At 40.1% G+C, this 255,378-nt stretch overlaps 3 protein-coding genes across 6 annotated transcripts; 1 reads left to right on the top strand and 2 right to left on the bottom strand.

Moving 5' to 3' along the window:
* Nucleotides 1-21,440: 21,440 nt before the first annotated feature.
* On the top strand, nucleotides 21,441-116,755 carry DYNC1H1 (dynein cytoplasmic 1 heavy chain 1). 2 transcript variants are annotated; one of them, XM_043986143.1, is made up of 78 exons: nucleotides 21,441-21,904; nucleotides 33,211-33,298; nucleotides 38,546-38,719; nucleotides 38,879-39,134; nucleotides 41,242-41,428; nucleotides 42,013-42,284; nucleotides 42,376-42,603; nucleotides 44,020-45,096; nucleotides 45,840-46,019; nucleotides 48,532-48,681; nucleotides 50,080-50,226; nucleotides 53,144-53,284; nucleotides 54,391-54,567; nucleotides 54,692-54,802; nucleotides 54,885-55,004; nucleotides 55,658-55,897; nucleotides 58,298-58,453; nucleotides 58,541-58,654; nucleotides 58,934-59,044; nucleotides 59,126-59,335; nucleotides 59,811-59,957; nucleotides 60,211-60,377; nucleotides 60,494-60,667; nucleotides 64,890-65,055; nucleotides 65,139-65,327; nucleotides 65,426-65,623; nucleotides 67,293-67,575; nucleotides 67,800-67,900; nucleotides 68,591-68,750; nucleotides 69,338-69,581; nucleotides 69,733-69,916; nucleotides 72,170-72,382; nucleotides 72,949-73,187; nucleotides 73,487-73,643; nucleotides 75,308-75,535; nucleotides 75,976-76,206; nucleotides 76,365-76,505; nucleotides 76,981-77,214; nucleotides 77,320-77,526; nucleotides 78,751-78,872; nucleotides 79,541-79,706; nucleotides 80,103-80,266; nucleotides 81,487-81,616; nucleotides 82,669-82,802; nucleotides 83,082-83,196; nucleotides 83,337-83,498; nucleotides 83,579-83,793; nucleotides 83,907-84,111; nucleotides 85,392-85,565; nucleotides 85,694-85,813; nucleotides 85,932-86,052; nucleotides 88,455-88,650; nucleotides 88,814-88,931; nucleotides 89,030-89,245; nucleotides 89,581-89,793; nucleotides 89,943-90,070; nucleotides 91,910-92,063; nucleotides 92,762-92,908; nucleotides 93,005-93,155; nucleotides 95,004-95,257; nucleotides 97,108-97,242; nucleotides 97,375-97,469; nucleotides 97,840-98,014; nucleotides 98,220-98,295; nucleotides 101,495-101,655; nucleotides 102,906-103,017; nucleotides 103,109-103,169; nucleotides 103,271-103,394; nucleotides 103,553-103,666; nucleotides 105,720-105,890; nucleotides 106,110-106,327; nucleotides 106,535-106,638; nucleotides 109,705-109,916; nucleotides 110,801-110,954; nucleotides 114,844-114,986; nucleotides 115,306-115,474; nucleotides 115,761-115,888; nucleotides 116,389-116,755. In XM_043986143.1, exons 1-78 carry the CDS (start codon nucleotides 21,649-21,651, stop codon nucleotides 116,515-116,517), a joined length of 13,944 nt encoding a protein of 4,647 aa, XP_043842078.1. In that variant the 5' UTR covers nucleotides 21,441-21,648; the 3' UTR covers nucleotides 116,518-116,755. The 2 variants fall into 2 exon arrangements, with proteins under 2 accessions (XP_043842078.1, XP_043842076.1); XM_043986141.1 differs by lacking the exon at nucleotides 88,455-88,650 and adding an exon at nucleotides 87,935-88,130 and having other exon boundaries at nucleotides 21,442-21,904.
* Nucleotides 116,756-127,728: 10,973 nt separating this feature from the next.
* Nucleotides 127,729-132,841, bottom strand: LOC122738754. Its single transcript, XM_043980680.1, has 3 exons — nucleotides 132,731-132,841; nucleotides 131,503-131,553; nucleotides 127,729-128,292 (listed from the first exon to the last, which is right to left on the bottom strand). Exons 1-3 carry the CDS (start codon nucleotides 132,839-132,841, stop codon nucleotides 127,729-127,731), a joined length of 726 nt encoding a protein of 241 aa, XP_043836615.1.
* A 63,729-nt stretch (nucleotides 132,842-196,570) lies between these two features.
* HSP90AA1 (heat shock protein 90 alpha family class A member 1) lies at nucleotides 196,571-203,912 on the bottom strand. 3 transcript variants are annotated; one of them, XM_043983214.1, is made up of 11 exons: nucleotides 203,894-203,912; nucleotides 201,737-201,898; nucleotides 201,270-201,636; nucleotides 200,509-200,642; nucleotides 199,793-200,107; nucleotides 199,364-199,529; nucleotides 198,810-199,000; nucleotides 198,583-198,730; nucleotides 197,892-198,160; nucleotides 197,379-197,712; nucleotides 196,571-197,247 (listed from the first exon to the last, which is right to left on the bottom strand). In XM_043983214.1, the coding sequence occupies exons 2-11, from the start codon at nucleotides 201,896-201,898 to the stop codon at nucleotides 197,138-197,140; spliced, it is 2,196 nt and encodes a 731-aa protein (XP_043839149.1). In that variant the 5' UTR covers nucleotides 203,894-203,912; the 3' UTR covers nucleotides 196,571-197,137. The 3 variants fall into 3 exon arrangements, with proteins under 3 accessions (XP_043839149.1, XP_043839151.1, XP_043839148.1); XM_043983216.1 differs by lacking the exon at nucleotides 203,894-203,912 and adding an exon at nucleotides 203,704-203,722; XM_043983213.1 differs by lacking the exon at nucleotides 203,894-203,912 and adding an exon at nucleotides 203,054-203,211.
* Between the last annotated feature and the right edge of the window lie 51,466 nt (nucleotides 203,913-255,378).

Raw genomic sequence — 255,378 nt, 5'->3', positions numbered from 1 at the left:
TCAGACACTTAACACTTACTAGCTGTGTGACCCTGGGCAAGTCACTTAGTCCCAATTGCCTCACTAAAAAAACAAAACAAAACAAAAACACATTAGAGAGAAAAAAATCATATTCATCAGGGAAAGAGAATCCATTGATTTGCAATCATCCTAACCTAAGGATTGCAGGCAGCAGCTAGGTGGACCAGTGGATAGAGTGCCAGGCCTGGAGTCAGGAAGATGAATCTTCCTGAGTTCAAATCCAGCCTCAGACACTTACTAGTTGTGTGACCCTGGGCAAATCACTTAACCCTGTTTGCCTCGGTTTCCTCATCTATAAAATGAACTGGAGAAGGAAATGGCAAACTGCTCCAATATCTTTGCCAAGAAAATGCAAAATGGGGTCTCAGTCAACTAACTGGAGGATTAACTAATTAAATTACAAAAACTGTTGCTTACTGTAGCTGATCAAAAGCTGGTCTTGGGGTCTGGAAGACCCCAAGGTTCAAAAGGTCCCTTTTGTGATTTTGGCCGAGGCACTTGTCTTCCCAAGCCCCCAAGCAACTCTCCAAGACTCTTACTTGTAAAACAAAGTAAGAGTTTCCTCACCAGAAATTCTTAATAAAATGCCAATAAAATCACCCTATAAAGTTCTATTCCATTGTTTCATCCCGGTGTGGAAGGTCTTGAAAGCTATATTAGTGAACCACAAATTCAGATCAGTCCTAGTGACCGTTCCTCCAAACTAAAAAGTCTTGGAGCATTGGCCCATCCCTTGTCTGATGACCTTCCCAGAGACTTATCAAGAGAAGGATAACACCTCCCCCAGCACTGCCTGGTGATGAATTCTTTTGACCCACTTCATAGGTGTAGAAGAGTTAAGATCTATGACAAAGGAGAGAGTACCACACCTGTGTAACTTTGTTTTTTTGTTGGTGGTTTTTGGTTTTTGTTGGTAGTTTGTTTTTGTTTTTGTTTTTTTGGGGGGGGGAGGCAGGGCAATGAGGGTTAAGTGACTTGCCCATTGTCACGCAGCTAGTAAGTGTCATGTGTCTGAGGTCTAATTTGAACTCAGGTTCTCCTGAATTCAGGGCCAGTGCCTTATCCACTGCGCCACCTAGCTGCCCTACCTGTGTAACTTTAAATAATTATTACCACTGATTTAAATGTACATAACACTTTTTTACAGTTTTCAAAGCACTTCCTTCTCAACAACACACAGAGGTAGATAGAACAAGTCTTATTATTTCTATTTCATCAACGAGGGATCTGTGGTTTAAAGAGGTGTCCAAGGTCACAAAGAACTAAGTGGCAGGGTCCAGCAAGGCTGTCTCCTGACTCAGTCCAGAGCTGCCTCTCTGCCAAGAGTCAGATATTAGATAGATCCTTTTCTGAGAGCTGCTGTTGCTGGGGAGAGGAAGGTGGGAGCATGAGGGCAGAAACTATATATAGTAAACAACTTGGACTGCTGCACTTTATGAGCCGTTTCCCTAGACTTCGGAGCTGTTTCCATCAATCAGCTGGCATTCAATTATTTAGCGCCAACTATTCGCCAGTCATTATGCTAGGCAGGCGTCGGGAGATTTTGAGATATTGCATCCATCCCTTACCCTCTTATGTATGTGTGCGTGTGTGTGCGCCTCCCTGTGTTTCTTTTTTTTGCATAGTACATGTGTAACAGGTTCACGATTCCTTGGCTGGGATTGCCTGAAACACGACCTTCACCTATTTGTAACACTCCAAGGCAACTGCAAGGACTAGAGGACGCACCCGGGCGCTCCTAAAAGGCTCGGGCAAGCAATGCCTTTCCCTGGTACTTCGGGGGCAATTAAGAATTTTTTCCCACTGCGGGTGGAAGCTCTGATGGCGTCACCGCTGCAGCAAAGTCTGGGTGTAAACCCGCGCTGCAAAGTGGACCAGAGGCGGCAAACGGCGTCTTCGCTTTCCTTACGGGCGGGGCCCTAGACACCACGTGGGAAACTAATGGGGCTAAACCCCGCGCAGTCAGGCCGGGAGTTGGGGGGTGGGGGTTGGGGTGGGGATGGGGGGGCTAACGTAGGGAAAGAGTACGAGGCGAGCAGGAGGGGGGGGGGTCTGGGGAAAGGGTTGGAGGGAGGTGACCCAAAGCGCGGTTGCTAGGCAGCTAAATCAGAGCCTTCTGAGGCCCAGCAGGGCCTGCCGGGAGTTGTAGTTCGAAAAGACGAGAAAGGGGGGAGTTCTGGCGTGGCGGGATTGGTTGATTCCCACCTCATTGGAACAGGGCTGGGGGTGAAAATGAGCCTGAGCTTTCTCTGGAAGCTCGCTGCAAATGATGGAAGGAGAAATAAGGTAGAGCAGCTCCCCTTCTCGTTTAGGGTGGGGCAGACACCCCCATAGTGGTCCTGGGCCATTTGACAGGTTGCCAGGCCAGGTTATTATGGGCAGGGAGTGATGGGCAAGCAAAGGAAAGACTTAGCACATTGTCTGGTATACTATAAGCACTTAATAAATGCCTGACAAAATGGGTACATGATTTAGACATAAAGGGTGATACCATAGGTAAATTAGGAAAGGAAAGAATAATTTGCCTCTCAGATCTATGGAGAAGATAGTAATTTATGACCAAACAAGAGATAGAGAATATTATGAAATGCAAAATGGATGACTGATTACATTAAATTTAAAAGGTTTTGTACAAACAGAAGCAATGCAGCCAAGATTAGAAGGGAAGCAGAAATCTGGGAAACAATTTTCACAACCAGCGTTTCTGATAAAGGCCTTATTTCTAAAATATATAGGGAACTAAATCAAATTTATAAGAATGCAGGTCATTCCTCAATTGAGAAATGGTCAAAGGATATGAACAGGCAGTTTTCAGATGAATAAATCAAAGCAATCTATTGTCATATAAAAAATGCTCTAAATCACTATTGATTAGAGAAACGCAAATTAAAACAACTCTGAGGTACTACCTATCAGATTAGCCAATGTGACAAAAAAGGAAAATAATAAATGTTAGAGAAGCTGTGGAAAAATTGGAACACTAATGCATTGTTGCTGGAGCTGTGAACTGATCCAACCATTCTGGAGAGCAATTTGGAAGTATGCGCAAAGGGCTATGGGACTGTACAAATTATGTAGGAGGCAAAAAGGGGTTAATAGAAAAACCTAAGATCCAAGCTCTACTTCAGATATTAGCTCTAAAAAGGGAGTCAGACCTCAGTTAATGGATAACTAATGCTAGGTTCTCATGCCCACATAAATCAGTACCTATAACGGGAACAGAGGGACCTAAGCCAAGGAGACCTGACTACAATAAAGGAATTGACAACCTATAGAAATTCAGACAAGAAATAAAAGAAAAATGATTATGTTTTGAAACTAGTCATGGGAAACAGAAAGAGACATGCGCAGAAAAGGCCAAATTTGTCTCCACATTCACTTTATGACTTGTAAACCCCCAAAACACACCTCCACTGAAAAAGGTACCCTCCTTGGGGGTTGGCTTAGGACCCAGGAACTCCAAATTAGGATAGGCCCTCCCCTGTACCTCCCCAAGGTGGAGATTATTATAATGAGACTGATAATCAATTTATCCATACTATAAATTTCTGTCTTTCCTTTCACTATTCGAGAGATACCTTTCCAAAATTCTGGTTCTCTCCCCGTGATCACTCACAGTATTGCAATAAAACTTGGGAAACTTGAGTCACTGAGTCTTGTAATTCTTTTGGGACGACTCACTATTAATTTGACCCCAAATTCCATCCCACATCACATACCCTTTGACCCAGTAATACCACTACTAGGTCTGTGTCCCAAAGAGATCATAGAAAAGGGAAAAGGACCCACTTGTACAAAAATATTTATAGCAGCTCTCTTTGTAGTGGCAAGGAATTGGAAATTGAGGGGCTGTCCATCAACTGGGGATGCCTAAACTAGTTGTGGTATATGACTGTAATGGAATACTATTGTGCTGTAAGAAACGATGAGCAGGCAGATTACAGAAAAACCTGGAAAGACTTAAGTGGACTGATGCTGAGTGAAGTGAGAACCAGAACACTGTACACAGTAACAGCAACATTGTGTGATGATCAACTATGATAGACTTGGCTCTTCTCAGCAGTGCAATGATCCAAGACAATCCCAATGGACTCAAGATGGAAAATGTTCTCCACATCCAGAAAAAAGAACTGTGGATTCTGAATGCAGATTGAACCATACTGTTTCTACTTTTTGGTTGTTTTTTTTTCTTTTTTTGAGGGTTTTCCCTTGTGTTCTGCTTCTTCTTTCACAACATGACTAATGCAGAAATATGTTTAATGTGATTGTACATATATAACCTATATCAGATTGCTTTCTGTCTTGGGGAGGGGGGAGGGAAGGAAGAGAGAGAGAAAAAATTGGAACTAAAAATCTTATGAAAACAAATGTTGAAAACTATCTTTCCATGTAACTAGAAAATAATAAAATACTTTTATGATTAAAAAATAGAATAAATGCCTGACAAGTTATTGTTGCTGCGGTTAATAATGATAATTATCTTGATGATGATGATGATGATAAATTGCCTTCCAAAGGAGAGGCAGGAGAGAAGGGCCTTAGGGGCACTCTGAAAAGTCACAGAAAGACCAGAAGATCCAAGAGCTGGGAGAGGGCCGTTAGCTGTCAAATTGTCCAAATTCCCTCGTTTTTCAGATGAAGAACCTGAGCCCAGGGAAATTAAATAACTTGCCCCTATGTCACACAGGTAATAAGTGGTAGACCCAGGATTCGAACTCAAGGAGTTGTCCCCTAACTGCTGTCCCCCTACTCAGATGCAAAACCAGTTCTCAGTGCCCCTGGCCAGAGTTCTGAAAGTTGGGGGTTGCTGACTGCCACCCCATCACCGCCCTCCTGAAAGGCCACTGGCGAGCCAGAGTACCTTAGGGAATCTATTCAGAAGCTATGCAAGTTGCTGGATGCTGACCTCAGAATTTATTTTTTATTTTTAATATTCTTTTAAAAAAACATTCATTTTTGAGTTCCATATTCTTTCCCTTCCTCTGGCCCTTTCCCTATCCATTAAGAAGGCAAGCAATATGATACCCACTATACATAAGAAAACCATGTAAAACATATTTCTTTATTAGCCATGGTGGGGTGAAGTGAAATAAAGCAAAAAAAATATGCTTGAATCTGTGCACAATTCATCAGTTCTGCTGAAGCGGATAGCATTTTTCATCAGGAGTCATTTGGAATTGTCTTGGATCATTGTAATTTTTTTTTTTTGCAGGGCAGTGAGAGTTAAGTGACTTGTCCAGGGTCACACAGCTAGTAAGTGTCAAGTGTCTGAGGCCGTTGGATCATTGTATTAATCAGAGTAGCTAAGTCTTTCACCATTAATTATTGTTACAATATTGCTCTTACTGTGTACAACGTTCTGATTTTGCTCATTTAACTTTGCATCAATTCATATAAGTTTTCCCAGGTTTTTCTGAAACCATGGAAGGGGTGCGATTTTAATTCAACATTTCTGAAACAACTAATATATATAAGTTTTTATATTTGTTGAATATAATGTAAGTTTTTATATTTGTTTAAACATGTGCAAAGAACTGGGTATTCAAAAACAAAGCAAAATATAGTATAAGGAACTTTACATTCTCTTGTGTGATCAGAATGATGTATGAAGATTAACCTGGTAATTGTTTAGGATTCTTTGGAGCAGGGAGAGACTGAATTCAGGGAAACAATGTAAGAGGCTATTGGTTGACTTTGTAATACATAGTAGAAAAAATATTCCTTTCTACCACTAGAGGGTGAAAAACACTTGCTTTATTCTCTGTGGAGAGTTTTTCTCAAAATGGAAACCAGTTTCAAGAACATCGAACAATATGATTTGGTTGAAGTTTTGTATTGAATCTAACATAAAATGGAAAAAGAAAGCATTTCCCAAACTACTTTGGTCATAGAGAAATAGCACATTTGAAATACAACAATGGAAACCATAAATGAAGCAGTTTAGGGGACAACTACAACCCACTGAAGGCATCACTCAAGACAAGGACAAAGATGCCCGTGAAAGTTAGTTACAAGGGGCAGCTAGGTGGCACAGTGGATAAAGCACTGGCCTTGGATTCAGGAGGACCTGAATTCAAATCCAGCCTCAGACACTTGACACTTACTAGCTGTGTGACCCTGGGCAAGTCACTTAACCCTCATTGCCCTGCAAAAAAAAAAAAAAAAGGAAAAATAAAGAAAGTTAATTACAAGAGCAAAAGGCACCAAAAAAAGTTGGTATATCCCAATGGACTTCTAGAAGCAGCCCAGGGTATTTTTAATAACCTGACTCAGCTTATAGGAAGAGAAAATGAAGAGTCAAGTATTTGTGATGCCCAGACAGACACCCAGCAGCAGATACTGACATGAATGCGAAATGCACTGACTGGTTGCTGGGGGACTGAGGAGGCCAACAGTTTCAAAGGATTGAAAAAAACCTGTTTTGGGTAGTGCAAGAAGAAGAAGAAAAATAAATTATATAACCAACTCTCTACCCAATAAGGAGATTCTGTGCATTTGGATCACAGGGAAACAAAAGAAGGCTTAACAATAAAAGCTTTTTTGTGTGTGTGTGTGGGGGGGGCAATGGGGGTTAATCGACTTGCCCAGGGTCACACAGCTAGTAAGTGTTAAGTGTCTGAGGCCGGATTTGTACTCAGGTACTCCTGAATCCAGGGCCAACGCTTTAGCCACTGCACCATCTAGCTGCCCCCTAGAAGCATTTTTTTATGTTTTGTTTTGTTTTGTAGTTAGGCAATTGGGGTTAAGTGACTTGCCCAGGGTCACACAGCCAGTAAGTGTTAAGTGTCTGAGGCCGGATCCGAACTCAGGTACTCCTGACTCCAGGGCCAGTGCTCTATCCACTGCGCCATCTAGCTGCCCCTAGAAGCATTTTTTTTGGGGGGGGGGTTTGTTTTTGTTTTTGTTTTTTTAGTGAGGCAATTGGGGTTAAGTGACTTGCCTAGGGTCACACAGCTAGTAAGTATTAAGTGTCTGAGGCCGGATTTGAACTCAGGTACTCCTGACTCCAGGGCCGGTGCTCTATCCACTGCGCCATCTAGCTGCCCCTTAGAAGCATTTTTTAAAAAACTTATAGGGGGCGGCTAGGTGGTGCAGTGGATGAAGCACCGCCTTTGATTCAGGAGTTCCTGAGTTCAAATCTGGCCTCAGACACTTGACACTTACTAGCTGTGTGACCCTGGGCAAGTCACTTAACCCCCATTGCCTGCAAAAAAAAAAAAGAAAGAAAGAAAAGAAAAGTAAGGGGTAGATGGGTTGAAAGGGGGAGAGAAGGGACCTGTGTAGGGGCACGGTGGCAAATTGTGGAGAGGCAGGAGCATAGCCAGAAAGTGAACAAAGTCTGGCCAACCTGGGCCTATCACCACAGTGGAGGCCCCTGGAAGGAAGGAGCTCAAGGGATAAGGAAGTCAGCATGGCTGAGGGACATTCCAGAGTGAGAAAACTCCAGATGCTGAAGGAAGTTCCGGGGTGATAAGGCAGCTGAGAGAGTATCAAAGTCCAGAGAGTCGGGAGCAGATAAGCAGAGAACCATAGCAGATAAAGGATGGTAAACATCTCCTAGGGGAAAGCCAAACTGTGGAAAGCAGCAAAGCAGAGCAAAATACAATCAGCAGGGGGCAGCTAGGTGGCACAGTGGGTAGAGCATCATTCCTGGAGTCAGGAGGACCTGCACTCAAATCCAGCCTCAGACACTTGACACTTACTAGCTGTGTGATCCTAGGCAAGTCACTTAACCCCAATTGCCTCACCAAAAAAAATTTTTTTTAAAAAATACAATCAACAGAAAAAGAGAAAAGGGGGGGGAAAATTGTACAAAAAATATTTATAGCAACTCTTTGTGGAGGCTAAGAATTGAGAATCAAGGGAATGTCCATCAATTGAGGAATGATGGAAGAATCTGTGCTATATGATTGTGGTGGAATGGTCTTATGCTATAGGAAATGACAAACAGGATGATCCCAGAAAAACCTGGAAAGACTAATGAACATCGACGTATAGTGAAGTGAGCAGACCTGGGAGGACATTGTGCATAGTGACAGCAGTATTGTTCAATGAGCAATTGTGAATGACTTAACTACTCTCAGCAATGCAGTGATCCAAGACAATCCCAAGGAACTAATGAGGAAGCTTACCATCCACCCCCATAGAAAGAACTGATAAAAAGAACACTTGTGGATTGTACATATATAACCTGGTTGATGTCTTGTGGAGGGGGGAGGAAAGGGAGGGTGGGAGAAAAATTTGAAACTCTAAATCTTATAAAAATGAATGTTGAAAACTATCCTTACATGTAACTGGAAAAAATGTTTGTTGCGAAAATAAAAATAAAAATAAAATAGAGGAGGTTGCACTAAAAAAAAAATACAATCAGCAGATAGCAGAGGACCACCACCTGTTGGAAGTAGAAGAAAGCTTAGTAGACAAGCAGTCTGGTACAAACAAATGACAACTTCCCCTGACTAATTCCTTATCAAAGGCAGGAGTGTAAGTTACAGAGATTTTATATGTCATTCTAGGGAAGATTACTTAGAGAGTAACATTATTTTCTATACCTAGATGTGAGTCCTATCTGTTTCTATTAACTTAAAAAAAAAAAACAACTGTTAATGAGCCTTGTGAATCTGTGTGTTCATTAGGGAAACTGGTGACTTTCTTGGAGAGTACAAAGTTCCCTGATCATCTGGATGGGGGCAGTAGAAGTTTCCAAAGTGTACTTGGGCCTTTTTTTTTTTTCAAGAAGCCTCTGATATACAAGGGTTATACTAACACAAGATAAGATTAATGAATTAAGTATGCAGTTTAAAAATCCATAAATTAATAGATTGAAGGGGCAGCTAGGTGGCACAGTGGATAGAGTACAGGCCCTGGAGTCAGGAGGACCTGAGTTCAAATCTGGCCTTGGACACTTAACACTTACTAGCTGTGTGACCTTGGGCAAGTCACAACCCCAATTGCTTCGCCCCCCCAAAAAATTAATAGATTGAAAAAACTACAAATGAAGAAATGCTAAGAATTTTAGAAACCAACCAGTGGAAGTAAAAGAATGATTGAATTAATAAGTTTGTCTTTAAAAAATTTAAATGGATAAATCATTAGCTGATTTAGGTTTTTATTTTTTAACAAAGAAAATGAAAGAGAATGGAAAAATCTAAACAACCAAATTACAAACGAGAAGGGAAAATAACAATAAATTTAGAGGAAATAAAGTTATTATTGTGTCCCTTGCAGGAAGGCAGCAAGGGGCCTGGATGGGCATCTTCTATCTGCCCCAAAAGACTCCTTCTTGCCCCAAAGTAATGATTTCCATCTATACCTGCACAAGGCAACTTCTACCTCCTGCTGCCAGCCAGTGGCGGGAGGTGGGGGGTAGGGGGGTGGAATAGGGTTTGGATAGTGACCCATTTCCCACTTTCCACCACCCAAATCCTTATTCCTTCAGCCTTCCCATCAAAGTTTCAGTCACATACCACCCAACCCTTTCCTTCATCCTAAAATCTTTTCCTCTCCTATTCCTTTCATCTACTAGTTATTACTGAAACCTGGATCCCCACAGTTGACACAGCCTCCCTGGCCATTCTTTCTAGTGCTGGCTTCACCTTTACTCATTCTCCTTAGCTCAATGGGCAAGAAGTCCTTTCTTCTCACTGCCATTTCCAGGTTCTCTTTCTATATAGATCTCCACAACTCAGAAACCTCTATTCTGTTATGGCTCATACTATCTACTATCCAATCAAAATCCTGGTAGCTATTGTCTACAGACGGCCCCCCCCCTGCCCCCCCCCCGCCCCCCCCCCACCCCCAGGTCATTCCCCTTCCTTTCTCAATGAATTTGGTATATAACTCACAATTTTTCTCTCCTCCTGGATTCCTTTCTTCATACATACTCTAGCTCAAATAGCCTAACTTCTCAGTTCTTCAACCTACTCATTTCCCTCTCCATTCTTTTTTTTTTTTCTTTTGGTGAGGCAGTTGGTGTTAAGTGACTTGCCTAAGGTCACACAGCTAGTAAATGTTAAGTGTCTGAGGGTGGATTTGAACTCAGGTCCTCCTGACTCCAGGGCCAGTGCTCTATCCACTGCGCCACCTAGCTGCCCCTAACCTACTCATTTCCCATAAACTATTCCTCTACCCTGCCTCAGCCATACAAAAGATGGTCATACCCTTGATCTTGCCATCACCCACAAATATAAGACCTCCGTGTTCAAGAATTCTGAAATCCCCTTATCTGGTCATAACCATGTCATAAGTCATGACCATGAACTTTCACCTCCCCCTTTGCCTTCCCTTATAAAACCCTACTCTTCATTTGTATCATGGCCTGAGATTTATGGACCCATCAATTCTCAGCTAGGTTATCTCCCCTACACTAGCTCCTCTTTCCTCTTTTCCACATCTTGTCCCCTTGGTGAGCCAATTCAACTCTATACTGTCCTCCTCTTTTGAATCCCTAGCCCCCTAATCATAGCAATGATTACACCCTGCCAAACCTCAGCCTTGGATTATTCCATTTGCCATTTGCCATCTTTGTGCCTATACACATGCTGCTGAATGAAGGTGGAGAAAATCACACAAATGTTCTTACTGAGTCCACTACAAAATTATGTTACACAGCATCAACTGGGTATTCACTGCTCCCTTATCAACTCACTATCCCACTTTCCACAGTGGTGCTTCTAAACCGTTTTTTCCTTTCTCAAACCTCCCATGGTTACCCCTTCCCCTGCCCTCTCAGCTGAGATCCTATGTAACTGCAGGCTATTTGACATGAGTGCCCTCTTCTCCCCTCTTCTTCATCTCCTATCACTCATATACCTTCTGCCACTATCTCCTCCTTCACCCCTGTCTAAACCTAATGAAGTGTCCTTACTCCTTACCAAGGCTTACCCCTTTACCTGTTCAAGTGATCCCATTTCATTCCATCTCCTCCAATAAATTGCTCCCAGGGGCAGCTAGGTGGCACAGTGGATAGAGCACTGGCCCTGGATTCAGGAGGACCTGAGTTCAAACCCAGCCTCAGACACTTGACACTTACTAGCTGTGTGACCCTGGGCAAGTCACTTAACCCCAATTGCCTCACCAAAAAAAAAAAAAGATTGCTCCCTTTTGTCACCCCCACTCTATCATTTATTTTCAATTTCTCTGTCTTTTGTCTCATTCCCTACAGCCCACAAACATTCCCATGTCTCTCTCATCCTCAAAAAAAATGCTCATTTGATCTTTTCATCCCTGCTAAGCATTATCCTATATCTCTTCTGCCCTTTGTAGCTAAACACTTCGGAAAAAGCCCTCTATGATAAATGCCTCCACTTTCCTCTCATTCTCTTCTTTATCCCCTTTATAATCCAGCTTCTGACCTTATCATTCCATCAAAAATCTTCTCTCCAAAGTTACCAGTGATCTTTTTTTTTTTTTTTGGCGGGGCAATGGGGGTTAAGTGACTTGCCCAGGGTCACACAGCTAGTAAGTGTCAAGTGTCTGAGGCCAGATTTGAACTCAGGTACTCCTGAATCCAGGGCCGGTGCTTATCCACTGCGCCACCTAGCCGCCCCCTACCAGTGATCTTTTAGTTGCCAAATCGAATTGCCTTTTCTCAGTCCTCATTCTGCTCAGCCTCTCTGTAGCCCTCTCCTCCTTGACATTCTCTTCTCTCCAGGTTTTCAGGACACCCCTCTCATCTGGTTTCCAACCTATTGGACTACTCTTTCTTAGTCTCCTTTATTGGATCCTCCTCCGGATCATGTTGTGTAATTGTAGGTGTGCCTCAGGGCTCTGTGCTCTGTCCTCTTCTCCCTCTTCACCTGGTGATTTTGGTGATCCACTGCCACAGATTTAATTACCATCTCAAATCTACCTATCCTGTTGTTTGGCTTTCATTTCCAAGAAGACCAATGACATCAAGATGAGTGATGTCTTGACTTGTGTGTGACTTGGATTTTAGTGAGGCAAAGTTGCACAGAGTCGGCAGATTCACTCTCTCTTCCACAGTTATCTAAGTCCAGTAGCAAGACAAAAGTCAGAAGGACTGGGAACAGTCAGGGATGCAGTGGATGACCCTGGTGTCTTTTTATTTTTTTAAATTTTCTGGGGCAATGAGGGTTAAGTGACTTGCCCGGGGTCACACAGCTAGTAAGTGTCAAGTGTCTGAAGCTAGATTTGAACTCAGGTCCTCCTGAATCCAGGACCTATGCTTTATCCACTGCGCCACCTAGCTGCCTACCCTGGTGCCTTTGATATCTTGCCAAGCTCTAAGGTACTCCATAGCATCTGTTTCAATCGCTTTTATGGCTGGTGGAACAAACCAGGCTCATCACATGCTTAGGGTATTCATTACCCTGGATCACAGACAGGAAATTCTTCTATTGTATTCTCTAGGAGAAAGAAAGCTCCTTGAGGGTAAGGCCTATTTTTCATTTTGTCTTCCTATTGCTAGTGCCCAGAAATGTATTTTGCACATAAGCAGATGTTTAGTTAATAGGCTGTTGGATTGGATTAGATTGAATTGGATTTAGAGTTTGAAAGGATTTTAGTGGTTGTTTAGTCCAATCCCCTCATTTTTTAGATGAAAAAGCTCAGGCCCAGAGAAGTCAAATGATTTGCATCCTCCTCTTCCTCTTTCTCCTTCTCCTTCTCCCCATAGCTAACATATTTATGGTGCTTACCGTGTGTCAGGCACTGTGCTAAACACTTTACAAATATTATCTCATTTGATTCTCACAACAACCCCGGAAGTAGCTACTATTATTACCCCCATTTTACAGTTGAGGAAATTGAAGCAAACAGAGGTTAATTAAGTGATCTGCCCAGGGTCACACAACTAATAGTGTCTGAAGCCAGATTAAAATTCCTATCTGTTTGCTGACCTCCAATCTCATATTGCCTCACACTGGATAGTCAGTAGACATCTTAAACATGTCCAGAAATGAATTACCCTTTCCCCTAAACCTTCCTTCACTCTCCCTTCCTTATTACTGTGGAGAGAAATACCACCCTCTCAGTCTCTCAGGCTCACAACATAGGCATTATCCTGGACATCTCACTATCTCTAAGCCTCATATGCCATCTGTTGCCAAGGTCTGACAATTTCACTTTTGCAGCATCTCTTGAATATGCCCCCTTCTCTCCTTTGATGATGTCACTACTACTATCACCCTGATGAGGTCCCTCATCTACCCATGCTTGGGCTATTGTAAGAGCCTGCTGGTAGGTTTGCCTGCTTCAGGTTTTTCACTCCAATCCATCCTCCATTCGACCACCCATGTGATTTTTCTAAAGAACAGATCTGACCATGTCAGCCTCCTTATTCAAACTCTGGTGTCTTCCTATTCCCTCCAGAATGAAAAATAAAATCCTCTCTTTGTGATTTAAAGCCCTTCATAACCTACCCCTTCCCCTACCTTTCTAGTCTCTTTACACCCACTTTAATCTCCAACACTGACTCTTAGACTTCTGGCTATTCCAAGAACAAAACATTCCATCTCTTGGCTCAGGGCATTTTCTCCTTCTTTCCCTCATATCAGGAATGAATATTCTCCCTCCTCATCTCTGTTTTCTGTTTCCCCTGGCTTCTTTTAAATTCCAGCTAAAAAATCTTCTACAGGAAGCCTTCCTATTCTCTCTTAATTCTAGTGCCTTCCTTATGTTAATTATTTCTTATTTTTTCTGTATTTCCTGTATATTCCTTTTCCTTGTTTGTATACATTTACTTTCTTGTTGCTTCTTTCATTAGATTGTGAACTCCTTGAGGGCAGGGACTATGTTTTGCCTCTTTTTGTATCCTCAGCATTTAGCACAATTCCTGGCACATAGTCAGTGCTTAATAAATGTTTATTGACAGACTGAGGACTGAGGTAAATGTGAAATATCTGTTCAGCAGTCCCACAAAGTTGCCTTTACCGTTTTAAGAAAACATAATGAGGGGCAGCTAGGTGGCGCAGTGGATAGAGCACCGGCCCTGGATTCAGGAGGACCTGAGTTCAAATCTGACCTCAGACACTTAACATTTACTAGCTGTGTGACCCTGGGCAAGTCACTTAACCCCAATTGCCCAGCAAAAACAACAACAGCAACAACAACAACAACAACAACAACAAGAAAGTATAATGAGGTGCAGCTAGGTGGCACAGTGGATAAAGCACCAGCCCTGGATTCAGGAGGACCTGATTTTAAATCTGGCCTCAGACACTTGACACTTAATAGCTGTGTGACCCTGGGCAAGTCACTTAACCCTTGTTGCCCCACAAAAAAAGAAAAAAGTGAGTATAATGGGTTATTGTTTTGTGTTTTTCTGTATTTGTTAATGTGTGCCTTTGAATCATTTGTATTTTATGTACTTTCTGAGATGAAAGAAGCAAATAGCTAACCTATACCTGATACCTATATTTACAGTGAATAGCTTTTCTAGGATGGACCATGTTAATCCATTTTGGAAAGACCTTAAACATCTCCACATCTATCCCTTTCTCTCTACTAACTACCTTAAGTGTAGTCCCTTATCAGAACTCACCTAAATTATTGCACTGACCCCCTAATTGGTCTCCCTGCCCCAAGTCTCTCACCACACCACATCATTCTGCACTCAAGGTGATTTTCCTTAGGGTACAGACCATATTAGCCCTCTGCTTGATAAATTCTAATGGCTTCCTATTGCCTCTAGGATAAAATGACTGGGGCAGCTAGGTGGAGCAGTAGATAAAGCACTGGCCCAAAGTCAGGAGAACCTGAGTTCAAATCTCACCTCAAATACTCACTAGCTAGTGACCCTGGGCAAGTCACTTAACCCCAACTGCCTTAAACATTCAGAGCCATCTCCAGTCATCCTGATCTATATCTTGTCATTGGACCCAGATGGCTCTGGAAGGAGAATGTGAGACTAGTGACTTTGCACAGCCCTCCCTCACTTAAATCCAATTTAGTGCAAGTCATGACATCACCTCCCGATGTCATGGTCCTCTTTGAGAAGGAAGGACAAACAACAAGGATAAAATGCAAACTCTTTTATTTATCTATTAAAGTCCTTTACAAATAAGCCCCAACCTATCTTTGCAACCTCACTGTATATTACTTTCCTTCTTATACTTTGATTCAGCCAAACTAACTTCTCTGTTCCTCACACAGGGCCCTCCATCTTTTGTCATCATACTTTTGCACTGGCACAGAATATAAACCATTCTCACCGAAGCTTCATCGATCCCTCTCTTCCTTCAAGATGGAGTTCCAATAATACCTTCTACATGAACCCTTTCCTGATTCTCCTTAACTGCTGCTACCTGCCCTTTCTCTCCAGTTGTTCTGTTGTTGTTGAGTTGTTTCAGTTGTGTCTGACTCTTTGTAACCCCATTTGGGGTTTTCTTGGAGAAGATACTGGAGTGATTTGCCATTTCCTTTTTCAGTTCAAATTAAAGTCAGGAAACTGAGGCAGATAGGGTTAAGTGACTTGCCCAGGGTCACACATAGCTAAGCACTGTCTGAAGTTAGATTTGAAGATGTCTTCCTAATTCCAAGCCAAGTGCTCTATCCATTGTACTACCTAGCTGCCTTCTTTAGTGGTTACAAGATAGTTGTTTGATATTTACTTATTTTTATTCTCTTTCTACTAATTCTGCCTATATTTAGTTATGCACTTGTTATCTTCCTGTAGGAGGAATAATATCTTAACCCTTCTTCCCCATTCAGGTTAGGCTAGTTTTTCCTTAAAAGGTATTGAGATATTCCTCAAAACTTGGTTAGAAAAAGAAGGGAATAAGCATTTATACAGTGCCTACTATATGCCAGGCACACAAGAGGCAACTATATGGCTCAGTGGATAGAGCACTGGACTCCTATCAAGAAGATCTGTGCTCAAATCTGACATCAGATACTAGCTGTGTGAACCTGGGCAAGTCACTTAACCTCTATTTCCACCAGAGAAGGAAATGGCAAACCACTCCAGTATCTTTGCCAAGAAAACCCCATGGATGGTATGGTCCATGGGGTTGCTAAGAGTGGGACAGGACTGAACACCCTAACAACAATGTTCCAGGCATTGTGCAAAATGTTTTACAAAGATTAACTTGGGGCAGCTAGGTGGCGCAGTGGATAAAGCACTGGCCCTGGATTCAGGAGGACCTGAGTTCAAATATGACCTCAGACACTTGACACTTACTAGATGTGTGACCCTGGGCAAGTCATTTAACCCTCATTGTCCTGCAAAAACCAAAACCAAAAACCCCAAAGATTATTTCATTTGATTGGTTGGTCAGAATGTTGATGTTACTTCCTCATCTCCTGAATACGAAGCACTCAAGAGAAGCCCAGGAGATAAACTGGGTAGGGAGGGTTTGGTAGGGGGACAGGATCCACACTAGAGCTTCTGATCAGTTAAACCAACTCCAGGGGTTCTCAATGCCTATCCTTGTTGAATATTCTCCCCTTATGGTGAAGTAAATAACTTTTAAATAATTGCTGTTTTTTTTTTGTTCCATTATTAAACCTAAATTACAAGGGGTGGGGGGGACTCACCCGAGTCTGGCCCAGCTCAGACTACTACTGCCCCCAAGAAGGCTCCAATCTGGTTCACAGAGATCCAAGTTCAGTTCTGGGGTGATCCTGATCCCAAAGTGTGGGGTGTCAGGCTTCCTTCCTCTCCCATTCTCTGGTTCCCTATTACCCCAACTCCTTGTCTTTAAGACAAAACTTAGGCATGCTCATCAATCAACAAGGCACTGCTAGGCACTATAATAAATATAACATAATATATAAATATAATGAAACAATACTTACTCACTAATGGAGTAGTAGAAATTATGGTAAAGTAGAAAGATTTCTGGAATTGAGTCAATAAAGACTAGGGTTTGAACCTCACTTGTAGTGTAGATTACTCTGGTTTCCCTGAGCCTCAGTTTAGTCTACACTACAAGTGAGGTTCAAACCCTAGTCTTTATTGACTCAATTCCAGAAATCTTTCTACTTTACCATAATTTCTACAATGGAAAACTAATAATGTTTTTGTTTATGCTTTTTAAAATAAGGTATTTTGAAGCTAGGCACGTATTTCTCCTTGTTGCTGATTCATCAAGGTCAATGTTCAGAATCTCTACAAAAGCAGCTCCATATCAGCTATTTTTTTTCCACGTGGAATTCCTGCCAGACTGCAGGGCTGAAGCTTTTTCTCAGACATTGGAGAGGCTGCTGGGGAAAACGGTTCTTGCTGACTCATAACCGGCCTGCAGACTTCTTTGTGTCAAGATATTCCCTCACTGGGCTTTGGTACTGAAAATGCTTAGTCACCTACAGAGGCAGCAATGCGGCATTCCCTGAGCCTGAAATCAGAGATTTCTCTCTTCCCCACTTCATCAGGCCCTCACTGCTTTATTCCAATCCTTTCCTTCACCTCTGATTAATTCTCTGTGAAACTCCCTTCAATTACTGATCCAAATCTCTCTCGTCAAGCCCCTCACCTCCCTATGTTGCCAACACACATTTTACTAAGGAAATTGAGGGCCTCAATCATTACCTCCTTCATCTCCCCCACAACATACCTAAATATACCCACATACAACATATTGTTGCCCATGCAAAAAAGCACGATGCTCCAGTTTTTTGTTTGCTTTGCTCCATTTTCAGAGGATAAAATAGCACTTTCCAAGGGTAAACTCTCTTTTATTGCCATCCCTACCTCCTAGGGACTCTCTCATCCTTTGGTTTCCATGGTGCCCCTGTCCTGGTTTTCTGACTACCTTTCTGATCACTCCTCTTCTGGTGTCCTTTGCTGGATCATGATGTATCTCCTGAGAGATCCCTAAACTTTCTGTCCTGAGTCTTCTCTTTTCATGTATATGTGTTTGTGTGTATGTATATACTTATATGTGTGTGTGTGTGTGTATATATATATGTATATATATATATATAATATATATGTGTGTGTGTGTGTGTGTGTGTGTGTGTGTAATCTCATCCCTTCCCATGAGTTCAGTTATCTCAATGACTTTCAAATCCATAATCTCTTATAATCTAGCCATAATCTCTTTCCTGAACTCCAAATCTGCACAGTTAGGACTGTATCTATTAGATATTCCTTCCTGGATGTCCCAGTGGCCCCTTGAACTCAACATATCTAAAAGAGAATGCCTCATCTTTCTCATTTCCCTTCTTGTCCCCTACTTCCTTCTGTCCCAATTTACCTATTTCTGTTGAAGACACATCCATCCTCTTAACTACCCAGGTTCATAACCTCTCCCCACACAGTTCCTCCCCTACCCCCTATCACTTGCCAAATCCTACTGATTCAGCTTCTGAAATTTCTCCAGTAGACTCTGGAGAATTGGCATAACTTCACACAGTATCTCATTCTGCCTGAAAGTTTTCCCCATTCAATACTTACAAAGAAGAGGAGGTGAGGTGGAAAACTTTCACCTCCCTGCTTGGGGGCACAAGAGACCAAGATGAGATTGGGAGTGGGAATGAATGATTTGGCAGCCTGACTGGGCCAGAAGAAGAGATTCAGTGGGAAGAAATGAGGAGCTGCCAGAACTTCAGTAAATGGACTGAGGAGAGACTGGGGTTAGTTTTTTTTGTTTGTTTGTTTGTTTTTTGCAGGGCAATGAGGGTTAAGTGACTTGCCCAGGGTCACACAGCTAGTAAGTGCAAGTGTCTGAAGTCGGATTTGAACTCAAGTACTCCTGAATCCAGGGCTGGTGCTTTACCACTGCGCCATCTAGCTGCCCCTGGGGTTAGTTTTCAGCAGTTCATAACAGCAACTTGGGCAAGAATTTTCCAAGGAACCTTGGGGGTAGGGGGTGGAGTGGTGAGGAAGCACCAAGGGGCTCAGGCTAAGAAGTAGTAGCTGCAATAGACGGTACATGTGGAGGGAGGCCTAATAGTGCCTCATCAGGGAAAAAAAAGGTGTAACTCAAATGATGGTAAGGGCTCAGGTGCAGAAAAAGCAGAGGGAGGAACAGTTGTAGAGGGACAAGGAGCTGAGGAAGTAAGCAGATGAACTTTCAACCAGCATTAGACACTTATTATGAGACCCACTGGGATTCTCCCAAAGTCTATCATTTGCTCACATCCATCCCCTTCTCTTCCCTCATACTGGCAAAACCAGAGGTGAGGCCTTGACATGGACTACTGCAATACTGTCCATGACTTTTGATCATGTTTTGGGGATGTTAAAAAGAGGTTAATGTACAGGAATGGTTGGTTCCTTCCTATCTTAAGATGCTGTAATTTTCAGATTCTGTAAAAGGGGAATAATATTTGAATTATCTACTTCACAGGCTTGTTCTTCCAGCAAGTTAGCCCAGGGCCTGGCACATAGCAGATATGTAGTAAATATATATTGATTAAGAAGAGAGGTAACTATTATTATTTTTTGTTTGTTTTTGTTGGGGCAATGAGGGTTAAGTGACTTGCCCAGGGTCACACAGCTAGTAAGTGTCAAGTGTCTGAGGCCGGATTTGAACTCAGGTCCTCCTGAATCCAGGGCTGGTGCTTTATCCACTGCGCCATCTAGCTGCCCTATTATCTTAATCTATTAGGGCCCTTTTATATTTTTACTGGAGGACAACATTGCTGGGGTTACGAATGAATGGTGGGGGGCAGCTAGGTGGCCGCATTTTAGAGCTGCAAGGAACCTTAGAGATGTCATTTAGTCCAATCCCCTCATTTGAAAGATGAGGAAATTGTGGCTCAGGGATTTTGCCAAAGTCTAAAAGAAATTGCTCAATATACATTAAGTACCTACTATGTGCCATATACTGTGCTAAGTGCTAGGGATACAAAAAGAGGCAAAAGACAATCCCTGCCTTCAAGAAGCTCACAGTCTAATGATGGAGACAATATATAAACAAATATATGCAAGGCAAACCATATGCCGGAGAGATAGGAAATAATCAACACAATTCCAGAAGGCACTAGAATTAAGAGTGGTTGGGGAAGGTATCTTGTAGGCGTTGGAATTTTAACTGCAATTTAAAGGAAGCCAGAGAGATCAGTAGTCTGAGCAGAGGAGGGAGAGCTTTCCAGGCATGGTGGACAGCTAGAGAAAATGCCCCGAGCCCAGAGATGGAGGGTCTGTTGTGTTGGGGAGTAATGTTTAAGAAGACTGGAAAGGTAGGAGGGGGCTAGGTTATGGAGGATTTTGAATGTCAAACACAACATTTTGTATTATGTTCCTGGAGGTAATGGGAAGCTGCTGGAGTTTATTGAGGAGGAGGTTGACATGATTGGACCTGTGTTTTAACAAAATCATTTTAGGGGCAGCTAGGTGGCACAATGGATAAAGCACTGGCCTTGGATTCAGGAGGACCTGAGTTCAAATCCAGCCTCAGACACTTGACACTTAACTAGCTGTGTGACCCGGGCAAGTCACTTAACCCTCATTGCCCTGCAAAAACAAAACAAAAAAACCCCAAATCACTTTAGTGGTTAAATGGAGGATAAACTGGAATGGGGAGAGCCTTAAGAAAGGCCGACCCACTAGCAGGCTATTTCAGTAGTCCAGGCATGACAGCAATGTTAGAGGAGAGAAGGGGACAAATATAAGAAATGCTGCAAAGGTGCAATCAACAGGCCTTGGCAACAGCCTGGATATGAGCGGGGAAAGAGAGAGTGAGGATCTAGGATGACTCATAGGTTTCAAGATTGAGGTACTGGGTGGATGTTGAAAAAGAAAGAAAAAAATGTCACCATGTGTTGTGTAGATAGAGTTGGGGGGTTCATACAGCTAGTAAATGTCTGAAGTAGGGTTTCCTTGACTCAAGTCATCTAGCACTTTACCACCTGGGCAGGTTGATAACTTCATCTCCTTCCAAAGTTTAATTTTCAAGTCTATGCAGATAACTACCAAATTGACATATTGATTAAAATTAATTTTGCAAGCATTTATTGAGGACCTACTATGTTCAAGATACTGTGTTGGATTCTGGGTATACAGAAAGAAAAGCTCCTGCCCTCCAACCATCATCCCCCTCCTAAGCTTTATCACCAATTGCTTAAAGAGCATCAATATCAATATATCTAAATTGGAACTATTGAGTCCCGATATGGGTTTCTACCTCTGTCTTTAACTACCTATGTGACTTTAAGCCAGCCCCTTCTGGGCTCAGTCCTCACTAGTAAAATAGGAATTATAATATCACCTAACTCCTAGGGTTGTCATGAGGATCAAATAATTCAAGTCAAGTCAAAAAACATTAAGTACATGTTCAAGGCACTGAGCATATATGCAAAGCTGTTTGTAAACTTTAAGGGGCTATCAGCACCAGCAGCAACACCACCATCATTTTCTTTTAATCTAATCCCTCTCTATTCTTCTTGCCTCTTTTTTTTTCCTAGCCAGTTGGGGGGGGGGGGAGGAATCTGGACTACAAGTCCCAGGAACCAGTGCGGCGGGGCCGCCGGTGCGCGGGTCTCGTGATGGGCGCTACTTAGGGCGGAGTCTTGCCTCCGCGCCCCATCTGTCTGTTTCGCTGTCGGCCGGTGGGGTTGTCCACTTGGTCTGAGTCGCTCGGCCAGACCCGTTCCTCCATCCCCGTTCTCGCCAGTTCCTTCGGTACCGACACCCCCACGCTCATCTCTCTCAGCCACAGACGCACCCTTCTCGCCCCCTCGCACGCACCCTCCTCTCCCCGCGGGAGCGGCAGCGGCCCCATGTCGGAGCCCGGGGGCGGCGGCGGCGAGGATGGCTCGGCCGGCCTGGAGGTGTCGGCGGTGCAGAACGTGGCGGACGTGGCCGTGCTGCAGAAACACCTGCGCAAGCTAGTGCCGCTGCTGCTGGAAGATGGCGGCGAGGCCCCGGCCGCGCTGGAGGCGGCCCTGGAGGAGAAGAGCGCCCTCGAGCAGATGCGCAAGTTCCTCTCCGATCCGCAGGTCCACACCGTCCTGGTGGAGAGGTCCACGCTCAAAGGTGCCGCGCCCTACCCTACCCCACCCCGGGGAGCTCCCCGATCCTCGGCCCCACCCCGCCGGCGCCGCCGGGGGTCCGGGAGCTGGGGATGGGTGGGGGAGATTTTTCCGCCTTCCCTTTCTACCCCAAAGCCCCCAACCCACCGACCCCACCCACCCGCGGGAGGGCGGGGCGCTGGGGGCAGCTCCCAGGGGAGTCGGGGGGAGGGAGGGCGGAGCCCGCATTCCGGGAGGGGGCCACCCTGACCATGCCATCCGCATCCCTATCCTCATCTCTCGAGAGGGAGGAAAGCGTTCATCAATTTCTGTAACCCGGATTCCCCCCGTCTGTCAATGAGGGGAAACAAGACGGGGCGGTCGCCCAGTGTCTTTCCAGCCTAGACATTCCACGGGTCCAGGATTCCAAGGCCCTAAGCTGTGGGATCCGGGCTGGCTCGGTGACCTCAGAGGCCATCCAAAGCAAAGCCAGTCATTTGATGGAGGGAGGAGACTGGGGTCATTGTCTTTCCTCTAAGCTCTCAAAATGGCCGTGTTGGGTGGAGCCTCTTCTTGTTAGGTTGGAGTTTGGGTCTCTGCCAGCTTTAGTTTCCCTTTTCCAGTGAGAGTAGGATTAGGAAGGAATCCAAGGACCTGAAGAATTACATTCAGTCAAAAGTCTTCAGAGACAAAGAAGAATCCCTTACACATCTATGATGACAGTTCAGTTCAAAAATAGTTCAGTTCAACCCCTTTATTTTACAGATGGGCAGACTGAGGCTTAAAGAAAGGAACTGCCTTGTCCAGCCAAGGTCACACAGCTAATGATACACACACTTAGTGATCCAGAAAGTATTAGAATCAACCCATGTTCTCCCTGGCAGCATGGATCTTTCCAGCACTAGTACTAAATTCAGAAGAGGCCTGGGTTCCAGAACACCTCTGCTAACTAGTTATGTGACCTTAGCAAATCACATAAATCTTGGACCCTCAATTTCTGCATCTGCAAAATATGAGCCACTTCCCACACAGAATTGTTAGGATTAAATGAAATATTTGTAAAGTACTTGACAAACCTTGACATAGATGGAAATGTCACCTATTATTTTGACTGAACCAGCTGACCTCATCTCCACCAGTAGTAACTGTTCAAACTTTTATCTCTAAAAGACAAGGCCAGGTTTTCTCAGAGTGTAAAGCTTGTGTGATTTCAAGAATTTCATTTTGTTGCTTTAAGACAGAACCCAGGTTGCGGGTCATACTCCTTTTTCAACAAAACAGAACACATTGGATATTTTAGTTTTTTAATAATGCATTATTTTTCTTTCCCTGAATGTGGGTGTAGAAATCAATAGGGCTAGTGGGTTTGTTTGTTTTTGGTCTGGTTTATTACATTCCCTTTCTTTGCATAGTTTTCATAACTTATGTGATAATAGTGAATTATTTTTTTTGAAAGCACAAGTGCAGACCGAAAGAAAAATTTTTACCTACTTCCAAACCAGCCCTTATATAAAAAGAATTGTGTCCTGTGATTTGTTGATAGATTGTTCTTGATCAACCCACTTTTCCAGACATTCATCTTTTAATTCTAACTGTTGTAACATCACAATTATAGTTCCTCTTTATTTGAATTGTGTCCATTTTTTATGGTATAGAAATACCGATCAGAGAGCATTTTTTTCCTAAAAAATTTTTCCTCAGTATCCCTTCTGGTACAGATCTAAAGTGGTTTCTCCATTCACTTCATTTTTTTCCCCTTTCAGGAAAAAGGAGCATCCTAAACTTTTGTATCAACTCCATAATGACTTGCAATTTTGAAGATAGGTTCAAGTGCCTCAAATATTTGAAAATGAAATCTCACTTTTTAAAAAATATCTTTAAATGGCTAAATTTTTCTTAATTATTAACTCCTACTGTAGACATAATTTTGTTTTTTCACTTAATGACATCTAAACAAAGATTGAATTTAAGTTGACATTTAGACACAAAAATCCATTAGTCTTTATTGTAAACCCATTAGCTCAAATTTTTTCCACTGGACTACTCAGTGCCTCATCATAGTGTAACTAACCCAGACAGGCAACTTAGAATAGAAGACCTCTCTTTAAATCCTACTTCTGATACTTAGTAGCTCTGGACCATGGACATGTTTCTTAACCTCTCTGAGTCTGTTCATCCGTAAGAGGAAGATAATAGTTCCTCAGGTATCTGTACTTCATAGGAGTCTGGGACTAATATGAGATCCTGTAGTATATGTAAAGCGCTTTGTTCTTACGACTATAAATTGCAGAACAGTTGCCAATTCTCAGGTGTTAAGAGGGAATTTCTTCACTGGGAGTTTGCTACAAAGATGAAATCACAGATCCTACATATTGGCAACGATTGTTCAAGGACTAGTAAGTAAGTTGGGAGAAGCTTATCAGATGGTAGGCTATTAGGTGATTTTTTTTTTTTAAAGGGGAGACTTTTGGGTGACTTTAGCAACTCTTGAACATGCCCTCTCAAGTATATAAGGGTTGTAGAGGGGAGAGAGTGCCTATTTACAGTGATGAAATAATAAATCTTTTGAAGCAGTGAAGTAAGCTTAGTCACTTGTAGTAGATGATAGTGTGATATTTTGCTATTACCTAAGGGATTTATTAGGTTATGTTTCTTTTAAGAATTTGTTTTAAAGTTTTTAAATTAGGTTTAAGGTTTTCACAATTATAATGACCTAGCTCATTGCAATAAAAATCTGAAAATTTAGGTTTCAGTTAGTATGGAAACAGATCCTATTTCTTCAAGCCACCTAAAGCCTGCCAACATTGAAGTAGTCATTAAACTGTGTAAAATTGCTTTTATTTTGTTGAAATGTGTCATTATTAAGTGACAAAAGATCAATGAAATTTATTTTTATATCTTTTTAGAAGTTACAAAATTAAACCTGTTTTGTGATGAAACACTGCTTTGATACTTTGAATCTGAGATTTCACAGACTCTTAAGGGCTGGTAGGAAGCTCAAGAGGCCATTGAGAACAAGCCATATCCAAGAAGAATCTCTCCTGTAGTAAGGCTACTGCCTTTGCTTGAGAACCTTCAGTGAGGGGACCCTTTTACTTCCTGAGATGGCCTGTTCTGTGTTTGGAGACTGCTCCAGTGGTTAAGAAGTTTTTTGTGTCATCAAGACTAAGCTTTTCCATTCATTGTATCTTATTCTAGTCACTAAGACCAAGCAGAACAAGTTAGATCCTTCCACATGAAAACCTTTAAAATATTTGAAAACTGTTAGCATGTCTGCAGCTCTTCTCCAGGCTTAATGTCCCCACTTTTTCAACCAATCAATCCTCAGATTATCTTTAATCCTTTCTCAGTCCTGATTGCTCACTTCTGAATGAATTCTAGCTTATCCATATATATTTTTTTTTTTAGTGAGGCAATTGGGGTTAAGTGACTTGCCCAGGTAGTAAGTGTTAAGTGTCTGAGGCCAGATTTGAACTCAGGTACTCCTGACTCCAGGGCCGGTGCTCTAACCACTGTGCCACCAAGCTGCCCCAAACCCTGTCCTTTTAACTTTCTTTTTTTTTGTTTGTTTTGTTTTGTTTTTTGCAATGAGGGTTAAGTGACTTTCCCAGGGTCACATAGCTAGTAAGTGTGTCTGACGCTGGATTTGAACTGGGGTCCTACTGAATCCAGGGCTGGTGCTTTATCCACTGCGCCACCTAGTTGCCCCTGTCTATATTTCTTAAAATTACCCCCAGAATTCAACAGTGCTTCTGGTGCAGTCTACCTTGGCAGAGTACAGTGGAACTATTACTTAGCTTTCTGTGAAGCCTTTGAAATTTTCTGTCATCACCATGTCACATCATTAGCTTAGTTTGTAGTCTACCAAAACTCAAAGATAATTTTCATAAAAGTTGTTGCCTAGTTATGACTCTTCCATCCTATATTTGTGAACGTGATTTTTGGTTTTTTGTGTTGTTGTGTTTTTTTTTTGTGGGGCAATGGGGGTTAAGTGACTTGCCCAGGGTCACACAGCTAGTAAGTGTCAAGTGTCCAAGGCTGGATTTGAACTCAGGTACTCCTGAATCCAGGGCAGGTGCTTTATCTACTGCGCCATCTAGATGCCCCCTGTAAAGGTCATTTTAAAAAATTCAGATATAGAACTTTGTTCCTTTAAAATTTCCTTGTGTTCAGTTGTCAGTCGTTCTCTTCTTGAAACCTGTCAGCCAACTTGTTAGTTATCTTTTCCTAGCTTTGTGCTATTTGCACATGTAATAAGTTATACCTTTTATACCTTCTTTTATACCTTTTATAGTTTCCGGAAAAGAAAAATTTTGAACAACATATGGCCAAGGGTAGTTCTTGGGAGCACTTAACTAGAAAACTCCTTCCAAGTTGACATGGACCCATTGATGACTACTCTTGGTTCTGGTCATTCAACCAGTTCTAAATTTCCCTAAATCTATTATGTGTCATCATTTTGTTCATAAAGGTAGCATGAGGGGCGGCTAGGTGGCTCAGTGGATAGAGCACCAGCCCTGGATTCAGGAGGACCTGAGTTCAAATCCGGCCTCATACACTTAACACTTACTAGCTGTGTGACCCTGGGCAAGTCACTTAACCCCAATTGCCTCACTTAAAAAAAAAAAAGATAGCATGAGAAGCTTTATCAAATGCTTCCTAATATTTAAGTATATTAGATACATAGCATTTCCTAGCCCTACCTTACCTGTCTAGTTATCCTGTTCAAAAAGAAAAGGTTAATCTGTTCTTTTACTTAAAATTTTTTTTCTTACTTCCTAAGGTTCCTTGGACATGGTAGGTCTTGTGGGAGGAGGCCCAAAACCCGAGAGTGTTGATGCTAGGGCAGAACAGGCGGGAAGGCAGGAGAGAATACAAGAAGGGTTGAGTCAACAAGGATATCTTGGGGCAGATGTGATTTCAGAAGAGAAACCCCCAGTGAAATCAATGACTCCAGCATCAGTACTATGTTCCAGTTAACAGGATGATGGGTTGCAGTTTAGATAATCAGGATTCTTAGTCCTGTGTTTTACCATTAGTTAAATATCTGATTTTAGGAAATTCGGAGTCATTCTAACCTTCTTAGAGACAGCTTGGCATGAGATTAAAGCAAGAGTGACAGGCAGACCTGAGTCCGAATCCTGACTCTAATACCCACAAGTCATTTCTCTCACCATCAGTTTCCTTATCACTTTGAAGTCATCAGCACTTCAGATCTGTGTCAGGACAGCAACATGTCTTAGATTTCATGTCTGCCTTGGTCATGGAAGTCTAACATGTTGAACAATGTAGGCTTAAAGCTGAGGAAGTTGGGTTTAAAGAGTTTCCAACAACTTTTCATCTGCCATCTGTTGTTCAGGATCTCATGCCTATTGTTGACCCACGGCCAACTACTCACCTGTACGTTCTTGGAGACCCAGATTTGAATTTAAAAGAAAAGCAAGAGGAGTAGGAAGGGAAAGAATATAAGGAAAAACAAAATGAGAAAACTTTGAAAGCTCTCAAATAGATTTAAGACGTTGTGTGATGGAGGAAAGTGACTGGATTGAACTAGGAGAGTTCCAGATGGGAAGGAGATTTGGTTTGTGGGTAGGAGAAGGTTAGAGATGTGGGAGAAAATAGGAAATAAGTAGGAAATTGGGTGCATAAGAAAGTGGGGAAGCTGCTTCATATCGTATAGTGGAAGTAGCACTGGATTTGAAGTTAGAAGACTTGGGTTCAAATTCCAAAAGCATTAGGCTTGGGATCTCGTGTAAGATATTTTGTTTTGGGGGCAGCTGGTGGCGCAGTGGATAAAGCACCGGCCTTGGATTCAGGAGGACCTGAGTTCAAATCCCGCCTCAGACACTTGACATATACTAGCTGTGTGACCCTGGGCAAGTCACTTAACCCCCATTGCCCCGCCCCCCCCAAAGGAGGATGGAAAATGAGCAAAGAAAATAAGAACCCTACAATTAAAAAAAAAAGATATTTTGTTTTGTTGGGCCAGTGTGAGTGAAAGTAGTGCTGTCTCTGATGCTTATTACCTACCTGTGTGACCATGGAGAAGTCACTTAACCTCTCCAAGCCTCAGTTTCCTGATCCCCAAAGTTAAGGGGTTAAATTAGATGATCTAAAAACCCTTTTAACTCTAGGTCCTGTGATACAATTGGAGTGGCTGGTAAGCAAGGTAAACATATGGAAATTAGCTAAGTCCCATTTGTAATATACCTTTAAGGTTATTTATCTCTTTTTTAATACCTGTCCTTGCTGGGAAGTAATATAATCCTTTAGGTTACCCACCTTCTTTCTCTTTGTTTCAATTACCACTTAATGTAGTTGGGGCAAGAATTCACCCTTTTCACAAGATAATGTTAGAAATCATTAGACATTTGGAGTACTTTAAAACAGTCTGATAATATAGCCTTAGTAATAACCAATATTTTGCAAAATGTTTCTGGAAACTAAATCTCAAAATCTGATAAAAGGAAATTTAAATTGTGAATCATTGTAATACATGATACCAGCTTGGCTTTACTGCCTTTGAAGCAGATCAATAACAGAACCTTGGACTTGGGAGTTAGAAGGACTTGGGTCTGAATCCTACCTCTGACATGACTAGCTGTGTGATTCTGGGCAAATGACTTAACCTCTTTAGACCTCAGTTTCCTTGTCTGTAAAATTAGGGGGTTGGATTTGACCTCCCAGGTCCCATTAAACACTGAATAATAACGATAGCTATCACAATGCTTTTTAAGATTTGCAAAGTGCTTTACATATGCAGGGAGTCCCAAAAGTCTTAGTGTAGTTTTTTGATTCTAACGCAGTTTTAAACTGCACTCAGACTTTTGGGACACTCTGTATTATCTTATTTGATCCTCTCAAACCTGTGAGGTAGGTGCGCTTATTACAGATGAGGAAACCGAGGCTGAGCCAAGTCAAGTGACTTTCTCAAGGTCACATAGCTAGTTAGTATCTAAGGGCAGGTTTTGAACTCTGGTCTCCTTGATTCCAAGTTCAGAACTCTAGTGCCTAAACCACTCTGTCATCCTATTCTTGGCTTGCCAGGAACTGGAGAAGTAGTTGTTACTACTTGAATACCAACTAGTATTCTAAATGTATAACTAGTCCAGGTAGTATTGGGATGTTCTGCCTAATAGGCAGTGGTTTCAAGCATCAGATTCAGAGTGTTTAATGACTGATTAAAATTTGCATGTTGTATTTATGTATATAGAGAAAACTGGTTACTTAGGAAACCTAATTAATAAAATACTTTAGGAGTGTGCTAGTATTTAAGTTAATAGCATTGTTGTTCTTAGAGCAGTATCCATTGTCTCTTCCCCGTCCCCACCCTTTAAAACTGATTTCTGACCATAACTCACATTAGTGTTAGGGTTCTAAGTTTTATATGCATCGAGTTATTTGATCCTCACAGCTGCCTCTTCAGGTAAATAAATAATGTAAGTCTATCTACCATCATGTGAGGAAACAGATTCAAAAAGGTTAAGACATTTGTCCAGGGTCACCTGGTTGGGCTAAGTGCACCGAAACCTAATGGTCTAACCCTCTCAGTGAGCATGCCTACTGCAGTATATGTCTCCTAGTCTTCCTTGAGTGTGTTTAATTTGTAAATGTGCTCATCTTCAAAATGGGTGAAAAGCCCAGTTGAGGCTCAGAGTTGGAGAAAATTTTAAGAGAAAATCCACTACTGTTAGAAATGCTTAAAATCCCTAATTTCACAATTAATAAACATTAAAGCATTACTTCTACCAGATATGTGTATGATAATTTGTTTTTAATATGGCAAGCTGGTAAAGGCTTTCATAAGTGAATAGGTTTAAGAAATAGTATAACCTAAATCAATAAGGAAATCAGTACGTGTTGTCTTTGGAGATTATGTCACTGGGCGTATCTATGCTGCATTGCAGTAGTCTTAATGCAGAAGTGCAAGTGTTCCTGACACTCCCATGACTTGCCACTTCAGAGAGCCTCACATTCCTTTTCCTCTTCTTTAAACGTAATGTAGCCAAAAAAGCAGGAATCACAGAAGTCTTAGAGGCTAAGTTTGGGCCGCCTGTTTTCTCCAGGTTTTTATTTATATCGGTAGTCAAAAGAGTTTGTTTGTTTTGACTGCAGGGTAGGGAAATGCAAAGATAATAGTACTTGAATAATGCCAAACAGAATTTTCTTTTGTAGGTAAATTGTTTCAAAAATGTAACAGATTTGGAGACTGTGGTTATCTTGGGTAGTGGATCTTTTAACATATATAACAGAATCCTATTTAAAATCGAAATATCAGTTTTCTGATTGGTGTTTTCAGTGTGTTCAGAAACACTTGCACTTAGAGACACATCTATGGGCTTGCTCTCTTCCTAAGAAAGTACTTGTTTTATGCTATCTGTTCAAGAAACTTTTTTTTTAAATAGTGGCATAGAATTATTTTTTTAAAAAAGTTTTCGTATTCTTGAATAAATTGAGTCTAGTAATATTTAGAGAAAACATTTTGTTGCATTTTTTTCTGAAGATGCTTTTGATACTGAAAATGGTGATATATGTTCAGTTCTTTTATGTCATGTAGGCTTTGGTTTTTGGGTGTGTGTTAAAGTAGGGAAAGACACAGAAGCTGAAAGAAATCCTTTCTTCTTTCCTTTGTTTGAGACCATATATATGCTTCATTGATTAACCATGTTGAATCAGCCTCTTCCCACGTCATTTGTTTTGAAATGATGCTATTTGACCTATGTTATTTCCAAGAGTGCTGTGGGGTCCTGTATCTATAGCTATATGTTTTATTGGGCCTGTGGTTTCATCAGGTAGAGAGAGAACTCCTGGTAAGGAACGTCCTCTAGCAAAGGAAGTCCGTATATGTTCTATAGGTTGGACAGTTGACTAGAACACTGAGATGAAGTGACAGGCATACATAGACTCACCCTGTCATTGTGGGGCAGGTCTTACTGACTCCCAAAGCCAGCTCCCCAATCCTTAGAACACACTGCTTCTCTGTTAGGAAATATCTTGGTGTCTGCATGAACTATCTCTTTTCATCAATACTTCTCAGACTGGACTATGGGATGTGTGATATGACTAGGGGTTTAGTAAAAGCACCCCATCACACACTTATTTATGACTTTCATTTAACAAGTTTTGTATGTTCCAGATTTTCTCCCTCCTATGCACTCTTCCCCTGCCTTGAGAAGGCAAGAAATATGATATATGTATCAAGTTATGCAAAACATTTCCATATTAGACATGTTGAAAAAATAAGACAAGAAGCAAGAAACCAAAAGAAAGTGAAAAAAGTATACTTCAGTCTGCATTGAGTAATGAAAGCATTAAGAAGTCCCCTGGCGGGGGCAGGGCCCACTAGGTGGCGAAGTGGATAAAGCACTGACCCTGGATTCAGGAGTACTTGAGTTCAAATTCGGCCTTAGATAATTGACACTTATTAGCTCTGTGACCCCAGGCAAGTCACTTAACGCTCCTTGCCCTGCAAAAAAAAAAAAGAAGTTACCTAGGAGCAGCTAGGTGGCGCAGTGGATAAACCCCAGTTGCCTTACCAAAAAAAAAAAAAAAGTTACTTAGAAGAGATTGGGGGGGGCAGCTAGATGGTGCAGTAGATAAAGCACTGGCCCTGGATTCAGGAGGACCTGAGTTCAAATCCAGCCTCAGACACTTGACACTTACTAGCTATGTGACCCTGGGCAAGTCACTTAACCCTCATTGCCCCACCAAAAAAAACACACCAGAAAAGATTGGCTCTTCTCCCAACACAATACTATACCTTTGATCCCAGAGGCACTATAACTATGCCTGTCTGCAGCAGTGACCTCTGCCTTTTGGATTAAGTTCACTAAAATTATTTGCTGCTTTGTGTGATCACTCTTGCTAATGTACCCTTCCCCACCCCTCAAGGTAGCCTTGTACCTTTACCAGGGAGCCCTGCAAAAACAGGTTGTATTTTTCAGAGGTAACCTCTGGCCAAATCAATTAAGAAAGCCACACATGTTTAATGACTGATCAGTAATTTTAAAAATACATACACATAACAGTAATTTACACAAAACAGATGCACTTCTTCAAATCCAGTGTTGTGTTGTTGTTTAGTCATGTCTGACTCTTACAGTTTGCTTGGCAAAGATACTAGAGTGGTTTGCCATTTTCTTCTTCAGCTCCTTTTACAGATGAACACACTGAGGCCAATGGGGTTAAGTGACTTGCCCAGGATCACATAGCTAATAAGTGGGTGAGGCCAGATTTGAACTCAGGAAGATGTCTTCCTGACTTTAGACCCAGCACTCTAGCCACTGTGCCACCCAGCTGCCCTCAAATCAAATGAGATCATATTTGTAAAGCCCTTAGCACAGTGCCTGGCACATAGTAGGTGCTTAATAAATGATTTTTTTTTTCCTTCCTTCATATTCTTTGTGGACTTCCAAAGGTCCTTCAGTGGAAGTGTTTTTATGTTAACAAATATATTTTTTGGGGGGTGGGGCAATAAGGGTTAAGTGACTTGCCCAGGGTCACACAGCTAGTATGTGTCAAGTGTCTGAGGCCAAATTTGAACTCAGGTGCTCTTGAATCCAGGGCCAGGGCTTTATCCACTGTGCCACCTAGCTGCCTCTTATGTTAACAAATATTAAAAAGATTTAAAGTTCTAGTATGCACCTTGCATTAATAAAGTACTTTTCAGATGACATACTTGTGAATTTTGCATATAACTTTAGTTTTCTCATGTGTTAAATGAGGAGGTAGAGCTAGATTTTTAAGGTGTCTTACAGTCTAGGAAAACTATGATTATATAGGTTTAGTAGCCTGTAATTGATGGTTAAACTAAAGATTCATTTGTATGAAGTCACCTGTTAGAAATCTGTAGATGATTTTTGTTAATACATATTGTCAAAAGAAGAGTTTATTTGTAGCTTTAGTTAGCTATCATATTTAGTCTCCATAACAGAATTTAAGACTTAATAGTTTTGTGACCCAGGGCAAGTCACTTAATCCTCTTTGCTCAGTTTCCCATTTGTAAAATGAGCTGGAGAAGGAAATGGCAAACCTCTCCAGTATTTTTGTCAAGAAAACCCCAAGTGGGGTCATGAAGAGTCAGACATAACTAAAATGACTGAATAACAACAACAGAATTTAAGATTTCTTAGGGTAAGCATTCTTTATTAAGGTCATAAAACTTAGGTGATTTATATGAGGATTTTTGACTAGTGCCTTTTTTTCCCCCAACTATGCCAGGAAACTTAAACTATAAGCCCAAAATTAATTGTATCTGTAAATACTAACAAAAACTGGAAAAAAATCTGATTAATATTTTTTAAAAAAACTTGTTTTTGTTTTGTTTTGTAGAGGATGTTGGTGATGAAGGTGAAGAAGAAAAAGAATTTATTTCCTATAATATCAACATTGACATTCATTATGGACTTAAATCCAATAGGTGAGTACTAAAAGTTAAAATGGAATTAAAAGACCTTTACTATGTTTAAAGCATTGTACTAAGCCCTGGGAATGCAAATAGAAGAGTGAGATTGTCTGTTTTAAAGTCATTTTTGTCAGTAAGCATTTGTTAAACAACCACTGTGTGCTAGGCATGGAGATAACACTCTAATGGGAAGACAAGATGTAAACAACCATATGCAGAGGGTGATCTGGAGATCATCCCAGAAGGAAGTTAGTAGCACTAAGGGGAATCTGGAGGAGCTTCTCATAGAAGGTGGAATTTCAGCTGGGACTTCAAGGAATGTAGGAAATGGAGATGATGAGGGAGAGCCTTCCATGAATGGGGAACAGACAGTGAAAATGCCTGGAGTCTGGAGATGGGGTCTATTGTTTAAGCAACAGGAAAGAAGCCAGTGTTACCATATCTCAGAGTGTGTGTTTGTGTGTGGGGTGGACTGGGAATAATGAGATGCAAAAAGCTTGGAAATGCAGGAGATTGCAATGAAAATGCCAGAAAGAGGATTTTGTATTTGAACTTGGAGGTGATGAGGAGTCATTGGAGTTTATTGAATAAAAGGTGGCATAGTCCAGATCTGTGCTTTGGGAAAAATTCAGCAGCTATGGGGAGGGTGGACTGGAGTGGTGAGAGATGGGAGGCAAGGAGAGCCACCAGCACACTATTGTCTAGCCTTGAGTTGATAAGGGCCTGCACTAGCAATGTCAGAGGAGAATAAAAGGTATATCCAAGGCACGTAGCAAAGGTTAGATGGACAGGACTTGGCAACAGATTAGACAGTGGAGGAAGTGGGGTGTTGCAGAGAGTGGAGGAGTTGAGGAAGGTACTTGGGTGGCAAGCCTGGGTGACTAGGAGGATGGTGGTACTCTCAGCAGCCTCAGGGAAGTTGCGAAGGGGGAGCATTTTTGTGGGGGGTGAGGGGGAGACATAATGAGTTCAGGTTTGGACATGTTGAATTTTAGGTGTCTCTTGGACCTTCAGTTCAAATGTCCAAAAGGCAGTTTGTAGGTGAGACTGGAGGTCAGGAAACAGGTTAGACTGAATAAATCTCAGAATCACCTGCATAGTGATCACTGATGTGATCACTACGTGAAATAGTATAGTGGGAGAAGAGGGCCAACAACAAAGCCCTGGGAAGATCTATCTACCATCAGCAGATGTGACTGGGCTGATAATCCAGCAAAGGAGACTGAGAAGATACAGGTAGGATGAAAACCAGCAGTGACATAGAAACCTAGAGAGGAGAGAATCAAGGAAAAGAGGATAATTGACAATGTCAAAGGCTGCAGGGAGGGCAAGAAGGAGAAGGATTGAAAAAAGGCCACCAGATTTGGCAGTTAAGAGATTATTGGTAACTGGAGAGAGCAGTTTCAGGTGAATGATAGAAAGCCACTCTATAGAGTTAGAGAAATGGGGATGGAGGTATTGATTGTACATGGCTTTCTCTAGGAGTTTAAGCCACAGAAGGGAAGTGTGACAGGGGATGGTAGCCTTTGGGGTTGGATGGACCAAATAAGGGTTTTTTGAGGATTAGGTGTCATGGTTATGTGTGTAGGCAGTGGGCAAGCAGCCAGTTAACAGGGAGAGACTAAAGATAAGTGAAAGAATGGGGATGTTAGGGCATTCTCCGTGTGTTGGAGAAAAAGATGGAATGGGTTTGCTTGTGTAGGCAGAGGGGTTTTCCTTGGCTAGGAGAAGAGCCACTTCATTCTGTGAGATGAGTGAAAGAGAAGATAGTGGTAGTGGGTATTTCAGTGATGTGAGATGAAGAGGAGGGGAGAAGAGGGAGCCTTGTGAATGGATGCAATTTTTTCAGTGAAATATGAGACAGGGGTCTCATCTGAGAGTGAGCCATGGGAAGTTTGAAGAGGGATGAAAAAGTTTAGAAGAGCCATGGAGAGTGAATTGATTATGGGGAATGTGTAAAAGGATTATCTTGCCACTAGGAAGGCCAGTTGAGATTATGTGACATAAATTCGTAGTAGACCCAGGCACCATGTTCTTTCTAATGGGGGAGACAATGCATATAGGCTGGAAAAGCCTGGCAATCTGGAGGCTATAGTGGCAAGGAAGATGGTACAGCTTGGTGGTCTGGATGGTAAATAATACAGTTTGGCCAGAGTGTAGAGGAGAGATAGGGCTGATATCTTCAGTGTCATTTCAGTTGATAAAACCACATCAAGTTCTAATATTGGACAACTTAATAGTACCAAAGACTGGGGTGAATAATTTTTCCAGTTCTTTAATAGTCATGGCTGCTGAGAAAGTGGAAGCAGCAGTGTTGGCAGAAGCACTTGTTGGAGCCATGCCTCCTCTGGGGTTGTTCCTCTGGATGACTGTGGGTGGGGTTGAGCTTGTAAGTGTGGCCAGTGGCCTTGGGAGGGTGCTGTTATTCATGGGACTCTTGGATGTGGGGTCTTGGGTGAAGGGTCTCAGATGGTAATATTGGAGATGGTCTCTATTCCTTCACTCATGTTACCTCTTCCTTGGGGTACCTAGAAAAGCCAGTGATAACAATTATTATAGTAGCATTTTCTTATTTTAACAATAAACAGTTTTATTTAAAATTGTGAGTTCCAAATTCTATCCCTCTTTCCTGCCTTCCCCCCTCTCTGAGGTTGTAAGCAATCAGATATAGTTTATACATGTGCAATTAGTCATTTTCTATAAGAAAACTAGAATAAAAGAAAAAACGAAAGAAATAAGTGAAAAATCATGTTTCAGCCTGTGTTCAGTCAATATCAGTTCTTTCTTTGGAGTTGGATAGTATGTTTCATCATTAGTCCTTTGGGATTGTCTTGGATCATTGTATCAAGAGTAGTTAAGTCATTCACAGTTCTCCATCAAACAATATTGCTGTCTCTGTGTACAACATTCTCCTGATTCTGCTCACTTCACTATACATCACTTCATATAAGTCTTTCCATACCTTTCCAAAGTCATCCTGCTTGTCATTTCTTATGACACAATAATATTCTATTACAATCATGTAACACAGCTTGTTTAGCCATTCCCCAGTTGATGGGCATCCCTTTGATTTCCAATTCTTAGTCACAACAAAAAGAGCAGCTATAAATATTTTTATACAAATAGGTCTTTTTCTCTTTTGGGGGATGTCTTTGGAATATAAACCTAGCAGTGGTATTGCTGGATCAAAGGGTGTGCGCAGTTCTATAGCCCTTTGGGTGTAGTTAGTTCCAAAGTATATAGCAGCATTTATTAAGTATCTACTATGTGCTAGGCACCATACTAAGCACCTTGCAAACATTATCTCATTTCATTCTCATAACAACACTGAGAAGTAGGTGCTATTATTATCCCCATTTTAAAGATGAGGAAACTGAGGCAAACAGGTTAAATGACACAGCTAGTAAGTAAGTATCTGAGACTAGATTTGAACTCAAGAGTCTCTCTGACTCCAAGCCCAGTACTCTATCCTTTGTGCCACCTAGCTGCCTCTCAAAAATCACAGGAGTGATAGTTTAAGACTCAGAAAAGATCTTGGGTTCTCTCCATATGTGGCATAGTTAACATTGTTCTGTTTCATGGCCACATGATAGACCAGTAATCCTGGTAAGAGAGTGTACAAAATGCTTGCTGTTAGTCAAGGAGGATAGATAGGGAGGAGTATAATTAAGAAAATCCATCATGTTTTAGTAAAAGAAACTCAAAGTACATCTTCTTCTGGGATAACTCGGTATTGATTTTTTAGATGTTATGTTTAATTTATTTTTACTGTTCTTTTAAAATTATAAAATAATAAACATGTAAGAAAACATGAAATTTTTATAAAGAACAGAAAAAAAGATTGTATTGCTTTATCTGTGTGTTTTTTTTTTAATGAGGCAATGAGGGTTAAGTGACTTGCCCAGGGTCACACAGCTAGTAAGTGTCAAGTGTCTGAGGCTGGATTTGAACTCAGGTCCTCCTGAATCCAAGGTCAGTGCTTTATCCACTGCGCCATCTAGCTACCCCCAACATATAATTTTTAAAACCACAGATAGGGCAGCTAGGTGGCGCAGTGGATAAAGCACTGGCCTTGGATTCAGGAGGACCTGAGTTCAAATCCAGCCTCAGACACTTGACACTTACTAGCTGTGTGACCCTGGGCAAGTCACTTAACCCTCATTGCCTCATTAAAAAAAAATTATATGTTAAATTTAACACAGTTCTATCAGCAATGCTGTTTTTTTTGGTTTTCTTTCTGAACTTCTCTATTCTATGAATTTTTAAGTGTTTTGTTAACATCCTTTTCTTTGTTTCTTTTTCTTTTGGTGAGGCAGTTGGGGTTAAGTGACTTGCCCAGGGTCGAGGGCAGCTAGGTGGCGCAGTGGATAGAGCACCAGCCCTGGATTCAGGAGTACCTGAGTTCAAATCCGGCCTCAGACACTTGACACTTACTAGCTCTGTGACCCTGGGCAAGTCACTTAACCTCATTGCCCTGCCCCCCCCCCCCCCAAAAAAAAAGTAAAAAATTTTTTGGCATCAATCACCAATCCTTTATCCCCATACCCCCCCTTCCCACCTTGGCAACAAAAAACTTCCATTGTAACAAATAAAAATGGTCAAAGAAAACAAATCCACATTCTACAGTGTTGGCTCTGTCCAAAAATATGTTTCATTCTGTATCGCTATTCTGTTATATTTCTGCCAGGATGGGGGAAACATGATTCCTCTTCATTCTTCTGGAGTCGTATTTGGTCAGCCCACTGTTCTTAAGTCTTTCAAAGTTGTTTTTCTTTATGATACTGTTGTCACTGGATACATTATTCTCCTGGGTCTTCCCTCTTAACTTTGCATCTATTAATATTTTTATGTTTATTGGTCCTCTCTGCCATTCTTTGATCTCTTAGGGATTTATGCTAACTTGTGTCACTGGGTCAAAGGGTGTACACTTTAGTAACTTTTGAGGCAGAAATTCTACTTGCTTTCTGAAGCAGTTGAACCACTTTTGAGCCCCATGAGCAGTGAATTATTTTGCCTGTCCTACATCCCCTCCAACAACTGTCAGTTTTCTGTTTTGTTAGCTTTGCTAATCTAATGGGGGGTAGGGGAACCTAAGAGTTTTAATTTGCCTTTTTCTTTATAAGCAGTGATTTAGAACATTTTTTCTTCTGGTTTTTAGTAGCTTGTATTTCTTATTTTGAGAATTGCCTGTTCATATGTTTTGAGTATTTAAGTGAATTGATACATGATAAGATAAGTGTTTTTCTTCGATTTTCTTTTCAGCCTTGCATTCATCAAACGTACTCCTGTAATTGATGCCGACAAACCAGTATCATCCCAACTTCGAGTTCTGACACTGAGTGAAGATTCTCCATATGAGACATTACATTCTTTCATTAGCAATGCAGTGGCTCCATTCTTTAAGTCCTACATCAGAGAGTCTGGCAAGGCAGATAGGTAAAAAAAAAAATCTTGGTTTAGTTTGAAATACTAAACAGATTACTCAGATTGTTACATCTGAAGTAGTACGGCCTATTGGAGAGAAGCCGAAAATTATATAAGCTATTGGCAGACTTCAGGCATGTTTTGATTTTAAGATGTTTACTATCTTTTCAGGGATGGTGATAAAATGGCTCCTTCAGTTGAGAAAAAGATTGCAGAACTTGAAATGGGCCTTCTTCATTTGCAGCAGAATATTGAAATTCCAGAAATTAGCTTACCAATTCACCCAATTATTACAAATGTTGCGAAACAATGTTACGAACGTGGAGAAAAGCCTAAGGTTACAGACTTTGGGGATAAGGTTGAAGACCCAACTTTTCTAAATCAGCTTCAGTCTGGAGTCAACCGTTGGATACGAGAAATTCAGAAAGTAAGAAGGCGGGAATGAATACTTAAATTGTTTACAAAATGTGTTTTGGGATCTTCATGGGAGAAGCCCACATTTTTCTCTTACCACTTTCTCCAAAAGAAAATATAAATGCTGTCACTAAGGATTACTTTAGCCCTTGGGTGAATTTGATGGTTTATATTTGAAATATGAAGGTCAACAATGATTTGTTTAGTATGTTTGGGGGTACAGTTCGAAATTGTTTAAAAAGTGATAATGTGGGGCAGCTAGGTGGCACAGTGGATAGAGCACCGGCCCTGGATTCAGGAGGACCTGAGTTTAAATCCAGCCTCAGACACTTAACACTTACTAGTTGTGTGACCCTGGGCAAGTCACTTAACCCTCATTGCCCTGCAAAAAACAAAAACAAAAAGTGATAACATGTAGGAATATGTGAAGTTTGAGAGTTGCAAGGGACCTCAGCAGCCCTCTAATTGAATACATATCCAAAAGAATCCTTACTTCATCAGGTCAGTCAGATGCTCACCTACCCTCTCTTGTATCGTTTGACAAGAATGGAGGCCATTGGAAGGCTTCTAGTGAAGAGGCGCCTGCTGTCTCCTGAGGCAGCTCATTCCCCTTTTGAATAGCCTTACATACAGTTGACAGAAAGCTTTATCTTGCTCATCAAATTCATTTTTGCCTTTTTTCCACTTCTACCCTTTGCTCCTGGTTTTCCCCTTTGGAACCAGTAAACAAATCTAATTTTTTTCTGCATGACACACTTTTAAATACTTGATGACAGTTATTAAACCCCGTTTGAGGCTTCTCATCTCTAGGGCAACCATCCCAAGATCCTTCAGCCAGTCTTATGGTATGGACATGAGACTCTTTACAATACTACTACTACTACTACTACTACTACTAACACATATTACATCGGTCCAGGCACTGTACTAAGTGCTTTGCCATTATTATCAGACAACAACTCTAAGAGGAAGGTGCTACTGTTATCCCCATTTTATAGATGAAAAAATTGAGGCAAATGGAGTGACTTGCCCAAGAGTCACACAGCTAGTAAATGCTGAGGCCAAATATGAACTGGGGTCTTTAGCCAGGCCTGGGGCTCTGTCTACTGTACTACCTACCTTGCTCTCCTCTAGGTACTTTCCAGCATATTAATATCCTTCCTAAACTGACACCCAGACCCAAGCACATTATTCTAGATATAGTCTAATCAGGGTATAGTGCAGCAGAACTATAGGCGCATACAGAGTTAGAGGTACAAAGGACCTTATTCTGGGAAGCCCTCCCTCTCCCTGTGGCCCAAGGACACAGTTAGCTTTTCTAGCTTTTGTATCATACTGTTCACTAAGATTGCACTTGTGATCCACTAAAACCCTCCACTGTGTAGTTGTTGTTTTTTAAAGACAAACTATTAAAGACTTTTTTATCTTGTACTTACAGAGTTGATTTTTTTAAACCCTCTTAGAAGACTTCATACTTTTCCCTATTAAATTTCACCTTGTCAGAGTCATCTCAGTGTTCAGGCATGTCAGTTTCTTGACTTTGTCACCCACTGTGTTAACTGTCCTTCCTAGCTTTGCCTTCTTTGGAAATTTGAATAGTATCCATCCATGTCTTTTTTTTTAATAATAAACATTTTTATTTATAGTTTGGGGTTCCAATTTTTATCCTTCTTTCCCTCCCTCCCTTCTCCCCTCCCTGAGGTGACAAACAATCAGATATCCATCCATGTCTTTAACCAAGGAGTCAATAAAAATGTTAAATAACACAGGGCCAAGCCACAGATTCCTTTCATTTCAGTTTTCCTCATTTTGATTTCCAAGGAAAACAACTGTTACTCCCAGTATAGGTAACCAATTTAAATTATAAGATTGGGTTTTTAATGAATAGATTTAGGTTTTGATTGCAATGGCATTTTTAAAAACCTTTGCTTATATTTTTACGCTTATTTGTACATATCTTCCCTCATAGAATGTAACCTCCTAGAGGACTTGAACTATTTGATTTTTGTCTTTGTATCCCCAGCATCTAAAATAGTGCCTATTTGGCACGATACTGTATTACATGCTTGGTAAATGTTTGAGTTTTAAAAAATTGATTAACGTAATATTTGTCTTTAAAGGTGACCAAACTAGACCGAGATCCGGCATCAGGAACTGCCTTACAGGAAATCAGTTTTTGGCTAAACTTGGAACGTGCTTTGTACCGTATTCAGGAAAAGCGTGAAAGCCCAGAGGTTCTTTTAACTCTGGATATCTTGAAGCATGGCAAACGTTTTCATGCAACAGTCAGCTTTGACACAGATACAGGTAAAAATAAAAGTGCTAAAATCTAACCTGAGGGTAATTGACTTAGATTAATTTTTAAAAAATGTTTCATACTAATGATTTCTGGCAAAACTAATGATGTGTTGTGCTTCCTTGTACACTTTTCCTTTCTTCTGTGTCTCTTTGGCCTTATAGTCTGGTCTTACCATAGCTGCCAGCCAAACATTTGACAGCCTAGGAGTGATAGAGGAAAGATGATAAGAATAATCTCCATTTAGAAAACTCAAGGAAAAAAAATGGTTTCCCTATGATTTACTCCGCTTCCTTTCCTTTCACTACTTCTACTTTCTTTTCCCCAGCATCTAAAAACTGCTGGTCTTCCATGCCTGCAAAACTGTCAAGATAGGTTTGACTCAGTAGTGAGCTGTGGCAACTGGACACCTTCTGAAATTCCAAGACTGATACCAAATGAGAAAAGGCTGACCAAGCAGTCAAGTAAAAGACTTGGCCTTGGGTCATGTAGCTGGTAAATTCAGAATCAGGACTGGAACTCTGATCTTCTGACTTCTGATATATTGGTCCACAACAGTTAGAAGACAATGATTCACTTTTCTCTTATATTCTAGGTCTGAAACAGGCTTTGGAAACTGTAAATGACTATAACCCTCTGATGAAAGATTTCCCTCTGAATGATTTGCTCTCGGCTACTGAGCTTGACAAAATAAGGCAGGCCCTAGTTGCAATTTTTACCCACTTAAGAAAAATCAGAAATACAAAATACCCTATTCAGAGGGCCTTGCGTCTGGTGGAGGCCATTTCAAGAGACCTGAGTTCTCAGCTACTCAAAGTGCTGGGGACAAGAAAACTTATGCATGTGGCATATGAAGAATTTGAAAAGGTAAGTCTTAAGGGATTGATAAACAGTACTTCAGAGAGACAGAAAAGAAGCTCATTTTGAAAATATTCCCACCCTTGTTATACCCTGCTAGGTCATGGTTGCTTGCTTCGAAGTTTTCCAGACGTGGGACGATGAGTATGAGAAACTGCAGGTGCTCCTAAGAGACATTGTCAAGAGAAAGAGAGAAGAAAACCTGAAGATGGTCTGGAGGATCAACCCTGCACACAGAAAACTTCAGGCCCGCCTTGACCAAATGAGGAAGTTCAGGCGCCAGCATGAGCAGCTGAGAGCCGTCATCGTCCGAGTGCTGAGGCCACAGGTAAGTTTCTAATCCTCTGAATTGTTGGATGCATTGATTTGTACTTTTTCTTCCTATTATACTCATGACTTGCCTATACTAAATGTGGTTGCTAGAATACACTTAAACATTGTTAAAGTTTTTTTTTTATTGATAGCTTCTCTTTATAATAACATCAGCTCCAGACATACTCCTCCTTCCTCTCCTCCCCAAAGAGCCTTCCATTATAGCAAAGAATAAAAAAGAGGAGAAGAAAAGGCAATTCAGATTCAGCAAAACCATCCAGTATATCAAACAAGTCTGACAACTTAGGCATTGTTCCATATCCGTCATCCTCCACCTCTGTAAAGAGGGGCAGGAGGGATGTTTTCTCATCTCTTTTGCAAGGTGTCTTCTTTCTTGCTTCCTTTGTTCTTTTTCTCTCCCTCCACCAAATCACATATCTTCCACTCAAACCAACCTCATTGTTCATTACTTCATGGCACAGTTAGATCTGCTTGCCTCTCACCTGCACATCCTTGCCTTTATGCCTTCTGCATCTGTTATTTTTTCCTAAAATTCCTGATTCTTTCCCACTAATCCAAAATCTATCTTAAAACTCACCTTCTGGAAGCATTCCCTGATTCATTTCACTCTCTATTTGTAAGCAGTCAAATACTTAATGTTCTGTTGTGCTAAGTGCTTATAATCCGTATGCTTTGTAAATTTTGCTTTACAATGCTAAATGATAGGTCACATTTGTCAGGTGTTTAGCTGGATTATAATCTCCCGTAGAGCAGGGACCACTGTGCTCTTTTAGCAGTTACTATAGGGATTGGTACATAGCAGGTCAACAAGAAATTGTTGACTGACTAATTAAGAAAAGCAGTTTTTTTCTTGACTTGTTAAAATCTAATTTAATGTTTTACTCAATTATTTTTACCTATTAAGTTTATGCAGAAATTTATATCCTTTGCAATTAACCTGATGTTTTATAGTCAATTTAAGCTTTCTTTAAACTGTGGCTGGGGTGCTAGTTTTGGTAATTTTTAGTCTGTGTACTGTATACTTGTTAGGTTAAGAAATTACATTAGAATTCTAGCTTAAAGATATTGTAGCTACTCGAACACTTTATCCCCCCAAAATAAGTAGAACCATTTGGAATTGCTATTGAGCACAAGCCACATCTTCAGTGTGTAGCTCCTGACTGAATTTCAAAATCCACATTTACCTAAAGGATGATGAAAAGCTTAATATTGAAAGCATAGGTTTGTACAGGTAGCTGCATTATAAGTAGAGGAATTTTGTATGGATAATAATCTTTTTTCATATTATTCGGTTGTGCTGGGGTAATTAAATGCTTGAATTGGGATGATTAGGTGGTATCTTTCTATGAAACATAACCTAGTACCTATGCCCAGTGGAATTCAGACTTTTTTGATGGTTTTTGCTCTTCAGGTCACTGCTGTTGCTCAACAGAGTCAAGGAGATGTGCCTGAACCTCCGGATATGAAAGTGGCCGAAGTTCTTTTTGATGCTGCTGATGCTAATGCTATTGAAGAAGTAAACCTTGCTTATGAGAATGTCAAGGAAGTAGATGGGTTAGATGTTTCTAAGGAAGGTACGGAAGCTTGGGAGGCTGCAATGAAGAGATATGATGAGAGAATTGACAGAGTAGAAACCCGAATCACTGCTCGCCTCAGGGATCAACTTGGGACAGCAAAGAATGCGAATGAAATGTTCAGAATCTTCTCCAGGTTTAACGCCCTGTTTGTCAGGCCTCACATTCGTGGTGCCATTCGTGAATATCAAACACAGCTAATCCAACGTGTGAAAGATGACATTGAATCTCTTCATGACAAATTCAAGGTTCAGTACCCTCAGAGTCAAGCCTGCAAAATGAGTCATGTTCGCGATCTGCCTCCAGTATCTGGGTCCATTATCTGGGCTAAACAGATTGATAGACAGCTCACTGCCTACATGAAGCGGGTTGAAGATGTCCTGGGCAAAGGCTGGGAGAACCACGTTGAAGGCCAGAAGCTGAAGCAGGATGGAGACAGTTTCCGTATGAAGCTCAACACTCAAGAAATATTTGATGATTGGGCAAGGAAGGTGCAACAGCGTAACCTTGGTGTTTCTGGTCGTATTTTCACCATTGAAAGCACTCGGGTTAGAGGCCGGAGTGGAAATGTTCTTAAATTAAAAGTTAACTTCCTTCCTGAGATCATTACTCTGTCAAAAGAAGTTCGGAATCTCAAGTGGCTTGGTTTCCGGGTTCCACTGGCAATTGTGAACAAGGCTCATCAGGCAAACCAGCTTTATCCATTTGCCATCTCTCTGATTGAAAGTGTCCGTACGTACGAGCGGACATGTGAAAAAGTGGAAGAACGCAATACCATCTCACTTTTGGTGGCCGGCCTAAAGAAAGAAGTGCAAGCGCTGATTGGAGAAGGCATTGCCCTGGTGTGGGAATCCTACAAACTTGACCCCTATGTTCAGCGGCTGGCAGAGACCGTGTTCAACTTTCAAGAAAAGGTTTGTTTTACCTTAAAATAATTTGACAGGTGTTTTAAATATTGGTACCAATTGCCATTTCGTGAAATCCATAGGATTTCATACATGTTTGTCAAGGACAGAGGCAGGATAGCCAGCCAGCCTCAGAGCCAGGAAGAACTGGGTTCTGGTCCAGCCTTTGACATATATTGGCTGGATGACCCTAGGCGAGTCATTTAAGTTCTCCATGCTCTGGGCAATTCTCTAAGACTACAAGTTTCAGAGAAAGTGCTGGTCTAGTTGGTGAGGGAAATTTCCTTACAAGGGAGTCCTCAATACTAATGAGCCCACAGTGCATCTCCATCCCTCATCCTTTGTTAAGTATTCTAGGGATGTGTTAGATAGTTTAATAGACAAAACAGCCACAATGTTTTATAGCTTTGATACTTAATTCCTACTGAAGATAAACAAATTTTGAGTGTTTTAGGGCTGGTTTAATGCCGAAAGTTGAGCAGTGGAAGAAAAATTCCTTGACTCAGACTTTTTATGAATAACTATCTTGTGATAAAGAGTTAGAAAAGAAATGTCTCTCCACATGTCTAGCACTGAAATTGAATGTGTATCATCAGAAATTGAAATTAACCTCCTTTGAGTATTTGGTTTTTCTCTACTAATATAAACCTTCCAATAAAATTACTCAGGTAACCAGGGGAAAAAGTGAATAAATTAAGATTGTTGCAACAAACTAGAGTGATGGCTTAAATATTATATTTATTGACCTACAGGTGGATGATCTGCTTATTATTGAGGAAAAAATTGACCTTGAAGTTCGTTCCTTAGAAACTTGTATGTATGATCACAAGACTTTCTCTGAGATCTTGAATAGAGTCCAGAAAGCCGTGGATGACTTGAATCTTCATTCCTATTCCAATTTACCCATTTGGGTCAACAAACTTGATATGGAGGTAAGGAGTGGTTAGGAGTTCTTGTAAATTGTTCTTTCTACTGAGAAAGGTAGCAATAATTCCCTTTTCTAAGGCTAAATTCTAAGGCTTAAAATTGAATGTAGACCATCTTTTTCCAGTAGAGTCTTATATATATTGGTGCTTATGGGAGAATTATAAAGAGAAAGTAGGGTCAGGTCTGTGCTCTCCAAGTGCACTTATTATCTAGTAGAGATAAAACAGGGGCAGCTAGATGGCGCAGTGGATAGAGCACCGGCCCTGGATTCAGGAGGACCTGAGTTCAAATCCGGCCTCAGACACTTAACACTTGCTAGCTGTGTGTCCCTGGGCAAGTCACTTAACCCCAATTGCCTCACACCAAAAAAAAAAAAAAAAAGAAAAGAGATAAAACAGATACTTATACAGATTAAAATTCATTTGTACAAAAGAGAGAGTGTGAGGTGTCCTCATTTTCAGCTTCTTACTCTCAGTCTCCAGAACCGATCTGTGGCCAAGTTTTGTTGTTTCTGCCCTTGTAATATCTCTTGCACATGCCCTTTCACTACTACCACCCTGGCACAGGCCTTCATCACTGCCATACCTCGATGACTTCAGTAATCTTTCAGTGATCTTTCTCTGTCTCAACTCCAGTTCATCTACTCAGCTATTAAAGTGATTTTCCTAAAGGGCAAATCTAACCATGTCACCCTCCTATTCAGTTAAACTCCAGTGGCTCCCTATTACCTCTAGGACCAAATGGAAAACCCTCTAGCTTTAATTAAAAAAAAAAAAGCTCTTCATAACCCAGCTCCTTCCTACCTTTCCAGTCTTTTTACAACTAATTCCCTTCCGTGTAGTCTGTTATCCAGTGATGCAGGCCTTTCTGCTATTCCTTATAGGAGACCTCTCATCTCCCAACTGCAGTCATTTTCATTGGCTGCCCTCCATGCTCTCCTCCTGCCTCAGCTAAAATCCTACCTTATTCCAGAAGCCTCTCCACCCCGCAATGCTTGTCTCTGAGATTATTTCCATTTTATCTTGTTTAGACATAGTTGCTTACATGTCGTCTCTCCATGTTAGAATATGAGCTCCATAAGGGCAGAGATTGTTTTTGCCTCTCTTTGTATCCTTAGCACAATGCCTGGCACACAGTAAGTGCTTAATAAATGATTGCTGATTGTTGATTGAAGATCTCAGATAAAAAAAGAGATCTGCTTGCTGTAGGCATTTGAGGTTGGCTTTGAAGAAGGATTAGGCTATTGATAGGTCCAGAGGGATTTGAAATGATACTGGAGCCAGGGAGGTTGTTTGAAAAGCCAAGAATTTACTACCAAGTGTCACGAGGTGCTGTTAAGCCAGGTCTCAGTGAAACTGGCCATTAGACTAGGGCCATGTCATTAGAACTTTTTTCTCTCAACATATTTTTCCCTTTTTGTTCCATCAGGGCTATACAGAAAACTCGGCTGCTTTTGAGTAGCACATTTACAAGGCCTGGGAGATCTTGGCTTTCACATTTACATTTTAAAATTTAAAAACCTCATTTCATCTGGTGCTTACTGGCCCCCAGCCTCTTATCCCAGGACATTGGTCTCCTAAGGACAGATTCTAGTTAAGACACCTGAGGCAAGAAGCTCAATTAGGGGGCTGTTACAACAGTTTAGATAAAAGATGAGAGCCTGAACTAAGGTGGTGGCAACATGAGTTGGGGAGGTAAAAATGACAAAACTTGGTAACTGATCGACCGCGTGGGGTGAAGAGTCGAGAGTTGCAGATCTGGAGATTGGAAGAATAGTTTTCCTCCTGACAAAAGTGGAAAACTAAAAAGAGGCCCGAGGGGATGGTGTTTCTGTTTCAGACTGTTGTGGTCAAGAGGCCTGTCGGACGCCGAGTTTGAAAAGGTCAGTAGGTAGTTGGCAATGCAGGACTGAAGCTCAGGAGAGAGACAAGGGTCGGATATATAGATCTCGGAGTCCCCATTAACTGACTGATCTGCCTAGAAGGTAATCAGTCCCTGGGGCCTGATGGGATTACTAAGAGCCAGCAAGTTTAGAAGAGAAAAGACACAGGACAGAACCTTAGGATACGCCCACAGGTAAGGGGAAGGATGTAGGTGATGAATTGGTGGTGGCACAGGTAGGAGGTGAACCAGGAGATAGCTGTGCCATGAAAACTCGGAGAAGACAGAACAGACAAGAGGATAAGGGAGGTCAGCATGTCATATGTTGTGCAGAGAGTTCAAGAAGGATGAAGATTGAAAAAAAGGCCTTTGCATGTAAAAATGAAGAGAACTTAAGGTACCTTTATAGGCACTGGCTGTGTTTGGATGGTGAGACCAAAAGTCAGATAAGAAGTTGAAGAGTGAGGAAAAGGAGAGGAAGCAGAGGCAAACAGTAAAATCAAGATGGGCTTCCCCTGTCTACCTTTTCACAGCTAAAATGCCTGGATTTTTTTTTTCCTTTAGAAGGGAGGGAAGGTGGGAAGGAAGAGTGGGATAAAAATGTGTTCTTGGCTAATAGCATTTCCTTTTCTTTAGATTGAAAGAATATTAGGGGTTCGTTTACAAGCTGGCCTGAGGGCTTGGACCCAGGTTCTTCTTGGACAGGCTGATGATAAAGCCGAAGTTGACATGGATACAGATGCTCCTCAAGTCAGTCACAAACCAGGTGGTGAGCCAAAGATTAAAGTAAGTATCCCAGGGTCATAGGGGCCTTCTGAGCCCCTAATTAATAAGTCTCATTCGATCTCTTCTTCATGCATGATTGCTGACTTAGCAAATAAGCAACTATTTTTCAAGAAATTAATATAAAGGCCTACAGGTAGATGACTTGCTGCCCAGCATTTTTCAGAGAAATTTTGTCACCAGTTTAGCATTTTTAAAGCCAAAATGATAAATTAAGGATAGGAGAGATACCATAGTGCTGTTCTGTCCTTTCTTGTCTTACACACTTTCTGCTTCTGGGTTAACATGGATAATTAATGGAGACCACTGCAAAGTATATTGCAAACCTTAGCTTAGTAGGCTTTATCTGGGGAAATAATTCTACTTTGCTAAGTCAGAAATGTTCAGAAAGGACTCTGGTCAATGAATCCACTTCCTTTTTTCCTTACCTGCTAGATTTTTGTTTCCAGCAGTGTGGGTAGAGGAATGAAAGCTAGATTTGGTCGGGATTGCCAGGTTCAAATCTAGGCTTCAGTGCTGAATAGTTGTGTTGTGAGCATACAAAAAATTATTTAGCCTTTCTGAGCTTTGGTCTTCTCATCCTTATGCTGGGGCTACTAACTTGTATAATCCATCTGGAGTTGTTGTCAAGAAAGTACTTTCCATACATGATAAGTGTGGTATAAATATAAGCAGAAGTTGTTCATAATGCTTTAAACCTACTTTTTTGAGCATCATGGACATAGTTCAATTTTATCCTTGTTAGGCTGATTAAAAACTTATAGATCATACTATTAGAGATCATAAACAAAGGACCTTGAAGGTCATATTTACTCTTATGTAGTTAGAGACTGAATTGGAATTAAATCTTAGTTGTTGAAATAACTTCAGCCAGTTTCAAAATTACAGATTTCAAAAGTTGATTTATTATACTTTCACTAGTGCTCTTTGTATGCTTCATCCTTAGTGCTGACTAGCATTATATGCATGCCCAACCTAATATAATTAGTTCAATAAAATCCTGTGATTCTGTGCTCTTTTTATCTGTCAGTATTTACTGAGAGTTATTTATATACACTCAGAATACATATACTGAGTATCTTTTATGCACCCAGCATTGTATAAGGCAGTGTGTGTATGTATGTAGCTGTGTGTGTGTGTGTGTGTGTGTGTCTGTGTCTGTGTCTGTGTCTGTGTCTGTGTCTGACTTTAGGTTATTTTTAATCCCTGCTGGTTAAGGGGAAAAGAACGAACAACCCAGCAGCATGAAACGCTTAGAAAAAAGTAAAAGATTATATCTAATAAAGAACAAGTTTTGTTGTTCTAACTTAAAGTGTTATAAAAATTCAGAGAAGGGAGTGATTTATGTATGGGTATATAACTTCTTCCAGTTACTTAATTGGCAACTTATTTTTTCTTCAGAATGTTGTTCATGAATTAAGAATAACCAATCAGGTGATTTACTTAAATCCACCAATTGAAGAATGCAGATATAAGCTCTATCAAGAAATGTTTTCCTGGAAGACAATAATACTCTCACTTCCCAGAATTCAGAGTCAGAGGTATCAGGTAAGCATGAAAATAATAGTGGCACCTGAATATTTCATCCCATAACTGACCTTATATGAATTAATCAGTGTTGAAAGGATTCCTGTGTTCTACCCCTCACAAAAAGGCCCAGTTAGTCAATTCATTCTGTAGAATTGCCCAAATTGTTCAGAACCAGAGCTCTATCCAGTCTTATTCAGTTTTATCCCAGAAAATTTTTTAAATTAAATTGTTGTTGTCCTGAAATTGACAAACACCGATAAGCATGAATATTTCCATATACAAAGAACAAAAAAGGAATTGCATATGAAACTGTGAGTCTTTATTGCAAATAACTTGGGTTGTTTTTTTAAGTACATAAGAAATTCAGCACATTAGTTCCAAAGCTGTTCTTGCTTCTCTGTTTCTCCCTCTGACCTTCCTTCTGAACTCTTCTGTGCCTTAAAAAAATTGCTCCATCGATGCTCTTGTCTTTCTTTTTCCCCATTGTTTTGGCATTCCTTTCCCTAGCCTTCTTATCCCTAGCAGGTATTAAAAAAAAAAAATCAAAACACAACTCCTCTTTGTAACAACTAAGCATAGTCAAGCAAAACATCGATATGTTGGCCATGCCTTGAAAACAGGTCTCCTTCTGTACCTCTGGTTAATTCTTTCTCTGTTGAGAGATGGGAAGCATGACTTGTCATTTTTCTGGTTTCTTAGTTGGTCATTACATTGGTCAGTTCTTAAGTTTCTAGAAGTAATGTTATAGTCACTGTATAAACGTTCTCCTGCTTTAACTCGCTCATAAAAGTTCTGGGTTTCTCTGAATCTGGGCTTTTAATTTTTTATTCTAAAATTAAGACCCCAAAAAAGAACATTTCCATATACCAAGTAAAATAGAAAAAGGCTACATGTGAAATGGCAGATCTGTTACGTACAGAGCACTTCTTTAAAAGCCTGTGATAAATTCGGCATGTTGCTTTCAAACCTTTCCTGCTTGTCTGTTTGCTTCTGAACTTCGTTTTATGTTTTCTCTTCTCTTCTGTCTCTTTTTCAGTGCTTCAGTGACCCTCTTTTCTTTCATTTCTTTTTTTTGGTAAGAGTATCGGGCAGCTAGGTGGCGCAGTGGATAAAAGCACCGGCCCTGAATTCAGGAGGACCTGAGTTCAAATCTGACCTCAGGCACTTGACACTAGCTGTGTGACTCTGGGCAAGTCACTTAACCCTCATTGCCCTGCAAAAAAAAAAAAAAAAGAGTATCTAGCTTTTCTCTCCCCCAAGCAAATTCAAACAAAACAAATCCACACTTTTGCCAAAACCTTACTTCTCATTTTGTTCAAAAACTTCCTATTCTATGCCTCAAATCTAGTACTCGTTTGTCAGAAGTTGGGTAGCATGTTTCAAAATTGTTTTTATTTACAAGATTTTTACTGTATTATTAATTGTTATCCTGGTTCTGCTCACTTCATGTTATATCAGTTTATATAAGTTTTCCCAGGTTTCTCTGAAATCTTCCCTTTCAGAATGTCTTATACCACAATAATATTCCATTCCTTTCTTACATTAACGTTTATTTAGCCATTTCTCAGTTGATGGGCACCCTCTTAGTTTCTACTTCCTTGCTATAACAAAAAGGGCTGCTATGACTATTTTCCTTTCTTTATTTTGGTATCTGGACCATACACCCAATAGTTGTATCACTGTTTCAGAGTATGTACAGTTTAGGGCATTGCTTTCCTAAATGGCTGCACCAGTTCACAGTTCCACCAACAGAGTGTTAGTATGCCTGTCTCCCTGCAGCCCTTCCAAACAATTATCATTTTCCTTTTTTGTCATCTTTGCCAAGGTAGAACTTCACAATTTTAATTTGTGTTTCTCTTAGTTTTCTGGGCATGTTTTTGTATAGTTGTTGATAGTATGTGTTTTGTCATTTGAGATGCCTGTTCATGTCTTTTGAACTTTTACCAACTGAGGAATAATAGTTCTTGTTCTTATATATTTGAGTCAGTTCCCTATATAACTTGGATATACTTTTATCAGAGATATATCTGCAAATTTTTTTTTTCTCAGTTAACTTTTCTTTCCAGTTTTAACTGTTGACTTTGTGGAGAAGCTTTTCAATTTTTGTAATAAAAAATGTCAAATCAACATTTATTAAATTCTTACTGTGTGCCAAGCAGTTTATACCCCATGATCCTCTCTCATTCTTCTTTGGTGAAGAACTGTTTCATCTATAGTTGGCAAAAGGGTTCTCATTCCCTTCACTCTAGTTTATTTGTGATGTGACCTCATATATCTATTATCATATATTCATTTAAAGCTTACTATGGTTAATCATGTGAGTTGGTCTAAACCAAAATGTTGCCAGGCAGTTTTTGTTGCCATACCTTTGTAGTTGGAATTATCCCAGCAAATCTTTGAAGATGAGAGGGAAGACTAGAGAAGGAAAGTTAATCCTGCTGGTGTATCTTGACATTGTCAAATGCTACCACCAAACAAGCTTTTAGAGTTGACAGTTCAGCCCTCTATAGTCTCTTTGGAGCTCTGCTACTAATTAGACTCCATATTTTAGTAAACTTCAAAGATTATCTCATCCAGGCCCTTGCAAGGGATTGTCCCCAAAATAAGACTGACAAATTAAGTTTTAAAGATCTTTTAAAAAAAAATATCTAAATTTAGGAGCTCTTTTTAAGACCTACATTTTTTTAATCATATTCTCTTTCTAGTTTAATACATAATAGAGAGCTGAAAAAGGGACTGGTAACTGACCTTGTAATAACTCTGTATACCTTCAAACTTGGCATTTTGAGGATCCAGTCTTTACACTTGTGGAATTTGCAATTTAGCTATGCAGTCCTACCAGTTTCTTTTTTATTAACTAACCATTGCCCTAATTTATCAATCACTTTGAATGAAGTATTAGCAAGACACATTTCAACTCTGTGGTTTCTGTTAGGTGGGTGTACATTATGAATTGTCTGAAGAAGAAAAGTTCTACAGGAATGCTTTAACACGGATGCCTGATGGCCCTGTTGCCCTTGAAGAGGCTTATTCTGCAGTCGTAGGCATTGTGACTGAAGTTGAGCAGTATGTCAAGGTAAAAGCCTTCATTTAAAATTCTGGGTTCACTTGAGTTGAACCTTTATAGCAAAGCTTCTTAAACTGTAGATTGTGGCCCCATATAGATGTGGGGGTTGTGGAAAATTTGGCAACAGTAAAAGGCTATGTATACCTATTTTATATACTTATATACCCAGGGTCTCATAAAAATTTCTTGGGTGAATAGGGATTATGAGTGGAAAAAGTTTGAGAAGCCCTGCTTTATAACATAAATGAATGAATGAATGAATGAGGTACATGGTGGGAATTGGTTCAAAATTGGTTTAAAAAATTCACCCCCACCTGCTCTACGTTTTTTAGTATAATGTCTCATAAATATGAAGGTGAACATTTTTAATGTGTAAGGAAATATGGTTTATTTGAAAATACTTATATTTAAATTCAAAATCTTAGTAATGGGACCATTTTCTTAGGTTAGATATAAATGATTTAAACTTTGCTCCCCCAAATATGAACATTCTAAGACTCTGAAGATTGAAGTTTCCATGTTTTATGTTAAAGATTAATAGATTCATACGGAATATGAAAAGATTGGGTTGATACAAATTTGTTTTAAACCATGCAGTTGAATGCATTATAAGTATCTATTGCATTCCAGAAATCATCTGTATTGCAAGAAGTAATTTTCATGCTTAAAAAGCAAAGTTTCTGATTTCCTCCATTTTGTTTACACATCAACAGTATTGAAGGAGAATGGGGAACGTTCAGTGATATCAAGCATTGGAAGCACTCTCTATGGAAAGAGAGAATAGGGTTTGGATACTTTTCTCCAAATAGGGACAGGGTCTGAACCTGTACTGGTATAAGGGCACCTCCCTGGTGAGGAAACTCTCTGTACCATTGCAGGTCAACACTGTCTTTGCAATTTAGAGTCTTAGAGCATCACCTATAGCACTGAGAGATTAAGTGACTGGGCTCATTCAACCAGTGTCTGTGGGGGGACTTGAACTAGGGTCTTTGTGGTTCTAAGGCTAGCCCTCTGGCCGCTATGCTATGCTGCTTCTTTTCAGGTTCTAAACATTTTGGTTGTTGGTCTTTTTTGGTTTTTTAACAGTATTACTTAGTCATTTTCTATATTTCCAGGTTTGGCTTCAGTATCAGTGTTTATGGGATATGCAGGCTGAGAACATCTACAATAGACTTGGAGAAGATCTAAATAAATGGCAAGCTCTTTTGGTTCAAATCAGGAAAGCCAGAGGAACTTTTGACAATGCAGAAACCAAGAAAGAGTTTGGACCAGTAGTTATAGATTATGGCAAAGTAAGTTGTATTATTGAAAAGCAAGGGACGGTTCACAGAAGATCAAACTTATTTTTGGATAAAATGTAATTGAAGCATAAACTTCTAAGATATAACTAAATGTTATGATCTTATTATCTTTCAGGTACAATCTAAGGTGAATTTGAAGTATGATTCTTGGCATAAAGAGGTGCTCAGTAAGTTTGGACAGATGCTGGGGACAAACATGTCAGAATTCCATTCACAGATTTCAAAGGTAAGGTGTAATATTTGTAGTATTGACTAGTCTACAAATGTAACTTTTTTTTAATACTAAAGTACTGTTCTCTTCTTAACAGTCTCGACAAGAATTAGAACAGCATTCTGTAGATACAGCTAGCACATCTGATGCTGTGACATTTATAACATATGTACAGTCTTTAAAACGGAAGATCAAGCAGTTTGAGAAACAAGTTGAGGTAAGATGGTTCATGGCTGTATGTGAATAGTTTAAGTTTTTGTAGGGCAGACCAACATTTACCTTTATTGAAGTTTATTTCTGTAACTTAGCTATACTTTGAAGATGTGAGTTCTATTTATGCCTTCTCATAGATTTGGCCATTTTTACTCTAGTTATTGACATTAAAATAACCAATACAGATATTTTATTTTGTTTTGTTTTTTGCGGGGCAGGGAGGGTAAAGTGATTTGCATAGGGTCACACAGCTAGTAAGTGTCACGTGTTTGAGGCTGGATTTGAACTCAAGTCCTTCTGAATCCAGGGCTGGTGCTTCATCCACTGTGCCACCTAGCTGCCCCCAGTACAGATATTCTTAAGGCTTAAAACAAGAGGTGAGCCAAGAGACAGTTTTCAAATACCCTCTGACTCAGGGTCATGGAAATCTGTGGTCATTTGGTGGGGACCACTAACAGTAATTGGATGAACTATGGGAGTTTGGGTTTTGTCTCCTTAGTTTTAGAATGTCAGCTTGTAGGAGGTAGGATTAATATAGCCTTTATCTTGGTTTAAGCTGGGCAGTCCAAATGCATAATAAGCATCTTTTGTTTTCCAGAAATCATCTGTATTCTGAGAAGTCATTTTCATGGTGATTTTTGTTTCTTAAATTAATAGCTTTACCGTAATGGCCAGCGCTTACTTGAAAAGCAGAGGTTCCAGTTTCCTCCATCTTGGTTGTACATTGATAATATCGAAGGAGAATGGGGAGCATTCAATGATATCATGCGGCGCAAAGACTCTGCCATTCAGCAACAAGTGGCGAACCTCCAGATGAAGATTGTCCAGGAGGACAGGGCAGTGGAGAGCCGAACGACAGATTTATTGACGGACTGGGAGAAAACCAAACCTGTTACTGTGAGTTGTGTGTGTGTGTGTGTGTGTGTGTGTGTGTGTGTGTGTGTGTTGCTTCTGGAGCAGAGACCTGGATTTATCAAACTATTTTATTGGCTCATTTATCTCCAGCCAGTCACTGTGGGGAAAGACTTGTGGTGCACAGCACTAGCTAAAATGCCAAATTTCCCCAGAAATCTATAACTTTATATTCTATGAGGTATACGTTCTTTCCTTTTCCAAACTCCGTGAACCTCTAAGTCCCTCCTCCTCTCTCAGTCCCACTCAGTTGTCAGAGATAGCTCCCTTTTGTTATGATGAATCCTCATAAATTGTTGGCATAGCCCTGCACATGTCTAGTCCACATGCCCTCACTTTTTCTTCCTCTTAGCCCGTGTTACTTCTTCATGTTAACTGCTAGACTACTAGAACAGAAAGGATTTGAGGATTTTAACTTCTGGGGGGGGGGGGCGGTTTTTTGGTTTTTTTTTAAGTGAGGCGGTTGGGGTTAAGTGACTTGCTCAGGGTCACACAGCTAGTACGTGTTAAGTGTCTGAGGTTGGATTTGAACTCAGGTACTCCTGAATCCAGGGCCGGTGCTCTATCCACTGTGCCACCTAGCTGCCCCCTTAACTTCTGTTTTTTAAAGTAAACCTACTGAAATTGGTAGTTCAGCTGTTTTCTAAATTTCTGATGGGCATGGGGTAAAATTCTATATTATAATTTCTTAGACAGTATGGAAAGCTTCAGTATCTGAAAGCTGTTTTGTGTACTGAATCCAACTCTGCCCCTAGGAAAAACCTAGGAAGGTGATAGGTAGATCATCTGGTTCAGCCCCATTAGGGAATTTAAAAAATCAGCTCCTGGATATGCCCTTTACCTCAAATGAAAAGTATGAGAAGAAGCATAAGAAAAGAGATCATAGGCTTTAGTCTGACCTTGCTTTTTTTGGGTGTGCAAGATTTTCCTCTGTAGCATCACTAACTTGCATCCTAACATAGCATTAGCAGGCTATGTTACAGTAAAGGAAAATGCCAGAGAAATGTTTTGTATTTTCTCTTGTTGTTGATCCTTCTTGCTTGCTTTAGGATCTTTTTATTACTTTAGTAGTATGTACTGAATTTGATTCTTTGGTCCAGGGGACAAACGGGATTAAGGGGAATAGAGAAAGTGAGTCACCTTTCACTAAAGCTTAGAAAAATGATAGCACTTTCATGGAGCATTAGACCTGGAAGGAACCTTAGAGATTGTCTGGTGAAAGACGCTTCCCAGCCTGGATAATGTGAAGTTATAGTGGGTGGGAAGACTGGGTGGAGTAAGAACTATAGTTTCCTTATGATGGGGTGGGGTGGTAGTGGAGGGAGTTGGCAGAAGGTGTAATCATGGATATCTGTAATTCTCTGCAGTGCTGGACATGAGTTTGAAAATATTTTCCCTTGGTGTTTGGAGATTTTTAAGATTTACATTTTAAATTGAAATTTTTTTCCCTTGCGGGGCATTGAGGGTTAAGTGACTTGCCCAGGGTCACACAGCTAGTAAGTGTCAAGTGTCTGAGACTGGATTTGAACTCAGGTCCTCCTGAATTCAGGGCCAGTGCTTTATCTACTATTCCACCTGGCTGTGCCCCTAAATTGAAAATTTTGACTTTCATTGTTCATTGGGACAAATGGGAATGTTTTTCTTCATTTTACACAGTCATTCCAAAAAGATGGAAGAGAAGTCTATGCAGTAGATATAGTCATTACAAACTAAAAATGTTATTTCGGGCAAGAAAAATTATTCTTCATCTGTTCCCTCTAATACTTCACTTAATAATCCAGGGAGTTGTCATAAGACCCCAAAATTTTAAAAAGTAAAAGGACATTAAAAGTGGCCCATCATTCCTCTATAATCTTTTACTTAAATTTTTGTAATTTGATTTACTCCACCTTATCCAGAAAACATGCCATCTGAACACTCAGGGTCAGTCTCCCAGCTCTTTCCTGATTCTGTGCCTTTGCTCATACTATTTTCTCGTCTCCCAAGGCAGGTCAGTTTAAATGTCACCTACTCCAGGGAAACTTCCCTGATTTTTTTCCCCTCCACATTCTCTGGACTTCACATAGTACTTGGTTGAACCCATGTAGGAATTTGACTTCTTGCTACTTGTGTGTGTGCCATATCCTTCCTATTTGAATGATAAGATTCATGATGTCAGATATTGGGTTTTAAGTAAATTTTATATCTCACACAAGTAGGCACTAACATAGGTATTTGTCTAAAGTAAACTCAAGTCTATCTGGACTTTTTCTCACATACAGGAGCAGGTTTTAAAATGATTGGTTGTATTTGCAGCTACTTTTACTTCTAAGCAACAGATGTTAACTTTTTCCACCCTGAGCCTCAGCATTGTACTCATTTTCACTTTGGCGTGGCCTGTTTTAGGGCAACCTTCGTCCAGAGGAGGCTCTTCAGGCACTTACTATCTATGAAGGAAAATTTGGGAGGCTGAAGGATGATCGTGAGAAATGTGCCAAGGCTAAGGAAGCATTGGAGCTCACAGATACAGGCCTTCTCAGTGGCAGTGAAGAGCGTGTACAGGTATAAACCATATACTGTTTATTGGTATAAACTGAAGAGAGATTTTTATTTTCTGTCTATTAAATAGAATTGCTCCATTCTTAATAGGTGGCTTTGGAAGAGTTACAAGATCTCAAAGGTGTTTGGTCTGAACTTTCTAAAGTTTGGGAGCAAATCGATCAAATGAAGGAGCAACCGTGGGTTTCAGTACAACCGCGAAAGGTATATTTCTTTTAAGTGTATATTCCTGTGTAATTCTGTGCAGCAGAGTCAACCCAGGACTAGCTACAGACTTTGTAAAGAACGATGTTGAATGTTAAATAGAATTTACATTCTGTAGACCAGATTTGGTCATTTAGATGTTTATTAAATCTAATTTAAAACTTAGAATTTAGTAATAAACACCGTGTAAAAGTTCTAGAAAGAATCACTTTACCATTACTGCGTAAAGGGGCCTGTTGGTTGGCTAACTAAATAACAACTTGACTTTTTTTCTTTCAGCTTCGACAAAATTTAGATGCTCTCTTGAACCAGCTGAAAAATTTCCCTGCACGTTTACGGCAGTATGCTTCCTATGAATTTGTCCAGAGGCTTCTGAAGGGCTACATGAAGGTAGGTAACACTTTCATTTTTTCTGTTACAGGAAATTGTGTTAGAAGCTTATATTCATAGGTAAATTTATTGTCACCATAGATCAACATGCTGGTGATTGAACTGAAATCGGAGGCACTTAAAGATCGGCATTGGAAGCAACTAATGAAGAGACTTCATGTTAATTGGGTTGTTTCTGAGTTAACCCTTGGCCAGATCTGGGATGTTGACCTGCAGAAAAATGAAGCAGTTGTCAAAGATGTCCTACTTGTAGCACAAGGAGAAATGGCTTTGGAAGAATTTTTGAAACAGGTAAATATTAAAACTGGAGGGCTTCTGTTCAGTGCGATGATAATGTGGTGCTCTGCACTTGGAGCCAGAAGTCCTGGCTTGAGATTTGGCCTCCCACACAGTGGATATGTGACCCTGGCCTACTTGCAATCTTTTGGAGCCTGTTTCTTCATCTGTCAGAGGGGGAACATTTGTACTAGCAATCTGTTGCTAGAATTAAATGAGGTAATGTATATGCAATACTTTGTTAAGCACAAGATGCTATCAAATGTGACATTAAGCCTCTGGCAACTGAGTGATGTGATGGATTATAAGTGGGGTTAGAAAATATTCGGTACTCACTTAAAGTACGGCATGGCGGGGATAGTGGGGCAGGTAGCGTGATTTCAACATTTTCTAACAAATGATACCAAACAATTATATCTTCGTAAATCTTCCAAAGTCTTAATATTCATGATGCTGAATGCTCCAATGTCCGTTTCTCTTCTAATTTCAGATTAGAGAGGTGTGGAATACCTATGAATTAGATTTGGTTAACTATCAGAACAAGTGTCGCCTGATTCGTGGATGGGATGACCTCTTCAATAAGGTCAAAGAACACATCAACAGCGTCTCTGCCATGAAGTTATCCCCATATTACAAGGTATCTTATCATTGTGCCCAGAGTATATCATTCCATTGACCACATTTTCATGTACCCATTGATCTTCATTTGTTTTGAACTAATGAAGTGGTTAGAGGCCTATTAAATTTGAGTCCAGAATAGAGTGAGTGGAATTTTAGCACTTTAAAATTAGTTCTAAATTGCCATATAACTATCAGAGAGAGTGCTAGATGTGAATGTAGATGGAATTTTAAAGATTAGCATTAAATTCCTGCTACTGTTTTACAACCAGGTTTTTGAAGAGGATGCTTTGAGCTGGGAAGACAAGCTGAATCGGATAATGGCTCTCTTTGATGTGTGGATTGATGTTCAGAGGCGATGGGTCTACCTTGAGGGCATCTTTACAGGCAGTGCTGATATTAAGCACCTTTTGCCAGTGGAAACCCAAAGATTCCAAAGGTGTGTTTTGAAATGATGAACCTCCAAAATGAGAGTAAATAGAAATAGCTATCCTTGACTACACTTTAAGCTTTATTATTTAAAAAATCTAATTCACATTTTCATTGCATTTTTAGCATCAGTACAGAGTTTTTGGCGCTAATGAAAAAGGTATCAAAATCCCCCCTTGTTATGGATGTTCTGAATATCCAGGGTGTGCAAAGGTCTTTGGAGAGGCTAGCAGACTTGCTTGGAAAGATCCAGAAAGCATTAGGAGAATACCTGGAAAGAGAAAGATCATCCTTCCCAAGGTATTTCATTTTTGATAAGGATTGAAATATAGTTTAATTTCAGCTATGTATCATCTTTTATTGATAGTCATCTGTTGAGTTTGTGTACCATTTTCTGTACTGCATATTTGTTCAGCTTAATTGAATGCTACTAACTGCTGTTTGAATCTCGATTGCAACCAGTTATATTAACTAATATCTTAAGATTTTCATGCCAACTTGATTAAACTCTTGAGCAGCTAGCTTAGTAGAAGATAATAGGAAACACTAGTGAAATGCAGTCAGGAAACCTGGGCCTGACTTTTGGATCAGTTTTGACCATCTCTCTGAGCCTGTTTTTCCATGTACAGAATGGGGTTAATGCTGCCATCATTGTCTGCTCAAAGTTTGTGGGCAAAGAGAAACACTCTGTAAATCTGAGTAGGTTGTTGATGGGGAAGGAGCAGAGTCGTGGATTCTTTGTATAGGAAACTCCCTCTGCTGATGCAGTTTGACATCTTCTCTATGACTCAGGGTCTTAGTTGCCTAAAGCAAGAGTGTCAAACTTGCCACTAGCAAAAGGCCAGAATCAGGTTTGGGAAATATTTAACAAAGCAAATAAAAATACAGTAAAACATAAATGATCAGTATGCAGCCAGCAAGGATCCATTTCTATTTGAGTTTGACTCCACCGGCCTTCTGGAGCACTGAGAAGTTAAGGTGACTTGAACCCAAGTATCCTTGGCTCTGAGACCAACTCTCCATACCTTATGCACTTGAATTCATGTTGCAGTAATTAATAATAAATACAAAAAGGAAGGGTAGGCCACAACTCATTCTTCTAGGTTATGGGGAGGCTTTTGCCTCTAATAAGACACAGTCTTTGACCCTGGGCTAAATCAGAAGTTCCCTGTGTATTCTTATCAAGGGATCAGGGCATATGGCTAGCTCCATTAGACATACCCCTTTCCAACAAAGGCCCACACCTTATCAAGTTGCTTTTTTTTTTTAGTGAGGCAATTGGGGTTAAGTGACTTGCCCAGGGTCACACAGCTAGTAAGTGTTAAGTGTCTGAGGTCGGATCTGAACTCAGGTACTCCTGAATCCAGGGCCAGTGCTCTATCCACTGCGCCACCTAGCTGCCCCTTCAAGTTGCTTTACTTTGACTGGGGGACTCCGATCAGGTGTTCTGGTTATCTCTCCTGTTCTGTTCTTTGCCCAATTAATTTGTCGTCCCAGCAAATCAAACTAGAGTGCTTTTTGTCTTGTTGGTCCATATCCCTAATTCTTGATGGTTCTCTGGGGATCTGGGAAGGCTGAAGCACTATCCTCTTGATTTCCTTGCACTAAAGAACCTCAGTAAGGTCCATATGCCATAGTTTTTATTAGTCTCCTTCGTGCCCCATACTGAGTCCCAACAAAGTCTATGCAAAACAGTTCTTAGACACTCCCTAAATTGACAGTCTTTTGTGAGGGTGTAGCTCTGCTATTCTCGTGGGCCTAGAGATTACATTAACCCCTGAATCAATTGAACAAATATTTTACAAAGTTCTCATAGGTTACCCTCACTTGCCTTGGTGCTTCTAAGGGCCTGTTCTAACCTTCCCCAAAACAGGAAAGAATAAAATTTAAAATAAAACACATCTAGCAACACCAAAAAATAGATAAAAGGCAAAGGGAAAAATAAAGTCTTTCCCCTCAGTGGAAAAGTCTAGGCCAGATAAGCTCCCAAGGCACATGGGGTTCTCCCAGCCGGGATCTGGAATGTGGGTTCCATTGAAAATTACCCTCAAGTGAGAAGCTAAACTGTTTTTTTTCTTTGGGGTGTGTGAGGCAATTGGGGTTAAGTGACTTGCCCAGGGTCACACAGCTAGTCAAGTGTCTGAGGCTGGATTTGAACTCAGGTCCTCCTGAATTCAGGGACAGTGCTCTATCCACTGCACCACCTAGCTGCCCATAAACTCTTCTATAAGAAAATTTCTTCACTAGGTCCTTACAACACATAGGACAACCTATATATCTTTTCAGTGAGGCCTTGTAATACATAGGGCAACCATATGGAGATCTGGTTTCACTCTAGACTACCTCCAAAAAACAAACAAACAAGTCACAAACTGAAATGGGCCCCAAAGAAATGTAGGGCTCCTGAGCAGGAATTAAGCATTTGGGGTAGTCTATTGGAAATCAAACCTTGACATCCTGAATAAATCCTCAAGATATCACCCCTGACAGAGGCTTTCAACTCCCAAAGGACCAATACAGACCAATTTGATCCTGGGGAAGTGACCCCCAAGGGATTGTTTTTCCTCTGATTCTGTACCTATTTCAAAATAAACTTAAAGGGAATATTTCAACAAAGCTTAGTATGGTTCAAGTCAAGGACTACTAAGAGTACAAGTAGAGACCCCTTCCACAAAGAAGCTTACTGTGTACAGTATGGGCATTGGGTAAAGCGATAGCTTTGTATTTCATGCCAAGATTATTAGCTTTGATAAAGTAATAAAGGAGAGTTATATGGCTTTAATGTTATGGAAGAAAGTTATACATTTATTTTTTCTTTAAAGGTATTAGCATAAGAGGGATAACTGAGTAACATCTATAAATTTTCTGGAATGGAAAAATGTTTTAACTTCAATTAAAATTAAGAAATTAGATTTGGATTTTTCATTTTAATGTCTGCAGAAGACCAGCCAAGAAGAAATCTACTTAAAATAGGACAGGTTGAACATAAACAACGTTTTTGAAGAACGTTAATATTATGTTGATATCATAATATGGCCAGAAATACTTGAAATATGTTTCAGTCTTCTGAAGATACTTAAGAGAAGGACTAGTCTGTGTCTCCCCTGGGTAGTTTATATTTAGTTACCTGTGTGAGGAGGAGCTGGATCAGACAATCTATAAACCCCTTTCTGCTTTGAATGTCAGTTGTTGTATACCCAGGATGGGGACTTATTTAATTTGCATTTTAAACCATCTTATTGTTATCTTTTGGTTTTGTATCTGTCATTTCTGTATATATGTCTACATTCTCTTTTCCTTCCCTTTCCCCCTCCCCCCTTCCTAGAATTGAATTCAATTAACTCAACAGTTAAACTAAAGCAACTGAAAGAGTGACTGTACCTGATAAGCATTCTGTTATTGTGGACTGACTGATTTTAATGGGACCCTTGATCCATAGGAGAATGCAGTCAAGGGGAAAGCATAAGTAAAAAGCTACAAACAACTTAGAGCTAACTTTAATTTTTAAAGCTGATTTTTAAAAATTTAAACGTTGTTTAATTTTCTTGCTTTTAAAATAAAGGGGAAGTGTGGGTGGGGCAGGGGATGGGGATGAGGTGGCCAGAGGAGAGGCCAACATTTCTAGTTGCCAGTCCTTGGAGATCCTACCAAAGTGGTTCTAGCTTTTCTTGAGAGATGACAAGTGCTCTGTAGCCTTGTATTTCTTTTTCTTTTCTTTTCTTTCTTTCTTTGTTTTTTTTGTTTGTTTGTTTTGTTTTTTTGGTGAAGCAATTGGGGTTAAGTGACTTGCCCAGGGTCACACAGCTAGTAAGTGTCAAGTGTAAGTGTCTGAGGTCGAATTTGAACTCAGGTCCTCCTGAATCCAGGGCTGGTTCTCTATCTACTGCGCCACCTAGCTGCCCCCTCTGGTAATATGTAAAAGAGTTCCTGAAGTTTAAATGCATGGCCTGACATTCTGGAATCTAAATTCCTCAAGGAACCCTTCCACATGTATGTATTTATTCCTCTTAATGCCAGGAGTGGGGTTAGTCCATAGCTTCATTTTTACTTAATGTAATTTTTGTTTTTACATCACCTTCACTCATTTCTGAATGTCATCTTGCACTGAAGAAGAAAAAGGGGGAAAGAAGAGAGATACAGCTGCTTCATTTTAGAAAACTTGCTCCCAGTCAAAAGAAATTTGGCCTGGGCTGAATCTAGTTCTGGCTTGAGATTCACTACTCATGGTCTAGTCTGTCAGGATAACATGCTTAGGATTTGTTTGTTGGGTTTTTGTTTGTTTGTTTGTTTTTTGTGGGGCAATGAGGGTTAAGTGACTTGCCCAGGGTCACACAGCTAATAAGTGTCAAGGGTCTGAGGCTGGATTTGAACTCAGGTCCTCCTGAATCCAAGGCCAGTGCTTTATCCACAGCGCCACCTAGCTGCCCCAACATGTTTAAGATTTAACCATAAATTGGGTCTCTGTGTATTTTTACTGTAATGTTACTTGAGCAGCTTAAAATAAGTGCTTTGTCTTTACTAGGTTCTACTTTGTCGGTGATGAAGATTTGCTTGAGATAATTGGAAACAGCAAGAATGTGGCAAAATTACAGAAACACTTCAAGAAAATGTTTGCTGGAGTTTCCAGTATAATTTTAAATGAAGATAACTCCATTGTCTTGGGAATTTCATCACGTGAAGGAGAAGAGGTAGCTAGAAGTTCAGTTTTGTGGCAGGGGAAGTAACATTTCAAATATTTACAGATCTCAATTTTAAAATTTAATTATTTCAGGTCATGTTTAAAACTCCTGTGTCAATCACAGAACATCCCAAAATCAATGAATGGCTCACACTGGTGGAAAAAGAAATGAGAGTCACCCTAGCTAAACTTCTTGCTGAATCTGTTACAGAAGTAGAAATCTTTGGCAAGGCAACTTCAATTGATCCTAATACCTATATCACTTGGATTGACAAGTACCAGGTAACTTGAATTGCAAATTTGTCTAAATATGTTATCTCTGAGGAGAGCTGTAATTACTGGTTTCGAAAACTTAACCTTTACAATTCCTTACTTTTCAGGCCCAGCTTGTTGTTTTGTCAGCCCAGATAGCATGGTCTGAAAATGTAGAATCTGCGCTGACCACCATTGGAGCTGGTGGTGATTCAGTGACTCCTCTGCAGTCTGTGCTGAGCAATGTGGAGGTCACACTGAATGTTCTGGCTGACTCAGTGCTGATGGAACAGCCCCCGTTACGCCGAAGGAAACTGGAACATTTGGTGAGTGTTGTGCCCTGATGATACATTTGAAGTTATGACTATAAAGAAAAGCATTCATAATTATCAGTTTAAAAGGTAGGGGCACTAGAAGACAAGTTCATTAGGCCATCCACAGTAAAAATTGAGATCTGAGCCAGGTGAAAGATAGATAACAGAGGTTAGAGGAGGATATGGGTACTGGGAAGTGCCCTAGGTGAATTCCTACTCATCCTTAAATATTGCCTCCATGAAGCCGTATCTGATTTCCCTGGTTGGTAGTAACTCTCCTTCAGACCTCTCATAACACTTTATTTAGCAAGTCTAATCCACATGTCATGCCATGGTTATGATATTATCTCTCTTCTTCAGTCACTAAGCTCTTTGAAGGGAGGGACCTTGTCTTATTTAAACTTGCTATTTTTCCTAAGCTCCAGCACAGTGCTTTGCACATTGTAGGAGTTTAAGAAATGTTTAATGAATGAAGGAATTTTTGACTAGTCATCCTTAATGCTTCTTCCCAAGAAAGTGGCTGTAGTGGTGTTTAGAGGGACTGAGGGTTGTAGGGAAGGATTGCCTTAGTCAGAAGAAATCAAAGGGCTGTGCATATCTAGAGACTTACTTGTTGGGGCTTAACCTGTCTCAGATATGGGAAATTGTGGGATATTCACCAAAACTAAAAGTTAACATGTGAGTTGTAGCCCCCTTAAAGAAATTACTGTTTTGCATCTTTAATAGAAAATTCTTAATAATAATAATAGTTGGGGCAGCTAGGTGGCACAGTGTATAGAGTGCTGGCCCTGGAGTCAAGAGGACCTAAGTTCAAATCTCACCTCAGGTACTTACTAGCTGTGTGACCCTGGGCAAGTCACTTAACCCCAATTGCCTTTTTTTTCCCCCACAATTGCCTTTTGTTTTTTTAAGTGAGGCAATTGGGGTTAAGTGACTTGCCCCAGGGTCACACAGCTAGTAAGTGTTAAGTGTCTGAGGCCAGATTTGAACTCAGGTACTCCTGACTCCAGGGCCGGTGCTCTATCCACTGTGCCACCTAGCTGCCCCACCAATTGCCTTTAAAAAATAATAACAATAGCTAGCATTTATAGTTTCCATTTCAAGGTTTGCAGAGTGCTTTACAAATATTATCTCATTCTATCCTCACAACAACCCTGGCAATAGTTACTATTATTATTACCATTTTACAGATGAAGAAACTGAGGCAAATAGGGATTAAGTGACTTGCTCAGATAATTAAATGTCTGGGGTCAAATTTGAACTCGTCTTCCTGACTTGAGGCCCAAAGCTCTATCCACTGTGCCACCTGTTGTAAAATTTAGTAATAGGTAGGCTTAAATGTTGAAACAATCTATAAAAGTCTTTGAAATAGTACTTAGCGGTGCAGCTAGGTGGCGCAGTGGATAAAGCACCGGCCCTGGATTGAGGAGTACCTGAGTTCAAATCCAGCCTCAGACACTTGACACTTACTAGCTGTGTGACCCTGGGCAAGTCACTTAACTCCCATTGCCCCGCAAAAAAAACCCAAAACCAACCAACCAAACAAACAAACAAACAAAAACAATAGTACTTAAATTTAAGTCTAACAATTTTTTTTTTGCAGGGGCCGCAAATGTAAAGAACAAATTGCATTGCTTTAGTTACTGATAAATTGTTTTCTTAATATATTGTCTGTCTTTAGATTACAGAGTTAGTTCATCAGAGAGATGTTACAAGGTCCCTGCTTAAAAGCAAGATTGACAACTCTAAATCCTTTGAATGGCTTAGCCAGATGAGATTCTACTTTGATCCTAAGCAAACTGATGTGTTGCAACAGCTGTCTATTCAAATGGCTAATGCCAAGTTTAACTATGGTTTTGAGTACCTCGGTGTTCAAGATAAATTGGTACAAACTCCACTCACCGACCGCTGCTATTTGACAATGACACAAGCCTTGGAGGCGAGACTGGGAGGATCTCCATTTGGTGAGTTATAATTATATATCAGTGTTATAATAATAAGTTCATGCTTATGTAGTATTTTAAAGTTCACAAAGCACTTTCCTCATAGCTCTATGCTGCTTACTCCTGGAGTCCACATACAACATCCTTCTCCAGTGCAGGAGTATTTTAGCATTGCATGAAAATTGGTGAAGGATGTCATGATACATCTGTGTTGGGCACTAACCATGGCTCTCTTCAAATGTTAGGTCCTGCTGGCACTGGTAAAACAGAATCCGTCAAAGCTCTGGGACACCAGCTTGGACGATTTGTTCTTGTTTTTAACTGTGATGAAACATTTGATTTTCAGGTAAAAGAGATTTGCGGGGGGGGGGGGGGTGCCAGGGGGGGGATGTGGGGGGGTGATATAACTGAGGTTAGATGCCTGTAAAGTATCAGTTGGGAGATTTCATGTTACCAGATTATGCTGAGACCAGATTTCCTGAGGCCCATAGAATGTCTCTGCTGCATGTTGCACCTTGGTAGTTAGGCATAATTTTAGAAATTCGAGGTAGTTTAATGGGTGTGACATACATACTTGGAGTTGGCCCCTGGCTCTGAGATTTTCTTTCCTCAGAGGCCTTTCCACTTAATAAATACCCCATTGCTGCCTTGCCAACATAACTCTAGAGCAGAGGCTCCTGAAGTTAGAGAGGGTGACTCCTTTTGTTTGTATCCTCAGCACCCAGGACTTTGCACAGAGCAGGTGCTAAATAAATGCTGTGGGTATTGGACAGTTGTAAAGCTTGTAAATTTCATATACTCCCATTTAAGAAAGACTAATCAAGTATAACTTTAAGGATATCAAGGGTTTGGAATAATTTTTTTAAATTAATTCAGTTTTAGAAGACATTTTCAAAACTACGTGAAGAAAAAATTGAATGGTAGTTGGTGAGATTTTATTGGGTAGTAGTGGGTGCAAGGAAGGGGAATCTGGGAAAATGCCCATCTAAAAACTGAGCTTTTTTTTGCTAATCCAGTGATTCTTTCCCTTTTATAGGCAATGGGGCGTATCTTTGTGGGACTTTGCCAAGTGGGTGCTTGGGGCTGCTTTGATGAGTTCAACAGACTAGAGGAGCGCATGCTCTCCGCTGTGTCCCAGCAGGTTCAGTGCATTCAGGAGGCCCTGAGAGAACATTCTAATCCAAACTACGATAAGAGTAAGAATTTGGTCAAATTCCTCTTTTCCTTAAATAAATAATATAAATGTAAAACAAACACATATGGTATAAATACTCACATGTCTATATGCAAGGAGAGGTTTCTTTGTGATAATTTAACCATCATTTATATCTCAGTGATGCAGTCAGAATCTATGGAAGAGACTAAGAATAGTTGCCTCCCGAAGCTAAAGAACCCCAGACCATGCTGCTCTCCGGGTTCCTGTATCTGTTTTTTGGCCTCTTCCCACTCTGTGTGTTAAGTGAGGTTAGAGGAAAGGAGGGAAAGATCATTTTGGCCTGGGGAGGTCAGGGAAGGATTCCTGGAAAAGGTGACAGACACTGGAACAGGAAGTTCGGGTAGGAATGAGCAGGTGAAGGTGCTGTCACAGCATAAGGAATGAGAAGTGAAGGCACAGATACAGAAGAATACTGGGAGAGAAGGGGCCCCATCAGAATTAGCCCATTCCTCTTACTGTTTGAAATCTAACATTTCTTTGGGGGTTTCTTGCTTTGGAAACTTCTGAAGAAGGATCTTTTTTTCTAAGAATCTACTGAAAAATTGAAGTCCTAATGTTAAATTTTAGCTTCTGCACCTATTACTTGTGAACTGTTGAACAAACAAGTCAAAGTGAGCCCTGATATGGCTATCTTCATCACCATGAATCCTGGCTACGCGGGCAGATCAAATCTTCCAGACAACTTGAAGAAGTTATTCCGAAGCTTAGCAATGACAAAGCCAGATCGCCAATTGATTGCCCAGGTCATGTTGTATTCCCAGGGCTTCCGCACTGCTGAAGTACTTGCCAACAAGATTGTGCCATTCTTTAAGTGAGTAACAGTCATCCACAATCACATTTATTGGACAAAAGTTTTTTTAAAAAACATATTAAACTTAATTTTTTTTATTTGTAATTATTATGGCTGGCATTTTTTTTAACTCAGTTTGGTTAAAAATGTTTTTCTTCCTTCCACTTTTTAGACTATGTGATGAACAGCTTTCCTCTCAAAGTCATTATGATTTTGGTCTTCGAGCTTTGAAGAGTGTGTTGGTAAGTGCAGGTAATGTGAAGAGGGAGAGAATTCAGAAGATAAAAAGAGAAAAGGAAGAACGTGGTGAAGCAGTTGATGAAGGGGAAATTGCTGAAAATCTACCAGAGCAAGAGGTATGTACAAATATTTATTCACCTCATATACGGATACTGACAATATCATTTAAGAATTTGTCTTTTTCTGTACTATCTCTTTTCATGATCTCATGCACTCTCGCAGTACTTTTCTGTAGCCTCAGCCTCTTTTATAAAGTTCCAGACTCTTCTCTAATTGTGTGTTATTCATCTCTTTCTGAATGCTTTGTAGCCCCAACATCTCCAAAAAGGCAATTCTTCTGTTTTCATCCCTAAAATAAAAACTCTTTGTTCATCCTGACCTCAGTCTTTCTGTTAATGATACCACCATCTTTGCCATCACCAATTCAGAACATCGAGCTCAAAAACTCAACTGTTATGTTGGACTCTTTACTTTGTCGCTGCTAATCAGTGTAGTTCTTAACTATGTCCCATCAGTCCATCTCCTTTTCTCCATTCTTAATGCCATCATCCTAGTTCATACCTTCATAATCATAACAGTAATAACAACCAATAAAGTGTTATATAACACTTTAAAGTTTACAGAGTACTTTGTAGCCATTGTCTCATTTGATCCCCAAAACTACCTTGTTAGTTAGATGTTATTTTCCTCATTTTAATTTTATCTCGTCACATCCTGCTTTTATTCTTGTAGTAGTTTCTTTTTTTTTTTTAATTTTTTTTTTAAGTGAGGCAATTGGGGTTAAGTGACTTGCCCAGGGTCACACAGCTAGTGAGTGTGTGTTAAGTGTCTAAGGCCGGATTTGAACTCAGGTACTCCTGACTCCAGAGCCGGTGCGCTATCGACTGCGCCACCTAGCTGCCCCTCTTGTAGTAGTTTCTTGCTAAATGTTTCTGCTTATCTCTTTCCCTCAGTTCATCCTAACTGGTTTTTCTTCCAAGTTACTCTTCCCCAATCATAGCTTTGATTGTCTTCACACTACTAAAACACCAGAATTGGCTCCTTATTACCTGCAGGTGAAAGTCCAGCCTCTTTTACCTGGCATTCAACACCCTCAATGATTTGGTCCCAGCCCAAGAAGGGGATCTCAGCTTTCTTTCATACCTTTATTTTCAAACTAGACTGGGGTACATATAGATATCCTTTATCCTAATCCTAATCCAGATCTTTCTATTTTCTACCCATAAATTAAAGTATTGCTCAAATGCTTTCTCCTCCATCAAACCTTTAGGCACCACCCCCAGTTTAAACTTGATAAATGTTTGTTGAATTGACAAAATGTAAGTGACCCATATATTACAATATAGTCTTCCATTTGTCTGTATTTTTGCAGTAGGCTTGTATATAGGTTTTCCTGCCTTCATCTCTTCTGCCTTATCCATCCTCTCTTCCACATTTATGAAAGATTGATTTTTCTAAAGTATAGTGTCAATCCTGTATTCAATTGGTTAAAAAACCCAGCAGCAGCTAAGTGGCGCGGTGTATAGAGCACTGGCCCTGGAGTCAGGAGGACCTGAGTTCAAATTCGGCCTCAGACACTTAACAATTACTAGCTGTGTGACCCTGGGCAAGTCACTTAACCCCAATTGCCTCACAAAAAACCCAAAAAAGACCAAAACAAAAAACCCCAACAAGCTAGCCTATCATGGTTCCCCATTCAGATGACTGAATAAAGTACAAACTTCTTAGACTAGAATTTAAAATTATAGTCATTTTGGGGCAGCTAGGTGGCGCAGTGGATAGAGCACTGGCCCTGGAGTCAGGAGGACCTGAGTTCAAATCCGGCCTCAGACACTTAACACTTACTAGCTGTGTGACCCTGGGCAAGTCACTTAACCCCAATTGCCTCACTTAAAAAAAAAATTATAGTCATTTTGTTTGTTCACTGTTCTCTGAACAAGGTATATGCACTCCTTTCATTTTCATTTGCTTCTTTTTTTGGTTAGTGCTAGTCCTTTTGCCTAAAGGATTTTCCATCTTTAATGTGACTAGTCTCCTGCCTTCCAAGTGTATTCTCCCATCTGAATTCTTTAGTCACTCCACTTTATACTTCATTGTATACTTGTCTAGATTCCCCTGCTACATTGATTTTATTTAGAGTGTGTGTTATTTTTTGTTTCTCTGGTAAATGCTTCAGAGTATTTACTTGCTAAGTAAATTGAATTGATGAAATTGAACTAAGTGTCTTCACCTAACTCTTAGACAAACTAGAGAAGCTGTGGGAGTAAAGGTAATCTGAATTTTTAGCTGGTAAATATGAAGGATTGTAATAGATGAGGATTGTGGGGTTTTTTTCCTTCTGAAACTTGTCATCTGTTATTTTTACTTAGATTCTAATTCAGAGTGTCTGTGAAACAATGGTACCAAAGCTTGTAGCAGAAGATATTCCTTTGCTCTTCAGTCTTCTCTCTGATGTATTTCCTGGGGTCCAGTACCATCGTGGTGAGATGACAGCACTACGAGAAGAGCTCAAGAAAGTGTGTCAGGAAATGTATCTGACATATGGTGATGGAGAAGAAGTTGGTGGAATGTGGGTTGAAAAGGTATCTCAAACATTATGTTTATATAGTGTGTATACACATGCTCGCTCTCTCTCTCTCTCTCTGTCTCTCTCTGTCTCTCTCTCTCTCTCTCTCTCTCTCTCTCTCTTCATTTTATCCCATGCTGGGCACTTTGCTCTAGATTTAGAAAAACTTGATTGTTTGCATCATCACCATATAAATGTGTAAGAAATGCTATGTAGAGTTAATCTTGTGGTCCATCTAGTTCACTATTCTGCCTTGGGATGCTGGCACTGAATGATATTTTGTGGGAAAGATTAATAGTTGTTTTGTTACGAGAAAAGTCATGTGCTATAAACATCCCTAATTTCCCTTAACTCATGTGGAAGTCTTCCTTGGATTATGTTAAACCTTTCTGAAATATATTTCTGCTCCAGGCATTGTCCTATGGCATTATCTCTGAAATATATTTCTATAAATTTGTTTGTAAAGTTCACAGGGCCAACTTCTTAGCACACAGCGGCCATACAAAAGGGATGAATCTCCCGTATAGATTTATTTTGAATATACAAAATATCAAAGGGTGTGGCTTTATTTTTATTTTGTAGGTTCTTCAGCTCTATCAGATTACCCAAATAAATCATGGTTTAATGATGGTGGGGCCTTCAGGAAGTGGAAAGAGTATGGCTTGGAGAGTTCTCCTAAAAGCTCTGGAAAGATTAGAAGGAGTGGAAGGGGTAGCACACATCATTGATCCTAAAGCAATCAGCAAAGATCATCTTTATGGTACCCTGGATCCAAACACTCGAGAATGGACAGATGGATTATTCACACATGTTCTCAGAAAGTAAGTTAAGGTTTTGACCTGTGTTTCCATAGATAGATTCCGTCTTCAAAGTTAATTAGCAACAGCAGATGCTCACAGTTCATGTAATCACCTTGTTAGGTAAAACACCCTCATTTTACTGCTGAGGAAATAGGCTTAGAAAAGTGAAAAAGCTTGCTGTTAAATGGTATAGACAGGAAGCTGTCCCAGCTTTTATGACTATAATTTCACTAATAACTCACTCCTGGGGGAGAGTAGAAAAAAACTTTTTGTAATTGTTTCTTAATCAGATTTTTATTTACATTTTTCTTTTAATTTAGAATCATCGATAATGTAAGAGGTGAACTGCAGAAACGCCAGTGGATCATCTTTGATGGAGATGTTGATCCCGAGTGGGTTGAGAACTTAAACTCTGTACTAGATGACAATAAACTACTAACTTTGCCAAATGGAGAGCGCCTCAGTCTTCCACCCAACGTAAATTATGCTCCTTTACATTTTCTTTTTTCTTTTTTTTTTTTTGGTGGGGCAGTGAGGGTTAAGTGACTTGCCCAGGGTCACGCAGCTATTAAGTGTCAAGTGTCTGAGGTCGGATTTGAACTCAGGTCCTCCTGACTCTAGGGCCTGTAACGATTGGAATGACGCCACCTGCTGGATACTTACTGTAGAAGAGTTCTGCCCATGAAGCGAAGGTCTTTGAGGGCAAGACCAGGAGTCTTTTCTTTGGCGGGGAGGAAGTGACGCAGACTAGTGGGAGGAGGAAGGAAGAGACTGGCGCTCGGTCTGGCTCTCTTTCCTCTGGACTCTGGCGGAGAAGGGAGCTAGAAATGCGCTCTCCCTTTAATAGATAGGAATCTAGGCCTTTCTCTCTCTCTTTACCAAATTCTTATTCTCCTTAATAAATGCTTAAAAGTCTAACTCTTGCTAAAGCTTATAATTTATTGGCGACCACTCATTAAATATTTTAGACAGACTAGCTAGAATTTTAGCCCTTAACAGGCCAGTGTTTTATCCACTGTGCCACCTAATTGCCCCCCTCCTTTACATTTTAATTTTTAAACATTCTTCTTTTACTATCTAGTTGAAATTCAGCCTGGCACTATTAGAGAAAGTTTTAAAGATACAATTCTATTTCAGTAACCATTTATATGAATAGGACTCTAAACTGGCAAAAAAAATATGATTAGTCACAATTTTTTGCTGCTAAATCATTTCTTCTTTTGAATAGTGAATGGCATTTTGAAGAGAAGGAAGTAATAAGACATGACTGAAAATGTATCAGTGTTATGCTTTTTATAATCTGATATGCTAATAACCCAGTTATAAAAATAGATATTATCATAGGCCTGTAAAAGTAATGACCTGATGGTGGGCACAACTATGTAGAACTGGGCAGTGCCAAGAGGTGGGAGGAATACCGTATAGCTCTTAAATATCTAGTGCTAGATTTTGTAATGCTAAAAACATTACTGCAGAATCAGTCTAAGAAACACAAGACCCTATTATTCCTCTTGACCATTTGTTAATCTTACCATCAGTTAGCCAAGTGCTTTGTTTTTATCCAAGTAGATGATAGCTCTGGTAATTATGACCTAGTTAACTGGATCCTGTGGTAACTATTTTGTGACCATGCTCTGTCAAGAGAGGCAGCCAGCCATAGTGGATAGAAAGCTGGCAAGCCCTGTATTCAAAATCCTGCCTCTGACATGTACAGGCTGTATGACTTGGGGCAAGTCATTTCATCTTTTGCCAGTCACCTCTCTAAGAATAAATTTCAGAGAAAGATCTTGCCCTGCATTGCATGGATTCCTCACCTCAAGGACCCGCTACTAGTGAAATCAGAGTCCAGCCATTATCTTTATATAGAGTTCACTATCAAGAATTTTCTTGGCTACAAGTACAAACATTAAAACCTTCCTGCCCCATTTGTATGCAATATAACACTATTTACATTGCATTTGCATACATAATTCCTCACCTATCTTCTAGAAAGGAAATGTAGATGAATGTTCTAGTTGTGGGAACAAGCTTGTGTTGAACCCTTTGTTTCTATGACACTATAATTTTTCTGGATATAAGTAGATGAAAGAATTTGATTTTTAATTACACAGCATCACATCTACTGCTTATGTTCTTTCTAGGTTAGAATTATGTTTGAAGTACAAGATTTGAAATATGCAACACTGGCCACAGTATCAAGATGTGGAATGGTCTGGTTTAGTGAAGATGTTCTGAGTACCGACATGATATTCAATAACTTTTTGGCCAGACTGCGAAGCATCCCATTGGATGAAGGTGAAGATGAGGCCCAACGTAGACGGAAAGGAAAAGAAGATGAAGGTGAAGAAGCTGCTTCACCAATGTTGCAGGTAGGATTTAGAACATCTTGCAGTACCTCTAGCAGATGCTTCCAAAATGAATCATGTAACAGCAGACATTTGAGAATATTGCTAGAGTTTGAAGAACTGCCTCCAGAATGAAAGTTTTTAACTTTAATTGTATCTTGGACCCCTTTTGGCAGTCAGCAAAGCCTATGGGCTTCTCAGAATAATGTTTTATAACATAGAAAATGCATAAGACTACAAAAGAAACCAATTATATTGAAATACATTTATTAAAAAACAAGGTCACGGGCCCCAGATTAAGAACCCCTGTTTTAGGAGGTGGCTGAGAACTCAAGTGTTAACTATGTAAAAATTTTTACAACAATTTTTTTTATTGTGGCCATGAGGCCCACTCATCTTGTGGTTGGTGATTAATTTTTTTCCCTAGGCTATTGATAACCAATAATTTGTTATTTATTTTATAGATCCAAAGAGATGCAGCAACAATCATGCAGCCATACTTCACATCTAATGGTTTGGTCACTAAGGCACTTGAGCATGCTTTTAAGTTGGAACATATCATGGACCTCACTCGGTTACGATGTCTTGGCTCTCTTTTCTCCATGTTGCATCAGGCCTGCCGAAATGTTGCCCAGTACAATGCAAACCATCCTGACTTTCCCATGCAGATAGATCAACTAGAACGCTATATTCAGGTAATTTAAACTATTGAAATTGAAGTAACCCCCAAACTTGGAGGCCAGTCTGCTGTTTTAAGATAGAATGTAAAGGATGAACCTTTACTGTGGCTGGGTGGTTTCATCTCTTACTTTGTAATTTGTAGAAAATTAAATTATAATTCCTCTTCCAACAGCGATACTTGGTTTATGCCATCTTGTGGTCTTTATCTGGAGATAGTCGTCTGAAAATGAGAGCTGAGCTGGGTGAATACATCAGAAGAATTACTACCGTGCCATTGCCCACTGCACCTAATATACCCATAATTGATTATGAAGTAAGTACCTGTTGGTTCTGGTCTTTTCAAATTTATTTCAAAAACCCCCATTTTTGTTTAATGTTTGTTGGCTAATAGGTATGATTCATCCCAAAATATACTTGTGGTGACTTTAAACTTTATTTTGTTATGAATGGTGAGAACTTTGGTTTTCACTTGTTGATGTTTAGGGATAGGGAGAAATGCAAGTACTCTAGGAGTGAATCCATGGCCGCAGTGTGGTGTAGTGGAAAGATTTGGGTGTCAGAGGAATTGGGTTCATGCTCTAATTATTCTGCCACTTATTAGCTGTGCAGATATAGGTAGGTGTCTTCCCTTAGTTTCTTCATCTCTAAATTATGGGGGTTGCATCACATTATCTGCAGTGTTCCTTCTCGTTCTAGATACTGTGATTCTTACTGAAAGTTTTAGCATACATGAATATAAACCATGTGATTCAAGGAACTATCCTAACCTTGTATTCCTTGTCTTACAGGTTTCTATTACTGGTGAATGGGCACCATGGCAGTCCAAAGTTCCTCAGATTGAAGTAGAGACACACAAGGTTGCTGCTCCTGATGTTGTCGTGCCAACCTTAGACACAGTCCGTCATGAAGCACTCTTGTATACCTGGCTAGCAGAGCATAAACCTTTAGTCCTGTGTGGGCCACCAGGTTCTGGAAAGACTATGACTCTCTTCAGTGCTCTCAGGGCTTTGCCCGATATGGAGGTAAAAGAAAAAGCAACATGCCAACCAAGATGCCACAGACTTAAAATCTAGGACTTGCATTCAAACACTTTCTCCCCCCATCCCTTTTTCTTTTACATTCCCTAGGTTGTTGGTCTTAACTTCTCAAGTGCTACTACTCCAGAGCTCCTTCTAAAAACCTTTGATCACTACTGTGAGTACAGGCGGACACCAAATGGAGTGGTGTTGGCCCCAGTTCAGCTTGGAAAGTGGTTGGTTTTGTTTTGTGATGAAATCAACTTGCCGGATATGGATAAATATGGAACACAGAGGGTCATATCATTTATCAGACAGGTTTGTATACTTCAGAATAATTAATCATAGACTAATTGTATTATCTCTGACAAAGTTTCCCATGTTATCCTTGTGAACAAGGGGTATTGGCTTGATGGTCATAGAACTAGGTTGCTGTGGAACCAGTTTAATGACAGACACAAAGTATAGTCATGGATTAAGGTCAGCTTGGAGAGCAGTCTCGAGCAGAGTGCCCTAAGGTCTGGCCTTGGGTATTTCCGTCCAAAGTTTAAATGAAAATGAAGCTGGCACTCTTCTCAGATTTGCAGTTGACTTGAAGAAGCATAAAGGGATGGTTAACCCATTTTAGAAAAAGTCTGACAGGTTAGCATGGTGGGCCAAATAAAGTGAAATTTAATAAGGATAAATCTAAAATGATAATGCTTGAGTTCAGAAAATCAACTTCATTGATATGTTGGGGTAGATATGACTAGATACGGATAACAGTTCTGTGAGAGAGATATGGGGATTTCGTTGGACCACAAGCTTCATATGAGTCAACAGACTGGTGTGACAGCAACCCCCCCCCCCCCCCCCCCCCCCCGCCTCCAACAACAACAACAACAAAGTAGATTGCGTTAAGAAGACCATAGTATCCAGAATGAGGGTGGTAATATGCCTTTCTGCGCCATACCCGAAGTTCATCTGTTGGGAGCTATAGTTTAGGAAGGACATAAGCTGCGTTGTGTTTACAGTAAGGCAACCACAATTGTAAAGGGCTTTGAGATAATGTTAGATGAGGAGCTATTGAAGGAACTGGGAATGTTTACCCTGGGGAAGAGAAAACTTACGGAGAACATCATAGCTCTCAAGTAAAAGGAGGTATTAGATTTGTTCTTTGTACCAGAAGACAGAACTAGCAGTAATATGTGAAAGTGGTAAAGAGGCAGATTTTGGCTTTGTTGGAAGGAAAAATAACTTTAAAATTAGAGCCTTCCAGAAGTGGAGTGAACATCACCTTGGGGGTAATGATTTCTTCAAGAAGAGTCTGAACAACCTGGTTTTGGGGGTGTTAATGAGAGATTCCTTTTCAGGTATGAATTGGCTCTGCCAGCATCCTTCAAGTCTCCATTTCCTCCAATTCTCTATTAGGGAATTGGGAGGGGTGGGGTGGAGATTATTTTACCTTATATGAGAGTATTTCTCTGCTCTTCTTTAATTATGTCTTTCCAATTCTTGGATTCTATGATTGTGATCTTTTATATTCCCATTTTTGTCCTCCAGATGGTAGAACATGGAGGGTTCTACCGAACATCTGATCAAACATGGGTGAAACTCGAGAGAATTCAGTTTGTTGGAGCTTGTAATCCACCTACTGATCCTGGAAGAAAACCTCTCTCACACAGGTAATAATAGCATGGCACATTTTATAATTTTAGCACAAATGCAACATTGCTTGTAATTTGATTTACACAAATAAAATCCAAGTATAAAAGGTAGCAAAAAAAAGAGGTGGCATTGAGTAGTACAAATCTAGTAGGTGGTACCCACACTTTAGTTAGGAAATCTCAGTTCTTAAGTCTAGCTATGGCAAGTGACATTGAACAAGTGATTGCCCCTTTGGGGGCTTTGATTTCCCTACATATAAAACAGAGGCAGTGTACCTTTTCAGTTCTTAGGTTTTATGACTCATTCTGATTCTTCATCAACATTCTCCCTGGCTTTCTTGTCCTTTTCGTTTTTCTAGAAAAATAATTTTTTTCTTAAATTAACACACCTTGCCTTCCTAGCAGTATATTGGTTTGATACCATATGATCTTGCTCTTTGAGTACTTACAGAGGCAAACCAACAATTTCATGGAATTTGAAATCTAGGATTGATTGTAATAGAGACCAGTAATGCTTTTTTACTTTTAGTTCCAGATCCATCAAATGAAACTTTCAAGTAAAGATTAAGTAGCAATGATTTGGACCAGTGGGAAAGGGAATAGTAATTGCTTGTTGGATTTGGTTGAATAATTAACTTGATTTTTAGATGGAATTTCCTATTTAAGATGTTTTGTGCTTTCACCAGATTTTTGCGCCATGTGCCTGTAGTCTATGTGGATTATCCAGGACCTGCATCACTAACTCAGATATATGGCACATTCAACCGGGCAATGCTGAGACTCATTCCATCTCTTCGAACATATGCAGAACCTCTTACAGCTGCAATGGTTGAGTTCTATACAATGTCTCAGGTACTTTTCATCTAAATTTGCCACCAAATTTTTCTCTAATAATAATTGGACACTGTGTGACCCTGGGCAAATCACTTAACCCCAGTTGCCTCAACAACAACAAAATAATAATAATAACAATAATAATTTTTTTAAAAGAATCTGTTAGATGCTTTTTTTTAAGAACAGATTTTTTTCCTGAAACCTTTTTTTGCATACCTTGATGTATGTATGTGTGTGTATATACATATGCATAAAATAATTGTATGTTATTTGTATGTGACACACTTTTAACTTTTAATTCAACAAATGCTGGAAATATGTGATAAATAACGATAAAGGAACTTATGTTCTCTACCCTTGTTATCTTGTAGTAAAATGTTCTTATATAACTTTTAAACTTTTGTAACTTTTCAGGAGAGATTCACTCAGGACACGCAGCCTCATTATATTTATTCACCCCGTGAAATGACCCGATGGGTAAGGGGCATCTTTGAAGCCTTAAGACCCTTGGAGACTTTGCCTGTGGAAGGGCTTATTCGAATTTGGGCACATGAAGCTCTCCGTCTTTTCCAAGACAGGTGAGGAAAATAAAGTATTTGAAAATGGAATTTATTTGGAATTTTTGTCCTCTGCAGTGACAAGCAGTTAACCACACTATATTCATCTTTCAGTATTGATAACTCACAATCTATAAGCTCATTACCTTTCACCCCCCCTAGACCCATGAGGAGGAGCTCATGTTGAATTAGATGAGAAGGGAGACTTGCTTATGTGAGCTGTCTTGATATAAGCTCCCAGTGTTTAGCAGCGTGCCTGGCACATAGTATGCATTTAATAAATACTTGCTGACTCCTGTGGTAAGCTCAGTCATCATTCCGCCTGTCCATTGCTGAATTCAGTTAAAGTTGGTTCAGCAGTGCATGGCACCCAGGAGACCTTTATGTAAAAACGGTTGTCTAACCTCAAATGGTACAAAACAGGACACAAGTGCATCCATCAGCCTCTACAGAAGTGCTCCATTTCCTCATGTGAGAGTGGTTACTCTTCATTGTTGAAGCCTGACGAATGGGTCCTACTAACCTGGTAAGACTTGAAGGACAAGCTGTTTTGAATTGCCTGTTGTCTGAAGACCAGCCTAACAACTTGTGGCTAGGCTCGTTACCCCAGAAGAATTATTATTATTTCATAAATGCCTGTAGATCGATCCTCTCATTCAGTGTTTGCTGCCCCTTCCAGCTGTGTGTCCCCATCTTCATGCACTCCCACTTTTACTCACACTTACTATCCTGAATTTCATCCAGCCAGTGAATGTCTGAGGCCAATTTGAACTCAGGAAACCGAGTCTTCTTGATTCCTAGCCCAGGTTCTATGCACTGCACCCTCTTGTGGGCACTTTCTTCTCATAGCACAGTCGTACTTTGTTCAGCCATTCCCCAATCGATGGGCACTCTTTAAGGTTCCAGTTTTTACCTCCTCAAAAAGAATTGCTAGAAATACTTTTGTACACCTAGGACCATTTCCTCTTTCTTTGATCTCTTTAGGGTATAGGCTTAGTAGTGTTACTGCTGGGTCAAAGAGTATGCACAGTTTAGTGACTTCTTGAACATAGTTCCAAATTGCTCTCCAAAATGACTGGACCAAGTCACAGCTCCATCAGCAGTAGATCAATGTGTCTATTTTCCCATCCCCCCCCCCCCAATTTATCCCAAGAACATATAAAACACTGTTACATAGAACAACATTTATATTGAGAGCTTTTAACTTCTAAGTCTCTGTTTATTTTTTTCCTTAAAAACAGACTTGTGGAAGATGAGGAGAGACGTTGGACTGATGAGAATATTGATATGGTAGCTCTAAAGCACTTCCCTAACATTGACAAAGAAAAAGCCATGAGCAGACCCATCCTATATAGCAACTGGCTGTCAAAGGTAACTTGAACCTAAATAGTTTCATTAATAACATTACCTTTTCTGTTGTCCTTTTATGACCTCTAAATTTTACAAAGTTCTTAAATGGAGCTGCTTTTGCAGTAGGTATTTATAGTTAGAATAATCACAGGATGAGAATGAGAACTTGTAAAGTAGAAAGCAAGCCTCTGAAAGGAGGGGCTGTTTAGTTTTGTCTTTGTATCCACAGTGCCTTGCACAGAGTAGATGCCGAATTAACGTAAGTAGAATGAGATGGAATTGGTTCTTTTTTTTCCTCACTTATCTAAGACGGTCTCTCCAATAACAAAGGATCCAAGCATAATAATACAATAATAAAGTAATGCTTCCCTTTTCTGCAATGTTAAGAATCGCTGACATTACTTCCAGAATCACACAGGGTTTTTGGTCTTATCTAGACATAGGCAGCACTCCTCGCCTCCCCTTCCCCCCTCCCCCAGTCTGACTTGTATAAAAACTGTGGCTTGTAATCAGTGCTGTACATATTTTCTTACTAAGGGATTTTGTTTTGTGCATCTCACCTACATTTGTACGAGCACATCAATGGAATAGCCTGGATTTTGTCAGTTTAATACACCTGGGGTAGAGTTGTTGTCTAAATTGGTAGGACTTCCCTAAATCATATTGATCTTCATTTTACCTGTTAAGATACTTTACTAATGATAATGTTTTATATTTGTTTATCATATAATGATTTCGTAAATTCTTTTTTACAAATGTTATCTCACTTAGTTTTCACCACAGTCCTATGAAATAGGCCATAAATTATAAAATAATGTGATTTTAGTTGCCTATCAGTCATTTTTAAGCATTTTGAAGTTTTTAAGGATAAAAAAGTTACTCTTGACCATAAGTATATTTGTATTCTCTTAGCTTTGGGTATATATGGAACCCTTAAAACTTAAATATTGAATTCCTTAAATCTCAATCAAGTTCTACTTCTGAAATCTTGGCTTACCACTCTTCTTGATATGATTCTCCTTACTTGAATTAAACATACATACATGTGTGGTGTTGTGTTTTTGTTTTGGTAGGATTACATCCCAGTGGATCAAGAAGAGTTAAGAGATTATGTCAAAGCTAGGTTGAAAGTGTTCTATGAAGAAGAACTTGATGTGCCTCTTGTGCTATTTAATGAAGTTTTAGATCATGTCCTCAGAATTGACCGGTAAGTGCGATGCATAATGCTGTCATTCCTGGTGTAAGAATGGATGCTGTAATTAAAAAGCAAAACAAAGCAAATCCTTCTTTCCAGCTCGTAAATTGATTTAAGCCAATACAAAAGGAAAAAAAAAATGAATATAAGTTCTAAAATGTGCAAGACGTAAGACTTTATATTTCATAATGTTGCTAGATCTCAAAACCTTTTGTTTTGATTAATTTTCAAAGTGACAAAAAATCTTATGAACATTGCATTGGGTTGTCTTATTTTTTTAATGTTTTTCAGAATCTTCCGTCAGCCTCAAGGTCATTTGCTGCTTATTGGAGTTAGTGGAGCAGGAAAGACAACTCTTTCCAGATTTGTTGCCTGGATGAATGGTTTAAGTGTCTATCAGATTAAGGTAGGTACAGCCTGATGTCCTTTTATACCATCAAAAGCATTTACATTTCATATTATTTCAGTTACTAACATACATCATTCCTCTAGGAGAATAAGATCTAATATCATAAGTTAATTTTATCCTGTGAATTAATTTTATAGGTCCATAGAAAGTACACTGGTGAAGATTTTGATGAAGATCTTAGGACTGTGTTGAGACGTTCTGGCTGTAAAAATGAGAAGATAGCATTCATCATGGATGAGTCCAATGTACTGGATTCTGGGTTCCTAGAGCGAATGAACACCCTCCTTGCCAATGGAGAGGTAATTGAATAACACATTTGAATCAACCTATTTGGTAATTAATGAATTTTTGAAAATGTGATTTCATTTTTCCCTCTTAGGTTCCTGGTCTCTTTGAAGGAGATGAGTATGCCACCCTTATGACCCAATGTAAAGAGGGTGCACAGAAAGAAGGCTTGATGCTGGATTCACATGAAGAATTGTATAAGTGGTTCACCAGCCAAGTTATTCGCAATCTCCATGTTGTATTTACTATGAATCCTTCTTCTGAGGGACTAAAGGACAGAGCAGCTACTTCACCTGCTCTTTTCAATAGGTAACCTGATACACTGTCACTTTTTTTTTTCCCAGACACAGTCCCTTAGGTTCCTGATTTACCACAGAGGAAATACTGTTGTATGGAAAGACATAAGACTCTGTCTTTTTTAGGTGTGTGCTCAACTGGTTTGGGGACTGGTCCACTGAAGCCCTGTATCAAGTTGGCAAAGAATTCACTAGTAAAATGGACCTTGAGAAGCCAAATTACATCGTACCAGATTACATGCCAGTTGTTTATGATAAGTTACCACAGCCACCATCCCACCGGGAAGCCATTGTGAATAGTTGTGTGTTTGTTCATCAGACTCTTCATCAGGTAGATTCTATCACAAAACTAATTTGCAAAAATCAGATTTAACCTACTTACACAAAAGTAACTTTTTTCAATAAGACTTTTAAAACATTTAAACCTAATTGATGTCACCATGTTACAATGCAAGAATATATTGTAGAACATATTCTTTGTGATCAAAATTATCATATAATTAAATCATAATGAAATGCTTTTCAACAGTAAAAAAGCAATGCTTTAATTGCAGGGAATTGCAGTCACACTGTTTGATCACGTAGAATATTAGGGAATTAAGGATCAAAATGCTATTTAATTTTAATTCATGGAGTTGCTTCATTCCTTGCTTTTGGAAAAGTCGAGGGACATTGGCTAGTTAGTGTACATAGAATTTTAGCGATCAAGTTATCTCCTTCCCACCCTATTCCTTTGCATCACAGGTAAAAGTCATACAAAAAAATTAAGGTCTTCTCCATTAAGTAATATATGCATATGATACCTATAAATATTTCCAGCTGAGAAATCAGCTTAAAAGTTGGACTCCATCAACCTTATCTAAAAATTATCTTAATTTCCTTTTGGAAATAAGACTTAAATTGGAATTTGAATATTAAAAATACAGAACGCATCCTCACAAATACGAGCCCATCTAATTTAAATCATTCTTTAAATCAGGACTGTTAAACAAGCTAGTTACTCACTAGCAGATTTCTGGCTGATAAAATCGATTTTATCATAGGGGAGAGTTATGATAAATGAATAAATGTGTATTAAGTGCTTATTCTGTGCAAAGCCCTGTGCTGTGTGGGGGATCCAAATAGGAGAGTGAGAGTCCTTGTTCTCGGGAAGCTCTGGTGCTAATAGGAAACAACACACATAGAAGGTTTCAGTTCATGACACATTTTACATTTTTAGTTTTTTTCATGAGTACACTAAATAAGGCAGCAGATTTCTTTCTCATTGGAAGCTTTTTTGAGAAATGGCATCCAACCCACTGATTCTCCCTTTTAGCCAGCAAATAAATTTCCTTTCTGGGACATGCTGCTCTCAAGTACTCTCTTAACTAGGCGATGCCATCTCTGCTGTAGGCATCTGTATTCAAGAATCCTGTGCCCTGACCAGTCTTTCATTCACAAAGTCCACTCCCCTTAGGTCTGTTTCATATCCTTGCCTCCATTTTTAGCCATATGGCACCCTGTATCCTTTTGAACAAAAATCTCCTTAACCTGTTCAGTATTTCCCTTTTGAAATTTGATTCTGCCTACTAGGTGTTCTCTTTATGCCTTCTTCTATCTTTCATTTTAAAGGCTAATGCTCGCTTAGCAAAACGAGGAGGCAGAACTATGGCAATCACACCTCGGCATTATTTAGACTTCATCAACCATTATGCTAATTTGTTCAATGAAAAGCGCAGTGAACTGGAAGAACAGCAAATGCATTTGAATGTTGGCCTTAGAAAAATCAAAGAAACAGTTGACCAGGTACTTTGAAAAATATGACTCATTTCGATTTGAAGTGAAAGGAGGGTGGGAAGGGAGGAGGTAAAGAGCAGAGGGGGATAGTGGAAGTAGGCAGCCCCATACTAGAGCCCTCTGCGCTGTGACTGCAGGTGGAGGAGCTGCGGCGGGACTTGAGGATAAAAAGCCAGGAGCTGGAAGTAAAGAATGCTGCGGCTAATGACAAGCTGAAGAAGATGGTGAAAGATCAGCAAGAAGCAGAAAAGAAAAAGGTGACTTGTTTCATTTCCCTAACTTTTAGGCAGCTGGTTTTTTATTCTTTCCCCCCAAAATCCGGAATAAATTAAGTAGGAGCCAGCATATGACTCTCAAACCCCTGTTTGTCTATAGGTTATGAGCCAAGAAATTCAGGAACAGCTGCACAAGCAGCAGGAAGTGATTGCTGACAAGCAGATGAGTGTAAAGGAAGATCTAGATAAAGTGGAGCCTGCTGTCATTGAAGCACAGAATGGTACGTGAGCACAACTGAGGGCTGAACTTCCTAAGAAAAGAGCCTTCCAGTTCAGGGCTGTCCAAGTTAGCTTTCTCTGAGGTGAAGCCCAACAGGATGAGACATACTGCCAAGAGAGACTTTCTTTCTGCACTCTTCTAAGAGCAAAATGGGTAAATCTTTAAAAAGAAAGACTTTAAAAGGGACATTGTCCTCATCTCAGAAAGTATAGTTCATAGGCTATAGCCTATCTTATTTCATAAGGGAAAAGCAATTAGGGTGTCAGGGGAAAGAGCAGAGGGCAAACAGTTGTGAGACCAGGAATCTACTCCTGGCTCTGCCTCTAAGTCACTGTGGGCTACTGGGCAAGTCACTCATATCCACAGGTGAGCAAAGCAAGGCCCAGAGAGGTTGAAGTAATTGAGTTAAAAATCTGTCTCTTCCAGGTCTGAAACTGAAATTGAAAAACACTATTATATATACTTCAGTCTCTTTAAATTTGGAGATTTGGGGTTTATTTGATTTAGCTGATTGGATAATTCTTTTACATGGCATCCCTGTGTTAATGTGTTTTATTGAAACACACAATGCCACTTCATAAGCTAGTACTAAAACATTCTGGCTCTAAGTCAGTATTTTAAATTTAAAGTAGAGACAGCAGTCATTTCTTCTCACTTTTCTTCCCCTCCCTAACTCTGCCAAAATTCATCTTTCCATCTGCAAAATAATTATATTGACAGATTATCTCTCCCTGACCCCTCTGTAATTCATTTTCAATCTTAGAATTTTCTGTTTCATTCTTTTCCTGCCTTCAGGTTTTATTGTTTCTAATAATAAAACCTTGAGGTTTTATGGTTTGCTCATTTTAAGGTAAAAGACTCAGGTTTGAGGGCCTTTCATGTAAAACTAATGCCTTATGTAATGTTAATTTCCTTGTGGATTCTTTGGAGGCAGTAGCTCCTCAACCTTTGGGAAAATGGTAAACTTATTTTGATTTTTTATTACTAATTTTATTCAGGATAAGATCAAATTCTATCCTTAATACAACTTTTAATGAAATTTGAGGATAGGAAGTTACATAGTTAAGTTGATGTAAGATTTGGCTGATGTTTTAAAACTTTAAATTCCATTCTTATGCTCCTATCACTTGGAAATTATAAAGAGTGTTGGGATCTCTCTTTTTCTAGTTTGCATTTTTCCTTCAGACAGCATAAAACTTTCATTGTTTAAAATTCTATCATTTTTTAGTTTATTTTTAAGGAAATTATTTTGTAAGGATGAATAAATTACTAGTTATAAAGGCTTCCCCTGGCAGAAGTAATTTTTTATTCCTCGGTGACAGTGTCTAACATAGTAAAACTCTCTTCATTATTTTTTTTCAAGAAATCAATTACTAAAAAGAAAAAAAAATGGGAAAACTGGGCTGGAAAGTACAAAATAAAATGCACAGATAATGTAGATAGCGTGTGCAGTTTCCCTAAGTGAATGAGAGGGTTTTACTATACTATATTATTAGTCTTTTCAAATGTCATTAGGGTTGTTGTTGTGAATGATAAATAACCTCTTCTGTCCATATGATATGTAAGTTTGCTACGATAAATTTTGCCAAAGGACTGTGCTTCATGTTGGTGACTGAATCGTTATTTGGCATTCTGCATGACAAAATTACATTTCTGGTGATGAGAATTCAGAAGGGCTATAGCTCTAGCATAGCTGCCAAATCTTACATTGATCTAGCAGATCTTCTTACCCATAGCATGACTTTGTAGAGGAGGCTCAAAGCTTCGGGTTGTGGTGGTTACTCCTGTCTTACTGTGTTTTTGCTCACTCTTCCTTTCCCCTCTCCCCAATCAATACTTTCTCTACTCCTTTTGCTCCAACTGGTTTGACTGCTGTCTTTTAGCTGTAAAATCAATAAAGAAGCAACACCTGGTAGAGGTCCGCTCTATGGCAAATCCCCCTGCAGCGGTGAAGCTGGCCCTAGAGTCCATCTGTCTGCTGTTGGGTGAAAGCACCACTGACTGGAAGCAGATACGTTCCATCATTATGAGGGAAAACTTCATACCAACTATTGTAAACTTTTCTGCTGAGGAGATCAGGTGATTAAATGAACGTACAGTGCTATTGCTGGGAATTGAAAGAAATTGTTCACAACATATTTGAAGATAGTTGTCTTTATCTGGGAAGAGAAACAAATTTGGCAGTAGAATTTCTTCTATTTAGCAGAAATCCTAATTAACTCGCCTTGTACATACTCTTTGGTGTTGTTCCACAAAAGACACCATGTTTTATCAGACGGATATCTTTGTGGGCAAATTTTTTGTAAGTGAAGAACTGAAATTTCTTTCGGACATTCCCAGCAGTAGTATTCTAATTCCTTAACCTCCTGCATGCTGAATGCTGTTTTCATCCCCCACAAATAGCTGTGAGCTCTATAAGGAAGCAGCATCTTGTTGAAGTAAGAGCAATGGCCAACCCTCCTGCCGCAGTAAAACTGGCTTTAGAGTCAATCTGTCTTCTGTTGGGTGAGGAAACTAATGATTGGAAAAAGATCAGACCAGTTATTCTCAGAGATAATTTCATCAGCAGCATTGTCAACTTTAATATTGAAGAACTAAGGTATTGGTTTTAGTTTTGTCTTTAGTGCTCATTTGGGGTAATGTATAGAAATGTTGTAGAGATTTTGAAGTAGAACTTTTGATGCTTTGAAAAACTGAATCCCAATGAAATACCGACCTGCTTTTCTCTTATATTTATACTAAAGAGCATAATTCTTTTGCAGCGATGCCATAAGGGAAAAAATGAAGAAGAATTATATGTCAAATCCAAGTTATAATTATGAAATTGTAAACAGAGCATCCTTGGCTTGTGGTCCCATGGTTAAATGGGCAATTGCACAGGTAATTAGTGCTGGGTGGGATAATCATACGTAGAAGTATTTACTAGTAAGATTTAGTGATTCGGAGATTCCTAAAACTGCCTTTTGTATATCTGACAGCTTAACTATGCAGACATGCTGAAGCGAGTAGAGCCCTTGCGGAATGAGTTGCAGAAACTGGAAGATGACGCCAAAGACAATCAGCAGAAAGCTAACGAGGTTGAACAGATGATACGGGACTTGGAAGCTAGCATTGCTCGGTACAAGGAGGAGTATGCTGTGCTGATCTCTGAGGCCCAGGCAATTAAAGCTGACCTTGCTGCTGTGGAAGCAAAAGTAAGATCTTACCTGCTAACCCTTAAGTTGGTTCTTATTCCTTTTTCCCAAACTCCACATTTTCAAAAAATGCTAGGTGGTATTTGAGATTAATGTGTAAGACTTTCATTTTGATGGAAAATGGGATGACCTCACCTAATATATGCTGCTTTAAAACCAGTTTGAGGCTCCATGGGGCAGGTTCTATATCAAAAGGATGTTCTAAATGCCTTCGTTAGCATTTTGTGAGAGTAGAAACATTAGGCACTGGGAGTGTTTGCTCACTGTTCTAGGAAAAATAACGCCACTGTACATGCTGCACATAGTTTGAATTCAATTGTACGCTTTCACGTTAGGTAAACCGAAGTACTGCTCTTCTCAAGAGCTTGTCTGCTGAACGCGAACGCTGGGAGAAAACAAGTGAAACCTTCAAAAACCAGATGTCAACAATTGCAGGAGATTGTCTGTTGTCTGCTGCCTTCATTGCTTATGCCGGCTATTTTGACCAACAGATGCGACAAAACTTGTTTACTACTTGGTCCCATCACTTACAGCAAGCAAATATACAGGTAGAAAGCCACTGGGGCTTATATTCTGGTGTTAAAAGTATAAGACCAAACTTAATATGTGGTTGGCTTTTGCAAAGATGACTGTAGAGTTTTGTGCAAAAGGAGGGGAGTTTTGATGAAGGAAAAATAACAAAAATTTAATATTTCAGTTCCGAACAGATATAGCAAGGACAGAATATCTTTCAAATGCTGATGAGCGGCTTCGCTGGCAAGCAAGTTCATTACCTGCAGATGATTTGTGCACTGAAAATGCAATTATGCTTAAACGGTTTAATAGGTATGTTTACAAGCCACTCAAACCTAATTCCTTCAAAGGACAGCTAAGGTGTTTTTGTTTTGGTGATTTTTAATCTCACCATTGGTGAATTTTTGAACTCCCCTCTGAGAATAAGCATTGGGATGTTAGAAGAACTAGAATTGTTTTCACCTGGAGAGAAGACTAGAGTGGCCAATGTTTTTTTCAGTGAGATAAGGAGAAAAAATGGAATTTAACTGCAGTGATGAATGAAATATAATTTATGTTTAAACCCTCCTCTGTATAGTGGTATATACAGAATAATTGCATATAAATAAAATGTACTTAGGGAAGGGAAGCTCTTGCAGCTGAGGAGATCAGGAATGATGTTGTGTAGAAGGTGGTACTTGAAGAATGTGAGGGATTCTGAGAGTCAGAGGGAAGGAGGGATTGCATGCATCTTGAGCATGGGGAATGACCTTTGCAAAGGTAGACAGGAGATGAAGGACCGAGTATGAGTGATAGTGCCAGTTTGACAGAACCATAGAGAATGGGGAGGGAGAATTATGTGTAATGAAGCTGGAGAGGTAAGTTGGGGCTAGTCATAAAGGGCTTTAAAAGTCAGTTGAGTTTATATCTGACTCTAGAGGCAATAGGGAGCTAGTGGCATTTATTAAATAAGGGTCTATACTTAGGGAAATCAGGACTTTGGCAATAGCATAGAGGATGGATTTGAAAGGGGAAAGAGTAGAGCTAAGGAAACCGCTTAGGTGGCAATATTCTGGGTGAGAAGTGATGAGGACCTGAATTAAGTGCTATTCTTGTGAGTAGAGAAGGGGAAGAATGCAAAATGTTGTGGATTTCAAAGGATAGGTGAGAGCTGGGCATATTCGAAGGCAGTGGGGAAGGACCAGGAGATAAGGAGAAATTGAAGATGAGAAGGGGGCAGGAACTATTGTGAGGGTAATGTGCAGGAGCAAATAAGATCAAGAGAACTTAGAGAAGGGTTGGTCCTCAGCAGAGAGAAGGGCTGCCTCATCCGATGCTGCAGGAGAGGAGGAGACAGCAGGGGATGATATCGAGGGGCTTTGAGATGAAGAAGGGGAGGAGAAGGAAGGGACCCATAGCAAATATCTTCAGCTTTCTCAGTAAAGTAAATGGTAAGGTTAACTGAGAGGGTGGAGAACCTCGTCCAGAGGGATGTGAGAGGAGGGTTGGGTCGAGGGAGGGAGGGAGGGAGGCTTGGAGAGAGAAGAGATGGTATGGAAAAGTGCAGTGAGGGCTGATAACATAAATTGGTAATGTATGCAGGCAGCACAGTTTGGTGACTAGATGACCTCTTGATACTATAATTTTTATTACTATACTGTTTCAAATTAATTTCTATCTGGTGTTAGATTTATTTTAAATTTAATATCAATTCTATATACAAATTGGGGATACCCTCGATGAAGGTATTATATTAGTTAGTAGAGAACAACATTCTCTTCGTGAGTCATAAAAGATGCCATGGTAGTGACTTTAGAGAGGACATCAATGGGAATGGCTCAGAACAGGCAAGCATGGATGGGTTGTAATCTGCAACATTGAAGAGAATTCTTGATTGAAAGGTCAGAGATCCATTTTAGTACTTAATCAGTACTTGTATTTGATTATTTGGTCTTTGCAAACCTGGCATGTAACAAAAGCCATAGGGTTCCATTGCTGTGAAGCTTTTTTTCTTTTATCTAAACAGTGGTAAAATAGATGTTCACACAATTCATCAAAAACTTATTGAGCATCAATTTCTGCAGGCCATTTTATCATTATTTAACACATAATGTTTTCCCTGCTTGGGATGGGTTTGTTTTTGTTTCTGCTGACACTATCATATGATTATAGATATCCATTGATCATTGATCCTTCTGGACAAGCCACAGAATTCATTATGAATGAATATAAAGATCGGAAAATTACTCGAACAAGCTTTTTGGATGATGCCTTCAGAAAGAATTTAGAAAGTGCACTGAGATTTGGTAACCCCCTTCTTGTCCAGGTATGTAGTTAAATTCCACAAAACTTATTTGTTCTCCCAAGTATGTTCCTTCAGGCCAGGGTTTTTATATGTGTCATGAACTCTTTGGAAGTCTGAAACCTGTGGATTCTTCAGAATAATGTTTTTAAAAGCTTAAAATAAAGTGCCTAGGATTATAAAAGAAACCAGTCGTTTGGAAGTGCAGTTACCAAAATCTCTATTTTTAGGTTCATGGATCTTAGGTTATGGGCTTTAGGCCCATGTTCGATTTTTACAAATAGTGAGTGAAGACAAAAGAAAACTACATGTGAATGAAGACATTCTGGTCATTTGAGAACCCTGAAGCTTCATTTAGTAGTAGAATAGCGGGGCTAGAACTGAGAAATTATAACTTTACACAAAATAGTGCAAGAATAAAACCTCATGTGAGAGGGCAAGGAAGAGAGAGAATTTGGAGCATACGGTTTTTAAAATGGATGTTGAAAATTGTGTAATTGAGGGGAAAAATGCTAAATAAAAACAAACAAAAAGAATAAACCTTATAATAAGTTCATTGGGAAAACCTAATTTGGAACCTCTATAGAAAGCTTTCACCAAATGGTTGCAGATATTTATCCTGATTATTAAGAATGTCCATTTATTTTATTAAAATCATTATTTAGTTGACGCTGATTGTGGAAGGTGTGTTATTGAGTATTTCAACTCATATTCATATTTAGGATGTGGAGAGCTATGACCCAGTTTTGAATCCAGTGCTGAATCGTGAAGTCCGGAGAACGGGTGGAAGAGTACTGATTACTCTTGGCGATCAGGATATAGACTTGTCTCCATCATTTGTCATCTTCCTATCTACCAGAGACCCAACAGTAAGGAAGGAGACAAACCATGTATAAAAATATATCAGGTTTAAGGGTATTGTCAGTGAATACAAGGCAGAATGTATTCCATTGTCTCTTTAATAGGTTGAATTCCCACCAGATCTTTGTTCCCGTGTGACATTTGTGAACTTCACAGTAACCCGAAGCAGTTTACAAAGCCAGTGTCTGAATGAGGTTCTCAAAGCAGAAAGACCTGATGTGGATGAAAAACGTTCTGATCTCCTTAAACTTCAAGGTTTGTTTCTACATCTTAACAGTAAGCTAAAAAGGAAGTCTCAGAAAAATTGACAGAAGTTTATTCAGTGAAAATTAGAAGGCTAAGGAGGGGCAGCTAGGTGGCACAGTGGACAGAGCGCAGGGCCTGTAGTCAGAAGACCCATCTCCTAGAGTTCAAATCTGATGTCAGACACTTACTATCTGTGTGACCTTGGGCAAGCCACTCATCCTTGTTGGCCTCAGTTCCTCTTCTGTAAAATTAGAGGAGAGCGAAGTGGCAAACCACTCCAATATCAATGCCAAGAAAACCTCAAATGGGGTCACAAAGAGTCAGACACAACTGAAACGACTGAGGAAATTCGGTATTCCAGGTTTGTCACCCATTTCTAGGGGACTTTAATTTTGACAGAAGAAAAGGTAGATGGTCATATTCTGCAAGACCAAGGAGTGGGAGACAGGTCATGTAGTTCCTCCATCTGCTTCTCCCCTTGGCAGGGCTTGATTCTCATAGTAAGCTATAATCTGGATAGAGCAGTCATCCCCATCTGAGAATTGGCCAGTTGAGTACCAGCATGGAGATACACATGACAGCCTCTAGAGCGTGAGGCCCTTGGCCTTTCATTAAGGTTGCAATCCTACACCCTGGGGTGGTTTGCCTTCTGCTTTGGCCTATAGTAACTTAGTGATGCCTTCAAAGCGGTGGTTAGATGCTATGTAAGAATCCTCTGGAACATGTCATATATAATTAATGGATGCTTCAGTTCATCCTTATTTACTGCCTCTCTCAGAGAGGGAGGAGACCCCAAGGAAGGTTTGTATTTCCCTTTTAAGTAGCTGCAATCTTCTTTACCATGTTGTCATTGTCTGTGAAAATGAAGACAAATAGGACATGTGAGATTGCTTTCTTTTTAGCAGTAAGTGTTATCCATTGTATTTTGTACTAGAAATTGAGCTGATCTCTTTTGCCAGTAGCCACCTGTTTCTTTTGACTTTTCCCTTGGTCTGTCTAGTGAGTTATGACTCCCCATGTTGCCTTTACATTTATCTTTGTCCCGTATCATTTCAGGTCATCCTAGTTGTCAGGTCCACTTTTTCTCACATGCTTCCTCAATTCTGTCATTGATCCTTATGCCTCTCTCTGTGCCTGCCATTCTGGGCCAGTAGGATACTCCACTACTGTATACCGAAAAGATATTACAACTTTACCATGTCTAGAACTTGAAAAGCTGTCCCTTTTCCTAACATCTGTATTTCTATTGATGGTAACACTTGTTACTAAGATAGTGTTGTTAACATCATCCTTGATTCTTCTCACCCCCTATAACTAGTCAGTTGTCAAATTCTGTCAGCTCTACCTCCATGATCTTGCCATATTTGTTTCCTTTATTCTTTGACTATGCCACTCTAATTCAGTTCTTCATTTTGTCTTACTCGGACTATTGTTATAATTGTCTTGCCTACAAGTAACCTCTTCTCTAATTTTTAACAATATTGCCCGAGTTTTTGGTTATGTTTAATCCTCTGCTTAAAAAACAAACCAGGGGCCCACTAGGTGGCTCAGTGGATAGAGCACTGGCCCTGGAGTCAGGAGTACCTGAGTTCAAATCCAGCCTCAGACACTTAACACTTACTAGCTGTGGGACCCTGGGCAAGTCACTTAACCCTCATTGCTCCACAAAAAACCAAAACAAAACAAAAAAACCACTTTAGTGACTTATATTGACTATCAGAGTATAAATTTTTGAACTTGGTTTTCATCAGATAGCATCTCTATGAAGCCTTTCCTGACCCTCTTGAACAGAGTAGGTAAATGTTTGAATGACTGAATTTCACCACAGTAGCTAAAGTTGTTTGGTTTTTTTAAAAGGTGAATTCCAGTTGCGTCTGCGTCAGTTAGAAAAGTCTCTGCTGCAAGCCCTTAATGAAGTTAAGGGACGTATTTTAGATGATGACACCATCATTACTACCTTGGAGAATCTGAAGAAGGAAGCAGCCGAAGTCACTAGAAAAGTAGAAGAAACTGACATAGTCATGCAAGAAGTAGAAACTGTTTCCCAGCAATATCTACCCCTTTCTACTGCCTGTAGCAGCATTTACTTTACTATGGAATCATTGAAACAGGTAAAAAAAAAAAACCTACTGAGAGTCTTCCCTTGGTCTTAAAAAAAAGTTGGCTCATTAACGTTGTCAGAGTTGACGTAAATTAGGCCGTCAGATCTGAAGTCTTAAAAGTCAGTTGCTTTTTCCAAGCTTGGCTTGACTGGCTGTGTTCAGTCAATCACTCAGTAAGCATGTTTAGGCCCCTGATGTGTGCCCCAGGCACTGCGCATGGAAAGGTAGATAGACAAAAAAATTGAAAGGATTCCCACACTCAGGGAGATATGTACAGTTATACATGGGGACATAGAGTAGGAATCAGAAAGATATATGAGGTAGTTAGGGAGGAAAAGCACTGGGAGTCTTGGGGTTTAGGAAGAAGGTATAGTACTTGAGCTGTGTCTTGAAGGAAATGAAGGGTTCTCTGAAGCAGAGGTGAGGAGAACCTACATTCCAGACTTGGGACGGCCAGAGGAATAGAGAGGCCAGTTTGGCTAAAGATATAAATTGTGAGAAGGGGAATGACATGTGATGGGACTAGGGGCTCGCTGTGAAGGGTTTTAAAAGTCAAACAAAGGTTTATATTTGATCTTAGAGACAGTAAGGAACCATTAGATTTTATTGAGTAGGGGAGCGATGTTCTGTAAGGAAAATTATTTTGGTAGCTGTGAGGAGGATAGATTGGATTAGGGAGAGGCTTGAGGCAGGGAGGCCAACTAGGAAGCCTTTTGCAATAAGCTGGAGCAGGGAGGTGGGGGGCTCTAAGGGCTTGAACTAAGGTAGTGGCAAAGGGCTATGGGATGGATGCGAGTGATGCTGGGTAGAAAGTGACAGTTCCTTGTCAGCCACGATAAGGAGCGAGGGAGAGGGAGGAATAGTGCATATGTCTGAAGTTATTAACCTGTGAGACTGTAAGAATGGTGACCCTTTTGACAGAAATAAGGAAGTTTAAGAGAAGGGAGAAAACTGTTCCACTTGAGTGATGAGGTCAGAAGCTGATGTAGCATAAATCCAAATTGTTTTCCACAATGGTTGGACCAATTCACAGGTCTCCCAACATTATATGTCTTTACACAGCTTAGCAATTGCTTGACTGTTTCATCTTTACCAATTTACTAGGTATGAAGTGAAACCTCAGAATTCTTTTGCTTTGTATTCCTATTATTATTAGTGATTTGGTGCAATCTTTCATGTGGATAATACTTTGTAGTTCTTTCGAGAACTGGTTATTTATGTGCTTTTACCACTTATCTGTTATAAAATAGCTTTGCCAGTATATACACGTGCACACATATACTTTTATATCTTGAATATTAGAGCCTTGTAAGAGATAATGTAAAAATGTTTCTCCAGTGAGCAACTTCCCTTGTCCTAGTTGTGTTGATTTTGCACATGCAGAAGCATTTCAATTTTATGTAATTAAAATGATTTATTTTTTATGAATTCCTCTTTTTCTTGCTTACAAACACTCCCCTTATGTCTACAAAAGGTTCTCTCCTGGTTCTCCTAATTTTTTTAAATGGTGTGACTTTGAATATTTAGGTTATATATCCATTTTAAGCTTATTATGGTGTATGGTGTAAGTACTGCGGTAAAATTTCTGAGATGTGTAGTTATAGGACAATGGTAAGGTTACCAGAGTTATTATCTTCATGGACTAATTTGCTGGTAACCAGCTCCATTGTCAGGAAAAGCTGTTTTTGTTTCTGCTGTGTTCTCACTGTTATTTGGAAAGTGGAGGAAAGAAACATAGTCACTTGAGAGAAATTCTAGTTCAGAATTAGGTGGATTTTTTTTTTAACTTTCTAGTTACTTGTTTTACTTTTGTGTATAGATTTGGACAGTCTAACTTTGGCTTAATTCTTTCTTTTCAGATACACTTCTTATATCAATATTCCCTTCAGTTTTTCCTGGATATTTATCACAATGTCTTATATGAGAACCCTAACTTAAAAAGCATTACTGATCACACCCAGCGGCTCTCAATCATTACCAAGGATCTTTTCCAGGTAGAAGACAAGTTACCTATTTTTCATGCAAAATAGTTATAAGTTGCTTATAAAAATTGTTTACTTCAGTAGAAATAACTGATTCAATGATTTGTCTTTGAGACCATCAGCATCTGTCACTTCTGTCAACAGGTGGCTTTTAACAGAGTGGCCAGAGGCATGCTACATCAAGATCATATCACCTTTGCAATGCTTTTAGCAAGAATTAAACTGAAGGGCACTATTGGGTAAATTGATTTCTTTTCCTTATTGAAATTCACCATTGGGCAAAGAACTAGTCATCATGTTTTCATTTACTTAAATACTTATTGCAGGCCAACTATACTTGATCCCATGTTAGATAACCAAGTAGAAAATGTGGCTGGAAGCTCAAGACCCTTGTGAAGAAGGCTGATTAGAATGCACAGTCTTTTACAAAGGATTATAGGAGTAAAAACAAAGGGAAATAACCTTGTATTTTTCCTATGTTAATTTGTTGAATTTCTGCTTTTGAATTTTTATTTATTCCATGACCAAGTGTTATATTGGTCCTGTTACTTTTAATGATGGTGAATATGAAAATGAGAAACCTAAGTTAAAGAGATGTTTCATGTACAGGGAGCCTACCTATGATGCTGAATTCCAACACTTCTTGAGAGGGAAAGAAATAGTACTTAGCACTGGCGTTGTTCCCAAAATTAATGGATTGACTGTAGAACAGACGGAAGCAATGATGAGACTGAGCTGCCTTCCTGCATTTAAAGATCTAGTTGCAAAAGTTCAAGCTGATGAGGTAAGTGCTTTAATTAACAGTTATTATGAAAAAGCCTGGCCTTGTCCCAGAAAACTGGATGTAAGGAATTGTGCCTGTAAAACAGCATAAATTGTACTTTTAGGGTCTTGACTCGGGCTTTCAATATGTGAGCCTCAAAATAGCTTATTACTTTTTAATGTGCTTTCTTTGCATAATGGTGATGTGTTAAATGTTTCCATTACAGCAATTCTGCATTTGGTTGGACAGCAGCTCCCCAGAGCAGACTGTGCCGTACCTCTGGAGTGAAGAAAAACCTGCAAGTGAGTTTAGGCCCACTTTCCTCTTGGAATCATAACTCATTGATCCCTAGACTACAGTTGCCTTGATTTTTTCAGTCAAATTTAATCTTGTTTCTTGAAGAAACCTCAAAAAACTGAAGTTAGCTAATGACTAACAATTGTGTAAATTTCCCAGGCAAGAGCAAGTGGTGGGTGCCAGATTCTTTGGTATATAAGCTATCAAAGAATTAGCAGTGGGGGAACTTTAAGTTGAACAGATCACAGTTGTTAATGTGCTATCAGGATAAAGGGATTGTCAACTCCCTGGAGTTTTGCTCCAGCAGTTTTGCAGGGCAACAAGGGTTGATCCCAAGTGCTACTGGCAAGTGAGACAAAGGTCTCGGGATTTCATTCCAGTATACTTAAAGAAAAGGTGGGGGTTTACCATAACCCCTCAGCATGCATGGGATGGTTCGTTTTGGCTAAGACCTAGTAAACATCACCTGGTTTCAAAGTGCAGGCTCATCTTCCTCCTTTAAAAAAAAAAAAAAGAGACTCAAAGAACATCTCTCCTCATGTTGTCAAGGAGATGGGAGTGTCCTTAAAAGAACAGTAGGAAAGATTCACTGTGAAAACAAACGGGTTTTAAGAAAGGAGGCAGGTAGGCAGTAAGAAATCCTGACCTTATATGACACACAGGAGAGGAGAAAGAACCAGGGAATGCTTAGAAATAATAGAAATTAGGATCTTCCTGAAGGAGGGAGTTGGGCCATCTCAGGAGGAAGCTGTTATTTGTCCTTTAAAGAGTGGTGGCTAGACAGCAACTATCACGTCATTGAGTAAAGGCCAGAAGAGGAAGGGGTTAGGAGAGCAAATTGACTCCCTAATGATGACAGCTCTGTGTTAACCTGAAGTGACAATAGGAAGTCCCAGAACTTGTATTTAGAATGCAACAGAGAACTTCTTAATACGTGTCTGTCAGTCAGCGAGCATTTATTAAGCACCTCCTATATGCAGGGCTCTGAAAACACAAGTATAAAGCATGAAATTATCTCTGCCCTCAAGTATCTTACATCCTGATGGAGTAAATGAGTACATATATATATGGCATCAATAACAAAAATCAATCAGTATAAGGTAGTTAGAAACGAATAGTGAATCAAGTCAAGAAAAATTCCCACATTGACCATGTCCAAAAAATGTTTGTCTGTCTGATGGATCCTCTGGAATAGTGGTTAGTCATTGCATTTATCAGAGTTCTTAAGTCTTTTAAGTTGTCTGTTTTTATAATTTAGTATAAATTGTTCTCCTGCTTCTGTTAACTTCACCCTGTTGTCAGTTTGTACAAATCTTCCCAGGTATTTCTGACACCATGTCCTTCACCATTTCTTACAGCACAATAGTATTTCATCACATTCACATGGTATAATTTGTTCAGCTATTTTCCATTTGACAGTCACTCTCTTAAGTCGTCAGGTTTTTGCCACCACCAAAAGAACTGCTATAATATTTATATGTGTCCAGGTCCTTTTCCTCTTTCTTTGATCTCTTTAGAATTTTAACCTAGTAGCAGGATCCCAGCATCAGAGGATGTGCACAATTAAGCAGTTCCAAATTGTTGTCCAGAAAAACTGAACCCATTCACATCTCCACCATTAATGTGCATCAATGTGCCTATATTCTCAAAGCCCCTTTAACATTTATCATTTTCTGTCTTTTATCACTTGAACTTTATTTCTCTTACTGGTAAAATTGTAGACTATTATATGAATTATCATTGAATTTCAAAAACGGGACGTTCTGATCACAGAGAGCCAGCAGGGCTTCACTAGGAACCAGTTGTGTGTCTCTAGATAGGTAGGTAGGCTATAGGAATTCTTCAGTTATAAAAGTTAAACTAGATTTTGGAAAGTCATTTGTTAGTCTTTCATTCAGACAGATAATCTACCGTCTGGTAGTCTAGTGGGCAAAATAGAGGTCTCTGGGCTCAATAGTAGTTCTCTTATCTGGAATCAGAAAAGACGCATGGCTATACTCAAAGAGAAGTTGTTAATGGTTCACATCATTTTGAAGGGAAGTCGCTAGCCAAGTACCCCAGGGATCTTTCCTTGATACAAAATGTAAATCACAAGAGACCAGCGACTTTGATAAAGGCATACTTTTGAGATTTGCAGCTGACACAAGACTGGGAAGGAGAGCTAACACAGTTGGTTAGGACAGTGTCAGATTCCAAAACCATACTGACAATCAAATCAAATTTAAGAAGATGAAATATGAAAGGGACAGATGTTAAAGTCTTACTTGCATTTAGGAAATCAACTTTTCAGTGACAAAGTAGGATGGGGGTCCATGGATAGCTTTTATCTGAAAAAGATCAAGAGGCTTTGAATCATATATGTGATATGAAACACAGAAAAACTAATGCAACCATAGGCTACCCTAAGATAGGAACAGTATCCAAAATGAGGGAGGTGAGAAAGCCACTTTATTCCTCTTGAGTCAAAATGCACCTGGGTGCCACATTTTAAGAACATGAACATACTGGAGAGGATCTAGAAAGAGGGTAGCCTAAGGGGCATTTAGGTGGTATGGTGAATAAAGCACCAGCTCTGAATTCAGGAGGACCTGAGTTCAAATGTGGCCTCAGACACTCGATACTTACTAGCTGTGTGACCCTGGGCAAGTCACTTAACCCTTATTGCCTTGCCCAAAAAAAAGAGGGCAGTCTAGATGGTGAAGGCCTGGCCTGGCCTTCATGAGGATCAGTTGAAGAAACTTAGAATGTGTATCTTAGAGAAGAGAACACACGGAGGTAGGAAGGGTTGTTGGTATGGGAGAACCGTCTTCAAGAACTTGAAAAACTTATGTAAAAGAGGAATATGTTTGTTCTGAGTGGCGAGCAAAGATCAGCGGTTGGAAGTTGCAGAGGTGGATTTAGCAGAGGCAGAATGGACCACCTCATACCAGAAGTCTGCCCACAGCCTGCCTGCGGTGTTGCAGCTGGTTTCTTGGTAAAGTTCTGATTGGACTTTGTTGCCTCTTAGGTCTCTTCCAACTCTGAGATTCTGTGATATTCCACAGCAGTGCAAGGAAACAAATGCAAACTTCTGAGTCAAGTGGACTCAGTTACCAAATGTGAAAAACCAAAGGGAAGCTTGTAGGAAGGCAGATTCCTAATACGTTGAGTGAAATTGAGTTATTGGAGCTTTTGCGTCGTCTTAACGATCCCTCTTCATTTCAGCCCCCATTGGCCAGGCCATTCACCGCCTGCTGCTGATTCAGGCTTTCCGGCCGGACCGTCTTCTAGCCATGGCTCACATGTTTGTCTCCACAAACCTTGGTGAATCTTTCATGTCCATCATGGAACAGCCGTTAGACCTGACACACATTGTGGATACTGAGGTAATACAAAACAGGCTTATAAAATACAAAGTATTTGAGGGAAACATGAGGAAGCAGCACTTTTTCCTACTCCGAATTCAGACAGTAGTTGTCTCTCGTTTGGACAACAATGCAACCTGCAAAATACATTCGAATTAGTATATGAAATGGAGCAGCTAGATGGTGCCATAGTGCATAGAGTGCTGGGCCTAGAGTTCAAATCTGCCCTCAGACACTTACTAGCTGTGTTACTCTGGGCAAGTCACCTAACCCTGTTTGCCTCAGTTTCTCCTCTGTGAAATGAGCTAGCTATAAAGGGAAATGGGAAACCACTCCAGAATCTTTGCCAGGGAAACCCCAAATAGTATCACAAAGAGTCAGACACGGGGCAGCTAGGTGGCGCAGTGGATAGAGCACCGGCCCTGGATTCAGGAGGACCTGAGTTCAAATCCAGCCTCAGACACTTGACACTTACTAGCTGTGTGACCCTGGGCAAGTCACTTAACCCCAATTGCCTCACCAAAAGAAAAAAGAGTCAGACACAACTGAAATAACCAAACAACAACAAAAACAGAATGATTGGAGTTATAGTCCCTTTCAATTCTGCCTTCAGCCCTATCTATTTTGACCTCTTATCCAATTCTGGGCACATGAAGGACAAGGAAAGTGCAGCGGAGAGTGACTAGGATCATAAGGGAACTTAAGGCTGTATGAGAAAGATCTGTTGAAGGAACTGGAGATGCTCAGGTCAGGAGAAGAGAAAACTTGGGAGAGAGCACAGGTTTGATAAGTTGTCGCCTGTGTCACCTGACTTTGATCAAGGGCCAGTTGGTGGCAGTTGCAGGGAGGCATATTTCAGTAAGTGAGATCTCTCCAACACTGGTATGGGCTGCCCCGAGGGCTAGAGATGGAACTCCTGCCCTCAGCAGAGGCTGGATGGGAGAGGGGAAATTGGTGCTTTAGGGTCAAACAGTAACGTCCGGAAGCTCCCTTCGGCCCTGATTCAGTGCTTCTTTGGCTTTGGGTATTTGGCCTCTTGTGCATTCTGAGTAAGTGTGGCAGTCAAGGTGATCCCTACAGGCCTTTAGTAAAACCTGTCTGGGGCCCATTCTGAGATCACTTTCATTTCTGATGAAGAATTACTGTATATTCTAGCTCACAGTATTCACCTTCTTCTCCCATCCCCACATGTTTGAGCATATATGGAAAGGTAGGTGCAGTTTCAGATTTTATCTGGATTTTTATTGTACAGGATACATCTTTCTTTATAGGTGAAGCCAAACACTCCTGTCTTGATGTGCTCTGTGCCTGGTTATGATGCCAGTGGGCATGTGGAGGATCTTGCAGCTGAACAGAACACACAGATTACATCCATTGCGATTGGTAAGCACGGATGACTCTCTTCTCAAGAAGTCGTAGCACTGCATAGGGACTGGAAATTGAGGATCCTCTTCTGGTTTTTGTCTGTTTGTAGGTTCTGCTGAAGGCTTTAATCAAGCAGATAAGGCAATAAACACAGCAGTCAAGTCTGGCAGGTAGAGGGTCATTTATTTTTTTCCCCAGTGAAAATCTTACAGGTCAGACACTGGGAGTCATGGTGTGAGATGTGACGAGTGCCTCCTCTTGCTTTCTCTAGGTGGGTGATGCTGAAAAACGTCCATCTGGCCCCAGGCTGGCTGATGCAGCTGGAGAAGAAGCTTCATTCTCTGCAGCCCCATGCTTGTTTCAGACTCTTCCTCACAATGGAGATTAATCCTAAGGTAAAGAGTGAAAGTCCTGCCTTGGCATGCTCCTCTTACATGCTGGTTGAATACAGACACCCGGGTTTGGGGCTTATGTGCATTGGACTTTCACTGCCATCAGTTGGCTCTACACAAGGAAACATGACAGCTGATACATGGGCCACATTTTTCCTCAGGTGCCTGTGAACTTGCTTCGTGCTGGACGCATCTTTGTATTTGAGCCTCCTCCCGGTGTGAAAGCCAACATGCTGAGGACCTTCAGCAGCATTCCCGTGTCAAGAATATGCAAGGTAAATACAGTGCACACTACTCTCCTCTGTCTCCCACCATAAGCCATTAAACCACAGGCCTTCCCCAACTTAGCAACAAGTTGTGTGCCCAAAGTTCATTTCTTAAGTTGATTATTCTCCTTAGAAATAGTGCTATAGGGGGCAGCTAGGTGGCGCAGTGGATAAAGCACCAGCCCTGGATTCAGGAGTACCTGAGTTCAAATCCGGCCTTAGACACTTGACACTTACTAGCTGTGTGACCCTGGGCAAGTCACTTAACCCCAATTGCCCTGCCAAAAAAAAAAAGAATAGATATCTCCTCAACTGTGATAGACTTAGCTCCTCTCAGCAGTACAGTGATCCAAGACACTTCCAAAAGACTTATAATGGGGAATGCTCTTCACATCCAGAAAAAGAACTATGCAGATTGAATCATACTATTTTCACTTATTTTTTTTTATTTTCTTTCTTGAGGTTTTTCCCTTTTGTTCTGATTCTTCTTTCACAACATGACTAATGTGGAAATGTGTTTAATGTGATTAATACATATATAACCTATATCAGAATGGTTGCTGTCTTGGGGAGGGAGGGAGCGAGGGAAAAAAATTTGGAATTCAAAATCTTACAAAAACAAATGTTGAAAACTATCTTTACGTGGTAATTGAAAAAATGTAAAATACTATTAAGATTGGGGAAAACAACAACAGAATAGGCATCTCCAGATAAAGCAGATCCCCCTCCCTGTGCAGGAAGGCACTTTCTCTGTAATTTAAAGTCTTAGAGAGTTGCCTAGAACCCTGGAAGATTAAGTGATTTGCCCAGGGTCATTTAGCAGCTCCCATAAATGTGTCAGAGAGGGGATTGGGACCTAGATCTTCTTGGTCCTGAGGCTCCCCCTCTGTACATAAATCCTCCTTTTCAGTAACTTCAAACACATCATTATGCCTTCTGTATACTTCTGTATTCTCCTACTGTTAGTGGCCAGGTTCCTAAATGTGTCATTGGACCTCATCCCTTTCTCTCTCTCTCTCTCTCTCTCTCTCTCTCTCTCTCTCTCTTTCCTTCTGCACTGTGTACCCTACCCCCCATGGAATGATTAGAAATATATTGTCCTGAGTAAGGGAGGTGATAGTCTAATCCCACTGTACTCTGCCCTGGTATACTCTGGGCACCACATTGTAAGAGGGACCTTGCAACATATGAGCAGATCCACAGGAAGGTAATTAGGATGGTTAAAGCACTTGAAACTGCCTTATAGCAATAATACTTGCCTTCATATAGTGTTTTTAAGTTTACAGAGCACTTTGTATATATCATTTTATCTTTACAACAACCCTGGGAGATAAGTGCTTGTTATTATCCCCATTTTACAGATGAGAGAACTGAGGCAGACAGAGGTTAAGTGACTTGCCCAGGGGTACTGTTATTAGTTGTCTACAGTTGGATTTGAATCCAAGTCTTCCTGATTTCAGGTCTAGCATTCTGTTTACTGCCACCTAAGGTGTTTTATAAGGACTAGTTAAAGGAGCTGGAAAACATTTATCCTAGAGAAGAGAAAACTTGGCAGAAACACATGCTCATTTTTTTCACTGAGTTACTGGAAGATTTTTGTGAAATAGAATGGCTAGACTTAATATGTGCTACAATAAAGGAGATAGTAGAAATGACAGCTTTTCCCTTAATATAAGGAAGATCCACCCCAGAAGGGAATGGGCTACCCAGTAAAGGTAGAGACTGACTCATCATTAGAGTTTAAGCCAGAACCTGGGATGAATTGATTTTAGGGATTATTATGAAGGAGACACATGCATTAGGCAGGGGTCTGCAATAGCTCAGAGGTGTCAGACTTGCTTCTCAAGCTAATTAAAATTGGGGAAATGTCTGGCAAAATAAGTAAAAATGAATTTCAAAATAAAGCATAGAAAAAACCAGTTTGTGGTTTTCTAAGTCAATATATATGGCCTGTAAGGAACTCATTCTATTTGAGTTTGACATCACTGCAGTAGGTGACTGTTAACTGTTTAGAAGGAGGAGCTACTTTATGATATTTTTTTCTTCTTGGTGACTTCTCTAGTCTCCCAATGAGCGTGCCCGCTTGTATTTCCTGCTGGCCTGGTTCCATGCAATCATCCAAGAACGCTTGCGATACGCACCCCTGGGCTGGTCAAAGAAGTACGAATTTGGAGAATCTGATTTACGCTCTGCCTGTGATACGGTGGATACGTGGCTTGATGATACAGCAAAGGCAAGTTGGCTCAGTGTTTCCTCTTAATCACCTGTTTCCTTGGGAAACATTTAGATTAGTAAGAAGTTACAACGCTAGAGGGACGTATTCTGAATCCTAGAAATGAGCTGCCAGTCAGTAGTAACCAAAAGCCAGCAGGGGCACCTTTCTGGGCTTCCTTAGACTTGAAATCCATCCTTTGTTCCCGCATCAGTGACACAACTCATTCTCTCTCCTTAGGGCCGACAGAACATTTCTCCCGATAAAATCCCATGGTCAGCTCTGAAGACCCTGATGGCACAGTCTATTTATGGAGGACGTGTTGATAATGAATTTGACCAGCGTTTACTGAATACTTTCCTGGAGCGTTTATTTACAACTAAAAGCTTTGACAGTGAATTTAAACTGGCCTGCAAGGTCGATGGGCACAAAGACATTCAAATGCCAGATGGTATCAGGTATTCAAATGCTTTCATTTGGACGTCATTTGTAGCAGGGATTACTTGCCTTTTGAGGTAGTTCAGTTTGTGTGGGGTGGGGCAGGGGGTGCATCTTTGCCTTTAGCTATGCAAGATATCTCAGTTTTCGTAAGATACTTGTCACATAGTCTGTGATGATGCTTCTGAACTTGGTCTATATGTGTTTTGTTGTGTTTTTCCCCCCAGACGAGAAGAATTCGTACAGTGGGTTGAATTGCTTCCAGATACCCAGACACCTTCGTGGCTTGGCTTACCAAACAATGCCGAGAGAGTCCTCCTCACCACTCAGGGTACCTTGTCTCTTTGGTTGAAGGATTTTTCTGTTCCTTGCTTCTTTTCTTCTTCCTACTTTTGAGTTTGCTCAGCAGCACCTCTGATAGCAAGTAAACAGGAGGAAGAAAACAGTTGAAAATAGCAAATGTTGGTGTCATGCTCATAGCTGCATAAAAGGTCTGGTAGGAGAATCAGTTGTAGTTACTGGTAATGCTTCTTTGCAGAGTTTGTACAACTGGAAAGGATCTTCAGAATCATGGAGTCCAAAACCTTCATTTGCAGGATCAGTAGCTTATCTGGAATTGGGACCTGTGTAAACTTACTCTCTGTTTATTTATATACATAATAAATTTTTGGTCATCTTTTTCCACTTGTGAGAATAAAGATGAAATGAATTACTCAGGGAACTAGGAATCTTAATGATGCTGCAGGATGTGAAGTGCTATAGAAATGACTTTGTTTTGATTGATGAAAGCTAATTAGCACGATAAGATAAAACTTCCTATCGGGTAAAGATAGTTTTTTAAAAGTGTCAGTATCAGGGGCAGCTAGGTGGCGCAGTAGATAAAGCACCGGCCCTGGAGTCAGGAGGACCTGAGTTCAAGTCCGGCCTCAGACACTTAACACTTACTAGCTGTGTGACCCTGGGCAAGTCACTTAACCCCAATTGCCTCACCAAAAAAACCCAAAAACCTGTCAGTATCTCTCAGATGTGGCCCTTCTTTCTCTTTAGAACTGTTTCTCTTCCTTGATCACTTCAGAGATTCCTTGTGGAAAGCTACCCAATCTTCTGGCCTTTCTTTCAAATGCTGCCTGTCTTTCCTTTCTCTAAATGAAACTGCTTTCCAGAAATCAAAAGTGATTTTAGTCCTCACTTTCCTTATCACAAATTCCAGAATGAAATTTGTCCCTCCTTCCCACCTTCCCTGCCCTTTCTGGTGAGAATGAGCTCGGGAAGAACAGTTTTCCTCTTGGGAGGCAGGATGGAAAGGACTGGGGGCATTTACAGTCAGAAGAGCCGGGTTTGCATTGACTCTCTAGGTGACTCAGGCAAGTCACTTGTTTCCGTAAAATGATGGGTTGGGTGAGATGGCCTCCTAAGGCCTCTTCTAGATCTCAGTCTTGGATCCTTTGGAAGGATGAAATGATCAACCATTGTGCTTTCAGCAGATGTCTACATAAATCAAGTTCCCCATCACTCCCATATTATACTTCCATGCTAGTTTTGTCAGCTGGTTCCCACACAGGTGTTTCTTCTTTATGTCTCTGTGGCATATTATGTTTTCTTTGATCTTTACCCAAAATGTTCTCCACATGCTTCCTGTACTCTGGTTCCTAGATTTCCTTCCAGAATGATATTGTCTCAATATTTGATGCTATTCTGCTCCCTTTTCTTTTTACCTGTCCTCTTCCTTTGAATTGTGGTCATGAGTCCAGTCCTGTCTAGTGTCAATAGTACCTCATGGAGTCAAATTTACCTTCTTGTCATTTAGAATCTGTAATTTGGGGCAGCTAGGTGGCACAGTGGATTAAGCACCGGCCTGGGATTCAGGAGGACCTGAGTTCAAATCTGGACTCAGACACTTGACACTTACTAGCTGTGTGACTTTGGGCAAGTCATTTAACCCTCCTGCGTGTGTGCGCCCCCCCCCCCAAAAAAAAAAGAATCTCTGCTTCATTTTTCTTGTTAGCCATGTATTATTGCTCATTTCTACGTGGAAATCCCCAGACCAGTGGAATTTTTACTGGCTCCTTTTGTTAGATTTCTGCTTCTTGGGGGCAGCTAGGTGGTGCAGTAGATAAAGCACTGGCCCTGGATTCAGGAGGACCTGAGTTCAAATCTGGCCTCAGACACTTGACATTTAATAGCTGTGTGACCCTGGGCAAGTCACTTAACCCTCACTGCCCCGCCATGCATCCACCCCCTCCCCCCCCACCCCCCCAAAAAAAGGATTTCTGCTTCTTGTGAATTTCTGGGTAGTACTACTGTGATTCTTCTTAGATGGTCACTACTTTCTATGGTTCCCAGCTAAATAAATTTCCCCCTTCCTTTTCAGTTTAAAACTGTTTTGATAAGATTTTTAGGACCCAAAGTAATTACATTTTGGGGGGCAGGGCAATGAGGGTTAGTGACTTGCCCAGGGTCACACAGCTAATAAGTGTCAAGTGTCTGAGGTCGGATTTGAACTCAGGTACTCCTGAATCCAGGGCCAGTGCTTTATCCATTGCGCCACCTAGCTGCCCCCCCGTAAATACATTCTTACCAGTCATTTTTAAAGAGCCTGTCGTTCCTTCATTTTAATCCATGGTCCAGAAATGAATTCTTTTCTCTTTAACCAGCTTTTTACTTGCCAAATCTACTGTTTTTCTGAATGGACCACACCAACTCTGTGCCAAAGTTCTTCAATTTCTTGTCTCATGCTTTATTCACCTCAGACATTCTTTCTCCATTCCTTTTGAAAGTGCAGTTTGTAGCCATGTGACTCACCAGAAGTGGTTACTTGTCACCATGCCCAACCGATCTGAGAAGTTTTCTGTCCTGGTTTGGATACATGCCTCTGGAAGGCAGCCAACCTTGCACTCATTTAGTATATGATCTATTACGGGGGAAAGGGACATATAAATAATTGATACAAAAGAGATTGTGATAAAGGAAAAGGAGAGGTCCAAGCCTCTCTTTTATTTATTTCCTAGTGAAAAGTACATCTTTTTGAGTGATGAGATCAGATATAAAATTCAAAGCATTCGGGGCAGCTAGATGGCGCAGTGGATAGAGCACCGGCCCTGGAGTCAGGAGTACCTGAGTTCAAATCCAGCCTCAGATATTTGACACTTACTAGCTGTGTGACTCTGGGCAAGTCACTTAACCCCAATTGCCTCACAAAAACAAAAACAAAAAAATTCAAAGCATTCCTCTTACATAAAAGTGACAGTTTCTTTCTTCCTTACTGAAACTATTCCATTTAGGTTTAGAATTAACCTAGCTTCAGATTTCTTTTTTAAAGTAAACATGTTTTAGACAGTTCACATTCAGTTTTTTCCAACTCCTTCCTACCTTTAAATTGTATGTATCTTTGGCTTAGGCATTGACATGATCAGTAAGATGCTGAAGATGCAGATGTTGGAGGATGAAGATGACCTGGCTTATGCAGAAACAGAAAAGAAGACTCGGACAGATTCCACTTCTGATGGCCGCCCAGCTTGGATGAGAACTCTCCATACCACTGCATCCAACTGGCTGCATCTCATACCACTGACCCTGAATCACCTGAAGCGAACTGTAGAAAACATTAAGGCATGTTCTTTTTTCTTTTTTTTAAAAAAAGATTTATCATTTTATTTCCCGCCCAATTACATATAAAAACACTTAATACTTTTTTTTTTTAATTTTGAGGTCCAAATTCTCTCCCTTCCCTCAATGAGAAGGCAAACAATGAACAAGTCATGGGACAGATGATTTGGTTCATTCATGGCACATAAATAACAAAAAAGCAGTTATATGCTTTAAAAGAAGACTGTACATCTTACATAAGAAAGGGCAATGTATATTCTAAGAAGTGCAACAAGAGCTTCCTATATTTCTTTAGGTAAAGACACCTGATTATAGACACCTTTACAAGCTCTTGTCTAATTTATGCTGTCTCTTTTCAGAAACTCACTTTTCCAGGTTTTATATGGATATGTATGTACAGTTACTTCATTTAACAAGTAGAGTGTGCAAAAGACTATTCTTTGTGCACCAAGACAGTGAACATTTCTCCTCCCTACATCTGTACTTGCTTGTTCAACAAACTCGGCTGGTGGTCATTCCATACTCTACCCAGCTTTGTAAAACCGATCTATCCTAACAGACAAATTCCTCTAAGCTCTCTGGTTTGGTGATTTCCTCCTGCCCAGGGGGAGTCAGTTCTCAATGGCCCAGCCATGCTGAGAGGAGAGTGCTTCAAGTACATGGTCCAGTGGCAGGCACCAGTTTAGGCAATGAGTGTACAAGAGAAAAAAAACTGTCCTTACCCCCCAAAAATATAAACATATAAATGAGACGTACATGTAAGGTCAATGCAAAGTAATTCCTGGGATCCATGTAACCTTGTGGGGCTCTGAGTGCTGATTTTGCTTTAGTTGTGGAAGAAAGCTGCTTTTCCCTTCAATTCATCCTTAATTTCACTTTAAATGTAGGACCCTCTGTTTAGATTCTTTGAAAGAGAAGTGAAAATGGGTGCCAAGTTACTCCAAGATGTCCGCCAGGATCTTGCTGATGTGGTTCAAGTGTGTGAAGGAAAAAAGAAGCAAACCAACTATCTACGGACGCTTATAAATGAACTGGTGAAAGGTATTGTGGTTTTTGCTTCTTTCTTATGTAATGGTCTCACTAGCCAGGGTGTCTGTCATGGAATCATGAAGGCAACAGTCAGATTGATTGGGGATTAATGGACTTAATTAATCTTCATGTTATTGAAGTGCTCTACAAATGAATAATAAGTACTAATGGGCCCAGTAGCTTGGCCAGCATAAAATGTTTTGAAATGAGCTTTATCTTCAAAATGATATATTTCGGGGCAGCTAGATGGCACAGTGGTTAAAGCGCTGGCCCTGGATTCAGGAGTACCTGAGTTCAAATCCAGCCTCAGACACTTAACACTTACTAGCTGTGTGACCCTGGGCAAGTCACTTAACCCCCATTGCCCCGCAAAACCAAAACAAAACAAAATGATATATTTCACCATGCAAGGTAGTCAGTCCTTCTGGGTGCAGATCAGTGTGGATTCCTGCTCCCAAGGAAAGAGAGCTCATACCTTCCCTTGGGTTAGACATGCTGTCCAAGGGAATCTTAGGTTCTTTTTTTCATAATAAGCAATTCATTGTCCATGGTAACTGCAAATCTACCCTAATGTTATAAAAGCTGAGTGTTAAAGATGCTGGCCAATTTATATTCGCTTTTCTTAAATGTCTACTTTGAGGCAGCAAGATGGCACAGTGGATAAAGCAATGGACTTGGAGTTAGCAAGACTGAGTTCAAATCCTATCTTAGATGTTTACTAGCTTTGTGATCCTGAGCAAGTCATTTAACTTCTCTGAACCTCAATTTACTCATGGGAGTAATGGGAACAATAATTGCACTTCTTAGAGTTATTGTGAGGATCAAATGAGATGTGTAAAGCACTTTGCAAACTTCTAAAGTTCTCTGTAATGGTATCTGTTATCACTATGTACAGAATGCTACTCTGAGCTCTGGAAGTACAAATACAAAATGAGGACAGTCTTTTGAGGGATATCACATTGATGCAGAAGTGGAAATAGAAGATAATTGAGGAGGGAAATAGGAGAATCTGAAAAGGCTTCTTGTTGCAGGTGGTGCATGAGCCGACCCTCCAAGAAGGGTCTAATATAGGATCCTAAATCCTGGTTTGACTCTCTGAGGTAGAGGTTAACAATTCAACAGCTAATTTTCCTTACAAAAGTCAGATCCACTTAGGAGTTTGTGTTATACACATTTGTAAGCAACTTGAGTTTTTCTGCAGCAGCAGGGTGTGGTGAGGTCTTCTTTAAACCTTAATGGCTGCAAAGACTTTCCTAATCTAAGACCACAGATAACTATAGCCAGATAGCTATTCGACATCCCTTCTTTTTTTTTTTTTTTTTTTTGTCACTTGAATTTATTTATTTAACTTTTCTCAATTACTTGTAAAGATGTTTTTTGAGTTCCAAATTTTTCTCCCACCCTCCCTTCCCTCCTTGCTCCTGAAGCCAGTAAGCAGTTTGATATAGGTTATACATTACAATCATGTTAAACATATTTCCACATTAATCAGAACAAAAGGGAAAAAAAAACAAGAAAAAATAAATAAGAACAATATAACAAAAAAGCAACAAAAAAAGTGAAAATAGTATGCTTCATTCTGCATTCAGACTCCATAGTTCTTTTTCTGAATGTAGAGAGCATTTTCCACCATAAGTCTTTTGGCATTGTCTTGGATTATTGCATTGCTGGGAAGAGGCAAGTCCATCAGTTGATCATCACACAGTGTTGTTGATACTGTGTGCAATGTTCTCTTGGTTCTGCTCATTTCACTCAGCATCGGTTCATGTAAGTCTTTCTAAGTTTTTCTGAAATCCATCTGCTTATTGTTTTTTATAGCAAAATAGTATCCCATTATATTCATATACCACAACTTGTCCAATTCTTTGCTATCACAAAAGAGCAGCTATAAATATTTTTGTACATGTGGGTCCTTTTCATTTTTCCATGGTCTCTTTGGGATACAAACCTAGTAGTGCTGTTGCTGGGTCAAAGGGTATGCAGAGTTTTTAAAGCCTTTTAGGCATGGTTCCAAATTGTTCTCCAGAATGGTTGGACCAGTTTACAGCTCCACCAACAGTGCATTAGTGTCCCAATTTTTCCACATCTTCTCCAACATTTATTATTCTCCTTTTTTGTCATTTTAGCCAATTGGAGAGGTATGAGGTATGGTACCTCACAGTAGTTTTAATTTGCATTTCTCTAATCAGTGACATCTCTTCTGTTCTGCTGAATGGTGTGAGAGGGAGTCGTGGGCTAGTCGATGGCATAATTAAGTGGATTGTGAACTAGTTGAATGACTGAGCAGAAAGACTAAATGTTGAGAGCAGCAGCAGCTTGGAGGGGGAGATATTGAGTGGACCGCCACAGAGATTTGTCTGAGGTTTCCTTAAATCACTGATGAAGTTAGACACATCAGATTTGCAGAGAACACAAAATTGAGAATAATAGCTAATGTGCTGGGTGGCAGCCAGATCCAAAAACCTATCAGCAGGCTAGAACAATGGGAAGAGTGTCATTTAACGGGATCCTGTAAATTCTCCATAAATACAGGCTATGCTTCACATAAGGAAAACTTATATAATAATGAAGATTGGTCCAAAAATGGAATGAGGCTGCCTTCGTGAGAGAGGCATTTAAGCAAATCCTAGACGAAAACTTATTTGTGATGTGATAGAGAGGGTTCTTTGACTTAGGTCAGACTCGATGGCCTCCGGAGGCCTGTCTGGCTCTGAGGTGGTAGGAAATAGCTCCCTGGCCCGAAACAGGACTTCAGAGGAGAGGGGATAAGGATTGTCTGGCCTTCTCCCAGTGTAAGCCAATGCCCAAAAGAATTCTCTTTCTTGAACTGTCTCCATCTATCACACCAAAACTCATTAGTCCATCTGCTCCCCTTTCTGCTGTCCTAGTTCCTTCTCAGGGCTGGCCTCCTTCCAACCCTCTGACAGGTTTTTTGTTTTGTTTTGTTTTTTTTAATTAGCCATGCTAATCATAAGTATTAGTGGGGTCTTTGTATGCAAAGAACTGAAGGAAAATGCATGTCCATTTGAGAGGAAAATGGTCTAGGTCTAGATTTTAAAACATCTTATCTGTCTTCCTCCACCAAAGTCCATCATAGCTGGAGGTGACTCTTGTGCCACGGGAGCACAAGGTCTGTGGCAGGTAATGCAAAACTGGGAAGGGTTCAGGTCAAAGCCCTGTGACAGACCGTGTGAGGGCCAGACTGGCTAAGTCAGAATCTCAGCAGAGGATGAAGTTGCCAGATGATCTCATGAAGACTATGGTAGAGAGGGGTTGGTGGGGTCTACATTAGGGAAGGAAAAGTATTGGTGAAATCACAGGACCTTGAAGTGTCTCCACTGGGAACAGTGTCTTTTTTTACATAATGTAGAATGGAAAAGGGTTGGTTTTTGGTTGGTTATGTTGGGGAGAGCAAGATGGAAGGCAGGGAAAGAAAGATAAGATGAGAATACGAATACATTTTTGAAACATCCAAATCAATCCTCTCCTTTGTGGAATATGCCATCACTGAACTTCCAGCCAGCAAATGACCACTGATTTCAATTGCTTTGGGAACAGGATTCCTTAAAGAAGAATAATACAAGATAATTAAAATCATTCGTCTCTATGCCTGGTGTTTAAAAATGTGTCCGGAAAACACTGAATTTGGTTCCCGGAATCGAATATATTCTGGCTCCAGGCATCCATTCCAGGAACTTTTGGATAAATCTGTCAGCCAGTTCAAAATATTTGTAAATGGTTATGGTTTGGTGACTTTAAAAATGCTACTTATTTTGACTGAAAATAGTTGGAACGGAACCTACACAAGTGAGGGGAAAAGATTTTTACAAAAATATGTCCAATTTTTTCAAGTGGCCTGGTGTTGGACACTGTCCTGAATACCCACATTCTCCTTTTGCAGGTATCTTGCCTCGAAGCTGGTCCCACTACACAGTGCCTGCTGGTATGACGGTTATTCAGTGGGTGTCAGATTTCAGTGAACGAATTAAACAGCTTCAGAATATTTCACTGGCAGCTGCATCTGGTGGAGCAAAGGAACTAAAGGTACTTCTTATGTCTAACACATTAGAACAGTTTCCATTGGAAATCCAGTTAGCAGCAGCTCTGGGTTGTGCGGCTGTTAAGGGAGGAATCAGACTCTATCAGGGAACCTAGTCTGGCTGAGTGCCAAGCGGACATTAAATGTAGTCTCTTAGGATCAAGAGGTTGGCTTGGCTTTTAATTGTGAGGCAGATGCAAAATGTGCTTGCAGAAAATCTGATATCACCTCAGCCTGCATGCAGAGAGACCTTGGGCTTGAGAAGAGAAAAATTCCCATTATCACATAAATGACCTAAAAACTGCTTTTTCTTTTGGGGGACAGAATATCCATGTGTGCCTGGGTGGCCTGTTTGTCCCAGAGGCTTATATTACAGCTACCAGACAGTATGTAGCCCAAGCAAACAGCTGGTCCCTGGAGGAGCTTTGCCTGGAAGTCAATGTCACGACGGCCCAGAATGCTGTGTTGGATGCCTGCAGTTTTGGGGTCACAGGTGAGCTGAGGGAAAGAGCTCCGCCCACTCCTGCCTGTTTTGGGTCCAGATTAAGGGCTTGGTGTGGGCACAGTTGTAATTGAGAGCCTCTGTGACTCTCGGATCGCTAAGTGTGGAGGTGCGTATTTATCCAACTTATGTGCTAATTAAGTGGGCTCAGGTTTCTAGGCATTTTGCCCCCTTTTCATGTTTAACAGTCTGAAAAGTCTCAGGGGAGGGTACGTGTTACTGTATGAGATTCTCTTGGTGCTTTACTTTTAAAATGTGTTTAATATGCTTCTTGTAGGTTTGAAGCTTCAGGGAGCCACGTGCAACAATAACAAATTGTCTCTCTCTAATGCAATTTCAACCATACTACCTATAACCCAGCTTCGTTGGATCAAGCAGACAAATGCAGAGAAAAAAGCGAATGTGGTGAGTTAACCTTGGCCCATGCTACCAGGGCTTTTTTCATCTCTGTGATTGATGCTTCTGCTCCTTCCTTTAGTTTGCAGATGTGTTTGGTTTTTGTTTGTTTGTTTGCAGGTGTTTTTCCAGAGAAATTCACACTCCTCTGTCCTGTAAACACACGGTGCTTCCCAAATTCCATAGGGCTCCTCCTCCTCCCCATGGGCTTCTACCTGAGTCCATGCAGTTACTTTTTGGTGGGAAGTGCAGTTGTGCACAGCAGAGCTGGGGCAGGGGTGGGCAATAGTGCTTTGGGATTGTGGTGATGAGTATGTATTTGGCTTACTGACTCAGAAGAAGAAATGGAGCAGCTGCTGATTCTGGGCCTCAGCTGCTGATTTTCAGCTTTGTTAACCAATCTTGTGATGAACCACTCATTCTCCCATTGCTCAGTTCTGCTAGTTTGGTTGTAACATTTTACCCTGAGCACTGAGCTCTTTTTTGTGTACTTGCTCTCTCTTCTGCAGGTCACCTTACCTGTCTATCTGAACTTCACCCGAGCAGATCTCATCTTTACTGTGGACTTTGAAATTGCTACAAAAGAAGACCCTCGGAGCTTCTATGAGCGTGGGGTGGCAGTCCTGTGCACTGAGTGACCTCCTGTTGGTCTCTCACTCATTACTTGTGTCCTGATCAGCACTTAAAATACTGTTTTTCATGCTTAAATTGTGTTCAGAGGGTTAGGAATTGTATGAAGAGGGATTTGTGCAAGTAGGTAGAATGAGAGATTGGAAGTTGAGCATGTTTGACGTATAGAAGTGACAGTAAAAAGGTAGAAGGAAACTGGTTTGGAAATGCAGTTTTTCTATTGTGAAATAAAAGTTTTCAAGCATGGCTGTGAGTCAGTCCTGTTCCTTGACATCCTTGCACCAGCTTTAGCACCTGTTTGGAGCAGATGAAAATGCTAAAAGTTATGGGCAGAAGGAACAGCCAGCTCCTGTTCTGCACCAGCCTGTGGGGTTGGGGCTATTACACTTTTGAATACATAGTTAAGCTGATAAGAAATGAGGTGCATATGATACAGGTGTGCGTCAGAGCTGGAAGGTACCCAAAGTCACATGGTAGAAAAGAGCATTGGCTTTGGAGTCAGAGGCACTGGGTTCAGATCCTGCTGCTGCCATGAGTGAGGTTAAGTACTCTCAAGAGTCCTTCCAGCTCTCTTGTCCCAGAGCCTTTAATCCATGATTGATGTCTAGTCCAATCATCTATTGCAGTATTCCTGAGGGGCTCTTTGAGAAAATGCCATCCTGGGGCAGCTAGATGGCGTAGTGGATAGAGCACCAGCCCTGGATTCAGGAGTACCTGAGTTCAAATCCGGCCTCAGACACTTGACACTTACTACCTGTGTGACCCTGGGCCGGTCACTTAAAAAAAAAAGAGAGAGAGAAAACGCCGTCCTGAAATTGCAGTTATGTTAATGTGCCAACACTGATACAAAGAATCAGGGAGAGAAATCATATATGAAGAACTTAACTACAGCTTCTAAATAAAGATATATTTTAATGCTCCCTTGGTGACTTCAATACAAAGGTATACACAAGAGCACAGCAAATATATATATATATATATATATATATATATATATATATATATATATATATATATATATATATATATAAAATAATAAGTTTGGGGGAAATATCTTTGGGTTAAGATAGGAGGAAGGCAAAAGACTTGTGGAAGAAACAGAAGTGTCCTGTCAAAGGTGGGGGGGGGCAGCTAGATGGCGCAGTGGATAAAGCACCGGCCCTGGATTCAGGAGTACCTGAGTTCAAATCCGGCCTCAGACACTTGACACTTACTAGCTGTGTGACCCTGGGCAAGTCGCTTAACCCTCATTGCCCCGCAAAAAAAAAAAAAAAAGTGGGGGGGGGTAGATGTGACAAGCATCGCTAACATCACAAAAAAAGGAAACCCCTCCACTGACAACATACAGTCATTTATGACTGTAGGAATGTCTGGGTACGGTCAGATCAATGCCTCATTAGAGCTAACAACTGAATCAGTACCAACCTACTTTTCCCAACCTTTAAAATCCTTACCCTTGCATTAACCCCTACCATCTTTGACTTCCCTGCTTCTGGGCCAGGGCTTCTGAGAATCCACATAGGAGGGCATGAAGTCTTGAGGATTTCACACGTGGACCCTCGCTCTAGCTTAACAACCCCACTCTGCAATTACCGACTCCTTATCTCATTCCCCTGGCATCTGATCCACATCTAGTAGGACCCTATGAAATGCAGCAGGTCCCACACTAGAGCCAAATGTCCAGCAACAGTAGTCAAGGGGAGAAGGGGTGGAGAGATGCTGGACATAGCCATCATACTAGGTGACCCCCCCCCCCCCAGCAGACCCATAGGAGCATTCCTTTACCATACAGGTCCCTGGGAGAGTGGCCTCAAGCTTCACTAATACACAGCATTATCCCATCAAGTTCACTTCTAAATTCAGCATAGCCAATGGACAGAGTCACTCCCTTGCTTGTAGGACCTGACATTTTGTCTCGGGACAATCCACTCACTTGGAATCATTTCTGTTACTCCTCAGGGCTGTGCTGGTGGATCAAAAATTCTGGCTTGTCCCCTGGCGTCCTGGTGGCTTGCTCTGCTGACCTTCAAAGCTCACGAGATCACAGCCTAATCTGTTTCATTCCAAGTCCTGTTGATTCTGCCTTTGCAACGTCCCCCATATATGCCTCCTCCTCTCCTGTGACCACGCTGCTGCCCTAGTTCAGGCCCTCATCACCTCCCTCCTGAACTATTGCAAAAGTCTGCTGGTTGGTTTCTGCCCCACAAGTCTTCCCCATTCTGGTCTATCCTCCACTCAGCCATCAAAAATATCTTCCCAAAGTGCAAGTCTGACCATGTCACTCCCCTATTCAGTAAACTCCAGTGGCTCCCTATTACCAAAAATTTTCTCTAGCTTTTAAACCCTTCATAAAACCTGGTCCCTTCCTACCTTTCAGTCTTAGACCTTACTCACCTCTACACTCTCTATGCAATCCCCAACACTGCCCTTCTGGTTGGTTCCCCCTGATTTATTTAGGGCTGTCCCGCATGCCTGCAGTGCTCCCCTCATCTCAGCCTTCTGGCTCTCCTGGCTTCCTTCAAGTCTCAGCTCAAATTTCATCTTGTTCAAGAAGTCTTTGCAGGTCCCTTTTAATTCTAGTACCTTCCCTCTGAGATTATCTCCATTTATCCTGTATATATGTCGTTTGTACATAGTAGTTTATGTGCTGTCTTCCCCTTAAGACTGTGACCTTGAGGGCAGGGGCTGTCTTTTACCTTCCTTTGTATTTCCAACACTTAGGCCAGTGCCAGGCAGCACATAGTCGGCTCTTAATAAATGCTTGTTGATTTGACTTCCATCCCCAATACTCCACCTTTCTGAGTAACAGCAGGGCTATATACTCATGGCTCCCCCACAAGAAGCTCCAAGCAGCTTGGCCTCTGTATACTAGAGCAAGAAAAAAGGTCAAGTTATCTCCATGGGAGTCTTTTCTTATCCATTCTTGGTTCCAACTGGAGAGCCAGAAGTCCGTTTCTTCACCCTGTGATTGGCAGACTAGAAACAAAGTCAGAAACAAGCCCCTTCGTTCTACATCATCAGGATCACGAAATGCACATGCTCCCAGGGCTAAGCAATCAATTATTTGTTGGTTTCCCACTGCCCCCTATACCAGCAAGCTGAAGATGCAGCATAAATACAACAAAATTCCACTACAGTGAAAAGGCTTGGAGATTCTGATGGCACCTTCTACTTTCTGTTGTCCAAGGTGGGGGATCACAGCATATGTCAGTTCCATGGTTGGGGGGGGGGTCTTTCCCCCAGTACATAGGACTAGCGGCTGCTTCCCTGGATCACCTGTAACAAACACTTCAAACAACAAACAAGTTAGTGGTTCATAGACAACCCACTTTTTTCTCTCTTTATACTGAAATGTTTATATATGGGTTTGATTATTAAGTTAATAATTTTTTAAAAAATGCAATAAATAATAAATTACAAAATTAGCTACTGCTTGGGAAAGGTCAGCATCACATTCAAACTACATGTGAATCATTTTCCTCTTTGAGATTTACAATAAGACATGTATCCTAAATTCCAGATGATTTTAATAGTCTTTCCCATGGAGACTATAAATATAACCATATCTTTAAAAGTTAAAGGAACCGGGGCAGCTAGATGGTGCAGTGGTTAAACCGCTGGCCTTGGATTCAGGAGGACCTGAGTTCAAAGCCAGCCTCAGACACTTGACACTTACTAGCTGTGTGACCCTGGGCAAGTCACTTAACCCCCATTGCCCCACAAAAAAAAACAAAAACAAACAAACAAAAAAGTTAAAGGAACCGGGGCAGCTAGGTGGCGCAGTGGATAAACACCAGCCCTGGATTCAGGAGGACCTGAGTTCAAATTTGGCCCCAGACACTTGACTTACTAGCTGTGTGACTCTGGGCAAGTCACTTAACCCCCATTGCCCTGCAAAAAAAAGTTAAAGGAACCAAATAATCTGGAACTATGCCCATAAACTCACCAAATTGCATTCACCCACTAACCTGGCTATACAGTAATGGGCACCCCAAAGGAATCAAAGAAAGAGCAAAAGTCTCTCTTTTGTGGAAGTAAAAAACTAGAAAATAAAGGGGTGTCCCATTGGGGAATAAGTAAATTATGGCCTATAAATGGAATAGAATATCATTGTGCCAAAAGAAATGATGAAAGGGATAATTTCAGAGGAAACAAGGAAGACCTTTGCAAACTGATATAGAGAGAAGTTAGCAGAATAGGAGGACAATTTATACAGAGATAACATTATAGAGGAAAACAACTTCAAAAGACTAAAACTGTGATCAATGAAATGCTAAACCATGAGTGCAAAAGATCAAAGGTTATGCATCACCTCTCAGCTCCCAGGAGGTGATGATGAACTTAAAAGTGACCTACATTTTGGATGTGGCCAATACAGGAATTTACTTTGCCAAACTATCAAAGCTATGTATTGAGGGCTCTATTTTATTTTTTAAAATTTACTTATTGAGAGATATAGGGAAATGGTCCTCCTACATGTCTTTTGGGATTGGAAGTTTCAGGTGTGTGTTCCTAATTTGATATTACTAAATTGTATTAAGATTTATTTTGTAAAAGGTATATAACAGGAAACAGTCCTATGATGAACTATCTTCAGAGCTGCCATTGACTGAGACCAACTCCAAGATGAGACCATGAGAAGTTGTTTCCAGGGACCATGTTAATACCCCAAACATCTGAAACTCAACTGGAGATTAAATGGACATTTGGGAATGAACTACTATGGTACAATCACTGTATTACCCGGAAGACATGTAGATTCTACCTTTCCCATGTGTCATTTTTTCTGAAGGGGACTTCCCCCAATGGATTTTGTCAACAACCACAGAGAACAAGACTAGCACCAAAGAACTCCTAAGTTACAGGAATATTCATGAATAACCATCACAACCTACAGATGGAGAAGGCATGAGAGACATATCACCTTTTGTTGGGCCATTTGTAAGAGTCAACCAGTACCAGTAATATTCAAACCTCTCATAGCTGGCCTTGTTGAACCTTGTTAATTATTGCTTTCCATTGCCTCATTACTAATTTAATCCCAATGGAACCTGATCATATCAATTTGGTTTATAGATGGTGATTCAATGGAGATATGGCTCCATAGAATCAAGGGGGGGGAGGAATGTGAAATTGATTATTGATTATTAATCAATATTAATCAAAGAGTTTTAGTAATTGCTACAACTAGTTTCTAGTGCTTATATTTGGATTTATTTTGCATAGGTCTTGGTAGAAAAATTTGGAAGAGACTATGTAGGAGATTGTGTGCATAACTGAGATATTTCTCTGACACTGGGTCTCTCTGATGAAGGGGGCATATTTATTTGGGGACTTGCCAAAAGATATTCAACTCTGTGTTTTCCTTGTTGCTATGGATTCTGGAGACCCCCTCTTGCAAGTCAGCGTAATTATGGACCAATCATAGTCCCAGTTTAGTTGGCACCAGTAAATCTTATGTAATGAACTTATGTAACCAAACTATATAAAAGGCTCCTCTAATTATAGAGGAGGAGGTGATGGGGTTCATCACTGAGGGGCCACTAACTTCTATCACTGATAATTACTAAGTTAGGTTATGTTCAGACTTTTGTGCCTCAGTTTCTCTTCATTGCAGATTTTTATTGTGATATAGGTAAGAACCTAACAAGGGTAGAAGCAATAAGTTCCTAGTTGTGGAGAGGTATGTAAGAGATGTTGTGAAAGTAGAAGCTCAGGGGCAGCTAGAGGGCGCAGTGGATAAAGCATCAGCCCTGGATTCAGGAGGACCTGAGTTCAGATCCGACCTCAGACACTTAACACTTACTAGCTGTGTGACTCTGGGCAAGTCACATAACCCTCATTGCCCTGCCAAAACAAAGAAGGAAAGAAAGAAAGAAGGAAAGAGGGGCAGCTAGGTGGCGCAGTGGATAGAGCGCCAGCCCTGGAGTCAGGAGTACCTGAGTTCAAATCCGGCCTCAGACACTTAACACTTACTAAGCTGTGTGATCCTGGGCAAGTCACTTAACCCCAATTGCCTCACTAAAAAAAAAAAAAGAAGAAAGAAAGAAGGAAAGAGAAGGAAGGAAAGAAAGAAAGGAAAGAAGGAAAGAAAGAAAGAAGCCCAGAATTTTAGACTTGGAAAGACTACTTAAGTCAATCAATTACTTAACAGAAATCCTCTTTACAACATCCCCAAGTAGACATCTAACTTCCCCTTGAAAGCCTTCTGTGAGAGATAACCTTTATCTCCCAAGGCAGCCCATTGTACTTTTGAACAAACACAATACAAAATCCTCTTTCCTTTAAGACACTTCATAATAGCTCTGACCTGCCTTTCTGGACTTAATACATTTTATTCCCTTTACAAAGTATTTGCTCTAACCGAACTGACCTTCCTGCTGTTCTCACACCATGTATCCTATCTCCCATCTCCATATGCTTCGCCAGGCCGTCCTCCATTCCTAAAATGGCTCCTTCCTCACCTTTGCCTCTTGGACTCTTGTGTTTCTTTTAAATCTATATGAAGTCATCTTCCATAGAGTCTTGTCATAGTGTCTCCCTCCCCAAAAGGAAATTGCCTTGTAGGGGCAGAGCCAAGATGGTGGATTAAGGTAAGCATTTTTACTAAGATTTCTTAACCAACTCCCCCTCCCCCCCCCCAACCAACTTTAAGAAGCCTGTCAAACTGAATTCTGAGTGAGATAATCAATACTAATGATGGTGGCACTGAAAGCACTCAACCTCCAGGGATGGAAAGGGGACTGAACACTGGGTCAGAAAGAGATTATAGTAGATCCCTGAGCCAAGACTTGGCACAGAACTGACCATTTGTCAACAATATCACCTAACACACAGTTCAATGTCAAAGTTCCAGAGCAGATTGGGGCAGTTATAATTGTGGTCATGAGGGAGTAGGGGCCCTACCTGGGTAATGATCAGAGTGCAGACCAGGAGGGTAGTGACCAGACCAGACCCAGGATCATACCACTCTGGAAGCATAAAAAAAAAATGTCCCCCCAACCTAGCTGGAAAAACAGCAGAACACAAAAGCCTGAAGCCCAGGTCTATTACTACCACTACCCACCCTCCTCAGAGGTAAGCAGAGACCAACTCTATCAAAGTCAAAAGTCAAGAAATAGTTTGGAAAAATGAATAAATAATAACAACCAAAAAAGAACCTAACCATAAAAAGCTACTATGGTGACAGGGAAGCTCAAGATACTGTGAGAAATAATTATTAACAATTAATATCATGAGGGACCCATTGATTGATCTCCCCCCTTTTTTTTTTGTGGGGCAATGAGGGTTAATGATTTGCCCAGGGTAGCACAGCTAGTAAGTGTCAAGTGTCTGAGGCCGGATTTGAACTCAGGTCCTCCTGAATCCAGGGCCGGTGCCTTATCCACTGCGCCACATAGCTGCCCCCTCCCCTTCTTTCTTAGTCCTCTCTTCCTTCCTACCCTCCCACCAAAGGCAAACTCCTATCAAATCTCCTCATCTGGGTCAAGCCCAAACCAAGCTTACAAAGTATACTTGGATGGAAATAGATTCATTTGTCTAGATAAACTGAAGGTGTGGCCTATAAAGCCACACCTAGATAGAAAATATTTTGGGTGAAGGATGTAGGGGCCAAATTCCAATTGGGGAGTGGTAGCTAGGTGGCTTGCCACAATATTGAGGCAAGGAAGGAGAACATTAGCCTTCCTCAAAAACAGAACAGGGTTTGTTAACAAGAGCAACCTTAAAAACACAAGCAAGATCAGTAGAATTAAGGGAAAGGAAAAAAAAAGAATGGGGGAAGGAAAACAATACAACCTGAATCACACCACTGCCCAGGGCTCAGAAGAACACATCCTGCCTTTTTCCAGCTCCACACCAGAATGGCAAAACTCCTCCCTTCTCCTTCCCAGCAAGACCCCAGGCTGTCCACACACACACAGCCCCAAGCTAATTGGCTGGCAGCCCTGACTGAGTCACATGACTGCCCTCACTGGGCTTCCAGTCATTATAATTTTGCCAGGCCCATGTAGGCATCGGAAAGTGGTGATGACATGAGGTGCCAGTGCCATGGCGACGGCTACAACCAGTAGGTGGAGCACCGTGCCATTGGGGTGGGGGGATCATAAAAACCTCAAATCACAATTCTTTACAAGGGGTCTATATTCTTTCTCTGCTGTCATATTGAGTGATCTAAATTATGTATTCCTGAACTTCATTTTAATATAACCTACCTCCAATCATGTCAACCAATTAGATTTGAATGCTATGTGATGAACCTCCTACAGTTGGAAGGACATATGAACCAAGACCCCATTGTCATTAGGGGTCTTTGGTCTGAGAGAGATAGCCAATGGACCTCCTTTTATTAATGATCCAATGGCCTATTAAAAAATGATTCAATTACCCAGAAACTGTGTCTTTCATATTTAATGTCACAAGACAAACTCAAAAGACAATCATTTGAAAACATCTACAAGTAAAGTCTTAAAGGAAAATACAGATTGGACACAAGCCTAAAAAGAGTTCCTAGAAGAGATTGAAAAGCAAAAAAAAATTATTTTAATCAAATGAGTGGCAGAGGAAAAATTGGGGAAAGAGATGAAAACTATGCATGAAAATTATGAAGAGAATTAACAGCTCAGTAAAAGAGGTACAAAAAGTACTGAAGAAAATAACTCCTTAAAAACCAGGATTGTAGAGATACTCACTGAACAAAATAATTCCTTAAAAATTAGAATTAGTTTAGTGGAAGCTAATGACTCATGAGACATCAAGAAGTAATAAAACAATGTCACAAGACTGAAAAAAATAGAAGAAAATGTGAAATGTCACATAGGAAAAACAACTGAGTAGAAAATAGATTGAGGGGAGGTCATTTAAGAATTCTTAGATTATCTGAAATCTATGATCAAAAAGATTGTCTACACATCATATTTCAAGAAATTATAGAGGAAAATTGCCAAGATAGCTTAGAACCATAATATGCACTAATCCTGGAAAAGTACTTGATCTCTGGTTCTCATTTTCTTCATCTATTAACTGGAAACTGTTTCTCTCAGAGTCTTAGAGCAAGGATCAGATTAGATGCCAATCTCAGTTACCCTATCTTGTCATTTTGGTAATTCTTGAATAAAAACATCAGAATCTCTACACGAGACCATGCCCTTCCACCTCCACTCTACCCAGCTCCTTAAGAAATTCACATAGGACTCATTTTCATTGGCTTCATTTTATTGGCACTTCTTGAGAAGTTGTTTGTTCTTGAAACCAGTAAAAGGCTGAAGTCATTGAACTCAGTGATGAAAACTTGAGTCCCAGCTGCAGCTGTGGAAGGAGACAAAACACTCACCTTACTGCCCAGGCTACCACAAGCTTGCTTACCATTGTAAATGGGGGGAAAATGTTACACACACTTTCAGGTGGGGAGAAATATGGGGGGAGGGGAAAGAGGAGAAGAGATGATAAAAGCATATTATTTCAGGTTTTACTAATTAACAATATATAACCCAGACTAGTTGGGCTGAAAGTTTATTTTTTTGTCTAACAAACACACTACATAAAGCAGCATAAATTAAATTATTGGAGAATTAAAAAAAAAATAAGCACAGGGTTCTTTCTCATTAAAAGTTAATTACAGGGGCAGCTAGATGGCGCAGTGGTTAAAGCATTGGCCTTGGATTCAGGAGTACCTGAGTTCAAATCTGGCCTCAGACAGTTGACACTTACTAGCTGTGTGACCCTGGGCAAGTCACTTAACCCCCATTGCCTCACTAAAAAAAAAAAAAAAAAAAAGTTAATTACATTGGGGCAGCTAGGTGGCGCAGTGGATAGAGCACCGGCTCTGGAGTCAGGAGGACCTAAGTTCAAATCCAGCCTCAGACACTTGACACAGTGTCACTAGCTGTGTGACCTTGGGCAAGTCACTTAACCCTCATTGCCCTGCAAAAACATTTTTTAAATAATTTAAAAAAGTTAATTACATTAACATTCTTATCCATGGTTTAAGATTCATATCTATTCTTAACCATAGAGACTGATACTAATCTCTATTAACTTTGCTACTAAATATACTAAAATATTTTTATTCTTTTAAAATGTTGCATTACTTGAACTTGTCACTAGACTAGCTCTGACAGTCTGTACTGTCTTACAAAGGAGTAAACTGAGGCCCCAGAGAAGGTTGTCCAGTCACACAGAATCAAGATTTTAGCTCAAGCCCTCTGACTTTAGATCCAGTACCCTTTCCACTGAACACGCCTACATATATTTAATTTTTTTTTTAAATGAGGCAATTGGGGTCAAGTGACTTGCCCAGGGTCACACAGCTAGTAAGTGTTAAGTGTCTGAGGCCGGATTTGAACCCAGGTACTCCTGACTCCAGAGCCAGTGCTTTATCCACTGCGCCACCTAGCTGCCCCACGCCTACATATATTCATAACAAGTAGCATCTCATATTTACACATAGGAATGGGGACAAAGCCCCATTATATTACACAAGGAACTCCTGGATAAAGAATTCCTCTACCAATGCAGGATTGCACCCTTCTCTGCAACATATTAATCTCAAAGAGGTGTCTACCAACCATTGAGATGTTAAGTGATTTGTCCAGGGTCCCACAGCCAGTATATATGAGAGACTAGACTCAAACTCAGATTAATGTATTAAGTCCTAGCTGCCCCAAGCCAAATGAAAATGAATCCATGGGGAATTATCACAACATGGATTTAAAAGTCATGCTAAAGAGAGCAGCTAGGTGGCACAGTGGATAAAGCACCGGCCCTGGATTCAGGACTACCTAAATTCAAATCCAGCCTCAGACGCTTGACACTTACTAGCTGTGTGACCCTGGGCAAGTCACTTAACCCCCATTGTCCTCAAAAAAAAAAAAAAAGTAAGAAAGAAAAAGTCATGCTAAAGACTCAAACAAAGCATGTTAAGTCCATGAAACTTGGAACAGTTAACTGCTTCAGTGACTTTTTTTTTTGGGGGGGTGGGTGGGGCTAGAACAATGAGGGTTAACTGACTTGCTCGGGGTCATACAGCTAGTAAGTGTCAAGTGTCTGAGGCTGGATTTGAACTCAGGTCCTCCTGAATCCAGGACTGGTGCTTTATCCACTGTGCCACCTAGCTGCCCCAGCTTCAGTGACTTTCTGAAAGAACCAGATGTGAATCATGTAATCATGTTTCCCTATCTGCTTTAGAATTCACTGAATGAGATAAAGCAACTTACCTTAGCTTATGCCATATGCTGTTTCTTTCTTTTAATTTTTTCGCACTCTGAATGTGGTAGTTCCAGTTTTCTCTTGAACAGTGATGGTTTATACAACTTAATGTCCTTATCATTCATGAGTCTGGCAGGCTGCAAGGGCACTCTTGCTATGTTTTCCAAGTGTCTTACAGGTTTAGGAGGATCAATATTCATAAACCAGGAATGTTCTAACCTTGGCCCTTGCACCTCAGTAATTACTCTAGAATCCACAGACAATTCAGATGGCTCTGAAAGTCTCTCTGAACAATCTCTCACCTCTTGACTGATGATCTCTATTGGCAATTTCAATTCACTCAATGGCTGCATGTATACATCATTTGTTTCTAATGCTGGAGAGGCCCAGCCGGTAGATTTGGCATGTTCTGGACTTTTCAGAAAGGTGGAATCTTCAATAGCAACCTCTTCCGAGACACGCGAGTTCAGTGAATTTGAAACCCCACTGCAGCTCACGTCTCCAAGGGAACAATTATTCAAACCATAGTCTGAAAGATTTGGTATATCTTCAGAGTCACCATCATAAGGATCTAAAAACTATGACAAAATTATTTTAAGAGGTTAGTAATTTCTAATCATGTCAAAAAATTTTAATGAAATTACCCATAGTTACTCCCTATAGTTTCTTCCACCAATTTATTGACTTGGTCAACTTTTTGCATCAGTCTTGCCCATGTGGTTAAAAATTGCATTAGAGGGGCAGCTGGGTGGCGCAGTGAATAGAGCACTGGCCCTGGAGTCAGGAGTACCTGAGTTCAAATCTGACCTCAGACACTTAACACTTACTAGCTATGTGATATTGGGCAAGTCACTTAACCCCAATTGCCTCACCAAAAAAAAAAAAAAAAATTGCATTAGATCAAAACTGAACATCACCAGGGAAGCTTGAATGATCTGACTATAGCTGGCATAACTTAACCTGTACCAGGGTCAAGTAAACCCATGCATCTGTCTCTCACTGCATCAGTTCAAATCAGGTCACACATGTCAAGTCAATGTGTCCACCATCTTTTGATGGAGATGGGACACCTACGATTTCTCATAACTTGTTTCCTTCACAGATGTAGGGGGAAACAGTTATAAGAAGAGCCACTTTCATATTACATCATAGAAGGAAGATAAATCAAGCAAAAACCAAGTGTTTAAAAGAGTTGAAATGGTAATAAATGTTCAACTAACAAATGTCTAACATTTATTGTCAGGTTAGCAGATTGTGCCTGTGATCTACTCTTAGATTTAATGACTTAGATTTAATGATTTGCTTTGTGCCCTTTGCCTGAATTCAGGAATTAAGCTGTTGAGAAAGTAAATGAATGAGACCCATATTCAGGATCATTTTTTTTTTAAATCTCCTTCCCACTCCTAACCAGAAGATGGCACTATAATACGACTTCATGGGCCAGTAGAGACTGTATGATGCTAATTGCTGTCTTTTTCCTTTTCCTTTACTTTCACGATAAGTATTGTATTTTCTCTTTATTCTTCCTTACCTTTTCTCTACCTGGCTCATACTGTGTTGTATTATTATACAGTTTGATATACAGGAGGATTCACAAGAAACACCACATCCCATGTGACAGGCTGATTGGTTAATTTTGCTCACAAATGTCACACACAAAAATGGCCTTTTATTGAGCTTCCAAGCATTATATTATATTAACATCTGTTCCCAAGGCTATCTGTTGAAATTTTTAAGAATACCGTTTTGATATGATAAGAGCCACCCCCCATGAAGAAAAAGAAACAAACCAACAGGTTTAGTGCCACAGCATCGACAGAGACCATAACTTATATGTATATCATATATTAAGTTCCAGCTATCTGTCAACCTACATGTACACCTACCTATGGATAGATGAATTTGTAGAGCTTCAATAATGTATTACATTCAAAGTAGACAAAATGGAAATGTCTTTAAACATAATTAAACCATTGACAAGTTCAAAACCTAGGATTGGTTGAATTAATCTAAGGTGATATAGAATGGTGTCTAAAGTCATCTTCCTGAAAAACAAATATAGACCATCAAAAACCTACAGGTCCAGTGAAGTCTAGAAACTGGTCACACGTGAATAGCACTGTTTTAACTCAACATGGGAAAGGAAGGGATTTTTAATACAGAGGCATCTGAAAAACCAATTCATTCATTGGGTTATGGTCATATAAACAAGTACTTATACCCAATCTTGTAATTCAGAATTTTACATCTTCTCACATTATAGTATTTGATATTTTATTTTTCCCGAGTACCTGAACTAATTCTTAATCTACACACCTGTATCTTCTGTACATTCTGAATTTCAACATACCAAATGGGCTATGTTTTAAAACAACAACAACAAAAAAACAAAAAACCCTGTGTGCTTGACTATTTCCCCAAATGATATTTCTTCAAGATATATCAAAAATGCTAGGATCATCAGAGCATCAGTCTGATGCCCTAAAAGCAGTTTCCATAGCAACCAAGTGTAGAGGTAGAAAAAAAGTTCTATTCCACCTCTGGTTGCCAAAGCACATGTAATACATGCGGGGGTGGCTAGGTGGTACAGTAGATAAAGCACTGGCCCTGGATTCAGGAGGACCTGAGTTCAAATACGACCTCAGACACTTGACACTTACTAGCTGTGTGACCCTGGGCAAGTCACTTAACCCCCATTGCCCCACAAAAAACAAACAAAACAACAACAAAAAAACATATAATACATAAGACTATTTATCATACCCTTGAGTGTATCCTCCCCATATACCTGCAGAAAGTAAACATTCTGGGACCTTTCAGAGACAAGCAAAGGTAGGACTTTTGTGAAAGCTACAGCCAGAGAACGGAAGTCTTGGCAAGTATCTCCCAGTTGGGGAAAGAAGGCTGTCAAAAAGTCCTGTGAGGGCTCATTAGTGAGGAAGGAGAGGGGCAGCTTATGTGGGGCAGTGAATAGAGCACCAGCCCTGGAGTCAGGAGGACCCGAGTTCAAATCCAGCCTCAGACGCTTGACACTTACTAGCTGTGTGACCCTGGGCAAGTCACTTAACCTCAATTGCTTAAAAAAAAAAAAAAGACAAGGCCCAAACCCAGGATGCCTTCCTGGGATCCTAACTGACCCCAAGTGAGGCAGCTTGTTGTCAGGTCCAGAGGTCTGGAAACAAAACTGTGGTGATTCTGATGTACTATGCATGAAAATGTCTTGTTCTGGTTTTGACTCCTAACACCTCCAGGTTCTCCTACCTTTGCTTTGCCCTTCTGGCTAGGAGTCTCACAGCACTGAGATATTTGGAAAGTGTTTCATTGAAATAGAAATGGAGGACCTAGCTACAAGAGACAAGATGCTCAGAAAAGGGAGAAGGAAACAGATGATGGGGGCATAAATCTTGAGCTAGAAAAGTCATAAGATTTTAGAACTCAAAGAACTCCTCTAGTCCAAGACCCTCATTTTACAGATGAGAAAACTCAGGCCCAGAGAAAGTCTTCAGCACCCCCTACAGGTAAAACCTTGCCCTGTCTTTACCTAGGGCTTCCAAACCTATATTCCAAACACCAGATTAAGTTCCTCCAAAGTGTGCCTAGGATGACAAGGGGAAGAAACCATTAAGGAAAGCAAAATTATATTTTCCATTAATATTGCTACTTCTTATTCAGTTATGTGTCTAATGGTCTCAAATTAACATAGGCTAAAACTACACCATTTAACTACTACTTAAACAGAGTAAATACCTTAAGATGCTGTCAGTTTTTTTAGATCTAAGTCAACCTACCTCTCTTATGATACCTTCTCCAAATTCCATGCAATTCTTTTTGTGATCGCCCTGGAAAAAAGGAGGCTTGAACACTCTTTACTATCAAGAAAGGCAACCAGCACCTTAGCACTCAAAATACTTCAGCACAAGCCAGGACCCATGAAAGGAGAGGGAAATTAGGAAATGGCTATCACTCATACAATTCCCTGGGGTGCTTAGGGACCCACAAAAGATGGGGGCAACTCAGGGTAATTAGAGAAAAGCATCTTAGGAACTTGTGAGCCCTAGGGGAAGGAGGGAAATCTTTGACAAAGCATTTCCTAGAGATCCAGAAATTTAAACCTAAGTGCTATATATGTCAATCTTAGGTGGGAGCATTATTGAATATGGAAACAAATATCTACTTGACACTTTGAAGCGATTTAAAAATAAGTATCTATTCTATACTAAAGCTGGACAGGATTCTATTCTAGGAAGGAGCACATTGTGGTCTGATCTCATCTCAATTATCAGAGAATCTTAGAATTCTAAGAATCATAGACTTTTAGAGCCAGAAGTCGCTTTGGAGATAACCCAGTTCAACCTCCTTAAAGGTGAGGACCCAGAGGCACAAAGACAATATTTGATTTGGTCAAGGTCACTCGGCAGGGTAAGGAAGAGAACTCAGGTCTCAACTAGTAATCCAGTGTTCTTTTTACTATATCACTGTCAAGAAGTCTAGATTCTTTTTTTTTTTTTCTTCTTTTTCTTTTTATAATAAGGAGGTAAGGGAATTACAAGTCACAAGGAAGGAATTCCATCATAAGCACTTGGGACTGGAAATCCTCACAAGAGATTTTGAAAGAGGGGGAAAATATATGTGTATGTATATAGATATACAGATATAATCTATATCAGATTACCTGCTGTCTAGGGGAGGGGGGAGGGAGGGGAGGGAGAAAAATCTGAAATTGTAAAGCTTGTATGAACAAAAGTTGAGAACTATCTTTACATGTAACGGAAAAAATAAAATACCTTATATGTAAAAAAAAAAAAAAAAAAGAGGGGGGAAAAAAAAAACCTGTGAAGAAGGAACCAAAAGCTACCTGGGGCAATGCTTCCAGGAAGACTCAAAATTTAGGGGTTTCTAGTTCCAGTTGCACATCTCCATTCTCATATACCAGTGCCCCCCCAAACTCCAACCCTAGCCACACAGAACCCCACTTTTACCAAGAGAGAAAAGGATTTTAAGCAGTAGGAGCAGCACCTTAAAACGATGGATCATTTTTCTTTGCCTCCTCTTGATGCCAACCCTGGTGTTGGTAATACTGAATGCTTCTCGGATGCAGTTACGCCTGTCCTGCCTTTGATCAGCCATGGTTCAGGAAGGTGGATTTTTATTTTTTTTTTACTTCATTAAAAATATTGTCAAAAAGAAAACACCACAAGGTAGCTTTATAATAAAGCATTAGAAAAGTGGCTTAATTGAGATCTCCTAAGGGTAAGGTTCTCTGGGTAGAGACGCTCCCCATTGTCCATATTTTTGGGACTTCACATTTAAAATCAAAGAATCTCAGAGTTGGAATGGGTCTCAAATGTTGTCTAATCCAAAATTTTATCTGAAACAGGAAACGTCCTGCCTATGTCACCCCTGGAAAGTAGTCATCTAGCCTCCAATTAGACATTACCAGTGACAGGGAGTTCACTGTCTCAGAAGGCTGCGTTTATTGTTGTTGAACAATCCTAATTGGTAGGAAGTTATTCTTCAAGTTGAAATCTTAGCAATGTTCACCCATTGTTTCTAGTTTTGTCCTCTGAGGTCAAGTAGAACAGGTGCCTCTTCTTCGTGGCAGCCCTTCAGTCGTTCGAAAACAGTCAATATATCCCCCTTCAACGCTCCCTCCCCAAGTTTCCTCTGCTTCAATCTAGTATCTATGGGTCTTTCAACCAATCCTTTATATGACATGGTTTTGGGTTCTCTCATCATCCTAGTTACTTCCTCCAGACATGCTCCTTCATGCCAGTGACTTTCCCACATTATGATATCATATAATACTGGGCTCTACCCAGAATAGAGTAGAAGGATCATAACCTCCCCTGTTCTGGGAACCATGATTCCGTTACTGGTTGCCATGTCACCCACAGGATTTTAATTCATATTGAGAGAAAACTAAGGTCTTTTTTCACCTGAACAGCTGTCTACCCAAAACATCCCCATTCTGCACCAGGGTGGATGGCTTCATGAACCCAAGTATAGGACTTTACATTTATCCCTATTAAATGTTATCTTCTTAGATTCATTCCACTGTTATACACTGTCAAGATCTTTCTAGATACCCAGTCTGTCATCTAACACATTGGCAGTATCTGTATGTGTGTTGTCACATGAAAATATCATGGGGTTTTTTTCCCCAAGAACAAATTAGAGGTAAGGACATGCCTGGGAGATCCTCTACTCCAGGACCTCTTTCCAGTTTAACAGAGATCCATTAATCTCCACTGTTTGGGTCCGTTCAACCAGGGGGACCCAGAACAGGTACGTCATTGTTACTAAGACACATGGGTACAAGAACACAAACATACACAGAGGAAGGGGAATGGGAACCAGTAGGAACAAAACTTTATCCCCAACACAAACCTACTTGAAGTTTCATGTCACTTGCTTTTTTAAGGAATCCTCGTGTGAAGGTAGCCTGTAGGAAAAAGCTCCAATTACAAATGTACTCCACAGTTTATATCTTTTTTAAACATGTTTTCCATTGATACATTGCATTTCAAGCACTCTTATCATCTGAGAAAATTTCTAGATGGGAAGAAAATGTATTTTTATTTATCTTGAATGCTCTAAAACTGACTCCCAGACTTATACCAAAGAAAAAGGTCAGGGGCAGCTAGATGGCACAGTGACGAGAACATCGGTCCTGGAGTCAAGAGGACCTGAGTTTAAAGCCAGCCTCAGATACTTGACACTTACTAGCTGTGTGACCCTGGGCAAGTCACTTAACCCCAATTGCCTCACCAAAAAAAAAAAAAAAAAAGTCATCAAATACCTTTAGAATTAGTTATCCCTTCCATATCACGACTTTCCCCATTGAGGTTTCAATATCTCTCAGGTCAACATAAGAAATTAAATGGGGGGGCGGCTAGGTGGCATAGTGGATAAAGCACCAGCCTTGGATTCAGGAGTACCGGAGTTCAAATCCGGCCTCAGACACTTGACTTACTAGCTGTGTGACCCTGGGCAAGTCACTTAACCCCCATTGCCCAGCAAAAAAAAAAAAAATTAAATGGGAATTCTGGGGGGGGGGGGGCGGGGTTTGCAGAAGCTACAGATGACACATGAAAGCCCAGCAGATGACACAGAAAAGGTTTAGAAACTCAGAAATGACTAAAACATATTGTTTTGTATAATATCAACATATAAACACTCCGTTAAAAAAAAAAAAAGAAAAAATTCAGACATCCTCTCTGCTACAAAGGGAGGGCAAAAAAAAGTTAAGTGAATTTTCCAGATTGTGTGGGGGCACCACCACACCCCCAATCCCCACCATGTGGAAGAACTGTACAATTATTTATGAACAAGAAAGTATACAGAGATGAGGAAACTTGATATTCACTCAGCTCATTCTTGTTTCTCTTGTGTGATACCATTTCTAACGTTCACTAGATATGGATCATGCCACACTATTTTCTCTGGTAATAAAATGAGGAAAGAGACTGGAGAAGGGGTTTCACTGATATCAGGAATTCCCAGGTGAGAAAATTCCCTCTACTGCTATAGGCTGTCAACTTTGCAGCAACCTATTAGTCTTATAGCATTGCCTAAACATCAAAGAGGTTGAGTGATCTGCCCGTAGTCACATGGTCAGTATGAGCAATAGGCAAGATTTAAACCCAGATCTTTCTGGCTTTGGAGCCAGTTTTCCCTAGTAATAAAATAACTGTGCAAGATTAGTGAATCTTGGGGGCAGATAGGTGGCGCAGTGGATAAAGCACCAGCCCTGGATTCAGAAGTAACTGAGTTCAAATCCGGCCTCAGACACTTGACACTTACTAGCTGTGTGACCCTGGGCAAGTCACTGAAACCTCATTTCCCTGCCCCCCCAAAAATAAATGAATGGTGCAAAAATAAAAGAGAACAATATTAGTGAAGCTTGTGATGGAATAGTGGAAAGGACATTGTATTAGAGTTAGGGCATCTGGGACTCATGCTCTGTGCTCCATAGAATGCTTTGTCTTATACTCCTGAAACAAAAGAACAAAGTTCTCATAGGACTTTTTTATGAGGCCAGTGATTCTCCCTATATGAATGTTCTTTTAAATTTTTTTTAAAAAATTCTTATTTATTTCCATTTCATTATCAAAAAGAAGAAATATATATTTCAATATGCTTCCTGTTTACGTGGTGAGAGATGCAAAGAAATATTTTAACTACTTAATGCTATCATTTGTTCGGTTATTATGTTTACTTGGTCTTTCACTAGGTACTGAAAGTATAAAGCTAATTTAATTAATTCACTTTAGGTACAAAGAATTTCAATCAACCCCAATTTTTTTTTTGGTGGGGGGGCAGGGCAATGAGGGTTAAGTGACTTGCCCAGGGTCACACAGCTAGTAAGTGCCAAGTGTCTGAGGCCGTACTTGAACTAAGGTCCTCCTGAATCCAGGGCCAGTGCTTGATGGATCCACTGTGCCACCTAGCTGCCCCCTAATCAACCCCAATTTAACCTAAAGCTATGCTCTGAGACTCACCTCAAAGGGCCTTCATAACAATAGTGATGATCATCATAACTGACATTTTATCCTAGAGACAATCAGAAGCTGCTAAAAATTTTGAAGAGACTAGCATAGTCAGACCTGTCTGTTCCTTAGGAAGATGATTTTAGCAGTTGTGCAAAAAAAAAAGTACTGAAGAGGGGAGAGTCTGGAAGCAAGGAAGCTGGAAGCCATTGGAAGAGTCTAGGGAGGTGGTAATAATGCTTGAAGGAGGGTGCTGACAGTATGAACAGAAAGAAATAACCATACTCGAGAGGCACAGTGTGGAGACAGAACAGGATGTGACAGCACCTGATTGGTTATGGAGAGGAGGAGGGAGAAGGAGGAATACAAGATGCCTCTGAAGTTAAAAAACGAACACTTTAGTGAATAGGAAGGTGGTAGCAAAAAATAAAAAGAGAGAGAGACAGGAGACAGAGACACAAAGAGCAGAGACAGAAAGAGAGAGGGAGAGAGAGACAGAGAGACAGAGAGAAAAAGAGAGAGAAAGAGACAGAATAAATCCAAAAGATTTAAAAAAATTAAAGAAACTGTAAGGTGTATGCTATCAAGTATAACTGACTGGCAAAACAGGTCAAGAGAGTGTGTGTGTGTGTGTGTGTGTGTGTGTGTGTGTGTAAAATCACTTGAATCTTAGAAAACAATTTTTTTTAAAAAGCATGGACATTATATTCCAAGAAATCATAAATAAAAACTGCCTTGATATATCAGAGCCAGAAGGCAAAGTGAAATTAGAAAAGAACGCATCAATCACCTTCTAAAATAAACTCCAAAAACAAAATTCCCAATAATGTCATAGCCAAAATCCAGAGATTCTACATTAGAGAAAAATAGTGTAGGCAGTGAAAAAGAAAGAGTTCAACTACCAAGCAACCATGGTCAGGACCACACAAAGACTTGGTGGCTCCTACTAAAACAAGAGGAGATGTAGGAATACAATATCCCAAAAGTTTTTTGGGGTTTTTTTTTTGTTTGTTTTTCGCAGGGTAATGGGGGTTAAGTGACTTGCCCAGGGTCACACAGCTAGTAAGTGTCAACTGTCTGAGGCCGGATTTGAACTCAGGTACTCCTGAATCCAGGGCCAGTGCTTTATCCACTGTGCCACCTAGCTGCCCCCAGTTTTTTAATAGGCTTATAATAGAAAATAACTTGTTCTGTAACACTGAGTATAAGTCTACAGGGGTAAATGGATCTTTAATGAAATAGAACTGCAAGCTGCCAAAAACAAAGAATTCAAGTACTGTGGAGCCCCAGTGAGGATAGCACAAGATCTAGCAGCTTCTACATTAAAGGACCAGAGGGCATGGAATATGATATTCCAGAGGGCAAAGGAATTGGGATTACAACCAAGAATCATCTACCCAGCAAAAATGATCATAATCTTTCAGAGGAAAAAATGGGACTTTAATGAAAAAGAGGACTTTCAGGTATTCATGATGAAAAGACCTGAAGTGAATGGCAAATTTGACTTTCAAATACAAGACCCTAGAGAACCATAAAAAATTGGAGTTGGGGGACATACCTGAGGTCATACAGTGGGTGACTGTCTTGTGTCTGAGAATGGGTTTGGGCTGGGATCCCCTTGGGTCCAGGGTGGATGCTTTGTCCACTGTGTCACCTAGCTGCCCCATGACAACATCATTAGGGTTAAATTGAGGGGTGAGGAGAATGCACTGGGGGAGGGGGAAGGGCAGAGGTGAAATCCTACATGAAAGAAACAGGAAAAGGCTTATGGAGTGGGGGAAGAGATGGGGGAGGAGTGGGGCAGTAAATGAATTTTACACTCATCAGAAAAGGCTCAAAGACCTTAATCTCATTAGAATTGGCTCAAGGAGGGAATAATGTACACACTCAATTGGGTGGAGTAATCTCTCTAGCCCTGCAGGAAAATAGGAGGGGAAGGGGATAAAGAGAGAGGGGCAAAAGAAGGAAGGGCAGAGTGGGGGAGAGGATAGACAGAAACAAATCCCTTTTGAAGAGGGATAGAATGAAAGAAGATGGATAATAGAATAAATATCATAGGGAAGGGAATAGGATGGAAGGGAAACAGTTAACAATAGTAAGCATGAAAAAGAGAAAAGGGGGAAAATTGTACAAAAAATATTTATAGCAACTCTTTGTGGTGGCTAAGAATTGAGAATCAAGGGAATATCCATCAATTGAGGAATGATGGAAGAAGCTGTACTATATGATTGTGGTGGAATGGTTTTGTGCTATAGAAAATGACAAACAGGATGATACCAGAAAAACCTGGACTCATGAACTGATGTATAGTAAAGTGAGCAGAGCTGGGAGGACATTGTGCATAGTGACAGCAGTATTGATCAATGAGCAGTTGTGAATGACTTAACTATTCTCAGCAATACAATGATCCAAGACAATCCCAAGGGACTAATGAGGAAGCTTACTATCCACCCCCATAGAAAGAACTGATAAAAAGAGCACTTGTGGATTGTACATATATAACCTCATTGTGATCTTGTGGAGGGGGGAGGAAAGAGAGGGAGGGAGGGACAAAAATTTGGAACTCTAAATCTTATGAAAATGAATGTTGAAAATATCCTTACATGTAACTGGAAAAAATAAAATAAATGTTTGTTGTTAATGAAATAGAACACATTATTTGTTCAGTCATTTTTCTGTCATGTCTGACTCTATGACCCCATTTGGAGTTTTCCTGCCAAAGATACTGAGTGGTTTGCCCCTTCCTTCTCCAGTTCATTTACAGATGAGGAACTGAGGCAGGCAGAGGTTAAAGTGACTTGCCCAGATAAAAAGACTAGAGTTTTTATAGGACCTTTGAAATGCAAACACGAGGCTCAATAGAAACCTAGAGAGGTAAATTTATCTGAGCAACTGGAAGATATTGTATGATGTTGAAGAGCAAAAATTCAAATGGAGGAGAAAAAAACCAAGCATTTCTTCAAAGCCTTAATGACTTCAAAAGGAAAACAGAAGATGAAAGTAGATATGTTCTGTTCTTAGGGTTTTAACATAGGTAAAAGGAGTACCCTAGTATAGAAAGAAGGAAGAAGCGGGTAGAACTTTATCTCTTATAATTGGGGTGTCTGAAAAAGAGAATATACAAACATGAAGGAAGAGGTGTGAAAAAGAGGCTTCAAATGAACCTCACTCTTCTCCGAAATGGACAAAGGAAGGTTGCATAACACACCTACGCATGGTTTAACATGGAAATCTATCAAACTTAACAGAGAAATAGGCTAGGGACAGAAAAGGAGGGAGGGGTTAAAAGGGAGGTGAGAGAATCGTTGAAGGAGAAGGAAGAATTAAAAGGAAAAAAAAGAACTGGAAACTAGAGTACATGCCTACCAATTGTGGAATAGCTGAATAAATTGTGTCACATGAATATAATGGAACATTATTATGCCATAAGAAATGAAGAGAGAATTGCAGAGATTCCTGGAAGTAGGAACAAAGTGAAATGAACAGAACCAAAAGAACAACGTATATAAAGACATCAACACTGTAAAGAGGAGGCAGCTAGGTGGTGCAGTAGATAAAGCACCAGCCTTGGATTCAGGAGGACCTGGGCTCAAATTTGGCCTCAGACACTTGACACTTACTAGCTGTGTGACCTTGGGCAAGTCACTTAACCCTCATTGCTCCTGAACCCTCAAAAAAAAAATGTAAAGAAAAACAACTTTGAAAGACTTAAGAATTCTGATCAAACCACCTTTTCAGAAAATGTACAAAAAAAAAAATGTCAGAGTATGTAGTCCACCTCCTAATAGAGAGGCAATGGATTCAAGGTGTAAAGGGAAAAATACATTTTTTGACATGACTACTCTATGAATAGTTTATGTGACTATGCTTATTTGTTACAAGGGGTTTCCCCCCCCACTTCTGTTTTGTTTTTGGTTTTTTTTGTGGGGCAATGTGGGTTAAGTGACTTGCCCAGGGTCACACAGCTAGTAAGTGTCAAGTGTCTGAGGCCGGATTTGAACTCAGGTTCTCCTGAATCCAGGGTCGGTGCTTTATCCACTGTGCCACCTAGCCGCCCCCCCCCTTCTGTTTTTTAAAGATGGAATGGTTAGAAGTGTGGGGGTGGGCGTGGATAGGAGGACAATAGCAATGATGATGCCAAAAGAAAGAGGAAGAGAAAAAAGAGAAGGGCCATTGAAATATTTTTAAAGGTGCAGAGGAATGAAGAAAGAAGTTTAGAAGTAAGTACAGACAAGCAGGGTTGTTTGGAAAGTAAGGGGTTGAATTTATCAGATGTTTGGTTTTGCGAGGGGGGTGGGTGTTGCTTGTTTTAGTAGAATGAAATAAGAGATTATTCATGGTTTCATATACAATTCTCTTATGTTTTGTTGCGTAAATGAGCTTTTTTTGGAGGTATTTGTTCAGAATTTTTTAAAAGATAAAAGTTAATTGAGTCTATTTGCTGAATGTTAATGGAAAGCACAACAGTGGGGGCTCAGAAGCTATAATGTTAAGAGTATTTAGGGGGCAGCTAGGTGGTGCAGTGGATAAAACACTGGCCCTGAATTCAGGAGGATCTGAGTTCCAATCCAGCCTCAGACACTTGACACTTACTAGCTGTGTGACCATGGGCAAATCACTTAACAACGTCATTACCCTGCCAAAAAAAAAAAAAAAAGAAACTAAAAAATGTTTAAGGTTTGGGCAAAAAATTAACTCATTTGTATAACATGTAGATGTTTTCAAAGCAATTTCAAAGAATAATGAACATTTTCCTTTATTTCTAAGTAAAATTCTGGATACTAATATTTCTATTTTAAATATAATATATAATATAAAAGAAAACCAATTATATCAAAATACCCATACCCTCTTCCCTCACACAAAAAAGGAGAAAGTGAGGGGTAAAAGAGGGTAAACTATACTAATCCAACAAATGACTGAAGTTAGGACCATCTTCACTTAGTTTACACATCCCTCAGACCTCCCCAAACCTGTGAGTCCCTATGCAATTACACCTTAACAATAGGAATTATATATGCTAAACTTGCATGCATGAGTAGACATGTTCTAGCCTTGCCTTCCTCTCACCTCCACCTACAAAAAAACAGTAGGTTTATTGGAACTCTGGAAGCTTGACTCAGTCATGTGTAACTGGTTTCCTTTTCCATAGAAGCTCTTTATACACATGAAGACTCAACCACAGCCTGTACATGAATGGTCCATAATCTGTTCATGAAAATATTACTATGTGAATTAATTTCTGAAGTGGGATTTAGGGAACCTCTAGGGATTTACCACGTAGATCATCCTCATTCAGGGAATAGTTAAATCACAGGTGATGTCCTTAAGAATATACACTTTCTGGGAGAAAAAATGGAACAAGTCACTTGACCTCTTGTTGCTCCAGGCAACTAAAACAGAGTTTCAGAACAGTTGCAGAACTACTATGATAAGTAGCAAGCTGTGTGAAAGAAACCACACGTCCACCGAAAAGCAAAAACAAAAATAAGATTGGGAGAGGGCGGGGCTTCTATATACCTATGAAGAGAAAGGAAACTACATAATAGATCATAAGAAAAGCTAAGAGGAAGGAGGAGATAGGGATTAACGTTTATTTGCAAAAGTAGAAAAATAAAAAGGGATGTATGACATTTAATTTAAATATCAGAGCACTAGAAGCAGAAAAAAATAAATTGAGAATCATTCTGCTTCTTTACATGTTGAGAAAGAGGAGAAATTAGAGAGTCAGAAAAATCTTCTGGCCATGATAATACAAAAAACAGAAAAGAGCTGTGAGCAAGACAGGGAAGACAAGGACATTACCTCTGTGTTGGTCTCGGATTCAGAATCAGTACTTGACTCGATTTTGCATTTTTGCTTTGAAAGAAAAAGAGAAGTTTATAAAATTCAAACTAAAACTTAAACACTTGATTTAACAATCTGTCTATGATAGACCAGATCAGGGGTTTGTCACACCTTGTTGGTGTCACGGTTCTCTCTGGTAGTCTGGTGAACTCTACAGACCCCCTTTTCAGAATATTTTTAAATGTATAAAATAAAAAGGAAACCAATTAAATCGAAATACCCATACTCTCCCTCACCAAAAAAAAAAAAGTTTGTGGACCCCAGGTTGAGACCCCCTGGACTAGACATACTTTCTTTTAGGTTTCCCAATAATCATGGAAATAATGAATTTTGCTTTTCATTAAAATGGCTTCCAAAGCACGAATTTGGTTGAAACACTGTAGTACTAAGTTGCTTCTTTGTGTTTTCAATAGTTGGTATTAAAAATGGTCTTTTCAAAGGTGGCTGCATGTTTATAACTTCTCACTTTAAAATAAAATCTAGTGAATACAATTTCATTTTTCCTGGGCAAAATCAGAACCAAGCATGAACCCTCAGACTTTAAATGGGGCTGGGCTGTGTGTTGGAGAAATTTATTTTCAACATTCATTTTCTTAAGATTTAGAGTTCCAAACTACACCACCACCACCCCACCACCCCCCCCCACCCCCACCACCCCCCCCCCACCACCCCCCCCCCCCCCCCCCCCCCCCCCCCCGGCCCCAAGATCGCAACCAGGTTATACATGTACAATCCACAAGTGTTCTTTTCATCAGTTCTTTCTATAGGGGTGCATAGTAAGCTTCCTCATTAGTTCCTTGGGATTGTCTTGGATCATTGCACTGCTGAGAGTAGTTAAGTCATTCACAATTGCTCTTTAATATATTTTTTATTTTGTTTTTATGGAGAAATTTATAACAACAAACACAACTAGAAATCAGTATGTCTAAACTGGGTCAGGTGACCAGTTCTCCAAATGGAATTATGCAAGTCTTCAAAATAATTTAGGGAGGGGGATGATTCATATTTGCAATAGAGTTGACCCCCATTTTAAAGCCCAGCAGAGGAAGGAAATATTTCCAAGATCATGATTCAAATCCCACCTCCAATGCTTACAAGCTGTGTGATTCTGGGCAAGTCACTTAACCCCTCTGAACCCATTTCCTTTAATGTTCCTTTCAACTCTACACCAGTGATCCTACAATTATATAAAGACTGGCATTGACACCAAAAAACCTCCTACCACTTCAGAAAACAATGTTTTTACCTTATATTTGTGAGCCAATTTCTCCACAAAATCTGGGTTTTTATCTGAATCCATCAGATCTCGTATGTCTGCCAATGGAAAAAACAAAAACAAAACAAAAATATAGCAAAAAGCACAAGCGCACTTCCCAGATAGAGCAGAGCTGGTGAAGGGTGTCTAAAACACTATCCAGATCTGCGAGCAAGACACTTATTATTGACTTTATTATGGTAGCTAATACTGAATTGAAAATTTCCCAAAACTAGAAGGAATAATCCCTTTGACAGCTGTGAAGTAACCTTACATAAAGGTTACTTGCACACCTTGAGACAGTCAACTGGTTGATTAGAGAGTGGGTATTGGGAGGGAGCTATTGGTTCACCTGGTTTGTTGGGGGGAGGGGAAGATCATACAGCACTTGAGTTATTTTCAGGAGAAAAGCAGAGTTTGCCTCTGTTCAGTCAGACAAACACATACACATACATACATTCAGATGACCTGGAGATAGAAGGGGACCTCAAAGATCACCTGGCATGTAAGGGAGAATTTCTTCTCTCAGTGTAAGCCGAGAATCTCCTCGAACTGGAAAACTGAGTTCAAGCCTTCTCCCACCTCTCCCGCCCCTCCCAAATTGGGAAGGAGGGGATAAAAGGAGGTTTCCATTGATATCTAACCCTTGGAACAAGGGGAAGTGAGGGAGGGAACATGGCTTTGCCCAGGTAAATGCCTCACCCCTCCAAGCTCAGCTACCTGGACCTGGAAGCCTACAGCCCCTCCTGTAGCATCCTGGTCTCCTCTTCTTTCTCCTGCCCTCAGCTGCCCCCTCCATCACTGGGGCCAGGATGTAGGGATACAATCCTACTACCTTCCTCCTTTTTCTTCTCCTCTCCCTCTTCTAGTCTCTCCTCCTTTCTCCCTCTCTTCTTTCTCACCTTTCTTCTTCTTCTCCCTTACTCCTCTCCCTCCCCCAGAAGAGAACAGGTGGGACAGATAATAGGAAAGATAATGGGAGGATAAGAAGGACCAGGTGTGAGAGCCCAGCCCAGGCTTAGCAGTCCCACCCAACAAGCATCTTAATCAGTCTTGTTGTGAGCCAGGCACTAACTAGGGTTACAAAGGCTAAGAAAAGGGCCTGTCTGCGCTGCTCTGGAGTTTACCTTCTACTGGGGAAGGGTGGGAGGGGGCTGGGAGAACAATAAATAGATTAAGCCTTTCCAGATTCGATTTCTCCCGTTGCTTGTCTTCTTCCTCCCAAACTGCCTTGTTTTTTAACTACTTGGTATTAAGTTTTAAAATATTTCTTCTAGGGGTAGCTAGGTGGCACAGTGGATTAAAAAAAAAGCACTGGCCCTGGATTCAGGAGGATCTGAGTTCAAATCCGACCTCAGACACTTGACTAGCTGTGTGACCCTGGGCAAGTCACTTAACCCTCATTTACCCCCCCCAAATTCTTCTATATATACTTAACATATTTAATTATTTTATGCCCCTTTAGAATGTAAAACTCTTGAGAATATGGATTATTGCCTTGTTTGAATCTATATCCCCAGGGTCTAGAATGGTGCTTGGTATATTTTATGAGCTCAATAGATACTTATCGATCATTTAAGGTGGAAACTGGGAGGCAACAGAATACAGTGGTAGGAGAAAACTTGAAACCTCTCTGGGTCTCTGTGAAATGAGAGGTTCAACCAAGTGTCCCTCCAGGGCTCTTCCAGCTTCAGATCTGTGATGCTATGAAAAGCTTCTTGTACGAGGTGTTTCATGAATTGAACTTTAATATGTTTTGCATGACCATACATCTATAACCTTGACCACACTGCTTGCCTTCTCAATTTAGGAGAGGGCAGAGAGGGTGGGATAATTTGGAACTCAAATTGTAAAAAAAAATGAAAGTTTAAAAATTATTTCTACATGTAATTGGATAAAATAAAATATTAATGAGTTAAGCCTTGAAGTCAAGGATTCTGGATACACACACTCACTGATTTAAAATCAATTGAATCAGTTATATATTATTTTGACAATATAAAATATTTTCAATATATATTGATTTCATGTGTAAAATTGATAAATTGTGGGGCAGCTAGGTGGCGCAGTGGATAGAGCACCAGCCCTGGAGTCAGGAGTACCTGAGTTCAAATCCGGTCTCAGACACTTAACGCTTACTAGCTGTGTGACCCTGGGCAAGTCACTTAACCCTAAGTGCCTCACTAAAAAAAAAAAAAAGATAAATTGCTTGCCTTCTTGGGCAGGGGTGAGTTGGAGGTAGACAATTTGGAACTCAAAATTTAAAAAAAAAATTTTAAATAAATAATACATTTGAAAAAAAATTCTTGATATAAAGAAAAATTTCTTTACACCCAGAGCTATTCCAAAATAGAAAATGCTGCCTTGGAAGGCAGCTGAACTCTGCATCTACTCTAAGTACCTGAGATCAGAGAGTTTTTATAGCTGTAAGGGACCCTTAAAGATCATTTAGTCCAGCATTCTTTTATAGGGGAAGAAACTTGGGTACACAGAGAAGATCTCAAATAGCAAAGATAGTAGACCAGCATTAGTTCTTACCTCCTTTGACTCCAAATCTAGCCCTTTTTCCACTACTCCACACTACCTTCCTTCAGGTTAATGAGAAAGACATTCTTAACATTCCCCACAGCCACCCCTTAGACTGAAAGCTCTTGGAAGACAGGGACTCTTTTATATTTCATCTTTACATTGACAGCAGAACTTAGTGCCTTGTATACAGTGGGGCCTTAACATTTAATTGAATTTCCAGTTAGAGCTGTCCCAAAATGGAATAAGATTCCTCAAGAAATAGTGAATGAGGGGCAGCTAGGTGGCACAGTGGATAGAGCACAGGTCTTGGAGTCAGGAGTACCTGAGTTCAAATCTGGCCTCAGAAACTTAACACTTACTAGCTGTGTGATCCTGGGCAAGTCACTTAACCCCAATTGCCTCACTAAAAAAAAAAAAAAGAAAAAAAAAGAAATAGTGAATGAGGGGCAGCTAGGTGGCACAGTGGATAGAGCACCAGCCCTGGAGTCAGGAGGACCTGAGTTCAAATGTGACCTCAGACACTAGACACTTACTACCTGTGTGACCCTGGGCAAGTCACTTAACCCCAATTGCCAGAAAGGAAGAAAGAAAGAAAGAAAGAAAGAAAGAAAGAAAGAAAGAAAGAAAGAAAGAAAGAAAGAAAGAAAGAAAGAAAGAAAGCGAGAAAGCGAGAAAGCAAGCAAGAAAGAAAGAGAAAGAAAGAAAGCGAGAAAGCAAGCAAGAAAGAAAGAAATAGTGAAGGAAAGTCCAAGTTTGGGCAGGATGGTGCCTTAGTCAAGATTTTGTTGCCTTCTACTCATTACAAGCTCTTTGACATTTTTCCACTTCTGAGATTCATGGACGGGTGGAGATTTGCCTCAGGTGGTCGAATAGGTCAAGGAGGAAGAATCACAAATTTAATGAAGTCTCTCCCCCTCCAAGAAGTTACAATCTAGTAGAGGCTGAGAGGAGGCATTTTTGCCCAGAGGGAAGTATCTTGATTGTTATGGGAATCTTATAAATCCTGGTGGGGGGCGGGGAGGAGGATTGTTTGGTTTTGGGTTTTTTGCGTTGCTTATAGGTTCCTTTGAGTTCTTAGTGGGTTCCTACTGCCAGTCCATACTTTCCAAATGGGAAAATAAAGACTGCCTTGTTACCAGTAAATAAATAAATATATGAAAAGAATTATGCACATATGAGTAAATTTTCTTTTTTTTAAATAAAATATTATTGGTATCGTTTTTTATAAGTGGGTAGATTTTAAAGTTTTTTATGTGATATTTTTATTGATTTTTTTTTTGTAAGCTGGGTAAACTTTCCTAGGAAAATGAGACAGAATAATAGAGGACTGAAATGAAACCACTGGGTGATGTACATCTGGGTAAATTTTCTTTTTTAAAAATAAAATTTTATTAATAAAAGAAAAATTTTCAGCAGCTCCTTTTGCAGTAGCCAACCCTCCCCTCCTCCCCCCCCAAAAAAACCTGGGGAGAAAGCAAGTGCTCACTAATTGGGGAATGACCAAATTGTGGCACGTGAATGAAATGGAATATTATTACATCAAAACAAGCAAGAAATATGAGAAATCTGGACAAACATGGAAAGACTTGTAAAAAGTGATGCACGTGAAGATAGCAGAACCAAGAAGACATTTTTAATAATGGTTGCATTAATGGAGATGAAAACATGACTAAAAGGCAGCCTAACTTTGATTATACTGAATGGTCTTGGCTCCAGAGAACAGGAGGTGCAAACAGCCCTCCTCTGAATAGAGAGATGGGGTACTACAGGTGCAAAATGTCAAATTTTGTTGCTTTATGTGGTTTTTTGTTGTTGTAGTTTGTTTTTGTTTTTTGTTATATGGGAGGAAGTTCAAAGACTGGGATGGGGAGTATATAAGGAAATAATTTTGATGTTTAAAAACATCACAAAAAGGAATTCATTTTTTAAGTAGAAAAAAAATGAAGACTTACAAAAGGCAGCATTTTTCTTCATTTTAGTCCTCAATGACTCAAATGAGTCAGTCTGTTATTTATGCAGGGAAGACCTAATGTATGCCCAGCCCTACACTGCTTTCTTGGCAAAAGACTAGGAAATACTCTTGGGCTAAAAAACTTTATATTGGGAATTGGGAATTTAGCCTTTTGGAACATAAATAAACTATTTCTTTTTCAAAGAAAATTCATAGTCACGGGGACTCTTTCCCCCTCCAATTACAGGAGCCATGTGTCCATTTTGTTAGGAATGAATCAGATCACAATTTATACATAAAGCAGAACAAATTGGAAAAAAGAAGCTGAGAATAAAATTTTGTTTCCCAGAAACTGTTCTAATGACCAGCCAGCTCTTATTATATAATGGCTCTAGGCTTACCTTCTGAATATGACCTCCATTTTATTTCCCAGAGCTGGTTCAATGTATTAATGAGGGCTTGTTATTTTTACAGTGTACTCAGAAGTCTAGTTTGCCTGCCTGATGTCATATTATTACTATGACAACAGATTATGATGCTGCAAATTATCATGTAACATCTTGTCTGGGGTAAGAAAATGCCTTGATCATGAAAGGAACTGGATTTTTATTTCAGCAACAAGTCGTGTTTAAGTGAGCTAGGGGTGTCTGCCTGGCCCCTGTTCCTTTTTTTAACAAGGTATAAATGTCTATAACTGACCCGTAGTTCATTACTGCTGCAAAAAAAGCAACTCTGGGTTTACATGGACCAGGTCCAGGCATGGAGACTTGTCAAACAATCTCTTTGGCTGATGCTCCCACACAGTGCTCCTCCTGGGAACCGTAAAACTTGGCTCTTGTTTAGGTCTCCAAAACACACACACACACACACACACACACACACACACACACACACACACACACACAGAGAAAAGGTCCTTTAGCTCCCACACTCAAGATCCCAAAAATATTATGTCTCTGATAGATTTTATTTCATTCAACAGAGAAGGCCTTGAGGATAATCAAAACAATTCCCCTTCTCTTGAGAGTGGCCATCCATCCTCAGGGACCTTCCAGAGAATTCTATGATACCACCCTGGGTGACAACTCTCCCCTCACCCTTACCTCACCACCCTCAGAAAAAGAAGTTTGGGATTTCTAGGAAATCAAGTATCTCACCTCTAAAGTGAACCATACCTTTTCCAGAGGTCTATGTACTTCAGATTTCTGGCCACCATTCTAGGATGTAGGTTCTTCCTTCCCAAAGCTGGAAAAGACCTTGGAAATTAATGACTAGAAAGCCCTCACTCAGCCCCCAGGGCATTGTACTGTTGCTACCCAAGCAGGCTCTCTGGTTGCCTTTTCTTTCTTTCTTTCTTTTTTTTTTTTTTTAGTGAGGCAATAGGGGTTAAGTGACTTGCCCAGGGTCACACAGCTAGTAAGTGTTAAGTGTCTGAGGCCGGATTTGAACTCAGGTACTCTTGACTCCAGGGCCAGTGCTCTATCCACTGGTTGCCTTTTCTATTCTGACCCATTTGTATACAAATCTCCCCTTCCTTTAACTCACCAAAGGACACAGTTTTATTTGTTTGGGAAGGAGTTTTAATTTGGGAGAAAGTATAATAAAATGAGAAAAGATCTGTAACCCAAGTGCCCCTGGGACAAAGTTGAGGTTCCTAAGGTTAAAGGTTGAATCCGGGCCTCCAGGATTGTGAATTGGAAGAATGAGGAACAGGACTGGGGGGAGGGTGAGAGGAAGGACACTGAGGGAAAATAGTGGGGTACAGGGTTTAGAGGGAGAAGGAACCATGGCTGCTTGGTGGCAGATTGGGAATAACAGTTGGAGAAAGAGAGACATGGTCCCACAGGTGTTTTAAATGGATCAATGTGGTTAGAACTGTCCTGACTCTCAGATCTGACTATTCAAATCCACAGAGAAAGGATTTGGCTGGAACAACTGGAACTGACATCAGCTAAAGGACAGAGAAGGTTTAATTCCTGCCCTCCCACCTCATGCCCAACCCTCTGTCAGCAGCTGGCCAGCATTTTCTACAGTTTTTCTTTCTTTGAGTTGTTCATAATTTCTGGTTTTCATAGTAAATTATGACCTGTCATCACTGGTTGGTGATTTGAGTAGGTCTTTATTTGTGACCAGGAGGGGTGCCAGTTGGGGTGAGGGGGAGGGCAGTGAATGGCTTATAAGAGATAAACAGGACAGAGTTTCTAAATCTTGGTCTGAGATCACACTAGGGTTTTGTCCCTAGCTGGGACTCAGCCAAAGAGAAAAGAATTGCAATAATTCTTGATTCATAATTTTGGTATAAAAGATTCAAAACAGGGTAAATGGGATATGGGATTTTCCTTCTGCTGCTCAGACTAAAAAGAGCTGCTGAGGGGCAGCTAGGTGGCGCAGTGGATAGAGCACCAGCCCTGGATTCAGGAGGACCTGAGTTCAAATCCAGCATCAGACACTTAACACTTACTAGCTGTGGGGGCAGCTAGGTGGTGCAGTGGATAAAGCACTGGTCTTGGATTCAGGAGGACCTGAGTTCAAATTCAGCCTTAGACACTTGACACTTACTAGCCGTGTGACCCTGGGCAAGTCACTTAACCCTCAATGCCCTGCAAGAAAAACCCAAAAAACAAAAAACAGCAACAACAACAACAAAACCACTTACTGGCTGTGTGACCCTGGGCAAGTCACTTTACCCCAATTGCCTCACCAAAAAAAAAAAAAAGAGCTGCTGAGTTGTCCAGGAGAGAGATGGGAGGTTGGGAGCTGGGAAGCAAAGATCTCCACAATTACACTCCCAAATCCCTCTGAACTGGGTCCCCAGAGAATTGCTACCATGTCTTTTCTGAGGATTCTAGGGGACCCAAAGGGGCTGGAGAGTGTCTTTCTGATGCTTGAGAGTCCGACCCAGCAGTATTATTTTCTCCCCCGCACAACTCCGCATTATGACCTCCTCACCCTTACATGAGATGAGCATGCTCAATGGATAAGTAAGTGTAGTGACTGAAGAGGAGCTCCATTCAATGGGAGAGAAAGGCACCAATTGATTGGGAAGAATTGCCATTACCTATAGGGCAGGCTGGGATTAAGTGGTGTAGTCAGAACATATTTTTTTCTTTTTGAAGTAGGGACAGGCATGGCACCAACCCTCAGGTTTCTTGAGGTTTTTCTCTTTTCCTTGTCTAAGACTAGCTCACTTAGACAACTTGTACCTTTGTTGGCATCTCCAGGTGTTTCCCCAGAGGGGTGGCTCAACTAGTACAACTCACTCTCAGGGTTTTAATAACACGATCTAGGGGGAATACATGTACATGCATTCACTACTGAAGCTCCTGGGTCCCCAGGGGGTGCTTTCCATTTATACAAATCAGTCACAATGATACCATTAACTCTCAGACATGAAATATTTCCTAAACAAGATGGCAAAAATAATAACAGGGGCAGCTAGGTGGCGCAGTGGATAAAGCACTGGCCCTGGATTCAGGAGGACCTGAGTTCAAATCCAACCTCAGACACTTGACACTTACTTGCTGTGTGACCCTGGGCAAGTCACTTAACCCCCATTGCCCTGCAAAAAAAAAAAAAAAAGAAAGAAGGGAGGAGAGTGGAGGGCTTCTTCCAGAACCTCCATTTAAGAAAGGCCCTCAAGCCAGCCATTTCATTTCCTGTGGCTGGATTCATCTGAGCTCATCATGCTTTTCCTCTGGGTCCCTTCTCTCCCACCCTTGCTTTTCAGGTTCATTTTATGTGTTGTCTTCCTCCATTAGACTTCTTGAGGGCAAATACTGTCTTTTGCCTTTCTTTGTATTCTGAGAGCTTAGCATACATAGTGCCTATCACATGGTAGTTGCTTTAATAAATGTTTATTGACTAACAATGAATACAGAGAAGCAAGGAAATATCATATGAATTGATGCATAAAGTAAAGTAAGCAGAGTCAGGAAAACAATATATACAGTGACTCCAAAGATGTAAATGAAAGAACAACAACAAAGAACTGAAATGGAACATTATGAAATAATGATCAAGTATGGCTTTAAAGAAGACGTAACAAGCTATTTCCCCAAGTCCCTGGCAGAAGTGTGTGTGTGGGAGTCCATGGATATGTAATATTGCATGTAAATGTAATGTTATCAGTTGAATTTTGTTCTCTTCTTTCTCTTTTATGTTTTTTTGTTTTGTTTTGTTGGGTTTTTTTGGTAAGGCAATTGGGGTTGTGATTTGCCTAGGGTCTCACAGCTAGTAATTGTTAAGTGTCTGAGGCCGGATTTAAACTCAGGTCCTCCTGAATCCAGGGCCGGTGCTCTATCCACTGTGCCACCTAGCTGCCCCCTCTTTTATGTTTTTTGCTATAAGGGTTAGCTTTCTGGGAAGTGAAAGGAATAAAGGAATAAGCATTTTTGTGTGTGTGTGTGGCAATTGGGGTTAAGTGACTCGCTCAGGGTCACACAGCTAGCAAGTGTTAAGCATCTGAGGGCAGATTTGAACTCAGGTCCTCCTGAATCCAGGGCTGGTGCTCTACCCACTGTGCCATCTAGCTGCCCAAAGTGGAAGGAATAAAGAAAGGGAAGGGGAAGGGGGAGAAAATACAGTGGAAAATGTGAGGTTAAAATACCAATAAAAATCTATTTAAAAAACCATAACAGGGGCAGTTAGGTGGTGCAGTGGATAGAGCACTGGCCCTGGAGTCAGGAGGACCTGAGTTCAAATCTGGCCTCAGACACTTAACACTTACTAGCTGCCTGACCCTAGGCAAGTCACTTAACCCCAATTGTCTCACAAAAAAACAAAATAACAACCAAAAAAACCCATAACAGTCCACCTATAATCTGGGTCCCATTCTCTCCCAGGATACAGTGTCCATGGCAGAGAGAGTAAACACAAACTTATAGAGACCTCTTGATGTAGGATGGATTTAATTGATCAGATTGATTGTGAGGTGTCCCAAAGAATTACAAGACTCAGTGACTCAGTTTCCCAAGTTTTATTGAAATACTGTGCTGACCACAGGGAGAATCACCCAAAGGATAAAGGTGTCTTGAATTGGGAGAGGAAAAATGGTTATATTTATAATGAGAAAAAGTAGGTTATCTCCTCATTATCTTAATCTCCTCCTTGTGGGAGGTTCAGGGTATGTCTTATCCTAATTTGGACTTCTTGGGGTCCTAAGACAACCTCCAAGGTGGGCACCTTTGTCCCTGGAGGTATGTTCTTAGGGTTTACCCGTCATAAGGGGAACCTAAGGACACAATTGGCCTTTTCTGCACATGTTCCTAAAGACCTGCTTAAACTTGTCAGACCCAGAGGGTCTCTGTGTTTATGATATCTCTTAAGATATGTTTTCTAGGTGTCTTGTCATCTAGGAATATTAATGGCTATTAATGGTTAATAGTCCCTAGTTACAGTCTCTGTTGATGGTGAGGGTTGATAGGGACAACCTTCTTGGTTACTGTAAGAACACAAACCTTAGTTGCTCTGTTAACTGTTTTAGGTACTATTGATAGCTACTATTGATAGGTTACCTGTTAACCCCTTTTAGGTACAATTGATTATCTGTTAACCCTTTCAGCCTCCTCCATCACTCTCATTGAAGCATTTAAGTAGGAAAAGCCATGTTGCCCAAGATTTCCTGGGGCAACTCATGACCTAGACTGCAGGTCTGTCTGCATGTCTATGGACTCTTTAGGGGACAGTCTATGCCTTATGTTACTGCTGCAGTGTGACTACCCTTTTATCTGGGCCTTCCTGGTTCTTTTTACTTCTGTGCTATTCTTGAGCTGCTCAAGCAATGGGAAGTTCTTTTAGCTAATCACAGCTATACACCTAGGATGTGCAGAGTTTCCCTGATCTGCTCCCTTAGTGAGGCGCAAAAGCAAAATGATATCATTTCAGCAAAAAGAAGTGTAAGATTGGGCAGCTAGGGGCACAGTGATAGCTCACACTAGCCCTGAAGTTAGGGAACTATGTTCAAATCCAGCCTCAGATGCACGAGGTGTGTCACCCTGGGCAAGTCACTTAACCCCAATTTCCACAAAAACATAAAAGCTGTGTGAGACTAGCAAAGCTTTTGAGGGTGGCTTTCTGTAGGCTTTGAGGAGATTTCCGTTCTTGACCACCAAGAGCAGTAAAAGTCAATCAGAGGGGCAGCTAGGTGGTGCAGTGGGTAGAGCACCGGCCCTGGATTCAGGAGGACCTGAGTTCAAATCCAGCCTCAGACACTTAACACTTACTAGCTGTGTGACCCTGGGCAAGTCACTTAACCCCAATTGCCTCACTAAAAAAAAAAAAGTCAGTCAGGCAATAGAGATTTATTAAGTACTTATTATGTGCCAAACACTGTGCTAAGTGCTGGGGATATAAAAGGAGACAAAAGATAGTCCCTGCCCTCAAAATCTCACAATCTAATAAGAGAGAGAACAAGCAAACCAAAAACCTATAGATAGGAAAAATAAGAAACATCTGGAGAGTTTCCTCTCTCAAGCTGTAGGTGGCACTGGAGAGCAAGATAATTTTTCCATCAACTAGCTCTTCCAACAACATAGGATGCTGCCTTCTCTAATCAGCTTCCAGTATCAAAATTTCCCCCCAATCAGATCAACTCTTGGAGTTGAGTTTATGTGCATTTATTCAGTTGGTCTCTGCTATGCTCAGCTTTTCAGCTCTATTGGTTTCTGCATTTCATCCTTTGTCTTCTCTCTTCAGAAATCTTGTCTTTAACAGCTTCGCTCTTCAGCTTCTCATGCCTCAGATCAGGGCCTTATGTATAGTGCAAATGGAGGCAAACCTCTCTTAAATGGAATTTAGATCTCTCTCATTCCCCAAAGGGGAAGACCAGAGAACACAAAGGCCAGTTCTCCAGAGAAAGCAAGGCAAGTTATTGAGATTTAAATCCCTGTCTTCCTAAAAGGGAAGGAAAACCAGAGAAAGACAATACCTGTAAAAATTAAAAGGGGGGCAGCTAGGTGGTGCAGTGGATAGAGCACCAGCCCGGGAGTCAGGAGTACCTGAGTTCAAGTCTGGCCTCAGACACTTGATACCTAATTGTGTGATCCTGGGCAAATCACTTAACCCCAATTGCCTCACAAAAAAACAAAAAACAAACAAACAAAAAAACTTAAAGGAAAGGTTTTATTTAACAGGAAAGAAAGTCTAATATCATCATGGATGCTATTCAGCCTATTGCCAAATAGGACACTATGCGATGGATTGCAAGGGTTTTTATACAGTTTAAACAAAGGAAGGCAAGAACTTTGGAGGAAAGGTGGGCTTAAAAAGGCCCACTCCCTGGGGGCGGCTAGGTGGCACAGTGGATAAAGCACCGGCCCTGGATTCAGGAATTCCTGAGTTCAAATCCGGCCTCAGACACTTGACACTTACTAGCTGTGTGACCTTGGGCAAGTCACTTAACCCCCACTGCCCCGCAAAAAAAAAAAACAAAAACAAAAAAGGCCCACTCCCAAAGAGAGGGGAAGTGTATGAGAAATTCCAGGGGTGCAGAATGTGACCTTTGAAACATAATCAGAAGTCATTCTTGGTGATAGGCAGTTCAATTCAAGGCTTGATTAGGCAGATTTCTTCAAAAAGAAAGGATTGTCCCAAAGTTAGAGAATATCTGAAGACAAGTCACATATCCTGTAGCTGGTTAAGTCTTTGATGCATATCCTGCAGTCAGATAAGTCTTTGATTGGTTTCAGGGTTACTGATTCCCTACAGGTCCAGCTGGGTTTATTCTTGGTCATTCAAAGGGCAAAGGATCATGAGTGAAGACAGTTGTTCTGGTTACGCTGATAATTGGGGTGGGGGGCCTCAGGCAAATCCATTTTCACAATAGGAACCTACTTCTATTTTGCATTGAGAGATCCAAAATCTACATTTCTTTCACATATGACGCAAAGTCAATAAACGATAGTGCTATAATCCTCTAACAGTTCTTTGATTCAGTTGCCCAGCTAGAAACTTCTAAATTCTAAATATATATAAATTTGCTTCTGGGAAACAAAGCACTGTAGTCATTTTTATAATTAGTCCTTTTATTTGTATCTCCCGTGCTTAATACAGCGCCTGGCACAGATTAGATGCTTTATTAATGTTAATGGAATTTTTAAAATTGAATTTTGCCTCTGAGGAGAATGCTCTCACTATGGTCCTCTCAGAACTTTGCGTCTCTCCTCAAGCACATTTATCAGCTCTTCTTTCAAATTCCTTTAGAAACGTTTGTGTTTCTCTTTAATTTGTTCTTTTCTCCTACATATAAAATGTCCTTGTTCTGTCTCTTTCAGCAAATAAAAAAATCCATGTAAGAAAGAGAAAGTATTTTTACACTTTCAGTTTTGCTTTCCTCCTTAAATTTGCAAACACTGCTAGACAGCATGAACTCTTGGTCCAGAACTGAAGAGTTTAGGGAGTATAGAAAGATTATCTTGGCTATCAATTAAGTTAAAAATAATATTAAGCATCTACTATGGGCCAGGTTGTAGGGATATAAACCCAAAAGGAAAACAGTCCCTGCCCTCAGGAGCTAACATTCTCCTGGGGGTAGGAAGAGTAAAATGTGTTCACAGATAAATATAAACATGATTATTTGAGGAAGGAGAAAGCACTAAAAAGTTGGGGGATCTGAAGAGAATTTGAATGAATGAATGAAAGAAATGGAGAAGTTTTTATTAGTGCTTGCTACTATGCCTAGGACTGTGCTGAGCCCTGGAGATACAAATATCTAAAAAAATAAAAAAAAGGTTTTTGTCCTCAAGAGCTTACACTTTTTTTTTTAAATAATAAACGTTTTTATTTATAGTTTTGAGTTCCAATTTTTATCTCTCCTTCCCTACCTCCCCTCCTCCCTCCCTGAGGAGGCAAGCAATCAGATATGTACAATTATGTAAAACATTACTATATTAGTCATTTTGTACAATAAAATTTAAATAAAAGGAAAAAAAATGAAAGAAAGTGAAAAACAGCATGCTTTAGTCTGTGTTCCATAAATATCAGTTCTTTCTTTGGAGGTGGATAGTATGCTTTATCATTAGTCATTTGGGACTAATCGTATTGCTTGGACCATGGTATTGCTGAGAAGAGTTGAGTCATTCACAGTTCTTCATCAAACAATATTGCTGTCTCTGTGCACAATGTTCTCTTGCTTCCACTCATTTAGCTATTCATCAGTCCATACAAGTCTTTCCAGGCCTTTCTGAAATCATCCTGCTTGTCATTTCTTTTTTTTTTCCTTTTCCTTTTTTTTTTTTTGAGGGGCAATGAAGGTTAAGTGACTTGCCCAGGGTCACACAGCTAGTAAGTGTCAAGTGTCTAAGGACGGATTTGAACTCAGGTCCTCCTGAATCCAGGGCCAGTACTTTATCCACTGAGCCACTTAGCTGCCCCCCAATAAATACATTTTAAAAGCAGGGCATCATTAAAGGTTGAAAACCATTAGAGACGGGGTGGCTAGGTGGTGCAGTGGATAAAGCATAGGCCCTGGATTCAGGAAGACCTGAATTCAAATCCAGCCTCAGACACTTGACACTTACTAGCTATGTGACCCTGCCTCACCCCCCAAAGAAAATTAATAAAATTTTGAGTTCCAAATTCTCTCCCTCTCTATCCACCTCCCTCATTGAGAAGGCAAGAAATTTGATATAGGTTATACATGTTCACACCCTTTCTAGAAGCAATTGGTAGTATTGATTTGATAACTGTTTAGGAAGCAAGAGGTATTTTTTTTTTAATTTTTTTTATTTTTAGTGAGGCGATTGGGTTTAAGTGACTTGCCCAGGGTCACACAACTAGTAAGTGTTAAGTGTCTGAGGCCGGATTTGAACTCAGGTACTCCTGAATCCAGGGCCCGTGCTTTATCCACTGCACCACCTAGCCACCCCCTCTCTAATGGTTTTCAACCTTTAATGATGCCCTGCTTTTAAAATGTATTTATTGGGGGGCAGCTAAGTGGCTCAGTGGATAAAGCACAGGCCCTGGATTCAGGAAGACCTGAGTTCAAATCCGGCCTCAGACACTTGACACTTACTAGCTATGTGACCCTGCCTCACCCCCCAAAGAAAATTAATAAAATTTTGAGTTCCAAATTCTCTCCCTCTCTATCCACCTCCCTTATTGAGAAGGCAAGAAATTTGATATAGGTTATACATGGTCACACCCTTTCTAGAAGCAATTGGTAGTATTGATTTGATAACTGTTTAGGAAGCAAGAGGTATTTTTATTTCATTTTTATTTTATTTTTTTAATTTTTAGTGAGGCAATTGGGTTTAAGTGACTTGCCCAGGGTCACACAGCTAGTAAGTGTTAAGTATCTGAGGCCGGATTTGAACTCAGGTACTCCTGAATCCAGGGCCAGTGCTTTATCCACTGTGCCACCTAGCTGCCCCAGCAAGAGGTATTTTTAATCTCTTTCCTTTCTACTCTATCCTCCACATGGCTTCCAAATTGATATTGCTAAAGCCCAGGTCTGACCATATACTCCTCTTTTTTTTTCTTCCTTTTTTTGCAGGGCAATGAGGGTTAAGTGACTTGCCCAGGGTCACACAGCTAGTTAGTGTCAAGTATCTGAGGCCAGATTTGAACTCAGGTCCTCCTGAATCCAGGGCCAGTGCTTTATACACTGTGCCACCTAGCTGCCCCCCATATACTCCTCTTTAAGAAGCTTCCCTCTCATTCCTGTTGGATAAAATGCAAGTTCTCTTTAGCATTTAAAGCCCTTTACAAACTGGCTCCAGCCTATTGTTTTACCTTGTAACAATTGGAGTGATGCCACCTGCTGGAGAGTTACTGTAGGAAAGCTCTGCCATGAGGAGAAGGCGTCTGAGGGCAAGCCATGTGGTTTGCAAGGTCAGTTCCTTGGCGTCAGGAAGTGACGTTTGCTCATGGGTACTGTCTGTCAAAGCTACCAGCCAATTAGCTTGGAGCTGTGTGCGCATGTGGATGGGATGTTCCCAGCTCCACAGGAGGCTTGTGGGATGAAGAAGGGTGAGGCTCATTCTCTCTCTCTTTTGTCAGGACTTTCGTGGAGAGTGGAGCAGAACTGTAGCTCCCTGAGATAGATAGCTGAATCTAGGCCTCTTTCTCTCTCTCTTCACCGAATTCTTATTCTCCTTAATGAATGCTTAGAAGTCTAAACTCTTGCTAAAGCTTATAATTTATTGGCAACTACTCATTAAATATTTTAGACAGTATAGCTAGATAGCAACTTTACAACCTCCCTATTTTCACACTACTCTACATTCCAGCCATGTTGGCCTTCTCATTGTTCTTCATACATGACATTCATTCTGCCTCCTATTTCCAATCCATGATAGGAGCAATATTCTAAGGCCATATTCTCAGGCTAGTTTTCCATTAAAAGGTATTTGAATGGCTGAGATGACAGAGCAAAGACAGGGATTTGCCTGAGCTCTCCCAAATTACCCTCCAAACATTAAAATAACACCTAAAAATTAATTCCAAAGCAACAGAAACAACAAAAGGAAGGGAAGAAACAATTTTCCTACCTAATGCAACTTTAGTTCATTTAGTTTAGGTCAATAGGAAAGATCTGTCTCACTGGAATGAGAATAAAGCACAGTCCAATACAGACTGAACCTGGCAAGCCAGTAGCAGATCTTAGAAGTGACTGAATTGGTAAAAGCAGTTTCTAAAGCTCTCAGCCCACAGACAATAATGGGGTTGGACAACTGGTCAGAAGGACCTTTGCTGGCACTGGAAGCAGGACTCTGTTGCATTGCCCATACTAGGTTCCAAGTTGTAGTCCCAGGATAAGGAGGAGTACTAGCAGGAGAAGGGACCCCAGACACAATTCCAAGAGGGGAAAGAATACTTGTTTTTGATCACATACTGTGCTTACATACCAGAGCACAGGCTAGGAGAGCAGTGACTACACCTCCCCTTAGATCATACCACCATGGAAGAACTGAAAACTTACAGATCCCTAGAACTACCACTGAAAACAGCAGCACAAAAAACCTAAAGCTTAGTACAGTACCCCGTGGACCCTGGGACCAAACCCAATTTTAACATAAAAAGTTAAAGTCAAGGGGCAGCTAGGTGGCGCAGTGGATAAAGCACCAGCCCTGGAGTCAGGAGTACCTGAGTTCAAATCCAGCCTCAGACACTCAACACTTAAAAAAAAAAAAAGTTAAAGTCAAGAAAGAAATGGGCTGGGGAAATGAGCAACCAATGAAAAAAAGAACCTGACCATAGAAAATTACTATAGTGACAGGGAAAGTCAAAACACAAACTCAAAAGAAGACAACAATGACAAAACTGCTATACAAAGCCTCAAAGAAAAATGTGACTTGGCTGCAGACCCAAAAAAATTCCTGGAAGATCTCAAAAAGGACTTTGAAAAGCAAATAAGAGAGATAGAGCGGAAATGAGGAAAAGAAATGAAAGTAATGCAAGGAAATCATGAAAAAAGAGTCAACAGTTTGGTAAAGGAGGCACAAAAAATACTGAAGAAAATAAGACCTTAAAAAATGTAATAGGCCAAATGGTAAAAAAAAAAAAAAAAAAAATCCGGGGCAGCTAGATGGCGCAGTGGATAGAGCACTGGCCCCGGAGTCAGGAGTACCTGAGTTCAAATGCAGCCTCAGACACTTAACACTTAACTAGCTGTGTGACCCTAGGCAAGTCACTTAACCCCAATTGCCTCACTAAAAAAAAAAAATCCACTGGGGGGCAGCTAGGTGGTACAGTGGATAAAGCATCAGCCCTGGATTCAGGAGGACCTGAGTTCAAATCCAGCCTCAGACACTTGACACTTACTAGCTGTGTGACCCTGGGCAAGTCATTTAACCTTCATTGCCCCACAAAAACAACAAAAACAAAAAAATCCACTGAAGAGAACTCCTTAAAAATCAGAATTGGTCAAATGGAAAAAGATATTTTTAAAATCACTGAAGAAAAGAAATACATAAAAGCAGAATTAACCAAATGGAAAAGGAGATACAAAAGAAAATAATTCCTTAAAAAATAGAATTGGGCAAGTAGAAGCTAATGATGCTATGAGACATCAAAAAAGAATCAAACAAATTCAAATGAATGAAAAATAGAAGACAATGGGAAATATATCATTGGAAAAACAATTGACCTGAAAAATGGATCCAGAATAGATAATTTAAGAATTACTAGACTATTTGAAAGTCATGATTTTAAAAAAAGGTCTAGATATTATCTTTCAAGAAATTATCACAGAAAACTGCCCTGATATTATAGAACCAGAGGGAAAATAGAAATTGAAACAATCCACTGATCATTTCCTGAAAATTCCCAAAATGAAAACTCCTAGGAATATTATAGCCAAATCCCAGAGTTCCCAGGTCAAGGAGAAAATATTGCAAGCATACAGAAAGAAACAATTCAAATATTGTGGATCCATAGTCAGAATAGCAATATTTAGCAATTTCCACATTAAAGGATCAGAGGGCCTGAAATATGATATTCCAGAGACCAAAGGAACTAGAATTACAACCAAGAATCACCTACCTAGAAAAACTGAATATAATGCTTCAGGGGGGGAAATGTATATTTAATGAAATAGAGGACTTTCAAGCATTCTAGATGAAAAGACCAAAGTTGTATAAAAGTCTGACTTTTGAAACAAGAATTGAGAAAAGTATAAAAAGGTAATAAGGAAAAAGAAATCATAAGGGATTCAATAAGGTTAAACTGTTTACATTCCTACACAGGAAGATGATACTTGTAACTCCTAAGAATTTTATCATTATTAGGGAAATTAGAAGGAGTATATATAGACAAAGGGCATGGGAGTAAGTTGACTATGATGGGATGATATCCCCCCCAAAAAAAATATTAAGGGTTGAAAAAGAGGGTTTGACTGGGAGAAGGGGTTAGGGAGACATAGAATAGGTAGAATATCACATAAAAGAGACACAAAAGACTTTTACAGTGGAGGGAAAGATAGGATGGGTGGCAGGTGACACTTGAACTTTATTCTCATTGGAATTGGATCCAAGAGCTGGATATAGAAATATATCTTACCCTACAGGGAAGTAGGATGGAAAGGGGACAAGAGAAAGGGGGAAGGGAAGACAGATTGAGGGAGGCGGTGGTCAAAGCAAAATAGTTTTGAGGAGGGACAGGGTAAAAGGAGAGAGAGACAAGGATAAATTGCAGGGGTGGGGGGCGTGGGAATACAATGAAGAAAATTACACAATTAGTAACCATAACTGTGAATCTGAATGGGATGAACTCATCCATAAAATGGAAGTGGATAGCAGAGTGGATGATATGATCTAGACATAAAGGGCGATACTATTAACAAATTAGGGGAGTATGCAATAGTTTACCTGTCAGATGTATGGATAAGGGGAAAATTTATGACCAATCAAGAGATAAAGAGCATTACAGGATGTAAAATTGATAATTTTGATTTCATTAAATTAAAAAGGGTTTGCACAAACAAAACCAGTGCAACCAAGATTAGAAGGAAAGCAAAAGACCGGGGGAAATTTTTTACAGCAAGTTTCTCTGATAAAGGCCTCATTTCTCAAATATATAGAGAACCGAGTCAAATTTAGAAGAATACAAGTCATTCCCCAGTTGATAAATGGTCAAAGATATGAACAGACAGTTTTCAAATGAAGAAATTAAAGCTATCTATAGTCATATAAAAAATGCTCTAAATCACTACTGATTAGAGAAATGCAAATTAAAACAACTCTGATGTACTACCTCATACCTATTAGATTGGCTAGTATGACAGAAAGGGAATATAACAAAAGTTGGAGGGAATATGGGAAAATTTGGACATTAACGCAATGTGTGAAGTGTGAGTTGTGAAGTGATCCAATCATTCTGGAGAACAATTTGGAACTATGCTCAAAGGGCTATAAAACTGTGCATACCCTTACCCTTTGACCCAGCAAGACCACCACAATGTCTGTATTACAAAGAGAATTAAAAAAGGAAAAGGAACTATATGTATAAAAACATTTATAATAGCTCTTTTTATGGGGGCAAATAATTGGAAATTGAGGGGAAGCCCATCAATTGGAGAATGGTTGAACAAGTTGTGATATATGATCATGATGGAATATTATAAGAAATGATCAACAGGAAGTTTTCAGAAACACCTGGAAAACTTATATGAACTGATGCAAAGTGAACAGCAAATTGTTTGATGATCAACTGTGAATGACTTAGCTATTCTCAGCAATAAAATGATCTAAGACAATTTTGAAGGATTTATGATGAAAAAAGCTATCCACCTCCAGAGAACTAATATAGCCTAAATGTAGATTGAAGCATACTGTTTTCATTTCCTTTATTTTATTTTATGTGGTTTTTTTTCTTTTTGGTCTTTTTGATCTGAATGCAGATCAAGGCATACTTTTTTAACTTTTTATTTCTTGGGGTTTTTTTGGGGGGGTTCATGTTTTCTTTTACAACATGACTAATATAGAAATATGTTTTGCATGACTGAATAAGAATAACATATCAAATTGCTTGCCTTCTCAATAAGAGGGGAGTGGAAGAAAGGAAGGAGAGAATTTGAAACTCAAAATTTTCTAAAATGAATGGAAAAGGGGGCAGCTAGGTGGCGCAGTGGATAAAGCCCCGGCCCTGAATTCAGAAGGACCTGAGTTCAAATCCAGCCTCAGATACTTGACACTTATTAGCTGTGTGACCCTGGGCAAGTCACTTAACCCTCATTGCCCTGCAAAAAACAAAACAAAAACAAAAATGAATGGAAAAAAATTGTTTTTACGTGTAATTAGAAAAAACTTAAAAAAAAATTTTAAGTATTGAAACCATCCTCATTTCATCCCAGTCTCAATTCTGAACTATCAGACTGGCCTGAGTCAGTCCTGGCCTATAATACAAGACTTCTTCGCAGCCTATCCCACATGCTTGGAATTCATTTCTTCTTTACCTCTACATCTTGACATCATCCCTACTTTTTATTAAGGCTCAGCTCCACTGCTCCTTGCTACATGAACTATTTCTATGATTCTTTTATTTGATAGTTTTCTCTCTTGCCCCACCAAAATTAATTTGTGTATGTTTTGTAAATGCTTAAATACATACATGTCATTTTCTCCCAGTACAATGAAATCTTCTTGAAGGGAGGGTCTGTTTTCATTTTTGTTTAAATATCTCCAGCCTAACACAAGGGCTGGTAATTAGTAGACCCTTAATAAGTGCTAATTGAATTACACTAGCCACTGATAATTTTTGATCAAGAGAGTGATACAATCAGACCTGCACCTTAGGAAGAATCATTTGAGAGTTTCATGGAGGATGGATTAGAGAGGAGAGGAGTGATTGGGACCAGGGAAACCAGTATAGGATTCACAGTCCAGGGGAGGTGAGGAAAACGCCTGAACTACTGTGGTGGTTGCTTGAGTGGAGAGGATGGATTGGAAAGATTGTGTCAAAGCAGATGACAGGACTTGACAAATGATTGGCAATGGGGAGCAAAGGAGATAGATGTCTGAAATGACTTTTATCTCTCTATAGACTGGTTTGGCTGGCATAGATGAGGGGAGAGTCTTCTCTCCATATTTGTTCTTCTCCTCAACCCTGTCCCTCCAGGTGGGAGATGATTAGGACTTACCTGGCTCCAAAGATTCTTTCCCTGGGCTTCCAGAACATCTGAACCTGGAATTTGCAGGCTTTTTTGATAGAAATGCCCCAGTGGTTCTCCTTAGCTATGCCCTTGGAAAGTCTTCAGAAGCTGGATAGTCAGCACTGTCAAACTCAAAGTAAATTGGTCCAGAGCATCCAGAAACTAGAGATGGAGCTCTTAACTTTCAAATATCATACAAGGAAGGACAAGGGACAGCTAATAGAACTGGTGGTCTGGCATTAGTGGCCTTCACAAAGAGGTGGCAATTATGCCAGAAGCTCCCATCTAAGCCCTAGAACCCTGCTTCTTCTGCTATTCCACGGGTCCCCACCTTTAAGAACACAGCTTCTGAGGAATAATGTTTGCCCTGGTTTGCGGATGGCTTCAGCCACTACAAGGTAAAAGTCCTCTCAGTGGGAAGAGCCCCAGGCTGAATGGCTAGCATACAGAAAAAGCCTGGAGGGATGGGGCAGAGATCTTTATCTAATCTATGCTGATTCCTTGGTGATGGCCATAAATCTAGCCAAGTGGTATAGATCTTCAGAGCACAGAACTGGACAATCAAAGGCTAATTTTGCTGATGCTTCTCTCTGCATACCATTGCTTTCAGGGCACATCAGCACCCACTAGAAACATCATAGATTAAACAATCATGTTGGGTTCATTACAAGAAAAGCAGAGGTTGGGGCGTATCCATTGCCAATATGGCATTAGAGTGGTAAGCACATATTATGTTAGGCACAGGACCATATGATATCCCTAACTAAGGACAAGGCAGCTATTCCTGCCCAGCTGGGCTTCTTGCACCAGCTGCAGCCCTCACCTAATCCAAATTGCCCTCAACCTGTCATCAAATGGAAAAATTCTACTTTCCCATCTCTGGGCCAGGGATTTGTTGTCCATACTAATTGACAATTACATTATTATGCACATGACCGCCTAGATCAGGTAGGTGTTCAACCTCCCTCTCAGAAACGATTTCCGTGACAAATCAAGAGCATCCCAGGAAGAGAAAGGACTCTCCAGTTCAATTGTTTCTGGGATCCAGTCTCCCGGAAGACTTAAGATAACAAGAAATGGGGGGCAGCTAGGTGGCGCAGTGGATAGAGCACCAGCCCTGGAGTCAGGAGTACCTGAGTTCAGGTCCGGCCTCAGACACTTAACACTTACTAGCTGTGTGACTCTGGGCAAGTCACTTAACCCCAATTGCCTCACTAAAAAAAAAAACAAAACACAAAAAAAAAGATAACAAGAAATGGACTGTTTCTGGCTTAGTCTCTCACTCTTCCTTATTTCTTCCACAATGCAGAGCTGCCGTAGTTCTCAAGGCCCTTGCTCCCTTTGCACTCTGAGAAATAATTCAAGTCCCTCCCAATTGGCAAACTTCCTTTCTTCTGGGATAATTTGGACAACTCCTTCCCAGAAAGGTCTTTAGGGACCAAGGAGTGCTATTTTTGAGAGGTACCTTGATTTTTAATAGCATGAGGGAAATAAAATTATCACTATATACCTATGGTAGATGCCTTTATTTGGAAGAAAGGGAACCCTCTTGATGATTTGGGAGTCATTTTGAGTCCCTAGAGGTGGAGTGTTTTTATTTGGCTCTAGCCCTTCTGAAAATGGGCAAAAATAGGGGCAGCTAGGTGGCGCAATGGGTAAAGCACCGGCCCTGGATTCAGGAGGACCTGAGTTCAAATCCAGCCTCAGACACTTGACACTTACTAGCTGTGTGACCCTGGGCAAGTCACTTAACCCTCATTGCCCTGCAAAAATAAAAACAAAAAACGAAAATGGGCAAAAATTTCTTATCACTTCCTTGACCTGGCTCTCAGGGAAGGGGAGGTTTTTTGGTGGGTGAACCATGGAATACTGAGTAGGTTATGGTCCTGGGAGAACCTCAGTACTAACATATTACTTTGCATGCAAGAGTCTTATGAACTCAGTCATTTTACTAGAGATGCACCTAATGAATGATTAAGAATTGTTGACTGTTCTGAAAACGTCATCATCTATGCTGTGTCCCTGCTATTCCTGGTAAGGCTGTGACTCATCATTACTACCTTGCATTTGGCAACCCATTGTAAACTGTTTTGGCATCACCTATCACCTGGACCAGATTACTGAGACTCGGTCCTTCTGAATGGGAGAGGAAAAAACAACTAGGATTTCTGGCTTATGTCCTCTTCCACATTTTTCATCTTTTTCTTTATTATTATTTTGGATAAACGTATATTTCCCCCCCTTTTCCCCTGGATACTACCTATGCCAGGGAGGTTATCCAAGTAAAAACTCTAAAAGCATTTAAACTGTAGAAAGTCTTCTAGACAGAGATGTCAAAAAATATGCCTGGGTGTGCCCCAAACCAGATTAAAATATAATTGGGGGGGGGCGGCTAGGTGGCGCAGTGGATAAAGCACCGACCCTGGATTCAGGAGTTCCTGAGTTCAAATCCGGCCTCAGACACTTGACACTTACTGGCTGTGTGACCCTGGGCAAGTCACTTAACCCCCATTGCCCCGCAAAAAAAAAATTAAATAAAAATAAATAAATTAAAAAAAAATATATATATATATATATATATAATTGGGGGGCAGCTAGGTGGCGCAGTGGATAAAGCACCGGCCCTGGATTCAGGAGGACCTGAGTTCAAATCCAGCTTCAGACACTTGACACTTACTAGCTGTGTGACCTTGGGCAAGTCACTCAACCCCCATTGCCTTGCCAAAAAAAAGGAAAAGAAAAAAGAAAAAATATATAATTGGGAAATATTTAACAAAATAAATACAAATATTTTAAAATCCATAGATTATATTAATATGTGGGTTTCTAAGTCAATATAGGGCCTACAGGGATCCTTATGTATGGTTTAGTAGCCCTCGTTTCTATTTGAGTTTGATACTCTAGAAGGACCTTGCCACCAGAGGGGTGGTATGTGATAGGACCCTACTCACTTCCTACCCCATAGCATGGGTTGGGGAAAGGCAACAAAGGCAAGACTTCATTGATCCAGGGGTAGGGCAAGACTCAAACTGTAAGCTTGAGGCCTTGATGCAGCTTCTTGGTGGCCTTTAGTTGCAAATTATATAACTTCAATTGGGCCCTCACTGCTGCTAGGCAATCCTACAATACCTCCAATATCAACTCACTATACCACTCTCCATGGTGGTTCTTCTAAACCTTTTCACAGCCCTTCAAACCTCTCATGGCTGCCCCTCCTCTATTCTCTCAGTTTGTCTTATATTTTACAGAAAAAACTGAGGCCATCCACAAAAACTCTCTCTTTTCCCCTCTTCCCCATCCCCTATCGCTCAGGCACCTTATGGAATTTCTCCTCCTTTACCTGTCTCATGATGAAGTAGCCTTTTTCCAAACCTAAGCCCTCCTTCTTCAAATGATCCCATCCATCCTGTCTTCTCCAACATATTGCCCCTTCTGTCATCTCTCCTCTTTCATTTATTTTTGTTTATATGTTTTTTGGTGAGGCAATTGGGGTTAAGTGACTTGCCCAGGGTCATACAGCTAGTAAGTGTTAAGTGTCTGAGGCCATATTTGAACTCAGGTCCTCCTGACTCCAGGGCCGGTGCTCTATCCTCTGAGCCACCTAGCTGCCCCTCTTTCATTTATTTTTGAATTACCCCCTTTCTACTGGCTCATTTCCTACTGACTACAAACAGGCCTTTATCTCCATCATCCTGAACCCAGCCCCCCAACTCTCATCCTATCTGTCTTCTGCCCTCAAAAAGGCCACCAACCACAGGTGAATCTGCTTTCTCTCCCCTCATTCTCTTTTTAACCCCTTTGGCCTTGGTCCTTACCATTCCACTGAGATTACTCTCTCCACAGTTACTAATTGTACCAGTTGCCAAACCCAACAGCCTATTCTCAATCCTCACTCTCCCCGACCTCTCTGCAGCCTTTGACACTGTTGCTCACTCTCTCCTCCTCCATCCTCTTTTCTCTTTAGGTTTTCAGGACCCCACTCTCTCCTGCCTATCTGTCTTCTCCTTCTTTGTCTCCTTTGCTGGATGTTCCTCCAGATCATGCCCTCTAATTGTAGGTGTCCCTCGTGGTTCTAACCTGGGCCTTCTCTTCTCTCTCTCTTGTGTGTGTGTGTGTGTGTGTGTGTGTGTGTCATTTGGGGTTAAGTGACTTGCCCAGGGTCACACAGCTAGTAAGTGTCTAGTGTCTGAAGCTGGATTTGAAGTCGGGTCCTCCTGAATCCAGGGCCAGTGCTCTATCCATTGTGCCACCTAGCTGCCCCCTTCTCTCTCTATTGGACTTCATTTGGTGACCTCGTCAGCTCCCATGGATTTAATTACCATCTCTACACTGATGATTCTCAAATCTACCTTTCCTGCCCCAAACTTCTCTGCTGACCTCCAATCTCATATATTCAACTACCTTTCAGGAATTTCAAGCTGGATGTCCAATAGACATCTTAAATCCCATATGTCCAAAAACAGAACTCATTTTTCCCCATACTCTCCTCACCTCCTACCTTCCCTATAGAGGGCAGCACCCAGTCCCTCAGGTTCCCAACCTAGGAGTCATCCTGGATTCCTTAATAGCTCTCACTCCGTATATCTAAGCTATTGCCAAGGCCCTCCAATTTTACCTCTACAACATCTCTCAAATATATACCCCCCTCCTCTGACAAACACTCTAGTGTAGATCCTTACCACCTCACATCTTGATTGTTGCAGTAGCCTGTTGATGAGTCTGCCTCAAGTTTCTCCTCATTCCAATCCATTCTCCATTCAACCACTAAAGTGGTTTTCCCAAAACCTAAGTCTGATCATGTCACCTCCCCTACCCAATGAACTCCAGTGGCTCCCTATTACATCCAGGAGAAATTACAAAATGGTTCTGTTTAGCATTCAAAGCTCTTCCTAAACTAACCCCCTCCTACATTTCCAATCTCCTTACACCTTACTCTCTAACACATTTTTTTTTTTTTGCACGGCAATGAGGGTTAAATGACTTGCCCAGGGTGGTCACACAGCTAGTAAGTGTCAAGTGTCTGAGGCTGGATTTGAACTCAGGTCCTCCTGAATCCAGGGCCAGTGCTTTATCCACTGCGCCACCTAGCTGCCCTAACACATATCTTTTGATTCAGTGATACTGGCTTCCTGGTTGTTCCACTCATAAGACACTCTATCTCTTGGTTCCGGACATTATCTCTGGCTGTCTTCCATATCTGGAATGCTTTCCTTCCACCACTCCAACTATTGACCTCCTTGGTTTCCTTTAAATCCCAACTAAAATCCTATCTCCTACAGGAAGCCTTCCCCAATCCCTCTTAATCCCATTGCCTTCTCTCTACTAATTATTTCTTATTTATCCTGTATATAGCTTGTTTTGTATGTATTTGTTTGCATGTTGTTGCTCCCATTAGATTGTAAGCTCCTTGGGGGTAAGGACTCTTTTGCCTCTTTTCACATCCCTCTTTTCATAGCACAGTGCCTGGAATACATTGTTTAGTTTCATCTAACTCTTCCTAACCCCATGGATGCACCATGGGCCTTCTTCCACTTTCTCTCCAAGCCTGTCCAAGTTCATGTTCAACATTTCCATGACACTAGTAGACATTTAATGTTTATGGAATTGAATGGAGCGCCACTCAAGTAACCACATCCTGCCAGATGTGTTTCTATATAGGGACTGGGGTGTATGGGGGGATTAGTCTTTAGAAGCTAAGTATCACTGTTTTCATGTTTTATATCTTTGCTATATTAGGACTAAATCCTCTTGTTAACTGTTCAGTGATTTATGAGTGCCTCATTTCATCCCAATATTGAACCTGAACTAACAGGGTACCAGCATCAGACCAGTCCCTAACAACTTGGTGGTCACCTAATAAATGGTAAATGAGTTTAATTACTAAAGAATCTGTACTTCATTCAGAGGAGCTGGAAACTCTTCAGTTACTATCACTTGGGGACAGACAGGTAAGAGGAAAGTATATTATTATACCTGTTACCATAGTTGGGCTGGGACACCAGTTGAAGTGTGGGGCAAGTCAGCAAGGCAGAAGCTAATGCTACTGGTCACAATGAGGGTATTGGCTTCACTCCATGAAAATTTTTGTCTATAGGTAATAGATAACAGAAGGGAGAGCCTGAACCCCTAACCTTGTGTTTGCAATAGGCTGGTAGGTTATATGGAAGTGGCAAAATGGTTGACCTTGGGAGGAGTGAGAAAATGGAGAGAGATAGAGAGACAGAGACAGAGAGAGCCAATTAAAGACTTCCATGGCAGAGTAGTATGACTCTAAGGATCTTGTTCCCCCTATGTGTTTCTGGGTTAACTCTGTAATATGTCCCTTGGAAGTTTTTATGTCTTGGGAACAGAAAATACTAGAATGGTTGGAATTGTGTAAACTTTGTGTCATATCACCAGTGACAGCTATGGCTTCAACAATACTCCTGAGTCCTGTTATCTCAGCAAGTCCTGTGCCAGAAGTTAAGGGATCATGGCAAATAGGATAGTAACATTTCCCCAAACTCCATATCCCTAACCTTCTCTTTCCAAATGCTAATAGTCATTTAAGCCAAAATATTAGATCACTTAGGAAATTGTAATGTATTGTCCTTTCACAAAAATTAGACAATTTCCTGCAAAACCGGATTAGCTCTATAACAAATGGGTAAAAACATTTCAGATTGGTACTTCCACTTATCAAAGCAGCACAAAGCATTGAAAAATGTAGGTCATTGCTCTTTAAGTGAGAGGAAAAATAATACCCTTGGAATTACACAATCCAGTGCAAATATTTTCAATGGGCCTCTTATCTTACTTTATCCAGGTCAATTCTTTTTTCAAAGCTAGCTTTAATCAACAAAATCAGAGAATCTCAGTTATCAGGGATGTCAGAGGGCATTTTGTCCAACCTATACCTGAAGCAGGAATCCCCACTATAACTTCTCCAAAGTCTCCTCAAATATTTCCAAGTGATGGTGAATTCATTACCTCCTGACACAGCCCATTTCATTTTTATAAAACCAATTGTTGGGATATTATTGATTGCTAATAATGGGGTGATTGATTTACTCAACCCCACTCAAGAGTGCAATGGTTAATGTTTAACATCTAGACAAATATATTTGTCAGCAGTAGTCACTCTATCAGATATGTGACTCCAAGAAACTGTAGCATAATCAGTAGCCACACCCCAGTAAACCATTTTAGCAGATGTGCTAAACCAGGCTGAGAGTAACCAACAGGTCTCAAACCTGTAGGTAAGTTAAAGGGATATCTACCCGAACTATGTGAAGACATCCCCAAGCAGAATGGACAGATGAGAAGAATTTGTTCCAAAGGCCATGAAGATAGATGTAGCAGCTATGGAGTCCTTAGAGCTTAGTCAGACATCAAAGACTCTAGGTCATCCATTGTATCCAACTTGCCATGGCCAGTTGTCCTGACTTTTGTCCTGCCACTGGACTTCAATGACTCTGGAAGAGAGAATGAGGCTGATGACTTTGCACAACTCTGCCTCCTGTAAATTCAATTCACTTGCAAGTCAAGACATCACCCATGATTGGTCCTCTTTGAAAAGGAAAAACAACCCCAAAATGAAGGAACAACAACAGGATGGGGGGAAGAAGGGGGAGGGGATTGTACTTATGACGCTTTTTTTTTTTTGTGGGGCAATGGGGGTTAAGTGACTTGCCCAGGGTTACACAACTAGTACGTGTCAAGTGTCTGAGACTGGATTTGAACTCAGGTCCTCCTGAATCCAGGGCCAGTGCTGCACCACCTAGCTGCCCCTATGACACATTTTTAAGTTAAAATATTTTCTCTTTCACTTTCTTTTTTTTAAATTCTTTTTTTTGTGTGGGGGGCAATGAGGGTTAAGTGACTTGCCCAAGGTGACACAGCTAGTAAGTGTCAAGTGTCTTAAATCTAGACAATCGGGGGCAGCTAGGTGGCACAGTGGATAAAGCACTGGCCCTGGATTCAGGAGGACCTGAGTTCAAATATGGCCTCAGACACTTGACACTTACTAGCTATGTGACCCTGGGCAAGTCACTTAACCCTCATTGCCCCACCCCCAAAATAATTTTAATTAAAAATTAAATCTAGACAATCAACAAAATAAATCAAGCCCTGATTTGTAGCCTTTGCTGATTTCTGAGGTGTAAATACTCAAACTGAAAATTTGATAATCAGCTCCAACTCACCTCTGACCTTACCCTACTTAAAGTAAGTAATAAGATAGATATTAAATCAATTAGTTCATTCATAGACCTTAGACTAAGTGGGAAAGAGCCTTGTTCAGATAGGCAGAGAAACCTATCTGTGCCCCAGGGATCAATTATAAATTACCAAGTAAATTGAGTAGGAATTCATTGCAGAACTTGAAGCAAATGGACTTTTATCCCCCAATTCCCCCACTCCCCTATCCCTTTGGTTAGAAGAGAAATTTGTAAGCATGGAATAGTGTAGAGGATCTTGAGCTTCCCATATTCCTAATAGTGTCCTAGCTGCATCCCCAGGTCAGCTGATGGCCACCATGTCTGCATCAGGAACCAAGGACAAATGGATGCACATTCAAAATGCTTGATTAGAATTTTGATCATTCCCAGGAATGGGAGAAAAGGACTTCCAGCAACTAGACTTGGGGTACTCCTTTGCCACATGTGGTCTCAAAGCTTGAGCCCACTTTCCCTTGGAACTCTGTAGGTACTTGTCAGAGTGTATCATGGACTTTGGGGGTGGGGAGGGATGTTTTGTATTCACTATTCTTATTGTATCATTAGTAAAAACCCCTTAAGACTGTCTGAACAAAATATTCTCAGTAGATAATCTTGAGAGAAAACACTTGGAATGGGGGCTTCATCAAATAAAGAAAGACGGGGAGGGTGAAGTCTTGGTCCTTGATGGGGAGATGTAGCTAAGTTCTCAGGACCTTACTCATCAATGAGAGTGAGAGTCAAAATCAAGATCTCCACAACTTACATGGGCTACAGATTATTGATATATTGAAAGATTGAGCCAAGAATTAAGTATGGGCTTTAACTTCTACTGGTAGCTAGGTAAGCACCTTGGATTGAATGCCAGGCATGAAGTCAGGAAGACTCATCTTCATGAATTCAAATCTGGCCTCACGGGGGCAGCTAGGTGGCACCGGCCCTGGAGTCAGGAGTACCTGAGTTCAAATCCGGCCTCAGACACTTGACACTTACTAGCTGTGTGACCCTGGGCAAGTCACTTAACCCCCATTGCCCTGCAAATAAAAAAAAATCTGGCCTCAGACACTTAACACTTACTAGCTGTGTGACCCTGGTCAAGTCACTTAACCCCAATTGCCTCACTAAAAAAAATTATCAAATCTGGCCTCAGACACTTACTAGCTATGTGACCTTGGACAAGTCACTTAACTCTGCATGCCTGTTTCCTCATCTGTAAAATGAGCTGGAGAAGGATATCGTAAACCACTCCAGTATCTTTTTGAAGAAAACCCCAAACAGGGTCATGAAGAGTTAGACAAGACTGAAAAACAACTGAAACAACAACAGATTAACTTATACTCACAATATTTAAATGAGAAAATATATCCTGCCTGCTTCCTAAATATACTTGAGGGTATTTTGTTTTTGCCCATCCTATTTTGTTGGGAAGGGGTGGAGCAGTTAAGTGATTTGCCCAGGGTTCCACAGCTAGTAAGTGTCAAGTGTCTGAGACCGGATTTGAACTCAGGTACTCCTGAATCCAAGGCCGGTGCTTTATCCACTGTGCCACCTAGCTGATCCCTCCATCCTATTTTTAAAGAGACCTGATACCTGAATGAAACTGTCTGGGAAGACAAGTTCCCTTGACTCTGATGAAGGAGGGGACATAGGACACATTGACAAAAATACCTAAAATAATTGATAAGCAAGGGAAAATGCCTCCACTAAGCACTAAATGAACTTTCCAGGATGTCATATGCATCTTTATACTTCCATGCTCACAGTTGGTAGTATAGCATTAATGGGTGTAACAATTGGAATGATGCCACCTGCTGGAGACTTACTGTAGAAAAGCTCCACCATGAAAGGAAGGTCTTCGAGGGCAAGACGATGCATCTTTTCTTTGGTGTCAGGAAATGATGTTGGCTGGTGGGAGGAGGAAGGGGGAGCCCGGCGCTCTGTCTCTTTCTCTTTTTCCTGAGGACTCTGGTGGAAAAGGGAGCAAGAAATGCGCTCTCCCTTTAATAGATAGGAATCTAGACCTTTCTCTTTCTCTTTTCCAAATTCTTATTCTCCTTAATAAATGCTTAAAAGTCTAATTCTTGCTAAAGCTTATAATTTATTGGCGACCACTCATTAGATATTTTAGACAGTTTAGCTAGAATTTTATCTTTAACATGGGCTCTCCTTCTACTCAAGCCTCTTCCTTTTTCTTTCCTTTTTCTTCCCTTTTTCTGTAAAGGATACCACCATTCTTCTAGTAACTCAAGTTTGCAACCTTACAGTCATTTCAGCTCCTCAATCTCTGGTATCCTACAAATTCAATCAATGGCCAGGTTTTGTCAATTCCACCTTCACATTTCCCACACCTGCCCCTTTATCTTCATGCACATCACCACAATCCTAGTTCAGTCCCTCTAGACTCAATGTAGTGTTTCAATCCTTCCTTCACAAAGATGCTAATGATGTTAATAAATTCCAGGTCTGATTATGTTACTCCCCTGGTCAATAAACTTCAGTGGCTCCCTATTACTTCTAATATCAAATAAAAACTCCTCTGTTTGAGAAGCAATGCATCCAAAATTGGAAGGGAGGCAGAAAGCTGGGAAACAATTTTTGAGGCCAGTGCTTCTGATAAAGGCCTCATCTCTAAAATATATAGGGAATTAAATCAAATTTATAAGAATCCAAGTCATTCCCCAATTGAGAAATGGTCAAAGGATATGAACAGGCAGTTTTCTGATGAAGAAACTAAAGCTATCTATTCCCATATGAAAAAATGCTCTAAATCTCTAATGATTAGAGAGATGCAAATTAAAACAACTCTGAGGTACCACCTGACACCTATCAGATTGGCTAAAATGACAAAAAAGGAAGATAATAAATGTTGGAGAGGCTGTGGGAAAATTGGAACACTAATGCACTGTTGGTGGAGCTGTGAGCTGATCCAACCATTCTGGAGAGCAATTTGGAATTATGCCCAAAGGGCGATAAAGCTCTGCATACCCTTTGACCCAGCAATCCCACTTTTAGGTCTGTTGCCCAAAGAAATCATGGAAGGGGGAAAGGGACCCACATGTACAAAAATATTTATAGCTGCTCTTTACGTGGTAGCAAGGAATTGGAAATTGAGAGGGTGCCCATCAGCTGGGGAATGGCTGGACAAGTTGTGGTATATGAATACAATGGAATACTATTGTGCTGTAAGAAATGATGAGCAGGAAGAGTTCAGAGAAACCTGGAGGGTCTTTCGTGAGCTGATGATGAGTGAGATGAGCAGAACCAGAAGAACATTGTACACAGTATCATCAACATTGAGTGTTGACCTACTGTGATGGACTATATTCTTCTCACCAATGCAGTGGTACAGAAGAGTTCCAGGGAACTCATGATAGAAGAGGATCTCCAACAACAAGAGAAAAAAAAAGAAAGAAAGAACTGTGGAGTATAGATGCTGATTGAACCATATTATTTCTTTTGTTTTGGGTGCTGTTGGGTTTTTTTTCTATTTTGAGGTTTTGCATCACTGCTCTGATTCTTTCTCTTGTAACAGGATTAATGCAGAAATAGGATTAATGTTATTATGTGTATATATATATATATATGTGTGTGTGTGTATATATATCTATCTATATGTATATGTATAGAGATATATAGATATAACCTATATCGGATTGCCTGCTGTCTGGGGGAGGGGGGAGGGAGGGAGAAAAATCTGAAATTGTAAAGCTTGTATAAACAAAAGTTGAGAACTATCTTTGCATGTAACGGAAAAAATAAAATACCTCATACATTAAAAAAAAAACAACTCCTCTGTTTGGCATTCGATACTTTTCACAATCTGACTAGTTGTTTCAACATTGTCTCCTCCATTAAAATGTATGCTGCATAAGGGCAAGAAATAGATTCTTTGCTTTTCTTTGTATATCCATTGTTTAGCATTGTGCCTGGCACATAGTAAGTGCTTGATGACTAATTACTTTTCCAGCCTGACTATATTATTCTATGGTCCAGCCAAACTGGACTTTTTGCTGGTCCTCAGATTCCATCTACCAACATTCTGCCTTTGAACAGGATGCCTCAGTGGAGAGAAGACTCACATCAGTGGGTCTTCCTTCAGAAGCAGCATCTCTTAATTCATGTTAGGAATTGTTTCTTTTTGATCTATCTTTCACAAGCTAATATGATTTCTCCTTTTCTGTGATAACAAATTGTCAATTGCCTTGGACTTAAGAGTGCTTTCCTAAAAAAATCCATGAATGCTACAAGTAGTCAAGTGATGTACTTTGCAGACAATAAATACTGTAGCTGGTTGGCTCTGAAATAACAGAATCAAATCCTTGTTAGACTTTTGATGTTGCTATTAATACCCTATGACACATAAAAGCATTGCTTCCTGAGCCATACTTCCTAGCTATGTTAAGAAATAGCCCCTCCTAAATAAAATGGGAAAGCAATCACATTTTCAAACATTTTCTGACCTTGAAGGCTAGAGGAGGGAACAAAAGCTTTCTAAATTACAGCAAATAATTTTAAACAAATTTCTCTTCCCACAGAAAGAAAAGAAAAATCAATCTCGCCTGGCTGATGGCAATAAGTTCAGCTGAAGGTTAAGAAAAATTGCCTAATTGGCATTTGCTCTATGCCTATAATGAGAAGCAATACTGGATGTAAAGTGTTTCTCTCTGCTTATAACATACCTTGACTTCTTAGGAAAGGACTTTGAGTCCATGACACTCTGCAAATTAATTTTCACACAGGTCATAGTTTGCAGAATAAGGACGATGATAGTTTAATTTTCCCTTTGCCCATTTGGAGTAGTGTGTTCAGTTCCAGGTGCCACGTTTTGGGAAGGGCATTTAGAAACTGAAGGGGAATTAAGAGGAAGAGAACCAGGGCAAGGGAAGGGGAAAGAAGCATTTATAATGCCTCCTAATTATGTGCTGGCACTGGGCTAAGTGCTTTTTACAAATATTATCTCATGTGTTCTCACAACAACCCTTCAAGGTAGGTGCTATTCTTATCCTCATTTTAGAGTTGAGAAAACTAAGGCAAACTGAGGATAAGTGACTTGTCCAGGGTCACACAGCTAGTCAATGTCTGAAATCACATTTGAACTCGGGTCTTCCTGACTTTAGGCCTAGCACTCTATCCATGGGGATACCAGCTGCCATTAAACAGGAATAGATTTGTGCTATGAGAATAAGGAGTTCATTGGGGAGCCCCTCCCCCATTTAGTGGACTGGAACATTATCCCTGGAGCTAAGCATGCACCCATGCCCCTTCCAGTGGGCAGGGCATCTTGCTGAAGGATAGTCACAATCAGAGACTGCTGGTTGGTCTTCCTCAACCAACCTGGGAAGGGGATGGAGAGAAAGGAGGGAGGAGGCTGTATCCAAGAAGATTCAGCAGCCCATTCAGTAGCTTTTTTTTTTTTAAGTGAGGCAATTGGGGTTAAGTGACTTGCCCAGGGTCATACAGCTAGTAAGTGTTAAGTGTCTGAGGTCAGATGTGAACTCAAGTACTCCTGACTCCAGGGTCGGTGCTCTATCCACTGTGCCACCTAGCTGCCCCCTATTCAGTAGCTTTTAAAGAGAGAGACAACTTGCCCATTCTCTTTTGAGGTGTGACTAGGGAGTCCAATAGCTCTTTCTTTTTGTTTTTTGGGGTTTTTTTAGGGGCAATGAGGGTTAAGTGACTTGCCCAGGGTCACACAGCTAGTAAGTTTCAAGTGTCTGAGGTTGGATTTGAACTCAGGTCCTCCTGAATCCAAGGCCAGTGCTTTATCCACTGTACTACCTAGCTGCCCCCCCCAATAGCTCTTTCTTGAACTGTTTTGGGGACGGGGAAAGGGATTTCTTCTCCCTCCCTTCCCCTCTTCCTCCCCCGATCCAATGGTCTAGATGAGTCAGAGTCTTGGCCATCAATCCCTGGCTACCTCTTCAATTTCTTGTTTCTTTCCCCAGCACAGGTGACCAAATATCTTGAGCGATGGATAGTTTGAGCCTAGTGGCTACATCAGGAGTTCCTGAGTTCCTCAATCAGAGCCATCTTCTTTTAAAAAATGACCTTTGAAACAACCTCTTAAGGGTGAATATGACCCCTTTGAGAAGATGCAATGCAGAGAAGATGCAATGCAAAGAAGATGCAATGCAAAGATGGTATGAACCTTGACTGAGCTGTTTAGAAAGGACAAAGCCAAAGTGAAGGTGAAAACTTGTGAACAGAGCTCAGAACCCTTAGTGGGAGAAACCCACTCCTGGACCAGTGGCTTTTTCACATGGAGGATCATTTGAAAGAGTTGGTGATATGTAGTCCAAAGAAGAGGAGAATTAGGGGAAGCATGCTAGCTGACTTCAAGTATGTAGAGAGTGTCTTGTGAAAAAAGAATTCAATTCATTTTTCCCAGGTCTGAGAGGGGAGAACTGGGAGCACTGGGTGGGCTTCTGTTGTAGGCTGGGCCTAACTACTCAGGCTGTCTCCTGGGAGTTTAGGTTCAGTCCTGGAACAAAGCAAGACTCCCTTAAGCCATTCAACGGTTAACAAAAAGAGATTTATTTAGCCATAACAAGAGAAGGATGTTTAACAATGGTAGACACTAGAGACACTTTGAGTTGACTTTTTTTTTTCTTGCAGGCCAATGAGGGTTGAGTGACTTGCCTGGGGTCACACAGCTAGTAAGTGTCAAGTGTCTGAGGTCAGATTTGAACTCAGATCCTCCTGAATCCAGGTCCGGTGCTCTATCCACTGTGCCACCTAGCTGCCCCCGACACTTTGAGTTGATTAAAGCTCCCTTGCTCTGACATCCATTGGATGTCACATTGCCACACCTAGTCCATTCCACTTTGGGTGATCATTGTGATCAACCAGCCAAACATCAGAGAGCACCTGGCATTCACTGTGGCTGCTTTGAACTCAAGGGATGAGGAGGTGTTGTCAACAGTTGGCGTCTTTAGTACCTGAGCCAACCAGGTCTCAAGGAAGATCTCAATACCTTTTAAGAAGAAACTAGCCAAATTTTCATGGGGAGAAGAACCCTATTACAAAGGCTGATTCTAATTCCAGGTAAAGACTGTTCGATTGTTGTCTTTCTAGAATCTCTTACCTAGTGCAGTTTCTGGCATATAGTAGCTACTTAATAAACGTTTGTAGAATTGATTAAAATTCTATTCTTAACAAGGAAGGCAGTTTCATGGTAGAATGGGCTGTCTAGAAGTGGTCTCTCCCTCATTGGCTGTCTTCAAGCTGAGCTATTTCTTCGGAATAATGTAGGGGGCACTTGTGTTCAGGTAAGGTTGGACCTTTGAGCTACCTACTCCTTTTTAATATTTTGGGATCTTGGGATAATAGGCTGCCTCCCAGAGACAGTGAACCATTAGACCACGTTTCTAATGTGGGGACCAATTTTTACTTGGGGAGTGCTAGCTAAGCAGCTCACCACAATATTGGGGCAAGGAAGGAGACCAGCAGCCTCCCTTAAAACAGAACAAGATTTATTTTAACAAGAACAAACTTAAAAAAAAAAACACAAACAGCATCAGTAGGATCAAGGGAAAGGAAATAAAATGAGGAAAGGGAAATTATAATACCTGAAAAAATACCACCACCCAGGAATCAACTGAAAATACGCAGCAGAATGCCTGTCGCTTTCCAGCTTCCACCTAGAATGCCCAATTCTTCTCCCCCAAACCTAGAAACACCCCACACAGCCCCGGCCAATGGGATGGCCGCTCTGACAGTCACATGATTGCCCTCACTAGGCTTCCAATCATTATAATTTTGCCAGGCCCATGTAGGCCTCAGTGAGTGGTGATGACGTAAGGTACCAGAGCCCTGGCAATGGCTACAACCAGTGGGTGGAGCACCATGCAGTTTGGGGAGCCCCAGGCCAGTGCCTGCCGTGGCATAAAAACCTCAAATAATTAATTCTTTACATTAACATCCTGGTTCTGTTTTCTTTGGGGTAAGTGATTTCTCAAGGACCAACAGCTATCAACAGGAAGGCTGCTGCACCATGCAAGTTCAGCCCTTTTCTTTATTTGAATACACAGGGCCATGAACATAGTAGGTGCTTCATATATATTTATTTATTTGAAGTAAATTATATTAACATCCCATTCCCTTTATGAAATCATTTCCATCTAGTAAATCAGATAACTCACTCACATGTCTATAATGTCAAAGGCTTAAAAAGTACTTCCCCTAGGGCTAGGTGGCGCAGTGGATAGAGCACCAGCCCTGGAGTCAGAAGGACCTGAATTCAAATCTGACCTCAGACACTTGACACTTACTAGCTGTGTGACCCTGGGCAAGTCACTTAACCCCAATTGCCTCACCAAAAAAAAAAAAAAAGTACTTCCCCTATCACATTCTTTTAAGGTAGGTAGTACAAGTACCAGGATCCCCATCGTACAGATAAAACAACTAAGGTGGAGGCAACATGGGACAGTGGGAAGGGAACTGACTCTGGAACCAGAATGTGTGACTTTGGGCAAGTCATAACCTGTTGGCCCCTCAGGCTCTTCATCTGAAAAATGGAGAGGGTGAATTAAGATGAGCTTTGAGATACCTTTTAGGTCTGTGTAGATAGATCTATGTTCCTATTACTAGGAGGTGCTAGTTAGCACAGCTAGGCCTGAAGACAGGAAGACCAGCCTTGGACACTTACTAGCTGTGTGACCTTGGGCTAGTCACTTATCTTCTCTCAGTCTCAGTTTTCTCATCTGTAAAAAAAAAGGGGGGGGATAATAATAGTACCTATCTCACTGGGTTGCTGTGATGATCAAATGAGATAACCTATGTAAAGTGCTTTGCAATCTTTAAAGTGATAAGTAAATGTCAGCTATCAACTATGATGAGCATTGGAAGCTGGTAAATCATTACACAGAAAAAGACCTTCTAGACTTCTTTTAATGTGTAAACTTGCCAGAAAAGAGCTTGTTACAAGGAATGGTTTTGCTGAGAATTTATAAGGTTGGTTATTGTATAGAAGTAATTTCTAATGATTGATCTTTACACCAGGAAAAGTTTATATCTGAGAAGAAGGAAAGAAAACCCAACCAACGTGTGTGTGTCCTGATAAATCTTTTTTGCTCATTGCAATTTCATGGGAGTAGAGGTTTGGTATTTAAGATAAAATATTTGGGGACTGTAATTTATAATATTGTTTTGAGTTTTGAATTCAAGTATAATTGTTTGGATGGTTAAGTCAGTAATCCAAGTACTGGAGAGAATGCCACAAGAGGGAATGTGCTGCTTACAGGTGGAGGTATCTGGGAAAAAGCCAAGAGGACAATTTCGGACTCAATCCGAGGTAGGCTCCTTTTGGCTCATTGAGTTCCTACTAAACAGGAAATGTTTCCCCACCTGGCTATCCCTGAATTTGGCTATTACTGTATGACCCGTGGTCACTTGTAACTTTCACCTGAAATCAAACAGAGCTAAGGATGTTTTATACTGGCCTTATAATCATGTCCCTGCTTCTTCTTTTTCTGGTTTTTTTTTTTTTTTTTTGGTAAGGCAATTGGGGTTAAGTGACTTGCCCAGGGTCACACAGCTAGTAAGTGTCAAGTGTCTGAGGCCGGATTTGAACTCAGGTCCTCCTGACTCCAGGGCCGGTGCTCTATCCACTGCGCCACCTAGCTGCCCCCCTGCTTTTTCTTTTTTTTTTTTTTAGTGAGGCAATTGGGGTTAAGTGACTTGCCCAGGGTCACACAGCTAGTAAGTGTCAAGTGGCTGAGGCCGGATTTGAACTCAGGTCCTCCTGACTCCAGAGCCGGTGCTCTATCCACTGTGCCACCTAGCTGCCCCCCTGCTTTTTCTTTTATAGCAGATTTCTATAATCAGAGCAAGTAGTCAGTAGAAGAAATGAGCACAGTGCAAGTATGTAAGATCTTACTCTTTTCAGTTTAAATGTGTGGTCATTTGATATGCCAAACAACAAGGTATATTAATATTCAGGTTTGTCATCTGCCGGCTAATGCTTACATGGTATTATGATAAGGTTAAATTAACTGGGTATTTTTCTGGTTTAGAAGAAAGCGAAATTCCTCCCCATTGCAGATGAGAGGGAGGATGGTAACTAGGAAACATAGTTATACATTTTAGGTTTTATCATAAATCTGCCCAGTCAGATCTCTGTTATGTGCTGCCAACAGCACCAAGCTACCAACTCCATACTACAAGGGAATCACAGGGCAGACCTTGCTGCTAGATTAGTTGCTAACTTCATTCACCGGTCAACCCTAGCCCTGGTCCCCTTGTACTCTATTGTGCCCCAAGGTATTTCCCCATCCTATAACAAGTTGGAGATTATAAATCTTTAGTGTTAACTACCAGCTACTTAAGCCCATATGTTATCTTGGACTATTTGGATTATAGAGTAAGAAAGCTACTGCCTCTTCTCATATTAAAGTCAGAAGAGGAACCTGGGATAATTTTCTCTGGTGGGTCTGGAAAACTGCTACCCTCACTATTCCTTTTGTTGGGTAACCTGAACATGAGGCTATACTTACAAATATAACATCGGTAATAGAATAAGTTTCTAATTTTACTGCATTAGGGTTACAAGAATTGGAAGAGTGCTTGTACTCCCTGGCAAATGTGGTCCTGGACTGAGGTGGAGTATGTATGGTTCGGAACACCTCCTGAAGGTTGAACTCCTTGTACAGAGATTACCTGGATGGTTGAAATTGTTCACAACTGCTTGCTTCATCCAGTTTTTCATGGAACTCTTAGATTTATTCTGTATTAGGGTTCCTGTTGTCCCTTGATCTGTTTGCAAATCAGTTGTGTTTTGTGTTGTGGTTCTTGCATTTGTAACTCTGATTCCTAGATTCCCCTTAATTCATAAAACTCCTGAGGGCCCCTACATCACCCCTACTCAGCAGGAAGCAGTAACAGAAGAGATGATTGTCATCCTTTTTCCTGGGGTATATGAAAAGAGGGGAATGATGTAGGAGGCAAAAAATGGGGTTAGCAGAAAAACCTAAGACCCAAGCTTTAATTCAGATATTAGCTCTAAAAGGGAGTCAAACCCCAGTTAATGGATAACTTACAAGTCAAGATGCTAGGTTCTCATACCCACATAAATCAGTACCCATAACGGGAACAAAGGGAGTTAGGCTGTGGAGGCCTGAAGACAATAAAGGAATTGACAGACTATAGAAACTTAGACCAGAAATAAATGAAAAATGAAGGTGTTTTGAAACCGGCCATGGGAATCAGAAAGAGACATGCGCAGAAAAGGCCAAATTTGTCCCCAGATTCACCTTATGACTTGTAAACCCCAAAAACACACCTCCACAGAAAAAGGTACCCGCCTTGGGGGCTGGTTTAGGACCCCAGGAACTCCAAATTAGGATAAGCCCTCCCCTGCACCTCCCAAAGGTGGAGATTATTATAATGAGACGGATAATCAATTTATCCATACTATAAGTATAACTGTCTTTCCTTTCACTATTCGAGAAAGATACCTAATCCACTATTCTGGTTCTCTTCCTGTGATCACTCACAGTATTGCAATAAAACTTGGGAAACTGAGTCACTGAGTCTTGTTCTTTTGGGACCACTCATGATCAATTTGACCCCAAATTCCACCAACATCAATGAGACTCTGTCTACTCATGAAAGAGTAGTGGAAAATATTGGCACAGTATTCTAAACGTGATGGTCCTGAACACATTGTCCTTGGAATTATAACTCATTATTTTCCCCAATTAATAAATTAGATCTGCTAGTATCTGTGTAAATACTTGATAAATGTTGACCAACCTATTCTAGTCCTAAGGTCTCTCCTGCTCAATTACTCTTATTTTTAAAAAAAATTCACTGGAATTATTCCTTTTTTTTTTTTTTGCAGGGCAATGAGGGTTAAGTGACTTGCCCAGGGTCACACAGCTAGTAAATAAATGTCAAGTGTCTGAGGTTGGATTTGAACTCAGGTCCTCCTAAAAGGAATTATTCTTAAGTAATGTCTTCCCCTTCCTGTAACCATAATTAAGGAGGCAAGGTAGTTGAACTGTGGGAGCAGGAAGCTAGCTGTTGCTCCTTCTACGCATAGTACAGATTGAAGCATACTTTTTAATGTACTCTTTTTTTTTTTTGGTGAGACAATTGGGGTTAAGTGACTTGCCCAGGGTCACACAGCTAGTACGTGTCAAGCGTCTGAGGTCGGATTTGAACTCAGGTCCTCCTGAATCCAGGGCCAGTGTTCTATCTACTGCACCACCTGGCTGCCCCTTGAAGCATACTTTTTAAAATTTTATTTTTCTTGGGTTGTTTTTTTTAATCTGTGTTTTCTTTCACATGGCTAATATGGAAATACATTTTGCATGACTGCACATGTATAATCTGTAATAAATTGCTTCCTAAAGGAAGGAGGGAGTGAGGTATAAAGTTTGTAATTCAAAATTTTAAAAAATGAATGTTAAACCCCACCCAAAAAAAAATGAATGAGGGGCAGCTAGGTGGCACAGTGGATAGAGCACAGGCCCTGGGGTCAGGAGTACCTGAGTTCAAATGTGGCCTCAGACACTTAACACTTACTAGCTATGTGACCCTGGACAAGTCACTTAACCCCAATTGCCTCACTAAAAAATAAATAAATTAATTAAATAAAAATGAATGTTAAAAATTGTTTTTACATGTATTTGGAAAAAAATAAATATAAAAATTTCACATTAAAAAAATGACCCAAGAAGGGCAATAGCTTTAGCTATAGGGCTGAGTGTATGATCAGAAAGATCAAGGTACCAGATAACATGGAATGCAGTAAGAGGCTGATAAGGATAGTTATCTGGGTGCTTTCCCTCTGTGAGCTTGTGTTTGTAATGCCCTGTGTTGTGTGTGTGTGTGTGTGTGTGTGTGTGTGTGTCCTTAGAAAAATGTGTGTACCAGGTTCAGCCACAAATGGCTGAAGCTTTAGGAGTGGTTACTCCAGAGAGCATAGTGACTGATGACCTTGTGTCACAAGGTCAGCCACAACAAGGACCTAGAAAACACCTTCTGAACTGGACCATATTCTTAAGCATCAGACCATGACACATACCACATATGGGCTGGTGAGCTTTTTGACTTTACATTTACTGAGTACATATGTGGTGCAGTGGATGGAGTGCTAGTTATGGAGTCTGAAAGATGTGAATTCAAATTCTGCCTCAGAAACTTACTAATTGTGCGATACTGGGCAAGTCACTCATCCTTCTGTATGCCTCAGTTTCCTTATCTATAAAATGGAGATAATAATACCTACCTCCCAGGGTTGTTGTGAGAATCAAATGAGATCATATTTGCAACATACTTTACAAACCTTAAAGTGCTGGTTATTATTATTATTATTGTTTGGTTGTTGTTGTTGTTGTTGTTGTTGTTTTGTAGGGCAATAAGGGTTAAGTGACTTGCCCAGGGTCACACAGCTAGTAAGTGTCATGTGTCTGAGGTTGGATTTGAACTCAGGTCCTCCTGAATCCAGGGCCGGTTCTCTATCCACTGCGCCACCTAGCTGCCCCCACTGGCTATTATTATTAAAGTCCTAGCAACCAATTTTTCTGTTTCTGTTTCTGTTCCCAAACTGCTGAACACAATTGAAGAAAAGGCATAAAATCAAACCAAATTCACCCATTACACATTTATGGTGCATTACTTCAGCTGTGTCATCCCTGCTGCTTGGGCATTCTTATACTCAAAGATTCAGAAAGATCTGTGATCTTATCAATGCAGATGTTCCTGACTTGCCAGTGATGTAGCTCAGAAGCCATGGCTAGGTGCACAGTGGATAGAGTACAGGGAATCAGGAAGACTTGAGTTCAAATTCAGCCTTAGGCACTTACCAGTTGTGTGACATTGGGTAAGTCACTTAACCTCTGTCTGCTTCAGTTTCTTATGCTGTAATAGCACCTATCTCCCATGGTTGTTGTGAAGATCAAATGAGATCATATTTATAAAGCACTTTAGCACAGTGACTGGCACATAGTAAGTGTTTAATAAATGCTTATTCCTTCCTTTCCTATAGGATTCTGTCCCATGCTCTCACAAAAGTTCATAACTGGAAATCTATACGACAGGCTGGAAGCCTTCTTAGCTTTCTCTGGACATTATGAGCACGTCAGTGGAGTCCTTGAAATCTGTCCATTGGTGATCCCTTTTTCATATTTTCTCTTTGGATTACACGTGATGATCATACATTAGAAAGCATTCTTTCTGTTTCATCATTCCTTATTCCTAATGTGTTATATAGCCTGCTCACGCCCACTGTACACCCTCTCCAATGCCCTCTGAATGGCATTAATGTTAAACTCTCTGGAGACTGCAGTCTTCCATGACTCACAGCCATACAGTGACAGGCAGAATATTGGCATTTTAAAAAGATAAGCTTTTGTTTCAGGGAGAAGTTTGGGGTCACTAAAAGAGTTTTGCAATTTCCCAAGGGCAAATTCTCGTATCCAACACTTAATGAGTCTATGGCTCATTTCTCCAGAATAACTGGATTTTTTTTTTTTACATCATTGTCGTTTCCCAGTACCCCTCCCCCACAAAACCTCTTGTAACAAAGAAATACAGTTATGCATTAACAAAAGCATGGATCCTGTGTCTCCTTCCACACCTACAGTCTGTCCTAGTCTGTCTCTAGTAAGTACACTATGTCATCATCAGTCCTCTGGAGTCACCCGTAAGGAATAAAGGTTCTAATCTTTTCCATCCCTTCTCTCAAGCCAGCAGCCCTGACAGCTCACAGCTAAGGTATCTACTTCACTGAGAAGATTACAGCAGTCCAATGAGGAGTCTTGGAATCACACGTACGGGGGCTTAACCATCTCCTGTTTAGGCTGGGGGTGGAGGGAGCAGGAAGAAAAGATCTCGATTGTGTCTCGATATCTGAAGATCTGTGACGTATCAATACAATTTTTTAAAGAAAGAAAATCTGTGTTGATTTTTTTAAAATCTCCATCTCTCACGCCCTAAGATGTCTGTGCCAAAAGCCTCCAATTCTTCTCCCCCCCCCCCTCCCTTTTGTAGACCTTTGGTGAAGCCTCAAAGTAATTAGAATTCTCCTGCCTGCCTTAAATGGGAGGTGTTGACACAGGGGAGAAACCTACCAAGTGGGTTTTGGGGGAGAGGGAAAGAAAATAGAATTGACTCCCTCCTAAATCTGCATAAAGCTGGAAACAGATGTATTTGAATAGCGCAGGAAGGGAACATTTTCCTAGCACTCTCCAGCCTAAGGGATCTTTTGGGTGGGAGGGCAGGGATTGTGGACCGTTGTGTACTGAAACAGGTATTAAAAGAATGGAGGCATTCTGGCCAGGAGGTCTATTTATGAGGTGTGGACAAGTCTAGCAAGAGGTGACAACTCTAGAATAATCTTTCCATAAGAGCCAGATGTTAGGTGACAAGTACCATTTGCTGGAGAGTGACAGATCCACGAAGATGGCCATCAAGCTGAGCCATAGGGAGTAAAGTCATCTATAGCAATGTTTGGAGCTGAGCTGTATGAGGTAGGATGATAAAGAAAATTGGTGCTGAGATGAGGGGAGTGGGACTGCAGAGGAGTGGGACCTCCATAGGAAGCTGAGTGAAGAATGACTGGAAGCAGTGGTTGGTGATTCCTGGAGAGAGTTGTTGTGGGGGAAAGCAACACAACAGAAACAAAAGGAGACACCAACATAGATGAGCAAACCCTAAACTTGTTCAAACCCCACTGAGAAGTGCTCTAAGTTATAGAGATCATACAGGTCTTTAGGAAGGAGGATAGAGCCCCAGAGGGGGAAGGAGGAGTGGATTGTCTCTCACCCTCTCCCAAGATATAACTCCTTTCTGAGTCTATTAATTTATTAAAAAACAAAACAAAAGAATTCTGTTTGAGCTTTGTAGCTTAAGTGCTTATAAAGGGAACTGGTGACTACCCTTGAGGGAAGGTGAGATATTCCAAGGTTCTACCTGGGTAAGGGCAATGACTCAGTGAAATGACACATTCCCAAAGGGTACCCAAGGCATTCATGTCATGAAGGAGCCCCCGACTTAAAGGTTGTACATATATAATTATGCTGTCTACTGCATATAGCATGCAGGTGTGGTTCAAAGGGTGGCAAAATAAGACATATCTAGTCTCTTCTGGGCCCCCTGCCCCGACCTCTCCCCATGGAAGACTTTAATTCCTGCCAAGAAGGGAAGCAGGAAGTTGGGGTTGGATGCCACTCTGCTCCCTTCAGAGAGATGGGGTACCAGGTCAGAATTATATCTATCTGCTCCCTTAAATATTATTAATCTAGAGGAAGTAGTTTTTAGGTTCAAGCTAAATTTCTGATGGTAGTTCATTAATGGAGAAAGGAAGATCTAAGCTTTAAATCCAAGGCTTGACTTCCTTACCAGCAAATACCAGTTTCACAATGAACATACATAGCAATTATCAAAGAAACTTATTTGCATTGAAATTATATTTTGTTATGGTCCCCATGACCACCCCAACAATTAGTAAAATAAATATAAAAGTGGCCAGTGTGAGGTAACACATCAGAAATAAGAACTAAGAATATAAGGAGGAATATAGAAACCACTGTCCAAAGCTGCCTCCTAAATGAATTAAAGCCCCATCCTGAGACTATGTGGGAAATTGAGGGAAGTCAGTTTAGGCCCCAATAAATGGCCCTCGGTCTGTGAGCTAGAGATAAGCACCAGAAGGTAAAACCAGAGAAACGTTATGCTAATAAGGCAATCCTAAGGTGGCATTGATAACTTTGAGATGACATTGTCATTCCTAATGAGTCAACCCTAAGACAGAAGGGATAAGATTTAGTAGAATGGGACCTCAAAACCCTGTCCCTGAGGCACTCCTCCAACTGCTCCAAGTCCATGATACCTGAGCGCTCCCAATGCCAATCTGAAATTACCCAGTGTCCCTAAGTGTCCCTCTCTCTGTGGTCTCTTTCTCAAGCTAATTGCCTCCTCCCACCCAGTTCCTTTTCCTGTGCTATCCTTGAACTGTCAGCCTCTTACTCTCTGTGCCTTATTAAATTGTGATTGATTCATTATTTTCTGCTTGCTGCCAGGGGGATCTTTCCAGCCAAGTATCCAAATAATTGGGCTTGTTTGCCTTGGCCCTGAACCAACCAGGACCCTTATATGGTCCTTTTCCTTAATTTGTCTGCAGCCATACCTCCTGTGGGTGAGCATGGTTCCATGAACTCAGAGGTAGAAAGGAAAGACAGACAAGGAAACCCTGTGCCTCTTGAGTTGGGAACTCCCCTCATGGTTGGGCTGAAGAGAACACCATTTATTCAAATCAATAGCAAAACAGAAATCAGAGGAGGTATACACAGGAGAAGATATACCAGACAATACAGAGTGAAACAGTTTTTTTCCATTGGGACTGACATAGCAACGAGAGACACAGAGACAGAGGGGGAGAGAGAGAGAGAGAGAGAAAGAGAGAGAGAGAGAGAGAGAGAGAGAGAGAGAGAAATGGAGTCGAAGATCTCGTTGTTGCTGTTGTTCAGTTATTTTCAGTTATTTCAGTCCTGTCAGGCTCTTCATGAGTTTCCTTGGCAGAGATACTGGAGTGATTTGCCATTTCCTTTTCCAGCTCATTTTACAGATGAAGAAACTGAGGCAAATAGAGTTAAGTGACTTGCCCTGGGTCACACAGCTATTAAGTGTCTCAGGCCAGATTTGAACTCAGGAAGATGAGTCTTCTTGACTCTGGGCCTGGCATTCTATCCACTGCACCACCTGGCTGCCCATGCTTGACACATAGTAAATACTTAATATTGGTTTATCTCTCTATGTATCTATCTGTTCTAGGTTCTAGGTTCTCTTAGAGTGGCCAAGAAAATTTCTCTACATCAGAACTTCTGTTCATCTCTGAATAAATTAGATTATAAACAATAATTGTTCCAAAACTTCATCACTCTTTTTAAGCTCCAATGAGATCTTCATACCCCTCACTCAGCAGATAATAATAATAATAGCTAACATTTATATAGTGCTTACTATATCCCAGGCACTGGGTTAAGTGTTTTATAATTATTATCTCATTTGATCCTCACAATAACCCTTAGTGGTAGGTGCTATTATTAACCCTGTTTTCCAAATGAGGAAACTGAGGCAGAAGTTGTAACTTGCTCAGGGTCACACAGCTAGTAAGTATATGAAGTCAGATTTGAGCTCAAATCTTCCTAATTCCAGACCCATTGCTCTATTCACAGTGCCATATAGCTGCCCAATTGTCTTGTCTACTACTTTACTGAGAAAATAAAGGACACTCTTCATGAGGCCCCTCATTTCTTTTTTTTTTTTTTTTGCGGGGTAATGGGGGTTAAGTGACTTGCCCAGGGTCACACAGCTAGTAAGTGTCAAGTGTCTGAGGCCGGATTTGAACTCAGGTACTCCTGAATCCAGGGCCGGTTATCCACTGCGCCACCTAGCCACCCCCTAGGCCCCTCATTTCTTGTACTCTACACTTCAAAACCTCCCTGCATTTTCACTCATAATCAGTCACAGAATCTCAGAGTTAGGAGGGACCTTAGAGCCTACTTATTCCAACTGATCAGGAATCATCTTGGTTATCCCTCAAGGGGATTATTCAACTTTCCCTTGGTAAGTGAAGCTTTTATTGGAGAGATTGTGGAAGTAGCCAGCACAAAGAGCCAGCAATGGCTCTATGGAGAAAAGATCATAGCATTCTAACCTCATTTCCTTTTTGACAGGGCTACTACTGTTGAACCAAAACATTCTTTTTAAACCCAATCATAGGATATTTACATTTGTCGCTATCAAATTTCATTCCTCAATTCATCTCATTTCCTCACTTCTCAGTATTATCTCCATTTTCTCCTTTCTTCCTGTCAAGGGGAAGAGATAACCAATATCATAGACTCCCAAGATTTAATAAGGACAACAGAAACCATCTAGTTCAACATGTGCTTGAAAAAGAATCCCCTCTACAACTTTTCTGAGAAATGATCTAGTTTCACCTCCTCTAGTAAGAAGGCTTCTTAATGCAGCCCATTCCAATTTTGGATAACTTATTATTAGGATTTTTTTCCCTTTATAAAACCTAATTATCTCTCTGCAATTTCCATCCATTGTTCTCTGATCTGCTCCCTAGGACCATGCAGATCAAATCTAATCCATTCTCCCATAAGACAATGTAGTGCCTATTTTGATTGCCCACAATTTATCCTATCTATATCTTGGGGTTTTTTTGCATCATGTCTCTGTTGTTAGACTGTGAGCTCCTTGAAAGCAAGGATTGTCTTTTGCCTTTTTTTGTAGCTCCAGTGCTTAGAACAGTGTCTATCTAGCAGGCACTTAATAAATGCTTTTTTAAACTAATTGACTATGCCATCATTCTCTCACTTAAATATTCCCTTCTCCAAACTAAATATCCCCATTTTCTGTGAATGAGCCTCACATGGTTTGACTATGAGGCAATTCACCATTGTAGTTATACTCCCTTGACAGAATATTCAGTGCAACTATCATCTCTATCACTCTGGACATGATTCCTCTCATAATGTAGCCCAAGAACATATAGGTTTATTTTGATCACCACATCATAAAACTGGCATCTTATATGGATCTTGTAATCTTTTTTGGTTTTTTGTGGGTTTTTTTTGGCAGGGCAATGAAGGTTAAGTGACCTGCCCAAGGCCACACAGCTAGTCAAGTATCTGAGGCCAAATTTGAACTCAGGCCCTCCTGAATCCAGGGCTGGTGCTTTATCCACTATGTCACCTAGCTGCCCCCCATGGAGCTTGTAATCTTTACCATATTGCTGCTGGGTTTTTTTGTCCTTCATTTTCTAAGAGGACCAATGACATCACAGGTGATATCTTGACTCATAGGTGAACTAGATTTAAGCAAGGCAAAGTTGCACAAAGTCATCAGCTTTACTCTGTCTTCCAGTCATCAAAGTTCAGTGGCAAGAAAAAACATGGCCCAGGATGCCATGGATGACCTTGGCTTCTTCTACAATGTCTGACCAATTTGCTTCCTTTTGTGGATGTTCATTATCTCTAAAAACACTTTTTTAGAATTTTGCAGGGCAGCTAGGTGGCGCAGTGGATAGAGCACTGGCCCTGGAGTCAGAAGTACCTGAGTTCAAATCGGACCTCGGACACTTTTAACACTTACTAGCTGCGTGACCCTGGGCAAGTCACTTAACCCCAATTGCCTCACTAAAAAAAAAAAAAATTTGCTAGGAACTGAAGTCAAGTTCACTCATTCCCCATTACTTTGTCCTAGTCTTGGAGTATGAGATGAGCAGAGAATGAAGATAAGGTGTGTTCTTAATTTCATGCCTTCCCAGAAGCTTGACCCACTGATTGTCTCTCCTTTATCAATCTCTTCCTAATGACTTTTCAGAACCACCTACAAACATACATAGACCTTCCCATATTTAAGAACAATAACCTTTCCCTTGACCCTGCTTTCCCTTTAAGCTATTGTTCTGTACTTTTTAGTGCTAAACTTTGAGGAAGACTCAGCTATTTCCACTTCCTCTCCACCCACTCACCCCTCAGTCTTCTGAATTTGGCTTCAGACAATTACTTTATGGAAACTTCTCTCTCAGAGTTTCCCAGTGATCTCTTATTTGCAAATCCAATAGCCTTTTCTTAGTAATCTTCCTTTCTGCAGGTTTTGACATTTACTGGCCACCTCATCTTTCTAGATACTGTACCCTTCCCCCCATCAGTTTCTTTGAACGTGCTCTCTATACCCTCTCATCACTCTCCCATGGTTCAATGCTCACTTCTTTGCAGCTGACTCAAATCCTAGTCCTAATATTTTCCTTGAACTATCATTACCTGACTGCTAAATATTTTTACTTTCAAATGGCACCTGAAACTAAAAACATCCCATATTAAACTCAATCATCTTTTCCCCTAAACCAGACCCTCTTTCCTATTTTTGTTGACACCACTTTTAGCTACCATGGTTTTTAACTTCAGAATCTTATGTAGCTCTTCCCTTGCCATAGCTTCCTCCCACCTCCTATTCCAATCAGTTAAGCCCTTTACATTCTATCACCATTCAACCTCTTCATATCTCTTTCTACCTCTCCCCTATTTGCACAGGTGCCAAAACAATTTTCCTAAAGAAAAAATAATTTTTACCATATTAAGAACCTGCTAAAGCTCACTATTGCTTCTAGAATAAAGTACTAATATCTTCACTTGACATTTAAAGCTCTCTACAATTTGGTTCCAACTTACCTTTCCTGATTTATTTCATATCACTTATTTAATTTCCATCCAGTCAAGCAAGACTACCAGCTACTCTTCAAAATCAACACCCCCCATGCACTGAAACAAATGAATCCCAGGAATGTACACCCTCATTTCTGTAATTTTCTTTGAAGTCTCAGTTCACCTGTCACCTCTTCAGTAAAGCCCTTCACTGTTAGCCCGTTTTTTAGCCTTCTCTCCTTCCTCCAATATGCTACAAGACTATCTGATCATGCCTTTGCCCGCTTTCCTGTCTACTTAAATATTTGTGGTGACCCCCCTCTCTTAATGGCCCAAACCAGTAGAATGTAAATTCCTTAAGTGGATGGATTCTTGTTTTGTATCTTCTACCTATCAGTATCTTGTAAATGGAAGATGATGTTAGCTTTTTGGCTATTGGCTCATGAGCTTGTAGCCTACTAAAATGCTCAATCTTTTTTTTTATATATGTGTATTTTAATCCCAGAAACCAAGAGCTGAAATAGACTTCAATGGCTTGTAAAAGTGATTTTTTAAACCCAATCGTTGAATATTTACATTTATCTCTATTAAATTCCATTCCTCAATTCACCTGTTCTACTCACTGCTTCTGTTTTATTTCCATTCTTTCTTCCTCTTCTGTGAAGGGCAAGCAATAATTAGTCACAGAATTTCAAAGAGTTAATAGGGACCACAGAAGCCATCTACTTGAACCTGTAGTTGAAAAAGAATCTCCTCTACAACTTACCTGAAAAATGATCCAGCGATATGTTTAATATGATTGTACATAAATAACCTATATCAGATTGCTTGCCATCTTGGGGAGGGGAGAAAAATTTGGAACTCAAAATCTTATAAAAATGAATTTTCGGGGGCGGCTAGGTGGCACAGTGGATAAAGCACTGGCCCTGGATTCAGGAGTACCTGAGTTCAAATCCGGCCTCAGACACTTGACACTTAGTAGCTGTGTGACCTTGGGCAAGTCACTTAACCCCCATTGCCCCACCAAAAAAAAATTTTTTTTAAAAATGAATTTTCAAAACTATCTTTACATGTAATTGGAAAAAATACTATTAAGATTTTTTGGGGGGTGGAGCAATGAGGGTTAAGTGACTTGCCCAGGGTCACATAACTAGTGTCAAGTGTCTGAGGCTGGATTTGAACTCGGGCCCTTCTGAATCCAGGGCTGGTGCTTTATCCACTGTGCCACCTAGTTGCCCTAAGATTTTTTTTAAAAAGAAAAAAAATGAATCAGTTTCTATGGCAGGACTATTAATAATGGACCCAAGGCAACCCATTCTTTTAGGGAATCAAAATCTGCTTCTCTGTAGCTTCCTAGTTCTATTATCCTTTTCTGGTTTGGTTTTTTTGGGGAGGGGAGGGGGGAGGCAATGAGGGTTAAATGACTTGCCCAGGGTCACACACCTAGTGTCAAATGTCTGAGGTCACATTTGAACTCAGGTCCTCCTGAATCCAGGGCTGGTGCTTTATCCACTGCACCACCTAGCTGCTCCCTTCACTAGTGTTTTTTTTTTTTTTAATCTCCTTTTCTAAAAGATAGTGTGGTAAAATAAGGGGAGAGTCAGAGCCAGAAGAAGCTCTCAATCCCATCACAAAATAAATTATGTGTCCTTGAGGGAAGTCATTTTAACATCTCTGATCCTGTTTCCTTAACAAATAACAATCCTTACATTTCCTTCTCTGGGTTCTGAGTATCAAGTGTTGGTATATATAGACTTCAAAGAAAAAAAAAATTAAGTTCATTACTAAACTAGTAAATAATCCCCTTTTTTGAGATCATATACCTTACGGTGAAGAACATTGGCTTGGACCAGCATGAACTGTGACTAAGAAAAATACAATAATTTTATCTCTCTACTGAAATCTTTGGCCACTCAAATTACTTGATCAAATTGTAAGGTCATTCAACCTCTTAGAAAGGGGTTTTTTGCAACTACCCCCATGAAAGGATTTATCCTTGATTTGATATAAATAAAAATTAGAGGGAAGCTATTCAAACCCAGAACACCTTTAAATTACCTTGCCTTTTGTGCCTCATTCACTAGGTCATTGGGCACTGCTATTTTTTTTCCTTTTTGGCAGGCAATGGGGGTTAAGTGACTTGCCCAGGGTCACAGGACTAGTGTCAAGTGTCTAAAGCCACATTTGAACCCAGGTACTCCTGAATCCAGGGCCAGTGCTTTAACCACTGCACCATCTAGCCACCCCTAATGAACTTAATTTTACTCAGGAGCCAAATGGACAGATGTAGGATTTAAAGCCAGGCTGTTTAAGTTTAGTGCTATTTATAAAGTCAAAATTCTAGTGTAAATTACCCAAAATGTGGATCATACTGTATTTCTGCATTTGTTATCATCACCTCTATACCTAGAACTATCAAAACCCATACCATGTAGCCACCAGAACACCACTTGTCTACAAGGTTAAAGTGAGCTCAGATTAATAAAACCACCTAAAAAAGGCCTAAATAAGCCATTGTTACTTACTCCAATCTTTAAAACAATCTGACTACTTTCTATTCACAAGTATATCCCTATTTTTATCAATGAAATTTTTGGGGCAACAAGGGTTAAGTGATTTGCCCAGGGTCACATAGCTACTAAGTGTCAAGTGTCTAAGATCATATTTGAACTCAGGTCCTCCTGAATTCAGGTATGGTGCTTTATCCACTGCACCACCTAGCTGCCCCAAATGAAATGTTTAATAAATGTAATTGCACAGTATTATCTGTTCAACTGTAGCATAATAAAATAAATGTACTTATTCAACTCTGGCTTTTGAAAACTAAGGCTACTCCCACAGTTTCTTGGTGTTAACACTTTATTTTCCTAGACTTCAGGGTTTATACATGCAAAAATGAATGGAATAGAACGGAACTCAATTCTTTTACGTATATAAAAGAAAGATAGTTTTATAAACATTTTAAGATACCTCAAAACAGTGTATTTTAGAGACCAAGGAGTATTTCCATTATTCAGCTTTCTGATAGCTATATACTGTTACCAGACCACAAGAGTGTTAGTGAGCTAACATTAGATTACAATGTTGGACATATATTAAGGATATTATTTCTCCCTCCCTAAAATAAAACCAAAGTTAAACTACAATGATTACTAGTTCTTGCTTGAATGTCTAAGGTATCACAGTACTGATTATACTCAGAAGGGGAAAGAAACCTAAACTTCCCCATAAATAGCAAGTTCATGCCATACATTTTTTTAAAAAGTGATTTAACAAAAATAAAGAAACATATCTGAAAATATACATCAGAGGGAATGAAGACATCAAGTATTTTCTCAACACCTTATACAAAATAACTTATTCGGACTAGTCTAGGAAACATGCTATAGTTCCATGTATTGGAATGCTTTAGTCCACTTCTTCCATGCGCGATGTGTCATCATCTCCTTCAAGAGGAGGCATTTCCTCAGTAATAGCTGCATTGGTTTCTTCAGTAGTTGAATCATCTTCATCAATTCCTAGTTAAAGACCAAAAAAAGCCACAATTTTATAACTTGTTAGCCTAGTTCAAATATAGCTTTTAAACATTTTAAACTTTTTCTTTTAAAATGTTTCATAATCCATTCCCCCTCAAGCCTTATCAACCTACCAAGACCAAGCTTGATCATCCTGTAGATCCGGTTGGCATGTGTCTGGGGATCTTCCAAACTGAACCCAGAAGACAGCAGTGCAGTCTCATACAATAAGATGACCAGATCTTTGACTGATTTATCATTCTTGTCAGCCTCTGCCTTTTGCCGTAGAGTTTCAATAATGGAATGGTCAGGGTTTATCTCCAAATGTTTCTTTGCTGCCATGTAACCCATCGTTGAGTTGTCTCTTAGTGCCTGAGCCTTCATTATTCTTTCCATGTTTGCCGTCCAGCCATATGTGCTTGTGACAATGCAGCATGGGGAAGTAACCAACCGGTTTGATACAACTACCTGAAGGTAAATTTGTTTTTATTAAAAAAAAGCAAAAAAAAAAACAAAAAAAAACAACCCCACATTAATAGGTTGGTTTTAATGATTGATTACATTACACAATTTATGACTCGATTTAAGTTCTTCCAACAATCTTCTCAAAAGTTAAGGTGATGGCCCCAAAACACAGAAAACCATACCTTTTCAACTTTCTTTTCTAGGATATCTTTCATAATTTTGCAAAGATTTTCAAACTTTGCCTTTTTTTCCTCCTGTTTCTTTTTTTCATCTTCATCTTCTGGAAGTTCCAAACCTTCTTTGGTTACAGACACTAAAGTCTTGCCCTCAAATTCCTTTAGCTGTTGCACACAATATTCATCAATAGGTTCAATCATATATATCACTTCTAAACCATGCTTCCGAAGACGCTCAACAAAAGCTGAATTAGCCACTTGGTCCTTGGTTTCACCTGAAAAAGCAAATTTATAAGTAACACAACATTCTCTCCCATGGATGTATTTATTTCATTGCCCATGTTCTAATTTTTTTTTACAATCTCAAAATTTCAAGACCTCGTTAAGGCATCCAAACTTTCTCAAAGAGATCCTCCTCCCCTACTAGCCTTTAATTTTAGTCCAAACTGTCTTAATCCCAATCTAGCATATCAGTAATGCTCATTAAGGTTACAGCATTTAGATTTAAGAATGTCTTTAAAATCAGTCCAAAAATTGAATTGTACAGTATTCTTATTCAATGCAATGTTCAAATGAAGACAATCTCTTTTCCAAAGCCACTCAAGTGAAAAAGAATTTACTGGGAGTGAATGTTGCCAAAGCATTAATTATGAAGGCAAATATGAAGTTATTTTATAGTAACATTAATATGAATTACCAGTAATATAATAGATATGCTTCTGGTTCTCCTTCATCCTCGTGCAATAATCCTTAAGAGAAACCATCTCATCACCAGAAGCAGAAGTATAGTATCTCAGCAATTCTGAAAGTTTCTTTCGGTTCTGGGAGTCTTCATGTATTCCAAGCTGGAAAAAAAGCAAAAAGTACTTGAGAATCTTCCAAGTTTAACAGCAGAAAGAATAAGTTGATCAAAACTTAACCAACCTTAATGTTTTTAGAAAACTGCTCATAAAACTTTTTGTAATTCTCTTTATCCTCTGCTAGTTCAGTGAAGAGTTCCAAGCACTTTTTGACCAAATTCTTCCTAATCACTTTCAGAATCTTGCTTTGCTGCAGCATTTCACGTGAAATATTCAGAGGAAGATCTTCAGAATCCACCACACCTCTGATGAAATCTGAAAACAATTTGAAATGGACTTTAAATACAAAGTACTGAGTTCGATAAACACATGAAAAGATGTCCTTTAAACATGTGGAAGAGCTACCTCTCCTCCCTTATTTAAAATGAGGAAAAGTAGCTAGCACAATAAAACACTGGGCCTGTAGTCAGAAAACCTCAAATCCAATGTCAGATATTTTAGAGACTCCAAGGCAAGTAACTACCTTGGATCTGCCTCACAGTGTCTTTAATTGTCCTAGGTGGTTAATCTACCTCACAGGGTTGTTATGAGGATCAAATGAGATTTTTATAAAGTGCACACCAACTGGTACCAGGCAAGCATTATTTAAATGTTTCTTTCCTTCCCCCTCCTACTTACTCAGATATTCAGGGATCAGCTCTTCACAGTTATCCATGATGAAAACCCTGCGCACATACAATTTGATGTTATTCTTTTTCTTCCTATTTTCAAACAGGTCAAAGGGGGCACGTCTTGGAACAAAGAGAAGGGCTCGGAATTCCAACTGTCCTTCCACTGAGAAGTGCTGTAATAAAAAGCTTCATTAAAATCTATACGCGAGCAGATTAAGACAAAGATCTTTCAAAGCTAATTTCTCCATTGCTCTTTGTAGTGTAAACAAAGATGTTAACTTGATTGAATCTTAAGATGTAGCCAACTGAATTTTCAAAATCCAAAATACTATATACAAACTATTCACTGTATACAAAAGGCAATAGTAATTAAAAAAAAAACCACCAAGTGCCTATTACACTTCCTCCTGGTACAAATTTACTACGTGAAACTTACTTTCACAGCTAAATGATCTTCCCAGTCATTGGTCAAGCTCTTATAGAATTCGCCATATTCTTCATTAGTGATATCATCAGGATTTCTGGTCCAAATTGGCTTTGTTTTGTTAAGCTCTTCTTGATCAATGTATTTTTCTTTAATCTTCTTCTTTTTCTTCTTGTCACCATCCTTCTTTTCTTCTTCTTCATCGGAGCCAACATCTTCTATCTCTGGCTTATCCTCAGACTCCTTTTCTTCTTTTTCCTTCTCCTGTTTCTCTTCTTTTTCCTCTGCTTCATCATCACTGACTTCTTTATCCCGTTCTTTTTCCACCTTCAAAAAGAAAGTACAAGTCATTTCAAAGCTTGTATTAAAAAATGAATACAGCATTTAGGGAGCTTGTCAATCAAATACAGAAATAAAGTGGCTCAACACTTGCATTATAAATTTTTAATAAATCTATTTTCTAACAGCCCCAGGTCCATTTACAGATGTTATCTGAACACACTATAGCCTAAGGACAAATTAGCTACAAGACTCAATAAGAGTTTTAAAAAGAGCTACCATATTATGTAAATATTACAATAGTTCTAGCTATTTCTTATACATGTAGCCATCAAAATAATTTTTAACAAAATACATCTCCCTTCCCAACTTCTGCATTAGCTAGCAACAATCTAGGCATATAGTTAAGAGGATGAGCTCAGTTCAGAATCACAGGATTTTCCACTTACAAAAAGCGTAATTGGATAGCCAATAAATTGAGAGTGCTTCTTCACAATTTCCTTTATTCTTCTTTCCTCCAAGTACTCAGTTTGGTCCTCTTTCAGATGCAGAATCACCTTTGTTCCACGGCCCATTGGTTCACCTTGAAGAGAATACATGTGGGGGGGATGTGTTAAAACTTTATCGAATAACTACAAAATTTCTAATAAAGGTTTCCTCCTCAATTTATATTTATAATGATAAGCAGCAATGCCACATTTACAATAAAGTACTGTAAAGTTCTTTTTTTAAATTTTATTTTTTAGCAAGGCAATTGGGGTTAAGTGACTTGCCCAGGGTCACACAGCTAGTGTTAAGTGTCTGAGGCCGGTTTGAACTCAGGTACTCCTGACTCCAGGGCCCGTGCTCTATCCACTGCGCCATCTAGCTGCCCCTAGGTAGTTCTTTTAAGAGTAATTATACTTGTCATTGTTGGGCATATAGCCAATCCTTTCACATTATCCAACTACCCTGGTTTTATTTCTATGGCCACCATTCATAGGAGCCAGAAAGAAATTTCAAAATATACCTGGTCCAACCAAGCCCCTCATATCACAGATGAAAATAACAAGATCCAGAAAATTTGCCCATGGTCATAATTAAAGGTAGGATTCTGATCCCCTCTTTCCACTGTTACCAAAATGCTTTCCCTCTGCATAAAGAGAATCTGACCTGTTTTGAAATTGCCTTAATTTTACAAAATAAAAATGAACTTTCATCAAGTACATACCTACATCAGTCCTAACCGTGAATGACCCTCCGGCTGAAGACTCCCAGGCATACTGCTCATCATCATTATGTTTAGTGATCACGGTCACCTTCTCAGCAACCAGATAGGCAGAATAAAAGCCAACACCAAACTGACCAATCATAGAGATATCTGCACCGGCCTGTAATGCTTCCATAAAAGCTTTGGTTCCAGACTTTGCTATTGTACCAAGATTGTTGATTAAATCAGCTTTGGTCATTCCAATACCAGTATCCACAATGGTAAGGGTGCGATCATCTTTGTTTGGAATGATGCTAATGTTCAGCTCTTTCCCAGAGTCTAGTTTACTTGGATCTGTCAGACTCTCATATCTAATTTTGTCCAGAGCCTATCAAGAAAAACATGTTTAAAAATTTAAACTTTTAATTTAAATAGCTATGCTGGAACTAAATCTAATTTCAATAATAGAAAAGAAAAAAAAAACTTACATCAGATGAATTTGAAATTAGCTCTCTCAGAAAGATCTCTTTATTAGAGTAGAACGTATTAATGATTAAAGACATCAACTGAGCAATTTCTGCCTGAAAGGCAAAAGTCTCCACTTCCTCCTCCTCCATTGGTTGGTCCTGGGTCTGCGTTTCCTCAGGCATCTATAAAACATTATTATCAAACATTACCAATATCTATGTTTATTAAAGAATTGTAAATTCAGTAACAGATTAATGTTATTAAAAACAGGACCATGGTAGAAAATAAAATGAGACCAATTCATTTGGAGTCAAGTCATTATGAGCCTTAATTCATGCTTCAAGGGGAACATTTTAAAACAGGGGACACAGCCCGATCCAATTGCATCTCATCCTTTAATTATTTAAGAGACTGCCACCTCTCCAGCCAGATTAACGCTAGGAGGCTCAACTCATTAAGAGGATAACCCGTCCTCTACAAAGGAAGCTAGGGCAAAGGAATAAGACAGAAACCTTGCATTTTCAAATGATGGTAAAGAATTCACTGCAATTCAATTCCTACACATTAAGTGCCTAATGCACTTGTTAATTAGGCTCTGGGGATAGATAGGAAAAGGTTAACACTAAGTTCCACCATTTCATAAAGCTTACATTATATGGGGGTGGGGGCGAAGAAATGAGAAAGCAAATACGTAAAAAAAAAAAAATCATTAAAAAGAAGACCAGCACACCTCCCACAAAGATTTTCTTATCTTTTCTATGGTCCCTCTCCTTAGGTCATTACCAAGGAAATCAAAAGGGGGAGGGGGCAAATCCGCAGTAAAGGTCTCAAATCCCTTATCAACTTATAAAAAGATTGAATTTAGGGGCATTCTCAGCGCCCCCCTCCCCCGCCGGGCTCAGACGCAGGTGCCCCGCCCGACGAGCAGGAGGCCCGCGGGCGGGGGCGGTGACGCGCGCCCCAGCCCCCCCCAACCCCGGGCATCCTCCTCGGGATTTTGGGGAGGGGGGCACCATCCCCACCATTATTCCCCAGGATTTTACTGGGGCGCTCCCCTCCACCTCACGGAAGATAAATGCGGCGGGGAAGGGGGGGGTCAAATGAGATCGGAAGGAAAGGGGGTCCCCAAGACCTGGCCCCGGGGCCCTCCAGCCCAGGAGGAAAGGAAGGGGCCAGGGAGCCGCCTCTCTCCCACCCTCGGCGGCCCCGACCCCAACCTCGCGGCCGGGGCCGCTTTCTGCCGCCTCCTCCCCGAGCCCGAGCCCCGGCTGCAGGATGGGCGAATGTGCCCACGCCCAGGTCCATGTTCTGAGAGCTGAGGCCCGCAGGGGTTTTACCTTGGCAGAGAGAGCGGGAGCCCGAAGGCTTCAGCTGGCAGCAAGACGAAAGAAGAGCAAACTGGCGCGCGGCCGCCCCCGCCCGCCCCTTATATAGAGTCGGGCACTCCCCGCCTCAGCAGCGCCTTTTCCAGAAGCCTCCGGAACCTTCCGGAAGAGAGTTCTCGAGCCCTCCCCAACCGCCGCGGCCCTGCGCGTGCGCACAAGCGCGCGGCCCCCGCCCCGCAGGGAGGTTCCACCTTTTCTCCGCCCAGACCCTAGTTCTTTCTATCTCCTCCTTCTCCCTCTCCCTCTCCCGCTCCCTTTTCCTCTTCCCTCCCCTCCCCCACTGCGGGCTACGGAGGAGGAGGTGAAGGGATGCTGGGCTGGAGTGGGGGTGGGGGGTGCGCAGGCTTAGCGTGATCCCATTCCAGCCCCCCCCACCTCGTTCTCTGCGGCCCACTCAACCAACCCCCAACTGACTGCACGCTGGCGCGAGGACCGCTGCCCGGCCACGGGGAGGGGGGCAGGGGCGCGTGTGCGCGCGTGGCGAGCGGGGGCGAGCAACGGCCTCCTTCCTGAGACTGCCACTGCCTTAGTCGGGCCCCCAGCTGGGGTCTTACGCCGTTGCCATGGCCTCCCAGCAAATCGTCTTGCCTTTTTCCCCCTACCTCTCCAGCGCTGGTGTCAGATTAATCTTCCTCCTACGCAGCTAGTCTTGGTCCCGCCTCAGCTCACAAATTGTTAATAGATTCAAAGCTGGAAAGAACCTTGGATGTTTGGCCTCTAGGCTCCTCCTCCCCGCCCCCACCCCATTTTACAGAGGAAGAAACTGAGGCCTAGAAAAAGGAATTCACTTACCCAAGGCTATCTGGTTTTAAACCCCAAGTCCGCGGTCTCAAATCCAGTGTTTTTCGCACAGCACCAATATATATATACAATTGAAATCCTTCTGTCTCCTTTTGCTCACTCTTCTTCCTCCTCCCCTCCTTTAAACATGGGTGTTGCACAGGGTTGTATCTCGATACACTCTCAGGGAGTATCTGACCCACTCCCGGGCCTTCAATTATCACCTTCATGCAGTTGACCTCCCAAGTTTATATGTCCACCCCCATCTTTCCCCAGAACCCCATTTCCAGCAGATGAATATTTCCACTTGGATGCCTGGCTGGCATCTCAAACAACATGTCTAATTTTTTATAAACACAAATCATTTTTTAAAAATTATTTTAAATATTCTTCTGAGTTCCAGATTCTCTCCCTCCCTACCTCCACCCATTGAGAAGGCACATTATATCAATTGTTCATATGAAATGATGTAAAATATTTCCATATTAACCATATCGAAAAAAAAAGCAAGAAAGTTATACTTCAATTTGCTCTCAGTTTATCAATTCCCTCTCTGGAGGTGCATAGCATTTTTTCATCATGAGTTCTTTGGAATTGTCTTGGTTCATAGTATTGATCAGAGTAGGCAAATATTTCACAGTTGATCATCGTTACAACATTGCTCTTACTGTGGACAATGATTTCCCAGTTCTTCATTTTGCATCAGTTCACTTAGGTCTTGCCATGTTTTTCTGAAACCATTTCTCACAACACAATAGTATTTCATCACAATCATAAACCACAATTTGTTCAGTGGAGCGTCCCCCTAATTTCCAATTCTCTGTCACTACGAAAAGAGCTACTATAATTTTTGTACATACAGGTCTTTTTCCTTCTTTGATCTCTTTGAGATCCAGACCTAGTAGTGGTATTGCTAGATTAAAAAGTATGGGCAGTTTTATAGCCCTTTGGGCATAGTTCCAGATTGTTCTCCAGAATGGTTGGACCAGCTCAGCACTCTACCAACTGTTCATTAATTTACCTAATTTCCCTCAGGCCCTCCAGCATTTGTCATTTCTGATAGGTATGAAATGGTACCACAGAGTTGTTTTAATTAGTATTTTTCTAATCAATAGTGATTTAAAACATTTTTATATGGCTATAGATCTGATTTCTTCTTCTGAAAACAGCTTTTTCATGTCCTTTGACCGGTTATCAATTGGGTAATGGCTCAGTTCTCTTTATATTTCTTTATCAAAGAAACTTGATATAAATTGTTTTGCTATCACTTCATTGTTTATAGTACCTTTTAGCAAAATGAAGTTTCCCTGATTATTTCTTTTAATTAGGTCTATTTTGCTTTTGTTTTAAGATCATGATTGCTACCCCTTCCTTATTTACTTCAATTAAAGCATAAAAAATTCTGTTCCAGCCCTCTATTTTGAATATGTGTCTTTCTGTTTCAACTGTGTCTCTTGTACACAATATAATGTTGGATACTGCTCTCTGGTCCATTTGGCTATCAGTTTTGTTTTATGGGTTAGCTCATCCCATTCACATTCACAGTTATGATCACTGTGTATTTTCCTCCATCCTATTTCCTTCTGTTTATCCTTTTCTTTCTTTTTATCATGTCCTTTCTCAAGTCTGTTTTGTTTCTGACCACTGCCTCCCTTAATCTGCCCTCCTTTTTTATCATCCCCTTTCCCATATGTCTTATCCCCTTCCTCTCCTATTTCCCTATTGGATAAGTTATATTTATATATACAATTGAGTGTGTGTGTGTACACACATATATGCAATATATGTATATACACACTATATATATTCTATCTATCATCTTCCCTCTTTGAACCAATTCTGATGAGAGTGAGGTTCAGGTATTCCCCACCCCCTAATTTTCCCCTGCATTATAAAAGGTCTTCCTTGTGCCCCTTTTATGTAAATTTTCCCCATCCTACTTCTTCCTTCTCCATTCTCTCTGTGCATCCCTCTTTCTCACCCCTACCTTTTTTTAATTGAAATTCACCCCAGCTTAAGATTCACACCCAAGGGGCAGCTAGGTGGCACAGTGGATAAAGCACTGGCCCTGGATTCAGGAGGACCTGAGTTCAAATCCAGCCTCAGACACTTAACACTTACTAGCTGTGTGACCCTGGGCAAGTCACTTAACCCTCATTGCCCTGCAAAAAAAAAAAAAAAAGATTCATACCCATGCCCTCTGTCTATGTAGATTCTAACTGCTCTAATAATGATAAGTTCTTAGGAGTTACATGTATCATTTTCTCATATGGGAATGTAAACAGTTTAACTTTATTGGGTCTCTTGTAATTACTCTCTCATTCAGTGTCTAAAATTAAACTTGTCTTCAGCCTATCGTTGCTTCCCTCCTCAAATTTTCCGAGGGTGCCTGTTCCAAATCAGATACCAAATGCTTTCCCCACCCCCAGTAATGCCTCATCAATTAGGTTACAGCCTCTATGTCATTCTTTGCTCTTCCTCAGTCCCCTGATTTTCCATCAGTTTCCAAGTATACCTCCAAAATATCTCCTGAATTTCTGTCCTTCTTTCGATTTAAAGGGGTACCCTTCCAGTTGAGGCCCTTATCAAGTATAGCCTGAACTACTGCAATTGTTTCCCGATAGTTTTGCTGATTCGACTGTCTCTCCTTTCCATCTTCCAGACAGCTGCCAAATTGATATTCCTAAAGCACAAGTCTGACCATGTCCCTTCCCTGCTCAGGAGGCTTTGGTGACTCATTTTGCCTTCGGGATAAAATATAGACACGTCTGTTTTGGCATTTAAATTCCTTCACACTTGGTTTCCAACCTTTTTCCACACTGATATCCCCATATTTCCTCTATTCACATTGGGCTGCAGCCAAACTGGCATACTTGGTGACATCATCTCCCACTATCTCCTTTACTTCAGTCTCTGATGAGGAGGGTACCCTTCTGCTTCCAAAGGCCAACTCCAAAATATGTACCCCAGATTCAGGGGAAGGCCAATTGTTAAATTTCCAGTGAGGGAAGTTTAACCTCAGAAATCAGCCTTATTGCTTTGTTCATTATTTAGGCTTCAGAAAGTGATGGAGAAGATGGAGTAAATGATAACAAGGCAGATTAAATTTAAATTTTCAGAAAGCTTGATTGTTAAACCAGTGGCTTCTTACCACCTTCAGGATGAAATATAAAATCTCTCTCTCTCTCTCTCTCTCTCTCTCTCTCTCACACACACACACACACACACACACACACACACACACACACAACCATGTACTCTACAATCCAATGGCATTGGCCTCTTTCCTGTTCCTTTAACAAAACATTCCATCCCTGCACTCTGGGCATTTTCACTGACTGTCCTACATGCCTGGAATGTTCTCCCTCCTCATCTCTGCCTCTTGCCTGCCCTGGCTTCCTTCAAGTCAGCTAAAATCCTAAAAAGGCTTTAACAAGAAGACTTTCCCAGTCCCTCTTAATTCCAGTGTCTTTCCTCTGTCTGTTGTTGTTCAGTTGTGTCCAACTCCTCATGAAGATACAGAAGTGGTTTGCCATTTTCTTCTTCAATGGATTAAGACAAACTCAGGATAAGTGACTTGCCCAGGGTCACACAGGTAGTGATTGTCTGAGGCTGAATCTGAAGTCAGGTCTTCTGACTCCAGGCCACAATACTCCAACCCCAGAACCAACTAGCTCCCTCTTGATTACTCCCCCCTCTCCCCCCCCCCCGCCCCGCCCCAAATACTATGAGCACCTCTGGGGAGGAATTGTCTTTTGCTTTTATGCATTGCTTCTCGGGGATTTCAAGACTCTAGTCTCCCTGGTTTCACCTACCAGTCAGACTACTTCTCCGTAGGATCTCCTTCCAGGTCACACCCACTGACTATGGGTTTTCCCCCAGGCTCTATCTTGGCCTCTTTACTCTTTTCTCTTTCTCAAGTCTCTCATGTGGCGATCCCTAGCGGTCTCATTAGTTCAATTACCATCTCTTTGCCAAAGATGTCTGGATCTATTTATCTGGTCTTAGTCTCTCCCGTCCCACACCCCAGCTGCCCATTGAGCATTTTGAACTGTAGGTCCCATAGGTATCTTAAACTCAATATAACCTAAGCAGAACTCATGACCACCACCTCTCTCCCCTCACCCCCTGGTTTATTCTGAATTTCTCTTTTGTATTGTTAAGGGTACCACTCAATGTCATCTTCAACTCCTCTCACTCTACATATTCAGTTAGATTTTGTCATTTCTTTATCTACAATATCTTTTCATCCCTTCTCTCTACTCAGATAGCCACCACAACTACTTTTGGGCCTTTCAATTGTATCTTTGCAGCAGCCACTTAATTGATCTTCCTTCCTCATCTCTCTTCAATCCACCCTCCCCACAGATCCCAAAATGATTGTCCTAAAGCAGAAATCAGACCCTATCACTTCTTTGCTCTACTCAACAAGCTCCAGCAACTCCAGATTATCTCTAGAATAAAATATGCTGTTTAGAATTCAAAACTCTCCACAACCTGAGCCTTTCCAATTTTCTTTCATTTTACTCCACTTCATGTATTCTACTGTTTAGCCAAACTGGCCTTCTTTCTCTTCCGCCGATTTGACACTCCCATCTACGGTCTCCATGCCTTTGCATTGACTATTCTCCATGACCGGAATGCTCTCCCTTCCAAACTTCTGCTTCTTAGAATGCTTGTCCCCCTTTAAGACTTTGTCTCATCTCACTAGTTATCCTCCACTCCACTGTTTAAATTGAGCTTCCTAAAGCCAAGGTTTGGCCCTGTTATCTCCTCTCTAATCAATAAATTCCAGTAGCTCTCTATCACCTCCAAGATCAAATGTAAACTCTTATTTGGCTTTAAAGCCCTTTGGAACTGGCTCCTTCCTAACTTTCCAGATTTCTTAAACCATATTTCCCTCCAGGTACTCTGTAATCCAGTAACACTGGAATCCTTACTGTTCCTCAAATGAGACACCTAACACCCCTGACATTTTTCACCTGACATTTTCACTGACTCCCCTTTTTTGAACTTTGATACCAACTGAACTGCCTTTCACTCTGGGACTTCCATCAGTGCCTGGGTTCTTTTTACCCTGGAACATCCCTCCACCATGCTGGCCCCCTTTTTCATTGGTGAGTCCCTTGGTTAAAGGAATGGTATTCTGCTGTATTTGGAGGATGGGCCCAGACTATCCAGTCTTAATTCTTCTCCCAGCTAAACTTGTGACTCTCCAAATTTTGCCATCATTCCTCACTCAGATGTTTTCACCTTTCCCACCTCCCCCTTTTATGTGTTGTGTTAGGGTGTAAGCTTCTTGAGAGGAGGGATTGCCTTTTTGTTCAGTGGTACAATGGATAGAGCACTAAATTTCTTTTCTTTTTTTTTTCTTTTTTTGCGGGGCAATGAGGGTTAAGTGACTTGCCGAGGGTCACACAGCTAAGTGTCAAGTGTCTGAGGCCGGCTTTGAACTCAGGTCCTCCTGAATGCAGGGCCAGTGCTTTATCCACTGTGCCACCTAGCTGCCCCCAGCACTAGATTTAAAGTTAGGAAGATCTGAATTCAAATGGGGCCTCAGACACACTAGCATTACCCTGGGTAACAGGGTCTGCCTCAGTTCCCTCATCTGTAAAATGAGGATTATAATTGCAACTACTTCCTTGGCCTGTTGTGAGGATCAAATGAGATAATATTTGTAAAATGCTCTGCAAACCTGAAAGAACTATAATATACTAGGTATTATTATTTTTTTTTATCCCCAGCACTTAGCATAGTGCCTGGCCCATAGTAATTGCTTAATAAATACTTGTTGCTTGACCCATGCCTGGAATTCTCTCCCTCCTCACCTCTGTCTCTTGGTTTCCCCGGCTTCCTTCCAGTCCCAGCTAAAATCTTGCTTTCTCTAAGAAGCCTTTCCTGTTCCCCCTTAATGCTAGTGCCTTCCCTCTACTGATTATCTCTAATTTAGCCCCTATATATCTTGTTTATACATAGTTATTTGCATATGTCTCCCCCATTAGACTGTGAGCTCCTTAAGGGCAGAGATTATTTTCTGCTATGCTTAGCACAGTGACTGGCACATAGTATGCTTAACAAATTATTGTTTATTTGAATTGACTCCAACACAACCTCCTTCAGAAGGCCTTTCCTTCCACTTCCTACTACCACTCCCTCTAAGGCTATCTTTCATCTTTGCTGAATTTGTCTTGTATGTTCTGATTTGTATGTGATGTCTCTCCTATTACTCCCTGAGGCCAAGTACTACTTGATTTTTCTTTGTATCCTTAGCACCCAACATGGTTCCTGGCACAAAGTAACCTTTTCATGCTATTAATTGATTGATTACTGTTCCCCATACATTATATTATGCCTCCCAACTCTATGCTTTTGAACAGGTAGACTTCCTCTCCTTGTAGATTTTTCCTCTTCACTTCAAGCTCTTGAAATCTCTAGCTCTCTTCAAAATTCACCCCAGCTGCTAGTGTTCCCTGCCAAAATTTTTTGTATATGTATCTTTATTGGGAGCAACTTATAGCCTTAGAGAGTTGATGGGGACACTCAGAGGTTAAGTGACTTGTCTTCCATCACCAGCCATTATGTGGCCAAAGCAGAATTTGAACCCAGGTCATCCCAATTTCTGTCTACTTTTCTAACCACTACCACATGCTGCCCCTCATCTTACACAGAGAAGGCACTTAATAAATGCTTGTTAAATTGAATCATACTGTAACTTGTATTAAGTCTTGTATAATACTTTGTATTAGCTCCTTCATTTTCATCTTGTTTCTCTTGCTCCTAGCACAGTACCTTGCACATAGTAGGCACTTAATATTTGTTGAACTGAATTTCATTAAACTTTATTTAACTCGATTATACTGTCCTCCAAGCCTGTCAGACCCTATACCTTGGGAATATTCTTTGTCCCCTTCCTCTGCTTCGTGTCCCACATTCACTATTACCAAGCCTTGTTTCTAAGTAGAAACAAGTCCTCCATATTTCTCCAACCACTCTGTTTCATAACATTGTCTCTTTTTACCCAGTCTCCTGTATTATTATCTTATCTGGTCCTCCTACTTCTAGTCTATCGCCTTTAATACTGCTGCCCAATTAATCTTTCTAGTGCAATACTATGTTTGTGGTTTTCTTGACAAAGATACTGGAGTGGCTTACAGATGAAGAAACTAAGGCAAACAGGGTTAAGTGACTTGCCCAGAGTCACACAGTGACTAAGTGTCTAAGGCTAGAATTGAACTCATGAAGATGAGTCTTCCTGATTACGAGCCCAGTGCTCTATCTACTGTACTACCTATCTGCCCTTTTGTATTTATACTTCATATAATCTCTTATATTTAGTTTCTTAGAAACTGGGGCCTCCTGGGACAGCTAGGTGGCACAGTGGATAAAGCACTGGCCCTGGATTCAGGAGGACCTGAGTTCAAATCTGGCCTCGGACACTTGACACTTACTAGCTGTGTGACTCTGAGCAAGTCACTTAACCCTCATTGCCTGTCCAAAAACAAACAAAAAACAATAAAATGAAAATTATTACTTAGCACATAGTAAATGCTTAATTAACATTTAATTCCTCCCTCCCTCCCTTCCTTCCTTATTTCCTAATAAATGTTGAATTGCATAATTTCCTAACATTTCCCTTTTTCCTCTGTAAGGGAGTTTGAACAGGGTAATTCTCTGATTAAGTTGATAAGTTCTCTGATCAATATGTTAAGATGAAATATTATGAATCTTTGATTGGGACACCTAATGGGTACCTCCCTATGGAGACTGTCTCCTGGGGCCTTGCTGAAAGGTCAGGGGACAGTTCCTAAATAAGGTGTTTTTTTACATTCTTTAAAAAAAAATTTTTTTTAAGTTTCCATAAAAGTATTTTGTTATTTTCCAGATTCATGTACAGATAGTTTTCAACATTTGTTTTTATAAGATTTCTAGTTTCAAATTTTTCTCCCTCTCTCTCCTTCCTCTACCCTCCCCAAGACAGCAAGCCATCTGATATAGGTTATATATGTACAATCACATTAAACATATTTCTGCATTAGTCATTGTGAGGGAAAATCAATCCTCTTCTCAATAATTCTCAGGAACTCAGCAGGGATGTGACAAAGGCTCTTTTATTTCCTTCTAGTGAAAAGGAGGCACCCTAGTGTGCAGCTAGTGGGTGCCCAAAGGCCCTGTTTTATACCTTAGTCCCTAACACGAATGGACCCTCCCCTTTTTCATCATTGGTCTGATTACTCAAGGGTTACATCTACGCACAAAAACTAGCTAATTGGAATGCAGTATTCCCATCCCTCTTCCTTGTATAACTTGTATAACTCAGGAGTGGACCTTATGCTTCCTTATATGGACACAACTCTGGAACAGACATTATTGAGAACAGGGCTCCTTGAACCATGTGATTTTGTTAGCCCAAGGGGGAGGAGGGGATCTGAGACCTCTGTCTTACAAACAGGTCTGGAGGAGTATGGTCATTGAGAGGAGACAACTACCCATTTTTTCACAGTCTTGTTGTGCAAGAAGAATCAGAGCAAAAAGGAAAAACCTCAAAAAAGAAAAGCCAAAAAAATAGAAATAGTATGGTTCAATCTGCATCTAGATTCCATAGTTATTTTTTTCTGGATTTGGAGAGCATTTCCATCATGAGTCCTTTGGAACTATCTTGGACCATTACACTGCTGAGAAGAGTCAAGTCTATCACAGTTGATCAACACACAATGTTGTTGATACTGTGTACAATGTTCTCCTGGTTCTGCTCATCTCACTCAGCATCAGTTCATGTAAGTCCTTCGAGGTTACTCTGAAATCCGCTGGCTCATCGTTTCTTACAGCACAATAGTATTCCATTAATTCACATACCACAACTTGTTCAACCATTCCCCAATTGATGGGCAGCCCCTCAATTTCCAATTCCTTGCCACCACAAAAAGAGCAGCTATAAATATTTTTGTACATATGGGTCCTTTTCCCTTTTTTATGATCTCTTTGGGAAAAAGACCTAATAGTGGTATTGCTGGGTCAAAGGGTATGCACATCTTTATAGCCCTTTGGGTATAGTTCCAAATTGCTCTCTAGAATGGTTGGATCAGTTCACAACTCTACCAACAATGTATTAGTGTTCCAATTTTTCCACAGCTTCTCCAACATTTATTATATCCCTTTTTTGTCAAATTAGCCAATCTGATAGGTGTCAGGTGGTACCTCAGAATTGTTTTAATTTGCATTTTTCTAATCAATAGGATTTAGAGCATTTTTTCATATGGCAATAGATAGCTTTGATTTCTTCAACAGAAAACTGCCTGTTCATATCCTTTGACCATTTCTCCTAAATGAGTTTTAGAGACTGGAGCTGACCTGACCCTAGGGTGGTTGTCTAGAATACTAAGAAGAGTGTATTCTTTTATTTATTTTTTTTGCAGGGCACTGGGGGTTAAGTGACTTTCCCAGGGTCACACAGCTACTAAGTGTTTAGTGTCTGAGGCTGGATTTGAACTCAGGTCCTCCTGAATCCAGGGCCAGTGCTTTATACACTGTGCCACCTAGCTGCCCCTAGAAGGGTGTATTCTTAAGGGAGGAACCATTCTTTTGTGCTGGACTATAAAGATGAGCTGAGTGACTTCCTGAGCTGTTTTCTCTTTTTTTGCCATTTCCTTGTTCTTCAGATAGATGGAGAGGGTAGCCTGTGGATGCTCTGTTTCCTTCCCCCAAAACTTTAATGGTTACCTTGGGTTAGAAACACATGGGGAGGGGCAGCTAGGTGGCGCAGTGAATAGAGCACCAGCCCTGGAGTCAGGAGTACCTGAGTTCAAATCCAGCCTCAGACACTAAACACTTAGTAGCTGTGTGACCCTGGGCAAGTCACTTAACCCCAATTGCCTCACTAAAAAAAAGAAAAGAAAAGAAAAAAGAAACACATAGGAATTGAATGCATTTTTTCAGTTTTCTTGCCCTCTTAGTTTGGGAGAACAGTTCCTGATAGTGTGTTCTCCTAACATAGAAGATCCAGCAATCAGAGCAGTGACAGAGTTCCTGCAAAAGCATATAGCAGAAACAAATGTGTGCTTGCTTCCTCAGGAAGGAAGTTCTTAGACAATATTCCTAAACCTCAACCTGCTGGAGGAACAAAGGATTTTGACTTTCTAGGCAGTAAAAACTGAGAACATAGCAATTAGCTAAGAAAAGTGATTTCTTAGGCAGAACCAGTATTGGGAATTGCCTTGAATATAGCTCCATGTTTGAGAGTTTGAGTACTAGACCTTAGCTAGGGTTCTTATTGTATATGTCATATATCCTTTTGGCAGTCTGCTGAACCCTAAAGATCCTATCTGAGAATAAGGTTTATAAACAAATAAAATAAAATACATAGAATTACAGGGGAAACCAATTATATTGGCATACAATTATCGAAATATTAAGAAACAACTCCATAGATCCCAGATTAATAACTCTTGTTCTAGAGAGAAAAAAGGATTTCCTGAGCAGCATGCTTTTTGGAGAAAGAAGAGGATTTCTCATATTACCCTTGTAGTTGAAACGAAGAGCCATAATGTAGACAACATGGTCAGGAAGAAGGGCAGGGTAGGGATTTTGCCACCCCTCCCTCTACCACTTCATTATGTCTATATTTACTGTTGTGTCTGAGATCATGAGTGCTACTCTTTTTTCTCCTGAAGCATAAAAAATTTGTTCTAGTCCCTTATTTAACATTATATGAATCCTAATGTTTCAGATGGGCTTCTTGTAAACAGTATATTGTTGCATTTGGCTTTCTGATCCATTCTGCTTTTTAAGGGTCGGTTTATATGATTTATACTCATGGTTATTATAGTTAATTGTATATTTCTTTTCATCCAATCCTCCTTTTGCCCTCTACTCTTGTCTTTCCAAAGAAGGCTGGCAAAGGGAAGCATGTGCTGACCACTAGTGATCTGTAATGGAAGCAATCTGTTTCCATTCCATTGGACCTTTTCCCTTCCCCTAACCTAGATTACAATCACAGATTCTTATCTTTACTTTCTTTCCTTTTAATTCCACCCTTCATAAACTACCTGAAGTTTGTTTTTTGCTTTTGCATAATCTCTCACCAATTTTACCCTCCTTTAAAAAATACTATTTTTTTCAATTACATGTAAAGATACTTTTAGAAAATAATTTTTAAAAATCTAAGTTCCAAATTTTCTCCCTTCTTCCCCAACCCTCCCTAAAACAGTAAGCAATTTGATATAGGTGATGTATATGCAATCATGTAAAGCATATTTCCGTATTAGTCATGTTGTGAAAGAAACAGACCAAAAGGAAAAATAACAAAAACCACACACACACAAAGTAAAAATAGTATGCTTTAATCTGCATTTTATCAATTCTTTTTCTGGGTGTGGATAGCATTTTTCATCATGAGTCCTTTGAAATTACTGTATTGCTGAGAAGAGCTAAGTCAGTCAGTTGATCATCATATAATATTGCTGTTAATATGTATATTCTTTTCTTGGTTCTGTGCACTTCACTTTGCATGAGTTCATGTAAGTCTTCCAGGGCTTTTCTGAAATCCTCCTGTTTGTCATTTCTTTTTTTTTCCATAAAAGTATTTTATTATTTTCCAGTTACATGCAGAGATAGTTTTCAACATTTGTTTCCATAAGATTTCCAGTTTCAAATCTTTCTCCCTCCCCTCCCTCTCTTCCCTCCCCCCTCCCCAAGACAGCAAGCAATCTGATATAGGTTATTTATGTACAATCACATTAAACATATTTCTGCATTAGTCATGCTGTGAAAGAAGAATCAGAGCAAAAAGGAAAAACCTCAAAAAAGAAAAACAACAACAAAAACAATAGAGATAGTATGGTTCAATCTGCATCTAGATTCCATAGTTCTTTTTTTTTTTCTTTTCTGGATTTGGAGAGCATTTTCCATCATGAGTCCTTTGCAACTATCTTGGACCATTGTATTGCTGAGAAGAATCAAGTCTATTACAGTTGATCAACACATAATGTTGTTGATACTGTATACAATGTTCTCCTGGTTCTGCTCATCTCACTCAGCATCAGTTCATGTAAGTCCTTTCAGGTTACTCTGAAATCTGCTTGCTTGTCATTTTGTACAGCACGAGAGTATTCCATTATATTCATATACCACAACTTTTTATGACTATAGATAGCTTTGTTTTCTTTGTCTGAAAACTGTTCATATCCTTTGATCGTTTATCAATTGGGGAATGATTTGTATTCTTATAAATTTGACTCAATTCTCTATATATTTGAGAAACAAGACCTTTATCAGAGACACTTGCTGTAAAAATTGTTTCCCCACTTTCTGCTCTCCTTTTAATCTTAGTTGCATTGGTCTTGTTTGTGCAAAACATTTTAAATTTAACACAATCAAAATTATCCATTTTATATCTTGTAATATCTTCTATGTCTTATTTGGGTAAAAATTCTTCCCTTCTCTATAGATCTGACAGGTAAACCATTCCTTGCCTTCCTAAATTGCTTATGGTATCACTCTATATCTACATTATGTACCCACTTTGATCTTATCTTTTTATTCTACTCCTTAAACCATTCTACCTTCCTTTTCCTTGTTCCCACCAATTTGTTCATTGAATTTAATGTATTTTAACATCAAACTGTGTGTGTGTGTGTGTGTGTGTGTGTGTGTGTGTGTGTGTGTGTGTGTGTGCATTCAACCTTCCTTTGTCAGACTGAAATGAAAGTGAGGTTCACAAGACACCTGCTCCATTCACCCTTTCCTCTATGTTTGTATAGCCTACTTCTTATGTAATACTCCCTTCTTCCTCATCTCTTTCTACTATATTCCTTTCCCTCTCTCTCTTTCTTCTCTCAAAACCATAAAAATAAAACAAAAACATCCCATAGGCCTTTTGTCAATCAATCATCAAACATTTATTATGAAATTACTATGTGCAAAGCAGTGTGCTAAGTATTAGGATACAAAAACTGCAAAAACGTGATCCCCTTTCTCAAGGAACTCACATTCTAATTTGTAAAACAACAATGTACATAGAAGATCTACACAGTGTAATTGGGAAGTAATCTTAGAGGGAAGGTACTAGCAGGCAGGAATGTAGGGGAAACCAGGAAAAGTCTTTTGAAGAAAGTGAGATTTGAGCTGAATCTTGAAAAAAACTGGGAGGCAGAAGGGTAGCAGGAAAGCAGTTCAGGTATGGGAGCCAGTTAGTGAAAAGGCATGAAGCTGAGAGATGGGACCAGTCTCCAGAGGTCAATCTATGACCCTTGATGACATTAAGGTTTTGAAAGGACTCAAGTTTCTTCTCTCTCATTAGAATATAAGCGTTTTATCACCATATAGTCCCTTCTAATTGCTCAGCTGAATTCAGTTTTCTGAGATTCTCTTGACTACTGTGTTTATATTTCAAAGTTTGTATTTAACTCTGACCTTTTGCTCAAAAATGCTTGGAAATCATCTGCTCCATTATAGGTCATCCCTCCCCCCCCCCCGCCCCCCCTAGGATAAAATTCATTTTTACAGTGAAAATATTTTTGATTGTAGGATTTTATTTTGCCTTTGGGGATGTTGTGTTTTAACCTTTTCTGTCTACAGTGGTAGCTACTAGTGATGTGGGCTGGAATTTGGGGTCAAATTGATCGTGAGTCATCCCAAAAGAATGACAAGACTCAGTGACTCAGTTTCCCAAGTTTTATTGCAATACTGTGGGTGACCACAGGGAGAGAACCAGAATATTGGAAAGGTATCTCTCGAATAGTGAAAGAAAAGACAGTTATATTTATAGTATAGATAAATTGATTATCAGTCTCATTATAATAATCTCCACCTTGGGAAGGTACAAGGGAGGGCCTGTCCTACTCATTATAATATTCTCCACCTAGGGGTGTTACAGGGGAGGGCTAATCCGCGAGGCAGGTACATTTTTCAGTGGAAGTGTGTTTTGGGGGTTTACACAATATAAGGTGAATCTGGGGACAAATTTGGCCTTTTCTGCTCATGTCTCTTTCTGATTCCCATGGCTAGTTTCAAAATATAATAATTTTTCTTTAGAATTTCTATAGCCTTGGGGCCTCTAGGTGGCCCAGTGGATAGAGCACCTGCCCTGGAGTCAGGAGTTCAAATCCAGCCTCAGACACTTAACACTTACTAGCTGTGTGACCCTGGACAAGTCACTTAACCCCAATTGCCTCACTAAAAAAATAAATAAATAAAATTTCTATAGCCTTGTTTTTTCCTTTATTGTTATTTTGACCTGACCTGTTTTGGTCCGTTATGGATGCTGATCACTGTGGATACAAGAACCTAGCATTTTGACTTGTAAATTAACCATTAACTGGGTTCTAACTCCCTTTTGGAGCTAATATCTGAATTAGAGCTTGGATCTTAGGTTTTTATATTAACCCTTTTTTCACCTCCTATATCATTATGTCTTATATCATCATGACTGTAGATCCTTGGTATTTGGATTATATCTTTATGACTACTTGCAATTTCTTTTATTTAACCTGAAAGCTCTGGATTTGGGTTATGGCATTCTGGGAGTTTTCATTTTGTGGTTTCTTTTAGGAGGTGATCTGTGGATTCTTTCTATTTTTAATTTGCTCAAAATATTTAGGATGTTTTTCAGTTATGGTTTTGGGTATGTAGGGTTTTTTGTTGTTGTTATGGCTTTCAGGTAGTTGAATGATTCTTTTAAAAAATTATTTCACAAAAATCTTTTGTTTTAAATTTCTCCCTATACCTCTCTCCTTTGTTGATGAGAATATATATATATTTTTTTTTAATTAAATTTTTTTTGCAGGGCAATGAAGGTTAAGTGATTTGCCCAAGGTCACACAGCTATTAAGTATCAAGTGTCTGAGGCCAGATTTGAACTCAGGACCTCCTGAATCCAGGGCCAGTGCTTTATCTACTGTGCCACCTAGCTGCCCCTATGAGAAAACATTAGTATTAATATTATACTCTATGTTTTTAGGCTCAAGTTGTCCAGAACTAATTTTATTTGATTTGTCATTAATCTATATCCAAATCATTCTACCTTAAAGAGAGGTGTCTAAAGTGACATCGACTTTTATGTCCTCCAACATGACTCTCTGCCCCAAGACAATTTTAAGAAATATTTATAGGAATCTTTAACAAGGAAAAGATTATAATATATTAAAATATGGGTTCAGGGTTAACCTTCTAGAATATGAACCACTTTGTTTCTTATGGTACCACACTCCTTAAAGAATGAAAAGAGTTCCTTTTTGTGATCATTATCTTAACCTTGGATGCAAAATAGCACACTGCCCTTAGGTGGGTCATTTCATTTGGGTGGAGTTTGATTACCTTCTTAATTCATTTCCCTAGGAAAAGCTTTAGCTTTTGTTCTACCCACTTTCCTAAAGGCAGTAGTCTGAAAAGGGTTTTAGGCTAGAGAAATATTATTTCTCTATGTTTCTAGAGAAAATAAAAAGTAGATTTTTTTATATGCTTCCACGAACTCTCCTCCCTCTTGGAGAGCCATACCATATAACAAAGAATGTTCATGTGTGTGTGCGCACACGCGTGTGAAAAGACAGAGCCCAAGAAAAGAAAAAATGGCAGAACAAATCAATACATTAAAAAAAAGAATTTGAAAATAAATGAAATGATTCTTTCTTTCTTTTATTTTGCAGGGTGATGAGGGTTAAGTGACTTGCCCAGGGTCACACAGCTAGTAAATGTCAAGTGTTTGAAGTCAGATTTGAACTCAGGTCCTACTGAATCCAGGGTCGGTGCTCTATCCACTGTGTCACCTAGCTGCCCCCTGGAATGATTTACTCCCATGATCCTCTTACTTCTGCAAAAGAGGGGGAGAAAGTGTCTTCTTATATTTTTTTCTTTGGAACTATGCTTCTTCTTTGTAATTTTGCAACATTAATTTTCAGTGGTTTTGTGGTGGCTCTTTTTATTTACATTGTTGTAATCATTGCATATACTATTTTCTTGGCCCTGCTTGCTTACCTCTGCATGAGTTCATCTAAGTCTTTGTATGCTTCTCTGAATTCATCATATTTGTAAGTAGTAGTCAATCAATCAATATTTATCAAGTGCCTACTATGTGCCAGGCACACTGCCAAGTGCTAAGGAAACAAAAAGAGGCAAAAGATAGTCCTCGAGGACCTTACAATCTAATGGGGGAGACACACACACATATAGAGCAAGCTATATACAGGATAAATAGGAAGTAATTAACAGAGAGAAAATAGGAGAATTAAGAGGGATTGGGGAAGGCTTCCTGTAGAAGGTGGGATTTTAGTTGAGACTTAAAAGGAAGCCAGGGAGGTCAGTTTTCTAAGTGAAGGAGAATATTCCAGGCATGAAGGACAGCCAGAGAAAATTCCTGGAGCCAAGAGATGGGGTATCTTGTTTATGGAATGGCCAGGAAACCTGTGTCATTGGATTGAAAAGTATTCATCAGAGAAAAAGGTGTAAGATGACTAGAAAAGTGGGAAGGGTTATTAATGAATACGCCATTACATTCTTGTGTAACAGTGACTATTCTGGCTCCCACTGCCTGAGAGCAAGTTCTATTACACTTCACCTCTCCCCCAGAGTTTTCTAGTACTCTTTTTTTTTTTTTAAGTGAGGCAATTGGGGTCAAGTGACTTGCCCAGGGTCACACAGCTAGTAAGTGTTAAGTGTCTGAGGCCGGATTTGAACTCAGGTCCTCCTGACTCCAGGGCCGGTGCTCTATCCACTGCGCCACCTAGCTGCCCCATTTTCTAGTACTCTTAATGGGTTTCCCTTTAACCACTGAACAATCAGAGTAATTTTTGTTTTGTTTTGTTTTTTAAGTGAGGCAATTGGGGTTAAGTGACTTGCCCAGGGTCACACAGCTAGTAAGTGTTAAGTGTCTGAGGTTGGATTTGAACTCAGGTACTCCTGAATCCAGGGCCGGTTCTCTATCCACTGCGCCACCTAGCTGCCCCCCAGAGTAATTTTTACAAAGCAATATTCACTTCAAATGTATAGCAAGAACACACAAACAACCCTTTCTCCCCATACTGGAGGCATAATCCCCTCTCACCCAACCTCAGTCCATGAGGAAGGGAGGAGAATTAGATTCCTAGTTTAAGTGTTCTCATATAGGGTGATCCTAACAAGTTCCAAATGTAAAACCTACCTGGCTTTGTGTGCCAGCACCAGGAGGGCTTCCTTCCTGAGCTGGCAGCAACATCTGACCTGGGATCCTGCTTCAAGTTAAGCATGGCTTAAATTCCTAGGTCTGTGGACTCCATCACTTGTACCTAGAATTGAAAAGGACACATGAAACAGACCAAAACCCCAAGCCTGGTTCTCAGTGCTACAGGGCCTAAATGCAGCTTGTTTCATTGTACTTGTGCTATGAATAGGCAGAACCTTCTCCTCCTTGATACACCTGGAAAGCCAGAAAGGCCATCTCAGTCTGGTGGTTTTAAAGACTCAGTCTGTTCTACCTACGCCCCCAATGGAAAGAGGCTTCTCCCATTCACATGCTAGGGGAAACTCAGGATGTTTTCTCTCAGAAGCAAATTCCTGCTATCTCCCATGAGTGCCTCCATCTTAGGTGATTTAAACCTATGCAGCAAAGCCTTGCTACACACATATCACAGTTTGTTTAGCCATTCCTCGATCAATGGACATCTATTTTTTAAAGTTCTTTGCTACCACAAAAGAGTGGGGTGTAGGGTATGTTCAGGGAAGACTAGTATCTCTGGTGGGAGGGCTGCTGAGCCCTTGCCAGGGCTGTTCATCCACTTTTGGTGTCCACCTGATTCACTCAACACTCATCTGTGGCTCCAAGATCTGTATAATGCATAGTGGCTCCACCCCAGCAAACTGTTTAGGCAGCTTGAGTAAACCAGGTTAAGACCCATTGGTGAATTAGGGGGATTTCTATTCCAAGCATGTGAAGACTTCCCCACTGGAATGGGCAGATGAGAACAATTTGTTCCAATGCCCATGAAGATGCAACTCTGCCTTACTTAAGTCCAATTTATGTGCAAATCAAAGGACATCACTCAAACCATTTTACCATGTTTACCTATCTCAAAGTCCTATGGCAACAGGCAAGTGACAAAGCAGCAGGTGTGGCTACACTGGGAACTGTAGTCGCAAATCTGCACAAAGGCGGCCCAGGCCATAGGGTCATCTTCTCACTGAATTGAAGCAGCAATGGGATTTGGCAGTCCCCGGTATCTGAGCAGTCTTTTTTACAGACTGCACAGCTCACTGCCTGGCATAAGGAAGGGGATAGAAAAGGTGCCCTAAAAATTGTCTATTTCAGGGGCAGCTAGGTGACACAGTGCATAGAGTATCGGCCCTGGAGTCAGGAGTACCTGAGTTCAAATCCGGCCTCAGACACTTAACACTTACTAGCTGTGTGACCCTGGGCAAGTCACTTAACCCCAATTGCCTCACAAGAAAAAAAAGAAAGAAAAAAAAATTGTCTATTTCAGAAACACTGAACCTTGACCTCAACTTCTTTCTCTTTGTGAATGGACAGCCACCACCACCACCACCACAAGAAAAGTGCTGCTACAAATATTTTGTTGTATATGGGGACTTTATTTTGTCAATGACCTCCTTGGGTCATAGGGTTATGGACTTTTTAGACACCTTTTTTGCATAATTACAAATTGTTTTCCGAAATGGTTCTACATATCCACAGATGCAACAAAAATGCAATAAGTGCTTCTAACCGAAACTACTTCAAAGTTATTTATTTCCATCTTTTGTCATTTTTGCCAATTTCCTGGGTATAAGGTGAAGCCTTAAGGTTGTTTTGATTTGCATTTCTCTTATTATTTGTGATTTGGAGCATTATTTTATAATGTTCAGTCATTTCAGTTGTGTCTGACTCTTCATCACCCCATCTGAGTTTTCTTGACAAAGGTACTAACTGAAGTGGTTTGCCATATCTTTCTCCAGCTTGTTTTATAGATGAGGAAACTGAGGCAAACAGGGTTAAGTGACTGGCCTGGGGTCACACATCTACTAAGGCCAGATTTGAACTCAGGAAATGAGTCTTCCTGACTCCAGGCCTGATGCTCTATCCACTATGCCATCTAGCTCCCCTGTGGCTCCAAGAAGCTGTAGCATGTGAAGCGGCCACACTCTAGTGAAACCATTCTTGGCTGACAAGCTAAACTAGGTTGAGGGTAACCTATAGGCCTCAAACCTGTAGGTGAGTTTGGGAAAAGTCTACCTCAAGCGTATGAAGACCTAGCTCTGCCCCACTGGCAGAATGGACCAATGAGAACAATTTGTTCCAATGGCTATCAAGGTGGCTGAAGCAGTTCTGTGGAGCACTTAGAGCTTGGTCAGACATTAAAGATGCCAAGGTCATCTGCTGTCTCTTGGGCCATGGCCAGTTGTCCCAAGTTTTGTCTTACCAAGTAATGACATGACCCTGAGATGTTACTGGTCTTCTTCAAAAGGAAGGATGAACAACAACAATTTCTAACTTTTTAGAACCATTTGTTAAGACTCTCTGATCTCTTTTCTATTGGGAACAGCTTTTTTTTTTTTCACATACATGCCTGTTAGTTGTCTAAATATCTTAGATATATGACCCTTATTTAAGGATTTTGACATAAATTTTTCCCATTGGATCACTTACCTTCTTTTTGTAAATGCATTAATTTTCTTTATGTAGGTTTCAATTTCATGTAACCAAAATTATTTATCACATCTTTGTAATTGCCTCTATCCTTTTTTTGGTTAAAAATATATCTTTTAGGGGTGGCTACGTGGTGCAGTGGATAGAGCACCAGCCCTGGATTCAGGAGTGCCTGAGTTCAAATCCGGCCTCAAACACTTGACATTTACTGGCTGTGTGACCCTGGGCAAGTCACTTAACCCCCATCGCCCTACAAACAAACAAACAAACAAACAAAAATATATATATATATATATCTTTTATCCATAGTTGTGAAAGGTCTGCTTCTCTTCCAGTTTTGTGTGATATGATCTTTACTATTCAAGTCATACATTCTTTTTTGAATTTATTGTAGAATATGATATAAATTTTTTATCTAAGCCTCATTTCTGCCAGACTGCTTTCCAGTTTCCCCAGAAATTCTCATAATATAGGAAATTCTTTCCTAAATTATTTATATTTGGACATTTATTGAGTTTATTTGTTTCTCCCTTTTCTACTCTGTTTTATTGAGCTACCTCTCTTATTTTTTAACAAATACCAAAGAGTTTTGATAATTACTGCTTTATACTATAGATTGAGGTCTGGAAGTGCTATGTCTCTTTCATTTCTACCTCTTTTCATAATTTCTTTTTATATTCTAGATCTTTTGTTCCTCCAAATGAATTTTGTTATTATTGTATTGAATTCTGTAAAATATCCCTTTGATGGTTTAATTTGTGAGGGAAAACAATCCTCTTCTCAATAATTCTCAGGAACTCAGCAGTGATGTGACAAAGGCTCTTTTATTTCCTTCTCATGAAAAGGGGGCACCCTAGTGTGCAGCTAGTGGGTGCAAAGAAAGGGGGCTCGCAGGCCCTGTTTTAAACCCTAGTCCCTAATGCAAATGGACCTTCCCCTTTTCTATCATAGGTCCAATTAATCAAGGGTTACAGTCTACACACAAAAACTAGCTAATTGGAATGCAGTATTCCCATCCCTCTTCCTTATATGTACACAACTGAGGAGCAGACCTTATTGAGACCAGGGCTCCTTGAACCATGTGATTTTGTTAGCCAGAGGGGGAGGAGGGGATCTGAGACCTTTGTCCTAAAAACAGGTCAGGGGGAATATGATTGACTGTTATATCTTCATTGAGAGGAGACAACTACCCATTTTCTCACAGACTGATATAGCATGAAAAGTATAAATTAACTTGGGTTGCATTGTCATTTTTATTACATTAGCACAGCACAGCCATATGCAAAGAATATTCTTTCAGCTATTTAGTTATTCTTTGTTTTCTTAAGGAGCAATCTGTAATTGAATCTGTACAACTATTGGGTGTGCTTTGGCACCAGTCCAGTGATTCTCAAGTGATTACTCTGTGATATTTCCATGTCAGTTGTTTTTGACAGTAGCTGACTTATATTTTCTCCTATTTTTTTCTATCTTTGGCTTTATATTTAGTTTTTTTCATCTTATGGAGCCATTTCTCTGATCTATTTGAATCTTCAGGGAATCTGTAACTTGGATAAAGTTTACAAACTCTTATACTCCAGTATTTTTTTTCCTTCCCATTCTTTCCTTTTAAATTCTTATTTCATTTATAATATCATTTTTGTGTGTGTGAGGCAACTGGGGTTAACTGACTTGCCCAGGGTCACACAGCTAGAGTTAAGTGTCTGAGGCCAGGTTTGAACTCAGGTCCTCCTGAATCCAAGACCAGTGCTCTTTCCACTGCACCACCTAGCTGCCCCCTATAATATCATTTTTGAACTTTTGCTTCCTTTCTTTCAGGAATTTAGTTAAATCTTGTGGCCAAGCTTCATTTTTGTGTGAAGTATGGCTTTTAGTTGTTGTGAAATTTTAGTCTCTTCTTCTGGGTTTATGTTTTTAGCATCCCTAGATCATTAATATTTCTTTATCATTGATATCTTTTTTTGTTTACTTATTTTTCTAGCTTTACTTCGAAATTGGGACTTTGTATCACAGCCATGTTCTAAACACCTCAAAAAAAAAAAGAGTAGGGCCTTGTTTGGTCCTCATCTCTGTTAACTATGGACTTGCAACTGCTTCTTCTGAGTACTGAACACTGTTTTCAAGGGTGTCAAGGGCAGCTCAGGTCAGCCAGCAGCAAACTTTCATAATACAAGGATGTGATATGATCTAGTACACAATTTGATTGCTGTCCCTGTGACATGCAGGCTCTCAACCTGAGTTTGGGGTCAAAACAATATAGCTATAGGCTTCAGGTATTCTACATTAGAAGGCTTCCATGCACTGCCCTCTTGGTCTAGGGCTTTTCTGGCTGGATCCCTTTCATAATGTTCACCTCTGGTGCTGAATGTACTTTCTCTTTGGATTGCTTGATCATTACTCAGTATCATAGTACTTGAAAAGAAAAAAAAAGTTTTCCTGGAGTAGTAGGAGCTGGGCTGTTCTGATGATTCCATCATCTTAGCTAGAAAAAAAGTAAATTATTCAGGTCTGCTAGGAATGAGGGTGCTGATCTAGCAACCCAACGGTATATTTGCCTTTCAAGGAAAGTTCAAACCCCATGGGACATTTATGAGTCTGGGGGAAGCTCTATAGGACTCTGCCATAGAACTTTGGATTCATCAGAATCCAAATGTTGACCTAAAGTCTGCTCTAAGCTCAGCTCCTTCTTCGAGGAACTAAAATGAATACTTTATATGTTTTTTGTGTCTCCTTATGGATTCTTGTGAGTCCTTTACATCTTTTACATTTACTATGGGGGTGAAATATAAAAAAGCTCTCTTAGAATTTGTAGAAACTAAGACATGAACTATATTTGAAGATTGTCCTGAGTAAACTCTGGGTAGGACAATGTACTTGTGAGCCCTGAGCCATGGGCTACACAGGTATTGTCTTCCTATCAGTCTTTTGAGGTTCAACTCAGAAGATACTTCTTCTAAGAAATCCTCCCTACTTTGCCCCAGCTGGTAATGATCTTCATTCATATTTCAGACCTCAAATAACACATCTCTAATGTACAATATGATAAAATATTTGGTATTGTAGCCATCTTTCTTGACATGTTTTCACCTTATTAGGCTATAAACTCCTTGAGAGTATGTGTGGGGGGTGTTATCTTATTTAAACATTTTATTTCCCCAGCACCTAGCATAATGCTCTGAATCCAGTACTTAATAGCTATATGATAAATACTTATTGCTTTGCTTTATAGATATGTAGGCAAGTAGAATAGGCACCGCATGTGTATTGAGCTCTATGTATTCAGGGCTGTTGTGTGGCTGGAAGAAAGGCAGAATAGACATCTGTATCCTCTTTCCCACCTACTTTTCTCCAAGGAAGGGAAGCAGGAAGTTGGGGTCAGAGGTCACTTTGCTCTCCTCAGGGAGAGGTGGGTACTGGGCTAGAAATAAATCTTCTGCTCCCTTAAATATTGTTCTTCTAGGGGATACGATCAGGTTTGAGTTAACTTCTGATCTCTTTGTCATTGCTGGGGGGAAGAAGAACCCTAAACTCTATAACCTAAGGCTTGATCCCAATCCCACCAAATACCAGTTTCACAATGAACACACATCGAGATTAGCAAAGAAATTCTTTTATCCAAATCATAGCAAAACAAAAATCAGAGAAGGCATACATAGGAGACAATACAGAATGAAGGAGCTCTCTCATTGAGAATGAAGTAAATCTGCTCAGCCAAAAAAGACTGTTCTGGATTTCACCTAAGGGAAAACTTCTTGAAGTCTCCAGAGTGGTAAGCAGGGGATAGGGACATAATGATTTCCTGTTCCCTGTGTCTTCCCAGAATTTCTTCCTTCAGCAACCTGAAGTGGAGCTGGCCTCTTCCATCTTCTCTCTTGCAGCTAGAAGCCAGAAGCTCCCAAAGCCAGAGCCTGAGAACTGTCCCTCTGTGCCAGAACCCCCGCAAACGAAAAGCATCAAGGCCTCCCAGCTCTCAACACTTTAGACTTTAGGGGATTTCTCCTTTTGATGAGATCTGAAATTCTCTTGGTTCAGTTGAGTTACCTTGCTCCCAATGGGAGAGCGCTGTCATTTTGTATTATCTGGTATATATTCTTCTATATATACTTCCTCTGATTTTTGTTTGTTTGTTATTAACATGGATAAATAGGTTTCTTTGTTACCCACTATGTGTATTTATTGTGGAACTGGTATTTGATGGTAAGGGAGTAAAAGCTTGGATAGAAAACTTGAGTCCTTTTTCCATTACTGAACAGCACCCAGAAGTTTATCTTGAACCTGAAAAACACATTCCTTTAACTAATGGGGGAATTGAGGGGATGAGGAGAGCAAGTAGTTAATTGTGGGAATTGAGTGAACCACACTGACTCCATCTTGTGACTCAATTCTGGAACTAGCTCAGTTCTTTTTCTATTTAATTATGGGTCTAGTTCAAATTCTGTCCTGTGAAAAAATTGTATTCAACTGTGGGAATTGAGAGAGAACCTTATTGTGTAGCTGGGAAACTGGACCACCTCTACCTGCTGTTTAGAGACCCTTAACTAAGGACCTAGGTCATGTGACCAGAAACGCAGTCAGATACAAAGATTGATGTGAGTTTTCTAACAATTGCATATCTCGAGCAATCTGCGGTTTTTTCTGAAAACTGGCACCATATTGATCAATCAGTTATTATTTCCATGTTCTTTTGATTGTTTACAGATACTTGGGGTGAAGGGAAGGGGAGTAAGACATCTTTTTCTCAGTTACGGGAATTGCATCTGTTCAGTCTCCCCCTTCTAACTTGGAAAGTCCCTAATCTTTCCTCCAATTAGAAATCAGATTACCTAATGTTGTATTGTTTTCCTTTTAATTAATTGGCCTTATCTGATGATTTGATTTCTTTCTTTCTTTCTTTCTTTTTTTTTTTGTGCTGGGCAATGAGAGTTAAGTGACTTGCCCAGGGTCACACAGCTAGTAAGTGTCAAGTGTCTGAGGCCGGATTTGAACTCAGGTACCCCTGAATCCAGGGCTGGTGCTTTATCCACTGTGCCACCTAGCTGCCCAATGATTTGATTTTGTCATGGGAGGATTATGGGCCCCGGTCACCCCAACAATTCTCTGGGGGGTTCAAGGAACCTTTTCCTTGAAACCTCAGGGGTTTTCCCTTGAAATCAAGTAGGCCTCTCCTTGAACACAATCAAGGACACACACACTCACCTAACAGAGATAAGCGGCACAGATTGAACTGAGCATGCTCCAGGACCATCACCCCACATTCCAGTCCTCCTAAGCATCTGGATGAGGTAATCCAGGAGAAGACCACCTGGAACCGCCCATCAGCAGACTGCTTAGACCCATCAGGACAAAGTTGACACCCACCACCAGATCTCTCACGAGGGATTCTTCCTACCACAGCGCAACACGGGAAGACCACCAGCCCCTCACCCAATAAGAGACTCTTACCCACCCCCCATCGAAACCCTATAAAATGGCACCCCACAAGTCAGTTGGGGGGAAGCGTTTTGTTCTGGCAAAACCTTCCTCCTGGCCGGTTTCTCTTGTACCCCAATAAACCTGTTCTCTTATTCCTGATTAGGTCTTGTGCGAGAGTGTAATTCTTTACAGAGGAATCCTAAGGACCCACGTGCTTTCTCCTATCGCTTTCCCCATATCAATTTCAATATATTAAAAAAGTATGTTGTTCCTATTTCCTCCACCCTGTATTTGAGGTCTAGCCCTAAGCTGAGGAAGGGGCCTGGTCCCTATTTGTTGGGCAATTGGCTTTCATTGTTTAATAAATTGATATTCTCAGAAGATGGAGCCTTTGTTTTCCTCAGTCATTTCATCTTTCACCTGCCACAGTAACAAAATTTAAGGGAGCAGATAGATATAATTCTAACCTTCTCTCTGAGGAGAACAGAGTGGCCAAGATCCTTGTCCTACCCTCCTTATAGGAATCAAAGTCTCTTTTTGAGGTGAAGGGAAGTTAAAGAAGAGGCTAAAGATGTCTATTCTGCCTCCCTTCAAGCCACACCATGATACGCTCATGCTACGCATGAGGGACAGCCTCACTACACCACCATTTTACAGATGTCGATATTAAAGCTCAAAAAAATAACAATTTGATAGATTTGCCAGATCAATTTTTAAAGCATTTATCTCAAAAGCAAAAAAAAAAAATTAAAATGAGCCTTAGACAATATAGATATGTTGTGGGGCAAATGGTGTAGGGGTTTGGGATAGGGGTAGGGGTTTGGGGTTCTTAGGAATTCCTCTTTAAAGAATTATACCTTCTTGCACACAAAACCAATAGAATAAGATAATAGTTTATTTAGGGACTGGGGAAGGGAAGCCAAGAGAGAAATCCTTGGACTTCTTCTCATGGGGAGAAGGCATGGCACAGAGCATGGCTCTGAGATACCAATCTCCTCGAGCAGGAGACAGGCAGATACTTTTATAGAGGACTGATGGGAGTGACCTTCTGACTGGAAAGTTCCCTTATTGAGGGAGGACCATCCCCCACTGGTGGTGGCTGGAGGAGTTGGGTGAGGGATTGGTTGCAGATCTCTCTAGCCATCTCCTCAGGATACAAAGGAAGCAGCCACACCTAATCTTATCTCCCCAGGGATAAGGGAAACTGGAATGAAGAGTGGTGGTCCCAGTGCTAACTCAGTTGCCATCTGGTTCCACTTATCTCTTTAGGTGTGTCTGTCCTTTGGTTTAGTTTCTCAAGGAGAAGGTTCTTTGATGTACCCCAGAGAACTTCTGGGGTGCTAGGCCCTATAACAGATACATATTATGAGTAATATGTAGAAGTAAAATTGAGTTTAATAGAATTTGAGGAAAGGAAGTAAAGGTTAACTAATCTGTAAGACTTCCTCTTCATTGTTTCCCTGCCTGTAAAATGGCCAGGTTGAAAGAGATGATATTTGGGGGCAGCTAGGTGGCACAGTGGATAAAGCACTGGCCTTGGATTCAGGAGGACCTGAGGTCAAATCCAGCCTCAGACACTCCACACTTAACTAGCTGTGTGACCCTGGGCAAGTCACTTAATCCTCATTGCCCTGCAAAAACAAAAACAAAAAAAGAAAGAGATGATATCTAAGGGCTCTTCCAGTTCTTTTTTGTGTTAATATATTTGAAGAAGCTGAGTGAAATAAGAGAAAATGCTAAGGCTCTGAATACTATGATAATACACAAGTGAATTTTAATTGCTACCCACAGAAAAAGCAATTAAACTTGTTCCCTATGTAAAAATCCTAGGTGCCTGGCAATGCTTAAAGTGAAAACTCCTTCAAGGGCACCTGAATGTATTTGCATAAAATTGGGCACATAGATTGTATTCTAAATAGACCTCACATTCTATTCTCAAGCAATTTTCAAGCTTAATTTGTGTTTTTGTTCTCTTCTGCCTGCCAGCTTCTGAGTGTGTGTGGGGGAAGGGGATTTCAGGTGCAGATCTTTGAGTTTCCCCATACCCATCTTCCAATTAAAAAACATTTATACCTTATCTTGAATCACCCAGATTCTGAGTGTTTTCTCAAAGTAGCTTCAAAAATGAAAGGAGACATCTTGAAAGTGCAAAAAAGGGAAGTGTACTGCTTGGTAATTATTTAATTGAAGTGAATTAAACTGAATTGAATAGTGATGCACCTATCACTGCTCAGAAAGTTTTTGGTAGTAGCCTGTAGGGCTTTAAGGCCCCTAGTTCAATCTCTTACCAATTCAGCAACAGTATCTGACTGTGTGTTAAGCTTGGTGCTTAGAAGAAACACAAAGTACAAGGATTTAGATAAAACAGGATTCCTGGCCTCATGGAGCTTATAGTCTAGAAGAGAGAACAAAATATAGGAAGAGACAGCTATAATATATAATGAAGCATAATAAGTGAATCAGAAGAGCAGAACAAAGTGCAGTATGAAATCCAAAGGGAAGAGTAATTAGTTGACCAGGGAGGATTTCCTGGAGGGAGTAGCATTTGGGTTGGACTGCTGCTGCCAGAAATTTCCCATTAGATCCACTGTTCAAATATCCTATTACCCTGAAGGTAGTCCTACTTTGCATACAATCTATGGAATAGATTGGCATTGTTTTATCCCTGCTTTGTAGAGAAGAGCACTGAGTCACAATATCGAATGATATGATTTGTCAAATTATAATGAAATCTTATAACCTTGAAGTTATACTAAGAGAGTCTATAAAATGCATTTAAATCTTTCTTGAATCTGACAGATTTTTTTGTGATGATGCTGTTTGAACAAAACTAAATCGGCAAAAAGCTTTATAGTACTTTGTATTCATCCTGTGAAATGGCTTGGTGTTATTAAGCTCTATTTTGCAGAGGAGGAAACCGAGTCATAATTTAGACTTGTCAGACTATAATTATATCTCACAGTTTTGCAGTTATATAAGAACATCTATGAATTTTATCAAATCCTTCTGGAATCTTTTTATATTTCCAATTTGTACAGCCTCTTGAGACAGTGAATTTCATCTTTTAACTACCTACTGGAAAATGTATTATGTCTTTTTTTCTTTGTCCTAAAACATAATCTTTCAAACATCAAAGGGTGTTCCCAGTTATAGTATTTTGGGATTTGGAGAATGAGTCTCTGTTTACCTCTATTGGTGGCTGACATTTATACACTTGCTTATATACATTTAGTTGATCCTCATAACAACCCTATAAAATAGCTGCTATTATTATCCCCACTTCATAGAAGAGGAAACTGAAGCTCAGAGGGTTAGTTACTTGCCCCAAATCACACAGCTAGTTAGTACTAGAGGTGAGACTGAAACCAGTCTGATTCCAAATTCAGCACACTATCTACAATGATATGCTGCATTTCTACTTTCTATTCAATCCCACCCATCCCCAATCTATTCTGGGCAGGGTCTCAAAAATTATCAAAGGCATAAGAAAGAGAAAGGTGTGGAGAGTAGAGGCTACCATAAAAATGCAAACAGACAAAAAAAAATGGCAGGACATAACTGGGAAGGGGTTGAACAATCCTATGGCAGAGAAAGAATGGGCAATCGATCAACAAGCATTTATTAAGTGCCTGCTATTTGCCAGGCACTGTGTTAAGCTACTGGGAATATAAAGACAAAAATGAATCAGTTCCTGACCTCAAGGAGTAGGGAAGTCTTCTCCAAAATGGATTTATGGGGTCTCTTCTGGAAAAGATACTCAGTGTACAAAGTAGGTATCAGTTAAAGGAGAGCTATTCATTTCCTCTACCACTGGGGGAAAATACTTAACACAAAAAAGACTTAAAAGTGCTCATTGGAAAATCCCCTTCCCCACTTTTGTTGGAAGTTCACAGGAGAACTTTGTGTCCCAAACCAGGCCAAGTATAAAAGAGAGGGAGTCAGGTCTTTTGTAAAGCTCTTATAGTCTACTGAAGAGGATGGCTTTTCCTGGCTCAGCTTTTGATAATTTTGCAAACAACGCTGAGTCATAGGGGCATTTGAAATCTAACCAGGAGCCACTGGTTGAGCATACCCTTTAGGAAGTGGCTCACCTGGAAGGGACTTAACTCACGATGGGCATCTTGAGATGTGCAGATTAATGGGTGTTCCCAAATTATCTCTATTTCAATAATAATAATACCTTTTATTTGCATGCTTTCATTTATCTAGCACTTTCTCATTCATTGTTTGTTTGTTGGAGATTATTATATTTACTTCACAGCTGAGGCTTAGGGAAGTCACTTAATTTACTCCTATTTATATGGATAAGCAAGTGGCAGAGCCACTAATGCAGAGCTCTGTCCATTATGCCAAGCTTTGGTAAAAGTAGTGAAGAAACTATAAAACTAGAAAAGTTAGAGGGGTGGAGTGAAGGAAGGATCGACTTTAGGAGAACTTTTTTTTTTTTTAATTTTTGCAGGGCAATGAGGATTAAGTGACTTGCCCAGGGTCACACAGCTAGTAAGTGTCAAGTGTCTGAGGCCGCATTTGAACTCAGGTCCTTCTGAATCCAGGGCCAGTGCTTTAGCCACTGCGCCACCTAGCTGCTCCCCTTAGGAGAACTTTTGATGGACTTAGGATGGACTTTTGGACTGGAGGGTGCTCTTTGGATATTGGGACTTTTCAGGTCAGAAATGACATTTACCCAAGAATATCTTTAGTCCTTGAGAGACTAGGGTGGGCCACAGAGGACAGGAAGGGAAATAGCTCCTTAGGGTTTACTCTGGGCTCTCCCATCAATGGTTAGTACAGTTATGGAATATCCATAGACTTTACACTCTAAGTCGCTTTCCATATATGTTCTCATGATTCTCCCAAAAGTAAGCATCCTTCACCTACTTCTTGTCCTCTGTGCCCCAGCCTAGTCTCTCAATGACTAAAGATATTCTTGGGTAAAAGTCATTTCTGACCTGAAAAGTCCCAATATCCAAAGGGCACCCAGGTAAGGGAAATGTCATCTCCTTTGTGGGCAACTTTTTTTTAAAAAATAAAACACAATTATTTTATTGATTTATTGCAATCAAATACTGCCAACTAGCATTACTTCCACTCATGCACCATTCAAAACAAAGGAATAATTCCTTGGGCATTTCTTAAATGATGCCTAACATTTTAATACCGCAAACAGAAAGTTAAAACTTAGGATGCACCCTGATTAATTATGTAAACTGATAAATTTTTTAAAAAGCATAACTAATAATTGGGTTCCTTTCTTCATAAGTGGAAATTTAAACATTTCTCCTGATAGTCTTGAGGTTATCATCATGTTAGGAGTCATGCAAAGTGCGGCCCCTGTAGGATCATCTAGGAAGATGTGTAGCTGACATGCCTTATTAGAATTAATAAATTGTGCATAACAAAATGCATGCAGCCAATGCATGATAGAAGCATCTTCCCAATACAAGGCTGCCCGTGGGCTCCTGTATGAATTAGATTCTACATTATCCTTTATGGCATTGTAGATTAATTATTACATATAGCATAACCCTGAAGTTAAGAGAAGGAAAGTAACCGCTGCTACCGTCACATTTGGTTTAAATCACAGGCCCTCGAGGTGCTCACTGGGCACCTCCAGCCTGCTCAGTGCTGGCTAGTTCCTCGGCTGTGCTGGCTGCTTCACCGTGACCATTCTCTAAGTCCTGGCCAAGCCTCTTCCTTTGTGGGCAACTTTTTTTTTAATTAATAAAGTATTTTATTTTTTTCCATTACATGTAAAGATAGTTCTCAACTTTTGTTTATACATGCTTTACAATTTCAGATTTTTCTCCCTCCCTCCCCCCTCCCCTAGACAGCAGGTAATCTGATATAGGTTATATATATATATATATATATACACACATATATACGTATACACATAATAACATTAATCCCATTTCTGCATTAGTCATGTTATAGGAGAAAAAATCAGAGCAATGATGAAAAACCTCAAAATAGAAAAAAACAACAGCACCAAAACCAAAAGAAATAGTATGGTTCATTCAGCATCTATACTCTGCAGTTCTTTTTTTTCCCCTTGGATTTGGAGATCCTCTTCTATCATGAGTTCCCTGGAACTCTTCTGTACCATTGCATTGGTGAGAAGAATATAGTCCATCACAGTAGATCAACACTCAATGTTGATGATACTGTGTACAATGTTCTTCTGGTTCTGCTCATCTCACTCATCATCAATGTGGGCAACTTTTAATGACATTTCTATCCTCAGTTCTGCTCACAATAGGCATATGAAAAATGTCTAGTCTCGTATGGAAGCCAATCAGGGGAGAGGAAATGTCACTAGAGCTAGCCATATGATTAACTTTCAATAAATATCTGTAATTCTCTTTTAGGGGGATAGGAGACTCCATGGTATGGAACTCTCTCTGACAATCAACAATCTTTTTCTAACTTCTACCCTCACCTGGGGGATTGGTGGTAGACCAAGTGATGGCTAATTTCACAGTGCTAATATGTGACTGAGGAGAGACTTGAACACAGGTCTTCCTAATTCTAAAACCAGTCCTAGATCCACTAGACTATGCTACCTCTCTATTAACAAGAGCTTATATTTTCTCACAAGGCTATGAGGTAGGAGGTGCAAGGTTTGTTATCCTCATTTACCAGCTGTGGAAATTGAAACTCACTTAGGAGAAGTTACTTGCCCAGAATCAGAGCTAGGTTTTGTTTTTTGTTTTTTGGGTTTTTTTTGGTGAGGCAATTGGGGTTAAGTGACTTGCCCAGGGTCACACAGCTAGTAAGTGTTAAGTGTCTGAGGCCGGATTTGAACTCAGGTACTCCTGAATCCAGGGCCGGTGCTCTATCCACTGCACCATCTAGCTGCCCCAGAGCTAGTATTTTTTGATTCTTAGATTCTTTTGGTTTTTATTAAAGAGGTGCCACAGTGAGCATAGCAGGATCATGTTGCAACAAATTTCAAAATGTAATGATACAGAAAGAGATAGAGAAGTCTCCTTCATCCTTCATATTGTATATAGTGGAGTCCATCTGGTGCCTGCACAGACCCCATCGACTTGTTTGGCTGATGCAACCTTTCAATGTGGAGGATGCTTACTTTTGGGAGAATCATGGGAACATATGTGGGAAGTGACTTAGAGTGTAAAGTCTATGGATATTACATAACTGTTCTGGTCAGCTAAGCATGAAGGGGAGGCTCTTTGATTGGCTTAGGCATCATTAAAAAGGTCACATGGTTAATAGGTATCTAATTGGCACAGTGAACAGAGCATCAGGCATGGAGTCAGGAAGACAGTTCAAATCTGACTTCAGACACTTATTGGCTGAGTCACCTGGGCAAGTCAATTATCCTTGTTTGCCTCAGTTTCCTTATCTGTAAAAATCAGCTGGAGAAGGAAATGGCAAACCATTCCAGTATCTTTGCCAAGAAAACCCCAAATGGCGTCACAGAGTCAGACATAACTGAACATGTTCCTCTTTTGTCTCCTCTTGGGGGATCTTAAAAACTCTTTTGTTCATGTTATTTGGTTTTTGTTTTGTTTTTTGAGGCAATTGGGGTTAAGTGACTTGCCCAGGGTCACACAGCTAGTAAGTGTAAAGTGTCTGAGGCTGGATTTGAACTCAGGTCCTCCTGACTCCAGGGCCGGTGCTCTATCCACTGCGTCACCTAGCTGCCCCAGTCATGTCATTTGGTGAGAGACTGTGTGGTAAGGGTAACTTTAAGGACTTCTCCCCACTGAGGTCATGCAGACTTAAGAAACAGGTCTTTATCCTTGCAGAGGCATTTATTCTTTTCCATTCTAGGTCAAGGGGGTAGAGCCTTTGTGACCTTCTTTGGTATCCTGGCATTTCAGGGTATATTTTTCTTTCTTTCTTTCTTTCTTTCTTTCTTTTTTTTTTTTTTTGGTGAGGCAGTTGGGGTTAAGTGACTTGCCCAGAGTCACACAGCTAGTAAATGTCAAGTGTCAGAGACTGGATTTGAACTCAGGTCCTCCTGACTCCAGGGCCAGTGCTCTATCCACTGTGCCACCTAGCTGTCCCCAGGGTATATTTTTTATCCAGTCTCACACCAATATCCCAAAGAGCATGGAGTGATTTCTGAATCCATGCCAGTGAGAGTTTAAATGAAGACTCATTAGGTGATAGGATTAATGTTATATAAAACTAAACTAAATTATAAACCTAATCCTCCCTTTCCTCAGTATAGTAGAGATTATGTCCTCAAAATGTTAGGGGGAGGGGCACCTAGGTGGCGCAGTGGATAGAGCACTGGCCCTGGAGTCAGGAGTACCTGAGTTCAAATCCGGCTTCAGACACTTAACACTTACTGGCTGTGTGACCCTGGGCAAGTCACTTAACCCCAATTGCCTCACTAAAAAAAAAATGTTAGGGGGAATGTTTATGCTTTGTTCTTGCTCTGCCTTCAAAATAAAAATCTCTTTGTAAAGGCTAATTGATGTTAAGTGGTTATATGGAAAAAGAATGCTAGTCACAGGCCTCTTAAAATTCAGCTACAATCCTTATAAGAAGAGGAATTGTGTTTGCTATCTTTCTTTTAGCTTAGAGGATAGGGACTAAGCTTCAGCTCTTTTAAAAAAGCAGTACTCTTGCAATTCAGTCATGAAAGAAACAAATCTTAGCTGCTTTCTCTCAATTAGGAGAGGGATCCATTAAAGACCAGAGTCTTTATCTTAAGGGACAAGGCATTTTTGGAATAAAAAACTGCCAGTGAGCTAATTAGAACCCACAGACTTATAGTCTGTCTTTTGAATTATGACCACCTGCTAGCAGGATCAACATCTTTGCACTTGATCTACTGTCTGATTTAGGATTAGAAAGTCCTCTTTAACTACCATCATTTCCTGGTTATCAATGTGTAAATTATAGGAAGCTTTACTTGATCCCTCTTAATTCTAGTGCCTTTCCTCAGTTATTTCCTATTTATCCTGAATATAGCTTGTTTGTACGTATGTGTTGTGTATATGTTCTCTTTCTCATTAGACTGTGATCGCTTCAAGAGCAAAAAACTGTCTTTTGCTTTTCTTTGCATACATAAAGCTTAGCGCAGTGGCTGGCACATAGTAGGTAATTAATACATTTTTTTTTTTGGTGAGGTAATTAGGGTTAAGTGACTTGCCTAGGGTTCACACAGCTAGTAAGTATCAAGTGTCTAAGGCCGCATTTGAACTCAGGTCCTCCTGAATCCAGGGTCGGTGCTTTATCCACTGCGCCACCTAGCTGCCCACTTAATACATTTTTTGACTGACTAGCTGATTAATAAACAGTCCTTAAATGCAAAGCACTGCACTTGGAGTTGGTGAAGATGCCAAGTTTATATATGACAAGGCCAATGTCCTTATAAACTGATAGGAAGAAGTGACATACACAGAACTATAAAGAACGATAGATTCAGAAGGAGGGTAACTCTTGGTTCAAATCCGGGAGTCTGCTACTTATTAACTTTGTGATCTTGGGCAATTAATTTTGTCCTTCTGGGCCTCAATTTGCTTATTTATATGTAGTGGGGGAGTTGGATTGGAGCACTTCCCTTGGAGCTATAGATGATGATAGCGAACAAGACAGCATTTCCAAAACCAACAGAGGATTTTGCTTTCTCTAATCAGCTCCCACAGTCAGAACTTTTTTTCCAATTAGGTTATCTCCCTGCATCAGCTGCAAAACTTGTATCTAGTCAGATGGTCTTAGTTGGACATATATCAAAATAGCTTTAGTGCATTTTGTTTGTATCGCTCTATACTTACCACGTTTATGTTGTATAAAGGTCATTAGATTTATCTTGGAAGGAATCAGAAAGAGAAAAATAAAGTCTATCACACTAATACCTTGTTTAGGTTTGATCTTCAGATGAAATGAGGGTCACAAATAGTTTACTCTGAAAGATGGAAAAACAATTTTACAAGGATAAAGAATAGATCTTTAATGGAATATAGAATTTTCAAAGCATTCCTGATGAAATTCCTGGTGAAGATCCCAGAGCAGATAAAAAAAAAAACCACAACACAATGCTGAAATGAAAACGTAGGAGTTAAGAAGTACCTAGAAATATAAATCAATCTGATCTCTTGGAAGGGATCAGAAGTAGCCAGAGTAGTTCTTAGGAGGAAATTTATATCAATAAACACTTTTATTAAGCAAAGAGAAAGCAACAGTTCAATGAATTTGGGCATGCAATAAAAAAAAAACAACCTAGAAAATAAAAAACCTCCAACCAAATACAAAAATAGAAAATCTAAAAAAAACAATAAAGGGGAATGGCTGGACAAGTTGTGGTATATGAATACAATGGAATACTATTGTGCTGTAAGAAATGATGAGCAGGAAGAGTTCAGAGAAACCTGGAGGGTCCTACGTGAGCTGATGATGAGTGAGATGAGCAGAACCAGAAGAACATTGTACACAGTATCATCAACATTGAGTGTTGACCTACTGTGACGGACTATATTCTTCTCACTAATGCAATGGTACAGAAGAGTTCCAGGGAACTCATGATAGAAGAGGATCTCCAAATCCAAGAAAAAAAAAGAAAGAAAGAACTGTGGAGTATAGATGCTGATTGAACCATATTATTTCTTTTGTTTTGGGTGCTGTAGTTTTTTTTTTCTATTTTGAGGTTTTTCATCATTGCTCTTATTCTTTCTCTTGTAACAGGATTAATGCAGAAATAGGATTAATGTTATTATGTGTATATATATGTGTGTGTATATATATCTATATGTATATGTATAGAGATATATAGATATAACCTATATCAGATTACCTGCTGTCTAGGGGAGGGGGGAGGGAGGGGAGGGAGGGAGAAAAATCTGAAATTGTAAAGCATGTATAAACAAAAGTTGAGAACTATCTTTACATGTAATGGAAAAAATAAAATATCTCATAAAAAAACAATAAAATATAAAATTGAAAGCAAACCCCCCATAAAATGAATAGATAAAACTAGGATCTAATTTTTTGGAAAAGTTAATAAAATAGATTAACTGATGGAAAATATGATTTTTTTTAAAAGAGGGGAGGTAGGGAATAATCATTTATTACTAAAATGATTTTTCCTAAAATGTATCTCCAAATCATACCCCCACCCCCACCCCTACTCAATATACTCTTGCTTTCAGGAGCAAAAATAAAGCGCTCTTCTTTGGCATTCAAATCTCTTCATAACCTAGCCCTTCTACCTCTCCAGTCTTCTTATACCTTACTCCCCACCATGTATTCTTTGATCCAGTGACATTAGCCTCCTGGCTGTTCCTTGAAGAAGACATTCCATCTCTCAGCTATGGGCATTCTCTCTGGCCTAGAATACTCTCCCCCACTTCTGCTACTGACCTCTCTGGCTTCCTTAAATTCCAACTGAAATTTCGTCTTCTTTGGGAACCCTTCTCCAAACCTTATTTATTTATCTATTCATTTATTTATTCATTCATTCATTCATTCATTCATTCATTCATTTATTTATTTTTAGTGAAGCAATTAGGGTTAAGTGACTTGCTCAGGGTCACACAGCTAGTAAGTGTTAAGTGTCTGAGGCTGGATTTGAACTCAGGTACTCCTGACTCCAGGGCCAGTGCTCTATCCTCTCCAAACCTTTTTAATTCCAGTGCCTTTCCTTTGTTAATCACTTCCTTTTTGACCTGTATATAGCTTGCTTTATATATATTTCTTCTCATGTTACCTTCCCTATTAGATAGTAAGTTTCTTGAGGACAGGCACTGTCTTTTACCTCTCTCTCTTTTTTTTTATCCCCAGTGCTTAGCATAATGCCTGGCAAATAGTACATACTTAATATATGTTTATTGATTTTTTTAAAAGTACCTACTATATGCCAGATGCTTTTCAAATATTGCTTCATTGTTATCTTATATTGAAAGCAGTGTATTGGACTTGGAGTCAGGAAGACCTAAGTTTGATCAAGACTCAGACACTTCCTAGCTATGTGAGTTTGGACAAGTTACATTTAACCTCTATGTGCCTCAGTTTCCTCATCTGCAAAATGGGATTAATAGCACTTACTTCCCAGGGTTTTTAAGAGGATCAAATGAAATAATATTTGCAAAGTTCTTTGCAAACCTTAAAATGCTTTATAAGCGCTAGTTGCTATTATTATAATACTGAGAACAGTTCCTGGCATATAATAAGTGCTTGACAAATGATATTAATTGATTGGTTGAAATTACTAATGAACATCAGTGCAAAAATATTTTTAAATGTGTTAGCAATGTGTCTATAACAATATATTGTCATATACTATGGCCAGGATGGGTTTATAGCAGGAATGAAGGGTTAGTTCAATATTTGGAAAAGTACAGACATAATCAACCACATTAATAACAAAACAACAATCAATAAATAATAAAATAATAATCATCACATTATTATGTCAGTAAATGCATAAAAAGCTTTTGATAAAATAACAATTTCAGGTTTTGTTTGTTTTTTTGTGGGGCAATGGGGGTTAAGTGACTTGCCCAGGGTCACACAGCTAGTAAGTGTCAAGTGTCTGAGGCCAGATTTGAACTCAGGTACTCCTGAATCCAGGGCCAGTGCTTTATCCACTGTTCCACCTAGCTGCCCCAAAGGTCGAGAATGTTAAATGAACTAACTGGGGGGAAGGGGAGTGGGAAAGAAGGAGGCATAGGAGTACAACATCTCAAATTAGTCTGCTGAGAAGTAATCATCAAAATTAATTGGTACTGGCTGAAAAATAGAAAAGTTGATCAATGGGGCAGGTTGGGAACATGTATTTCCAAAGCAAATTAATATGGTAACGTAGTATTTGATTAACCCAAAGACCCCAACTACGGAGGTAAAGATTCACCATTCAACAAAAACTTCTGAGAAAACTGGAAAGCAATCAGGTAGAAATTAAGTTAAGACTAACATCTTACACTATATATCACAATAAACTTCAAATGGATACATGCTCTAGATAGTTCACAGGATGAATAAATCAGAGGAGAATGGACACATTCTTAAAATGATGGACAGAGGAAAACTTAATAAAACAAGGGATAGAGATGTTAGAATATATAAACAAATTTGATTATTATTATTAGCCTTAAATTTTTTTCTTCCAGAGCTCATTTCAATTTCAATTTCATTTTTTATCTCCTGATCTCATTTCTTCTACATATTCTTGTGGTTAAGCAATTTGTTTTCTGTAGCTCCACTAATAGTTATTATGGAATCGCTATATTCATCATTAATTACCTTTTCTGGCTCTTTTAATCTAAGCTGTTTCTTCACTGTTCGGTATTTTCTTTTGTTTACTTATAATTTCCCTGGTGTGAATCATTTTTCAGTGCCCATAGGCATGGCTATTTCTAGCTACCCTGGTTAAGGATCCTCTTCCAGCCTCTGCTTGGTTGTAGACATATTTTTATTTAGTTCTTGAGTGGTTGGTGGAACTTATTTCTATTGCTCTTTGGTTTTCTTCTGCTGCAGTATGTGTGAGAGAGCTGAGTTCTTCTACAATCTTTCTGTTGCTATTTTAGCCCTAAATATAAGATGAGGTAGCAGGAAGTGGATCGCTCAGTCTTCATCTCAAGAAGTGCTGGATTCATCATTGCTGGGAGCTCCTCTCAAAGTGCAGCCAGAGATGACTGTACTAAGGACTCAAAAACTCTCCAATTCACCAGGTTCTCCCCAAGGCTGGAAACATATGGTTCAAGTTCACTACTTGGTCACCTAAACTTAAAAAAGAAACAAATCAAAAGAGGCATCCCCAGACCCAGGCTTGGGCTTGCCTAGGCAGGACATATGCCCTCTGCTATATTCTTACAGCCAACATGGTGCACCTTTCACACCCCTCACAGGAATGGGCTTGAAGAGTCTTGACATGATCTGAAGACAAGATTTCTTTTTAAAATTTCTTTTATTTTCCTCCAGTTATATGAAAAGACAATTTTTTAACATCCATTTAAAATTTTTTTTCAGTTCCAAATTGTCTCTTTCCCTCCCTCACTTCCCTGAGTCTGTAAGGAATTTGATATAGGTTATACATGGACAAGATTTCTTATTTGTATCCCCAGCACTTAGATCAGCACCTGGCTCATAGCAGATGCTTAATAAGTGTTTATTAGCTATTGTCAGTGTGGAATTATTCCCTTTAAAGTCTTCTGAGGGGTTCCAATCCTCTTGGCTTAACAGCTAATCCTTTTAATGCAGACAACCCTTACTACTATCATGGGACCAAGGAACAAATAACATTTGGGGTGTTCAGCATCCCAAAGCACTCAAGTCTTTCAGTTCTGAGACACACAGGGGAGGTTGGAAGAGGTGAGGGCTGCTCAGCATATGCTCTACAGGGTAGCCCAGTACTCAATATAGTTGCACTATTTACTTTCATTGCCTTGTATCTCTTTCTTCCTAAAGGTCTCCCTATCTGTACATTCTTGTTTTCCAATGAAAATTATTTTTAAAAATTATGCATCAAGTATAAGTTCAATTCAAGAAACATTAAGTATCTATTAAGCATGACACTATTAGGTACAGAGGAAATAAAGATGAAGACCAATTATTTCCTGCCCTCAAAGAACTTAGATATTTTGGGGTAACAATAAAAACAATAATAGTGTACCTGAGTCCCAAAGCCCATTGGTATGAAACTCTCTCCTCATTGTTAGAAAAAAGTGTCCCATCATTTCATGAAGGGAGGCACAGAGTTGGCAGGAGGGGGAGAGAGAGGACAGTTAGTCTCTTCAATCTCCTTGGGTCTCTCAAGTGTCTCTAGGTTTGTTGTTGTTGTTTTTTTTAATTATAAAAGTATTTTATTATTTTCCACTTACATGTAGAGATAGTCTTCAACATTTGTTTCCACAAGATTTCTAGTTTCAAATTTTTTTCCCTCCCTCTCCTCCCTCCCCCTTCCCCAAGACAGCAAGTAATCTGATATAGGTTATATATGTACAATAACGTTAAAAATATTTCTGCATTAGTCATGTTATAAGAGAAGAATCAGAGCAAAATGAAAAAATCTCAAAAAAAAGAAAAACAACAGCACCAAAAACAAAAGAAATAGTATGGTTCAATATGCATCCATATTCCACAGTTCTTTTTTTTTTTTTCTTCTGGATTTGGAGAGCCTTTTCCATCATGTGTCCTTTGGAACTATCTTGTACCATTGTATTGCTGAGAAGAATCAAGTCTATCGCAGTTGATCAACAAGTAATGTTGATGATACTGTGTACAATGTTCTCCTGGTTCTGCTCATCTCATTCAGCATCAGTTCATGCAAGTCTTTCCAGGTTTTTCTGAAATCCACCTGCTCATCATTTCTTACAGCACAATAGAATTCCATTATATTCATATACCACAACTTATTTAGCCATTACCCAATTGATGGTCAGCCCCTCAATTTCCAATTCCTTGCCACCACAAAAAGAGCAGCTATAAATATTTTTGTACATGTGAGTCCTTTTCCCTTTTTTATGATCTCTTTGGGAAAAAGACCTAATAGTGGTATTGCTGGGTCAAGGGGTATGCATAACTTTATAGCCCTTTGGGCATAATTCTAAATTTCTCTCCAGAATGGTTGGATCAGTTCATAGCTCCACCAACAATGCATTAGTGTTCCAATTTTCCCACAGCTTCTCCAACATTCATTATTTTCCTTTTTTGTCATATTAGCCAATCTGATAGGTGTCAGGTGGTACCTCAGAGTTGTTTTAATTTGTATCTCTCTAATCAGTAGTGATTTAGAGCATTTTTTTTCATATGGCAATAGATAGCTTTGGTTTCTTCACCAGAAAACTGCCCGTTCATATCCTTTGACCATTTCTCAATTGGGGAATGACTTGGATTCTTATAAATTTGATTTAGTTCCTGATATATTTTAGAAATGAGGCCTTTATCAGAAATACTGGCTATAAAAATTGTTTCCCAGTTTTCTGCCTCCTTTCTAATTTTGGATGCATTGCTTCTGTTTGTACAAACCCTTTTTAATTTAATATACTTAAAATAATCAATTTTGCATTTCATAATATTCTCTCTCTCTTGTTTGATCATAAACTGTTCTCCTTTCCAAAGATCTGAAAGGTAAACCATTCCTTCCTCTCCTAATTTACCATCAGCAAGCATTATATGTAATGGAGATAAATTAGAGGCATTCCCAATAAGATCAGGGGTGAAACAGGGACATCCATTATCACTTCTATTATTTAGTATTGTACTAGAAATATTAGCTTTAGCAATCAGAGAAGAAAAAGGAATTAAAGGAATTAGAATAGGCAAGGAGGAAACAGAACTATTACTCTTTGCAGATGATATGATGGTATACTTAAAGAATTCTAGAGAATCAACTCAAAATTACTTGAAACAATTAACAACTTTAGCAAAGTAGCAGGATATAAAATAAATCCACATAAAACATCAGCATTTCTATACATGACCAACAAAGTCTAGCAGCAAGAGATAGAGAAATTCCATTTAAAGTAACAGTAGACAATATAAAATACTTGGGTGTCTACTTGCCAAGACAAACCCAGAAACTCGATGAACACAATTACAAAACACTTTTCACACAAATCAAATCAGATCTAAATAATTGGGAAAATATCAATTGTTCATGGATAGGCTGAGCTAATAGAATAAAAATGACAATTCTACCTAAATTAATTTACCTATTCAGTGCCATACCAATCAGACTACCTAAAAATTATTTTATACAGCTAGAAAAAATAATAACAAAATTCATCTGGAAAAACAAAAGGTCAAGAATATCAAGGGAAATAATGAAAAAAAATGCACAGGAAGGTGGGCTAGCTGTACCAAATCTGAAACTCTATCATAAAGCGGCAGTCATAAAATCTTTTTGGTATTGGCTAAGAAATAGAGAGGAGGATCAATGGAATAAGTTAGGTATAGGAGACACAGTAGTAAATGACTTTAGTAATGTACTGTTTGATAAACCCAAAGACTCCAGCTTCTGGGATAGGAAGGAACTCAGTATCTGACAAAAACTGCTGGGAAAACTGGAAGATAGCATGGCAGAAATTAGGCATAGACCAACATCTTACACCTAAAATAAGGTCAGAATGGGTACACAATTTAGACATAAAAGGTGATGTCTGTAGGTTTTTTAATCCTTTCAGATGCTTTTGGTTTCCAGATTCAAGAGAGAAGATGAACTATACCAACCTCATTTCCTATTTCTAAAAGGTGACCAAGACTCTGGAAAGAAATCAACATGAGAAGAGTAGGCAGTCTCCATCATGTCCTTATCTTCAGTTTGCAACACTAGAGACTTTAAGGGAATTTCCCCTTGGGTAAGATCCAATGAGAGAGCTCTTTGACACTATATTTTCTGGTATATATTTTCCTAAGTATACTTTCTCTATTTCTATTTATTTATTTATTCATCCATCCATCCATCCATCCATTTATTTATTTATTTATTTATTTATTTATTAGCACATTGTTTTTTTTAATGAGGCAATTGGGGTTAAGTGACTTGCCCAGGGTCACATAGCTAGTAAGTGTTAAGTGTCTGAGGCCGGATTTGAACTCAGGTCCTCCTGACTCCAGGGCCAGTGCTCTATCCACTGCGCCACCTAGCTGCCCCTATTTTTTTTATCACTTTTTTTTTTTTTTGCGGGACAATTGGGGTTAAGTGACTTGCCCAGGGTCACACAGCTAGTAAGTGTTAAGTGTCTGAGGCTGGATTTGAACTCAGGTACTCCTGAATCCAGGGCCAGTACTCTATCCACTGCATCACCTAGCTGCCCTATTTTTTTATTTAAAAAATTTTTTTTGCTATTGACTTGGATAGATGGGTTTCTCTGCTACTTGCTATGTGCATTCATTCTGGAACTTGTATTTGATTGGAAGGTGGTCAAGGCACAGTGGATAGATTGCTGGGCCTGGAGTCAGAGAAGACTCAGCTTCCTAAGTTTGACTCTGAGCAAGTAATTTAACCCTGTTTGCCCCAGTTTCCTCATCTGTAAAATAGGATGGAGAAGGAAATGGCAAACCACTTGCCAAGAAACATTTTGCCAAGAAAACCCCAAATGAGGTGTCAGATACAACTGAAAAAAAAATGACTTCAAAGTTAAGCCTTGGATATAAAGCTTGAGTCCTCCTTTCCTATTAATAAATAGCAACCAGGGGCAGCTAGGTAGCGCAGTGGATAGAGCACCAGCCCTGGAGTCAGGAGTACCTGAGTTCAAATCTGGCCTCAGACACTTAACACTTACTAGCTGTGTGACCCTGGGCAAGTCACTTAACCCCAATTGCCTCACTAAAAATAAATAAATAAAAAAAAAATAGCAACCAGAAGGTTAGCTTGAACTTGAAAACTACATCCTATAGACTAACAATATTCAATAGAGCAGATAAATATAATTCTAGCCTGGTACCTCTTACCTCTCTCTTAGGAGAACAGAGTACCAAGCTTCTGGTTTTTGTTGGTTTGGGATTTTTTTTGGTTTTTTTAGGACAATGAGGGTTAAGTGACTTGCCCAGGGTCACACAGCTAGTAAGTGTCAAGTGTCTGAGATGGGATTTGAACTCAGGTCCTTCTGAATCCAGGGCTGGTGCTTTATCCACTGTGCCATCTAGCTGCCCCTGAGTACTAAGCTTCTAGCTCCAAACTTCTGCTTTCCTTCATGGAAGGATTTAAAGTCTCCCTTGAAGAAAAGTAGGGGAGAAGAGGCCAGAGATGTCTAGTCTGTCTTCCTTTAAGCTATACAATGACACCCTATGCTACCATGGAGGGGGCCACTCTTGTTGCAGTAGCAATTCACTTTTTTTTGGGGGGGGGGGCAGGGCAATGAGGGTTAAGTGACTTGCCCAGGGTCACACAGCTAGTTAAGTGTCAAGTGTCTGAGGCCGGATTTGAACTCAGGGAGTCCTGAATCCAGGGTCAGTGTTTTATCCACTGCACCACCTAGCTGCCCCCAGCAATTCACTTTTATATAGCACTTTCAGTTTTATAAAACACTTTCTCCAGATTATTATATTAGATAAGGAGTGCCAGAATTATTATCCCTGTTTTTCAGATGAAAAGATTGAGGCTGAGACAGATTAAGTGGTTTGTCCAAGTGACAAAGCTATTAAGTATCAGAGAACTCAGCATCTGGGTGAAAAGTCTCATTTTAATTCTATGAAAGATGCTTTGTTTCAATGGTGGCCCTTTAACTGATGAAAGAGTGCCTTAGAAATGTTATTAAATAAATGTTATTGTGTCATTGTAAAATGTTCCCTCTCAGTGCTTTATACCATGAACTTTTCTCTATAGATTATGGTTTGAATTGCATTAACACTAGGCAAAATTATTAAATAGTTGGTTTGTCTTTGACACATGCTTCAGTCTAGGTCCTTAGAGCCTACCTCTTCTGTGATCTGTTCACCTATGTTCTCAAACTTTGCCCCATCCAAACTTATCTATCCCATGTGCCATTTCCTTAGGACTTCTTTCCTAGATAATCTGATAAATTGATTCATGTTGCTAATCTCTCATTCATTTATTTATTTTACATTTATTTTTTCTTTTTCAATTTTTAAACATTTTTATTTAAAGTTTTAAGTTCCAAATTCTACACCTCTCTTCCTCCCTAACCTCCTACCTCCCAGAGAGGGTAAGCAGTCAGATTTGGTTATACATTCGCAATCATATAAAACATTTCCATATTAGTTTTTTTTTTTATAAGAAGACTTGAATAAAAGAAAAAATATGAAAGAAAGTAAGTGAAGAATAGCATGCTTCAGTCTGTATTCAAACAATATCAGTTCTTTCTCTGGAGGTGGATAGTATATTCTGTCATTAGTCCTTTAGGATTGTTTTATATTGCTGAGAATAGCTAAGTCATTCACAATTCTTCATCAAACAATATTGCTATTACTGTGTACAATGTTCTCCTGGTTCTGTTCACTTCACTATGCATCAGTTCATATAAGTCTTTTCAGGTTTTTCTAAAATCATCCTGCTTGTCATTTCTTATAGCAGACCTAGAAGTGGTATTGCTGGATCAAAGGGTTTACAGTTTTATAGCACTTTGAGCACAGTTCCAAATTGCTTTTCAGAATGGTTGGATCAGTTCCACCAACAATGCATTAGTGTCCCAATTTTCCCAAATTTCCTCCAAGATGCAACATTTTCCATTTTTGTCATATTATCAATCTGATGGGCATGAGGTGGTACCTCAGAGTTATTTGAATTTGCATTTCTCTAATCAATAGTGATTTAGAGCATTTTTTCATATTACTATAGATAGCTTTGATTTCTTTGTCTAAAAACTGCCTGTTCATATCCTTTGACCATTTATCAACTGGGGAATGACTTGTACTTTTATAAATTTGACTCAGATCTCTATATATCTGAGAAATGAGGCCTTTATCTGAGATATCTCTTACAAAATCTGCCCCCCCCCTTTTCTGATTTTTGGTTGCATTGGTTTTATTTGTACAAAACCTTTTTAATTTTATATAATCAAAATTATCTAGTTTACATTTTGTAATACTCTTTATGTCTTCTTTGAGCCTAAATTCTTCCCTTATCCATAAATCTGACAAACTATTCCTTCTTCTCTTAATTTGCTTATGGTATCATCCTTTATGTGTAAATCATGGTGTAAGATGTTGGTCTATATCTAGTTTCTGCCATAAACATTTTATAAACAAAACTGTTTTCCAGTCTTCCCAGCAGTTTTTGTCAAATAATGAGTTTTTGTTCCAAAAACTTGGATCTTTGGGTTTATCATATACTATATTACTATGGTCATTTACTATAATTCAATATATTCCACTGATCTATCACTCTATTTCTTAGCCAGTACCAGATTGTTTTGATAATTTTTTTTTAAGTGAGGCAATTGGGGTTAAGTGACTTGCCCAGGGTCACACAGCTAGTAAGTGTTAAGTGTCTGAGGCCAGATTTGAACTCAGGTACTCCTGACTCCAGGACTGGTGCTCTATCCACTGTGCCACCTAGCTACCCCTGTTTTGATAATTTTTATAACTTTATAATACAGTTTGAGATCTGGTATGGCCAGACCACATTCTTTTGTATTTTATTTTCATTGGTTTCTTTGATATCCTTGAGCTTTTGTTTTTCCAGATGAATTTTGTTATTATTTTTTCTGGCTCTATAAAATGATTTTTTGATAGTTTGATTGGTATGGCACTGAATAAATAGCTTAATTTAGGTAGAATTGTCATTTTTATTATATTGGCTTGGCCTACCCATGATTAATAGCTTTCCAGTTATTTAGATCTGATTTTATTTGTGTGGAGTTTTATAGTTATGTTCATATAGTTCCTGGGTTTGTCTTGGCAGGTAGACTCCCAAGTATTTTATATTGTCTACAGTTATTTTAAATGGAATTCCTCTTTTTATCTCTTGCTACAAACACTTAATTCATGTTGTTGAGACCTAGATGGAGATTAAATGATAAATAAGACCAGTCACTGTCTAACATTTTGAACATCATGTTCACCTTCTACCACAACTTCTTTCTTCAATAAACATTTATTTTCATAACCAGGGAACACAAATGGAGGGGATCCCAATAGAGAATTTATGTGGGTAGAGCAAATGTGGCTAGAACAACTCATACTCTTTTTGGGAGGGGGGGAGGGCAGGGCAGTGAGGGTTAAGAGACTTGCTCAAGGTCTGAGGCCAGATTTGAACTCAGGTCCTCCTGAATCCAGGGCCAATGCTTTATCCACTGCACCACCTAGCTGCTCCCACCAATAAACATTTATTTTCAAAGTCTGTTATGCATAAGGCCCCATATTATGTTCTTGAGAAACAAAAATTAATAACAGCATCTATTCTTTTTTCATTAATAGAGTATTTTATTTTTTCCTGTTACATGTAAAGATAGTTCTCAACTTTTGTTTATACAGGCTTTCCAATTTCAGATTTTTCTCCCTCCCTCCCCTCCCTCCCCCCTCCCCTAGACAGCAGGTAATCTGATATAGGTTATTTATATATATATATATATATACACACACACACACATACACACAATAACATTAAACATATTTCTGCATTAGTCATGTTATAAGAGAAAAATCAGAGCAATGACGAAAAACCTCAAAATAGAAAAACAACAGCACTAAAAAAAAAAGAAATACTATGGTTCATTCAGCATCTATACTCCACAGTTCTCTTTTTTTTGTTTTTCCTGGATTTGGAGATCCTCTTCTATCATGAGTTCCCTGGAACTCTTCTGTACCATTGCATTGGTGAGAAGAATATAGTCCATCACAGTAGATCAACACACAATGTTGATGATACTGTGTACAATGTTCTTCTGGTTCTGCTCATCTTATTCATCATCAGCCCATGCAAGACCCTCCAGGTTTCTCTGAACTCCTGCTCATCGTTTCTTACAGCACGATAGTATTCCATTGTATTCATATACTACAACTTGTCCAGCCATTCCCCAACTGATGGGCACCCCCTCAACTTCCAATTCCTTGCCACCACGTAAAGAGCAACTATAAATATTTTTGTACATGTGGGTCCCTTTCCCCCTTCCATGATTTCTTTGGGAAAAAGACCCAAAAGTGGTATTGCTGTGTCAAAGGGTATGGAGAGCTTTATCGCCCTTTGGGCATAATTCCAAATTGCTCTCCAGAATGGTTGGATCAGTTCATAGCTCCACCAACAATGCATTAGTGTTCCAATTTTCCCACAGCTTCTCCAACATTTATTATTTTCCTTTTTTGTCATTTTAGCCAATCTGATAGGTGTCAGGTGGTACCTCAGAGTTGTTTTAATTTGCATCTCTCTAATCATTAGAGATTTAGAGCATTTTTTCATATGGGAATAGATAGCTTTGGTTTCTTCACCAGAAAACTGCCTGTTCATATCCTTTGACCATTTCTCAATTGGGGAATGACTTGGATTCTTATAAATTTGATTTAGTTCCCTATATATTTTAGAGATGAGGCCTTTATCATAAGTACTGGCCATAAAAATTGTTTCTCAGCTTTCTGCCTCCAACAGCACCTATTCTTAAGGAATTTAAAACCTGCTGAGGGATAGGATATACTCACAAATAAGTAAAACACAAGGCAACGTGTGAGAGGGGCAAAGGAGAGATCCACACAGATTGCTTTGCTAGGGTGATGTCAAACTCAAATAGAAACAAAGCCACTAACCTGTACATAAAGATCCTGTAGCAGCATATTCACTTAATTTAAAAATATGTTTCCTGTGGTTTATTGTATTTTTATTTATTTTGTCAACTATTTTCCAATTACTTTTTCATCTGCTTTGGGCTACACTTGGGGGAGTATTGTGAGTTCCATGTGACCTGCAGGTGTGCATTCAACATCTCTGCTCTTATGAACTACCTAGTACATTTCAGGCATGGGGGGATGGTTTGTGGGAAGATATATTGATTTTCTGTGGAACACTTCAAGTTTCTGAGCCTCTGTTTCCTCATCTCAACCAGGGCTGTCATTTCAACCTGAGCTGTGCTGGTATATAGGACTCATTTTTTAACTTTGATCTGAGTTATTAATACTTTCTTAAGCCTGAACTCTAGCCAATCAACAGAATGATGAATCTAGCCCTGATTTGTACCTTAGATTTCTGAGGGCTGATTCAAGCTGGCTTCAGCACACCCCATATGACTTGGGGATTTAAGTAAAGGTTTTTGGGTAAGTATTAACACGTTGTATAAGGCGATAGAGCCCTGGTAGCAAAAGCCTCAAAAAGGAGGGGCTCAGGGGTGGCTAGGTGGCACAGTGGATAAAGCACCAGTCCTGGATTCAGGAGTTCCTGAGTTCAAATCCGGCCTCAGACACTTGACACTTACTAGCTGTGTGACCTTGGGCAAGTCACTTAAGCCCCATTGCCCTGCAAAAAAAAAAAGGAGGGGCTCATACCCCTAAAAGCATGAAGTTAGAGTGGCCTTAGACATAAAAATACATTCTTGGCATCCTTTACATCCACACTTAAATTACCCTGCATTCCTAGGAATGCTAGTTATATCTTGAGCTAGCTCTGAATTTCAGTATCTCAGAGTACTTTATTTTGTACCTCTCCAATACACTATCTATATAAATTAAGTATAATAATCACTTATATTTGTACTGCATACCTTTACTCAACTGAAGTCCATGAAGGCAAGCACCACCTTTTATCTCTCTCATCATACACACACAAGTAGGGACAGAATAAATGACTGTTCCATGAGTGACTAAATGAATGAATATGCCAAAGTACCATCTTGATTGCCCTCTCCGATCTATGATAGGATTACTCAGGAACAGGAGAAGGATAATTACAACTCTCCAAAGAAAACAGAGAAGAGAAAAGAGTGTGAATTCTTTCATCAGAAAATACACGAACAAGAAAAGGATATTTGTTCTTTTGTAAATGAATGGCACAGGTTTGGACTGGATTGTTGGACATCGCCACTGAATATTCCTAACAAATGCTAAACATTTGGTGCCACCTGCTGGTGTGTTACTTCAAATTCAACAAAATCAACAAACTGGAGCTTCTGTCATTCTGTAAAACCCTGGGTTGGAAGTTCTGAGGAATACAAAGATGAACTAATAACAGCAATGGCAGCTTATGTTTCTGTAGCACTTGTAGGTTTTAAAAAGGACATTCTTCACAATAATCCTAGCAGTCATGTGGTGCAAATATGATTAATCCCATTCTATAGCTGAGGAAATAGGTTCACAGCACTTATGCACATAAATAACTGTATTTATTGCACACAGTAAACACTTATTCAATTCAATTCAAATTCAATTCAACCATTTAGTTGCCCATTACATCCAAGGCATTATGCTTAGTTTGGAAATATAATGATAGATATAGCACAGTCCCTGCCCTCAAGGATATGCCAGTCTAATGTAGTGGAATAGATATGAACATAAATAAATGCTTCCTGGGGTCTACCTTGTAATGGAGCAAAGGAGAGATCCATAAAAACATTCTCTCTGTAAATCTGAGCACAAATCCCTCCATGCTATGCAGGAAGTAGACCTAAACTGTCTCTTGAAGAGAAATTTCAAGAGGTAGAATTAAGGAGAGATTGTGTTCTAGGCATGGGGGTAGGAATAGCTAATCAATTAATTTGACTGGATAGTAGAATACTTGAAGGGAAGTGGTGTTAAATAAGGTGCAATGAATATTTTTTGATTGAATATGTGAACATAAAATTAACAAACATATAAAACAGAAGATAAAGGATGCATGAGAAGTACAGGAAAAGTGCTACCATGAAAGTCCAGTGGCAGTAGTCACTTCTTGATTGGGAAAAACTTCACAGAGAAGATAGCATTTGAGGTGAAACTTAAAGGATAATAGGATTTTTACTAATAATTCACTAATTTTTATTAATGAAACTCAAATAGGAACAAAGCCATTAACATGTATATAAAGATCCTGCAGCAGCAAATTCACTTAATTGTAAAATATAATGTTTTTCTGTGGTTTACTGTATTTTTTTTTATTTTGTTAACTATTTTCCAATTACTTTTTTTTTTTAAGTGAGGCAATTGGGGTTAAGTTGACTTTCCCAGGGTCACACAGCTAGTAAGTGTTAAGTGTCTGAAGCCGGATTTGAACTCAGGTACTCCTGACTTCAGGGCCGGTGCTTTATCCACTGCGCCACCTAGCCGCCCCCCAATTACTTTTTTTGTTTTGTTTTGTTTTTTTGTTTTTTTGTTTTGTTTTTTTTAGGCAATGGGGGTTAAGTGACTTGCCCATGGTCACACAGCTAGTAAGTGTCAAGTGTCTGAGGCCGGATCTGAACTCAGGTACTCCTGAATCCAGGGCCGGTGCTTTAACCACTGCGCCATCTAGCTGCCCCCTCCAATTACTTTTTAATCTGGTTTGGGACACACTTGAGAGTGTTGTTATAGGAGCAGACAAATGGTGAGAGATGAATGTGATGAGCTGAGAGATCATAGCCCACAGTTTGCCTATGAAAACTAAGTACTTGGGGCAGTTAGGTGGCGCAGTGGATAGAGCACCGGCCCTGGAGTCAGGAGTACCTGAGTTCAAATCCGACCTCAGACACTTAACACTTACTAGCTGTGTGACCCTGGGCAAGTCACTTAACCCCAATTGCCTCACTAAAAAAAAACCAAAAACCAAAAAAAACTAAGTACTTGAGGAACAATCTCTTATCAATATGAAATTTAGAATTAATAAATAAATGAAGTATTTATTAAATGTTTACTATGTGCAAAACATTGTGCCAAGTGCCAGGGATACAAAAAAAAAAGGAAATAATCCCTATTCTCAAGGAGCTCATGGAGGAAACAATACAGATGAAAGGTTCCATGGTTCATAAGGGTCAATGGTATATCTAAGGAGCAACAGATAAAGAATCCTGAGTGTGGAGAGTTGAGATTTTTATACTCTGCCTAGGAGAGGCCCCCTATTCTGTAATTCTAATGTATCTTGTTCATTTCAATTCTGATTTAGTAAATGTATTTTAACTATATACCAGTGAGTAATCTTTTTAGAGTCATATGAAGTTGGTAAAGGGAGTAG

This window comes from Dromiciops gliroides, chromosome 2 (genome assembly GCF_019393635.1).
Source record: "Dromiciops gliroides isolate mDroGli1 chromosome 2, mDroGli1.pri, whole genome shotgun sequence".
Taxonomy (NCBI): domain Eukaryota; kingdom Metazoa; phylum Chordata; class Mammalia; order Microbiotheria; family Microbiotheriidae; genus Dromiciops; species Dromiciops gliroides.
This window is presented reverse-complemented; position numbering and strand designations above follow the sequence as displayed.

Coding starts and splice junctions, on each gene's coding strand:
- HSP90AA1 (XM_043983214.1), bottom strand. CDS start 201,898: ATGCCTGAGGAAACGCAGACCCAGGACCAACCAATGGAGGAGGAGGAA. Junction 199,001..199,363: donor GCTGATCCCTGAATATCTGA/GTAAGTAGGAGG, acceptor AATTGTTTTCAG/ATTTCATCAGAGGTGTGGTG. Junction 197,713..197,891: donor TAGAAAAGAAAGTTGAAAAG/GTATGGTTTTCT, acceptor ATTTACCTTCAG/GTAGTTGTATCAAACCGGTT.
- LOC122738754 (XM_043980680.1), bottom strand. CDS start 132,841: ATGGCTGATCAAAGGCAGGACAGGCGTAACTGCATCCGAGAAGCATTC. Junction 131,554..132,730: donor AAATGATCCATCGTTTTAAG/GTGCTGCTCCTA, acceptor CCTTTTTTCCAG/GGCGATCACAAAAAGAATTG. Junction 128,293..131,502: donor GAGAAGGTATCATAAGAGAG/GTAGGTTGACTT, acceptor ATTTTGTCATAG/TTTTTAGATCCTTATGATGG.
- DYNC1H1 (XM_043986143.1), top strand. CDS start 21,649: ATGTCGGAGCCCGGGGGCGGCGGCGGCGAGGATGGCTCGGCCGGCCTG. Junction 39,135..41,241: donor GGATACGAGAAATTCAGAAA/GTAAGAAGGCGG, acceptor TTGTCTTTAAAG/GTGACCAAACTAGACCGAGA. Junction 98,015..98,219: donor CAAAAGTTCAAGCTGATGAG/GTAAGTGCTTTA, acceptor TTTCCATTACAG/CAATTCTGCATTTGGTTGGA.